Source organism: Microcaecilia unicolor, chromosome 3 (assembly GCF_901765095.1).
Source record: "Microcaecilia unicolor chromosome 3, aMicUni1.1, whole genome shotgun sequence".
Taxonomy (NCBI): Eukaryota; Metazoa; Chordata; class Amphibia; order Gymnophiona; family Siphonopidae; genus Microcaecilia; species Microcaecilia unicolor.
This window is the reverse complement of record NC_044033.1, coordinates 183,956,562-184,244,919: the sequence shown is the minus strand read 5'-3', so window position 1 is coordinate 184,244,919 and position 288,358 is coordinate 183,956,562. Positions and strand designations below refer to the sequence as shown.

At 45.0% G+C, this 288,358-nt stretch overlaps 2 protein-coding genes across 6 annotated transcripts; one reads left to right on the top strand and one right to left on the bottom strand.

Moving 5' to 3' along the window:
- Positions 1–103,661: 103,661 nt before the first annotated feature.
- Positions 103,662–245,976, top strand: PAN2 (poly(A) specific ribonuclease subunit PAN2). Of its 4 annotated transcripts, none has more exons than XM_030196732.1 (27): positions 103,666–103,871; positions 109,799–109,884; positions 120,046–120,341; positions 129,958–130,127; positions 130,578–130,698; positions 131,635–131,712; positions 154,168–154,435; positions 155,287–155,629; positions 155,712–155,808; positions 155,891–156,010; positions 157,594–157,713; positions 162,272–162,400; positions 177,187–177,392; positions 177,880–178,028; positions 186,439–186,539; positions 186,674–186,772; positions 219,541–219,614; positions 219,969–220,110; positions 222,914–223,048; positions 230,618–230,677; positions 231,174–231,264; positions 231,697–231,854; positions 236,684–236,827; positions 236,922–237,101; positions 237,321–237,414; positions 239,821–240,037; positions 245,892–245,976. In XM_030196732.1, coding segments are annotated over exons 3-27 (3,567 nt in total). In that variant the 5' UTR covers positions 103,666–103,871; positions 109,799–109,884; positions 120,046–120,071; the 3' UTR covers positions 245,893–245,976. The 4 variants fall into 4 exon arrangements, with proteins under 4 accessions (XP_030052593.1, XP_030052592.1, XP_030052590.1 ...); XM_030196730.1 differs by having other exon boundaries at positions 103,667–103,871; positions 239,821–240,018; positions 245,892–245,974; XM_030196731.1 differs by lacking the exon at positions 103,666–103,871 and adding an exon at positions 104,414–104,457 and having other exon boundaries at positions 239,821–240,018; positions 245,892–245,974.
- A 906-nt stretch (positions 245,977–246,882) lies between these two features.
- Positions 246,883–271,400, bottom strand: LOC115465897 (inositol polyphosphate 1-phosphatase-like). Of its 2 annotated transcripts, none has more exons than XM_030196735.1 (6): positions 271,326–271,400; positions 258,921–259,141; positions 257,026–257,086; positions 255,517–255,717; positions 250,854–251,031; positions 246,883–247,437 (listed from the first exon to the last, which is right to left on the bottom strand). In XM_030196735.1, exons 2-6 carry the CDS (start codon positions 259,122–259,124, stop codon positions 246,894–246,896), a joined length of 1,188 nt encoding a protein of 395 aa, XP_030052595.1. In that variant the 5' UTR covers positions 259,125–259,141; positions 271,326–271,400; the 3' UTR covers positions 246,883–246,893. The 2 variants fall into 2 exon arrangements, with proteins under 2 accessions (XP_030052595.1, XP_030052596.1); XM_030196736.1 differs by lacking the exon at positions 271,326–271,400 and adding an exon at positions 269,628–269,743.
- Positions 271,401–288,358: the final 16,958 nt, after the last annotated feature.

Here is a 288,358-nt window from a genome sequence, read left to right as displayed (position 1 = left end):
TAACCGCCTTGAGTGAATTCCTTCAAAAGGCGGTAAATAAATTCTAATAAATAAATAAATAAAAATAACCTGTGTTATGCTATCATTCACATTAGCATGTTTTCCTTCTTAATTAGTCAAAATTGTCACAGGTACTTGCTCCAGAAATAGTACTTCCCATATAAATAAACAAGTCCATAAACCACTACTAAATGGACTTGGGAAAAATCCACAATTCCAGGAATAACATGTATAGAATGTTTGTACGTTTGGGAAGCTTGCCAGGTGCCCTTGGCCTGGATTGGCTGCTGTCGGGACAGGATGCTGGGCTCGATGGACCCTTGGTCTTTTCCCAGTGTGACATTACTTATGTACTTATGTACTTATATACACAGATGAATGTCCATTTCATAACAAAAGGCTGAGAGAGCTCTCCTGACTGCTTATGGGAAGCAGCTATAGGAATAAAGCCTTTGATAATTCTGTTCAAGAGAGACCTGTTGTCCAGTTTGTTCATGGCAAACCACTGAATGTGGACAGCAGCTAAGGATCATTAATACTTATACCCCTCCTGATAAGGCAGAGTATCTGTAACTGTTCAAGAGTCTCACAGATCATGCCCTCTACAACCACAGTGATGTGGCAAAACGTATCTCAATGATCAAGATGAGATAATGCAGTGGAAGCAGCTCCATCCAAATGGATGTAACTTCTGGCCTGCCCCAGGTAACAATCAATACAGTGGGAGCCACAGAGCCCAGCTCCATACACTGTACTAAAAGTCAACTCAACAACTCAGTGCATTTTTGGCTAGACTCAGCCCAGACTGTGCTCCACAGTGTCCTCTCATTTCACTATCCACAGAGATCCAATTTCAGAGAGAACCAAGGATGCTTTCCAGCAAGCACTAGCTTCTCCAAGCTGAACAGCATTCTACTGAAAAATGAGGAGCTGGTGGAAGAACTGAAGATGCCTATCGGGCATACAGGGAGGAGAAGGACTGCTTCCATACCACTGCAGAATGGTGGGAGTTAGTGAAGGTGAGACTGTGCAGCTTCCTTCTGGACTTCAGAAGAGCTTTGGGATCAAGAGTAACCTACAGAAAGTCAAAGACCATACGGAGAATGCAATACAATTGCTGACCTGTTCCATTTTCCCACAAGAAAAGACTTATCAAGATCCTGGGGGTGTAGTTCAGGGAAGACAAAGAAGCTAGAAGTGTTGAAGTGAGGCACTCAAGAAAGTGAATCTGAAGATGCCTGGGACTGTGGAGATCGAGTATGCTATCAAGGGAAAGGTTATGGTGCTCAAGGATGATGTTCTCCCTAAATGCAGCACAAGAAGACATTCTCTGGAAGTAATCAACAAAACCATCACAAAAAATTGCTTTCCACTGGATATGATATTAACTCATATAAATTAATCCGCATGATGGAATCTATGTACATGCTATCAGAAGCCACCTGCATCATAGCTTTGTGGTGGGATATACTGCCCATACCTGTGTGTATGCATAAGGCCTGTATTGCCTAACTGAGGCCTATGAACCAAACTCTGACTAGGCCAGGAACCATCTTTTTAGGATAACACTGTCATGGTGGTTGTTACAAGACTTCATCAGACCTGCCAAGTCTCCACTTTGGCGGATCAACTCCTGCACTCCCGCCAAAGCGAGAACGTCTCCCAATGAAACATGCAGCACTAGCTCCCACTTCCGGCCACTGCTGCTTCTCCTGTTGAGCAGCAGCGGCCGTGACAAAAAAAAAAGAGCTACCAAACAAAAAAATATTTAAAAAAGCAAGCGCAGCACCTAAGGCAGCCTTCAGGCATTGGCTGTCGGCTCTGTAGCCGCTCCTCTCTTCTCTCATGTCACTGCTCCTGGAGCAGGAAGTTGAGATTGACTTCCTGCTATGCTGCGCTCCTCCGGGGACAGTGAGAGGAGAGAGGAGCGGCTGCAGAGCCGACAGCCAATGCCTGAAGGCTGCCTGCGGTGCTGCGCTTGCTTTTTAAAAAAATTTTTTGTTTGGTAGCTCTTTTTTTTTTGTGCCACTGCTGCTCAACAGGAGAAGCAGCAGTGGCCAGGAAATGAAGATCAGGTGGAAGGAGGAGTGGGAGACAGGAGGTAAAATAGAGAGAGTGGGGAGAAGGAGGGGAGATGGAGAAGGGCTGGAGAAAGAGAGAAGCCGCTGGTGATAAGGATGGGGAGAAAGGGGGGATCCTGGCTGAGATCAGAAAGAAGGAAGACGCTGGAAGGAAGGGTAGGGAGAGAAACAGAAGAGACATTGAAGGATGGGGAGAAAGAGGGGGAAATGATGAATGTAAAAGGGTAGAGAGAAAGACACTGGATGGAAAGAAGGGGATAGAGAGAGAGAGACACTGGATGGAAGGATCGGGAGATGGGGGTAGATGGATGGAAGGATGGGGAGAGAAAGAGGGGAGATGGGTGAAAGGATGCAGAGAGAAAGGGGAGAGATTGGAAGGATGTGGAGAGAGAAGGGACGCTGAACAGAAAAGGGTAGAGAGATAGAGAGACACTGGATAGAAGGAGGGGGGAGAGAGACATTAGATGGAAGGATCAGGAGAGAGGGTAGATGGGTGGAAGGATGGGGAGAGAAACAGGGAAGACGCTGGATGGAAGGGTAGGGAGAAAGAGGAGATGCTGGATGGAAGGATGCAGAAAGAAAGAGGGAAGACACTGGAAGGATGGGGAAAGAAAGAGGAGAGCTGCTGGATGGAAAAGGGGAGTAGTGAAAGACTGGAGACTAAGAGGAAGGGGCACGGGGAGAACAAGGGTGAGGGAAAGATGAAAAGCCATAGGTAGATGAAGTAAAAAGAAGGAAATTAAAGAATGGATAGTAAGAATGAATTAAATCTGGACAGAGAGAGAGAGGCAGAAAAATACTGAAGAAAACAAAGAAAAAGAGAAAAATGACAAATGGCCAGGAAACCCTGGCAAAAGAATTAAGAGAAGATGAAGGAAAGCAGAATCAAGATACTGGGAGAAACACAATTTGAAAAGGTAAATGGCCATACTACAAAGGTAAAGAAAATAATTTTATTTTAAATTTAGGATAAAGTAATATGGTATCTGTGTTAATAAAGTTTAATAAATGCAAATAAAACACAAAATAGAAAATAAGGTGACACCTTCACTGATTTTAAAACATTTTTGATTAGCTTTCAGAGACCAACACTTCCTTCCTCAGGTCAGGAGAGGATACCATAACAGCAGTTTACTGACCTGAGGCAGGAGGTTTTGGCCTCTGAAAGCTAATTGAAAAGGGTATTAGGCTATAAAATATTTTCTGAAATGGCTGTGGGTTTGAGGTGTGCCAGGGGGGCAGAGCCATATAGAGTTGGTGGGGCCAATGCAAAGTGCGGCAGGCTGTGGGTGTGTACTAAAATCTCCCTCTCAAAAATTGGGACCCCTTGGCAGCTCTGCTTCATGGACTGACATTCCAGTGACACCTACAGAGTGAGATTTACACAAGGGTATGTGATAATCTTTGTTGACCATCTCTTGTAAGGCAGGCACCAGCAGTACCAGCTCTGATAAGGAGGACCATCACCAAGGCCAGAGGCCTCATTATTATTATTATTATTTTTTTGTTACATTTGTACCCCGCGCTTTCCCACTCATGGCATCTGCACAGGCACATCATATCATCTGCATAGGCATTCCTGTACCAAGCTTAATGACAATTACCATCTGGTTAGCTCAGTGATCCTAGTGGACCAAAACTTTATCATCCACTGTCCACATGCACACTTCATGCCAGCAGACTTTGTCTGCCCAGCTCATCTGATCAGAGAACTGTTACACACGTGATACAATGTGCACTCTATACGAGGGACACTGACTGAAAGACTGGGGAGGCTACTGAAGAAGTTAGACACAAGAGCTACACAGGCAATTAGCCTGTTAGACTGAGAGACAGACACCTTTCTCTGATGGATGTTATTTCATTAGTCAATATGTAGTCCATCTGAATATCACTGAGGGGCTGAAGCCCTCTGTGATCATAAACAAACTAAACTACAAATATGTGCCGTACTGAGTAAGAACCAGTAGCATCTTAGCTTCAACTAAGATAGTTCCACAGAAGAGCTTTGTGCATCCAGCTTCCTTGCTGCTAGCCCTCTACAACGAACACAGATGGAAGACACGGTGGAGCAGGCAGTCTATCTATACGGCCCTGTCCAGGAGCCGGCTGGGAAACTTCAGCTTGGAGTCTGAAAGGGAAAGGAGAGCCCTGCCATACAGAAGGAGCCAACGGACTTTTCCAGGCAGCCTACCGGGTGAGGTTAGTTGACCTTCCTATAGTCAAGGCAAGATAGAATGCATTTACAAGTTGCAAGTAAGTCACAAAGTTTTGGCATGTGGTTTTAGGGGTAGCCCTGGTAGTTATGTCTCAGGAATAATTATTAGTTGCACTGAAATTATTACTTTACTGTTCTAACATGTACTGATAGTGGTGCAGCCAAGTTTTCCTTATTGCTTTGTTATACTAATATATCTATCCATCTATATTATATCTATCTATCTATCTCTCTATATATATATTTATATTACCAATAAATTATATTCCCAAAGTGTGGCATTCTTCTCTTATATTGCCAGCAAAACCTTTGTAAGAACCTTTTTTTTTGGGGGGGGGGGGGGGGGACCAAATCCAAGAGACTGTGAGCAAACACAGAGACAATGCATGCATGGATGGCTGAACAGGGCAGAATGACTACAACGGTATACATGTATGTGATGAGCCCCAGCAAAGTAAAATGCAAAGGGTTTTAATGCAAAAAAAGACAACCCCTCACCTTTACAGGGAGCATCCTTTTACACAAGACTTACTGAAGACTATGAACAATGAATTCAAGAGCTGCACTCCAAGGACACATGCAATCCATATTTCTTTATATGGAAGTACTAGTAAAAAAAGCCCATTTCTCATTGAAATGAAACGGGCGCTAGCAAGGTAATCACCTTCTGCCATTAATGTTTTTAAGGGAAGTTCCAGTGTCCCCCCTCCCTTCCTCCCAATTCCAGGGTCCCCCCCTCTCTCCCTCCCTCTCAGTTCCAGGGTCCCCCCTCCCTTCTTCCCAGTTCCAGGGTCCCCCCTCCCTTCTTCCCAGTTCCAGGGTCGTCGTCCCTCCCTCCGAGTTCCATGGTTGTCATCCCTCCCTCCCTCCCTTCCAGTTCCAGGCCCCCTCCCTCCAAATTTTAAAAGTCGTCCTGACTTACCTCGTTGGGGTTACGGCAGCTGGCAGCAGCGGTAGAAAGCGTGCAGGCTTGGCACTTACTTCAGTTTTCTCTTCTCTGTCTCTCAGCTCTGGTCCCGTCCTCATTTCCTGTTTCCGCAAGGGCGGGACCAGAGCTGAGAGACAGAGAAGGGAAAACTGACGTAAGTGCCGAGCCTGCATGCTTTTTACTGCGCGAGGTAAGTCAGGATGACTTTTAAAATTCAGAGGGAGGGGGCCTGGAACTGGAAGGGAGGGAGGGAGGGACCATGGAATTGGGAGGGAGGGGGGACGGACGACGACCCTGGAACTCAGAGGGAGGGAACGAACTTCCAGTGGGTGAATATTATATGCAGCCTTCCCTTCCCTCCGAGGTCGGGGCACTGAGAGCGAGTGCGAGACCTGTGGTTGGTCCCTTCTCCTTCTGAAGTCGCGTTTCTTTCCCTGGCAACTATACAGAGTTCCCTTGAGGGCGGGGCAGTGATCGGGAGTGCGATTACGAACCCTACGAACACTACATGGCTTCGCTGCCATGGAGTCAGCTTCAGAACGTTGGAGGTGCGAATTATTATATTAGATAAGCCCTAGTAGAAGTCACGCTTATGGTCATTTTGAAACTGGCACAGGACTGGGCAGGAGTGATTGGGCATCGCTCCCGCTTGAAACTCCTTACCCTGGGATGACCCCTCAGACTGCCAATGATACTAAGGTAGCCCTTTGGAGGGCAAGGGTTGCCTTTGAGATGGGGGAGTGAGAGGAGCTTGCACTTGTGGGAAGTGGGTGGACCTTGCTGGAGGAGCCAAAAGCCTGAGGGGCCCTGATCTGCCAGCGTGGGCGCATAGGGCCACAAGAATGATGCTGACTGCAAAGTGGCTCACAAGCAGTGTTATTCTCTTATCCCAGGATTCAGTAACCTGTAGTACCGGAATCCTACAGGTTGCTGAAATCAAGGTGTGGTAAAAAGCGATCTTTTACCGTACCTTGATGAATTGTCCCCTAAATGATTACTTCTCAACCACCTGGAAACAGCATCCAAACAATTCTGTAAAGGAGTTGAATCTAACAACATAGTTGATATTTTTGCTAATAACAATAAATCATTCACTAATTCCAAAGATTTCAGCAAGGCTTTTGACACGGTTCCCCACAGGAGGCTCTTAAATAAACTAGACGGCCTGAAGATAGGACCCGAAGTGGTGAACTGGATTAGGAACTGGTTGACGGACAGACGCCAGAGGGTGGTGGTGAATGGAGTTCGCTTGGAGGAGGGAAAGGTGAGTAGTGGAGTGCCTCAGGGATCGGTGCTGGGGCCGATTCTGTTCAATATATTTGTGAGTGACATTGCCGAAGGGTTACAAAGTAAAGTTTGCCTTTTTGCGGATGACACCAAGATTTCCAACAGAGTGGACACCCCGGAGGGTGTGGAAAACATGAAAAAAGATCTGAAGAAGCTAGAAGAATGGTCTAACGTTTGGCAATTAAAATTCAATGCGAAGAAATGCAAAGTGATGCACTTAGGGAGTAGAAATCCAAGGGAGACGTATGTGTTAGGCGGGGAGAGTCTGATAGGCACGGACGGGGAGAGGGATCTTGGGGTGATAGTATCTGAGGACCTGAAGGCGACGAAACAGTGCGACAAGGCGGTGGCCATAGCTAGAAGATTGCTAGGCTGTATAGAGAGAGGAGTGACCAGCAGAAGAAAGGAGGTTTTAATGCCCCTGTATAAGACGTTGGTGAGGCCCCACCTGGAGTATTGTGTTCAGTTTTGGAGGCCCTATCTTGCGAAGGATGTTAAAAAAATGGAAGCGGTGCAAAGAAAAGTTACGAGGATGGTATGGGATTTACGTTCCAAGACGTATGAAGAGAGGCTTGCTGACCTGAACATGTACACCCTGGAGGAAAGGAGGAACAGGGGTGATATGATACAGACGTTCAAATATTTGAAAGGTATTAATCCGCAAACGAATCTTTTCCGGAGATGGGAAGGCGGTAGAACGAGAGGACATGAAATGAGATTGAAGGGGGGCAGACTCAGGAAAGATGTCAGGAAGTATTTTTTCACGGAGAGGGTGGTAGACGCTTGGAATGCCCTCCCGCGGGAGGTGGTGGAGATGAAAACGGTAACGGAGTTCAAACATGCGTGGGATATGCATAGAGGAATCCTGTGCAGAAGGAATGGATCCTCAGAAGCTTAGCTGAAATTGGGTGGCGGAGCAGGTGGGGGGAAGAGGGGGTGGTGGTTGGGAGGCGAGGATAGGGGAGGGCAGACTTATACGGTCTGTGCCCTGAAAAAGACAGGTACAAATTCAAGGTAAGGTATACACATATGAGTTTGTCTTGGGCAGACTGGCTGGACCATGCAGGTCTTTTTCTGCCGTCATCTACTATGTTACTATGTTATAAGTCCAGTATGATAAAAATCAAACAAATCAGAAAAATATCTTACAATATGAGAGAAAGAGCTGATCCTTGTGCCACCCCACAACCCAGGCCGTAACTTGTAGATAAGATTGTTATTAAATGAAACTGTGATATATGTGTAACAGGGTGGGAGGGGATTTTGTAATATATCAAGCTAATGTTTTTAATACTTCATAACCTGATCTTTTCTCATATTTCATTTTTATTTGCTATACTGCAAAATCACTAACAAGTCAAAGCGGATTACATTCTAATCAAAATGTTTTCGGTTAAGAAACAGATTCAGAAACATATAGAGGTTCATTTTCAAAGCACTTAGGCTTAGAAAATTCCATAGATGGTTACTATGTAATTCTGTAAGTCTAAGTGCTTTGAAAATATGCCTCAAGGTGGTCTAGATTACAATTTTCAGATTAGACTGGTAGGTGTTTAAGTTGGAAGTAAACAATTATACAACTAAGATACAAAAGGATGGGAGGGAGTGCTAAAGATATCAAAGAGAGTGGTGATATTGGTCATATCAGGACCACTCCGAAGGCAGCTAGTACTTATAATCATTTAGCTGAACATTTAATAGCAGGAAACACTTGTTTGAAATAATACGTTTTGAGAAGTGCTTTAAAATATTTTAGCGAGAGCTCCTTCTGAAGATCCTTCTTTGTATTTAACAGCCAAGTTTTTCGTATCCTACTAAGCGCTACTAGACGTACGCAGCGCTGTACACTTGAACATGAAGAGACAGTCCCTGCTCCACAGAGCTTACAATCTAATCAGGACAAACAGGACAAACAAGAGATAAGGGAATTACTGAGGTGGGGCTGATAAAATAAGGGTACTGAACAAGTGAGTAAGGGTTAGGAGTTAAAAGCAGCATCAAAAAGGTGGGCTTTTAGTTTAGATTTGAAGACAGCCAGAGATGGAGCTTGACATACCTGCTCAGGAAGTCTATTCCAGGCATATGATGCAGCAAGATAAAAGGAAGGAAGTCTGCAGTTAGCAGTGGAGGAGAAGGGTGGAGATAAGAGAGATTTACCCAGTGAATGGAGTTCCTGAGGAGGAATGTAGGGAGAGATGAGAGTGGAGAGGTATTGAGGAGTTGCAGAGTGAATGCACTTATAGGTCAATAAGAGGAGTTTGAACTGTATGCAGAAACAGATAGTAAGCCAGTGAAGTGACTTGAGGAGAGGGCTAATATGAGCATAACGACACTGGCGGAATATTAGTCGGTCAGCAGAATTTTGAACAGATTAAAGAGGAGAGAGATTTATAGTAGTTTATAGTAGGAGATGGCTAAGTGGGAGACCTGTGAGAAGCAAGTTGCAATAGTCTAAGTGAGAGGTGATAAGAGTGTGGATGAGGGTTCTGGTAGTGTGCTCAGAAAAGAAAGGGCGAATTTTGGTGATAATATAGAGAAAGAAACGACAGGTTTTAGCAGTCTGCTGAATATGTGCAAAGAAGGAGAGGGAGGAGTCAAAGATGACCCCAAGGTTAAGAGCTGATGAGACAGGAAGGATGAGAGTGTTATCCACAGAAATAGAGAATGGGCAGTGGCGTTCCTAGGGGGGCGGACACCCGGGGCCGCGCCCCGCCCCCGGGTGCAGCACCCCCACGATGCAGCGCCGACCCCCCCCCCCGGGTGCACGCCGCTGGGGGGGGGGGTGTGCCGCAGCGCACGCCTGCTCAGAGTTCACTGACTTTGCGCGTTCACTGCAGCTCCCTCTGACCCGGAACAGGAAGTAACCAGTTCCAGGGCAGAGGGAGCTGCAGCGAACGCGCAAAGTCAGCAAACTCAGAGCAGGCGCGCGCTGCGGCACCCCCCAGCGGCGTGCACCCGGGGCGGACCGCCCCCCCCCTTGGTACACCACTGAGAATGGGGGAGGAGGAGAGGTTGGTTTAGGGGGAAAGATAAGAAGCTCAGTCTTATCCAATCATTATCTATTCAATAAACAACATTTAAACCTTACATGAAACTCTGAACGTACAATCTGTCAGAAAGGACTTAAACCATCGTAGCACTGTTCATGACAGACCGATGCATTATAGCCAAAAGTAAAGAAGTGTATGGTAAATTAAATCAAAAGCCAATGTTAGATCTAGAGAAACAGCCAACACCAGTTGGCCACTGTCTAAGGTACAGTGGACTTCATTAAGTAGTGCTGCTAATACAATCTTGGTACTATGACCTATGAAGAGCGACAAAAATGATATAGGGAATGGAACTACTCTCATATGAGTAAAGGATAAAGCGGTTAGGGCTCTTCAGATTGGAAAAGAGATGGATGAGGGGAGATATGATTGAGGACTACAAAATCCTGAGTGGTGTACAATGAGTAGAAATAAATCGATTTTTTACTCATTCCAAAAGTACAAAGACTAGGAGACACTAGAAAGTTACATGGAAATACTTTTAAAACAAATAGGAGGAAATGTAGGAGGAAATATTTTTTCACTCAACAAATAGTTAAGCTCTGGAACTCTTTGCCAGAGTATGTAGTAACAGTAGTTAGTGTTTCTGGGTTTAAAAAAAGGTTTGGATAAATTCCTAGAGGAAAAGTCCATAGTCTGCTATTGAGACAGACATGGGGAAGCCACTGCTTGGCCTGGGATTGGTAGCATGGAATTTTGCTGCTAATTGGGTTTCTGCTTGGCCACTCTTTGGAAAACAGGATACTGGACTAGATTGACCATTAGACTGACCCAGTATGGCTACTCTTGTTCTTATGAAATCCCAATTGTCTGGATGGAGCACATTGGTCGACTGTATAGAATTTCTAATTTGAGCTACAACTACCTTTTCTACCACCTTAGATACAAAATATGCTAGAAACTGGTCTATAATTGGTGGGTAACATAGGGTCTGTAACTTTAAAAAGGAATATACCTGGAATCAGGCCATTTGATAGACTATCAGGCTTATTTTCGAAAGAGAAGGGAGCCCATCTTTCAACACAAATCAGGAGATGGGCATCCTTCTCTCAGGGTTGCCCAAATCAGGCCTTGCAGTAGCCAGGTGGTAGTTCAAAACTAATGCACATAGGATGCGTGTATGCGCCTACGTGGCTTAGTAAAAGGGCCCCATATTTTGGTAAGTTTTCTCTGTATTGCTTCCATCCTCTCAATACCCTTACAAAGGTCTGGCCTTCAGAATTAAACACAATAGTCAAAGAAGTGTCTTCTACATAAGGGCTATAGTTTTTACCCTTCCCTACTGATGATACTTCTGCTTATGCAGTTGAACATCCTGTTAGCTTTCCCCATCACTTTTATCAGATTGACTTTCAAGTTATCAGACCTCCATATTTCCTATCCAGTCAGTGCCTTCCAAACTGATATGCAACCAATGGATTTGTGCTTTAAGTGCATGAGGTTTTTTTTTTTTAATTTTTGCACTGAAGTACAGCTTCCACTCTGCTAGTTGTTCCCTTTCATCTTTTCTACCCTTCCTATGTTTACTGTATTACACATATTTACGTAACCTGCAAACAGGCATATTTGTTTCTTCAAATCTTTTTCTGCCGTCATCTACTATGTTACTATAGGGGGGCAGACTCAAGAAAAATGTCAGGAAGTATTTTTTCACGGAGAGAGTGGTAGATACTTGGACTGCCCTCCCGCGGGAGGTGGTGGAGATGAAAACGGTAGCGGAATTCCAGCATGCGTGGGATAAACATAAAGGAATCCTGTGCAGAAGGAATGGATCCTCAGAAGCTTAGCCGAGATTGGGAGGCGGGGCTGGTGTTTGGGTGGTGGGGCTAGTTCTGGGCAAGACTTCTACGGTCTGTGTCCTGAAAATGGCAGATACAAATCAAGGTAAGGTATACACAAGAAGTAGCACATATGAGTTTATCTTGTTGGGCAGACTAGATGGACTGTGCAGGTCTTTTTCTGCCGTCATCTACTATGTTACTATATATGTTTTGCAGTGTCACAAATAAAAGATCCTGAAGAGAACCACTCCTAGCACCGAACCCTGGGATGCGTCACTTGTTATTTTACCTTAAGTAGGGTGCAGCCAGTGCTGACCACTCTCTGCATTCTGTTCCTTAACCAGTTTCACATCCATTTAACTTTGAAGTCAATATTCTATGGGGTGGCCACCATATTAAGATAAATGGATGACTTATCTACTTCCCACGGTTAAATATTCAGCATAAAACTATCTATCTGTGCAAGTAGGATTGATCAATGTGAGGTCCTAAACATGGTCAAGACAGCTATTTATGTGGCCACACTTAACAATGAATATCAGTGCTACCCATATAACCTTTGAGTCTGATCCTGAAAAGCTTCCCAGCTAGAAGGTGCTCTAACCACTAGGAGGAGTAGCCTAGTGGTTAGAGCAGTGGACTAACAACCGGGGCAGCCTGGTTCAAATCCTGCATCTGTTCTTGTATCCTTGAGCCTCAGGTACAAACTTAGGGGGTGTAAATGGGTGCGCCTATGTGTACCATGCAAACAGCGTAACTTACAGCATTCTATCATTTATGTGCATAAGCTGGAGAAACACCCATAATTTATGCACACGAGTTGGAGAGACACTCATAATTTATGCGCATAAGCTGGCGACCCACCCAAAATTTATGCGCATAAGATGGCGACACACCTATAAATTATGCACATGAGTTGGAGACACACCCATAAATTATGTGCATAAGCTGGAGACACACATAAATTTATGAACGAGTTGAAGACACACTCATAATTTATGTGAATAAGGTGGAGACACACTCAAAATTTATGCACATGAGTTGCGGATGCACCCATAATTTATGTGCATAAACTGGAGACACACCCATAATTTATGCGCATAAGCTGGAGACACACTCAAAATGTATGCGCATAAACTGGAGACACACTCATAATTTATGCACATACACGCACATAAGCTGGAGACACACTCTTAATTTATGCACCCTTGCAGTAATGCTATAGCACTTAAGCATATAGCACTTAAGCATTGCACTTACACTCCTGGCAATTCTGATGCATAAGTGTAGGCACCAACTTATAAATTGCCCTTCACAACTGTAAGTCCTCAAGGGATAGGGAAATAGTGTACCTGAATATAATTCACCTGGAGTTACTGCTGACAAAGCTATTTGAGAACTGTAGTTGACTTGTGCTGACATGAAGGTTTTTTATCAAAAGGTGTGTGCAACGGCGAATTTCATTTGCCTCTGTATGTGAATTAGTTGAAAATTATACATACATATATATATAGCAAGCACAAATTATCACTGAGCACACTATATATTATTATAAAAATGGTTGTGAAGTTATTGATATCGAGAATTTTTGCCTATCCTTTTTGTATATGAAAGATTATTTCATAAAATACACACACGCAATGATTTCTGACAGAACATACACACAGTGTATGCCTTGCAACAGGTATAATTTCATGCAGGAACTTTCGGATATAAAACACGTATGTGCCTAACACATGTGAGAATGGTCTTCTTTCCACACATGCATAAACCAGCACTTAAACATTTACCCTGCATAAACATCTGTCCTATTTGTAGGAATGTAATCTATAAAGCAATTCACAATGCCAGTTTCTCATATCAAGGTTCTAAAATTTGGAATTCTCTACCAAAAAACAATTAAATGCACAGATGACTGTTGTTCAGAAACCTACTGGAAACTCATTTTTTTCAATTTAGCCTTTCAGAAAACAAAGAATTCAATTTGAACATCATCCATTCATACAATTAATTTCACCATTTCTTTCCTCCCTAATCCTATCTAGCCCTAATTGTACCCATATTTATTCATCTTCACTTCTTTGTTTACAGACTTATCTTCTTCTCTATCCATCTACCCTTAAGAACAGTTGCATCCAGGTTAATTCACCACATATGTTATATTTGTTTTACAATGTCAATGCTATAGCATTATTTATTGTACTTTATAATCTGTTTATGTAATCTTTAATATGTATCATTCATTTAATTGTTTGTTATGTAAGCCACATTGAACCTGAGTCACTCTCGGGCTAATGTGGCTTAAAAATGTCATAAATAAAGCAGGCTGAGTCCAGTCCAGGTGTCTATAGAATTGTAGACTCTGGATTTTTTATCCCGTTTCCAGTGGCGTAGCAGGGGGGGCTGCCACCTGGGGCGGTTCGCCGTTGCACCCCCCCCCCGGGTGCAGCACGATGACACCCCCCCCCCCGACCAGCTCCCGCACCCTACCTTTAAAAAGAATATCGGGAGGCGAGGCGCAGCGCCTCGCACTTGCCCTGCACGTAAAAGAAATGTGGACCATCGGGTCTTCCCTCGCTCTATCTGTCCCTCCCTCCGCTGACGCAACTTCCTATTTCAGCAAGGGCGGGACAGACAGCGAGAGAAGGCCCGACGGTCCACCTTTACGTGCAGGGCAGGCGCAAGGTGCTGCGCCTCGCCTCCCGATATTCTTTTTAAAGGTAGGCTGCGGGAGCTGGGGGGGGGAGCTGGAAGGGATCACCCCCCCCCCCCGAGCTGACACCTAGGGCGGACCGCCCCTCCTGCCCCCCCCCTTGCTATGCCACTGCCCGTTTCTACTGAATAAATTGTTGTCCTTTCTTTCACTTATTTGAAATGTCTGTTTTAGTAGGCAGCATCCTGTGGTTTGAATAGAAAGCTCTTTTGTCACTGGGATAGGAAGAGCTCTTGCTCTAACTTTCTCTCCCTCTTGGCTCTACATAACTTTGCAGCGCAAGTTATGGGTTACAGATGTCACCCTGCCCATCTGTTCCCAAATTGGAAGTTGCAGCTTCAGCTCCTTCTCTTCTTTAAGCCTTGACCCTGTAATTTGTCGTGGCTGTTGTGTGTGGTAAGTAGGGTTACTGAGAAAGACTCAAATTTTTCTTCGGAGGGGGTTGGATGGCACATTTAAAGAGAGAGCTTCAAGTGACTGTCAAGACCTCAAGACTAATGTAGACACAAGAATTCCCAGCTTGCCACAGCGGATTGTAAAACTAGAAAGAGAAACACTGGGCTCTGGCCACGGTCCAGCTGCTAAGAATGATTCTGTCACATGGGTACAACTGTTTCATGCTCTACGCCTTGATTTTTTTCTGATTTCTTAAGTCTGCTATATGGAAGGCATGGGACGCTGGGGAAAAACACTTAGTCCCATTCCGCATTACCTAAAGAAGGACACAGGGACAAAGTTTGTCTCTGTCCTCGCCCCATCCCCGTGGGTTCTGTTTCCGTCCCTGCAGGCCCTGTCTCGGTCCCCACCCCATCCCCGCAGGTTCTGTCCCGCCTGTCCCCATGGGCTCTGTCCTCATCTGCAGAAGACTCAAACAATTATTATTTCAAATATTTAAATCTTTTTATTAAAGTATTAAAAGGAACAATATGCTGTGCAACTATTGTGTCTAAATTACAAATAGAAAACAATAATAACAGTGAGCGGCTATAATAACCCTCCTCACCACCACCCTCTACCCTTCCAACCCCAACAATAGCTGATTTCTACTACCCCAAGGAATAATAATCCACCCTGTTGAAATGTCCAGGGGTACAAAATGCAACCCGTTCTGTATGCCCTAGAGGGGAGTTATGTGCCCTATGAAGCACTGTTATGATTTATTAATCTATGGATGAATAAGAACTCATTAACAATCTCAAAATTCAGTCTAGCTCTCCTGTCTTCCACAGTCCCTCCTGCAATAGAAGATGTCTTTTTAGAAGATGTGCTGGTAACAGGATGTACAGGATCCTCCATACAAAATTTGCTAGTTGTGGCCAGCATGTTTGCTTGTTTTTCCAAAAAATCAAAGTATCATTGTCTGCATCACTCAAACATAAATAACAGCCCAGTTCATTACAGGCTTCAAAGTAGAAATGGCGCGGAGACAAAGTTTGTTCCTGTCCTCATGGGCTCTGTCCCCGTCCCCGTGTCATTCACTAGCATTAACTGAAACTGCAAGAAGCACCACAGTACCTTATTTGCTTCCATTTCTATTCCTCATTTTCACAGTGAAAAGAACAACAGTTACTGTAATCCATGATAAAAGGCGGGCAATAACCATAGGTATAGTTTGGGGTGGGTATGCAGGGGACAGCACCTCCTCCCAGGTACTGTAGGTGCTAATACTGAATTAGTCCCTTCCTCTCACTGCCAATATAATTTGCTCATCCTTTGTCCCCCTCCAATGAAAACAGGCAAATGATACCTATGATAGAAACCAAAATCCCAAAGAACTATCATTGATAACCCCCCACCCCCCCCCAAACACTATAGGCTAGCCTATCACTCCCAACTACAGTGGACTTCCAGACTGGCTAGGCTGATTAACTGCTGCAAATCAGGTAGAAGCAAGTGAGGAAAATATTATCCCGTGTTAGTGGAAATATCCTGAAACCTGGCTTGTGCTGCCCTGGCTGAGCTACAGAATCATCAAGTTCTCTGCCCCCTTGGTTCTGAGTTTCGAGTCCCACAGGAGGTAAGAAAACTCCTTCTCCACCTTCGGCACTCTGGTACGTTCCAGAAGGACAGTAGGGAGCAAGCACCGGGCCAAGTCTGATCCAGATGTGGTATGATACAGACAGCTGCAAATATGACATCTTTTGGAGTAGCTGTGATGCTGAGGGGATTCAGATGCAGTGTTGGAGGCATCTAAAAATACCCCAGCAACATTCACACAGCGAATTCCCAACTTAGTGGGAAATCAGCTGAACAGGATGGAGATGAAGTGAGATGGGAGGGGAGGGCTGTGAGAAGGAGAAAGAAATTATTGTAACCAGTTTGAAATCTTGTGTGTGTGCATGTGTTCGTTCCTCTTCGTTTGTTTTTGTTTTTAATTCCTTTCTTACAGTTTCAGAAACTCACTGGCCAAACATAACACCAGTGTCAGGAGGTCGCACAGCTGGTACCAAAATAAAGCTGCCACAGGATTTAAGGATCTCACCACAAACATGTACAATGATATGCTGCTACATGGAATTTAGATTTTTTTTTTTTTAAACTTCAATAAGAGATAAATTTTAAAAACACAGGTATGAGCAATTTGCACAGGTAATCTGCACCCTGGTTCACAAAGTCAACTATGGTGAAGCCCCAGGATACATGACAGACTTCATCGACCTACCAACTAGAAACACATCTGAATCAACACGAACTTATCTAAATCTGCACTACCCAAGCTGCAAAGGACTCAAATACAAACCAACTTACGCATCCAGTTTTTCCTACATAAGCACACAACTGTGGAATGTATTACCAAGAACCTTGAAGTCTTCTACCTACGACCACCTAAACTTCCGGAAAACACTAAAAACCAACCTGTTTAAAAAGGCATACCCGGGGGGAGGGTGGGGGAACAGGGAGGGAGGAGGGAAGGATAGGGGTGGGGAAGGGGATAAAAATGTTAAAAGTCTGTTGATGGAATGCGACACATGGGTGTGAGGAGTTATGTCAAGTTTTTTAATATTTGCACCTTTAAAAGGTGGAATAAGTTTGCTTCGGTTAATATGTCATCAGGGTAAATGGTGAATACCTGAAAGTGGGAAGGAAGGGAGGAGAGAAAAAAGTAAAAAGATTGATGACAATCTGTTTCATTATGTTATTTTATAATTATGTTATTATTATTTTATAATAATAATTATAAAAAATTTTAATTATAATATAATAATAATAATAATAATATAATAATTATATTATAATAATTATTTTATAATAATGTTAAATTATATTATGTGTGGAGGAGTGGCCTAGTGGTTAGGGTGGTGGACTTTGGTCCTGGGGAACTGAGGAACTGAGTTCGATTCCCACTTCAGGCACAGGCAGCTCCTTGTGACTCTGGGCAAGTCACTTAACCCTCCATTGCCCCATGTAAGCCGCATTGAGTCTGCCATGAGTGGGAAAGCGCAGGGTACAAATGTAACAAAAATAAAATAGCTACTATTGGAGATTCTACATGGAATGTTGCTACTATTGGAGATTCTACATGGAATGTTGCTATTCCACTAGCAACATTCCATGTAGAAGGCTGCGCAGGCTTCTGTTTCTGTGAGTCTGACGTCCTGCACGTACGTGCAGGACGTCAGACTCACAGAAGCAGAAGCCTGCGCAGCCACAGTGGTTAGGGTGGTGGACTTTGGTCCTGAGGAACTGAGTTCGATTCCCAGTTCAGGCACAGGCAACTCCTTGTGACTCTGGGCAAGTCACTTAACCCTCCATTGCCCCAGGTACAAATAAGTACCTGTATATAATATGTAAGCCGCATTGAGCCTGCCATGAGTGGGAAAGCACGGGGTACAAATGTAGCAAAAATAAAATAAATTGCTGAAGCTCACCTTCTTTCTATGATGGTTAATGCAAAATATTATGTATGTGTGCTTTCTATGATGTCATTAATAAAAAATGTTGAAACATAAAAAGGCATACCCTACCGATTCAACATAAATGCCTGATCTCTGCAACACAACAAAACTAAAGAACGTAATGGACATAACACAAATCTTCCGTTAGACGATGCCCTAATGTGGCTGGGCCACATGAACTTTATCTTACTACAGCATCACTTTGTATTTGTTTACACCGGAGTCTGTAACGCCTCTCCGGTACTATGTAAGCCACATTGAGCCTACAAATAGGTGGGGAAATGTGGGATACAAATGTAATAAATAAATAAAAAGTTTTAGCATGTGTTTAAAATGAATTACATTACATTACTTTTGCCCCAGTAAGGTCCTGTTGGAAGTCTGTAGAATAAATGTAATGTAACTATTTCTACAGACTTACAACAAGACCTCACTGGGACAAAAGTGGTAAATTCAAGCCCCAAATGAGAAAAAAAAAAAAAAAAAGGAAAGACAAGCCAAGGCAAAGCCATTACTTATCTAAATAGCACTAGGGAATGACATGGGGACAAAGTTCGTCCCCATCCCCACCTTGTCCCTGCACACTCAAACTCAACCTCACTAGTTCCATCACTTCCGATAAAAGACGATCGCTCGCTTTTTGTACAAATGAGATTTTGTACTGTTGCAGGGATGGGGACAAACTCTGTCCTCGTGTTATTCTCTAAACAGCACCGCAGCAGCAAAGATGACAAATCCCCCCTCCCCACCCCACCCCCAATATAAAGGGGAAAAACTAAACTATTAAATCTTGACCTCCTCCTTCAAATGAAACACCAATGGACTGGGAGGTCCAAAAATATTTTTTTATAAGTGGGATATCAGGCACTTGCATGGGCATTTCAAATAAAATGCCACTCCAGCTGACAGAACTTCCTGATGTAAGCTAAAAAAAAATGTCTTTATTATATCAGGAAGCAGCTTTCACTTCTGCCCCCCAAACAAAAAAAATTCCTTCAAATGCAAAAAAGTTTCAAAATTCAGTTCTTCTATAAAACAATAATAAACCTCAGCGTGAAAGTGACTCTGGATACTTCCTGTTGGTGGGGGCTCAAAATATCATTATAAAAGTCTGAACTGTCCACAGAGAGAAGACGTGGCCTCCACCCCATCTTATATTCTGAGGCCCTTGTTTACTGTGACCACAGATAAGATAAAGTAAACATCAGAGGCTAGTATCATAGTCTCCCTTTAGATGTTTCAAACTTCAAATAGATTACCCTGTAAATATTTCGACCACAGAAACGGTGCACCTCCTGGGAAACATAACAAAATGGAAATTGTTCCTCCTAGGAGAGCTCTCTTATGCTTCATTTCTCCCACGAATCATAGTAAGAGGATTTTTTCTTGAGGGGAGAAGGGGGGGGGAGGTCCCATTAGTTCCCTCCTGCTCTTTTGGACTTCCAGTTCAGCTCGAGCCAAGCCTTGGATCGGGTGCCATGAGCCTTCATTGACAACTACTTAGGGATATTTCCCTTATTTTATATCCCTTTCTAATTCACTCAGCCCAGTCAGCAGAACAATGACCTGAGCCAGGGGACTTGCAACAAGGCTCTCTGTGGCATTCTGAGATCAGCAAGCAGGTGTCACTGTTGAGTAATTGCTGAGCCTCCCTCCCTACAGGGGTTGTGAACTCTGTCTTTGCAGCTTCCTCAGTCCTGACTCCCTGGAAAGCAAAAGACCTGACCAAGAAACTGGCTCCAGTTTTTCTGCATGACAGTGAGGTAGCCATGGGGGGGGGGGGGGGGGGGGGGGGGGGGCGGGCTCTGCTTTCATGGCTGGCGAGGATGCCAAACCCTGCCAGCCAAAAAGACACCTCCTGCACAAGTACTGCTCTTCAGCTGTAAAATACCGGCTTTCCCACACATGCACATGTGCCAGAGAGCCAGCATTAGCAGTCAAAGTCCACCTGCTGGAATTAAGTGCTGTTCTTCAGCACCTGTGGGACTCAACCCAGGAGATGTCTTCAGCTGGCGGAGCTTGGAATCCCTGCCAGCAAAGATAATATTTTGTAGTAGTGGTGGTGGAGAGGAGAGAGAATACTGGGCCCCATCAGTCCACCTTTGGGAACCCCCCCCCCCCCAAAATAGAAATCAGGCTACAACCCTGGGGCAGTGCCACCACCTGCCATCATAGGCACCAATGTTTTTAAATGACTGGAGGTGCTCAACACAACACAACTGATCCCTTTCTGGACCCAATAAAGGAGCTTGCTCAAAACTGGAGGTGCTCTGCACCCACTGACACTCACAGCGGCGGGCTCTTATGCTTGCCATTGGACCAGCCCCTTAAAGGACTGCATTATCTTTAATTAACAAACTATTAAACTGCTGACCCTCCTTTCGCAGATTTTGGAACATTGCACCTCAGAGTACTCATCTGGATGGCTAACCTTTGCTGTTTTAACATAAATCAAATCACACAATTAGAAAACTGCAGCTTTCATTTTAACAAAACCTCTTCAAAAGATGGTTAACATGTCCCAATAAATAAATAAACAACAGCTTGCCTCAGATGTTCTACTATAAACACTTTAGCCAGGGCCACAATTTGGGGCTTATTTTCAAAGCACTTAGACCAGGGGCGTAGCCAGACAGCAGATTTTAGGTGGGCCTAGGCAAGAAGTGGGTGGGCACCAAATGTTCTCTCCCCCACCCCCACACCAAAAAAATATCTCAGCTGGTGGGAAAATGCTTCTCTCCAGTCTCCACCTTGGTAGTCTGCAGCAGGCATGCGCTGAAAACTGAGCATGTGAAGGTGCCAGTATTGTGGAGAGCAGCATTTTCATTACCATTTGGTACTGTTGGATGGGCCTGAGCCCTAAGTGGGTGAGCCCCAGCCCACCTGTGGCTACGCCACTGACTTAGACTTACAAAGTTCCATAGGTTACTATGCAACTTTGTAAGTCTAAGTGCTTTGAAAATATGCCTAAATATCTCTCTAGCCAGGCAGACTAACAGACTGAGGTTTCCAGGAGCCAAGGGAGAAAGGGAGTGGAGAGTCCTACCAGAAAATCTCCCCCAGCTTGACTCTTCTAGGGCTCAGATAGTGTACCCAAACAAAGTTTCCAAGACCCGCATTGAGTCCAGTACATCCAAGGCAATGAAACACACCAACAACACTCCCATCTTGCACTGTCCCCCTACTGCATTTGAGGCACCTCCGATGTCAGGAGAGTTGTTTGCACACACACATAGGCATAAGGGAAGGGCAGTGATATCCCTCTGGGCAGACTTCTGCTTCAACAAAGCTCCCTTATTCCTGCCATGACTCCCCTAAAGACAAGACACCTGCAAAGCAGGTAACAAATGCCTGCATCAGCCTGACAACCAAAGTAACTGGTTCCGCTGGAAGCCAGCCACTTTTCTTTTCCGCTTGACAATCTCAGGAGATTGGGAAAAGTACTAGTGAGGTGGGGGAAAAAAAAACAGGCAGTGATCAACTAGCTGGGTCAGCAGATGGCAACCCTGCAGGCATCAATCTTGGAATGGCCCTCCATATACAACTTATAGATTTACTCTCACAAGCATCCTTACAGCACACATTCGACCCCGATGTTTTCATGGAGATTTGTGCACATAGTACTACTACTACTACTACTAAGTGACTTGCCCAGAGCCACAAGAAGGGCTACATCCCCCTTGGTTCCAGCACTTATTTCTCCCCCCCAACCCAGAAGAGCTCTACCAGGATCCAGCACAGTCTTCACTGAGAAGGGCTGCATCCACCTTGATTCAGCACATTCCCCTGAGAACAGCTTCCTTCTGGGTCCAGCACTCATTCCCCCACCAGAAGGCCCACATCCCCCTGGATCCAGCATTCATCCCCCCTCCCAAAAAGGCTGCATATCCCTGGATCTAGCACTCATTCTCCCCCCCCTCCCCCCCCAGAAGAGCTCCTTCGCCCTGGTTCCAGCAAGCACCAATTCACCTCCAAAATTGCTGCATCTACCTGGATCCAACAGTTTTAACTTGAAAGGGCTGAGTGGCTTCCTCCTGGATCCAGCAGTCATCCACCTCTAAAATTGCTGCATCTACCTGGATCCAGCACAGTTTCTCTCCCCCCCCCCCCCCGCCCCCTCCCAGAAGGTCTGCGTGGGATAAACATAACGGAATCCTGTTCAGAAGGAATGGGTCCTCAGAAGTTTAGCTGAGATTGGGTGGAAGAGCCAGTGGGGGGAGGCGAGGCTGAAAATGGCAGATACAAATCAAGGTCAGGTATACACAAAAAGTAGCACATATGAGTTTATCTTGTTGGGCAGACTAGATAGACCGTGCAGGTCTTTTTCTGTCGTCATCTATGATGTTACTATGTATCGGAGGGGAAGACTAAGCAGGTGCACATTTCATGGATCATGCAGATAGAGTTATTTAATTTAACGAGGGGATGTTTTACTAAGGTGCTAAAAACCAACTGGCGCTAAATGCCAAGACGCCCATAGGTATCTCAGCTAAAAACGCTAGTGCACCTCAGTAAAAGACCCCCTTCATTTCTTCTGTACTTCTACAAGGCCAAAAGCTATTGAAGTGGTATTGGAGGGCTCATATAATCTGAGTTTGTATCTGAGGCAATGGAGGGGGTTGCACGAGATCACAAGCAGCTGCAGTGGGATTTGAACCTCGGCTTCCCTGGTTTTCAGCCCACTACTAGAACCGCTAGGTTACTCCTCCACTTTTTAAGGGGGCCCAGACGGCATAGGAATCAACATTTCAAGGTTTATTCTGCTTGATACACTGCACCTTAAGTACATAGGGCCTGATATTCAGGCCAGTGGCGATTGTAGGTCGGCTGCCACCCGGGGCGGATCGCAGCTGCGCACCCCCCTCCCCGGGTGCAGCAGTGTACGTCCCCCCCAGGGTGCAGCATGACAACCCCCCCATGGCGCAATGACACCCCCCTCCCCGGTGCATCATGTCCCCACCCAGGTGCATTCTTGGCTGCTGGAGGGAGCAGAGAGCAGCCGTGTGCCTGTCGGCTCCACTGGCTCCCTGCTCCCTCTGCCCCGGAACAGGAAGTAACCTGTTCTGGGGCAGAGGGAGCAGGGAACCAGCGGAGCCGACAGGCGTGCGGCTGCTCTCTGCACCCTCCAGCAGCGTGCACCCGGGGCGGACCGCCCCGCCCTTGCTACGCCACTGATTCAGGCTGCCTCCTGGGGTCGGCGCCAAGCCCGGATTTTCAATGCCAGGCCGTTTCCGGTGACCTGCACTGAATATCCGGGTATATTTTGGCCAGTTTACTAACCAAGTCCATATTCAGCGTTGGCCAGTTACGTATAAACTGGCCAAAGATATGCCTCCTATTTTGGCTGCAAAACTTAGCCGCCAATGTGCTAAATATCAGCAGATAGATGGTTATATTGAGCTACATAACCAGCTATCTGCTAAGAACTAACCGGCAATATTCAGTGGGACATAGCCAGCTATTTCTACTACTACTACTTATAATTTCTATAGCGCTACTAGACGTACACAGCGCTGTACACTTGAACATGAAGAGACAGTCCCTGCTCGACAGAGCTTACAATCTAATTAGGACAAACAAGAGATAAGGGAATATTAAAGTGAGGATGATAAAATAAGGGTTCTGAACAAGTGAATAAGGGTTAGGAGTTAAAAGCAGCATCAAAAAGGTGGGCTTTTAGCTTAGATTTGAAGACGGCCAGAGATGGAGCTTGACGTACCAGCTCAGGAACTCTATTCCAGGCATACGGTGCAGCAAGATAAAAGGAACGGAGTCTGGAGTTAGCAGTGGAGGAGAAGGGTGCAGATAAGAGAGATTTACCCAGTCAACGGAGTTTCCAGGGAGGAATGTAGGAAGAGATGAGAGTGGAGAGGTACTGAGGAGCTGCAGATTGAATGCACTTATAGGTCAATAAGAGGAGTTTGAACTGTATGTGGAAACGGATAGGAAGTCAGTGAAGTGACTTGAGGAGAGGGCTAATATGAGCACAACGACCCTGGCGGAATATTTCCTGCTGAATATCAGTGGGTAGCCGGTTAAGTACTATTTAACCAGCCACGTGCCGTTTTCAATATCAGCCACATATTGTCCGAGAGCGGTTTACAATAATTAATAGGACAGAAAAGAAAGGGCTGGAGAGAAGGATAAGGAAAATTATGTCATGCAGGGTCCTGCTACTGGGCCTGTACCATCACACTGCAAAAGAATAGGCCAAGAATTTTGGCAGGTTTTGGATCCAAAGGCATCTCTAAACAAAAATGTCTTTTCAGCATACTTTTGAATTTAATCGAGGGAGTTCTCTAAGTGAAGATAAAATGGAAGGGAGTTGTGAAGCAAGGGGTTGTTTCACACTATAAATCTTTCGATAATGTCCAGACAAATGTACCGAAATGAAAGTACAGTTAATAAATGCTGGGTAGATGATCGGAGATTTCTAGACGGCGCATAAGGCATTCACAGTCGAAAAGATAGGGCTGGTGGCCAGAGCAGAGTACTTTATAAGTGATATGGTGGGAAATAGGAAACCAATGTTTGTTTTGGAGAAGAGGTTTAATAAGGTCAAAACTTACGTGAGTTTGTCAGTAGTCGCATGACAGAATTTTGGACGAGTCGCAAATGGCGACTATCTTGAACTCTGATCCCATAAAGAAATGCGTTGCAATAATTGAGTCTTGATATAACCAGTGAATGGATTAAAATTCGTAGTGAGGAAGTGGTGAAAAGGCATCGAGTAGAATACATCAAACTAAGCTTGAAGTAACTGGCTTTAATGACACTGGAGATGTGGAGGGGCATTTTCAATATGACATCTAAATCCCATTTTGGATATCTAAGGAAAAAATATCCAAAAATCCAGTAGCGAACGTGGCCATTTTCAAACCAGAAAAACATCCAATTTTTTGTTTAAAAAAAAAGTTATTTGCTAGATGTTATAAGATTTAGGAGGGGGGGGGGGGGGGATATGCTATAATGGTCAGGCCACAGACTCACACTAGAAAGGGGAATGGAGGATAAGAAAGGGGGAACCAAGAAGTCTCTCACTTTATGCAGTTTGGCCGACTTTTTGGAAATACATATCTCAAGGACTTTTTGCTTTGCACCAGCAGTGGAAGGGCAGACGTGGCAGGTCGTTCATTAGTGACGTCTCCCTGACTCAATGACCTTGTGCCATGCCCAGTACACAGTCAGTGATACACAGAAAGAAAAGCGATCAATAAAACACAGCACGATTTCCTTCTCCTATTTGTCCTCAGACTGAGCTCAGTATGCCACAGGCAAAGATACCTACTACTATGACCCTGACATTAACCATCAAGTTTCCTTGCAGGCTCCCATCAGAATCTCAGGCTGAGTAGCTTCAGAAAACTGCCAGGTGTTGGCAGCCACTTCCTGAGAAGAAGATAAGGACCCTGCACCAATGATAACAACCTGAGAAGGGAAAGGGGAGGGGGTGCTAAGAAAAAGTGTGAAAAGGTTGAGCATTAGACACAGCTTCTTGGGCTTCTTGTGGTTGAGGAAGGAAATCTGCCGTTATGAAAAGCAGATTTCTGGGTTAAACCAAGTCAGAGCAAACCAGAATGGAAGGAAAGCAACAATGCTTTCAATAAAACATAAATATCCTTCACAGTTTACAGAAAAAAAAAAAAAGAAAGAAAAAAAAAGACATAGAGGGGGGTAGAGTGCACGGAGCATCAGTTACAACCCTAAAAGCTTTAAAGGGGGAGGGGTTACCCCCAAAGAGTCACAGGTATAACCCTGGTCACCTTTCTGAGCAGACTGGATGGGCCGTGCTGGTCTTTATCTGTCGTCATTTAAGTTGCAATCACATCAGGCCTTTAATTAATATGTATCTACCAAGTGATATAACAGCATAATCCTTTATCTATGAACTTAGAAGGACAGAGAAATAAATTGGTAACCGGCGCAGACATCTACTGTAACTGCACACACAGGGTTACACACAGAGTAAACACATGAAAGATAAACTGTGATTACCCAGCCCCAGCGCACAGAGTAATTAGACAGCAGATGCACCAAACCTAGATACTGTAAATATAACCACAGACACACAGAATTATCTTCTAGATACACTGCAATTATGTTGCAATTACACTATGAACATGCCCCAAAGTCTATAAATAGCACAGTTATAGAATAGGGTAAGTTACGCACATAACTTAATTGGCTAATTAGCACTAAATTGACATACCACCTTTCTGTGGGTTTTTTGCAACTACATTCAACTTTGATCCTAGGGAGCTGGGTTCGATTCTTACTGTAGCTCCTTGTGATTCTGGGCAAGTCACTTAACCCTTCATTGCCCCAGGTAGAAATAAGCACCTGTATATACTATGTAAACCACTTTAAATGTAGTTGCAAAAACCACAGAAAGGCAATCTATAACCCGAGCGCCTAATTTCTATGATGTGCATTTCCAAAGGGGCATGGGCGGGTCAGGGGCACGGCCAAGCAATTAGGCACGATGTTATAGAATACTGTCATTTACGCACCTGCGGCTGGAATTTAGGTGTATGCATTTACACCAAGTTTTGAGCGTGCGTAAATGCTCATGTCTAAAAAGTTAGATGCAAAAATGAAGACTTAATAGTATTTTATAGCAGTGGTTCTGCATGGAACTGCCATTATAGAATTCATGCTTAGGAATAGATTCTATATATCACATCTACAAAAATCAGCCCCCCCCCAAAAACTACGCCTAGGTGTATTCTATAAAGTACACCAAAATTTAGGTGTAATTCACAGAATAAGCCTAAATTTCCACATGGTTTATAGAATAAGCCAAGCACCTGTCTGCGCAACTAAATTTAGCTGTGGGCAGTTACGCCAACTAAAACTTGGTAGAAATGCCGACGCACACAGATTTTAGAAACGCCCACAACCTGCCCATACCATGCCCCCTTTTCAGCTACATAACTTAGAATTTTACATGCATCACATTACAGAATACGCTTTGACAGTTTTGTGCGGAAATTCTAATTACTGCAAATTAGTGCCACTTGGATGTTTTTCTGCCATAATGGAGCACAACAAAAACACCCAGGGCTAGAACGACAACACTCATTCTGCACCTGGACTAGCTTGCTACACATACTGTAACTTAGATCAGTTCCTTATCTCTTGCTTAACTATACAAAGAACTTGCCTTGAGTTTAGCTAACCATCAAATTATCCCAACTGACTCTGTACCATACATCTTGTTCCTATCATATATCTGCTCTTGGTCCCTCAGCTATGATCTTTAGCATCATATCTATGTTAGTTGAATGTTCTAATGTGTGCTTATTAGGTGTATCATCAGTATTATGCTACCACTGTATTATATCTCTGGTATTTGAATTCTAGTGCTGTCACATATGTACGGAGCCGCCAAGAGATTGGGCCGGGCCCGGGCAAGGCCGCCCCCACCGCCCCTCCCCCCTTCCACCCCCCACCCCCCCGAGGTCGCCGCAGCTCCCCCCCTGCATCCGCCACCGGGCCGGGCCCCCTGCATTGAAATCACAGCGCCTCTCACCTCCGTGTGAAAGCACTGCAGGCAGCAGGGCAGCAGATTTATTTATTTATTTATTGCATTTGTATCCCACATTTTCCCACCTATTTGCGGGTTCAGTGTGGCTTACAATACATTGTGAATGATGGAAATACAATTTGTTACAACTGGGTTATGGATTACATTGTGAGGAGTTACGCGAAGACAAAGTCAAAGTATCGTTAAGGGAATAGAACAATGGAAAAGAACAATGGAACAATGGAAAGAAACAACGGGAAACTGATAGGGCAACAAAACAATAGTAGGAGAACATTCGGTATAACATTTTTCTGTGAGTAAAGGTATAATGTGGTAAAATTACGGGGGATGAGAATCCAGAAGAGAATGTATTGATGCATTACTAACAGTGTGTGTGGACTTCATGTGTTTTGATCCTTTCAATAAATTTTATCAAAGAGATGAGTCTTCAATAATTTGCGGAAGTTGGTTAGTTCGTAGATCGTTTTCAGGTTGCGTGGTAGTGTATTCCAGAATTGCGTGCTCATATAAGAAAAGGTTGATGCGTGCAGCGTTTTGTATTTTATGCCTTTGCAATTAGGGAAGTGGAGGTTGAGGAAAGTTCAGGATGATCACCTCCCTTCGGCCCTCCTTCCCTCCTTGTGTCCCGCCCTAGTGGAAGTTACGTCAGATGACGGCAGGACACAGGGAGGGAAGGAGGCCCGAAGGGAGGTGATCTGCTGCCCTGCTGCCTGCAGCGCTTTCACATGGAGGTGAGAGGCACTGTGATTTCAATGCAGGGGGCCCGGCCTGGTGGCAGACGGTCGACGACGGAGGGCGGGTGGGACTGTGGTGCTGCCCCCCCCCCCCCCGGAGGCCCGGGCCCAGGGAATTTTGTCCCCTCTGCCCCCCCCCCCCCCGTTTTGGTGGCTATGCATATATATATGTTTGATACTGTTTCACGCTGATTTCAAGTTTACCTCATTTATTATATATAGTTTATTTTTGGTTATTTTACTATTGTTATGCTGTTAACAAAGCTGTAAGTTTTAAGTTAAACTGTACCTACTTTACACCACCTTGGGTGACTCTTTTCACAAAGGTGGTTAATAAATCCCAATAAAAACAGCATCAACAATTGCTTGTTAATTGGCAATTATCAGTGCTGATTGGCTTGTTAACTAAGTTCTGTGCGCAAATCCAAAATACAATGGGATTTGCACACGCAATTTAAGTCACGCTATATAGAATCCGGGGGGGGGGGGGGGGGGGGGGTTAGTGCACACCATCCTGGCACCTGACTTCAGCCAGCCTGTGAGAATTACTCCCTATCCCCCAGATTCGGAGATGCGTGCACCAATAAATTGACTAAAATGCTCAGAAACGTCAATAATCGGGCGCTAACAACCAATTATCGATGTTAATTCCCAGACTTAAAAAAATTTACGCACGCATCTCACTGCGTGCCTTCTATAAAAGCACGCCACCTAACTTCAACTATGCGCATCTGAAAAGGGGGCGTGGTTAGGGGGGGTTCCAAAAAGTTGTGCCATTTACAGAATTGGCCCGAAGTGCACCTAAGCTGGGCACCAACCTTTACACCTGCTTTTAAACAGGCATAAGTATGGCACCCAAAAGTTAGGTGTGGACATAGCTGCCGAGAGGGGGGGGGCATGGGGGACAAAATTCCCCAGGCCCGGACCTCCAAGGGGTGCCCGGCGCCGCAGTCCCACCCGCCCTCCGTCGTCGACCGTCTGCCCCCTACATTCAAATCGCAGTCTCACCTCCGTGAAAGCAGAGCTGCAGGCAGAATGCCTCCCTTCGGGCCTTCCCTCCTTGTGTCCCGCCCTTGTCTGACGTAACTTCCGCGAGGGCGGGACACAAGGAGGGAAGGAGGGCCGAAGGGAGGCGTTCTGCTGCCTGCAGTGCTGCTTTCACGGAGGTGAGACTGCGATTTCAATGCAGGGGGCCCGGCCCGGTGGCGGATGGCGGGGGGAGCGGCAGTTTTGACCTCAGGGGGAGGTGAAGGAGGGAGCGGCGATGACCTCGGGGGGTGGAGAGAGGGAGCAGTGGCTGCGGCGATCTCTCGGCAGCCCTGGGTGTGGAATCCACACTGAATGCTATTCTATAAAGCATGCATTCCCTTTATAGAACGGCGCATAGCACTTAAAGTATTTTGACTCCGAATTTTCAGCTCCATTACTTAATTTTTTTTTGTTACATTTGTACCCCACGCTTTCCCACTCATGGCAGGCTCAATGCGGCTTACATGGAGCAATGGAGGGTTAAGTGACTTGCCCAGAGTCACAAGGAGCTGCCTGTGCCTGAAGTGGGAATTGAACTCAGTTTCTCAGTTCCCCAGGTCCAAAGTCCATCACCCTAACCACTAGGCCACTAGGCCACTAGGCCACTCCTCCACTCCCTCCAGTGTGTATTATACTGCTTCATATTTTGCTATACAAGTTTCAAGTTTATTAGAGGTTTATTATCCTGCCCTTTGGAGTACCTTCAGGGTGGCTTACAATCTAACATATTTATTTATTTACTTATTTATTTCAAAACTTGATATCCCACTTTAATATCAAAGCAGATTATAAAGAAACACTCATAATATGAAAACATACATTAAAATCCAAACAACAACGCAAAATCTCAATTACCATAATAAAAACAAAATAGGGAAACCTGTTAAAGAAATAATAGAAAGTAAACAAGGTAGACAGAAAGTCCACAATTATACTTTAATCACTGGCCAACTAAGAGGCCTGTACCAAGCTGAAGCACGGACAATATTTTACAGAATACCACCCCCCCCCCCTCCCTGAAATACACAGTAGCATCCCTTATTTTTTTTTTTATATTATTTATTTATAGCTTTTCAACATTTACATACCAATGATAATACATTGAAATATAGAGATTTGAAATATAATTGCAGATAATTATACAAGAAGAAAAAAAAAATCCTAATTTATTTGTCCACAACGAGGGGGTCCAAGATTAAGAAATCTAACTTTAAGCACATAATCACAAATAAACTGGAAGGACATCAAGATCCTGCAGCCTAGACAGTACAATTAAGTAAGAGAGGACATCACAGGGGTATCACGTATACCATCTTTAGATGTAATAAAATCTCTTAATTTAACAGGGCAGAAAAAAAAGGTAATTAACTTCATTTAAGGAAATTGTACATCTACACGGATATCCCTTATTTTAATTACATAAGCATTTCACGTGCATCAAATTCCATAAACACTAAGGGTTCAACAAATTCAAATGTTCAATTGTAAAAAGTAAATGATCTGGATATAGTGAAAAATGATCACTGCAGTTATTAGCTATCCCTTTTGGTTGGAAAAATATTTTTTTAATACTTTTTCTCTCCTAAAACATATTATCTTTCTACTGCTAGAGCTTTAGTTGGGGGCAAGAGCCTGAAATGGTTCTGCCTCCCTTCTACTGACCTTCACAGGTTGTCCTGCAAGTGATCCAGTTTCAAGAGGGAGATTTTAGGTCCATCTTGGGTTTTGCTCCCCACCCTAGGACCAAGGAAAAGGGTGAGAAAGATGGGCTACCACCTGGGACGCCAATGCACTTTATCAGGCACTGATGGGCCACTGCTCTATACAGGAATGGGGCAAGCCAGCCAGCCACGTCTGCCCTTCAAGGGCTGGCAGTGGCAAGTGCTACTGCTGCAAGTCCTCCCCACATCCCTGACCCCATTCCTGCAGCCAGAAGAGCTCAGAGGTCCAGGAGCTTTTCACAGTTCATACAAAACTGCTACTCTGCAATCAAATCTTTAGGGAGAGACCCTTCCCCTGCCTAACCTCCTCCACCCTTTTTGACTTGGTTTTCCTAGTGATGGCCCTACCTAGCTATCTCCCACTGCATTCTTAAATTTGTAACCCCTGCTTCATGGCAGAGAAATCAGCACTGCAAATTCCCCCATGCATTGCTCCTAAGTAAAAAAAAAAAATAAAAATCCCAGCCTGAAACTGGGTCACTTAGAAGGCTTCTGTATTCATACTCTGCCCAGTTCCTCTCAGAATCAGGCCTGACTGCCTATACATTCCTAATCTCTTCACAAATACTTGTACAGAGCAGTGCATAAAAATAAGAACTGCCAGATCATTCCCCAAAGAAACCAAAGGTTGTACAGAAACATACAACAGATCTTAAGGCTCATCCATCCGCTCTGCCCAACATCTTTAATGCCATAGACCTCGGCTGATCTCCAGCTCTTCCCTTACAACTAGGGATCCTCATTGCAGGCTTTCCTGAATGGTGTATCATATGTTACTGTTCCTGTCTCCATCACCTCTCCTGGAGGACCATTCCACGCACCTGTCACCTTGGTTGTGAAAAGAAATATTTTCTAATCTTACTCCTGCGACTACCCCCTGGGATCCTCATCTCTTGTTTTCAAGCATTCTTTCCCCCCCCCCCCCCCCGAGAAATATTTGCTTATCTTGAGCATTATTGAGACCTTCCAGGTATCTGAAGGTCTCCATTATATCCTCCATCTAGACCTGTTCTCCTCCTCACCCAACATTAGCTAAATCATAAGAAATCAAGCCACAGAGAATGCACCAGGTTTAACAACCTCGTTAAGTTGATTAAGGGCTGAACAGCTGATCTACAGAAATCTGGAACAGATATTTTACCCTGTAAAAAAAAAAAAACCCATACAGTGACCTTGACAAGATATAACGCGTGCACAAAACTCGCTATTACAGCCCCGCCGCTAAACACATGTTGAGCGATCCAGGTTGGGAAAATCCTCCTTTTTTTTTTTTTCCAAACCAGGATGTTTTGTCACCAATGCTACGAATATTTCTGTACAGTATAATCTCTGGCACAGCGCGAGCAGGGGGTCTCCCCCGGGAAGCTCTCGTCGTCTGCTTGTGTGTGGAAATCCCTTCCTGAGGACACAGACAGCCAACCCTAAATAATCACAAAAGGGAGGGGAGAGGAGGACACCCTCGTACAACCCTCAGTGTTTCCAGCTGGAGGGGAGCTGGATGACAGCCAAAATAAAACGGGGGGGGGGGGGGGAGGGAGGTGGAAAAAATCGCAGTATGTAGCTGCAAAAAAAAAAAAAAAAAAGAAAATCTGCAGTCACACAGACACAGGTGTTGGAGCTGGAGGCTGCACTGAGGTTTCTATTATACACACGAGCAAAAAAAAAACCTGTTTCCTCAGCATCCCCCCTCCCAATATTTTAAAAACAATACAGAAGACCTTCGCAATAAGCCTGCCTCCCATTGTTTACCTGATTGCATGCACACACATATGTGCGTCCACACATGTAGATACGTATGTAGTTCTCTCCACACACACACACACACATGCGGGTATTTGCACACATTTAACAAGCAGATACCCCGCCTGTACGCCGCACTATCCTTCACGACAGGCGCAGGGTTGCGGAACCTGTTTTGAAAAGCAAAGAGACATCTCCCCCCTCGCTAAAGCGGCACTCGGGCTGCCTAAAAAAAACCAAGACACCCCATTAAACGCCGTGTTTTGCCCTCTTCCTTTTCAGTCTGTCCACAATCAGCAATCAGAGACCCCCCTACCAACCTGCAGACAGGAGATCGCCGGCCTCGGGTCTCTTTTTAAAAGCGAGCCAGGAAGTGAAACTTTTACTTCAGCGGCTGCTGCTGCAGCAGAGAAGGCGAGATTGCTGCTGGGCTGAGTGTGTGAAGTTGGAGGCAGAAGACTGCAATCCTCCTTCCTGCACCAGCCCCTCTCACACTGACATCACGGCATAGCCCGCTCAGGACTGCCCCGTAGCTCTATCCTCCTGACATCATGCTAAGGAGGAGGCTGGGCTTTGCTCCCAGACTGAGGAGGAGGATGATCTTTGCACCTATTCTAAGAAGGCCAGTTTGGAAAACAAGGATTATCAGTCCACATGCCAAGGAGGTCAGACTGGGCTGGGAGGCGGCTGATTTGGTTCCCGTGTTGTGCCGAGGAGGAGGAAGTTAGGATAAAATACTGCCCCCCCCCCTCCTCCACACTCTGGAGGCCAGGCTGCTCTTTACTCTCAGCGAGTTTCCACATCCAGCTGATCCTTGATCCCACTGCTAGGGACAGGAAGAGGGGGCTGCACAGCTAACCCTCAAAAGCCACCTTAAAAGAGCAAAACCGCGCTGCAGCCGGCTTGATTGCTGGAAGGAAGGCTCAGGCTGTTGCACTTGTTTTACATGACGGCTGAACTTTCTTACAACTCTGTGTTACGCCTTTTTTTTTTAAGGTTGAGAAGCTGATGGGGCGGGCGGGGCAATGATCCATAGTGCTCGGATCTTTGCGCCCCCCCCGTTGTGGAGGCCTGTAACCTTTGAAGACAAGGAGCGTCTTGAAGGAAGGAGACATTTCCACCTTTAGTCCAGCCAGAAGGTGGTGTGTGTCTGTCTGTCTGTCTGATCTCCTGCTGCAGGTTTAGACACAGCAGAGGAAGGAAGGAGGGAGTGCAAGAAGGTAAAACTGCCCCAAGTCAGAGCAGCTACACCCTGCTGCGCTGTTTCAGAAAGTAGCATTCACTTGCCTAGCAAAGTCATACTTCAGTCGGGCCTAGCCAGAAGAGGGCTTCAGATTACTTCGAGGAAATCAGTTTAGTTGGTCGAGCTCATGTTAAAAATCATCTTTTTAATCCGAAATGAACTATTGCCGGGTTTTTTCCCCCAGTGGATATTTTATACTTGAAGGGACTTGCGTGGTGTGCAAAGCTTATGAACAATATTTCTGGATTCTTGGTAATAGGCCGATAAAAGGTACCGTGAAGTGTTTAGTTGATTTCATACTTTGCAGTTGCAGAGCTACTAAGTTACCCATTCCCAGGAGGGAGACGTTTTTTTGGCCGGTCCTAGATTTCTACCAGTCTCATCCTGATGCATTATGGGACCTGCAGCACTGATTTCAGTGAATAGAATCATGGATTACAAATACTAAACTGCTTTGGAATATAAATTTAAAAACAGGACCAAGAAGTCTCCCGCCTGGAATGGGTAACTTGGCAGCTCTGCAGTGGGTAACTAAGATGTCAGCGCCACAGCTAGCATTAGATGGGCTCCCTATAACACCACCTCTCCTGAGGTAGTAATATAGCAGATGACGGCAGAGAAAGACCCGCATGGTCCATCCAGTCTGCCCAACAAGATAAACTCATATGTGCTACTTTATGTGTATACCTGACCTTGATTTGTATGTGTCATTTTCAGGGCACAGACCATAGAAGTCTGCCCAGCACTAGCCCCGCCTCCCAACCACAAGCCTCGCCTCCCACCACCAGCTCTGCCACCCAATCTCCGCTAAGCTTCTGAGGATCCCTTCCTTCTGAACAGGATTCCTTTATGTTTATCCCACGCATTTTTTAATTCCTTTACCGTTTTCATCTCCACCACCTCCCGCAAGAGGGCATTCCAAGTACCCACCACTCTCTCTGTGAAAAAATACTTCCTGACATTTTTCAGGAGTCTGCCCCCCTTCAACCTCATTTCATGTCCTCTAGTTCTACAGCCTTCCCATCTACGGAAAAGGTTTGTTTGTGGATTAATACCTTTCAAATATTTGAACGTCTGTATCATATCACTCCTGTTTCTCCTTTCCTCCAGAGTATACATGTTCAGGTCAGCAAGTCTCTCCTCATACGTCTTGTAACGCAAATCCCATACCATTCTTGTAGCTTTTCTTTGCACTGCTTCAATTCTTTTTACAGTAGTAGGGATGGAGAAACCCCTTCAGAGCTCCAATAATCAAATTCTGAAAAAAAAAAAAAGAAAACATTCCAGACATCTATGGAAAACCTGCCCTAGTAAAAGAAATAGAAACTGAAATGCAAGATATCAGAGTTGCACATTTCCCAAAGCTGACATAAGAACATCAGAATAGCTGTACTGGGTCAGACCAATGGTCCTCTAGCTCGGTATCCTGTTTCCGACAGTGGCTAATCCAGGTCATAAATACTTGGCAGAAACCCGAATAGTAGCAACATTCCATGCGACCAATCCTAGGGCAGGCAGTGGCTTCCCCATGTCTTACACATCTCTATGCCCTGTTTAAAATCAGGGGCGTAGCTAGGAGGGGCCACGGGGGCATGGGCCCCTGCAGATTTAGCCCTGTCCCCCCTTCCTTCAACCTCCCCCCCCCCCCGCCACCGTCAGGTACCTTTGCTGGCGGGGGTCCCCAATCCCTGCCAGCCGAAGTCCTCTTCAGCACCGGTCTGCGAGTCCGGCGCATTGCTGATCAGCAAATGCGCCAGACTCGGAGATCGGCACTGAAGGGGACTTCCCAGCAAAGGTACCTGGCGGTGGTGGGGGAAGGTTAGCGGGAGGGGGGTCGAAAGGGATGGGGGGGGGGTGGCGGCGCCGGAGGGGGTGTCAAAAGTGGCGGAGTCGGCAGCATCGAGGGCGGGGGCTAAAATGTGCACTCCCACCTCGGGCTCTGGACCCCCCTCCCGCCGAAGTCTGGCTACGCCCCTGTTTAAAATATAAAGGTCAGAACAGCAGATACAACTCTGGCCATCTTGTTGGGCAGACTAAGCTGTGCTAGTATTTTTAGCATGTGCTAAAATTAGCGCATGCTGGAGACACCCATATATTCCTATGGGCGTCTCTAGCGTTAGCGCGCACTAATTTTTAGCTAGTGTGCCAGTAAACAGGGCCCTTACTATGTTACCGTGCTGCATGGACTTTAGGACCTCGCATACCAAAATGTGCAAAATGCCTAAAAACTGTAAACTATCATGTCTTACACTATTTATCCCAGGAAGCATGCATTTGTAAAGTCACTTTGTTAAAGTACACGCCACAGTAGTAAACATTCCTACAAAGCCTGCTTTACTTGAAAATTTATTTGACTTTACCATTGAGCTGCTATGATGCAATCAAGGAAAGCAGCTTATGACTAACATAAATTGCAAAACGTAATGTACACAAAAGGCATCATGGGCCCATTTTCACAAAAAAATAATAAAATTAAACTACACCTTTGGAAGTATAGGTTGTTGTTTTTTCTTTTCTGGAGATGCTGGGAAAAGGAATTTTACCACAGTGGCAGCCAGATTTAAAGGGGTTGATACAGAGTTGCCCCCCCCCCCCTCTCTCTCTGGTGGCAAGTGATCCTAAAATCTCTGCTTGTCTGAGCATTACATTGGTCCTAGTCCCTCTTTTATCTAGTTTTTCTTTTCTTAATTCTCGTCCCAGGGTTTCCTGTCCTTTTGACAATTCTCTCTGTATGTCTACCAGCCATCTTCACTCTGTATCCCTTACACATCCTAATCCAGCATTTCCCCTGTGTCCCTCCCTGTTCCTCTCCTCCCCTGCCATCATATTCAGCATCTACTCTCTCAGGGGGAGGGGGGTGGAGATGCACAGAACTCTGGTTCTGTAGGGAACAGCACCGGAAAATACCGGCTGTCACAATGAAAATGAAATACCGACCAATGCCGAACACTAACAGCATTCAAATTATATGCCCACTGTTAGTGTTGAGGAGTTGAGTGGAGGAATAGCCTAGTGGTTAGTGCCACAGAAAGGTGATATATCAAGTCTCATTCCCTTTCCCTTGAGCATTGGACATGGAAGGGGGAAGAACGTTCCAGGCACATGCCCACAGGAACTGTGTGGTAGGCAAAGCTCTTGTGTGCATGCCCAGTCAACAAGCACCGTAAATGCTGGGCTCTGTTCAACCCCTTACCCTGGAGACCTTTTTCACAGACTTCCAGCCCAGCGGAGGAGAGTCTGGGGATTGAAGTAGTGATTGAGAAGCTGTTTAGCAGTGTTTGGGGTTGGGGTGCAGAATTGGTACAGGAAGGTGTGCCATGCAGCCATGCTTCTTCCATGTTAGGAGACATGGATAAGAGCTCAAAACTAATGAGGGAAGCAAACCTTTAACTCAAAGCAAACCGGTTTTGCAATCTAGACTAAAACCTACCAACAGCTCCGGAGAAGTCAGTAAGTTTTGTACAGCGCTGCGTACGTCTAGTAGCGTTATAGAAATGATAAGTAGTAGTAGTAGGTTTTAGTTGATAGGACATGTGGTTTTTATATGCTGTTTTTCTGAGCATTGGAGGGAATCGCTAATGACCTCATTTGAATACTAGTGAGTGCGTTTGCATAGGACTTTGTCGCACAATAACATTTCATTTAGACTGGCTAAAACCAGTCTGAATGAAACGTTGCAAGCCTGGTTTCATATGCAGCATCTCTCCTCTATGTCCTTTATCTTACTCTGTCCAGCATCTCCACTCTGTGTCCCTGATCCTTTCCCTGTGTCGAGCATTGTTCTTCTGTGTCCTTGTTCCTATATGCCCACCATGCCCAGAATCTCTTCTCTGTGTCCCAGTCCCGCCCCATACATAGCTTCTTCTTACCTGACTCTAAGGTTAACATTTCTCCCTCTTGATTTCCTACCTCCTTACTCCAGGGCCAGCATCTCTTCCTCTCTCACCATTACCAAATTCCCCTGTTATCCAGCACCTCTTCCTCCCTCCCTCCATTGGTTGAGCATCTCTTCCCCCCCCCCCCCCACTGGGTCCAGTTTCTCTCTTTCCTCTGCTCCTCCCCAGGTCCAGCATCTCTCCCCCACCCCCTTTTCGCCCAGGTCTTTCTCTTCCCTCCCCTTCTCTCTAGGTCAAGCATCTTCCCTCCCCCCAGGCCCAGCATCTCTCCATCTGTCTCTCTCCCCCACCCCACAGGTCTGGCATCTCTCCATCTCTTTCCTCCCTCACCCCCCCCCCCCCCCCCGTAGGCCTGGCATTTCTCACTTCCGCCCCCTCTGTGTGGGTCCAGCCTCCTCCCCCAGTGGCAGCAATAAAAGCAGGTGGGCTTCTGCTGGGATTTCCTCTGCTCTGTCCTGCCTCCTCTGATGTAAATTCCTGTGAGTGGGATGCAGCAGAGGAAAGGTCCTGACAGGACCTGCCAGAGCCTACCTGCTTTTATCACTGATGTTTCCGGAACAAGTTTGAAAGACCATTGGGGTGGGAGGGCAGAGAGGAAGAGAGTGAGAGATACCTGACAGCAGGTGGCCCCTACCATTATGGAATTGTAGATGGCCCTTGCCATTTTGCCAAGCTCACTCATAGGTAGCTATACCTGTGCATCTGCCCTATGAGAGTGTATCTGAATGTCAGATGTCCGGCAGCAGCATAGGAGAACGGGTGGGGGGGGGGGGGGGGTAAAAGCTGGATCCTCTGGATCCTGTGCATTCTGCCTTAAAATCTGGTCCATGCTTCATCAGATCCAGAATTTGAAGAAGAAGAAGAGGGACTGTAAGGGCCCTGCTACCTCAATCATCTCCTACTCTTGTATGGAATAAACACAGCATAAACCCAGCTGCAAGTAAACTTGCAGGCAATAGAAGGCACCCAGGGTCTTCTAGTAAAAAGTTATTAGGCACCCAAGGAAAGGTGAAGAAGGTTCAGGAAAAATCCTGGTTACCCAGACAGCTTGGGAAGGAACTTCCTGAAAAGGGGAAGGGCTTTAAAACTCCTAGAACCTGAGACTGGGAGGAGCATCTTTCCCAACCCATGGAAGTGGAAGTCACTAGTACTCCAGATTAAGTAAGGAAGGGGCCCATGGAGTTTATCTATATCTTCTATATATATAAAAGGCAAGACCAACGTTCTGAAGCCTCCAGCCGGAAGTGTGAAGCGCCAGAGATATCCGGTTTCCCCATGAGTGAAGGAAAACAGCACAGCACGAAATCCCTCTCTCTGTAACAGTGAAGGACTCAGAGGGGGAGGGGAGAGAGATGCCCTCACTCTCTCTGTAACACAGAACAGCAGGAAACTTAACACTGAAGGACTGGACTCCAAGGGGGGAGGGGGAGGGAGAGAGGGCAAAGAGCAGGGACACACACTCCCACATGCACACTCTGAAGAAAACCTTGCTAGCCCCCCCCCCCCCCCCCCCGGGGCTTTTTTACTAGTAAGTACATAAGTATTACCATACTGGGACAAGCCAAAGGTCCATCAAGCCCAGTATCCTGTTTCCAACAATGGCCAATCCAGGTCACAAGTAGCTGGCAAATACCAAAATGGTACAATACATTTTATGCTGCTTATCCTAGAAATAAGAAGTGGATTTTCCCAAGTCCATTTTAATAATGGCTTATGGACTTTTCTTTTAGGAAGATATCTAAACCTTTTCTAAACCCCACTAAGCTAACTGCTTTTACCACATTATCTGGCAACAAATTCCAGAGTTTAATTACAGGTTGAATTAAGAAATATTTTCTCTGATTCGTTTTAAATTTACTACTTTGTAGCTTCATTATGTGCCCCCTAGTCCTAGTATTTTTGGAAAGAGTAAACAAGTGATTTACAACTACCTGTTCCACCCCACTCATTATTTTATATACCTCTTATATCTTCCCTCAGCCGACTTTTCTCCAAGCTGAAGAGCCCTAGCTGTTTCAGCCTTTCCTCATAGGGAAGTCGTCCCATCCCCTTTATCATCTTTGTCGCCCTTCTTTGTACCTTTTCTAATTAAACTATATCTTTTTTGAGATTTGGTAACCAGAATTGCACACAGTATTCAAGGTGCAGTCACACCATGGAGTGATACAAAGGTATTATAACATAGGGATGACTTCCCTATGAAGAAAGACTAAGGAGGCTAGGGCTTTTCAGCTTGGAGAAGAGACGGCTGAGGGGAGACATGATAGAGATATATAAAATATTGAGTGGAGTGGAACAGGGGGATGTGAAGCGTCTGTTCACGCTTTCCAAAAATACTAGGACTAGGGGGCATGTGATGAAACTACAGTGTAGTAAATTTAAAACAAATCGGAGAAAATATTTCTTCACCCAACGCATAATTAAACTCTGGAATTTGTTGCCGAGAACGTGGTGAAGGCGGTTAGCTTGACAGAGTTTAAAAAGGGGTTAGACGGTTTCCTAAAGGACAAGTCCATAAACCACTACTAAATGGACTTGGGAAAAATCCACAATTCCAGGAATAGCATGTATAGAATGTTTGTACATTTGGGAAACTCGCCAGGTGCCCTTAGCCTGGATTGGCCGCTGTCGTGGACAGGATGCTGGGCTTGATGGACCTTTGGTCTTTTCCCAGTGTGGCATTACTTATGTACTTATATACCATTCCTTTCCTAGTAATACCTAACATTCTATTTGCTTTCTTTGCCACCGCAGCACACTGAGCAAAGGGTTTCAAAGTATCATCTGTGATGACTCCTAGATCCTTTTCCTGGTCGGTGACTCCTAATGCATAACCTTGCATCACGTAGCTATAGTTCGGGTTCCTCTTTCCCACGTGCATCATTTTCACTTGCTCACATTAAACGTCATCTGCCATTTGGATGCCCAGTCTCCCATAATTGTCTGACAACACACAGAAAAAAAAATAGGTGTTCTGCGATGATGTATTTCCTGTTTCCGTGAGGGCGGGACACTGTGTGAGGGAAGTGGAGGCGAGCCCGCAGTGCTGTCTTCTTCACTGCCGTTGCAGCTACTGAAAATAAAAGGGTTAAATGCGCGGGGGGGGGCAGGAAGGAACGGAGAGCTATTATAGGTTGACGAAGTGAGGAGCTGGCGCCACGAGTGGGGTGGTGGACACAGGAGAGGAGATGAAGATACAATTTTGTTTTTCGAGGAGGAGGCAGCCAGGGGAAGGTCACAGCCTCCCCAAACCTCTTATACAGGGCGCCTATGAGCTTGATGCTCTAACCACTAAGCTACTCCTCCATTCCTCCTCCTCCCTCTCAGCCCAACCATTGCAGCTATGGGCCTTGACTGGCTGCCAACCCCAGGACTACTTCTCAAACCTTATCCACCATTGCCTTATTACTAGGACTCATCCCTCCCCACTTCTTCTCCCCTGCCCCCATCTTAGGGCTGTGGATATTACACATCTTGGGGCTGAGCCAGGAATGGAACCCATTTTGCTCTGCATCTTTCACACTACCAGTGGGCTAGCCCTCGACTGAAACTGGTTTCAACTTGATTGGAAGCCCAGAAGTTATTAATAAATTAGGAGGTCGACTGAGATGTTTCAGCTGATGTTCTTTAACACAAAGGAAAAAGAAGTCAGATGCTCCAAACTTCATAAAAAGTCACAGAAAAACTTAAGCTCCGATTAGTAGTAATATTCTGTCAGCTCGTGCCAGGTCAAACCTGCAACCTCTTTGAACTTGCTTCCTTGCCCCCAGTGCAGCTAGAGTGGAAGGCAGAGGCCACCGCTTGCCCTGTCCTAACGCTTTTTTTTTTTCTTTTTGAAGAAAATTGCTATTGCTTGTAATCTTATAATATTTTGCTGCCCCGAATAGTTCCAAAGCATTTTTTTTTTTTTTACCTGGAATTGCCTTTTCCTTTATTTATTTATTTATTTATTATCTCATTTGTACCCCACAGTTTCCCAACAGTGCACCACAGAGGCAGGCGCCAATGCAGTAAAATGAAGCTAATACAGCGGGCAAAGTTTGAGGGAAGGGGGATATGTCCAAATGTCTCTAGATCAGTGTGCTTCCAGCAGTGGAGTCACTTGAGTCCGCAGGGTAGGCACCTCTGAATAACATGGTCTTCAGCGAATTCCGGAAAGTTAGATGATCTGTAGTGGTTTTGATGGACCTCGGTAAAGAGTTCCAAAACTGAGTGCCAATGAAAGAGAAGGAGGTAGCGTACGCAGTCTTGTGCTTGACTCCATTGCAGTTTGGATAGTGAAGGGTAAGATATGAATGGGAGAGCCGGAACGTATTCTGAAGCGGTAGGGAGATGAGATCTATCATATAGCCACATTCAACACATACAGAAAGACCTAACCTTTCCCTTCTGCACTGTCCTCTCTGATTCAGTAGGAGTTCTCATATGCCCTGCTTCTTGGATACTAACCATTGCGTGACAGAGAAAGGCGAGGGGGGGGGGCTTCCAACAGTGTCCCCTTAATGCCAGCTGCAGGGTGTTCAGAAGTGCAGTGTTATTCCCAACAGTGCTTTGTCAGTGACAGACCTGTCAGTGAAGCAGGCTTCCTCTCAGCAGTTTCCTCTCCTTGCTGGTTTAAAGTGCAATGTCCTTCTTTCTATGAGAATCTTTAGTTGACTTTTCTCCCCTGGCTCTGACCCAGTTCCGTGGGTACTCTGAATTTCCCCTTGTTCAGTCACATGGCTTGTGGGCTCCAGTGAAGCAGGGGTTGTGTGGGAGGTGTGAGAGCTGTAGGCTGCAGATGACAGCATGAGTACAACTCTCGTTGTGGAACAATCACAAAAGTGAGGGCAGACAGAGTTCCAGAAGGAAAGGAACATGGAGAGAGAGAGGCTAGAATGCAAAGGCTGGGGGGGTGGGGGGGGGGGAGATGACAGGGATACAGGGGGATCTTCTCTATAATTATTACAGTATTGGAGTGAGAATGCAGTACAACCCACAGACAGGTGGCACAGTTACTGGACAAAACAACAGCCAGAGCAAGTATTGCTTTCCAGAGCCCTGTCTTACAGTTTGACTAAAAAATGTGGTGTGGCACCCCCTGGCTTGGTGCTTAGGGTGATTACTTGCCCACCTCATGTAAAAGCCCTGATGAATGTGATACAGGGGATCTACTTTAACAGTATGGGGTGGAGGAAAGCAGAGATCTTATATCTCATCCCTGTACAGTAATAATAGAGGAGACAAGCTTAGGGGTGACAGGGGCAGATCTCTTCTGTTATTAGCATAGAGGGATGAGAGAGGAGCTGATGTTAGTGTGATAGGGACAATGGATCTCCTTTTTGTTATGGCATAGGAGTAAAAAGAGATCAGGACTCAGGAGGTACATAAATATTGCCACACTGGGACAGACCAAAGGTCCATCAAGCACAGCATCCTGTTTCCAACAGTAGCCAATCTAGGTCACAAATACGTGGCAAGATCCCAAAAAAGCTCAATGCATTTTTATGCTGCTTATCCCAGAAATAAGCAGTGGATTTTCCCCAAGTCCTTTTTAATAATGATATATGGACTTTTCCTTTAGGAAGCTGACCAAACCTTTTTTAAACCCCGCTAAGCGAACTGCTTTTACCACGTTCTCTGGCAAAGGATTCCAGAGTTTAATTATACGTTGAGTGAAGAAAAAGGTTCTCTGATTCGTATTAAATTTACTTCTTTGTAGCTTCATCGCATGTCCCCTAGTCCTAGTATTTTTGGAAAGAATAAACAAAAGATTCACATCTACCTGTTTCACTCCACTCATTATTTTATAGACCTAGGTGACAGAGGCACAGGGATCTCCTGTCTTGTTACAGTGTAGGGATGGCAGGGGCACAGGGAATCTCCTCTTTTGCTAACATTCTTGAGCAAATTAAAAGAGCAGCGTGGGATGCAGGATACAAAGATCATTATGCCTTTGAAGATCATTTTTCAGTGAGATGGAGAAATGTTCCGTCTGTGATAAATAGGCTGCAACTCCGGAAACAGCAGCTGAGAAACAAATGGGATGAAAAATTTAACACTTATCTCCTCAAGAGATCTATCTTTGTGCAGGTCACATGTGCTGGCAAAGCTAAGGTGCAGCAGGATATGCAGCTGTACCACTGCCTTTACTCTGAACCCTGATCTCTCACTGTAGACACGGCACTGGCAGTGACAGAGAGTGACAGCAAGCACTTTGGTACTATATTACAACCTTTATTCAGTACTTTATATACCACAGTTCAAGCAGATAACAAAGTGGTTTACGAACAAGTTAGTGGCAAAGAACTATCTGATTCCATGAACACAGACACCATGGGCCCTAGTCATCCACAAATGCCTGCTGGAAAAAAAAGAAGTTTTAAGTGCTACCTTAAACCCAGGTAAAAGACTCTTTCCTAATATAACAGCAAAGTATTCCATAAAACGGACACCCCGGATTAACAAAACAGGCTGACCCAGCCCTGGTCTAGGCTCATTGTATACAGCGAGTTGTGGTTCTGTGTGTTTCAGTGTATGCATGCTGTAGGGCAGATTGCAGACTGATTAAATAGACTGATTCAATCTGGACTGTGCTGCCAAGCCTCTGTGGTCCACAAACTTCCTTCCATCATAGAAATGCAACAGGGACTAAGTACAACCTTATTACTAAGTACAACAGTTTAGGTGATATCTTGCACCCCTGGCAGTGAGTGAGGACCAGGGCAGCAGGCCTCTGTCACAATGTGGATCAGGAATAAAAGCAGACCCGTATATATCAGGGTGCTTACCAAAATTTTGAGAAGGAATCTTGGGATGACTCAACTGGTAGAGCGTGGTGAGGGGAAGCCCAGATTCTGAAGTCCTTCCCACCAAAAAAAAACAAACACAAATTACTCTGTTTAATAAGTTCAATTGTGTTCCAGAAGTGAAGATTCTTGGGAGCAAGGACATAATTATCAAAGCTTGTACCCCCTTGGGTGGCTACTGGAGGAGGTTTAGGATTGGGGAAGATAATTGTCAAAAGTCATTGATGGATGTAAACAGTGAGTTACGCATATAGATTGTTCCAACATTGTTAATGAGTTTTTATTCTTAATAACGTGTAACACAGTCTGATTCATACAGTAACAGGAGGCCAGTAAAAACATCATTAAAAATATCAGGTACATCCACTTTATTGTATATGCACATTCATATTTACCAAAGCAACTAAACATATATCAATAATTACTTCATTCAAATAATGGTAGGGTCATCACTTATGAAAAATAACCAAATATAAAATATATTTATTAATACCAATTACTTTACATTTAAGCACCTTTATTACAAAATATCATTATGCAAACAGTCCAATAGGATTTGGGATTTTAAGGAATGTATTATTTTGATAACAGGCCCATTAATCTTATGAACAAACGCAAAATACATCACAAGAAACAACTTATCTCATATAAGAATTGTCCCAAAACATCCACACTGCTTGCATAGACCAGTCATATCTTTTTGTTTACGCATTGCGTTCCGTATTATCCAACTTTTCACTTATCTGACAACGGGCTGGTCCTGTTTACATTGGATAATCGAGACTGTACTGTATAAGGTTTTTTCTCCGAGGACAAGCATGCTGCTTGTTCTCACGACTGGGTTGACGTCCACGGCAGCCCCCACCAACCGGAACAAAACTTCGCGGGCGGTCCCGCACGCAGAGCACGCCCACCGCGCATGCGTGGCCGTCTTCCCGCGCGTGCTCGACCGTTCCCGCTCAGTTTTTTTCTATTCCGCGCTGGAGAGAGACGTGTTATCCAAGTGGAACATATAAATAGATATATTATACATCTTATACTATAACATTTGCTATTGCATTTGACATAGGCAGTTGGTGACTCCCGAAAGATCTGACTCACCGACCGCCTATGTCAATTGCAATGGCCAATGTTACAGTATAAGTGTGGGATAGGGCTAGGGTTGGATGGGACATGGCAGGACGTTTAAATCCTTGGGGTGGGGGGGCAATACCTGTGTCAGCAATAAAGGGACAGTGGGGATATTTTTGAGCACAACAGGTGAACCAGCATCCCACCTAGTACTTCTTTACTGATGGTAATATGCACTCTGAATATACTTGAGGGAATTATGTGCAAAAAAAAAACATTTTAAATTAATGCACCAAAATAATCTATCATATTAAACAAAACAACACTTGCAGGGCTCTAGATATATATGGGGGTACTTTACCACTTGGCTCCCAATTAGCCCTGCCTCCCCCTCCCCCCCCTCTAGCATTTTCAAGTTGGCCATATGAACAGTGGTGTTCAGCAGCACGGTAATAGAAATCCTGTGATAAATGGCAACCATAAAATTTGTCTGTCAAAAGCTATTGTAGTGGCTAAACAAGCAATACTCTCAGAATGGCTTACATACAACTACCCTACAGTATCGCAGTGGCGTGTGCGTATGATAACGTTACTGCGGGTAGAGAGGATGGGAATTACAGACTTTAAAACGAAGACTGGAGTGTGTTTCCAACTCACTTGGACTCCCTTTTGGAATACTCTGACTCCAACTGCCAGGAGTAGACTGTTAAACTTCTAGATATTGCCCTGTACCCTGCGTTATTATGTTCATTTGATGCCATAGCAAAGGAAAAAAAGGGGGGTGGGAGGGGAAGGGAAGGGGAGGGAAGGTTAAGTCCTATTTGTTGGGGTAGAAGTACTATGTGTTAGTTTAGCCACATGGGGGGAAAATATCAGACGTTCATACATGATTGTGTTAACTTTTCTTCTTAAGTTTTGAATAAAAATGATTGAAACAAAACCCGCCCTACTAAACAGATAAACTTAAAAAAAAAAAAAAAAATTGGCTGTCAAGTTTTTGGTAGGCTGTCAAATGGCCACCAGGCTTCAGATCTGCTGGCCTTTAGTTTATTATTGAGTTACAAACATGTTTGGAGTATGATTACAGTATCTGTATTAGCTGTACCTAATGGTCACAGCAACAGCCTGAGAACCATGGAAGCCAGGGTTCAAATCTCACTGCCGTTACTTGAGATCTTGGACAAGTCACTTAACCCTCCATTGCCTCAGGTATAAACTTTGATTGTAAGCCCTCCAGGGACAGGAAAATATCTACTGTATCTGAATGTGATGCACGTTGAACGACAAGTGAGAAAGATGCAAGCTAAATCAAATCTAAATTCCAGTACTAGGCATATTGTGAATTAATGCAAATATTACAAATGTCACTCAGTACCTACAGGGAAATTCAATCCACCATTTGCCCTCCCTCTCCCATCCATCCAGGGTCTGCCCTCCCTCTCGCTCCCCCTTCCATCCAGGGTCTGCCCTCCCTCTCGCTCCCCCTTCCATCCAGGATCTGTCCTCTCTCTCTCTCTCTCTCTCTGCCCTCTCTTTTCGGCCCCCAGTTCCAGCCCCAGCCCACATCTCCCACCTGCCCCCCCTTTTCAGCCCCACTATCCCACCAGTCCCGAGCTTCAGCCCCCAGCCACTTCTCCTTGTCCCCTTTTCAGCCCCCAGTCCCCAGTTTCAACCCCAGCCCTTTTCTCCCACCAGTCCCGAGCTTCAGCCCCAGCCACTTCTCCCTGTCCCCTTTTCAGCCCCCAGTTCCAATACTAGCCCCCTTATCTCACTTACCCTTCTTTTCAGCCCCCAGTTCCCACAGTTTCAGCTCCTGCCCCTTTTTAGCCCCCAGTTCCAGTGCTAGCCCCCTTATCCCACCTACCCTCCTTTTCAGCCCCCAGTTCCAGCCCCCTTCATCCGCATGCCTTGCATTAGGGCCCCCCTTTTCAGCCCCAGACCCATTATCCCACCTGCCCCGTTCTCAGACCCCAGTTCCAGCTCCAGGCCCCTTCTCCCATCTGATCCCCCCTCCCCGACCCAGTCCCCTTCTCCCATCTGAGCCCACTCCCTCCCCCGACCCAGTCCCCTTTTCCCATCTGAGTCCCCACCTCCCCGACCCAGTCCCCACCTGCCTACCAGCTCCATCGACAGATGACCCTCTTCTCCTGCCACCCGGCCGGCACCCTGCTGCCTTTAAAAAAAATCTGTGAAGCAGCGGCACAGCGCCTCACATCTGCTCTGCGTTTAAAAGAAGCAAATCGCGTCGGCCCTTCCCTCACTGTGTCCCGCACTCACAGGGTGCCGGATGCATGGAAGGAGAAGAGGGTCGTCTGTCGACGGAGCTGGTAGGCAGGTGGGGACTGTGGCGCCAGCGGAGCACCCCCCACCGCCCCGCCCTTGGTACGCCACTGGGACAGAGTCCTTATTCCTTTAGTCATGCTTTCTGGTCACGTCCACCTATACGGGATTTTTGGATACTGGTAGTAAAGGTGTTGTTGATCAAATTATTGGGGGTAACAATACAAGGTTCGTTGGAACAATTTGTTTTAGATAAACCGAAGGCTTACAATACTCTATCTAAACCAGATAGTCTTCTATGCCGCAAAATGTGTTTGGTAGCATGGAAATGCATTTTACAATGTTGGACGTCACAGAAACCACCCTCCTTTTGGCAATGGAGGAATCGAGTACACTTGTTAGTGACCTGGGAAACACGGGATGTGAAAGGGTCTCCTAAACGTAAACAACGCTTTATACAAATTTGGAATCCCTACCTACAAAATTTAAGCTCTCGAGGTCAAAGCCTTGTCCTCAATTTAATTCAGATCTAGTGGGAATTAGTAAAATGTAATTAGGTCTTCTTAACTCATTGGGAGGAGGGGGGAAATTCAGGTTATCAGATAACTTGCTGGGGTTCTTGGGTTGGCACAAAGGGAGGAGGGAGGAGTTGGGGTCGGAATGGGGGATGAGGGGGGAGATTGAATGTGTGATAGGATTTGTGGGCAGGTATAGTTCTGTTAGAATTAAGATATTAATCTGTTGCTCGTTGGTCATTGGAGAGGGGTTGGGAAAGAGGGGGAAATGTTATTAAGATAATTAAAGGAGGTTTAATGCAGGAGTTCAGCCGCGGATGAGCAGGCACATACATTAAGTTGGGGAGTTGGTACTGAAATTGGGAGGTTGAATAACCTCGGGGGAGGAGGAATAAAGTTGGGGGGTATGGAGAGAAAATTGTATAACTGTTTCGTTAACTGGAAGTCACTGTATTGGCTTTGTTCTGAAATTATGTATGTTAATTAGTCTAACTGTGACAGAATTGAAATGTCTCCAATAAAAATGTTGAAACATAAAAAGCAAGCGCGGGGTCGCAGCAGCCTGAGGAGTAGCCTAGTGGTTAGTGCAGTGGAATTTGATCTTAGGGAACAGGGTTTGATTACCATTGCAGCTCCTTGTGACTCTAGGCAAGTCACTTAACCCTCCATTGCCTCAGTTACAAATAAGTACCTGTATATACTTTGTAAACCACTTTGAGTGTAGTTGCAAAAACCACAGAAAGGTGGTATATCGAGTCCCATTCCCATTCAGGCATGCACTGTCAGCTGTGGTGGTACTCTATCTTCTCTCTGCCCCTGGAACGGGAAGTTGATGTCAGCAGCAGCAGAGGACCGGCAGAGCCGACAGCACATGCCTGAAGGCTGCCGCAGCCCCGTGCTTGCTTTTTTTTGTTTGTTTGGTTGGTTTTTGTCGCGGCCATTGCTGTCCATCAGGAGAACCAGCAGTGGCCAGGAAATGGATACTGGGTGGAACGGGGAGCGGGAGGCAGGAGGTGCTGAATGGAAAGAGCAGAGTGGAGACGCTGGAAGGAAGAGGGGTACAGAGAGAGAGACGAGTGGAAAGATGGGGAGAGAAAGAGGGGACATGGAAAAGGGCTGGGGAGAGAGAGAGACTGCTGGGGAGAAGGATGGGGAGAAAGGGGGACCCTGGCTGGACAGATGGAGAGAGAAGAGGGGAGATGCTGGATAAAAGGAGGAAGAGAAAGAGGGAAGATGCTGGAAGGATGGGAGCAGAAAGATAATCAGGTGAGACACTGAAAGGATGGGGAGAGAGAGAGAGGGGACATGATGAAGGGGATAGAGAGACACTGATGGAAGGAAGGGGAGAGAGAGACACTGGATGGAAGGATGGGGAGAGAGGGTAGACGATGAAGAATGGGGAGAAAGAGGGAAGACGCTAGATGGAATGTTAGGGAGAGAAAGGGAAGACGCAGGATGGAAGGTTAGGGAGAGAAATAGGAGCTGCCGGATGGAAGGATTCAGAGAGAAAGAGGGGAGACACTGGAAGGATGAGGAAAGAAAGAAAGAAAGAAAGAAAGAAAGAAAGAAAGAAAGAAAGAAAGAAAGAAAGAAAGAAAGAGGGGAACTACTGGATGGAAAGGGGGGAAGGAAGGAGTTAGTGAAAGACTGGAGAATAAGAGGACGGGGCATGGGGAGAACAAGGGTGAGGAGATGAAAAGTCATAGGTAGATGAAGTAAAATGAGGGAAATTAAAGACTGAATTAATTAAATCTGGACAGAGAGGCAGAAAAATAAATTAAAGAGAAACAGGAAACCCTGGCAAGAGAGTTAAGAGAAGACGAAGGAAAGCAGAATCAAGAGACTGGGACCAACACAATTAGAAAAAGTAAATGGCCAGACAACAAAGGTACAGAAAATAATTGTATTTTTAATTTAGGCTAAAGTAATGTGGTATCTGTGTTAATAAATATAAATAAAACACAAAATAGAAAATAAGTTGATACCTGTATGTCGGACTGATTTTAATACATTTTTGATTAGCTTTCAGAGACCGACACTTCCTTCCTCAGGTCAGAAGAGGATACCATAACAGCAATATACTGTCCTGACTTGAGCTGAAGCAGCAGGTTTTGGCCTCTGAAAGCTAATGGAAAAAGGTATTAGGCTAGTCCAATAAAAGGTATCATCTTATTTCCATTTTCAAGTGTCTGAACTAAGCGTATGCGGGAGGGCTGGAATCGATGGCTGAAGCACACTGCCAACTGTTGCACTGCTCAAACAGCATGGTAGGGGGCTTATGCAGTGGACCTCTTCAGCTAGCAGGGCTTGGGCAGCTCTGCCAGCGATTCAACTAGTGCCACAATTTTGTGGTGGGTTTAAGCTCAGTGGGAGGGGGGCCCAAGGCCCCCACGCAGTTATGTCCCTGGGGGACTAGATGCTAGATAGGGGATGTAATAGAGTGAACTGAAACACTCCCTCTTACCATCCGTGCTGTCACTAGTATAAATAAAATATTTTCCGGATTGACCATGGAATTGAGGTGAGCGAAGAGGGCAGAGCCATGAGGTTGAGTGGGCAGAGCCAAGGTGGGGCTGGGGGGGGCATTACTAAAATCACCCTCGCAAAAATTGGGACCCCTTTGCTTGTGAGGCTATGGACATAGGGTTTCCTGGGAACTGGAATGCCCAAAGAAGATAAGGACTTTGAGATTGCAAGAAGCTATGGAGAGTTGAGGGATTGCGTTAAAGGAACAGTAAGTCAAATGTAATTGATCTGCCTCAGCTCTGGGGTCAGTAGGAGGGTTCCAGTGCCAATGGAAATAAGGGGTGGGAACATTCCCCCTCTGCCTTAATTAGCCCTGGAAGGCAGTGGACATCACAAAGGGCCAAAGCAGTGCATTGCGACAGAGCAACACTGAACCAGGTGGGGAGTAGTGAGAACTACCTGCTGGACTCCAGAAGAAGAGCTCTTAAGCCTGAAGACTGGGAGATGTAAAGGAAGTGAGCTGATTGATAAAGTTGCTGAAAAGGAATAGACTGCTGTATAAAGCTGTGAGACAGAGTGCTGTTTATGAGGAGATCAGAGAAGAAGCCTGGATAGAGCTTAGAGAACCCAGGGCAGGAGTACTGCAGAGAGTTAACTGGGTCTGCTGAAGTTAACTGTGTTCCAGATACATAGGGGCTCATTTTCAAAGTACTTAGACTTACAAAGTTCCATACTAACCTATGGAACTTTGTAAGTCTAAGTGCTTTGAAAATACACCTTATCTCTCTATGTAAAACGCACCTCCAACGTTCTAATGAAGCCTCCACAAGTCCCAACGTTCTAACTGCATGGTGGTGAAACCACAATTTGCCCATGAGTGTTTGCCCCGCCCTACTCCTCTCTCTGCCTATGAAACAACTCACAGAGCTCCCCCCCCCCCTTGGCGCAACACCCAAGCCCCTCTGTGCCGGTGCATCACACAAGCCCCCCCCCCCCCCCGTCTCTCTCAAGATGAACTATAAAATAGAACACACTCGCGAAGGACACAATAGTGAACTAACTCTCACCTCCGAAAGGTGGAACATTTTAATTGTACATTTACACTGTAGCCTTAGGTAAGCAAGCCAGTCTCTCACAAGTCACAACTAACTGTAGGCGCTGGGGGACTATTTGGTGTATGCTTTCATTGACGCTGTAAAAGACTCCGGGAGAATTAGGCAGTGATTTGCTCCGCCCCCTGGCAACCATCCTAGGTAGGTGGGAGGTCTGAATTGCGTTTTGCGTACGGGAGAAACAACCCGTTAATTGTAGATTTGCACTCTAGCCCCAGGTAAGCAAGCCGGTCTCTCCCAATTAACTCTACTAACTTACGCTTTCCTAGATGGTGTGATAGAATCTGAGAGGATTGGGCGGTGACTCGCTATGCCCCCTGGCGACCATCTAGGTAGGTGGGAGCTCTGAATTGCGCATTGCACACATGGCAATGGAACAAACAAGCAACACTTCCCCCCGTGGCTGAAAGCGTAAAAAAAAAGAGGTGGGGTACTGACTACCAAACCAGCGGAGACTGCGAAAAATAACTCTGCCAATTACACATTTAGATATCACTATGGCTAATTATTTTTTGAAAGTAAATACTTACTAAAATTTCAGGGTGCAGGGAAAATTCAGAAACTACAGATTCCTTGCCCTAGATGTATTTCTCTATGCCTAATGTTTGCAATACAAACAGGCTATATTTTATCACAGAAAGGCTAAAGGTTTGGAGCAAAGATATATGTGGCTCAATAACATCAATACATTGCAGCACGTAAGGGAAGGGATGCTATTCTAGCTATCATAAGAGGGGGGGAGAAGGGTATAGAAGGGAGGAAGAGGGGGGGAAGAGGAAGAGAGGAGGGGGAGGCGGGGAACACACTCACTCTCACACTCACTGAGACTCACATACGCACTCGCACACAGGCACGCTGAAACACACACACTCACTCAGATACACAAGCACCCAGTCTCAATCTCACTCTGACACACAATCGCACAGTCACTCTCTCGCTCTCACATAGTCACTATCACACACACACTCACTCAAACATACACACTACGAGGACAACCTGGCTAGCGCCTGTTTCATTTGTTTCCGAAACAGGCCTTTTTTACTAGTAGTATAATAAAGCTAGTGGCTTCCTACTAAAGAGCTATGTTCTGAACGTGTAGGGGGGGGGGGGGGGGTACAAGGAACTTAGCAGCACCAAGGCTGGTCTACACCTGAAAGTGATCACTCACATGTTTTGCTTTTTTGTAGATCCATGTAATGGGGATGCTGGACAACGAATGGTCTGGGTTGTGGGCCGTTCCTTTGTTTCCTGGGCTTTCCAGCATGTCCTAGTTAGAACATAAGAGTACCCATACTGGTTCAGAACAGTGGTCCATCTAACCCAGTATCTTGTTTTTGAAACAATGGCCAAGCCAGGTCACAAGTACCTGGCAGAAACCCAAATCGTGGCAACACTCCATACTACAAATCCCAGGACTTTACTTGGCTTTGGAGAGTGCTGGTGTAGCAGTGGTCTGGATGGGCATGCATGGCATGCGTTGGGATCAGCTCCTACCAGACTTGGGCTCTCATTTGAGGGTTCATGGATCCTCACATGTTCTTATTGTCCATCTTGGGGGCAATGATTTGGGCAAAGTCACTGGGTGGCAGCTTATAGAGCAGGTTATATTTTTCTATTATATGGGGGCAGTTTCCTAAGTTGGTGATTGGATGGTAGGACATTATTCCTTGTCCAGAGTTTTTGGGTGAGCCTTTGTGGTCTTTGGAAGTAAAAAAAAATTAATAAACAGATTGGTTAGTGGGTGATATCTCAAGGGGGTTTTCAGGTTTGTCATGATTAGCTGACAGGGGGTGGAGGGTATTTTCTGGGCAACAGTGTCCATCTTTCTGACATCGGTCTGGATTTGCTTAACAATTTTCAGACTCTGGAAAGGGTCATTCAGCATGTTTTTTTTTTTACGTGGATGCTCATTATGTATGGGGATGAGGGTTGCGTGGGGGTCACGTGTTGTTAAACCCAATGGGGAGCTAAAGTAAGGGGGGAGGATTAGGTTGGGGCTGAGGGAATGGAGCTTCGGTGGACAGCCTAAACGAGGAGAGAAAATGTTATCCCCTGGATTTCTCTGGGATGGTGGTGGAGGAATTCGGAAAGGGGGTGTGGTGAATTATTGGCTAAATAGGGGAGGGGGCAGGTGGGGGAGTAGCAGCTGGGCTAGTGGCTGAGGCCTGGCTGTTGGTGTGGACTTGTGGGTGGTGGTAATGCAAAATATGGTTGAGGGGGGGTGACTGAGGGGTCATAAATCAGATGTTTAAATGTTGGCTCCCCTTAGTAAACGTGGCTTGGGTTATGAATATTCTGGTGACAAAGCTGCGGAAAAGTTTAACCCAATGACTTTGACTCTGTGTCCTTTTGGGGGGGGGGGAGGGAATGCAGACCCGGAGATATCCTGGAGTGCCTTAGGTAATGAAAAAACAAAAGAAGGTATATATTTTCTACAAGGTCTGTGAAGGATCTTTCTCAAAAGGAGGCACTCATTTTTAAGAGACGTGTAAAAGCTATGAGGGGACTTGCCTGTCGGGTACACTGGTTGAAAATTTTAATTAAAGAACAGCACCTATTGAGTGATCAGTGCACTAAAGGCAAAGCCCTGAGAGATATTCAAAATAAGTATACCTTTGCTCTGCTTCAGCAAGTGTAAATCAATACATTGTTGAACATTTTGCTAGAGATTGAAACAATTGCATAGCAACTAGCTTAGTAACAAGCTCACAGAAGCAATATCAAAATGCCAAATTCTAACCTAGTAATAGGTGATCTGTCTGAAGGAAATATGAATCCTGAAGTGCAGGCATGAGTGTTGTTTTGGGGGGGGGCATTGCCCCCAAACAAGCTGCCCTTCCGGCGGTGACTGTGACTGCAGCGGCAGCAGCCTAAAGGAATAACGAACTTCCTGGCCCTGCCTCTCGCTCACTATTATTATTATTATTATTATTTGTTGCATTTGTATCACACATATTTGTAGGCTCAATGTGGCTTACATAGTACCGGAAGGTATTTGACGGCTCCGGTGAGAACAAATACAGAGTGATATTGTGGGAGGATAGATTTCATGTGGCAAAGTCACATTTAGGGAAGCGTGAGCGGAGGAATTGAGTTATGTCCATTACATATTTTAATTTTGTTGGTCCGCAGAGATCAGGCATTTAGGTTGGATCGGCAGGATATGTGTTTTTGAATAGGTTAGTTTTTAGTGATTTCTGGAAGTTTAAGTGGTCGTGCGTCATTTTCAAGGCTTTTGGTAATACGTTCCAGAGTTGTGTGCTTTTGTAGGAAAAGCTGGATGTGTAGGTTGATTTGTATTTGAGGCCTTTGCAGCTTGGGTAGTGCAGATTTAGATATGTTCGTATTGATTTTGAGGTGTTTCTAGTTGGTAAGTCGATTAGGTCTGTCATATATCCAGGGGCTTCACCGTAGATTATTTTGTGAACTGTGGTGCAGATTTTGAAGATAATGCGTTCTTTAATTGGGAGCCAGTGTTCACGGAGGGGTTTTGCACTTTCATATCGCATTTTTCCAAATATAAGCCTAGCTGCCGTGTTCTGAGCGGTCTGAAGCGTCTTGCATCCCCCGTAAATTCTGTTGCAGTAATCTAGGTGGCTGAGTACCATTGATTGTACCAGGTTGCGAAATGTATCTCACGGGAAGAATTGTTTCCGGCGATTGAGTTTCCACATTGAGTGGAACATTTTCTTTGTTGTGGATGCCACTTGGCTCTCTAGCATTAAGTTACAGTCTATTGTAACTCCAAGGATTTTCAGGCTGTCTGAGATAGGAAGGGTGTAGTCTGAGGTGTTGATAGTTGTGGGGTTGTCCGCGCTGTGTTGGGATGAGAGGATGAGACCATGTGTTTTTTCTTTGTTGAGTTTTAGCTGAAATGCATTTGCCCATGAGTCAATGATGTTTAAGCTGAGTTTGATTTTGTTGGTGATTTCAGTCAGTTTGGATTTGTACAGGATGTATATTATGACATCGTCTGCATATATGAATGGGTTAAGGCCTAGGATGGATAAGGATTTGGCTAGTGGGGTCATTATTGGGTTGAAGAGCATTGGTGATAGCAGTGATCCTTGTGGAACTTCACAGTCTGCTTTCCATGGTGATGATATGCTAGAGTTTGATTTTACTTGGTAGGTTCTTGTACTTAGGAAGCCCTTGATCCAGTTAAGTATGTTTCCACCAATCCCGAAGTTGTCTAATAATCTTATTAATATATTGTGATTTACCACGTCAAAAGCACTAGACATGTAGAATTGGAGGAGAAGGATGTTTTTGCCTATTGCTATTTCCTGCTTGAATTTGGCTAGTAGAGTGAGTAGTACTGTTTCAGTGCTGTGGAGGGGGCGAAAGCCTGACTGTGATTCGTGTAGTATTGAGAATTTGTATATATAATCTGTAAATTTATATCCCCAACCCCTGCAAAATGTAAAAAACGAAACTGTGCAAAGGGCCAGAGGAGGTTCTGCGCATGCCACTGCCATCTTCCCTCCTCCCTCATGATGTAACATCCTGTTCTCCATGGACATAAATCATCTAGCCACACAGTTGAAGTGACACCCCAGTGACATCACCGACCCAGCTTTTCTATAGCACAGAAAACTTAAATAAAGCTCTCTACACATGTCTTTGCTTTCCTGCCACTGATAAGCAATAACAGCTAACAGTTAAAATTAACTCATCAGGAAATAGGATATCCTCACTGAGATTTGGCAATCTGTATTAAGAAAAATTAACACAAAATCTGTATTGTGTAGAAAAGTGGGCACAAAATACAGTTTATAACTGCTGTACCAGGTACAATAATTTTTTGAGCTGTTTTAATATTCAGTTTTTATTTCATGATATATCCAGTGGTGTGCTGGAGCAGGCTCTCACAGGCTCGCAAGAGCCGGTTGTTAAGTTTTTAAGAATTTTGGGAGCCGGTTATTAAAGTAAGGCCCTCCATGGCTACTTTAACAACTGGCTCCCAAAATGTGGGCTTGGGCCCCCTGCTGAATTCTCTTTTACTTTGCTGGTGGGGATGCTGAGCCCTGCCAGCCAAGTAACTAGACAACTGCTGCTCCCCGCTCCTTGTTTCCAGCTGTGAGCAGCAGGCTGAGACTTCTGGAGCATGTGAGAGAAGTTCCAGCATGCTGCTCAGAGCAAGACGTTGGGAGCTGCCAGCAAAGGTATGCCTAGCGTGCCCGCATTAAGGGAGGAAGGAGAGAGAGGCAAGTGTTGCTCCCCCCCACCCCGGCCACCCCCGGCCCTTCCGAGCTGGCTATGTCCGGAGAAAGAGCCTGTTGTTAAAAATTTACCAGCACACCCCTGGATATATCTACATATATCAAATAAATTCAAAAGCTGTCAAATAAGTAAAAGAAAACAAATATTTTGTTCAGTACCTTTTAAGGCACTGTCTATCCAGTTGGAACAGCTTTAGACTTATTACAGATGGACCACGCATAGAAAGTCCCTTAATTCTAATAATCTATTGATATTGTTTTCAATAGCGTTTGCTATTGTTTTGGGTGAGCAAAAATGGTGGCAAGCTCTGCCTATTGGCTTCAGCCCATACAATGGGCTAGATAGGCTCACTCCATCTCCTACTCTCAATCTAACTTCCTTGGATGAAACAATGGTGGGGTGAGGGGAAGACAGAGAAATGGGACAATGCTGCATGATGTGGGAAGGGAAAAATAGGAGTATCGGAGGAGAGGTAGGTGATGCTGAATTGAGGGGGGAGGAAATAGGATAATGCTGGAAGATAATAGAAAGATGGGTGATGTTGAATGGTGGGGGCATGGGAGGAGACCCTGGAAGCCTAGGGTAGAGCAGGGTTGGAGAGCAGACAGAAGAGATCCTAGATGCCCAGGGCATAGCAGAGTAGGGGAGGAGACAGAAGAGATCCTGGATGTCTATGAAAGATCCTGGTTAGCTGCAGTGGGAAGAGGAGATTCTGGATAGAAGGGGGAGAAACTAGATGGAAGGGGAAAGGAGAGACACTGAATGGAAGAGGATAGAGAGACAATCAATGAGAGGGAGAGGGGGAGATGTTGGATGGAAGAGTATAAGAGAGAGAGGGGAGATGCTGGATAGAAGGTGGGGGTGAGAGACAGGAGTGTGGTTGGGAGAGGGAGGAGATGCTGGATGGAACAGGGGAAGAAAGGAGATGGAAGGAGGCAGGAGGAGAGGAAAGAGTTAGTCGAAGTCTGTGGAATGGGAGGGCCAAAGTGAGGGAAAAAGATGGAAATTTGTAGAATGATGCAGTAAAAGGAGGTATTTGAAGACTGGAGAGGCAGAAAAATAAGTGGAAGAAACTGGAAGGAAAAGATCAATGCTGGATATGGATGTAATGAAGGAAGAAGACAGGAGGAGAGAGAAAAAAATGACAAACGGAAAAGGAAACCCCGGCAAGAGATTTAAGAGAAGGCTGAGGAAAGCAGAAAGCAGACACCAGAGACTAATTCAACATGATTAGAAAAATTAAATGACCAGACCACACAGAAAAAATAATTTTATTTTTAACAGTATAAAGTAGTGTCATAGCTGTGTACCCTACTCTAAAGATTAATAAGTAAAAATAAAACAAATATGTAGTTAGAACTCTTAAGAAGCCAGACTCTGCACACAATGCAACACCACAGAAAGAGAAACAAAGTTGTCTCTCCCCCTGTACTGTGGAACATATAAAATGTAAAAAAAAAATTGACATATTACAAACAGTACATTACAAATTAAATGGAAAATAAGGTGACAGGTTTTTTATTGGACTAAGTTAATACATTTTTCAGTTAGCTTTGAGAGGCCAAAACCACCCTTCTTCTGTTTAGGACAATATACCGTATCTAGGGGTCCTTTTACTAAGATGCGCTAATGGATTTAGTGCGTACTAATGATTAGCGTGTGCTAAATGCTAAAACTCATGGATATAAAATGGACTTCTTAGCACTTGGGCCCAGATGCATCAACAAAATGAAAAACAACCGAAAACGTAAAAGTCATTACCGTTTTAGAAAAAACAAAGGATGCACTAAAAAAAAAGATGCACATGTTTGGCGCAGTATTCAAACGTCGGATGCATGAAAGTATCGTTAATCTGGTGTAATCTCCACCAGCGGTATAGGAAACGCATGCGCACAATCGCCAAACCTATGATATCACCTTGCCCGAAGACGCTGCGCCGCTCACCCCCGTTTCTCAATCAGCTGATATTGGAGAGTGCAGTTGAAAGCGTGCATCACAAAAATAGCCTTCCATTTTGGCCATTATTCACACCCAAATAATAAAAACGTCTTTTCTGGCTGTGCTTCACAGTCAGCTAAGAGATATGGAAGTCTCTGAGCCAATCCTAAACGCGCTGTGATTGGCTCAGAGACTTCCAGATCTCTTAGTTGACTGTGAAGCACGGCCAAAAAGGAAGTTTTTATTATTTGGGTGTGAATAATGGCCAAAATGGAAGGCTATTTTTGTGATGCATGCTTTCAACTGCACTCTCCGATATCAGCTGATTGAAAACCCGGCCAAAATGGAAGGCTATTTTTCAGATGGACGATTTCAACTGCACTCTCCGATATCAGCTGATTGAAAAATGGGGAGGTGAGCGGCATGGCGTCTTCGGGCGGCGTATATGACATACGTTTTTGACAATTTTTCGATCTAGCGCAGGCCCAACTAGAGGTACAACCTCTCCTTAAATTTTCGGGTGATTTCCACCGTTAAGGCAATCGGAAAAGGTTAGTGCATCTCATTACAATAGGGTTTCCGCACAATTTGCTCATCTGCATTTCATTTTTGTTAGCTGCTACCCCCGTCGGAAAATGGCCTTTAGTGCATGCCACGGTTAAAAACTTGTTCGTTAAAGGCTCGTTTAGTTTAGTGCATCTTGCCCTTAGTGTACACTACATCCATTAGCACACCTTAGTAAAAGGACCCCTTAATTTATAATGTAGTATGGGTTTTGAAATTTACACCGGCTATCTTTATATTTTGCACAGTATAAGGGGACACACTACTGTTTCTCTGGTGTTGCATTGTGTGCAAAATCTGGCATCTTAGGCAGGGGCATAGCTACGGGGGGGCCTGGGCTCACGTAAATTTAATCCGTGTAACAAGTAGGGGGGAGGGGCCTGGGTCCGCCTGCCTGAAGTGCACTGCAGTACCCACTAAAACTGCTCCAGGGACCTGCATACTGCTGTCAGGGAGCTGGGTATGACTTTAGAGGCTGGCAACAAAATATTTTTAAAGTTTTTTTTTTTTTTTAGAGTGGGAGGGGGTTAGTGACCATTGGGAGAGTAAGGGGAGGTCATCCCCGATTTCCTCCGGTGGTCATCTGGTCAGTTCGGGCACCTTTTTGAGGCTTGGTCGCAAGAAAAAATGGACCAGGTAAAGTTGTCCAAGTGCTCGTCAGGGACGTCCTTCTTTTTTCCATTATCGGCCGAGGACGCCCATGTGTTAAGCACGCCCCAGTGCCGCCTTTGCTATTCTTCCAACATGCCCCCGTGAACTTTGGTCGTCCCCACGATGCAAAGCAGTTGAGGACGCCCAAAATCGGCTTTCGATTATGCCGATTTGGGCGACCCTGGGAGAAGGATGCCCATCTTGCGATTTGTGTCGAAAGATGGGCGCCCTTCTCTTTCGAAAATATGCCCGATTGTTATTTCTTTACAGATGTCTAAAGTAGTTCTGAGTTAGTCTGAGTGACACTAAAGGGAATTGAGTGAGCCGTGAAGTGTATGAGTGAGTGAGCCAAGGCCACTGTGGGGTTTTTTTTTCAAATGTGTGCATGAAGCAGCTGCCAGTGTATGTGACATCAAGAACAATTGAACTCTTCATTACTGTAGGGAATCGGTTTTAAGTATAGGGCTTTGGAAGATAGGGCATATAATTATTTATTATATTTACTCTAGTTAGCAAGGCCACAGTATATAAAAATAAATCCCAGATTAAAGCTGCTAGAATAGGGTAAGAAGAGAGGGTTTCACCTCCTTTTATTTTGAGTAAAGCTTAGCTTACAGAAGATCATTATCAGAGATCATCACTGCTGTCCACAGGTCCCCAGGCAAGAGTTTGGGTAACAACAGAATTCTACAGCTACATAGTTTAAATCACTTATCTGAGTCTGGATGGGACACAGATCCTGAAAGAGAAAAACAACAACAACACCACAAAGAATCAATTCTTATGTTAAATGAGAAGCTGGAATCATTACTAAGAGTTAATACTCAGTGTTGTGGAAAATAGAAGCTTGATACTTACCTGATAATCCATTTTGTACTGCCTGCAAGGTTCTTGTATGTCTCAAAGTTAGTAGAATTATATTGTGGGGAAAAGAAAATTTGTAAAACAAAATTTAGCTGAACTCACACACAGGTAAAGACTATCTTGGGTTAAAACATTGTTATTATTATTATTTGTATAGCGCTACCAGACGCACGCAGCGCTGAACACCTGATACAAAGAGACATTGTTGTTTAGTTTTTCTTATGAAAAATGTTTCTAAGCACAAACCATGTTTAAGCTTGCAATAAACCTTTATATTCAATTAATTGGTTCTGGGCCTTATTTCCTGGGAAAATCCTGAATTTAGTTTCCTTTTCCTCCTCCTAGATTTGAGTTAGGATTTTTTTGTTACATTTGTACCCCACGCTTTCCCACTCATGGCAGGCTCAATGCAGCTTACATATTGTATACAGGTACTTATTTGTACCTGGGGCAATGGGGGGTTAAGTGACTTGCTCCTGTACCTGAAGTGGGAATTGAACTCAGTTCCTCAGGACCAAAGTCCACCACCCTAACCACTAGGCCACTCCTTGACTCACGTGGATAGTTGATTTGTCTCCACTTGTTTTAGAGGTGCAGCTCGAGGTGTCTGGCATGACTACTAACATCAGGTACTGTAGAGATGGACATACTCTGAAACAGAGTGGGGTAACATTAAGGTGGGCAAACAGGTAGAAAAGGCAACGGCAAAAGCTAGAAAGATGCTTGGGTGCATAGGGAGAGAAATGGCCAATAGGAAAAAGGAGGTGATAATGCCCCTTTATAAGACTCTGGTGAAACCTCTTTTAGAATACTGTGTACAATTCTGGAGACTGCACCTTCAAAAAGATATAAACAAGATGGAGTTGGTCCAGCGGGCGACTACTAAGATATGATAGAGACATTTAAATACCTATGTGGCATAAATGCACAGAAGGCGTGTCTCTTTCAACTGATAGGAAGCTCTGGAGTGAGGGGGCCTAGGATGAAGGTGAAAGGGGACAGACTCAGAAGTAACCTGAGGAAATACTTGTTCATGGAAAGGGTGGTGAATTCGAGGAGTAGCTTCCCTGTAGAAGTGGTGGACACGAAAACAGTATCTGAATTAAAGAGAGCTTGGGACAAGTACATAGGATCTCTAAGGGAGTGATAGGGACAGTGGATTTCATGGATGAGCAGACTGGATAGGTCACCTGGCCTTTATCCATGTGGAAACTTAAAAGAGTAAAACTTTTCTTCCTGAGATCCATTTTTCGCAACCTGGTACAGTCAATGGTGCTAAGTCACTGGACTATTGCAACGCACTCTATGCTGGCTGCAAAGAACAGACTATCAAGAAACTTCAAACAGCCCAGAACACCGCAGCCAGACTCATATTTGGAAAAACAAAATATGAAAGTGCAAAACCCCTAAGAGAGAAACTTCACTGGCTCCCACTTAAAGAACGTACCGCATTCAAGATCTGCACGACTGTTCGTAAAATCATTCACGGCGATGCCCCAACCTACATGCTAGACCTCGTGGACCTCCCTCCCAGAAATGCTAAAAGATCAGCTCACACATTTCTTAATTTACACTTCCCCAGCTGCAAAGGTTTAAAATACAAACTAATACATGCGACCAGCTTTTCCTATATGAGCACGCAGCTGTGGAATGCACTACCAACTAACTTGAAAACAATTAACGAAATAAATAAGTTTCGCAAATCTCTGAAAACTTATCTCTTCAACAAGGCCTACCACGAGAATCCATAGCCTAATTACAACACTTCACCGCACCACCCTTATTTAGAAAGTCATCTCTATAACTGTTTGCTTAGATCTTTTTGTCATCCTTAATCTTTTTTGTAACACCAATTGTATCTGCTACCATGGAATGCCTATGCCATAACAGGTCTTTGTAAGCCACATTGAGCCTGCAAATAGGTGGGAAAATGTGGGATACAACTGCAATAAATAAATAAATACATTGTTCTCTGTTTCTAATTCCAGTTGTTCTGCTGCAATATTAACCTGCCTGCTGACATCCTGGCTGTATTAATTTTCTACACACAACACACACAGAGGCTGACATCTGACCTCTGGGGGACATCTTACTTCTAATAGCGGTGACTGTTGTTCTAGAACCTTCCTTCCTTCCCCACACCACACTAGATGTGACAAGTTTGTGGCAGCAGTGGGCTTTAATGAGCGACATGCCTTATTGTGAGATTGGATTCCTTCCAGTGTTCCCTGGTGCGCTCAGCTGTTGCATAGCGCCCCCACAAGTTACATGTGAGGTTTCAGATGACCCCGTGACTTTTTAATAGCATTTGAGTGGGTGGCTCAGGCTACAGGCTGGCCCAAGGCTCAGTGGGCATACAGACTAGCCCCTTATTTGTTGCGGGAGGCGTTGGCTGTTTATAGGGCCCTGGATTCCTATCCTAATTGCTGCTAGCGTTTTATCCTTCTACTGTAAAATTCATGTGTTGTATCTCTATGCTTTTGTAATTCATGGAAGCCACATTGTGCCTGCATTTGTGGGAAAATGTGGGGTAGAAATGAACCTTAAATAAATAAATAAATAACAGGCACTGGACTATGAAGCTCTAAAAGCTGCTATCTGAGACTGCTTGGGTCTTACAAAGAAACGTTATAGGAAAGCTTTTAGGGAGGCTAGGTTAGCCTCCCATGAGACTACCAAAGCCCTGGCCCAATGATTACAGGATCTGATTCAGAAATGTCTTTCCCCCAGAATAAAGCTGTAGATGAAATTATTGCTGAGATAATGCTCGAGCAGTTTTTGTATGCTGTAGCCCAGATGTAAAAGAGTGGCTAGTTAAGCAAGGGGTGACCACATTAGATCAGGCTGTGCATGCAGTGGAGAATTTCTTTGAGTCACAAGCTGGGTCCTGGGTTCCTTTTGGGAATATATGAAGCCCAAATGAAGAGGGCAAATCGGCCTGAGTGGATACAGTTCTCCCCATGAGAAACCTAATAAGATACCCTTTCTGTTATGACATAGTATTTTTTGTTTCCGTTTATAATTGTTTTTTTGTAATCCTGGATTGCTATTGCCTACTTCTTGTGATATTTGTTAAGCCACTCTGAACTTAATTTTAGGGAGAGAAGTAGGATATAAGAATGCATCATCATCATTAATGGGACACTTTGTTAACGGTACAAATTATATCATAATGATAGTGTATCAAATTGGAGGAGGGGGTTGCGCTATATGTTAAAGAGGGAATTGAGTCAAACAAAATAAACATTCTACATGAAACAGATAGCAACATGGAATCCTTATGGGTAGAAATTCCATGTGTGAAAGGAAGGAGTATTCTGGTAGGGCTGTACCACTGTCCACCAGGACAGAATGAACAGACAGATGAAAAAATGTACAGACATTAGGGTGTGGTGGTGGGTGTGGACGGTTTTGAGTCACCCAGGGGGCTTGTTGGGCCTACCGACTGTGGCCCTCTGTCTGGTCCTTCGGGCCATTGGCTTCTTCGGCGCTGCGGGTCCCCCGCCGGCGTCGGCCTGCCGCTCAGACGGTTGCTGGCCATTGGGCCCTCCTGGGTAGCGTTGTCCTGCCGATTCCAAATGGTTGGCGAAATGTACCTCCAGAGATTGTCATCACCTGCCTTAGAAATGGCACAGAACAAGTGTGATCGAAGTGGAAATAACGGGGTCTGCTGGATGCTGAGTGGACCACTTCTAAATAATGCTGCAGTTTCCTTGGTTGATGATCGCAGTAAGATCACGGTGAACACAGATGTGGCTGAGAGTTTCATGCGTCTTATCATCCTGTCCACCCGTGTTACTCGCTTGCCCAGCGCTGAGTTGGAGAGGCACCAGAGAACAACTTGCAGCCTGGGGATGTTTCCACTGCCATTCTTGTGCTTGAAACAGCTTTCAACTTCTTCTGCTGCATGCTTCTTCGCATCGAACTGCTTGATTAGTCTCCTCTCATCCTGTTAACTCTGTCCAATCCACTGTTTTCTCTACAGGCAGCGAAGGAGGGTTCAGCCTACATGGCCCCAAATATCATCGGAAGTCCTTCCTATCATCATACTTATGGCCCATTTTGGACTTTCTCACCTTTCCTTTCAGTTTCTCTTTTTATCTAATCAATTTCTGTTCTCCCTTCCCTTCTCCCACTGATTCTTCTGCCCTCTTAACTGTAATTGTACTTGATTTCACAGTTCATTGTAAGCCGCTTTGAGGCTGCTTTAAGTGGTATAAAGCAGGGTATAAATGTTCTGAAATAAATAAATACATAAATAAATATTGACTGGATAAATGTTATATCAGGGAGCACTTGGGAGGTAAAAATCCTAGATGTAATAAATGACTGCTTCTTGGAAAAGACAGGAACCGATAAGAGATCTAGATCTAGTCCTTAGTGGAATGCAGGACATAGTATTGGCGATAACGGTGTTGGGTCTACTGGGAAACAGTGATCATAACATGATCAAACGAGCTAATATCTGGAGGAGTGAAGTCACAAAGGAAATCTATTGTAGCAGCATTTAATTTTCCAAAGGGCAACTATGATAAAATGAGGAAAATTTATTTATTATTTATTTGCATTTGTATCCCACATTTTCCCACCTATTTGCAGGCTCAATGTTGCTTACGTAGTTTTGTTATGACATTGTTATTCCAGGGTGTCAGATACAATTAATAATGTGCAAAGATTAAGTAAGGGAAGAAAGAAGGAAAGTATTAAGCGGGTAAGTGTAGAGGTGGACTTTCATAGTTGGGTGGGTTAGTGAAGTGGATTAGTATGTTAAAAAGAAGCTAAAAGGATTAGTTGCAAAAGTTAGGACTTTAAATCAGGCATAGACGTTATTTAAAAGTACCATCTTGGAAGCCCAGACTAGATGCATTCCACATATTTACAAAGGTGGAAAAAAAAAAGAGCAAACGACAACCAGCATGGGTAAAAGGTGAAGTGAAAGGCTATTAGAGCCAAAAGAACATCTTTTAAAGAATGGAAAAAGGACAAGTTAAATGCAATGCATTGATAAAGAAGGCTAAAACAGAATATGATGAGAAAGTTGCCACAGAAGCAAAAACTCACAGTAACAACTTTTTCAGGTATATGAGAAGCAGAAAGCCCGTGAAGGAATCCGTGGGACTGTTAGATCATGAAGGAGCAAAAGGGGCACGCAGGGAGGACTAGGCTATTGCAGAGATACTGAATTAATTCTGTGCTTCAGTATTTACGGAAGAAGATGTAAGAGAGCCACCTGTATCAAAATGGATTTTAAGGGTGATGATGTGGTGTGGATGCTGTTTAAAAATACCATCCTGGAAGCCCTGACCAGACATATTTCATGTATTAAAAAAGGAGGAAGGAAGGACAAATGACAGCCTGCATGGTTAAAAAGTGAAGTGAAGGCAGCTATTAGAGCTAAAAGAAAATTCTTTAGAAAATGAAATTAATAGGAAACAGCATAAGGAATGGCAAGTCAAGTGCAAAGTGCTGATAAGGAAGGCAAAAAGAGACTTTGAAAAGAAGATTGCACTGAAGGCGAAAAAAAAACAGAATAATAACTTTTTTTTTTTTAGGTATAATAGAAGCAAGAAGCTGGCAAAAGAATCAGTTGGACTGCTAGACGAGCAAGGGACGAAAGGGGCAATCAGGGAAGACAAGGCCATAGCAGAGAGATTAAATGAATTCTTTACTTCGGTCTTCACTGAGGAAGATGTGGGAGAGATACCGGTGCCAGAAATGGTATTCAGTGCTGATGAGTCAGAGAAACTGAAACAAATCTCTGTAAACATGGAAGATGTAATGGAGCAATTTCACAAATTGAAGAGTAGCAAATCACCTGTATCAGATAGTATACATCCCAGAGTACTGATAGAATTGAAGAATGAACTTGCAGAGCTATTGTTAGTAATATCTAATGTATCTTTAAAATTAAGCATGGTACTGGAAGATGGGAAAGTGGCCAATGTAATGCTAATTTTTAGAAAGGGTTCCAGAGGTGATCCAGCAAATTATAGACCAGTGATCCTAACATCGGTGCCAGGCATAATGGTAGAGGCTATTATAAAGAACAAAATTACAGAGCATATACGTAAGAATGGATTAATGAGACATGGAGGGGCATATTTGAAAGTGACGCCCAAGTTTTGCTGAGGACGTTCTTGCAAAACATCCCGATGGAGGGGTGGGGAAACCCGTAATATCGAAACAAGATGGACGTCCATCTTTCATTTCGATAATACGGTTAAGGATGCCCAAATCCTGAAATTTGGGTCGTCCTTAGAGATGGTCGTCCCTAGACTTGGTTGTTTCTGATTTTCGGCCAAATGCAAGCCCTTTGGTCGTGGGAGGAGCCAGCATTCATAGTGCACTGGTCTCCCTGACATGCCAAGGCACCAACTAGACACCCTAGGGGGCACTGCAGAGGACTTCATAAATAGCTCCCAGGTACATAGTTCCCTTACTGTATGTGCGGAGCACCCCAAATCCCCCCCAAAACCCACTACCAACAACTGTACACCACTACCATAGCCCTTATGGGTGAAGGGGGGCACCTAGATGTGGGTACAGTGGGTTTGTGGTGGGTTTTGGAGGGCTCACATTTACCACCACAAGTGTAACAGGTGGGGGGGGAATGGGCCTGGGTCCACTTGCCTGAAGTGCACTGCACCCACTAAAACTGCTCCAAGGACCTGCATACTGCTGTGATGGACCTGAGTATGACATTTGAGGATGGCATATATGCTGATAAAATATTTTTAAAGATTTTTTTTAGGATGTTAGGGGGTTAGTGGCCACTGGGGGAGTAAGGGGAGGTCATCCCCGATTCTCTCCGGTGGTCATCTGGTCAGTTTGGGCACCTTTTTGTGCCTTGGTCATAAAAAAACCAGGACCAGGTAAAGTCGTCCAAGTGCTCGTCAGGGACGCCCTTTTTTTACATTATGGGTCAAGGACGTCCATCCATGTGTTAGGCACACCCAAGTTCCACCTTTGCTACGCCTCCGACATGCCCCTGTGGTCGTCCCTGCGACGGAAAGCAGTTGGGGACGCCCAAAATCGGCTTTCGATTATACTGATTTGGGCGACCCTGTGAGAAGGACACCCATCTTCCGATTTGTGTCAAAAGATGGGCGTCCTTCTCTTTCGAAAATGAGCCTGAAAGCCAACATAGATTTAGTCAAGGAAAATCTTGACTCACCAATCTACTACATTTCTTTGAAGGAGCAAGTCAGCATGTGGATAAAGGTGAGCCAGTCGATATTGTATATCTGGATTTTCAAAAGGCATTTGACAAAGTACCTCATGAAAGACTCCTGAGGAAATTAGAAAGTCATGGGATAGGAGCCAATGTCATATTGTGGATTAACAACGGGTTAAAAGATAGAATACAGAGAGTAGGGTTAAATGGTCAGCATTGTCAGTGGAGAAGGGTAGATAGTTTGGTTCCCCAGGGTTCTGTGCTGGGACTGCTGGTTTTAAACATATTTATAAATGATCTGGAGATGGGAATAACTAGTGAGGTAATTAAATTTGCAGATGACACAAAGTTATTTAAAGTTGTTAATCGGAAGAGGATTGTGAAAAATTGCAAGAGAACCTACAAGACTGGGAGACTGGACATCCAAATGGCAGATGATGTTTAATGTGAGCAAGTGCAAATTGATGCATGTTGGAAAGAGGAACCCAAACCATAGTTAAGTGATGCAAGGTTCTAGGTTAGGAGTCACCACCCAGGAAAAGGAACTAGGTGTCATCATTGATAATATGTTGAAACTCTCTGCTCAATGTGCAGTGACGGCTAAGAAAGCAAATAGAATGTTAGGAATTATTAGGAAAGTAATGGAAAACAAAACTGAGAATATTATAATGCCTTTGCATCACTGCATGGTGAGACCGCACCTTGAATACTGTGTGCAGTTGTGGTCACTGAATCTCAAAAAAGATATAGTGGAATTAGAAAAAGTACAGAGAAGGGCAACAAAAGTGATAAAGGGGATGGGATGACTTCCCTATGAGGATAGGCTAAAGCGGCTAGGGCTCTTCAGCCTGGAGAAGAGACAGCAGAGGGGAGATATGATAGAGCTATTTAAAATACTGAGTGGAGTGGAATGGGTAGATCTGAATCGCTTGTTTACTCTTTCCAAAAATACTAGGACAAGGGGGTACACAAAGAAGCTACTAAGTAGTAAATTTAAAATGAATCGAGAAAATATTTCTTCACTCAGCAAGTAATTAAACTCTGGAATTAATTGCTAGAGAATGTGGTAAAAGAAGTTAGCTTAGCAGGGTTTTAAAAAAGGTTTTGATTATTTCCTAAAAGAAAAGTCTGTAAGCCTTTATTAAGATGGACTTGGGGAAAATCCACTGCATATTCAGCAGCATAAAATCTGTTTTACTGTTCAAAATCGTCTGTAGTATCTGAAGATTGGAGGGTGACCAGTGCAACGCTGATTTTTAAAAAGGGTTCCATGGGCGATCTGGTAAATTACAGACAGGTAAGCCTAATGTTAGTGCTGGACAAAATAGTGGAAACTATTATTATATCCCACTGTGACACCCCGAGCAAGGGTTGAGGGTGGGTCTGCGAAATAACATAGCCGGACAAAGGGATATAAATGAAAAGTGTTTACTTAATTGAATCCTGAAGCATGTTCAGTATCAGGGCCAGGAACACAAGGAAAAATGCCTCTGTAGTTCAATAAACACAGTCTTGAGTAGGCCTCTGCTTCAGTGGAGTGGAAAGGAGTGGCCTAGTGGTTAGAGCACCACCCTTGCCATCCAGAGGTGCCCAGCTCAAATCCCACCACTGCTTCTTGTGATCTTGGGCAAGTCACTTAACTCTCCATTGCCTCAACTGCAAAAATAGATTGTGAGCCCTCCAGGGACTGGGACATGTGCTTGGGGAAATGCCCCAAACACAGCCTGTCACTGAAATCTCCAATCCCCAAGAGACTCCTCTTAAACTTTTTCTCTTGAATACCTATTGGAGCTGGATTGAACTCAGCTGTGGTTACAGATACATTTTTTTCTGACTGCCTGGTCCTCCTAACCCAGGTCCAAGGGATATCTGCTATATTTTCTCCTCCTTTTCCAGGATCGGTGGCTCTCCACTGCTCTCTTTTCCTGAAGAGCAAAGGTGTGTGATGTGGAGGGGCATAATCGAATGTCGCTGGCGAAATAGATAGCTGGCAATCTATTTTGGTGGCGGCGCAACAGCTGGCCGGAAACGTATTTTCGAAAAAGATGGCCGGCCATCTTTTTTTTTCATAATACGGTTTAGCCCGGCCAAATGCCAGAGTTCGCCAGGGTTGAGATTGCCGGGTTTGTTTTTCAGCGATAATGGAAAAACTGCCGGCCATCTCAAACCCGGCGAAATGCAAGGCATTTGGTCATGGGAGGAGACAGCATTCGTACTGCACTGGCCCCCCTGACATGCCAGTACACCAACTGGGCACCCCTAGGGGTCAGTGTGGTGGACTTCAGAAAAAGCTCCCACATGCATAGCTCCCTTACTTTGGGTGCTGAGCCCCTCACCTCCCCCCAAAAAAAACCCACTACCCACAAATGTACAACACTACCGTAGCTCTTAGGGGTGAAAGGGGCAAATACATGTGGGTACAGTGGGTTTTGGAGGGCTCCCATTTACCAGCACAAGTGTTACAGGCAGGGGGGGATGGGCCTGGGTCCGCCTGCCTTAAGTGCACTGCGTTATTTACTAAAAGTGCTCCAGGGACCTGCATACACGCAGGCCTCTAGGACTTGTTGCTGCTGTATAACCTTGGCACACTAGTTGACACCTGAAGACTAATCTCTTTGAAAAAGTCCTTTATTTGAAAAAGCACGTTTACTCACAGTTAACTGCAGATCAGAGGTTGTGCCCCACTGGCAAAGAGTTTCCCTGGTACTGAGATTAGCAGTAGGTCAGAGCTGGCAGAATGGTGTACAATGCCCTCTTTCATCAACATTCAAGGTAATAACTAAGTTCTCTAACATGGGTAACACATGAAAGGGATCTAAAAGTGGCTGACAAAAATGGCCACTACCTCATGGACTATCGGAAACAAAACTGGACACACTCTGACCCAGTTAGCAGGGGGAAAAGCACCATGGGAGTAGAGTGCATTGCTGATGTGACTCTGCAGTGCACCTAACAGAAAAGGTGTCACACTCACCCAAGAGCCACATCACAACCAGGGAAAGGCTGTCAGAGGATAGAATACATTCTGCTGTCATGGAGGTGGGTACGGCATTTGAGGCTGGCATACAGGCTGGCAAAAAAGGTTTTTAGTTTTATTGTTTTAGTGTGGGAGGGGGTTGGTGACCACTGGGGGAGTACGGGGAGGTCATCCCCGATTCCTTCCGGTGGTCATCTGGTCAGTTGGGGCAACCTTTTGAGGCTTGATCGTGAAAATTAAAGGACCAAGTAAACCCGGCAAAATACTGCTGAATGCCGCTTTTTTTTTTTCCATTATCTGCAAAAGCCGGCCATTTGGTAGCCACTCCCATGCCCGCCCATGTCCCGCCTTCGCTACGCCGCCGCCACGCCCCTTTGAACTTTTGCCGGCGAGGCAACGGGAAAGCGGCGATGCTGTCAAAAAAGCCGCTTTCGATTATACCGATTTGGCCGCTTTTGCGAGATTGCCGGCTATCTCCTGATTTATGGCCGGCGATCACTTTTGAAAATAAGCTTGATAGTTAACCATGGCACACTTTCGAGGAAGTACAGAGGCCAATCCAATGGATTACAGGACCCGAGCAACATGGTTTCACTAGAGGCAGGTCTTGTCAGACAAATCTGATTAATTTCTTTGACTGGATGACTAGATAGTTGGAATGAGGGAGAGCACTAGATGTGGTGTATTTAGATTTTAGCAAAGTCATTGACACGGTTCCACATAGACAACTAATAAATAAACTGAGTGCCCTCAGTATGGGCCCTAAAGTGACTGACTGGCTTAAGAGCTGGTTGAGTGGAAGACAACAGAGGGTAGAGGTGAATGAGGCTCACTCTGTATCTTTAGCCAGGTCATGATCATTAAACATCTGTTGTAGTGGCATATGCTGGGGCTTCGATTCTTCCCTCCGTGGGCCTCCTTAACCTCAGTCGGACCCTGTCCTTTATACTTCCTGGTTCTGACTCCACCCTTCGTTGCTCACTTTCTCCTGGGGCAGGACTAGTGTTCTTAAGATGGCTCAGGTTATCTGAGGGACTATTCTTAATGGTGAGGGGCAGTGTTCTATAAACCCCCTCACACCCACGCATTCCTACTAAGTTCAGTTTGGCTCACAAAACAAAGGAGGCTGGGCATACCCAGGAATAAAGAATAATATTACAGAACACATAGATAAACATGGTTTAATGGGGCAGAGTCAGCATGGATTCAGCCAAGGGAAGTCTTGCCTCACCAATTTGCTTCATTTCTTTGAATGCGTGAATAAAAATGTTGATAAAAGTGAGCTATAGTGTATCTACATTTTCAAAAAGCTTATGATAAAGTTATGACAATGTGACACTCCTGAGAAAATTAAAGAGTCATGGGATAGGAGGCAATGTTCTCTTGTGAACTAGGAACTGGTTATTGGACAGAAAACAGAGGGTAGGGTTAAATGGTCATTTTTCTCAATGCAGAAGGGTGAATAGTGGAGTGCAGCAGGGATCTGTACTGGGATCGGTGCTATTTAACATATTTATAAATGATCTGGAAATCAGAATGATGTGAGGTGATTACATTTGCAAAAGTCACGAAACTATTCAAAGTTGTTAAAATGCATGCAGACTGTGAAAAATTGCAGGAAGACCTTAGAAGACTGGGCACCCAAATGGTAGATGAAATTTAATGTGGACAAATGCAAAGTGATGAACATTGGGAAGAATAATCCGAATCATAGTTACCTGATGCTAGGGTCTACCTTAGGAGTCAGCACCCAAGACAAAGATCTAAGTGTCATTGTAGAAAATATGCTGAAATTTTCTTCTGCCCAATGTGTGGCAGTGGCCAAAAAATCAAACAGGATTCTAGGAATTATAAGGAAAGGGATGGTACATAAGACCGAGAATACTATAATGCCTCTGTATTGCTCAATGGTGCAACCTCACCTTGGGTATTGTATTCAATTCTGGTTGCCATATCTCAAGAAAGATTTAATGGAATTAGAAAAGGTTCAAAGAAGAACGAACAAAATGATAAAGGGGATGTACTCCTGTCATATGAGGAAAAGCTAAAGAGGTTAGGGCTCTTCGACTTGGAAAAGAGGTGGCTAAGGAGAGATATCTCTGAGGTCTACAAAATTCTGAGTGATGTAGAATGAGTAGAATACAAAGACTAGGGGACACTCAATGAAGTTACATGGAAATACTTTTAAAACAAATAGGAGAATATTTTTTCACTCAACAAATACTTAAGCTCTGGAACTCATTGTTGGAGGATGTGGTAACAGCGGTTAGAATATCTGGGTTTAAAAAAAAGTTTGGACAAGTTTTTGGAGGAAAAGCCGATAGTCTACTATTGAGGTAGATATGTGGAAGCCACTGCTTGCCCTGGGATTGGTAGCATGGATTGTTGCTACTATCTGGGTTTCTGCCAGGTATTTGTAACCTGGATTGGCTACTGTTGGAAACAGGATACTATTATTATTATTATTATTTGTTGCATTTGTACCCCACATTTTCCCACCTATTTGCAGGCTCAATGTGGCTTACAGAGTGTTATTATGACATAGTCATGAGAGGATCTTAGATATATTCGGTGGTAGGACGAAGATATTTGAAGAAAGAGAAGGGGGTGTTAAATAGGGTGATGTAGGAGGTGTAATTAGCTGTTTGGGTAGATTGTGTGGTGATTTGTGTCTTTAAGGGTTCTTTTTGTAGGCTCTATTGAAGAGATGTGTCTTCAAAGATTTGCGAAAGTTGCTTAGATTGTCCATAGTTTTTAGGGCTGGGGGTAATGCATTCCATAGCTGTGTACTTCTGTAAGAGAAGGTAGTGGCGTATGCTTGCTTATATTTAAGTCCTTTACAACTGGGGAAGTTCAGATTGAGCTAGATGGACTCAGAATGGCTATTGTTATGTTCTAAGTATATTAACTGTGGTCAAAGGGGACACCTTAAAAGGGAGTGCACTTATAAACAAGGGCTGATGGGGAAAGATGATCAGGACTTTGACACTTTCCCTGCTTGTTTTTTTTTAGATGTTTGGGTTGAGGATGTCGGATCAAACTTAATGTCCGCTACCCTTAAACAGTTTTGGGCCACATTTGGTATACAGCATGTTAGAACAATGGCCTACCACCCCCAGTCAAATGGCTTAGAACTCTTCAATAGGACTTTAAAAACCATGTTTGAGTGGGGACTCGATGGGGAAATGCAGAACTGGGACCAGTTACTTTCTTAACACTATGGAATGCATTACCAAAAGCCGTGAAAACAACTTATGATCACCTAAACGTCCGGAAATCATTAAAAACTAACCTGTTCAAAAAGGCATACCCTACCCACCCAACTTAAATACCTGTACCCTGCAACACAACGAAACCAAAGCTCGTAATGGACATATAATAACTCTTCCTCTCTACGATTCCCTAATGTGTCTGTACACACGAACCTTATTCTACCACAACATTGCTGTATTTGTTCATACCGGAATTGGCGAATGCCTTTACGGTACTATGTAAGCCACATTGAGCCTGCAAATAGGTGGGAAAATGTGGGATACAAATGTAACAAATAATAAATAAATAAACACTGTTTGCTGCTGAAGATAATATACAGACTTCACTGGGTGTGAGTCCCTTTGAGTTAGCGCCCTGAAGGGTCTATTAGTTTGACTATGGGACCAGGAGGAGGCAGAACCCCAAAATGTAATTTTTTACTTGTTGGGCCTGAAACAGCGACTGCGCCACCTAGCTGGCATAGCCCAGACTAATCTGTTGCTCAGTCATAAGTACATATGTATTGCCATACTGGGCCAGACCTAAGGTCCATTAAGCCCAGCATCCTGTTTTTAACAGTGGCCAATCCAGGTCGCATGTACCTGGCAAGATCCCAAAAAGGTACAATACATTTTATGCTGCTTATCCTAGAAATAAGCAGTGGATTTTCCCCAAGTCCATTTTAATAACGGTCTATGGACTTTTCCTTTAGGAAGCCATCCAAACATTTTTAAACCCTGCTAAGCTAACTGCTTTTACTACATTCTTTGGCAACGAATTCCAGAGTTTAATTACACGTCGAGTGAAGACAAATTTTCTCCAGTTCGTTTTAAATTTACTACTTTGTAGCTTCATCGCGTGCCTCCTAGTCCTAGTATTTTTGGAAAGAGTAACCAAGTGATTCACGTCTACCACTCCACTCATTCTTTTACAGACCTCCCCCTCAGCCGTCTTTTCTCCAAGCTGAAGAGCCCTAGCCACTTCAGCCTTTCCTTATAGGAAATCTTCCCATCCCCTTTATCATTTTCATTGCCCTTTTCTGTACCTTTTCTAATTTCACTATATGTTTTTTGAGATGCGGTGACCAGAATTGAACACAATATTCGAGATGCAGTCACGCCATGGAGCGATACAGAGGCATTATAACGGCCTCATTTATTTTGTTTTCCATTCTTTTTCTAATAATACCTAACATTCTATTTGCTTTCTTAGCCGCTGCCGCATACTGAGCAGAGAGGGTTTCAACGTATCATCAACGACGACGTCTAGATCTCTTTCCCACATGCACCACTTTGCACTTGTTCACATTAAACATCATCTGCCATTTAGTTGCCCAGTCTCCCAGTCATGTAAAGTCCTCCTATGAGTTTTCACAATCCTCTCGCTATTTAACAACTTTAAATAACTTTGTGTCATCAGTAAATGTCCACTGCTTATTTCTAGTTACTCCCATCTCTAGGTCAGTTATAAATATGTTAAAAAGCAGCAGTCCCAGCACAGACCCCTAGGGAACCCCACTATCTACCCTCCTCCATTGAGAATACTGACCATTTAACCCTACTCTCTGTGTTCTATCTTTTAACCCGTTTTTAATCCACAATAGGACACTACCTCCTATCACATGACTTTCCAATTTCCTCTGGAGTCTTTCATGAGGTACTTTGTCAAACGCCTTTTGAAAATCCAGGTACAGACTATCAACCGGCTCACCTTTATCCCACATGTTTATTCACCCCTTCAAAGAAATGTAATAGATTGGTGAGGCAAGATTTCCCTTCACTAAATCCATGTTGGCTTTGTCTCATTAATCCATGTTTTTGAACATGCTCTGTAATTTTGTTCTTTATAATAGTCTCTACCATTTTGCCCGGCTATGACGTCAGGCTCACCAGTCTATAATTTCCCAGATCTTCTCTGGAACCTTCTTTAAAAATCGGCAATTCCAATGGCCACCCTCCAATCTTCTGGTACCATGCTCAATTTCTGGTAAATGGGATGCTTGGAGTGATTTAGAGCTGTACATTTAGATAAGGTTTCATTAACATGAAACATTGTAGTTTTAAAATTTCTTTTGATGTCTTTTGATTCATGGAGAAAAGGTGCTTAGGAACTAGGTCAACCCATGTTTCTCAGTGTTTTGATCCAAATTGAGGAAGGGGAGGGGGGAAGAATGAAGGTGTAGGCCTGGCACTAGACAATCCATGGATAAATATAACTGTTTTGATTTATGTTGTAATATACAATTATTTTCTATTGCCCAGGTTTAGACACCCTAAGGAAAACTGTTAATTGAGGTCACATCTTGATCAAACTCAGATCTGAAATGGAAGACAGAGGGAACAATGATTATGGGTGCCGTCTGCTCAGGATACTATTCATCTACTGTGAATATTGTCAAAAGGATTTTCTTATCTAGGGCTCATTATGACACCCAGTGGTGAGAAAGGACATTTACAGGCTACTTCAGCACCACAATGTGTGAACCAAATGGGATAATTTATCATCCTAACTACCAAAAGATCCATTGGTTATTACCAATGTATGTGAGAGTTATCTTCAAATTTGTCTGTTTAATTTAGAAAACTATTTTTGGATTTGCATCACCATACTTATCAGACCATTTTATATTCAAGGTAGCATCCAGAGTAATTAGAAATGCTAATCTATTGGCATACCCTTCACTGAAAAATACAAAGAGGTTTAGGTTGGTTGATCTACTTTCATTTTAAGCTGCAAGCTTTTCTTGACTTATCATTATCGGCTAAAGATTATATGCACTTAAGAAATAATCTTAAAATACACCTATTCGGGAAATTAGTTCTGAATTTGAAATAATGATATTTTAGAGAAGCTACTTTTGTTGTTGTTCGGTGTTGTTATTATTTTGCAGCTTTATATTATTGTCTGAACAGTTTAGATAGCCCAGGCTCTCTGATTATAAACTCTTTTTATTGTAACTGACAAAACTATCCATTCTGCAGATTTCACTTACCTAGGAACCAAATGATGGAACTCCTTACCACAGGAATATACTAGATTCCGCAAAATCCTCAAATCGTTCCTATTCAAACAAACCCTCACAAAGAACAACCATATCTCAAACAATTATTACCTGAATTGGTTATTACTCTATACCATCAACTTTCTCTTTGCTTCATGTACAATTTCTCATTCATAATAGATTTCCTAAATGTTAAACATCCATAGCTATCCCAGTATGTTTATGATACTGTATTGTAAAATTGGATTCTTACAACAAATTACTTTCTTATGCATTATTCTTAGTTATGTATCCCAGTACTGTTTATTGTAAGCCACATTGAACTCAAACTTGTTTAGGATAATGTGGGATATGAATGTCACAAATAAACTTCCTGGATAATATTTGATTTCTGATCCTAATTCTCTCCTTTGTATCTTCCTGGATAATGTCCGACTTCTTTTTGCTGTAATCCGCATAGAACTGGAAGGATAACAGCGGAATATAAGATACGTTGTAATGTAATAGTGTTTTGAGCTCTTCCCTCTGTGTTTTTGTGAAGTTAAAAATACATAAGTGGTGATGCTGGTGATACATACAAGGGGATCACGTCTGCAGTATGCAAGCTCTGGGACAAGCCTACTGTGCGTTAGGGGAACTGCTGTTATATTAATTGCAGAACGAAGTGTGTGTGTGGGGGGGGGGTGGGGGGGGGTTCTTTTATCATTTGAAGGAAAGACACTGATGCAGACATTGTAAGAGAAGGAGGGGGCTGCAAAATTTGTTTAAAGTCTTAGGGGAATGTTAATGAGAGGAAGAACTGAATCATGAACTGAGGAAAAGAATAGATTGGTAGGAAAGTGGAACTAATGCTTGTTTGGTTTGGTTTTTTGAAGGGGTGATGAGAAGATGAGAATGGATGGGAGTTGCCATCTCCTTCTAGAATAGATATGAACCTTTTAGAGGCTCATAGTATTCCTGTGCTTCTACAGATTTTGTCATTTTCTTAAAATGTGTGTGGAGGGTCAGTTGGTCTGTTTCTCCATCTATATAGACGTGGAGAGGCATAATCGAACAGAAATGCCTATCTCCATGGGCGTTTATCTCCGAGAACGGGTCGGTGAAGGGGCGGGCCGAACCGTATTTTCGAAAAAATGGACGTTTTTGAGCTGGGCGTTTGTTTTTTTTAGCGATAATGGAAACTAAAAATGCCCAGCTCAAAAACGTCCTAATCCGAGCCATTTGGTCGTGGGAGGGGCCACGATTCGTAGTACACTCGCCCCCCTGATATGCCAGGACACCAACTGGGCACCCTACGTCAGTGCGGTGGACTTCAGAAAAAGCTCCCACATGCATAGCTCCCTTACCACGGGTGCTGAACACCCAACCCCCCTCCCCCAAAACCCACAAATGTACAACACTACCATAGCTCTTAGGGGTGAAGGGGGCATCTACATGTGGGTACAGTGGGTTTTGGAGGCCTCCCATTTACCAGCACAAGTGTTACAGGTGTGGGGGGCGGGGATGGGCCTGGGGCCACCTGGCTGAAGTGCACTGCGGTACCCACTAAAAGTGCTCCAGGGACCTGCATACACGCAGGCCTCTAGGACTGGTTGCTGCTATATAACCTTGGCACACCAGTTGACACCTGAAGACTAATCTCTACGAAAATGTCCTTTATTGGAATAACCGCCTTTACTCACAGTTAACTGCAGATCAGAGGTTGTGCCCCACTGGCAACGAGTCTCCCTGGTACTGAGATGAGCAGTAGGTGAGAACTGGCAGAATGCTGTACAATGACCTCATTCAGCCACATTCAAGGGAAGAACTAAGTTGTCTAACGTAGCTAACACAGGAAAGGGAACTAAAACTGGCTTACAAAAATGGCCACTACCGCATGGACTACAACAGGAAACACAACAGGGCACACTCTGACCTAGTAGGCAGGGGGAAAAGCACCATGGGAGAAGAGCCTACCAACTACCAACATTGTGAGACTGTAACACAAGCTAATGAAATCACGGAGCCCAATACCCTACACCCACCACAATGCAATGCTGATGTGACCCTGTACTGCACCCGAGAGCCACATCTGACCCAGGGAAAGGCTGTGAGAGGATCGAACACATTCTGCTGTCATGGAGGTGGGTACGGCATTTGAGGTTGGCATACAGGCTGGGAAAAAAGTTTTTAAAGTGGGGTTTTATTTTGGTGGGAGGGGGTTAGTGACCACTGGGGGAGTGCGGGGAGGTCATCCCCGATTCCCTCCAGTGGTCATCTGGGCAGTTGGGGCACTTTTTTGGGACTTGTTCGTGAAAAAAAAGGGTCCAAAAAAGTGACCCAAAATCACGGTAAAAACGTCTTTTTTTTTCGATGATCAGCTAAAGAGGCCCATCACTCCTCGGCTGATAACCACGCCCCAGTTCCGCCTCCAACACGCCCCCGTCAACTTTATTCGTTTCCGCGATGGAATGCAGTTGTAAACGCCCAAAATCGGCTTTTGATTATACCGATTTAGGCGCCTTTGCGAGACAAACGTCTATCTCCCGATTTAGGTCACACTATAGGCGTTTTTCTCTTTCGAAAATAAGCTGGATAGAGGTCAAGTCAAGAAAGGTCACCTAAAGTTAGGCACCTAAATTTCATTCACTAAGCTTGAGGTCTATGACAATCAAGTGTGTAATTATCAGTATAGAATACTAGTGTAAGTCGGCATTTACACTGTCAAATACGGAGTTGCTAATTAATCTGTACATCAGCTCAGGCAGTATATCAAAACTTTTAATAAACATAATGTGTTCAATGTGTCCTCCACAAGGGTGACAAAGGAAAGGGCAGCAGACGGTATCCAAAATAACACCTTTATTAGAACATCCAAGACTCCTCAGGGGTCTACAAACACACATATATACACATTAAGGGCTCTGTTTACTAAGGTGCGTTAGTGTTTTTAGCGTGCCTACACTTAGCACATGCTCTAACCATGTAGGCGCCTATAGGGATATTGTAGGCACTTACATGGTTAACGTGCGTACATGGTTTACACGCATTCAAAACATTAATATGCCTTTAACGCTGCTTAGTAAACAGTCCTAAAATCAATATAAATATGAAGTAAAATATATGTAGAAGATTATTTTACATTTGACACAATATCCTATATAATAAAACGCACCTCCAATGTAATGAAGCTGACTGCGTGGACATAAACCTTGAGTCATTCCTGCTCTCCGTCTGATGAAATGACGTCGGAACTTCCTGGTACGTCACCAGCGACAATAACCAACCAAAAGAAAGCAACATACCCCAAACAGCGTGCCCGAACGTCAACAGCACAAAACCGCCGAGAAGAACAGCGCCGGTAAAGATACTTGAAAGCAGCCCCCCCCCCCGGCTCTGACACACGCCCCTCCCGAGATGCCACTGGACCACGTACCCCAGCAACAGACACCCTCATCCGATTACGGACACCAGCCCTCTACTATCAGACTTCGGACCTCCCCCTCCTCCACCAAAACACTCCCTCCCGAATCGGCAAAAATATCATACATAATCTTCCCCCTCCCATCACCACACACCTCCGGGCGTACAGGACCCCACCCTCTACCCCCACGCTCAAGGGTCTTCGTCCCTCCTTAACACCCGACCCTACCTCACACTAGCAGCAGCCTCCATCGACGGTGTTACGAAAAAAAACCCCAAGAAACAACACGGAAACAACCAACTTCACCCTTCAACAAACGCTGACCCCACTCCAACCACCACCACATTTCACCCACTCACGCCCCCACCCTGTCATTGACAGACACAAACAAACACACACAATACACCCCCCCTCCACTCCCCCCAAAAACCACGCAGAAACAACTCCAAAACCACTGCAAACCCCTCTAAATTCAAAAACAATTCCTCCTACTTTGACAGAACACACAAAAAAATCCCAGCAACAACACAGACACAACCCAATCCACCCCTCAACAAACGCTGACCCCCCTCCAACCACCCTCACATTTCACCAACCCATAACCCCCCCCCCCTCAATGTCATGCACAGACAGAAACACAACAGAAAACAAAACACAGACACAACCAAATCCACCCCTCAACAAACGCTGACCCCCCTCCAACCACCCTCATATTTCACCAACCCATGGACCCCCCCCCCCCCCCCCACAACTGTCATGGACAGACACAAACGCACACACACAAAATCAAATAAGTTCAAAATCAACTCCTCCTACTTTGACAGAACAACACAAAAAAACCCCCGTAACAACACGGACACAACCCACTCCACCCCTCAACAAACGCTGACCCCCCTCCAACCACCCTCCCATTTCACCAACCCACAGACCCCCCCCCCCCCCCCGGACATGGACACACACAAACACACACGCACAATACCACAGAAAACACACACATTCCCTGCAAACACCCTGCAACAACACCCTCAAAGCCACACACCACTTCATCCCACTTTGCCAGCATGGCACATCCCCCGAACCCCCCCCCCCCCAAACCAACACTTAACACAAAAAAATCCAACAATGCAGACACTCACCACCAACCTCCAAATACACACCACCCTCACTCACACACACACACTCACTCACACACACACACACACACACACACACACACACACACACACACTCTGTGACACAAACACACACAATGTAACTCAGTGACACACATTATCTTTCACAAGCTCCCCTCCCACCCCCAAAAAAACAACAGAAGATGCACAAGGATACATGCACTCTCACTCTACATCATCCCTGCCACAATAACCAAACTCAAAGTCACACACCAATTCATCCCACTTTTCCAGCAAGGGACATCCCCAACCCCCCCACAAAACCAACATTTAAAAACAAACAAAAAACAACGACACTCACCCCCAACCTCCAAATACACCCCACCCTCAGTCACTTACACACACACAAACAAACTGACCCTGTGACACAAACACACACAATGTAGCTCCGTCATACACATGATCTTTCACACGCCCACCTCCCCCCCTCCCAAAACCACAGAGGATGCACACTAAATCTCTGTCTCTCTCACTCTATAACATCCCTGCAACAATAACCACTCTCAAAGCCACACACCACTTCATCCCACTTTGCCAGCAAGGCACATCCCCCCCCCCTCACAAAACCAACATTTAACACAAAAATATCACAAAACAACCAGGGGCGTAGCCAGACAACAGATTTTCGGTGGGCCTAGGCAAGAAGTGGGTGGGCACCAAGTGTTTTCTCCCCCCCCCCCCCCCCCACCTAACCGCCACCAAAAATATATCTCAGCTAGCAGGAAAATGCTTCTTTCCACCTTGGCAGTCTGCAGCAGACATGCGCTGAAAACTGAGCATGCACAGGTGCCGGTATCATGGAGAGTAGCATTTTCATTACCATCAGGGGGAAGTCTTCAGCTGGTGGAGCTTCAGATCCCTACTAAATGTGTGCTACTATTGGGTGGGCCCTGGCCCACCTGTGGCTACACCACTGAAAACAACACACACTCACCACCAAACTCCAAATACACCCCACCCACACTCACTTACACACACACACACACACACACACACACACACACACACAAAACTGACTCTGTGACACAGACACACACAACGTAGCTCAGTGACACACATGATCTTTTACAAGCCCCCCCCCCAAAAAAAAAAAACACAGAAGATGCACAAGGATACATGCACACTCAATCTCACTCTATATCATCCCTGCAAGAATAACCACACTCAAAGCCACACACCACTTCATCCCACGTTGCCAGCAAGGAACATCCCCTACCCCCCCCCCCCACAAAACCAACATTTAAAACAAAAATATCACAAAACCAATGACACACACACACACACACACAAAATCTATCTTTCAGACACATCTCTGTCTCTCAAACTCACAAACACCACCACCGTCCCCCACAACCCCCCCACCCTTAAAAAAAACCACAACCACAAACTGATGCACAACATGGAGAGATTGACACTCACTCTCTCCCCCACCACACACTCCGAGGAAAACCTTGCTAGCGCCCGTTTCATTGTGCTCAGAAACGGGCCTTTTTTACTAGTGAATACATAAAATGAACAAATAAACATATGAGTGATGTATATTCTGGTATACCAAACATGAAACAGATAAAAAATCATAATAATAATGGTGATAAAATATGTAAATACATATATATATATATATATAAAAAAAAGAAAGAACATGGTGGTCCAGGTAAATACCTTAGTTGGATGTATGCTGATATCAACAATGCCTATTATGATATAGGTGATGTTTGATATCTAAAAAAAAGGGGGGGGGGAATATTGGCAAATAAATAGGAATATTGTATAAATGTGGGTCTAATATATTTATTTAGATTTTGTTCACACTTTTTCAGTAGTACCTCAAGGTGAGTTACATTCAGGTACTCTGGATATTTCTTTGTCCCAGGAGGGCTCACAATCTAAGTTTGTACCTGAGGCAATGGAGGGTTAAGTGACTTGCCCAAGATCACAAGGAGCAGCAGTGGGATTTGAACTGGCCACCTCTGGATTGCAAGACCAGTACTCTAACCACTAGGCCACTCCTCCACATTAAGAAGGAGGTGAAAAAAATATATATGAAATCTAAAGACGGCGAACTGTGCTAAAAAATAAACATATATTAAAAAAATATAGCTCAAAAGACCTATAAATAGTGGTGAACATAATATAAAAGAAGAAATGGAACTGGAGTTAAAAAACAACAGCTGAATGGATGACATATAGTAAAAAAATAGCAGCTTTTTAGTGTTGTCATGATGTTAAAAATATGCAAAACCAAATAAATAGAGAAGAGGAAGTATGTAAAATAAGCATTTGAGTTACAAAATTGTAAAATGAGTATGTAGAAAGTACAATGTTTATAGAGAACAGTTTAGGTAAAAATGCCAAAACGAATGTGTATATATAAGGTGGACAGAAGTTTAAAAGGTTGAATAAGATTGCATTTTTACCTAAACTGTTCTCTACAAACATTGTACTTTCTACATACTGTCTGGCCCACATTTATACAATATTCCTATTTATTTATTTGTAGCTCCCAGGATGTTAAAAAAAGGCTTTATATTTAATGCTGGTGTGCATCAGGGTGGTGGGGGGTAGGGGGGGAGAGATTGGGAAGGGTACAGGGGATGGCAGACTATGAAGGACTGGTAGGGGGCAGGGGAGGACTGACGCTAGGCTACTGGGAGGAATGGGGGGTAGGGAAAGGTAGGGCAGATTCCAGGCTACAGGAATGAGAGGTAGGAAAGGAAGGGTAGGACTGGACTAATTCTGGGTTATACGGATGAATGGGGGGGGGGGAGTAGGGAATGGAAGGGCAGGGCTGATACCAGGTTACAGGGATGGAGTGATGGGGGGATGTGGAAGGGAAGGGCTGATGCCAAGTACAGGGATGGATGGGGGTAGGTAGTAAGGGAAAATTAGGGCTGATGCCAGGCTACAGAGAGGGATGGGGGGGGGGGGGGGGGAGAGAAGGGTAGGGCTGATGCTGGGCTACAGGCCAACTTCAAATATTTGGTCCTTTATTCTGCAATTCATAAGGGTTGATCTGTGTTTTGCATGTGACCCAGGTGAGAGATTCTGCTGGCATGTGGTTTGTGTGGGATCTGTATCAGTCTGACTTGTCTGGCTTTTTCCAATGGAACACATATTGCTATTGTGTATATTCACTGCTGCCTTTTTTAAAGGCGCTGTTATTGGTATTTGTGTGTTCAGAATTGGTGGTGTTAAGGTTTGCAACATAAGTTCCAAGTATGTATGTGGTTTATGTTGATGCAGGACAGCTGTTGGGCAGACTGTTTATTAAAAATCTGTCATCAAGTGTACTCTAAGGTGTTATTAGGCAGTGTCTCAAGAAACAATACTCACACCCATATACATAGTGCCCACCCATATTAACTCTGGGCCCACCCAAAATGTCAGGTCTGGCTATGCCACTGATGTGGAGAAAACACAAGAGCAACCCTCCCCTATGTACCTGGGAGCACCACTGGTTTCCTGTGGCATCAGAACCATTCAACCCCTAATGGAATCAGAACCCACCACCCTGCTCCCCCCATAGCATATGGTACCCCCCATCCTCCACCTGAAGCATTCTATCCCCCTAGTTCTCCCCCCCCCCCAGAAAGACTAGCAGCAAGGAACCTCTCAGAGGGACCCTCCCCATCCCTGGCTCTTAGCTGTCACTGGGGGGGGTCCCTGATTCAAAATGGTTGCTGTGGTCTGAAAGCAAGAATGACTGGAGATGGCTCATGTTTCCATTACACCATCAGAGACTCCCAGTATGAGCTGGGATAAGTTCGGGGGAGGGGGGGGAGTGGGGAATCTGATGAGAAAGGACCTTCAGGGAGGTTCCTTGTTGCCAGTCTTCTTTTGGGGAGGTGTATAATTGGGGGAGAATAGGAGGGATTGGATGCTTGGGGGGTGGGGTGGGGGACTTCTGATACTGCAGGGGAACTCAAGAGGGGGTTAAACCCTGTCCCTTATAGCAGGCACTTAACGTTTCCTAGCAATTTGTTAATGGTAAGAATCACCATATGTAAATAGCTTTTGCACATGTATGCCAATCTACACAGGTAAAAGCTGCCAGGGGAGGGGCCATAGTGTATTTAGATTCAGAAGGCATTTGACAAAGTCCCTCCCTCATGAGAGACTCCTTAGGAAACTAAAACATCAGAGCCTTGCCCTTTTGTGAATTGCAAACTGACTAAATGTCAAGAATCAGAGAAAGGGACTAAACGGTCAGTTAGCATGAAAAAGGGTTAGTAGTGGAGTGCCCCAAGGGTCTGTATTGGGACCCATACTGTTTAACTTTGAACGATTGTCATGGATTATGATAATCATTCAACTATGGATTATTTGCATGGATGCAGCCACAACATTAACTTGATTGATTAAAAGAGGTTCTAGGGCAATTGGGAGGACAGTTTGTCATGGACATTTTGGAGCGGGCAATTGGTGGTGGAGAAATTGGTGCTGGACAAATTGACGCACACATTTCAGCATGAACAATAAAATAAACAGTGATTAAATGAATATTTATAAAGGCTTTATTAAGAAAACACACAATAAAAAGTGCAAATTAATCTTGCAAATCAATAGTCGACTAGCAAATATTATTTTTTTTCAAAAGCCAATGTTTAAAGGATGGACTAATGCTATAGAATCAATTAAAGCAAATGTATATTCAAAAAAGATGTGTAAAGGATGCACCAATGTAGAATCATTTAATAAAACTTAAATAGATTTGTCACTCTTTTAATCAATCAAGTTAATGTTGTGGTTGCATCCACTCAAATGAACGATTAGTGTAATCCATGACAATCGTTCAAAGTCAATGATTGAGATATTGATATTTCTGCTTCTGCAAGGAAGGGGTGTTCTGTTCCTTTGTAGTTTCAGCACTAGCCTCAGTGTTGTTGGATGGACAATTTGAACAGACCATGCAAACGGATTATGCCATCCTCAACTGTGTTATTTGTTCATGGTGTGTTGTCACGAACAGCCTGGTAACAATCCAAGATGCTGGAAGGGAAAAGAGCACCACCTCTTTGTCATTGTTGCTGTCTTCCAATGAAAGTGTCTTTGAAGTAGTTCAGAAGGTCATCAACTTCAGGAAACGATTTAAGCTCTATAAGTTCATCGTAAGCATGAACTTTCTTGGGAATCGGCATGTATTTCAAGAGCAACAAGCATCCGGATGTGCACAGCGAAATCTGGGTCCGTGTTGTCATGTCTGGCATAGCCATATTCCTGCACCTTAAGCCAAATGCATTGTCCGAAATGAAAATGACGTGGAGGGGCATAATCCAACGGGGCCGCCCATCTATAAGGGCGGCCATCTCTGAGGACAGTGCCGTGAAGGGGTGGGGCATCCCGTATAATCGAAAAAGATGGGTGGCCATCTTTCGTTTCGATAATATGATTGGGGCCGCCCAAATGCCTTGGATTTAGCCAGGTTTGAGATGGCCGGCCTTGGTTTTCGCCGATAATGGAAACCAAAGCCGGCCATCTCAAACCCAACCAAATCCAAGGCATTTGGTCATGGGAGGAGCCACCATTCGTAGTGCACTGGTCCCACTAACTGAATGGAAAAAGCCCTTCCCTTACCGATTCGGAAGGGAACGGGCATGCATGAAGGAAACTGCATGCAAATGAGCTGCTTGCTGTTAGCTCATTTGAACACGATTTCTTTCCTAAGGAGGGGAAGCGATGGTGGACATTCAAAATGAGGATGTTTCTGTGAGAAGGACATCCATGCCTTTGCTATGCCTCTGACACCCTCTTTTATTTATTTGGATTTTGCATCACAAGTAGCAGTAGCAGTGGGATTTAAACCACCACCTGGCCATCTCTAGATTGCAAGACCAGTGCTTTAACCACTAGGCTACTCTGCCACTCCTCCACTCCATTCCACTACCTTGAAATTTGGCCATTCCTGTTGGCGGGGGGGGGGGGGGGGCAGTATGCAGGTCCCTGGGGGAGGGAGGTATGTATGTGTCAGCAGAGGCATAACGAAGGCATGGACATCCTTCTTTCAAACATTTTGGATGTCCTCAACTGTCCCCCCCCCCCCCCCCACAGGGACGGCCAAATTTCAAGGGAGTGGAATAGAGTGGCAAAGTGGCCTAGTGGTTAGAGCACTGGTCTTGCAATCTCCTGGGGTGGTGGTTCAAATCCTACTACTACTGCTACTTGTGATGCAAAATCCAAATAAATAAAGAGGGTGTCAGAGGCATAGTACAGGCATGGACATCCTTCTCACAGAAACATCCTCATTTTGGACATCCTTAACTGCCGTTGCAGGGATGGAGGCATAGCGAAGGACATACTCTAAAAAAAAAAAAAGACAAAAGTTTTTGAAGTTGTTTTTTTTCGGGGTGGGAGGTGGTTAGTGACCACTGGGGAAGTCAGGGGAGGTCATCCCCGATTTCCTCCAGTGGTCATCTGGTCAGTTCAGGCACCTTTTTGATGCTTGGTTGTGAAAAAAATGGATCAAGTAAAGCCGGCCAAATTCTCATCAGGATCGGCTTTCTTTTTTCCATTATCAGCCGAAGCCGGCCATCTCTTAACCACGTTCCTGTCTCGCCTTCGCTACCCTGCCAACACGCCCCCTTGAACTTTCACCGGTTCTGCGACGGACAGCAGTTGATGGCAGCCAAAATCGGCTTTTGATTATACATCTCCCGATTTGTGTTGGAAGATGGCCGGCCTTGTCGTTCGAAAATAAGCAGGATAGTAACATAGTAGATGACGGCAGAAAAAGACCTGCAGGGTCCATCCAGTCTGCCCAACAAGATAAACTCATATGTGCTACTTTTTGTGTATACCTTACCTTGATTTGTATTTGCCATTTTCAGGGCACAGACCGTAGAAGTCTGCCCAGCACTAGCCCCGCCTCCCAACCACCAGCCCCGCCTCCCACCTCCGGCTCTGCCACCCAATCTCGGCTAAGCTTCTGAGGATCCCTTCCTTCTGAACAGGATTCTATGTTTATCCCACGCATGTTGGAATTCCATTACCGTTTTCATCTCCACCACCTCCTGTGGGAGGGCATTCCAAGTATCCACCACTCTCTCCTTGAAAAAATATTTCCTGACATTTTTCTTGAGTCTGCCCCCCTTCAATCTCATTTCATGTCCTCTAGTGCTATCACCTTCCCATCTCCGGAAAAGGTTCATTTGCGGATTTATACCTTTCAAATATTTGAACGTCTGTATCATATCACCCCTGTTTTTCCTTTCCTCCAGGGTATACATGTTCAGGTCCACAAGTCTCTCCTCATACGTCTTGTAACGCAAATCCCATACCATTCTCATAGCTTTTCTTTGCACTGCTTCAATTCTTTTGCAATCGATTCCTAATTTTTAAGATAAAACAGTACAGATTGCCTTTTCTAGAGGCAGTAATTTAAAAGAAAAATTAAATCCTGCAGATATAGGTTGGAAACAACTGGAAAAATCAACCGTTGGCCACTAAAAGTGCGGCACGTGCCAGATCTGTCGAATTATGAATCAAACTAACATTTTTCATAATGCTGCCACCAATACAACACACACACTCAAGCATTTTACCAATTGCTTGTCTGACCACGTGGTTTACACTAGCATGTGTCCATGTAAAAAAAAACCTATGTTGGCATGACAACCAGACCGTTAAAAGTAAGAATCTTGGAGCATAGGTCCAATATTCGCAGTAAGAATCTTGGAGCATAGGTCCAATATTCACAGATCAGCTAAGAAAGAACCACTAGTTGAGCACTGTATCCAATTCAAGCATATGTTCGAAGAACTTCAATGCTGTGCCATTGACAGGGTAGAACCGTCAAGAAGAGGAGGTAATCGAAATTACTCTTACAGCGTAAGGAAGCCAAATGGATCTTCCGACTTCAAACTTTGGAACCCAGAGGGTTAAATAGTTCAATTGACTGGCACATATTTTATTGATAAATTCCAACAAGTCTATTTTGGTCGTTACCAGTCTAGAATTTTGCACCAGCTTTTAGAAACTCTCCAGCTTTAAATATTGTGATGATATATGACACTATATATACCCCTTTTCTTGGCGTGTAACGTTTCACGCCATTTTGAACAAGAGGAAACGAATGAGCTAGTAGATGTCTATGTGAGTTGGTTAAGTTGTCCATGCTTATTTTATTGATTTGATTCTACTTTTTTGTAAGTTGCCAAGTATTGACTGATATAATTTTTTAACATCCAGATTATCCTTGCGGAGCCATTACAGCACATCGTTCCTGAAGAAGCCCGGACAGGGGTGAGACGATTGGACCCCGTAGAACTTTAAAAGTTGGGTGCTGTTTGTAGCCCCTCCTTACCTCTCAACCCTCATCTCCCCTTACGTTCCTACCCGTAACCTCCGCTCTCAAGACAAATCCCTCCTTTCAGTACCCTTCTCCACCACCGCCAACTCCAGGCTCCGCCCTTTCTGCCTTGCCTCACCCCACGCGTGGAACAAACTCCCCGAGCCCATACGTCAGGCCCCCTCCCTCCCCATCTTCAAATCTCTGCTTAAAGCCCACCTCTTCAATGTCGCCTTCGGCACCTAGCCTCTACACCTCTACCCAGGAAATCTAGACTGCACAACTTGACATTTTGTTCTTTAGATTGTAAGCTCATTTGAGCAGGGATTGTCCTTCTTTGTTTATTTTATTTTGTACAGCGCTGCGTAACCCTAGCAGCGCTCTAGAAATGTTAAATAGTAGTAGTAGTATCTAGCAAGCTGATTACTTCTATTTTGCTGTGGATTAGAGATTTATGAGCTATTTTTTTGCTACTTGGTATTTTTGCACAGCAAGTTTTAAGATGACACGAATTTAAAGTATTGTCACAATTTAATTGCAAAAAAAAGACATTTTAAAAATCTGTGGAACTAGTAGCCCCATGATAGAAATCAAACACTGACAAAATCTGCAAATATCGTTTTGTCACAGTGTTTAGACCAAAGTAAATCACTTTGGTTTCTGAGGGCTTGTTTCCATTTCAGTAGAAATCTATATTTCTACCATTTAAAAGCCTGGGTGGTCTAATAGCCGATTTGGGGCAGAAGCATCCCGCTCATGTCATTCCCAATTCCAAAATGGTAACTGTGATCTCCCATGGCAGCCTATCGAGACTGCAAGGGAGGTTGCAGCTGCCATTTTGGAACTGGGAATGGCATAAGCAGGATTCTTCTGCTCCTAAGAGGCCATTAGACCCCAGAGCTTTTAAAAGGTATGCCTGGGGAGGACCTATGGGGGGGCGGAGCAGAGCTGGTGGGCAGCCACAGGGAAAGAATGGGTTTTCTGTTGGGGGGGGGAGGCTGGCTCGAGCGGGAATGAGCTTGCAGCAGCAGAGGGGAGTTGCAGTTTCGGTTTCTGCTGAAAATGCACTGGTATTTTCGGCTGAAACCAGAACCCAAATCTTGGGTCGGTTTTGGTGTCGAATCCAAAACCAAAATTTGGTCAGCCTCTAAGTCACATACAATTCAGAGCTGGAAAAACTGAGAAGAATCATAAAAGACCTACAGCCATCACTTCAGGAAGATTAATTATTCAAAGAGATATTCCCAGTTCCACTAGCGCTGGTGACCTTCAAACAACCACCAAACCTGAAAAACAACAAATATTGAAAAGCAAACTCCCAATAGAAGCACAAAAAGAAGAAAACTAGCCCTTGCTATATAACAGACTGCAAGTTGTGCAAGCACTTATCACAGGGGGAAAATATTCACCATAAAAGGATCTATTCATGCTTCTCTTCAAATGATGTATATATTATTCAGTGCAGAATGTGAAGGGTGCTATTTTGGGGAGACAGGACAAATGCTAAAGACAAGAATTAACTCACACATACACCACATTAGAAACCACAAAGCAACTAAAGGCAAGACCTCCATGGCTGAGCATTTTTCAAAACTTGGACACTGCATCACTGACCTTATACTAATGTGATCGTTGACATTCCTGAGAGTTGACCACACCTTACCTTACCAGTGTTTAGTAGTCAAGAAGTGGCCAATACCTTAAGTGTGATTTTCTCCCAGAGAGACAAAGGCACAGAAAAATACAGTAAGTAAGGGAAAAGGGTATAGAACACCTCAAATAAAAGAACAAATCAAAAGTATCTTAAATGAATAATTAGCCAACTAAATATGTTACACTTAAAAAACAATCAACAAGAAACAAGTGTTTTTCACTTGATATTTTTCTATTTTATTTCTCTGTAAGACTCTAACTGGATCCAGTTTACAAACTACTGAAAGACAAGTGAAAGATCAGATAAGTATTTATAGTTAAATTATTACCTAATAACTCTATGGATATGCAGTTGTCTTATCTAAAGAACTGGGGCTTCTTTTACAAAGCCATGCTGCTGATTCTCAGTGCGGCATATGAGAGGAAGCCCATTCAATTCCTGTGGGCTTCCTTTCATTTACCACGCAGGAATCGCTAGTGCAGCTTTGTAGAAGAAGCCTTTAATTCATTGTGTGTTCTTTCTTTCAGATGCGGTGGTCCATGAGGAACTTGGAATTCAGATAAGTATTTCTTGATGCTCTTTTCTACTCTAACCCTTGTCCTTTGCGATTTTCTCTGTGTTTTCTGTGTTGTTTAGTCCCAATCTCTTATCTCAGCAATCTTCGCCTCTCTCTAAAATCTTTTTTCTTCTCCTTTTGTTATACTTTGGGGCCCTTGGTCTTCCTCTGTGTTCTTCTTCAGCTGCAGATCCCTACTCCCTGCCTTTAAGAATTTTAAAAAAAGGAAAACCCTAAACCCTGCCTTTAATGATCTCATATAGTATTACAGAATGTTTTTACTACTACTACTACTTATCATTTCTATAGCGCTGCTAGACGTACGCAGCACTGTACATTTGAACATGAAGAGACAGTCCCTGCTCGTCAGAGCTTACAATCTAATTAGGACAGACAAACAGGACAAATAAGGGATAAGGGAATTCTCTGAGGACAAGCAGGCTGAATTATTCTCACACATGGGGTCGATGTCTGCGTCGGCCCGGGAATCAGCATTTGCCATAGCAAAACCAAAAACTTTGCTAGAGCCTTCTGGCGCGTATGTGCGGACTGATTTTCTGCCCGCTGTGCGAGCGCGTACCTCAGTTTCTTTTTTTTCTGCAGCGAGGTGCTGCAGGTTCCTCCTGTGCTCCTCGTTTTTGCCCAGGAAGAGGCTTCTTTTTTAAGTGACTTTTCGCCCTGTGTTTTTCTCCCTCTTCTTTAGTTTTTTTTTTTTTAAGCAGTTTTCCTTATTTAACCTCAGTTCTTTTTCCCTTGTTTTAAGCTTTCTTTCTTTTTCAACGTGGCCGGTTTTAGACTGCATGGTTGGGTTTCACCCCTTTTTTGTGTCCTTTTTACTTAGGCACAATCGAGTACTTTGATTTCGCCAGTGCCGTTTTTCCTTCCATGTCATCAAGACACCCAGCGGCTTCAAACGTTGTACTCAGTGCAACCGGACCATCTCAGGTACAGATACCCATTCTTGGTGTATCCAGTGCCTTGGGTCCGACCATAGCCCAGTTCGTTGTACTCTGTGTCTTCATATGAAGAAACGGACCCAACTAGCTCAAGAAGTCCAATGTGAGAAACTTTTTGGGGCTTGGTCCGGTCCTTCAACATGTGATCGACATGAAGGGACGCATCAACATCAGGAGCAGAGGTAATGGCTGCTGAGAGGTCAAGACATGCTGGGAGCAGTGAGGCATCGAGTGGGTCTCCACCTGTTTCAAGGCCTCCTGCCCCGGGACCAACCACTGTCGGATCCGACCCCGAGGCATGTGAGGATTCGACGTCGTCCTCGTTGGCACAGAGGACCCTCAGTGATGGGGGCATCGAGTGAAGGTGAAGAAGCACTGTCATCATTCTCCTTCTACACATGGTGCTGGGAGCTCTGGGGCATCAAAGGATTCGGCACCCGAGAAGCGTCGGCGCCGAGAACCGCTCCACCTCCATACAGGAAGTAACGATGCATCGACCTCTAAGCAGTCCAGTTCCTGCTCCTGAGCCTCAACTGACTCTGCCACCAGCTGCTCCATCGGCCCCCCCCCCCCCCCAGCCTTCTCCGATAGCGCCTCTCGATGAGTGCATCCGGGTCTTGCTTCCAGAACATCTGGAAGGTCTGCTGCCCAGCCTGCTTTGGAGTTGGGGGTACTTGCGCCTTCTGTGCCGTCTGCTGCAGTGGTGTCTGGCCCTTCACCTGCGATGAGGTCCCCGTCCTCAGTGCCACTTGCCACCCAAGTCAAGTCCCTTCGACGTTGGTGGAAGAAGCTTCACCGCAGTCCATGCGGGCGTCGGCCTCTTGACATCGCAATCAAGGACGTTGGTCCTCGGCGTCGAGGCAGGCTCATTCTTGTAGATCCCTTAGAGAAGTACTTTCCGATACTGAGAAGGAGCACTCATGGGAGTCAGAGGAAGATCCCAGGTACTTCTCCTCCGATGAGTCCTTTGGGATTCCCTCTGAACCTTCCCCTCCACCTGAAAGGAGACTGTCTCCTTCTGAGAGCCTCTCCTTTACCTCGTTTGTATGGGAAATTACTGAGGCCATTCCATTCCCTATGAAAGTGGAGGAGGAGCCGAGGGTTGAGATGCTTGAGGTCCTGGACTACACCTCTCCACCTAAGGAAGCTGTGATGGCTCCTTTGCATAAGGTACTCAAGGAAGACCTTATGCGAAACTGGTCGTTCCCTCTTTCTGTTCCCGTGATCCCTAAGAAGACTGATTCTCAGTATCGGATCCACGGTGAACCTGGGTTGATGCCCCCAGGCAGAGAAGCTAGGACCTTGGACTCTTTTGGAAGAAAGATGTATCAAGCCGCTATGCTCGCTGCCCGTATTCAATCTTACCAGCTCTTCATGAGCGTTCACTTACAGAACTCGGTAAGGTAGCTGTCTACCTTGGTCGATGCCCTCCCTCCAGAGCAGGCCGAGCCTTTTCGCCAGGTGGTCAGGCAGCAGAAGGCGTGTCGTAAATTCCTGGCCAGGGGTGCTTACGACACTTTTGATGTGGCATCCAGAATCTCTGCTCAGGGTATAACGATGCACAGACTCTCATGGCTGCGTGTCTCTGACCTGGATCATTCGGTCCAGCAGAGGATGGCGGATGTACCTTGCCAGGGGGGGGGGGGGGGGGGGGGGGGATAACCTTTTCAGAGAGAAGGTGGAAGATCTGGTCAACCAGATCAAAAAGCACAATGATGCTATGGCTTCTCTCTCCCGCTAGGTGCCTTCTGCTACGACCTCCTCAACCAGGAGGTTTTTTTTTGGGGGGGGGGGGCATGGAGTGCTCCCTATTCCTATGCTAGGTGTAGGTACACTCTGGTGTCCCAACAGCCTGTTCAGGCTCAGCCCCAGCATGCTTGTTCTCAACAGCATATGCCTAAGGACCCTGCTGCTCCCCAGCAAAAGCAAGGGACGGGCTTTTCACTGGCTCCAGTGAAGCATAGCCACAGTAAAAATGTCCGTACCGGATGACTTGGCAGTTGGATGGAAGTTAATGTTTTTTCACCAAAGGAGGACTCTCGTAACCTCCGACTGGTGGGTTCTTCAAATAGTCTGGTTAGAAAACACCCTCAATCTGGAATCCAAACCTCCAAATTGCCCACTGGGAGCTCATTCATACAGCTCCCAGCACAGGCAGGTACTTGCAAAGGAACTCTCTGCCCTTCTACTGGCCCATGCAGTTGAACCCGTTCCACCAGGGGAAGAAGGGCTGGGATTCTATTCCAGGTACTTCCTTGTGCAAAAGAAAACAGGGGGAATACGTCCCATCCTAGACTTAAGGGCCCTGAACAAACTCCTAGTCCGAGAAAAGTTCAGGATGGTTTCCCTAGGCACCCTTCTTCCCATGTTTCAGGAAAACGATTGGCTATGCTCTCTGGACAAAGGATGCTTACACACATATCTTGATACTTCCAACTCACAGGAAGTATCTTCGATTTCAGCTGGGAACACAGCATTTTCAGTACCATGTACTGCCGTTTGATGCTAGGGATACCCCATATGTGAGAATAATTCAGCCTGCTTATCCTCGGAGAAAGCGAAGATACTTACCTGTAGCAGGTATTCTCCGAAGACAGCAGGCTGATTATTCTCACAATCCCATCCACCTCCCCTTAGTTGTTATTTGTTTATTTGCTTATGCTTTGGACTTAACTGAGGTATGTGCTCGCGTGGCGAGCGGGAAGTCTGTCCTCACATGTGCGCCAGAAAGCTCTAGCAAAGTTTTTGTTTTTGCTATGGCAAATGCCGATTCCCAGGCCAATGTGGACATCGATCCCCATGTGTGAGAATAATCAGCCTGCTATCCTCGGAGAATACCTGCTACAGGTAAGTATCTCCGCTTTACTAAGGTGGGAATGATAAAATATGGGTACTGAACAAGTGATTAAGGGTTAGGAGTTAAAAGCAGAATCAAAAAGGTGGGCTTTTAGCCTAGATTTGAAGACGGCCAGAGATTGCACTTGACATACCGGCTCAGGAGGTCTATTCCGGGCATGTGGTGCAGCAAGATAAAAGGACCAGAGTCTGGGGTTAGCAGTGGAGGAGAAGGGTGCAGATAAGAGAGATTTACTCAGTGAACGGAGTTCCCAGGGAGGAATGTAGGGAGAGATGAGAGAGGTAAGTAAATAAGAGGAGTTTGAACTGTATGCAGAAATGAATAGGGAGCCAGTGAAGTGACTTGAGGAGAGGGCAAATATGAGTATAGCGACACTGGCGGAATATAAGTCATGCAACAGAATAGATTGAAGGGGAGATGGGATGGCTTAGTGGGAGATTTGTGAGAAGCAAGTTGCAATAGTCTAAACGAGAGGTGATAAGAGTGTGAATAAGGATTCTGGTAGTATGCTCATAAAGGAAAGGATCAATTTTGGTGATATTATAGAAAAAGAAAGGACAGGTTTTAGCAGTCTGTTGAATATGTGCAGAGAAGGAGAGAGAGGGCTCAAAGATGACCCCAAAGTATGAACTGATGAGTCAGGGAGGATGAGAGTTTTATCCACTGAGATAGAGAATGGGGGAAGAGGAGAGGTTAGTTTAGGGGGAAAGATAAGAAGCTCAGTCATGTTATGGCGGTGAGACATCCAGGCAGCAATGTCAGATAGGCAGGCTGATAATTTGGCCTGGATTCCTGCTGAAATTTCTGGTATGGAGAGGTAGATCTGGAACTCATCAGCATAAAGGTGACACTGAAAACCATGGGATGAGATCAGAGTACCAAGGGAGAAATTATAGATGGAGAAAAGAAGAGATCCCTGAAGTGGGATAGAAGTGGAGGAGGATCCACCAGAGTATACACTAAAAGTACAATAAGAGAGATAAGAAGAAAACAAGGAAAGAACAGAGCCTTGAAATCCAAGTGAGGACAGCGTATCAAGGAGTAGGCAGTGATCAACAGTGACAAAAAGCTGCAGATAGATTCAGAAGGATGAGGATACTACTACTACTACTACTTAACATTTATAAAGCACTACTAGGGTTACGCAGCGCTGTACAATTTAACATGGAAGGACAGTCCCTGCTCGAAGAGCTTACAATCTCTGAATGAGTACGAGATTACCTCCAGATGCGTTCAGCAGATCATGCGCAGGAGCGAAGGTAACGGATGCAAGGGGACAGCCAAGGCTGGGGATTAGTATGCTTTGTGGGACGGGAGGTGGATGGTGCGAGGGTGTCCAGGGTGTCCAGAATAGAGGATAGAATAGACACCTTTGGATCTGCCCAGGAAGGGAAATGGGACTTGATGCCTTTCTAAGGATTTTGCAACTACATTCAAAGTGGTTTACATATATTCAGGTACTTATTTTGTACCAGGGGCAGTGGAGGGTTAGGTGACTTGCCCAGAGTCACATGGCGCTGCAGTGGGAATTGAACTCAGTTCCCCAGAATCAAAGTCCACTGCACTAACCTCTAGGCTACTCCTCCACTCCAGGTTGCTGGAGACTTTAGCAAGTGCTGTTTCAGTTGAATGAAGAGGACAAAAGCCAAATTGAAGTGGATCAAGAATAGCTTGAGATGAAAGAAAGTCAAGAAGGCGATGAACAGCACGTTCAAGTATGTTGGATAGGAAAGGGAGGAGGGAGATGGGGCTATAGTTGGAAGGACAGGTAGGGCCCAATGAAGGTTTTTTGAGGAGTGTTGTGACTACGGCATGTTTGAAGGCACCAGGAACAGTTGCAGTGGAAAGTGAAAGATTGAGGATATGAAAGATAAAAAGGATGACAGTAGGAGAGATAGTGCTAAGTAGATGGGTGGGAATAGGATCAGAGGAACAGATAGTTAGTTTCAAGGAGGAAAGAAAATATGCAGTTTCCTCTTCAGTGATTTCTCTAACTACCTAAAGGAAATAAAAGATAATTGAGGTCCCTGCAAGGAACCTCCCATGTAGACTTTCTCTTTATCTCAGAGCATTCACGCTTAACGACTGTTTAATCCCTTTACCTATCTGTCCCAATGATAAGTGATCATTAGAACATTTTCCTCCTTTGCCATACTGTAACTGGCCAAGGAAACAGTTCCAGAGCAATGTTTCTTGTTAAATATCCTGCCCAAAACACACACTAAACCTTTCTATTAGGTCAGACAGGAAGCTTTATTTAAAATACTTGTAAATACTGGTCCTTTACATTTGAGAGAACTGTTCTTTTAAACCTGGCTTGCCAGATTTATAAATGAACCTTTAACCAAGGTATCTTAATGTCCACAATCTATTGTAGCACTTTAAAATTTCCTTGTCACCCTCTGGACTTTTGTCAGCAATTCTTCCTTTTATTGACAATGACCTTTCAATTTTCTCTTGCCAAAAGAGTTACTGTCATTAATAATTTAAATTCAGCAAATGTTGTTTTTCAGTGCTGTCAGATCCAATTACTTCCTGACAGGTTTAAGTATAGGATACTTTCAAGCTCATTTTCAAAGCACTTAGCCTCCCAAAGTTCCATAGAAACCTATGGAACTTAGCCTCCCAAAGTGCTTTGAAAATATGCCTCTATATGTTCACTAATTTTAACCTTTCTCTTAGATCCCTTATTAAACAAACTTTTTTTTTTAGAATACATAAAATCCTTCTCCCAAACCTTTCTTCCCCACAATGTCACACAGAACAATCACACTATTCTCTGAAGCCAAAAATACCCGCAGGCTTCAAAATTTAACTAGCCCAGATAGTCTTCAATCACTAGAATCAAACTGTTTCAAAACTAATTTAAATCCTCTCCACACACACAGCACACAGTCATACAACCTCCACCCTGTCAGTACTCATCCCCTCCTCTCTCACTCCTGCTACTCGACCTGATGAGCACATCACTTCCAGAATCGTAGCAGGATATGAATCACTGGCACCAGCTCTCTCTCTGCTCAGGACCCCCACCAGGACTACTGCTGCTCCTCTCTTCTGGGCCACCACTTGATGGAGCTTCTGCCCAGGAGGGAGGGGTTAGGACAGCTTTCTAGTTGGTGATTCAAACATTACGCATGAAGATAGCTGAGTGGCTGGTGAGTGTGAGGATTGCCTGATGCAAAGATGGAGGACCTTGCGTTGCAAACCGTACGAGGAGAGACTTGCCGACCTGAACATGTATACCTTGGAGGAAAGGAGAAACAGGGGTGACATGATACAAATGTTTGAAATATTTGAAAGGTATTAATCCGCAAAATGTAACAAAAAAAAAAAAAAAAAAACCTTTTCTGGAGACGGGAAGGTGGTAGAACTAGAGGACATGAATTGAAGTTGAAGGGGGGCAGACTCAGGAGTCATTTCAGGAAGTATTTTTTTACAGAAAGGGTGGTAGATACGTGGAATGCCCTTCCACAGGAGGTGGTGGAGATGAAAACGGTAATGGAGTTCAAACATGCGTAGGATAAACACAAAGGAATCTTGTTTAGAAGGAATGGATCTACGGAATCTTAGCGGAGATTGCGTGGCAAAGCCAGTAATTGGGAAACAAAACCAGTTCTGGGCAGACTTCTATGGTCTACTCCCCGATTGTGACTGAATAGATATGGATGGGCTGGAGTATAAATTTTAAGGGGCTTCAACGTTAGCTTCAGAACTTTTAGTACAAGAACAGTGCTGGGCAGACTTCTACGGTCTGTACCCTGAGAATGGCAAGGACAAATCAAACTCGGGTATACATATAAAGTATCACATACCATGTAAAATGAATTTATCTTGTTGGGCAGACTGGATAGACCATTCAGGTCTTTATCTGCCGTCATTTACTATGTTACCTCACGCATCATCTAGATAATATTTTAGATGGTGCTGGGGAGGAGCCGTCTGTCTTGTACCAATGACATAGGAAAATGTGGAAGGGAGGTTCTGGAAGCCAAATTTAGGCTCTTAGGTAGAAAGATGAAACCCAGATCCTCCAGGGTAGCATTTTTGGAATGCCCATTCCATGCACAGGATCCAAAAGGTAGGTAGAGCTCGGAAGTCTCAATGCATTGTTGAGACTATGGTGCAGGGATGAGGGATTTAGATTTGTTAGGAACTGGGCAACATTCTGGGAAAGGAGAGGAGCCTGTTCCAAAAGGATGGATTCCGCCTCAACCGAGATGGAACCAAGCTGCTGGTGTTAACATTTAAAAAGGAGATAGAGCAGCTTTTAAACCAAAATGGGGGGGGGGGGGGGGGGCTAATACAGTCCATTGATTTTCTTATATTTTGTTTTTGTGATAACTTATACTGTAACAAAACTGAAAACTCTTATCTCTATCTGGTTGATAGTAAACGAGTGCCACAATTTTGGAGTGGGCTTAAGCTCAAAGCCCCTCAAGTTATGTCCCTGGGGGAATAGATGCTGGATAGGGGGTGTAATAGAGTGAACTGAAACTTTCCCTGCTGTCACTGGTGTAAATAAAATATTTTCTGGAATGGCCGTGGGACTGAGGTGTACCAGGGGTTGGAGCCATGAGGTAGAGTGGATGGAGCCAAGGAAGAATGAGGCTGGGTTGGGGGCGTGTACTAAAAATCTCCCTCTCAAAAATTGGGACCCCTTGGCAGCTCTGCACCAGGCCCGTGCCGATGCGGTAAGCGGGGTAAGCACCGCAGGAGGGCACCCACATCTGGAGGGCGCCGCCGCAGTGCTTACCCTCGCCCCGCGACGCAGAGACCTTTAAATCTTTTACTTGCAGTCGCAGCAGCGTCTGTGAAAACGGAGCGCTGCCGTCTCCCTTCCCTTCGCGCTCTTGGTTCCCTCAGTGTCCCGCCTTCTTCTGACGTCAGAAGAAGGCGGGACACTGAGGGAACCGAGTGCAAGGGAAGGGAGATGTCGGCAGCGCTCCGTTTTCACAGACGCTGCTGCGACTGCAAGTAAAAGATTTAAAGGCCCCCAGGGCGCGCAGCGATCATCTTCACGGGGGGAAGAGGGGGGGGAGAGGGGCGCGCGCCAACTGTTCTTCTACGGGGGGGGGGGGGGCGCCAACATTTTGTCTGCGGGGGGGCGGCATAGACCCTTGGCACGGGCCTGCTCTGCACCCAGTCTCTGTGACTGCAAAACGGTGCCTGTCTGCACAGCTGCATTCAGTCACGTGTAGTTGTGCAAGACAGCCTCTGGAATGGTTTAGAAAACAAGCCACACAGCGGCTCTCCCACCTCCTTTACTGGGGACACTCAATGAAGTTACAAGGAAAAACTTTTAAAACAAATAGGAGGAAATATTTTTTCACTTATTGAATAGTTAAGCTCTGGAACTCATTGCCGGAGGATGTAGTAACAGCTGTTAATGTATCTGGGTTTAAAAAAGGTTTGGACAAGTTCCTGGAGGAAAAAGTTCATAGTCGTCTGCTATCGAGACAGACATGGGAAAGCCACTGCTTGCCCTGGGATTGGTAGCATGGAATGCAGCTACTATTTGGGTTTCTGCCAGGTACTTGAGACCTGGATTGGTCACTGTTGGAAATAGGATAGTGGGCTAGATGGACCATTGTTCTGACCCAGTACGGCTGTTCTTATGTATTCTAACCAATGAAAGTGATACTTCCTTTGTATTCATCAGTATGCTGCAAAAGCCAGCATGTTTGAAAATATAAGTGAGATAAAAAAAGAAATGCTACCAATAATAAAGAACGATAACGTGGATGCAGCAGCTGATAGGTTTGTTTGCTTTGTTTTGGGTGTGTTAACATGGCAGCTGCGAGGGGGAGGCGGCTTCATTTATGTCATGCCGTCTCCTGTTCTCAATGTAATTTGCTTGGGTAATCCTCAAGGAAGTCTTATTAAACCTCCATGGTGAGCCTTGCTCAAGGAGGTTTAATGACAGGAGACAGCATGACATCAAAAAGCTGAAGCCACCATACTGGTACTTCCAAAAACAAAGCAAGGAGGCTATCAGCTGCTGTATGCACGTTGTCGTTGTTCATTGTTATTTTATGTCAGTTATGTTTAGAAACATGCCAACTTGTTCAGCAAACGGATGTACACAGAGAAACTATCAGCACAGGGCTAGTGTGCATTTTGGCAGTGCGATGGCAGTAGATGTAGCAGCTGGGGGTGCTGTGGGGCTGGGAGGGCACCAGCTCAGTACCCAGGGAAGGGGGGAGTCAGGGCTCCCCAGCACTGAGTAGCATGTGGTCCGCCTTGGTGCTGGGGATCTTGGCTGCTATCTTCGCCAGGTTCTAGTTCTGCAGCTCTGGGGAGAAGCCAGCGGTGGGCAAGAGCTGGAGGTGTGCAAGTTGCAGGCTGGCGAAGAGAAGACAACAGGAGGATATTGTCTAGACGACCAGGGGCCTGTGTATGAAGCAAAGGAACAGATACTGGGTGGAGGGGGTCTCAAAGGGCACAAGAGTAAGACAGGTGTGAATGAACGCTGGAGGCAATGCAAGGTATAATTGAGAGCACAAAGCAATCTTAAACTTTACATATGCCAAACATGATCCCCAGCTCTCCTTAAAAAAAAAAACAAAAAAAGAGTTGCAAGAAACACTGTGCCCTTTTCACCAATCACAAACGACTCCATGGGCCCTGCCTGCATGCTTCATGTCTGTTGCAGGGTGGCATCCAACTTCCCTTACATTCCCCTCCCTCCCTGAGAGATTGCAAAGCCTAGGAGGGTTATTTATTTATTTATATTTGTATCCCGCGCTTTCCCACTCATGGCAGGCTTGCATGGGGCAATGGAGGGTTAAGTGACTTGCCCAGAGTCACAAGGAGCTGCCTGTACCTGAAGTGGGAATCGAACTCAGTTCCTCAGTTCCCCAGGACCAAAGTCCACCACCCTAACCACATCACGTTTGCTATTGTTTTGGACGTACCAATATGGCAGCAAGCTCCGCCCACTGGCTTCAGCCCTCTGGTTTAATAGTATCCTGTCTCGCTGTATCAACCCGGGCAGAGAGCAGGTGCGGCTGGCGGCGCTGAATTACTGAAAGGAGGGAGAGGTGGTACCTAAGGAGGTTTAATTCCTTGCGGTATCACCTAATTCCATCCCAGCGAGATTCCGCAAACCACATTCTCTAGCGTGCAGCGCTTCTCTGACGCAACTTCCTGTTTCCTGCTAGGGACGCGGGAGGCCTCCAAGGGAAGGGAGGGAAGTCAAGTGTCATATGGGACAGGGAACCGACGAAGAAAAGCTGCGGGATTGTTGGTGGGTAATGTATGAGTTTAACAGGGGGGGAGACATGCTAGACCGAAGATACTAGGAGAGAGAGAGAGCAGACCAGGGGTTGGGGGGAGACCGGCCCTTGAATGCGTGTGAGGAGGGGTGCTCGGCATTTGAAATTCTGAGGGCAGTCGAATGCGTGTGATGTTTTTTTGGAGTTGTTTAATATGATTATAGTCAACAAAGGGGAGGGGAGGAGGCGAAGCAAACCTTGGTCATTTTCAAGGAGACCTCTTTGCTATAGAACAGTATATACTTTTCTCGGAGAGCTCGAATTAGTGACAGCCGTTCGTTTCAATCGTAGCAAAAGGAGAGAGGAGTGTGATGAAAACAGGAGAGACGGCCGGGATGACGTCAAAAAGTTGACGCCACTTAGGTTGATCTCTCTCCCCCCTCCCCCGTGTATCCGTCATTCAGGTACACTCAAAACAAAGCAAACATTTGAGTTGCTGCAGCCATGTTTTTGTTTTTTTTATACTGGTAGCATTTTAATTTTATCCCACTTATATTTTCAAATTTGTGCAGCATACGGATGTACACAGAAGTATACTATGGGAATAAGTTTTCATAGGTAAAGTAGTAATTTGTTGTATCCATCATAATCGGTTTGTCATTTGGAGGGGCTGGTTATAGAGACACCCTAGCATTTGTTATATTCGTGCAGAGATATTTTTTCCTCCAGGTAAAGAGACATTAAAACAGACATGTTAAGAGAATCAGAGTATCTATCTGTATATTTATTTACTTATTTATGACATTTATATCCCACATTAAGCATGAATTAGGTTGAAACTGGGAGCATTTAAAATTTTTTCCCCCCCTGTGCATAGATCAAAAGAAAAATGTGGTATATGGGAACTTGCGCCTTTTGTGGATTGCAATGGTATATTATAAAAATGTATTTGATATTTTTATTACTACTATTTAAAATACAGATATTGAATAATGAGGGCAGAGCTACCTTCATGCAGAAGTCCACAGTCAGTCTGTGCCTATATTGTCCAGGTCTGCACACTAGCAGCCAGGTTCATACAAAATTAATTATGTTCAATAGAAAATAAATCTGTTGGCTCAGGCTACTTGCTATGTGAATATTCCATCACTGCTTCATTATTGCTGCCAAGTATTACATATTAAAGGCTTTTGCTTTAAATTTTGTTTTAATTTGTTACAGATTTCAGAAGGTAACAAAACTTACTAACCCTTCACTTCAATGCATAGGCAGTCCCTTATTTCTAATAATCTTTTGCTTTTGTTTTCTGTAGCATTTTTTTCTATTGTTTTGGGTGTACTAAAACTGTGGCAAGCTTCGCCTAGTAGCTTTAGCTCACATAATGGACTAGATAGGTTCACTTTGACTCCTGTTTTCTTCAACCTCCTTGGTTAATAGCATGCAAACCAGTGTTGCCAAGTATTCCTGGAAAAACAAGTGTGCAGGGCCCGCTCAAAGGACTGTGGTGCCCTGAGCCAGCTTTTGGTTTGGTGCCCTCCCCCATCCCTGGCCTACCTTTAAAGGGCAGTTTCCCCCTCCTGAACACCGGCAGCGTTTCACCTAACAGTATCCGCAATGGCCCCTGCATCTTTCCTCTGCTGTTCTCCTATGGAAACAGGATGTCAAAGGAAGGGCCAGGGCGCAGCAGAAAGAAGACGCCAGAGTGCTGATGCGGGTAGCATTACGTGAAATGCTGTCTGTGATTGGAAGGGGGAAACTGCTTTTAAAGGTAGACGGGGGAGATGGTTTGAGACAGAGAGAGGAAGGGGGTTGCCAGCTGTTCTTTTTTTCCCTGCACATGCAATGCTGCCAGGCAAGCTCTGGGCCAGCTTAACCTATAGTGCCCAGTGACATCACAAGCTCACCTGGTCCATAAGTTAAGCCAGCTGTTAGTGTATCTGGGTTTAAAAAAGGTTTGGACAAGTTCCTGGAGGAAAAAGTTCATAGTCGTCTGCTATCGTGGCAGACATGGGAAAGCCACTGCTTGCCCTGGGAGCCAGCCCTGCAAGGGTGTTTTGCTTTAAAAAAAAAAAAAAAGCCCAAAACAAGCGATATTGGGCAAAAACAAGCCCAATTTACTTTTTTTTTTTTTTTACGTGTTGTAAACTACTACTACTTAACATTTCTAAAGCGCTACTAGGGTTACGCAGCGCTGTACAATTTTAACATGGCAGGACAGTCCCTGCTCAAGGAACTTACAATCTAAAAGACAGGTGTACAATCTAAAGACAAGTGTACAATCTAAAAGACAGGTGCAAAGTTGTAAAGTTTAATCAAACGCTAAAACACACTTATCAACGTTAAACATGTTATAGGAACATTACATAACTCAAAGTACATCAATTGGCAGAGCAAATACAAATTCAATCCACAAGGTAAAACATTTTTTTTCAATTAAATATATTTCTGTTCCTAGCACCCAATAGGTGTCAGTGTGAAGCTGAAGGGCTGATCTGCATAGGTGCCATTTTATTCAAAATCCATTTAGAGGAGAGTCGCTCCCCTTGCACCCCACCTAGCTATGCCTCTGCATAGCGGGGCAATGTCTGAGGTGACCCACTGAGCAGAAGTGACTTCTTTCATAGCCTCATGCACTGCTAAAGACTGAAGTGGTCTTCTAGTGCTCGCCATTTTAAGATTAGCAGATGTGGCAGAATCAGAAGTGGACATATTCAGAACATGGAGAGCTTTAGGTATATAGGAAGGCGGCGACTCCTTATGAAATACCCACACTGTGGTGGGATCATCAGATTCCTGACCTGCTGAGTAGAAATGCCTCCCAGCATAGCCTCATGCTGTCCTCTGGCTGGTCACAAAAAAGGGGATCTGGTTTCGAGAACCGTGGTGGCCGTTGGCTGAGAGAGGCAATTTCTTCGGCTTGTCCCCATTTGGGACAGTCTCTCCCATTGCGGGAGGCAACGCTTTCTTCCAGATCACAGTTGACTTCCTTTTCCGAGTCCTAACTGGTTTCTGAAGCTGCCCTTTGCAGTTCAGCCATGGATGTCTTTTGCAGATCGTTCACTTGATCTGCTGTCCTTTCCTTGCTAGGCTTTGCAAGCTTGGCGTGGCAGCGCATGTAGCCGAGGCCTGTGGAGCATCTCTCCAGTCTGCTGAGGTTGTAGTACTGCGCCCCACTTGAGGACTGCTTTGGTACATCCTACAAGTCTCTGGATTGATCTGTGGGATGCTATGGAAGGTAAAGTTAGTTCTTACCTGATAATTTTCTTTCCATTAGTCCCAACAGATCAATCCAGAGGCCTTCCCTTTGTTGTTCTGTGTTGAGTGTTTTCTTCTAGTTGCCTCAGTTTCATCAGATTCCTTCATTTGATTTTTGGCTACAAAAAAAAAAAAGGCGAAACAAATCAAAACACAAAAGTTAAGATGGTTGCACATGACCACATATAGTAAACCTCTGAAGTTCTCTCTACCTCCATCCGCTGGTAGAGGAACATATAACCCAAAAGTCTCTGGATTGAGCTGTTGGGACTAATGGAAAGAAAATGATCAAGTAAGGACTAATTTTACCTTTGGTGGCTCTTTTGGTTTTCCCAACATATAGAAGATTACAGGGGCATGTGATGATATAGATAACTTGTGTTGTGTAGCAGAGGAATGTTTAAGGGTGTAGACTTTCCCTGTTGTTGGATGGGTGAAGGTGGAGATTTCCAGTGCATGTGGACAGATGCTGCACTTTCCACAATGTCTGTGTCCCAAAATTAGGTCTGCTAGTGGAACTGCAACAAGTTCTGGCAGGGCTGAGGGAACAATCTTCTCCTTTAAGTTCATTCACCCATCCAACAACAGGATTTGAAGTTTTTTGTTCTTACCCTGGAGAGAAGGCTACTGTTTCAAGGCTGCATACTGGTAAGGCTTATTTTTGGATGTATTACTTCTGTGCTGACGTACACCCTCTTGTAGCACTTTTATTTTTTATCACGGCAGCTTTTACTCTCTTGTTTTTGATGCCATTCCGTGCCTGGAACTTGTATTGTCTTGTTTATGTTGACCGCTATTTTTTTAGGTTTAAACTGTTTTATTGACGATATTCACACTACAGGTCAACTTGGAGTATTCATACAGCATAGATCAATATACAAAACAACATTCCAGCAACATATTCAACACCGTCAAACACTTTTTCCCATTTTTACTCCCCCCTCCCCCTCTCCCCTCTTTACAACTTTTATCTCGGCGAATGTTAACATTGAATGACCGTTATCACTAACATCACAAGCTTTAAAATAACTTGTTGGATGAAATAGTACTTATCATAAAACACCAAAAATCTGAACATCAAAGCTCTGGAGCAATGCCAAGCTTTTATCAATATACACCTCACTCAACTCCTCCAACCCCCCTCCCAACACCTCCCCCCCCCCATGTTGCTTGCCTGTACGGGGCGTATTGATGGTACACAAAGCGAGCGGATTCATGTGTCTATTCTCTTGCCTCCACATGTCTAAAGTGCCCCCCTTCTCCACATCGTCCATTCTCCAGCAAATTGAATGGTCCCATAAGTCAAGGCACCAAGACCCATGTGAAGCTGCAAGGCGACAATAATTTGTACAGAATCCTATTCTCGCTAGTACTCAATATCCTCTGTACCCTACACCCGCCTCCCTAGGCCTACCCTCAGACTACCCCCCTTCTCCCCTCTTCCCTTGCAAGCAGAATACGGCTCTAGTCTAAATCTACCACTCCAGGCTACCTGCACTCCCCCACTGTTCCCCTCGATTTATCAGGCATTGATAAGCAAACTACATCCCCTCGGGCTAAGGATTTGCAGATATGGCGTCCAAATCTGAAGAAAACGTACTCTACGTTTAGGTGATTGTTTTGACCGCTATTTTTTAAACGGTTATGTTTATGTGGTTTAGTTGTTAACCAGCTATAATTGTTAACTGGTTATGTTTAACCGGTTTAGGGCCCTGCTTTCTAAGGTGCGCTAGAGTTTTTAGCATGTGCTAAAAATTAGCATGCACTAACCATGTAGACATCTACACGGTTTGCGCACTAATGCGCCTCTAGTACAGCTTAGTATACAGGGCCCTTAGTTTAACTACTCTTTTCTTAACTCGGTCATTTTTTTTTTTGACTGGTTTTGTTATCTTACTACCTTACTTTTTACTGGCATTTTTAAAATTTGTTTTTAGCACTATATATTTATACTTTTTAAAAAACATTTTAAATGGTGCTTTGTGGTTCTTTCCTCCTTTTATATCCACAATTTGTTTTTCAGAGTATACAGTCTAGGTTTTGTATACAAGGTATTTCTCTCATCGGTTGCACCAGGACATACACTGTTACCTTACACAGAGGTAGGAATGTATCTTAAGGTTTATTCTTGGGGCCAAAAATGAACGTGCAGCAAAATGAAAATTGGTGTGCGTCTATTTTTGGCCTGAGACCTTACCGACACCCATTCACTTAGTGGTAAGGTATCGTGCGTTAACCGGGCAGTAGTCGTCAGCATGCGTACAATGCCGATTACTGCCTGGTTAGTGCTGTATGCCGGAAAATAAAATATATTTTCCGGCGTGCGTAGTGGACGTGCATAAAAAATGAAATTACCACCCTTGCCACATGGTAGCCAGGCGGTAGTTCTGAATTGGTGCGTGTTAGGCGTGCATAGCCTAGCTGCCTACGCGGCTTAGTAAAAGGACCCCTTAGATTTTTTTTTTCCCCCTGATTTGCTCTTATAGTAAGCTGCTTTAGCTCTGGCTGAAACTTTTTAGTTAGTGTAGTTTTTTTGTTTTAAATAAAGGAACTGGCCTTATAAAATTTGTCATGTCTGTGTCTCTTCCCCCCTCCCCCCCCCCCAAAAAAAAAGAAAACTCTAAAACAAAAAGATTTCTGTCATGTCCAGGGACCCCCTCAGCTGACAAATGTTTGAATCCCTCTTTTATTTCTTCCCTCCTAGGTAAAGAGGCCAATACTGCTGAAATCTCTGGGCAGTTAGAGAACACTGTGATGTCACCAAGCAGTTTGAAAGCTTCCCTGCTATCGGTTAGTAAACATAACCATGTGCAATTTTCTGTGCAAAAGAAGGAAACCAAGCATCATGTAATGTTTACACATAGCCTTGTTTCCTTACCTTTCATTATGCCGCCTTCTCCTCTCCTAATTCAGTTCACTTGTAGCCCTCCCTGGATCCTCCTGATCCTTTAGTAACCTTCCTGACTCTCGTCCCAAAATTCCTTTCATTTTGATTTCGTGCCTCCTCATCGTCCCTTTTCATTTCTTTTTTCCTATCTGTCTTCTAGCCTTTTTCTTTCTTTGTAAACAGAAAATAAGGGTAAGAGATAAGGTCATGTGTTTGATATACCACCTTTCAGTGAAAATGAAGAAAGTAAAAATCACCCCAGTGGCAGGAGGAGCTGCCACCAGAACATTTATGCTATGTGTTTTGTGGCTTTTGAGAAATCCAGCTACAACCACCAACATGCAAACCAAATTATTCATATATATCTGTACATACTATATTTTTTGTAACAAATTTTTATTGCAAAAAGTATACAAGGCTCAACAGACAGTCCGCCCAACGTTTTGTTTCTTTTGATCCCAACAGGATGGGGGCGCCATCTGAAAATGCACAATCTCTAATTGGCTAGCAGATTGCATTTCTTTCACTTATGCCCGGCTGGGCTGACACTGGAGGGTCATGTCAAGGCTCATAATGTCAGAGTCATGGCTGCGTTGGCAGCCCACTTGAGTTCAGCCTCCATTGAAGAAATTTGCAAGGCTGCGACGTGGTCTTCAGTCCACACATTCACATCTCATTACTGCCTTGAGCAGGATACCTGACGCGATAAGTCGATTCGGGCAGGCAGACAGTATTGCAGAATCTGTTTGGGGTCTAGAATCCAACTCTACCCCCCTAGGACTGTTGTATTCTGTTCCAGTCTACACTCTCACTCAGTTTGTATATAGTTTCAGGTTAATCTGAGTTACTTGTTCGCTGTTGTGAGGTCCAGTTGACCAGTGTTTGCTGTTTTCTGGCAGCCTGGATGCTAGGGATACCCCACTTGTGAGAATTAATGCCCTGCTTGTCCTCGGAGAAAACGAAGTTACTTACCTGTAGCAGGTGTTCTTCAAGGACAGCAGGGCTTATATTCTCACAAACCCTCCCACCTCCCCTAGGAGTTGTCTCCTATTTTTATTTTTTTTGCTGTAGTATTTAACTGCGGTAGCCATTCACGAGTGGCGGGTGGGAAAGCATCTGCGTATGCGCAGTGGAGCATGTCTTGCGCTCCACAAAAGCTCTTATGACTTGTTATAAAGCCTGAACCGGGCAACGTGGCGCCATGTTGCCCACTTGTGAAAATATAAACCCTGCTGTCCTCGGAGAATACCTGCTACAGGTAAGTAACCGCTTTACTTGGTTCAAATCCTATGTGTTAGATAGACAACAATCAGTTATGTTCAGCAACAGCACATCATTACCTTGGGCACTGAGCTGTGTGATGCCACAGGGATCCATACTGTGTCCCATTTTATTTAATATCTACCTCATACCTTTGGCTGAGCTGCTTCGGTCAGTGGACACAAAATTCTACATCTATGCTGATGATGTGCAACTACTCCTACCCATTGAACCAGATCTACCTACAGCTCTGAGTAGTCTGACTGCGTACCTAACTGCAACTCAGGAATGGGCAAACAACAACAAACTTTGCCTGAACCCAAGCAAAACAGAGATTCTTTGGATATCTAACACGTGGACAAATTCCTGACTTCAAAATACCTTTTGGTAAGTATGAACTGCCCCTAAAATCACAGGTCAGGAATCTTGGGACAATGCTAGACTCATCACTCACTCTGATCCCGCAAATTCAAACAGCCTTTACAAATTATCTCTATTACCTGAGCCAGCTACAAAATCTCTGTCTATATATTGAAAAGATGAGTCTGATCACAGTGGTCCATGCCATGATAACATCACGATTAAACTACTGTAATTCCCTGTACACTGGTCAAAACCAAAAAGAGTTTGCATCAGCTCTAGCTAATTCAGAATGCTGCAGCATGACTGATAGAAGGCTGCAAGTGGCGTGACCATATCACACCATATCACACCCTTCCTGCAAAATCTACACTGGCTACCAGTATCTTACAGGGCTACATTTAAAACTCTGTTTGATTTTCAAAGTCCTCAGACAAAATGGGCCAGAGTACTTAAAGTATAAGTTAGCTCTTTACACACCTCTGAGACCTCTAAGGTCCTCTCAAGGATCATCACTATCTGTACCCTCATCAAAAGAAATTATACGTTCCTTGTCATCAAGCAGATGCAGCCATTACAGATGGGTTGTGTCCATCAACCAGCAGAGGGAGATAGAGAGCACACTTTTTTCAGTGCCTCATACCAGCTTGCTCCACTGCCTCTCTTCAGTATTCTCTATCTCCCCTAGCAGAGTGGCTGCAGCTTCTTCGAGGTAGCTGCCTTTCTCAGGTGAGAGGGTATTCGGGTTCACCCGTACCTGGACGACTGGCTCATTCGAGCAAACTCTGCTGCAGAGAGTCAGCATGTAACAACCAGAGTGGTCTCAGTAGTTCAATCTCTGTGCTGGGTCATCAATTTGGCCAAAAGTCACCTGACCCCCTCGCAGTCTCTAGAATATTTGGGGGCCAGGTTCGACACAGCCTTGGGGTATGTGTACCTACCCGAGCAAAGGCGGTGCAAGCTTCAGAATCAGGTCCGTCTCCTCCTGAGAATGCCCCGCCCGCGAGCTTGGGACATTGTCCAGCTGCTTGGATCGATGACGGCCACCATGGAACTGGTGCCCTGGGCGAGAGCGCACCTGCGACCTCTACAGTATGCTCTACTCCAAAGATGGTCTCCAGTATCTCAGGATTACCAATGCAGACTCTCTTGGCTCCCTGCGGCTCTACTCAGCATGGAGTGGTGGCTCTCAGACAACATGCTGCGGCGAGGAATGCCGCTGGCGCTCCCCGATTGGTGCCTAGTGGTGACAGATGCCAGTCTGAAAGGCTGGAGCGCACATTGCAAGGGGAAGCATGCCCAGAGTCTATGGACACCGAGGAGTCGGAGTGGTCCATCAACCGCCTAGAGTTGAAAGCGGTGTTTCAGGCGCTTCTGGCCTTTCAAGTGACCCTGGAAGGATTGGCTGTCAGAGTGATGTCAGACAACACGACAGCAGTGGCCTACATAAATCGACAAGGCGGCACTCAGTGCAGAGCTCTAGCCACGCAGGCCGAACAAATTTGCCACTGGGCCAAGCTGCATCTACAGTTTCTGTCGGCAGCTCACATTGCAGGTCAAAGCAACGTGCAAGCCGATTACCTAAGCAGGCATCAGATCGATCCAGCGGAGGGGGAACTTGCAGACAAAGTGTTCCTGCAGATATGTGCCAAGTGGGGCAAGCCCGTGATGGATCTAATGGTGACAAGCTCCAATGCCAAAGTCCCGTGCTTCTTCAGCAGACGGAGAGATCCTCGCGCGGCGGGGTTGGATGCCTTGGCTCAACCCTGGCCTCCGGGCCTACTGTATGTGTTCCCTCCATGGCCCTTGATAGGGCGAATGCTCCTGTGGATTCGGCTGCATCCAGGAGAAGTGGTTCTCGTCGCCCTGGATTGGCCCAGGAGGCCTTGGTGTGCGGACCTCCGACAGATGCTCGTAGAGGATCCCCTTCAGTTACCTCTGGTTCCCAACCTGTTGTCACAGGGTCCGGTGACCATGGAGGACGCCGCCCGATTTCGTCTTATGGCCTGGCGATTGAGAGGGTGCAATTGAGAGGCAGAGGCTATTCCAATAAAGTAATTACCACTCTCCTGCAAGCCCGCAAGCGTTCCACTTCCGTGGCTTATGCCAGGATTTGGCACCAGTTTGAAGTCTTGGTGTGCTTCCAGAGAGATCACACCCCTGCGGGCTCCTGTCTCACCGATTCTGGACTTTTTGCAGGATGGTGTACAAAAAGGCTTGGCCTATAATTCCCTGTGGGTGCAAGTGGCAGCGTTGGCCTCCCTGCGTGGCAAGGTTGAAGGCGTGTCTTTAGCTGCTCATCCGGATGTGGCACGGTTTCTTAGAGGGGTGCTTCGGCTCCGTCCTCCCATGCGTGCACCTTGTCCAGCTTGGAACCTGGGGCTAGTGCTGAAGGCCCTTCAGGGTGCTCCCTTTGAACCGCTTCGGCGTGCTTCAGAGAAAGATTTGACATTGAAGGCCGTCTTGTTAGTGGCCATTACTTCGGCGAGACGGGTGTCAGAGCTCCAGGCGCTGTCCTGTAGAGACCCTTCTTGCTAAGGTGGTTTCAGCGTTTCACCTAAACCAACCTATTTTCTTGCCCTCCTTTGTCGAGGAGGAGTTTCCAGAATCTTTTGGGCAATTGCACCTGTTGGACGTGCGCAGGACTCTGCTGCAGTATCTGCGAGTTACTAACTCTTTCAGGACCTCTGATCATCTGTTTGTTTTGCTATCGGGTCCTCGCAGAGGGTCTCCAGCGTCTAAAGCCACTATTGCCCGCTGGCTTAAAGAATCTATCTTTTCAGCTTATTGCTTGCCGGCCGGCCTCCGCCTGATGCCTTTAAGGCGCATTCCACTAGAGGAATTTCCTCTTCTTGGGCTGAAACTGGAGCACTCTCTCTTCAAGAGATTTGTAGTGCAGCAACATGGGCTTCTAAGCTCTCTTTTGCCCGACATTACAGGCTGGATGTGGCTGCCAGGAGGGACGCACATTTTGGAGCGCAAGTACTGGCGCATGGTGTGGCTTGTTCCCACCCTATCTAAGGATTGCTTTGATACATCCCATCTGTAATGGCTGCATCTGCTTGATGACAAGGAAGGGAAAATTAGGTTCTTACCGTGATAATTTTCTTCCCTCCATTCTGACTTAATGCCCTTTGTTGTAGGGCCATCGTTCGCTGTGAGGAAAGCTTATGTTATTCCCATTGCGGTTTGCCATACTGCTTTGGAAGCTTCAAATACTGAAGAGAGGCAGTGGAGCAAGCTGGTATGAGGCACTGAAAAAAGTGTGCTCTCTATCTCCCTCTGCTGGTTGATGGACACAACCCATCTGTAATGGCTGCATCTGCTATGACTAAAGGAAAGAAAATTATCACAGTAAGAACCTAATTTTCCCATATCATATCCGCCAGCAAGCCTTCTCAGGAGTAGCCCCCACGCTCTGGAATTTACTCCCAGAGGGGCTACGTGTAACTCGAGACTTACCTCTACTTCTAGAAGCAGGTGAAAGCCTAGCTCTTCTCCCAAGCCTTTAGTACATAGGATGACTGATTCATTCTACACCTGGACTAACTTGCTATACACACTGTAACTTAGATCAGTTCCTTATCTCTTGCTTAACTGTACAAAGAACTTGCCTTGAATTTAGCTAACCATCAAATTATCCCAACTGACTCTGTACCATACATCTTGTTCCTATCATATATCTGCTCTTGGTCCCTCAGCTATATGGTAAGCCATATTGTAGAAAAATCTTTAGAATCATATCTCTGTTAGTTGAATGTTCTAATGTGTGCTAACACTATTATATCTCAGGTATTTGAATTCTAGTGCTGTTAAATGTGTATATTTTTGATACTGTTTCATGGTAGTTCTGTTATTAGGTTTCAATTTACTGTTTTCAAGTTTACCTCATTTATTGTATTTAGTTTATTCTTGGTTATTTTACTGTAATGCTAACAAAATTGTTTTATGTTAAACTGTACCTACTGTACACCGCTTTGGGTGAATCTCTTCATAAAGGTGGTTAATAAATCTCAGTAAATAAATAAAATATCTACTGACATTTCCCTCTGAAACCCTCAATTTCCTTCCCACTCTTACTCCTCAGTCAACATTGTGGCTTTTCACTGTGTCCGCGTCTGCTTTTGTAGGTAACAACAGTCATACTTCACACATTTTTTTTCTACAAGCATTTATGATTCAGCACACTTTAAGTAAGACCATTCTTCTGAGAATTGTTTCTATGTATTTACACCAAGGGCTGTTTAACTATACATTTGCTATATTTCAGGTAGGGTAGATGGCTTGGGATTGTTTCTACCATGCTGCTAATACCAGTCTGGCAGCTGTAAGCCCAAGCATAATCAATCTGTCCACCATTTCTTCATCTCCAGGCACCTTACTGCTCAACAAGGCCACTTATTTTTATTTTTTTTTTTTTTTGGGGGGGGGGGGGGGGGGGTTTCAACATGCTTTACTTAAAAAAAAAAAACCAAAAAAAAAAACCAAAAACCCCAAAACCTTTATCCAAAAAACTTGATATAACCAGGCACTCCCCCCTCTCCCACCCCTGGGATATGGGGTAAAATTCCATGGGATCCACAGAGTCTCCAGCTTGCATCGTTCACATTCTTGACTATAGCTCCCAATCTAACAGGGTTGTAGAACTATCTGCTTTGCTGCTTCACTGTCGAACTTTCACATCCATATGAGATTATTGAAAATACCATAGCCTGGACAAATTGAATCTTGATATGCAGATATACATCTCTGCACTAAAAGACCTTTTCTATGTCCATCTGAGCTGTTCAGCCAAGAGCGATACTTCATTGGATTTGTTGACTGCTTGTTTTTATTTTTAATTATTTATCCATGCAGTTTGAAGTTACCTACTATTTCTAGGGCTTCTCTATCAAGTATGAAATTATTGATTTTGACAGGATTTTTGTCTTCATATAAGGTAGAAATGCTAAGTAGTAGTAGTAGAGATCCATTTTGAGACTGTTCCTTGATTTAATAAGCAGATATTTCAGATTGTCTTCACTTTAGCCAGCAATGTGGTATTGTCATCACCAATTTCACACCTTGGATTTCTTCATCGAATCCTGCTTCTCTTATTATTTGTTTTGCACATAAATTGAATAGGTTTGGGAAAAGTATGTAGCCTTGTACACCTTTGACAATTTTAAACCACTCTGTTTCTCCTTGTTTGAATGATTGCTTCTTGATCTAGGTAAAGATTGTGCTTAAGAACTATTCAGGTGTTCTAGTATACTCATACTACTTAATGTGACCCAGAGTTTTTCATGGTGTACACCAGTGGTTCCCAATCCTGGTCTTGGAGGCACCCCAGCCTGTCAGGTTTTCAGTATATCCACAATGAATATTCGTGAGAGGAATCTGCATGCACTGCCTCAACTGCATGCAAATCTCTCTCATGAATATTCATTGTGGATATCTTGAAAACCTGACTGGCTGGGGTGCCTCCTGGACCAAGGTTTGGCAATTAAAATTCAATGCGAAGAAATGCAAAGTGATGCACTTAGGGAGTAGAAATCCTTGGGAGACGTATATGTTAGACAGTGAGAGTCTGATAGGCAGAGAGGGATCTTGGGGTGATAGTATCTGAGGATCTGAAGGCGATGAAACAGTGCGACAAGGCGGTGGCCGTAGCTAGAAGGTTGCTAGGCTGTATAGAGAGAGGTGTGACCAGCAGAAGGAAGGAAATGTTGATGCCCCTGTATAAGTCGCTGGTGAGGCCCCACCTGCAGTATTGTGTTCAGTTTTGGAGGTCGTATCTTGCTAAGGATGTAAAAAGAATTGAAGCGGTGCAAAGAAAAGCTACGAGAATGGTGTGGGATTTGCGTTACAAGATGTATGAGGAGAGACTTGCTGACCTGAACATGTATACCCTTGAGGAAAGAAGAAACGGGTGATATGATACAGACGTTCAAATATTTGAAAGGTATTAATCCACAAACGAACCTTTTCTGGAGATGGGAAGGTGGTAGAACTAGAGGACATGAAATGAGATTGAAGGGGGGGCAGACTCAAGAAAAATGTCAGGAAGTACTTTTTCACTGAGAAAGTAGTGGATGCTTGGAGATGAAAACGGTAACAGAATTCAAAAATGCGTGGGATAAACATAAAGGAATCCTGTTCAGAAGGAAGGGATCCTCAGAAGTTTAGCAGAGATTGGGTGGCAGAGCTGGGGGGGGGGGGGGGGGGGGGGGGCTGGTGGTTGGGAGGCGGGACTAGTGCTGGGCAGACTTCTACGGTCTGTGCCGTGAGGATGGCAGATACTAATCAAGGTCAGGTATACACAAAAGGTAGCACATATGAGTTTATCTTGTTGGGCAGACTGGATGGACCGTGCAGGTCTTTCTCTGCTGTCATCTACTATGTTACTGTATGTATGTTATAGAATCTTGCTAGCATGTGAGGTTCGAGCGATTTGTACAATAATGTCCACAATCAATCAGCTTACCCTTCTTCAGTATTGGTAGGAACACATATCTTTCACAGTTGGCCATAATAATGTCTTCCAAATTGACAGAGCCTTGTAAATATTGTAACAACTCCATCTGATTTTTATTCACTGCTTATTTATTTGTGTCATTTATACCCCACATTATTAGATAGTCAATTGTTTCAATGTGGCTTACAGTAGAGGTGTAGGAATACAAACAGGGGGCATTAGAAAAGCTGACAGTTTGTGTCTGATAGTGTATTTATTACAGTGTGAGTTCATCTGTGATTTGAATTACATATTGAGTGATTTCATCTTTGTAATAATTATTTATTGATAACAGTTAATGGTGGAAGATGGAATGGGTATGATAATTGATAGATCCCCTTGGGAACTTTTAATAGCAGTAATCATTCATTTTAGTGTTAGAGGTTGTAAGATGAATTCCCATTTGGGCATGGCTTCAGGTTGTTTGGTTTAGGAATATTTTGATTTGCTTGCTGTAATACTTCAGAGGGAATGTCATCTGTGCCTGGTGCTTTGCTCTTTGATAAAGCTTTCAATGCTGCTTTGACTACTTCTTTCAATGCCAATGGTTCCTGATCATAAAGTGCAGATTGAAATGGCTGTTGATTCATGGTATAATGACTTGGCATATTCTTTCCACCTCTTCTTATTCTTTTCAGCATCATTCTGCATGAATCTTTGAGTGCATTCTAGCATATCAATTCTAAGCTGAAATTTTCTGTTTCTCATATAACTTTTAGAAAGCTGGCAGAAGCTGATATTATTCAATGTTCTTGCACATGCTGTACTTGTCTTTATCTTGTTTAACTTTATGACTGCATCTTTTTCTCCTCTGGCTTTTAATTTCTCTATGCTTCTGAGCGCTTTTGACAGTTTCTTCTATCATCCGTTTTGGCCGTTTTTGCTTTTGCAGGGACTTTTCACTTTCAAGTACATATTTCTTGATGTCATCTCATAACTCTCCTGGTATTCTGTCATTACTATCCAACGCAGTGAATCATTGTTGCAGGCAATCTTTAAATTCTGGTGGTATATTTTCAAGATCATACTTTTGCTACGATCATGACTGGTTTGCTCTTTTTCAGCTTTGAGTTTGGATAGGTAGTAGCTGATGATCTGTACCACAGTCAGCTCCAGAGTTGAATTTAAAATAGAGTGACTGTAAACAACAGAGAGAGATCTTTCCAGAAATAATCTGTGGGTGCCCTTGGTGGGGGACAGTCCCTGTATTACTCCTACAGATCAGATCCTTCTGTTCCATTACACCTCTGACATGCTGTCATCCGCTGTTTATGCTTGATGGCTTCAGTCCCACAGCAGAACACAAAGTGCCACTGCTGAATATACACACATAAAGGGAAATGGGACTTGATATACCACCTTTCTGTGTTTTTTTGCAACTACATTCAAAGTGGTTTACATAGTATATGCAGGTACTTATTTGTACCAGGGGCAATGGAGGGTTAAGTGACTTGCCCAGAGTCACAAGGAGCTGCAGTGGGAATCGAACTCAGTTCCCCAAGATCAAAGTCCACTGCACTAACCACTAGGCTACTCCTCCACTCCTCCAGATAACTTTATATTGATAACTTATCCATATAGAGTTATCCTTCTGTTTGATCACAATGACTATATGTATAAAATTAAACAGAGAACAGCTGAATTTTGCTGCTCTTCGTATGTGCCCTGCCCCTTAAATGCTCCTAAATCCATTCTACCTCGGACAGATAGCTTTTGGCCACATAGTGACTTATACAGTGAAAGATTTTGGCATTTCTTGGTATAGAATTTTTTTTTAATAAAAAGGATTTATTCAGTGGTTGCACGTTTGTATTTGCCATCACGGAATGTACATAGGTTATCCATATAAAGTTTTATGGACAGCGATTCTTTGGATATTTACCCCTGTATACCTGCTGTTAAATGTTGGTCATGGAGCTCTTTATTTACTTTTCTCTTTTCTATCCAGTGGAAGGAAGACAGCTACACACAGCCATGAATTTTGAAGACCTTGACCCTGCCTTAGCCGAGTACGCACCCACCCTTCACGCCAGCCTTGACCCCAACCTGAATCCCAGCCTCCTGCAGAATGTGGAACTGGATGCAGATGGCCTGCCCCTGGAGGCACTCTCTGTGCCCGAGTCTGTGCATATCATGGAGGGCATGTACTCAGAGCTACACACAGCCGTGTCAGAGGTCGGCGTCCCTGTCTCTGCTTCCCATTTCGACTTGCATGAAGAAATGCTCTGGGTTGGAAACCATGGGGTAAGCAATGTTTGGCTGTCTGTTCACATGGATCCTACTTGCAACCTTTTGGGGTTATTAATATATGCAAAATGAGAACCCAGAGGCAGTTCATCTGCAGAATATGTGGTTGGAACCTCAATCACTTCACTTACAGAATCAGTTTCCTCTTCATAATATGAAATTATGAACTCTAGATTAAAGTATATGTTTCATGCTGTATTTACCCATGCACTTTGGTTATTTTTACAATCTTTAGCTCGGTTTAGTTTGTGTGCACAGATAGTTTTCTGGTCCTCCCCTGTCTCATAGCCCTTTAAGCTAGTGAGATATCTCCAGTGTTTCCTCCCTTGTGCTTGGGGCTGGGAATACTGAGATGTTTAAGGATTACAAAGCTGAGCAGTTCTTCTTTAAGAAGATTCCCAAATGTCATGGCTCAGAGCATAAGTACCTCCCTGCTGAGTTTTTGGTGCCCTTTTTGCTAAAGTGTTGTAAGCAGTTACTGCGTGAATTAAATCAACTCTGTTAGCGCATGGCACTGGTATGACAATGCTTACTAATTTATAAGCTAACTGCATAGAGTGGAACAGGGCAAACTTACTGTGCACTGTTATTGCTGTAGATGGAAGTGATAAGTATATACATTCATGTTATCTGAAGGGCTGGATTAAGGCATGAGCAAACTAGGCACATGCCTAGGGTCTGAAAAGTTCAGGGGATGTAGTGTGATGCCTTAATCCAACCCTGCTTTTGAAATTTACTGTGTATTAAGTTTCAGCATGTGTCCATCTTTCTTCCCTCTCTCCTTTTCTACCTCCCTGCCCCAATGACTCTTTAAACTTGCTTTTGCAGCTGGCAGCTCTAAATACATGCCACCTCCAGGTGGCCTGGGGCCTTCCCTCTAATGCATCTCGCCTCGTCTGATTCAACTTCCTGTTTCTGGTGAGGTGGGACATTGCAGAGGGCAGGTCTTGAGCTGACTGGAAGTGGCATGTAGGATGTAGAATTCAGCAACCCCTGTCCTAAGCACTTGGGCTACAAAAGCTGAATCAGCCCTTGAAGCCACATCAATTCTAAGGTGCTTTGCAAAAGTATAAAGTGGTTTACCGACGGCACTGTCAATGGGCTAGCTGTGACTTTTGCTATTGCCAGATATACTCCTGATGATGAGATTTTGAGTTGTCAGACTTTTAGCCTTCCAGATTTCTATACTGTTCAGCAGGCAGAATTAGCAGGTGGTATTGTAGTACTACAGCAGACGTTACCCACAGAGCCTGTAACGTGTGTGACAGACTCTCACTATGTGGTTACTTCTTTGCATGATCATATAAGGAAATGGAATAAAAGAGGATTTATTTCTGCTAGTGGTGAACCATTAAAAGCTATGATATTATGGCAACATTTGTTATCATTATTAGCAGAACGGGCTGATAACAAGACGCTTCTATAGTTTGGCATCCTGCCCATAAAACTACTGATACTTGGGTAGCTAGAGGAAATGCAATTGCAGATGCTGCAGCTCGTGATGCTGCACTCTAACAATTATTCCAGAGGAATATTTTGTTGAACGCACCAGGGGAGGTCCTATATGGCTAAATTCATTTCCTACTGTACAAGCAATGCAAGTTACTGCTACTGCAGATGAACAGAATAGGTGGAGTCAATTGGGTGCCACACACAGTCAACAGGGATGGTTTGGGAAGAATGGTTTGCCTTGTTGTCCTAAAGATACTTCACATTTACTGTTACATGAGCTCTAACAATGGTCAGCATTTTTCTTCTGCAGGGCTATATGATAAATTGTCACAATTAATTTGGGTCCCAGGTTTTAAACAAGTTTGTGATGATTATGTGAAGCATTGTTTGATTTGCAATTCAAGGACTCTTGCTTGGTGGTTTCCTTACTACAGTCGGAATACAGTGGATACCTCACCACCAGGAGTGCTATTTGGATCAGTTGGGAGAACAACGGCAGGAAACGGAGAGAGACCCTCTTTGTTCTACCTGTTCAAAAGGGAAGAATTGGTGGCAGTAATTTCTAAATCACTGGAAGCTTTTAAATATTGCTTATCTCTGGTCTAAGAGGTACAACCTGTAGGGGATCCTGTCTTCTAAGGCTTTCCCTATACACCTTGTGATTTGGGCCCTAATAGTTGCAGAGAGGGACACACCTGAAGTGAGACTGACAATAGGTAAGGCTATGACTAAGTACTAGCCCTCAGTGCAGGAAGAAGAAGACAGATTGAAGCAAACCAAAGTAGATGCTGTGATAACAGCAGTTACTAAGAAGACTACAGTTCTTCTTGAGGGCATCTTAAGGATGTTCAGGATTGGGAGTTAAAAGTTATGCTGAAGCAGGCCTTTGAGGTTTCCACTCTGGGGCTTCAGGCAGCTGTTTGTAATGTGTATTTATCAAGAGCATTGCTTCACCATGTTCACCTTGATCATGGCCTTTTTTCTGAGGAAAGTGTTGGTACTTCTGCTGATACAGCGCATCTGGAAGCAGGTCTTGCTTATGTCTTGGATTAGAGGCCGATTGAATTTTGGTTTTGGCTTCAGTGCCCCGAAATTCACGGGGCTGATCTTTTTGGTCCAATGGGGTTGTTCAGGGGGCAGGGCCAGTTTGAATTTCGGGTTCAGTTTTTTTTCGAAACAGAGCAGCCAGTTTTGGTTGCAGATTCGGTTTCAGCAGAAACCAAAGATCCTAGTTTCGGTTGGGCTCTATCTTGAATGCTTTATATGACCTTATAAGAACATCAGTGAGTAATATAGCAGTGGCTGTTTTTGCTAGACGTCTTCTGTGGCTAAGAAATTGGTCAGCTGACACAACCTCCAAGATGCAACTTAGCAGATTTCCTTTAAAAAAAAAAAAAAGTTGCTCTTCAGAGAAGATCTGAATAAATTGGTGGAGTTGGGGGAAGCTAAGAGGTTATCTGAGGACAAACCTATGTCATCTTCCAGTAGTACTTCTAGCAAGGCCAGATTTTGGGATATGAGATGTTAATAGGCTAGGTTGCTCTGGTTACTTTCAGTGTTCTCATTTGCAAAATCATCAGTCCTCTTTTGGAAGCGACAGAAGAGAGAGTGGTCAGGGAGCAAGAGCACTGGCTGCGTCTTGGTCACCCCAGTAAAGGACTGTAGATCCATTGTTCAGTCTCTGATAGGCAGCCGCCTTTCCAAGTTTCTCAAGGAGTAGATCCAGATTATGTCAGACCAATAGGTCTTGGATGTTTTCTCACAGGATTACAAATTGGAATTTTTCTGCCCACCCACAGATTCCTTTATACTTTCACTGTATCATGCCCCCAGCCAAAGTACCTGCAGTATAAGTGATACTTATAAAGTGTTTTAGGCTTAGAAGCCATGGTGCCTGTCTCAGAAGGAAGCAGGGAGTAGGCAGGTATTCCATTTACTTTGCAATTCCCCCCCAAAAGGAACATTTTGTCCTATTCTGGACGTCAAGGAAACTGTCAAAACACTTGGAGTGCTTCACTTTAAAATGTAAACCTTGTGGTCTGTGACTGCAGCAGCCCAGAAGGGTGAATTTTTGATTTCTTTGGATCTCAGAGGTCTAGCTGCACATTCCTCTTTGGCCTTCTCATCAGTGGTCCTGGATGTTGCAGTTCTAGGACAGCACTTCAGTTTAGGTATGGATCCCAGGATGTTTTTCAAAGTAATTGTAATTGTAGTGGCCTCTCTTCATCTGGAAGAAGTCATGGTTTATCCTTGCTTGGAATATTTGGCTAATTTGCACATGCACAACACAAGGCTCTGCAAGCAACAGACTCCATGATGCAAATGCTTCAATCCCTGAGCTAGGTGATCAGTTCTGACAAGCAGTCTTATTCTAATCCAGTCTATTGAGTACTTGGGAGCAAGATTTGACACCTTGCAGGGAAGAGTTTACTTCCCAAGGTAGAGGGTGCTCAAGCTGCAGGCTCAAATTCACTATCTCCTTGCTGTTTAGGTACCTGATGCTTGGGACTACATGCATTTGTTGGGCTATGTGGTGGTAACCATAGAGGTAGGTAGTTCCATGGTCTTGAGTACGTGTCCTCATCAAAAGTCTTTACTAAGCTGATGGTCCGTTCGGTTGCAGACCAATGAATGTTGGCTTCCTTAGACCTCGGAGGTAAACAAGAGCATGAGGGGGTGGCTTCAATTGCAGAGTCTGCTGAAGGAAATGTCCCTAGAACCCTCCATATTCTTGACCCACTACAATCTGGTTTTCGCCCTCTCCACTCAACCGAAACTGCGCTTACTAAAGTCTCCAATGACCTATTACTGGCTAAATCCAGAGGTCAATATTCCATCCTCATTCTTCTTGATCTTTCCGCTGCTTTTGACACTGTCGATCACAGCATACTTCTCGATACCCTGTCCTCACTTGGATTCCAGGGCTCTGTCCTTTCCTGGTTCTCTTCTTACCTCTCCCTCCGCACCTTTAGTGTTCACTCTGGTGGATCCTCTTCTACCTCTATCCCTCTGCCTGTCGGCGTACCTCAGGGTTCTGTTCTTGGTCCCCTCCTCTTTTCTATGTACACTTCTTCCCTTGGTTCATTAATCTCATCCCATGGCTTTTCCTACCACCTCTATGCTGATGACTCCCAAATCTACCTTTCTACCCCTGATATCTCACCTTGCATCCAAACCAAAGTTTCAGCGTGCTTGTCTGACATTGCTGCCTGGATGTCTCAACGCCACCTGAAATTAAATATGACCAAAACCGAGCTTCTCATTTTCCCCCCCAAACCCACCTCCCCGCTCCCCCCGTTTTCTATTTCTGTTGATGGCTCTCTCATTCTCCCTGTCTCCTCAGCTCGAAACCTTGGGGTCATCTTTGACTCTTCTCTGTCCTTCTCTGCTCATATCCAGCAGACCGCCAAGACCTGTCGTTTCTTTCTTTACAACATCCGTAAAATCCGCCCCTTTCTTTCCGAGCACTCTACCAAAACCCTCATCCACACCCTTGTCACCTCTCGTTTAGACTACTGCAATCTGCTTCTTGCTGGCCTCCCACTTAGTCACCTCTCCCCTCTCCAGTCAGTTCAAAACTCTGCTGCCTGTCTCATCTTCCGCCAGGGTCGCTTTACTCATACTACCCCTCTCCTCAAGACCCTTCACTGGCTCCCTATCCGTTTTCGCATCCTGTTCAAACTTCTTCTACTAACCTATAAATGTACTCACTCTGCTGCTCCCCAGTATCTCTCCACACTCGTCCTTCCCTACACCCTTTCCCGTGCACTCCGCTCCATGGATAAATCCTTCTTATCTGTTCCCTTCTCCACTACTGCCAACTCCAGACTTCGCGCCTTCTGTCTCGCTGCACCCTACGCCTGGAATAAACTTCCTGAGCCCCTACGTCTTGCCCCATCCTTGGCCACCTTTAAATCTAGACTGAAAGCCCACCTCTTTAACATTGCTTTTGACTCGTAACCACTCGCCTCCACCTACCCTCCTCTCTTCCTTCCCGATCACATTAATTGATTTGATTTGCTTACTTTATTTATTTTTTGTCTATTAGATTGTAAGCTCTTTGAGCAGGGACTGTCTTTCTTCTATGTTTGTGCAGCGCTGCGTATGCCTTGTAGCGCTATAGAAATGCTAAATAGTAGTAGTAGTAGTAGGTTGCCTTTTCGGTTGGGGGGGGGGGGGGCACTGCCAGGGTTAGATAGCTCAGGTGAGATGAACTCCGGCCGAAGCATCTGGGTCCATCAGTCGTCTGAAACTTAAGGCAGTAAGGGAAGTATTGCTGTCTGTTGAGGAAGTTAGTGAGAGTTAAAGCGGTCAGAGTGTTTTCTGACAATGTGATGGCAGTGCAAAAAATTCCACAAAAAGTGGAAAGAACACAAAAAATCCCATGGATTGAAACAAAGTCAAAGAACAAGTAGTTGGAACTGGATCAAGCTCTTCAAAAACAGACTCATGACTCCCAATGTAAAATTAAAAGCTGTTTATTTAAGGTTTATTAAAAATGACTCAACACGGTACCGTGTTTCGGCACGTATGTGCCTGCCTCAGGAGTCTTGATGCATATATTTAACAATTGGCAATACGTCTTGTAAAATAAAAATGAGCTGGTTGGGTGCTGAACACCTCTCTGATTGGCTCATAGAATGATGATTTAGCAGATTTCCAGTTGGTGATGTCAGGCAGAATCTGATTTCTCTGACAGACGCTGAAAGTGGATCGAGTGGAGGAAGTCAGAGGAAGTGAGAAGGTCATGCCTTGTGGGAGAAAAGGAACGGATCACAGGAGGGACTGTTCTCCCTCTAGTTGCTATAGATCAGAAATCAGATTTTGCCTAACATCACCAACTGGAAATCTGCTAAATCATTATTCTTTGAGCCAGTCTGAAAGGTCTTCAGCACCAAACCAGCTTATTTTTATTTTACAAGACATATTGCCAAGGATAGATGTGATTGTTAAATATGCGCAGTCATTTTTAATAAACCTTAAATAAACAGCTTTTAATTTAACATTGGGAGTCCTGAGTCCATTTCTGCTTCTTCGCTGGGTGGGGATATCATCATCTTGATCTTTTGGCATCCCACATTGCAAGGTTCATAATGTTCAGGTGGACTTCTATACAGGCGCCTCAACAGGAATGAGAGTTATCAGAGCCACCCTTTGATCTCCTAAGGGGTTGATGGGAGTGGCCCCTCATGCATCTGATGACATTGAAAGCCAATGCAAAAGTACTTCAAATTTTCAGTCATTGGAAAGAGCCTGGTTCTAAAGGCCTGGGGTTGATGTCAGGCCGGGTATTTGAAAAGGTTGCATCTCATTCCAGTTGTTGTCCTAGTAGCAGTGGAAATTATCCCTAGTATCCCTGGTATATGGATTTAATTCAGCTCAAGGTTGATCCTTCCCTCTGATTGTCCCATGAAAGGGGACTTCTAGTTCAAGGACTGGTAGTGATGGAAGCTCCGGTTCCTTTTTGCCTTATCGTTTGACTCTAGAGCTGACATGTCTGAGTCATTGAGGTTTCTTGGATGAAGTTGTTACCTTGCACCAGACCAGGAAGTGTTCTATCTTGCTGGCCTATGCAAGAGTTTGATGAGTTTTTGGTGTTCGAGCAGAGCATTGTCTCCATTTTGAGCTTCTATTGCTCACATTTTAGCATTCCTTCAGAAAGGCCACAACAAAGCGCTTGATGATAGGGTTCTTGAAGGTTCAGGTAGCAGCACTTGGCATCCTTACAGGGTCATTTGGAGAAGACTTGTATTGGTTTCTTATCCAACATAGTTAGTTTTTTGAAAGAAGTAACGTGTCAGGCCTCCATTTTGGTCCTCTTGTCCCAAGTGGAGTCTGAATCTGGTTCTTAAGGTTTCGAGCTGCCTGCCCTTCAAACCTTGAAAAAAAAAATGACTCTTAAAGACTGTTTTCCTCCTAGCCATTTCTTCAGCTCACAGAGTTTTGGAGTTGCAGACTTCATCCTTCAGGGATCCCTTCCTGCATTTTACGGAGCCTTGGTCGCAATTTGTATGGTTTTATCTTTTCTTCCAAAAGTAGGCTCTCTGTTTCATTTCAATCAGTTTCCCAGTCTTTCTTCATTTAAGAGGGAGGATTGTTGAGCTGAATTTAAAACCTTTGCGGCTATTGGATGTTCCCAAGGTCCTCATGCATTTCTTGGAAGTGACCAGTGATTTTCTGAGATCAGACAGTTTGTCCCTTTTGGTGGTATTAGGGAAGGGCAGGTGGCTTCAAAAGCAACCGTTATAGGAGTGGCTCAAGGAAATGATATATTCTGCTTATATTCTGGCAGGCAAATGGGTCCCTCATGGTTTCAGGGCGCGCATTACAAGGGGCATAGTGTCCTTTTGGGTGGAGTTGCATGCAGAAGATATTTGCAGAGTGGTGACCTGATCTTCACTTTATACTTTTGCAAAGCACCATAGAATTGATGTAGCTGCAAGGGCTGATTCAGCTTTTGTAGCCCAAGTGCTTAGGACAGGGGTTACTGAATCCTACATCCTACAGGTTCTGGTTTGGTCTGGTGAGGACAATAGTAGTAATAGGGAAGGAGAAATTAATTCTTACCTGCTAATTTTCTTGAGTCCCACCAGACCAGTCCAATTTCCATCCCTATCTTTGTTGGAAAGTTGTTTACATTTGCTGTTTTCTTACTGTTTCTGTTTAAAACAAAACAAAAGAAACCACACACAATGAATATTGGAGGCTATAAGAAAGGTGGGAGAAGATATTTGGAATAACAAGTGGGACTTGGTAACCTTTGCTTTGTTATCAAAATATCGATGAGTTCAGTATGCAGGGTGCCCTTATGGGGCAGGGCTCACAATGCTTTGCTCTCCATCTGCTGCTTGATGGGCACAACCCACAAGTTCTGGACTGGTCTGGTGGGACTTGAGGAAAGAAAATTAGCAGGTAATTTTCCGCCTTGCCTGTATTTTCATTTTTTTACAGTCTACCTTTGCTCTCCTACCAGACTGTATAAATATTAAAAAAATAAAAAAATCCACAGGACCTTTCTCCTCTCTTCCTAGTGTCATAGAAGTAGAAACAATTATCCCTGCAGATACCTACCTCATTCCTAGTTTCACTAGTTTTTGAACAGGAGGAAGAAACAGTCATCAGTCATCATTTTTTGGACAGAAGTGACTGGGCAAGGGCTTTTCTTTTTCTTTGACAGATGACAGACCTGAAAGCAGGAGGGTGGCTGAAGGTATATTTTTTAACATTTTTTTGGAAGTGGAAAGGAAAAGCAAGAGGGGGCCAGCAGGACAGGATTGTTTTTACTTTAGTGGGCACATCAGGATGAAGGATGGCTATTTTTATTTTTACAGTCTTGGAGGGAGAGCAGGGCAAGGCAAAGAGGGCTGCCAAAACCTTTTTAAAATTACAGTCAGAAGGGAGTTTTGTCTAGATTTAGGTCTGTTTTTACGGTGCCTGGATTTGGTTGGCCAAGCTAAACAGCTTGTACTGAAAATTGACGCAATCTACCTTAACCCCACTCGAGGCTCATTTGATCAGAACAACTAAATTTAGCTGCGTACTGAATATTAGCAGGCTGAATTTAGCCGATTAGTCCATCTGGTTTTCAAAGACTTTAACCTAGCCAGCAATGTCCTGGCTTAGCTGACTAGATTGTGTTGAAGATTGACATAATTGTGCTTGGATTAGCAAGGGTTATTCTCATTGGTACACAGTGATGGAAACCATAGGATTATGATTTGTCAGGCACAGTACACTGAATCTGGTTAACTGATTGTAGAAAAAGTTAATCTTAGTACCAAGGTGCCTCTTCTGTCATGATATGGCATTCAGTGATACCGAGTTGTATAAAATTTGTTGATTCTTATTTTCTGTTTAGAAAAGATTTGAAGACTTATTTGTTCTCAGATACTGATTGATTCTATGATATATTTTATGGTTTATAATATGTTTTAGCTACAATGTTCTTGATTTTACCCATACTATATAGCTCCATCCGGCTGGGATGTTCCTCTTTTTGTAAACTGCACTGAATCCATATGGAGATACTGTGATATTTAAGCCATGTATAGTATGGTATAGTTTGCTCATGGCATAGTCAAGCTCCAGAGCTAACATTCTAAGTTGTCAGAGGGTTGTCTTTTTCCAGGACTGAGAGAGAGTATTTGTTATTACCTCCTAGGGTCATGCCACCTCATTCTTCGGCCCCGCACTGGAGCGCTACTCCTCCTCCCAGGTGCATGCTAGTGATGACATCCGGCAGATCCAGAGCCTGGATAATGGGGTGCTGTTCCTCACCAAAAACAACCTGAAGTGTCTGACTCGAGGGGGTTTGATCATGTTTGACTTTCTGTGAGTTCGCCCTTCCAGTTTGTGCCATTTAAACAGCTGGAGGGAGGTGCAAGAAAAAAAAGTTTGTTTTCTATGGCAGACCAGTTGTGTTGGTGAGGGAATCTTGGTTTAAAGTATAAGAGAAGCAGCAAATTGAATACTTGGAAAATATTTTTGTGATTTGTTTTAAATACATAGAAGTGGATGAGGCAGAAACAATACTTGACTTGCACATGCATTAATCTCTGATAGAAGAAAATTTACTTTTGCAGAGATTGAGAGTTATGTGATAGTGATATATTTTAAATATACAAATATGTGTGCATATATAGAGGAAGACTTGAAGAAATGTTTACTTAACTGCACTGTTACATGTTAAGTTATCTGGCAGTGTGTTGTGGTTCCTTCTGAAGCTGTGCCAGGAACAGGGCTCTCTGAGCAAAGGTGTAATCTGCTTCCTTTGGCCCTCAGCATGGATGAGAACACCGACATGCACAGCCTGCTGCTGATGGACAGCAGCACCGTGCTGATAGGAGGACTGCAAAATCATGTCATCGAGATCGACTTAAACACTGTCCAGGAAACACGGAGGGTAAGGACACTTTACAGTCACACTTGGAGGGCAAGAGGGAATGGCACCCATCTTCCCCTGATAAGGCTACAGCCTCTTGGCTTCCACACCCATGGCCTTTCTTCCACCTCCCTTAGGGTCTGCACTTCCTCTTCTGCTCACCTTTTAATATAATATGAGGTCTCTGCTGTTTTAGGGTGAGCAGACCAGCTAAATAATAGCAGTAAACTTAAAAAAAAAAATGCCATTCATGCCAAATAATTGTAAAAACAAATAATATACTGGTTCTGATAGGTTGAGCTTTGGGTTTTCTTTAAAGTCCCACAAAATCAGCCCTTTCTCGCAGGGCATTTAGGGTGCTGATATTTAGAAGTGAGTGGGAACATTCAGCCAATTGAATAAACATCCTCAGGTTCCTTATTACTATAAGAATTGCTGTTATCATTAAGAGCTGTTGTGGTTCAATATTTCAATATGACATAGTAGATGACGGCAGAAAAAGACCTGCACAGTCCATCCAGTCTGCCCAACAAGATAAACTCATATGTGTATACCTTACCTTGATTTGTACCTGCCTTTTTCAGGGCATAGACCGTACAAGTCTGCCCAGCAGTATTTCCCGCCTCCCAACCACCAGTCCCGGCACAGACCGTATAAGTCTGCCCTCCACTATCCTCACCTCCCAACCACCAACCCCTCTTCCCCCACCTGCTCCACCACCCAATTTCGGCTAAGCTGCTGAGGATCCAATCCTACTGCACAGGATTCCTTTATGCATATCCCACGCATATCTTTTTGTATGTTTGACAGACCAATTGTGCTTAGTTGTAGTGGGCATATTGTGCATGTATTTCCTATGTTTTCAATAAAAATTTAATGTTAAAAAAAAAAAAGGAATTATGTGTCACTATGTGCCATTGTTCTCCTGGTCTATCCACCCTGCCTTTTGTCTTGCAGCATACTGTTGAGGTCCCTGGAATCACCATCATACGGCAGTCCAACCGCTTCTTCTTCTGCGGACACACATCTGGAAAGGTAACATTTACTTGCAGTAATGTTGGATCAACATTTGCATCTTTAGATGGAGGAAAGACTGGAGGGTTATAGAGAGAATGGAGATGATCTAGAAAAGAGCAGCTAAGCTGTAGCTGAGACTACGTCAGAAAACCTTTGAATACTTGAAAAATATAAATTGTGCACAAGAAGCAAACCTGTTTCAAGAGAAAAAGTTCTAGAACAAGTGGAAATGAGGTCAAAGTTGGAGGAGAAATATTGAATACGTTTACATGGTGGTGGAAAGTGAAATAACTGCCTTGGATAGGTAGTGGTGGCTAAAATAGCAATGGTTTCAGGGCTTACAACATGCACAGACAAATCCTTAATTGGATACTGAGCGCTCCTGAATCAACACTGAGTAGAGGTGTGAACAGGGACATAATTTGGTCTCTATCCCCACCTGTTTTTAGTCAATTCTATTCTATTCTGTCCCTATACCCCGCTCACTATCCCCACAGTTTTCTTTCCCATCCCTGCACACAATGCATTTAAAAGATCTTACAAATTAAAAAAACCCAAAAAACATCAAATGTGTCTTAAAACTTGGTAAAACTGAACACAAAACAATAGGCATACATTTAACTTTATAGAAGTAGCCCAGTGTTTGGAGTGGAGGAGTAGCCTAATGTTTACTGCAGGGGCCTGAGAACCAGGGGAACTGGGTTTGATTTCCACTGCAGCTCCTTGTGACTCTGGGCAAGTCACTTAACTCCTCCATTGCCCCATGTACAAAATAAGTACCTATAGAATATGTAAACTGCTTTGATTATAAGAACAGAAAGGTGATATATCAAATCCCATCCCATCCAAAATACACTACAAGAAAACAATTATTCCAAACTGTGTACAAATAATAAACCATCTAAAGAACCAGAGCTCAGCTCTATTCTACATTCCTCAATTGTTCATCCTTTAACTGAAATATAATGTTCTGATGATGTGCTGGTTGCAGGAGTGCCAAACAGGGAACGGGCAACACGTCCATTATGGCCACACATGGGGGACCTCTGTTTGCCTGTAGAAATTCTTAATCCAAGCTCAGTACATATGTATCCACTTTGAGGATCACTGTAGCTGTTTCCTGACTCTTGTATAAGTCTCCAAAAAAAATCTGCCTCTGATTCTTTTTGTTTTGGGTGTTTTGTTGGCAGTTTGGCAATTGGCTGCACCTTGACTACCACTTGATCTGCTGTCAGTGTTTGTGGTTTATGGCACTGTTCCACTCTTTTACTGTCATCAGATCTTTATGACCTTTTCAATGTTGGATCTGGGAATGTTGCTGCCAAGTGTGTCTCTGTAACTGTAAAACAGTGATCCAGGTGATCTGCAAAACAATTCTTTAAGGATGCTATCATTTGTCTGTCTTAGCTTACAATTGTCAGATATTGGGACCACCCTCCTTTATTAGTGGTGACTGCAGCACAACATCCCTCTTACTCTCATCTTTTACCAAACATCCCCTTCTTTCTCCTCCATTCTTTGCCCACATCCCTCATCCTTCTTTCCCTGGCCCACATGTTATGGAAGGATATGGGGGTGGCACACCACTCTACTGCTAGAGCCACGCAGGTCACACACCTCAAATGCTAGCCTGAGCTGAGTCAGAAGTTGAGCAGCAGAGTTGTGCTGGGAGTGAAAATGAAAAGGTAGGGCTTAATAGCTGAGCCAAGAGGGAAACCAAACCAAGAAATGCATGGATTTTGAGGGTAGTGTACCCCCTTCCAAATTCCATCCATCTCTCCTGTAATCTCTTCCTGCTGCTGCCATGCTAGTTCTTTGGGCCAGTATAGCATAATGATCCCACTTAGTCAAACACTCTGCCTCGCATAAGATATAATGGGATAATGACTGTTTTATTTTTATGAATAAAGGGAGATAGTGTTACTCTCTATTTCCCTTTCAATTTGGGATTTGATCATAGTTCTCTACATTACAGAGCTGCCAAAGAGAAGCAATTTTAAAGATATCTTTCAGAATCGGAGTTATAATGTTCTGATAATGGAACGTCTTTGTTGTAATGTTTTTTTATGTGTTTCTGAATTCTTTACCTGCTTGAAGTTTTGCTGTGTTGTATTTCGATTTTCTTTCTTTTAGACGCTCAATAAAAATAATTTCAAATAAAGATATCTTTCAGACCATGGCATCAAATACTGGCACAATTCCCTCCTGTTTCTCCATGTCCTTCCAGTAAAATAACATATTAATTCTGGTGACTATATGTCTGAAGGAGAAGGGCAAAATACAGCTACTGCTTACTCTTGATCTAGCCCGCTGGCACAGAAATCTTTACTAAGAATTTGAGCAATTGTCCAACCTTTGTGTTTGTAGTTACTCAGTCCTCTGTCTCTGTCACTACTTGTTCTTGGTTTTCTCTTTGCCCTTAACGTTCCTTCTTTTAAGGATTCTCTTCCAGTCTCCCTCCATTTTCATCATAATTTCTTTCTTCCACGTGTATTGGTCTCTCCATAGTCTGTCTCTACAGCTTCTCTCGTCTTCTAGTCTTACTCTGTCCTGCTGCTTCTCATCCTTTTCTCACCTTCATGTCTGTTCTCTCCACCATGACCCCCCCCCCCCTTTCCCTCAGGCGTTCTTTTCACAGCTGTTCTCCATCTCTTTCAGCTCCTCTTCTGTCTGCTTGTGTCCCCTCTGCCTTGTCTTCCTGTCATCCAGATGATGTCTTTCTCCCAGCATACTTCCCCCATCATAGCCAATGCTCTGTCCAAGTTCCTCTCACCCTCACAGTCGGTTTCTACTCCTCTCCTCTCCTCAGTCCCTGTCTCCATCACCCAGCCTCTCTTCTCTTTATAGCTCTTTTCTCCTCTTCCAGCATTTCAGAGCAGCATTCTCTGTCCTGGCCAGTAGCAACTTTCAGTTCCCCTCTCCTTTTTTGCCCCCTTTTCTCTTGCCCCCTGTATTTCTCTCCCACTATTTCTTGTATTTCTTTTTATCTTAATTGCTATAGGTGTTACTTTGGCAAAATATGTAAAATTGTCATGCCAATACAGTTATCTGAATCTGTCTCTTCATTTTCTCAGTGTCTGTCTGTTGCCCTCAAGGAGGTTTGAGTGGCATGACGTTGCAAGGCTGAAGCCATCTCCACCCAAGGAGTTTTTAATTCTCCCCAATGCAGCTGCTGCCATGTTGGTACACTCAAAACAATGTAATTGATATGACAACAGGCTCTGCCTACTGTCTTTTAGCCAGATAATGGGCCAATCATGCTCCTGACGTCTCTGGTTATTAAAACCTCCTTGATTGCACTTTCCTTCCCCGTTGGCCGCTGCTAGACTACAGCAACTCCCTCCGAAAGTCTGTTGGTCAGATGCAGCCAACCAATAGGATGCTGGGGGCTGAAGGGGGATGGGAGCAGTAACCAGGATACAGAAGCACTTTCTTTCTATGTTTTCCTGTTGTTCTGCAGCATGGAGCTTTCTGCCTCAAATCTATAGACTTACAGGGAAAAGTATTGAGGGTGCTCAGGCACCTACAGATCTGGTGCCTATGCCTTGCACAGTGTTATAAGCTCGCTTACCTCACTGGAGAAGTCATTTGGATCAACTTCAGTTTTTAATGGCTGGAGAGAGTACAAGATTGAGATTGACCTTCGCAACCTATCCAGACCTCATCTCAAAAAGCTGCTTTCGTATTAGCTGCATTATCAGCCACATAGATGAGACTAGTGGAGATTATACTCTGCCAAAATGCTCCAAACAAATCAAAGAATATTCTCACAGTTTCAGTGGTCTCCCTCATTGCCAAAATTGCTGAACACATGCACCAGTTTTCATCAAGGTGAGCTTCTCGTTCTATTTATTTTCTTTTTAAGCTGAGGTGTTGGTGTTGAGGTGTGCCCAGGGAGGTCCCTATTTGCTTTCAGTCCGTACCCTCCTATCCACTTTTGATCCGTAATCTCCCATCCCCGTGGTAGTAATGACTTTTTTGTCCTCATCCCTGCGGATTTCCCATTTTCCTCATCCTCACTCACACCTCTAGTGCTGAAGTGCCAGAATGCATGACGGTTTAATGTAAAATGTTAGAAATACTAATGATTATGCAGGCAACCAGGTGGCTGGTTTTCAGAGAGGCTGCAGTGGTAGAATTGACGAGTAGATGGGCTGTCTGGTAGGCTAAGCAGGGGATTTAAATGGCTGCATGTATGGGCAGTGACCTTGTCAGAATTGCCGACTCTTTAGATTATTAGTTTTTTGGTTGGAGAAAGGTGGTATGCAGGAGAGAACTGAGAGGCAATCTTGTATGTTCATCTATCCAAGATGGTAGAGTACAAAGGAAGATGACTGCCCTGGATAAGGAGAGAAATCTTTGCAGGCAGTCAGAGTCTATGGTTGCAGCTGGGATGTATGCTTAGCAAAGTGCAACAAACAAGAGCGGCAAAAATCCCTACAAGGGGTCAATAAGATTTTTTTTAAAACCCAGTGGAATTCCAAGTTACTAATAGCCAAATGAAGTTTTTATTATATAAATAAAGGTTAAAATAATTTAAATAAAAGAGGGTGGAACAAAGACAAGATGGTTTTGCTTCAGACCTGTTGAGCACGAGTAATCCCGCTGGAAAATTTTTACCACTGAGAGATAGTAAAAAAGAGGTCAGCATCGAGGGACTCCTGAAGTTCCCAAGCCAGCTACAATTAGTGGTCTGATTGATAACTTTGTCCTCCATAGCTTTACTCCACTGCAAGCTCCATCTGCTAGACCGCTGAGAGTTCTTTCTGGAAATGGAGAGCCAGATTTTCTCTTGGCCCTTGAATTGTCATTTAGCCCAGAGGAGTTTAGAGCTCCCACTCTTCCTGTGATACTGTATGAGGGAGTGCAAGGGGTGAAACATGGTGTCATCTGAGAGCACAGCCCAAGTGTCTGTAGTGAGATAAGAATTGGGCACAGTGACCACTGGTGATGCCATAGACCTTTGGCCAGTGCCGCCAGATGGAGTAACCCAGCAAGCCTCTCTCTCTCTCTCTCTCTCTCTCTCTCTCTCAAAAACCACATGTAATAACTTTGGAGTCTATTTGGATTGGTATAGATGATTTAAAAAGTTTTAACAGACCAATTTAAATCTCAGCTAAGTGTTCTAAGCATACAGAAAAAATTGAGATACAAGAGAAGGTAGAAGATTTTGGTTTAAACCTTTCTAAATTAGAAATGACTGATATTGCACTGATGAAAGATAATGTAATTATTCATAGGAAGCTGGAGGCAATTGAGAATATAACCAGATCAAAGAACCTGAAGTTTATACATTTTCTGAAGATTAATGATGTCTCTCAAGAATATGTTGTTTAATTATATGAAAGATATTCTAGAAATTGTTCTCCTAAAATTACTCGAGTCTACTGTGTACCAGTCACTTCTGGGGCAGATTCATCTGTTTTCATTGATAAATTAAGTAGCTCTAATAGAGTATTGGACTCTCAAAAAGGAAAGATAACACCAGCTACTTTGCTCAGGGCTAGTCACACGCTGTTTCATGATCTGAAAGGATATATTTCTCCTGATGTCTGATGTCGCCAGTTTTTACTGCTTAGGCCAAATGTTCACCAGACTGGGGAGAAATTCCATTTTAAGTTTCCTTGTAAATGTGTGTGATAATAAGATAAAGTGTGTTTTCTTGAGCCACCACAACTGACTTTTTCTCTTAGTAATAAAAGTCCTGTTTCTGTGCATCTCTGTTATGATGCTCAGACCTTGAACTCTAGAGATTTGTCTTAAGCTGTGCTTATAGTTTGGTGGTGAAAGGTTCAGCAGTTCTACCTCTTTTTTTTCCTCTCCTCTTTATATTAGCATAAGGTTTATACTGTGTTTACCTGATTTTTCTCCCATAATTGTTCTGTCCCCCCCCCTCCCATTTGAGGACTCTATATGGTGTGATATTTCTTGAATTACCTGGTGTGTATAATTATTATTTTCCTATTTTTGTTATATTGTTTGCATAGTGTACTGTATTTTCTTTACAAGTGTAATGCTTGGGTGTCGTAATTTGAAATTGCATTTAAAAAATTTAAATAAGGTAAAGCACAGCAGCCTAAGAGGAGTACATTCATCCAATTTAAAACATCTCAGAGACTATACATCAGTAAGACGATGCCCTGGCACGAAAAATGACTATTCCAAGAACCATACCATATAAGAAAGGGATAAAAGGAAGAAAAAACAAAGTAAGAAAAAAATAAAAATATAAATCAAGACAACAAAGTAAGGAATACATTTCTATAAAGAACAATGCCTTAAAATCTGAAGGACCATAAACAAAATATAATAATCCAATCAAGCTGCCAGATACCTAAAAAGCAATGAAAACTAAGGGCCCTGTTTACTAAGTAACGCTGTAGGCACACTAACTTAGTGTGCGCTAAAAATTAGCACGCGCTAACGATAGAGACACCCATTATATTCCTGTGGGTGTCTCTAGAGTTAGCGCATGCTAATTTTAGTGTGGGCTAAAAAGGTTTGCGCACCTACAGTGCAGCTTAGTAAACAGGACCCTAAGAGAAACACCCCCTCCCAAAAGAAACATTCATTCATACCTGTTAAAAGGGCTAAGTAGTACCAGCCTCTAGAAACACAATGGAAGATAAAAATTGACATCGTATGTATCACATTATAAAGGCCATATAAGGATGTAAATCTAAGGCTAATACTATGTATAAGAAAATGCAGGTCTGCATAAAAGTTAGAAGTTTATAATTAACAAAGGGTGAAATATAACATTTGGGGGTCAGCGCTGGGGGGAAAAGGGGGGGGCGTGACTCGTTCTCTAGCGAGAACAACAGGACAGGAAAGAAGGAAGACAGAGGAGGGGGGAGGGAGGGTTAAGGGGCAGATGGGGAAGGGGAAAGGGGAACTACGGAAAGGAGCAATGAGTGTAAAGGGTTTTTTTTTTTTTTATTATTGGTTTGGACAGCCGTACATGGATACAATTGCAGGTCAAAGAAAGGAGGGTGCCCTGGGGCTGGGGGGGTGCTCTTCAGAATACGAAAGTTATCAGATATAGTAATGATTGTAAAACAAGAAGATGACCCCAATTAGGTTAATATCCTGGAATGTGGGGGGGATCTCCTCTCCGGTGAAACGTTCTAAAGTACTGCAGGCGCTGCAGAGACACAGAGCTGACATGGCATTCCTTCAGGAGACCCATCTCTCAACTACAGAGCATAAAAAATTTCAGAAGGGCTGGGTAGAACAGGCAGTAGGATCACCAGCACAAGGGAAAAAAGGAGGAGTGTTGATACTAATAAGGAGGGGCCTGCAAATGCGAACAAAAAGAATAAGACGAGATGAGGAAGGCCGAATAGTGATAATGGAAATAGAAATAGGCACGACTTCATATATTCTGTGTAACATATACGCACCCAATGTGTATGACAAGAAATTCTATAGCAAATTATTGGAACTGCTGGGCCCCTATCAGGGGGGCAATGTAATACTCGGAGGGGACTTTAATATGGTGTTGGACCCTGAAATGGATAGAAGTGGTACACTGGGACTACTGCATAGATTTCAATCAAGGGGTGTGCCTTTCCTCTGCTCCGCCCTCAACCTGATAGATGTGTGGAGGATATTACACCCTTCGCAGAGGGACTATACACATACCTCTAGGGCGCACTTGACCCAGTCCCGTATAGACTACTTTCTCATATCCCCAACATTGTTTTCCCAAGTGCCAAAAGCAGAGATAGGCCCATGCGAGATATCGGATCACGCGATGGTATGGTTTGAATTACAAGTTACGGGAAGGGGGCATGGGAGGGGAGGATGGAGATTTCCGTTTGAATTGTATAGAGACCCAAATTTCAAGCCCTTTATCAGTGAAAAATGGCAGGACTTCCAGCAATTTAACGAGGGCCATAGGCAGGAGGTGGCACTATACTGGGAAACAGCCAAAGCTGTAATGAGGGGGGAGGTGATAGCCTACAGAGCCAGAGCTAGGAGACTGAGGGATAAAGAGATTCTCCGCTTGGAAAGGGAGGTTCGGACAAGAAGGAAGAGACTAGGGGAGGAAGTAACGGACGAGAACAAGAAGGAACTGCTCATAACTCAGAAAAACCTAAACGAGCTCCTCCATCAAAGAGCACAAAAAACGCAAATGTACTATAAATATCAATTATTTCAATACGGAAATAAAGCAGGTACACTTTTAGGCAGGTTAGTGCAAGGGAAGAAAGGGCCCTCAAGGATCTTGCAAGTGAAGGATGGAGGAGGGAACCTTATAAAAGAAACTGGAGGTATTATAGGGAGGTTTAGGGACTATTTTAGGGCCCTATATGCAAAACCTACTGATATTATAGAAGACAGTAACCTATATTTAATAAACCAAAATTTGCCCAAGATTACTGAGGTGCAGAGGGAGACTTTGAACAAACCTATTGAGGAAGGGGAATTGATGCTGGCCTTACAACAAAGTGATTTGCACAAAGCGCCAGGGCCAGACGGGTTTAGTGTAGCATTTTACAAGATCCTACAAGAACAGGTTACACCTCCTCTGCTAGATTTATATAATCACATGATCACAACTGGGACAACGCCAGACTCCATTAACATAGCAAAAATCATACTATTACGAAAGCCAGGGAAGGATGATACTGACGTAAGTTCATATAGACCAATCTCCCTTTTAAATAGTGATCTAAAACTATATGCAAAGATCCTAGCCAATCGACTGGCAAAGCTTTTGCCTGGGTTAATAGCATCCCCTCAAGCTGGGTTTGTGCGAGGGAGAACAGTGGCAAAAAATGTGCGGGCCCTGTTGGCATCCTTGGAGACAGTGGATAGACAGAAAAGGCCTTCTCTGGTGGTCAGTTTTGATGCAGAGAAGGCCTTTGATAAGGTGGTGTGGGGCTTTCTGTTTGCGGTGCTGACAAAGATGGGCATTGAAGGGGCTTTCCAGGACGCGATAGGAGCACTATATGTAAACCCTCAGGCATATTTATGGATCAATGGGGAACAATCGCCCTTGTTTCCGATAGAGAGGGGCACGAGACAGGGGTGTCCTCTCTCGCCCCTGCTATTTGTTTTGGCCTTAGACCCGCTGATTAGGGAAATTATGGACCATCCAGAAATAGAGGGGGTAAAATGGGGACCTGAAGGGTTTAAGATATCCGCATTTGCGGACGACCTGTTGGTTCATTTAACACAACCAAAGAGCTCATTGGAGGCCCTATTAGAACTCTTTAGGGAATATGGGGATTTCGCCGGCTTTAAAATAAATTTTTCAAAATCATTAGCACTGGCCACAGATAATAAGGTAAGGCAGCTGTGGGGAACAGAGTTCCCGCTGCGATGGGCATCAGAGTCACTTAAATACTTGGGAGTACAGATTCCTAAAAAAACATCGGAAATACATCTGATGAATATTGGTCATAGGATTGCAGCTTTGAAGGATCGATTAGACGGATGGGGAGCCCTGCCACTTAATCTGCATGGGAGAGTGCATCTATTTCGTATGGTGGAATTTCCACGATGGTTATATCTATTTCAGGTACTCCCTATACGATTACGGGCTAAAGACATAAATCAAATCGGTAAATATGTCAGGAAATTTATCTGGAGAGGAGCAAAGCCAAAACTCCCCTTGAAGTTAATGATGGGGTCATGGAGAGAGGGAGGCATTGGGCTACCAAACCTCCGCCGTTACAATCAGGCAAGTTTACTAAGGCACCTGGGTGATTGGTTACTAGACAGGCAAGACTACACTCCCCGTAACTTGGAGCAGGAATGTTTTAAACCATACCATTTATATTTCATGTTACAATGCCCAAGCCGACAACTCCCGCCATGGGCAAGCAATAGCATATTGGTAAGACCTCTGAGACAAATGTGGAGAGAGTTAAATGAGATCTGGGGGCTAGCAGCGGATGGGACAGACCTTCTACCGCTGCAGGGCAACCCACAGTTTTTACCAGGTACGGAGAACAAAGTAATATGTAGGTGGGCAATGATGGGGATCACCAGATTAGAACATGTACTGGATTCTAAGGGACGACTATTGGAGCTTGGAGCCTTGGGGGTGGGTATAACTCAAAGCCATCAATTTGCGTATTACCAGATAGCACATTATGTCAGATCTCTAGAACAAGGGAAATTGAGTAGTGGGCATGGGCGCCAGATAAGGGCATTCTTTAGTTCTATACGAGGGGAGCGTTTATCGGTCTCTGGTTTACAAAAAGCATTGGGAGAGACGAACAGGAGTAAAGATACAGGCTATATTCTAGGGAAATGGGCCCAAGATCTAAAGCGTCCAAACCTGAAACTAGACTTTCAGAAACTATCTGCTAGGATTCCCACCATATCGAGAAATGCGGCTATGAGGGAATGTCAATACAGGATCTTACATAGGGCTTACATGTCCAAGCAGCAACTGTCCAAATTCGGAGGAGGAGCTGATCCTTTGTGCACTAAGTGTGGGCAGAGGGAAGGCACATTATATCATTACCTTTGGGAGTGTTACAAGATCCAGAATTATTGGAGGCAAATTGTGGGATTTTTAGAGCGGATATTAAAGAATAAGATTCCACTTACTCCGCAGGGTCTCCTTTTGGATCAGTATGAGCTCTTTGTCTCGCACAGGGGGGGAACCCGGCAATTCATCAGGAAAGCCAGCCTGGTAGGCAAGAAACTGATCATGCAGGCCTGGGTACACTCTGATCCGCCGGAGTATTGGCATTGGAGAAATAGATTGTATGAATTACTGTTGATGGAGAGAAGAGAGGTGGGATCCTCCCCCAAGGGGAAGAAGGCATTCTTGAGGATCTGGGAACCCTATATCCAGTCCCTGGCACCCAGGGCGAGGAGTTATATTCTGAATCGACTATAAGCGGCTATGTCCTTTTTTTTATTTTTTTTATTTTTTTTTTTTTTATTTGGCATCAAGTCGTATCATAAGGTTGTAACAGAGTTTTCTTTAATATGCTGTAGTGCTGTATAAGCACTAGAGGAACATTGTTTGCTTCGCAGGATCACCAAGAAAATCTGTTGATCTTTATAATTATAAGGACGGGAGGGTGGGGGGAGGGGGGGGTCTAGGGATAAAAGAAGAAAATGAGTTGAAGTATGCGGAAGGATCACAAGTGTCCGTGGTATCAGAAAGGCCATCTGTCGAACATTAAGTAACAGGTTTCATACAATGAGACAATGAATAGATGAAACTTAAGGACTTTCAAAGGAGACAAGATATGTGATCGTATATAACATGTTTATTGAGAATTCAACATTTGTAGCATATATTGTGTTTTCAAATGTCATTGGTTCTTTGTTGTATTCTTTATACACTTCAATAAAAAAGATTTAAAATAAAGGCCATATAGTACTGGTCTTAAAAAAAAAAGACAACTGTTATTAGAAATAAACCTTTTATAGAGTCAAATGGTACAGGCTTCAACAAATATAAATTTGACATAAAGAGCCTTCAAACCCACTGCAGAGATCATATAGTACTGGTTGTTCCCCAAAGCCAGATTATATTAAATACTTTATATACATGTATTTATATGTAGGTGTATGTATGTCTATAAAATGCCCCAAAGGGAGCAAAAACCATGTTAATAAAAACATTTAAAAATTTATGACCGATACTCAGAGCGAGTAAACTGGCTGGAAATGGCCGCTGACCATTGAGCCTGCCATGAGTGGGAAAGCGCGGGGTACAAATGTAACAAAATAAATTAACTCGCTTGGTTGTGGCCATCCGGTCATTTTCAGTGGCACTTAACAGGTCATCCTCGCTGAAAATGACCAGGTAGTGCTGAACTTAAAGCTGTCTGTGTCAGGGGCGTTCCAGGGGAAGAGTCCGGTTACGTCCTGATATTCAGACCTAACTGGCCAGGTTTAGCACATAAATAGAACCGCATAAATGGCTGTCCTATCTTTGTGCACTAACTCATGGCCGGTTAAGTCTGAATATTAACTGGTCATGTGTTAGCCTGGTTTAAAAACAACAACCAAAAAAAATGGAAATTCAATGCTGAAGCCTGCGCAGGTCCTGGCATTGAATTTCCGGTTTTAGAGCCAGCAGTGGACAAAAAACGCTATCTGCTGTTTGCTGAATATTGGCTAGTTGTCTCTACTTATCTTATGCAGTCAAATCAAATTGTTCCAATGTCAGTACTGTAAAAGTGAAACAAGCTGTGAGAAGTCAGTTTAAGAATTCTATACCTTCTGCTGACAGATCTATACAGTCCGATAAGGGTCAAACATCTAAAAACTTCGAAACAAACCTAAAACAAGCCTTTTTTAATCTCTAAGATGGCCTTTTAAAAAAGGAAGGGGGGGCTTTGTTTCTCACTACAAATTATTATAATAAAGATAAAAAATGATGAGCAAATAATAAAAATAAATAAATGATATAAAAATAAAGACACTAAGGGGTACAAAATAGCCATAGCTTAAAGCATAATACATAAATGACACAAAATATAATACATACAATCATAAAAATCATCTCATATATCCACTAATAACAAGTATAAAACTATAAATAATAATTCCTTAGCATCATAAGAACATAAGTATAGCTATACTGGGTCAGACCAATGGTCCATCTAGCCTAGCATCCTGCTTCCATCAGTGGCCAATCCATGTCACAAGTGCCTGGCATAAACCCAATTAGTAGCAACATTCCATGCTACCAGTCCTGGGGCAAGCAGTAGCTCCCCCCATGTCCATCTCAATAACAGACTATGGACTTTTCCTTCATGAACTTGTCCATATCTTTTTTTTATGTTTAAATCATTTTTATTGAAACTGCAATTACACTAATAACATGTACAACATACACAATTTTCTGTTTGCTGAACCCAGCCTGCTATGTTACAATCAATGTTTATAACATCTATCCAAAACAGTTACATGTCCCATGTGATTTGCTTTTTCTTTTTTACTAGATTCCTTCCCCACCCTTCCCTCCCTCTTCCCTAACCCCCATGCTCATTCCTGTGTGTTCTTCACCCCCCTACATCCCTCCCCCTCCCCCCTTCCTGTATGTGTCTCTTGTACATGTGCTCATCCATTTTCCTCCAAACCTCAGGGCAGCCCGTTGAGCACTTGACTACGCGCTCGGGGCGATATTCATATCTTTTTTTTAAACTGGCCCAGAGTAGACTGATGGGTTGTCCACGCCTACTATCAGGTGGAGACTGAGAATTCAAATTTGTTGAGTGAGCCACTAAGGACCCTGCACATCCCTATCTAGACTCAGTATTCTCAGTCTCCAGCACGTAGTGGACGTGGTGAGCCCTTCAGTTTCAGTTAGCATATTTTTTTCTATTTTCTGTCTTCTGCTTTTGCACCAAAAAAAAAAAAAAAAAATCAGATTTTTACATGGGGGTTTGTCGCTGTTTCTTTTTTCTGTGTACATCTGTTCTCCCTTGGTTGTTTCCTGTTTACTGACAAGGGCTGAGGCCTGCGAGGGTTCTCTTTAGTCCCGGCGTTTCTAAACTTGGGTGACTGGAGTCCCCTCTCCCCTTGCTCCCTCACTGATCTTGCTCCGGGTCCTTTTCTTGTTCTTGTACCTTGGTTCCTTTGTGGGAAGGATGCTTTGAGTGCCGTGGGAATCAGCCACAGCTTGAAACCCCTCCCCCCCCCCCCTCCTCCCCCCCCCCCCAGAATTTGGATATCCAAGAAAAGAAAAAAAATGTAGAGGAAGCGAGAAACCAACAAAGTCCTCTTCTTTGTGCTGACTGGATATGTGTGCCATTGGGCTGACCTTTTACAGTGCTGCTTTCTCTTTCGTGAAAGTGTAGTGTTAACTTCTGCCATCAGCTCTGAAAAGCTTTGACGTTGGGCATCATATCAGCGTTGGGGTTTCACGGTTTCTGGAGTGTGCAAATATTGTGTGGCTCTGGCAGTTGTGGGAGCCTCGACGTCTGATGCTCTGCATTGCCTCGAGGTTTGGTGGTTCCTTGTCGGATGTTGCGATAGTGGAGCTGGTGGGGCAGATGCGAGTGGTTCCAGTTTCAGCAATAACTGCTGCTGTCTTAGCTCCTCAGGCACCAGAAGCAGAAAGGCCTCCGTGGCTCTTGCCTCAGACCTCAATGGACACGACAGGGGTTGCGTCCATGCAGGGAGGAGTTCCTGGGGCAGGGGGAAGGAATTCCCTCTTTTTATCCTAGCCATGTACAGGGCATTCTTGTTGAAACAGACCAAACTTCAAAGAGCTGGAGTCTAGCACATCTCGGGGCTTTTCTACCTTATCTATGCCCCCGTTTGCTTTGTGAGGTGGAGGATGCGGAAGAGCCAGGCGATTTCCTGGATGCTGAATCCTTTTTAGGGGACAACGTTTTGGTTGTACCTCTGGAAAGTGGGGGTCCTGAGGTCTCAGTGGAGAAGTTTGTTTCTCCAGAGGAGTTGCCCCAAGGGTAGGATTGCTCGATGGTCCGAGTGTTCCATAAAGAACATTTTGCAAGAGCTGATCTCCTTGGTTTTGTTGACCTTGAATTTTGAAGAGGAGCCTGTGTCTCAGGAGGTCCGTAAAGTAGATCCGTTGATAAAGGTGATTCGGAAAGCAGGTAGATCTTTCCTGATGCATCAGGACATTAGGGACATTGTGCAGGCTCATTGGGATGCCCCTGATGTGCTCTATCGATTGGCGTGGCCCATGATCAGGCTTTATCCTGTGCCTGAATAGGATAGGGCTCTCTTGAAGCCTCCCATGATGGATGCGGTAGTCACCAAAAAGACCATGGATAAAGCCTGATCATGGGCCGCGCCAGTTGAAAGAACGCATCAGGGGCATCCCATTGAGCCTGCCAACGTCCCTAGTGTCCTGATGCATCAGGAAAGATCTACCTGTGTTCTGAATCACCTTCACCAATGAATTTACTTTGCGGGACCTCCTGAGACACAGGCTACGGCGGTGCAGGTGGCTATTTCTAGGGACCTGGTAGCCAGGGCACGTTTCAGGTTGGTGGAGAAGGTCCTGGACAGGTCTGATGATTTTTTGCTTGTGGATCTGGGGGGTCTTGAAGATAGAGATGGGATCTGTTTCTGGTGGATACCCTTTGTGACTTGCTCAGAGCATCTGCGAAGTCTATGCAATTAAAAGTTTCTGCAAGGTGGTTGCTGTGGCTACGAGGTTGGTCTGCAGATGCAGCCTCTAAGACTAAGTTGAGTAAATTTGTCTTTCGGGATCTTTGTTTGACGAGAAGCTGGATAAGCTGGTTAGGAGCCTTGGTGAAGTGAAGCTGGTGCGCTTGCCTGAGAATTGCCCTTGGGGGGGGGGGTGGGGGGGCTGTGCACGGGTATTGTGCCATTTTGGTCCAGGAGGGGAAGTATGCCTCAAAAGTCTCGGTTCTTTCAGCATTCTCAGTCCTTTTTCGTGGAGATGAGGATGGGTTGTTGGTTCGGGCTCCCAGTCGCAGGAGCACGGTTTGCAGTGAAGGTGTAGAAGCCAATCCTCCAGTGACTGTAGATGCTCAGTTATGGGAGTTCTTTTGGAGGTGGGCCTAGATTATGTCGGACCAATGGTTCCTCAAAGTTATTTGCAAGGGGTATGCACTGGAGTTTGTGCTTCCTCTGCCTGACCTCTTCCTGGAGTCTCCATATCAGTCTCTCATCAAAGCAGGGGTGGTTCGAGATACCCTGGACAGGCTGCTGCAGTTGACAGCTGTGTGGCTGGTCCCTCAGGACAATCTAATGATGGGCTGTTATTCTTTTACTTTGTGGTACTGAAGAAAGGTTCTTTTTGACCCATCTTGGACCTCAAAGTTGTCAATCGGGCACTTCGGGTTCCCAGTTTTCGTATGGAAAGTCTGCAGTCCGTGATTGTAGCAGTTCATTCACATGAGTTCCTCACAGCGTTGGATTTGACAGAGGCGTATCTTCATCTCCCGATTTGTAGGCCCATCAGAGTTTCCTTCATTTTGCAGTTTTGGGGAAGCATTATCAGTTCTGTGTGCTCCGTTTTGGTCTAGCGACAGTGCCTCATACCTTTTCCAAGGTGATGGTAATGGTGGCAGCAGCTCTCTGTCAGGAGAGTATTCAACCATCCGTATCTCAATGATTGGTTGTTTCAGGCAGACTCATATGTAGAGAGCTGTCACGTGACAGCTTGGGTGGTTCAGATGTTAGAGTCTCTCGGTTGGGTGATCAACAAGGTCAAGAGTCACCTGTTGGAGTACCTGGGGGGGGGGGGGGGGGGGTCTAGTTCGACACTGTTCAGGACCATGGATTCAAAAGCTCCAGGACAAGATCAAGCGTCTCCTCAGCAGCGAGTCACTAAGAGTCAGAGATTATCTTCAGGTCCTGGGGTCGCTGGCAGCCTCATTAGATGATTAGATGTGGTACCGTGGGCCAAGGCTCACAAGTGACCTCTTCAGGGCTCTCTTTTCTTCAGGTGCAGTCCTAAGCCCATGTCCTTGGGGATGCTGTTACCCTTTTGAGTGGTGGAACACTGCAGCATGCGGTGGTGGCTCCGTTCTCCCAATCTTTCTAAGGGGATTCACCTCGATCCACCACAGTGGAAGGTAGTTATTACCAATGCCAGTCTCCTGGTCTGGGGAGCTCACTGTCTGGGCCATTTGGCTCAGGGTCTTTGGTACTGGAAGGAAGCAGCCTACTCTATCAATTTGTTGTAAACCAGGATTATACAGTGGGGGAAATAAGTATTTGATCCCTTGCTGATTTTGTAAGTTTGCCCACTGACAAAGACATGAGCAGCCCATAATTGAAGGGTAGGTTATTGGTAACAGTGAGAGATAGCACATCACAAATTAAATCCGGAAAATCACATTGTGGAAAGTATATGAATTTATTTGCATTCTGCAGAGGGAAATAAGTATTTGATCCCCCACCAACCAGTAAGAGATCTGGCCCCTACAGACCAGGTAGATGCTCCAAATCAACTCGTTACCTGCATGACAGACAGCTGTCGGCAATGGTCACCTGTATGAAAGACACCTGTCCACAGACTCAGTGAATCAGTCAGACTCTAACCTCTACAAAATGGCCAAGAGCAAGGAGCTGTCTAAGGATGTCAGGGACAAGATCATACACCTGCACAAGGCTGGAATGGGCTACAAAACCATCAGTAAGACGCTGGGCAAGAAGGAGACAACTGTTGGTGCCATAGTAAGAAAATGGAAGAAGTACAAAATGACTGTCAATCGACAAAGATCTGGGGCTCCACGCAAAATCTCACCTCGTGGGGTATCCTTGATCATGAGGAAGGTTAGAAATCAGCCTACAACTACAAGGGGGGAACTTGTCAATGATCTCAGGCAGCTGGGACCACTGTCACCACGAAAACCATTGGTAACACATTACGACATAACGGATTGCAATCCTGCAGTGCCCGCAAGGTCCCCCTGCTCCGGAAGGCACATGTGACGGCCCGTCTGAAGTTTGCCAGTGAACACCTGGATGATGCCGAGAGTGATTGGGAGAAGGTGCTGTGGTCAGATGAGACAAAAATTGAGCTCTTTGGCATGAACTCGCCGTGTTTGGAGGAAGAGAAATGCTGCCTATGACCCAAAGAACACCGTCCCCACTGTCAAGCATGGAGGTGGAAATGTTATGTTTTGGGGATGTTTCTCTGCTAAGGGCACAGGACTACTTCACCGCATCAATGGGAGAATGGATGGGGCCATGTACCGTACAATTCTGAGTGACAACCTCCTTCCCTCCGCCAGGGCCTTAAAAATGGGTCGTGGCTGGGTCTTCCAGCACGACAATGACCCAAAACATACAGCCAAGGCAACAAAGGAGTGGCTCAGGAAGAAGCACATTAGGGTCATGGAGTGGCCTAGCCAGTCTCCAGACCTTAATCCCATTGAAAACTTATGGAGGGAGCTGAAGCTGCGAGTTGCCAAGCGACAGCCCAGAACTCTTAATGATTTAGAGATGATCTGCAAAGAGGAGTGGACCAAAATTCCTCCTGACATGTGTGCAAACCTCATCATCAACTACAGAAGACGTCTGACCGCTGTGCTTGCCAACAAGGGTTTTGCCACCAAGTATTAGGTCTTGTTTGCCAGAGGGATTAAATACTTATTTCCCTCTGCAGAATGCAAATAAATTCATATACTTTCCACAATGTGATTTTCCGGATTTAATTTGTGATGTGCTATCTCTCACTGTTACCAATAACCTACCCTTCAATTATGGGCTGCTCATGTCTTTGTCAGTGGGCAAACTTACAAAATCAGCAAGGGATCAAATACTTATTTCCCCCACTGTATGTTTGGCTCTACAATCTCCTGGAGGACGAGCCTGTGAGGGTTCTGTCCTACAGTGTGACAGTGGTAGCCTACATTAATCGTCAGGGAGGCATGAGGAGACGGCAGTTCTCATTCGCTGGGTGGAACTGCCTTAGAAGTCCAGTTGCAGTCTTACATGGATAGGGTTAATATATGGATGTGTGAACATGGTCTGTTGTTGAACTTTGCCCCACAAACATTACTTCTGATTTTGCTAACTATGGAGGAGTTTTGGCCTGAATCTTTGGATTTACATGATGTAAAATTACCAGATTCAGGACTTAAAACGGAAAAATCAAGTGGTAAATGTTATTCAGACGTGTTTTGCACAGCTGCGTCTGTTGTACAGGCTGAGATCTATGTTTAGTTTTCCTTTATATGATTTCCATGTAGTGGTCCAAAGTATGGTTTTGTCTCAAATAGATCACTGCAGTGCTCTTTATGTTGGGATGGCAGAGACCAGGATGAGGGCTTTGCAGTTAGTACAAAATGCTTCTAGGTTGGTTACTGATGTGTCAAGGATGCCACATATTACAACGATTTTGAGACAGCTGCATTGGCTGCCAGTTTGGTGTAGAGTGCAGTTCAAGGTTCTCTGTCTTGTTCATCAAGCTATATATTTGTCTGCCCGAAAGTATTTGAAGAATAGCTTCATTTTGCATCAGCCTAGCAGGTGTTTAAAGTCAGAGTTGGCAATGAGTCTATCTTTGGATGCAGTTGTTACTATTTGATACTGTGAGATCAGATCTGCTGCTTTTTCAATAGCTGGGACATTGATGTGGGATGCATTGGTGGGAAGGTTGTGTTTGTGCGGAGGTATTTCAATTTAAATGGCTTTTGAAAACCTACTTATTTGTAGAAGCCTTTATGTAAGGAAGGTATGATGCAGAGGGAGCTGTTTCTGTGCTTTTCGATACGTGTGAATTAGCACTTTATGTTATATTAGTTAAGAGAGGTAGTACTTTAATGTCTTTGTATTGTTTTATATTTGTATTTTATGCTTTGTTTTTTTGTAAACTACTTAGTTTTAAGTAGTATAAACATTTTGAAAATAGACAAATAAATGGTCACCTTGCAGATCTGTCAGCCGTTCACGTGGCAGTGAAACAGAATGCTCAGGCCGATTTTCTCAGTTCTAAGAAACAAGATGGCAAGCGATCCGCAAAATCCAACGTGGAGACAAACAAAGCAGATCAATCAGTGATATGGTTCAAAACTTTATTTTCAGAGATTCGCCCGACACAGACTGTGTTTCGCCCACAAGGGCTGCGTCAGGGGCTCTACAAAGCAAATAAATACAATTAAAAACATATATATTTGTATAATACTATATCATAAAACATTAATAATGAAAAAGAAACCATATCAGATATATAAAATCAATCAAACACTTGGAAGGAGAAATCAAATATCGTCGAGGAAATAAGCATAAATACTTGCATAAACCTATGTTTACAAACATACAAATTTGAGTAACACAAATAAGACATAATCATAAATTCTCTGTTATGCATATGATAATTGTCTGAAATAGAGAGAACTGATTTAGATAGCATAAGAACAATAGTCCAAACAATAATTAACATAATAAAATATCATTTATACTTACATATATAAAGAATCGGACTCACAACAATTATAACAAAATACCTCATACAATTTTATCACTCAATAAAACTTGCAAAAAGAATTATATGGCAATATATATTTATAATACATTTAAAATGTCAGTTATAATTACATATATATATATATATATATATACAAAAAAGGTAAAATAGAATATTAAAAGGACCAAAATAAATCATATGATTCAACAAGACAACGGCCACACAGAAAAGATTCTATGGCAATACTTATTTAAAATGTCATTTGTTATCAGTTATCTCTTTCAGAAAGGAATGGCATATATGTTGGATGAATACCTTAATAGGAGAAAACTATTACTATAATCTAACTTGAAAACATACATAATCAAAATAATAAAAACATAGATAACTCACAATAGTCCAAGCAGGAAATGAGATTGAAACGTAAAAAACCAGCAGGGTGCTTTCCTCAATCAAGGTGAGGACACTGCAAACAAATTGCGAAAAGTAAGAAAAAAGAAGAAGGAAAAACTTTCCATATGCTACTTGGAGACTTAAAAAAAAAATAAATAAATAAATTTTTTTAATATATATATATTTTAAAGGAAGATTTAACTTTTAAAATATATATATAAAAAAATTTTTTGGCTCTTGAAACGGCTTGGCTGAGGAAGAGAGGTTACTCATCCAAGGTGATCTCTGCGGTGCTACGTTCACAATGGAGATCTGCCTTGATCGCTTATGTATGTATGTGGTGGATATTTGAAAACTGGTGTGAAGAGCAGGTAGTGGTTTCTTTGCATGCTTCGGTTGTTCAGGTCCTGGAATTTCTCTAGGATGGTTTGGACAAGGGTCTGGCCCTGGCTTCTCTTAGGGTACAAGTGGCGACTTTGGTGTGTTTTGGGGGCCGTGTTAAGGGAAAGTTTTTGGCCAGCCATCTGGATGTAGTTTGTTTCTTCCAGGGCATTTCTCTGCTTTGTCGTTCACACTGTCTATTTTTCCATCTTGGGATCTTAATTTGGTTCTGTCAGTCCTTGTTCGTCCACTGTTTTGAGCCTCTGTCATCTTGTTCTCTTAATGATCTTACTCTCAAGGTGGTTTTCTTGGTCGCCATGTCTTGCAAGGCTCCTTTTTTGGAATTTTCTAAGGAGCGGATCATTTTGTGGTCTGTTCCGCCCTTCCTGCCCAAGGTTTTGATGGCCTCTCCTGTGAATCAGTCAGTGTTCTTGCCTGCGTTAGGTTCCTCTAAGGGTTTGGAGGAACAGTGCCGCTTGCACAAGCTGGATGTCAGGAGGGTGTTGAAGGATTATGTTCATAGGACAGAGGAGTTTTATGTTCTCGGATCATCTCTTTAGGTGGTTGTCTGAAGGGTCTAGTGGTGTCAAAGGCAACTATTGCGAGATGAATAAAGGAGGCTATCAGATCTGTTTATTTGCTTGGCAGCAGGGCAGTTCTTGAGGTGCTCAAGGCACATTACACGAAGGATGGCATCTTCTTGGGCTGAGCATTCCCGGGTGCCTCCTCTGGGTATTTGTCGAGCGGCTGTCTGGTCATCTTTGCATTTCTTTGTCAGACACTACAGAGGAGATGTTCAGGCTCGGCAGGATGCTGTCTTGGTGAGCGAGTTCTTACCACGGGGCTGTGTGGGTCCCTCCCTTAAGTTTATTGCTTTGTTACTTCCCATCAGTCTACTCTGGGCTGGTCCAGAGGGACACTAAGGAAGGCGAAATTAGGCCTTATCTGCTAATTTGCTTTCCTTTAGTCCCTCTGGACCGGCCCAGATCCCACCCTAATGACTGTAGCTTTTTGTGTATGTTTTCTGTGTGGGAGTTTTGTTCCTGGCCCAGTCAGCTGTCTGTTTTTTTTTTTTTGATTGATGCTAACTGAACCAAGAAACTAACAAAAAAAAAACCTAGTTTTAGAGAAACATGATGCAGAAGCTCATTTGTTCAGAAAATGACTGCAGAGAGGACTTAGTGAGTCAGTATTGTCGATCTCTCTCTTGGCAGCTGTGCTGAGGCTGCCCGGGGGCACAGATTCAGGTTGTTTCTTCCTCTTCTTTTCCTTACTTTGGAACTTTCATACTGAGTCTAAGTAGGGATGTGCAGGGTCTTTATTGGCTCATTCAACAAATTTGAATTCTCAGTCTCCACCTGCTGGTAGATGTGTACTCTGGGCCGGTCCGGTGGGACTAAAGGAAAGCAAGTTAGCAGGTAAGATCTAATTTCTCCTTACATAAGTAATAAGTGATCAGAAGGCTGTTGATAATCTGATATTCCACCACTTACCCCTTATCTCTCCTTAGCAAAGTGGACAGAATAGCTGGTTGACTGGTCATCTTCTACTACCATCAACTATGTTACTATTTTAGTCACATGGCAGGTGTCTGCTTCTTTGCTCGGGAAGGAGAAGATGGGGCATGGAAGGGAGTTATCTTTTGAAAATGAGACATTGCTGTAATAAGATTTCCACCTCTTAATCGAAAAAATGTGAGAGACATAAACTCCGTGGAAAGAAAAATGGGCTGGGAAGAAGGTGGAAAGAAAGCATATTTGGCTGCATAATATTTTAGGACCAAGGAAAAATGGCTTTACATATTTCTTCTAGCTTGTTGCTGAACTTTCTATGCTTCCCTTCCTCCCCAGGTGTCACTGCGAGACCCACGCACATTTAAAGTGGAACAAGAATTTGATGCGTACTCAGGAAGCCTTTCAGATTTTGATGTGCATGGGAATCTTCTGGTGACCTGCGGCTTCTCTAGCCGCATGAATGGCCTGGCCTGTGACCGCTTCCTGAAAGTTTATGACCTGCGCACAATGCGGGCCATCACCCCTCTGCAGGTGCACGTCCACCCTCTCTTTGTTCGCTTCATCCCTACCTACACTGCCCGGCTCGCTATCATCTCTCAATCAGGTGGGTCTGTGCAATTTCTCCCTCTAACATCTTGACTAAATGGAATAAGTGGTATTGTGAAGGTAATTACAATGGTGCTTTTCTGGTCCCTGTACCTCTTTATATTCCAGTCCCTGCATCCAAACAGACTTGGCCAAGTAGAGTTAAATGAAGGTGAGATGTGAAGTGTTCAGCACATTATCAGACCATTTTTCAGATGTCTGAAAAGCCCATTTTCAAAGGAAACCATGTGCTGGATTTTCCCTTTGAAAAGTGGACTGGCCACAGAAACAGGGCCTACTTCTCCCCACATGTATTTGCATCTATTTTAAAAGCAGGTACAGATGTACCCTTGAGAGAATGCATGAAGGGCTCATAAAACTAAATTCATCTGCATACTTTGTCTCCTTTCCTAGCCTTCCCCTTTTTGGCCATTGGTAAAAGTACTACATTGTGACCAATGTGTGGGTACTTTTACCTGTATTAAGGGAAGGCAGTTTTTAACTGGCTTTGAAAATTGGCCCCCTCTATTCTCAGAAGAAGGTATGTAAATCAATCTGTTTGATTTTTGAGGTTTGCTCCTAGTTGTTTTCTGTGCCTGTCTGAATTATGCCAGGGAGCTTAGATTTATAGATAATGCAGGATATGAAATGTTAAATAAGAGCTGCATGCAGGAGTGTTAGGAGCCTTAGGGTTGTTGTTGGGGAGATGTTAGTGTGTTCCTCATTTATATTTGCCATGCAGTTGTTAGGGACAATGTAGCTTGCAAATATCCAAAACACCAGTTAGGGGAAAGTGGTTCAGTAAGGCTGACTAGGGGGGTAAGCTGAGAGTTACTATTTCTGACCCAAGTATGATTCTTGTCCTTGCAGGGCAGTGTCAATTCTGCGAGCCCACAGGCCTTGCTAATCCAGCAGACATCTTTCACGTGAACACAGTGGGACAACTGGTGATGACTTTTGATGTCTCATCCAGCAAGCAGGCACTTGTGTTTGGGGATTCAGAGGGTTGTGTGCACCTGTGGGCAGACTCTCCTGAGGTCAACTTCAATGCCTACTCCCGTGAGACAGAGTTTGCACTTCCCTGCATGGTGGACAACCTGCCACACTTAGACTGGAACCAAGACCTCATGCCCCCATCTCTCATCCCCACACCGCTCATCAGTGAGGCCCTTCTCTCAGACTGGCCTGCTGCCAACTGTACACCTGCACCCAGGTACACATTGAGACACAGTAATGCCTGAAATGGAAGCTGTCTTGCTCCCTGCTTTGCTTTCACCCTTTGCTATATTTTATAGGCGAGCCCCGCCTGTGGATCCTGAAATTCTGCGCACTATGAAGAAAGTAGGGTTCATCGGGTATGCACCCAACCCAAGAACCAAGCTTCGAAACCAGGTGTGTGCTGGTGGGGGTGCTTCTGAATTCTTGATTAGTGTTTCATTAACACTGATAGAGTTGTTACATTGTTTGCTGTCAGGTCCCATACCGGCTTAAGGAAATGGAGAGCGAGTTTGATAGTTTCAGCCAAGTGCCGGAGTCCCCTCTTGGAAGGGAGGAGGAGCCGCACCTCTACATGGTGGCCAAGAAGTATCGAAAGGTGAGGGCTAATGTGTTTCTGCAGTTGAACACTGATAGTTTAAATGCAGTTTCTTGACCTACAGTGTTACATTTTTGTGGACCTATGTAAACAGCCCTGCTGCTCAGTACACGTAAGTGTGAGTTCTTGAGGCTCAGGACTGGCAATAAGGATAAAGGAGGAAAAGTGTGAGTGCAGTACAAACTCTGTTAGTGCTGCACAGGACTCCACTGCCAAGTTCAATTTGTTCTTTTCCCATTTAGCTGTTCAGGGTTGTTAACAAGGATTTTATTGGATGATGAAGATAGCCTGGAAGATCCTGAGCCTGACAATATTGAGCCTAATATTCAAAATGATTTTAAAGCTCCTGCCTGGTTAATTTGTGCTGAGTGCCTCAGGAGGGGATATTCAGTGGTACTTAACTGGGCAGTGCCATGGAACATCCCCTCTGAGTCCCTTGGCATTGTCGGGGCAGTGCCAGGATGGTCCTGGAAGTTATGTGGGCACTGGCAGTATTCATTGCTGGTGCCCACATAACTAACCGGGCAAATAGGGTCGCTTAAATAGCAGTCCTAACTTTGCCCTGTTATAACTATATAGGTACTGCACCGAATATGGCCATATTTGCATAACTTCCGGGTATCACCAATGAATTGAATATTCAGTGCTGTTTCCTGGACATAGCCCAACATCCAGTATCCAGATTTAATTAGTCAGTGACCGTGATGAAACTGGGTTTCTGAGCCTATGAACTATTGTTTTGCTGATAACATGTATTTCTCCTGGTTGTTTTGCTGATGATATGTGTTTCTGCTGGTTGGCCAGCAGATGGCAATTGTCTTTTTTTTTTTTTTTTAAAGCTGTACCAGAAGTGACAGTTTTTTCTTCCCGAGTAACTGTGAGGTAATTTGTTAGTCTCAGTTTGGAAGTAGAGGGAGAAAGACCTCTCTACTTGTGAGCAGCTATATTTCCTGTACTTCCCAGCCACTGTTGAGGTAGTGATAAAATATTTAGATAGTTTTATAATTGATCCATAATCAGTTACCTGTTGTTATGTGCTGTTTTTGTTCCATCTGTTTTATAGTTTACTGTTCAATATTTTTCTTGGCAATAAACCTTCTTTAGTTTATTGCCTCTGCTTGTCTGGACTGACTAAGAATCCTAGTGGTTTGTGTGTTGGGTCTGTGAGTGCTTTCTAGGAACTGGGACGTCTGGAAGTCTGGCCCCAGTGACCTAGAAATCAGTGGGGAATAATTTGAGAGCGGGAGACTTGCCCGGAGGCGGTTGGGACCCATTCGGTGGGAGGAGGGTGCAAGTGTAGAGCACAAGCGGCAGGTGGGCCTGAGCTGGGCTGGGAATAGATCCTCTAAGTGGCCGTGGCGGGTGGCTAGGCATTTCCTGACTGACGGACAGTGTTTTAAAAGAAAACAAACCCTGAAAAAAAAAAACTCCACTCCACACCGCCAGCTGAATATTGACCTGTCTGTCCTAAAACAAGCAGTGGGTTTCTAAGGTGATTGCAGTGCACTGTTCCCAGCAGCCAGAGGATCTGCTCAAAGATACAAACTGTATGTTACTAACAGAAGATTGTCTGTTTTCTTCAGGTCACAATAAAATACTCCAAACTGGGGCTAGAAGCCTTTGACTTTAAGCATTACAACAAGACTCTGTTTGCTGGATTAGAGCCTCACATTCCCAATGCCTACTGCAACTGCATGATACAGGTGAGAGGCATAGGGTTACTTTTCCCCCTTTTCCAGCATTTACTGCAACTGGAAGATGAGGTGAGAGGCACAGATATTACTGTCACTATACTCCCATTCCCAAGTATTTATTGAAACTGCAGAATATGGGTTAGAGACACAGGGTTGCTGTCAGTTCCCAGCCTGCCTCAGTATTTACTGCAACTGTATGATGCACATGAACGGATGGGTTAGTGCAGCTTAACACAGTAACTTAGCAGGTGATGGTAGAAAAGGACCATTCATCCCATCCAGTTTGCCTAGTGATCCTGTTCTGCTTTTTAAGGCTATAAATCAGCCGTAGAGCTAAACACTTGTAAAATTATCATTCTGACATAGTAAGTGATGGCAGATAAAGACCTGAATGGTCCATGCAGTCTGCCCAACAGTCATATTCATTATCAATTCAAAATTAAATCAGCAATGAACGTCATATTATATACTTGTTCATGGTTTCTCTTTTATGTTTCTGGAACATAGACCGTAGACTCTCGCTCATCCCATTCCCCGTTCTGTAAGGTGTACCAAACCCCCAGCCTTTGCTGGCCTTTAGAATCCGCCACTTATGTTCCTGTGTCTGCTCTGCCAAACGCCTTTGGCTGAAATCCTGTGCCTATGCTGACTTCATACATTTCAGATTCTTGCTGACCTCTTTCCAGTCTGCTCTTTCACTTGCCAAACTGGACTACTACATCCAGTTGATAAATTCTCTTGGCTCAAACCCTCGATGTCTCTTTGCCACACTGAACTCTCTCCTCAAAGTACCTTCACCTCTAACTCCCCCTTCACTTTCTCCCCAGACTCTGGCTGAGTACTTTCATGATAAGATTCACAAGATTAAACTTGAATTCTCAACCAGGTCACCTCCATCTCTCCTTCCCTTAGTCCATTCTCTCAACCCTGCCTCCTTTTATTTATTTATTTATTGCATTTGTACCTCACATTATCCCACCTTTTTGCAGGCTCAATGTGGCTTACAGGGTGTTAGTATGATATAGTCATTACATAATCTTAGATACAGTCAGTAATAAGCTGAGGGTAAATGAGGGTTTAGATAGAAAGGTGTAGTTAAGGTCGTGTGAGAGGTGTTTTAGAGCACTTGGGTGTTTTAAGGAGTGATTTGATTCATTAAAGATGTCTTTTGTAGGCCTTGTTGAAGAGGTATGTCTTCAAGGATTTGCAAAAACTAGTTAAGTTGTCCGTGGTTTTCAGGGCCATAGGTAGTGCATTCCATATCTGTGTGCTTTTGTACGCAAAGGTAGTAGCGTATGCCTGTTTGTATTTAATTCCTTTGCAGCTGGGGAAGTTCAAATGGAGGAATTTGCAGGCTGATCTTCTGGCATTTCTGGGCGTCAAGTCCACTAAGTTTAGCATGTAGAATGGGGCATCTGCGTGAAATCACTGAAAAGGAAACGGCACATTTTCTTTCCTTCTTGAAACTAACTACCTGTTCCTCTGATCCTATTCCCACCCATCTACTTAGCACTATCTCTCCTACTGTCATCCCTTTTATCTGTCATATCCTCAATCTTTCACTTTCCACTGCAACCTGATGCCTTCAAACATGCTGTAATTAGACCATTCCTCAAAAAAACCTTTATTGGACCCAACCTGTTCACTGCTGTTGTCTTGACTTTCTTTCATCTCAAGCTATTCTTGATCCACTTCAATCTGGCTTTCGCCCTCTTCATTCAACTGAAATAGTGCTTGCTAAAGTCTCCAATGACCTGTTTCTGGCCAGATCCAAAGGTCTCTATTCTATCCTCATCCTTGATCTATCTGCTGTTTTTGACACTGTTGATCACTGCCTACTCCTTGATACGCTGTGTTCTTTCCTGGTTTTGTTCTTGTCTCTCCCATCGTACTTTTAGTGCATACTCTGGTGGATCCTCCTCCACTTCTATCCCACTATCAGTTGGTGTACCTCAGGGATCTGTCCTGGGATCTCTTCTTTTCTCCATCTTTTCTTGTATTCTGATCTCATCCCAAGGTTTTCAGTATCACCTTTATTCTGATTACTCCCAGATCCATAGGAGCTGGCTTTGTGGGTGCTTGAGTACCCCCAATATTGACAAAAATCCTTGTATGTGTCCAGAGAGGGGTTATTTCCATTGGGCTTAGCATCCCCAGTGTACAGCACTGCGCACGTCTAGTAACACTATAGAAATAAGTAGTAGTAGTAGTACATCCCCTGATGAGGGCAATTTGTCCTGAGTGGAACCTTAATTTGTTGCTTAAATTGTTACAGCGAGTGCTATTTGAATCTCTTAAGAGCCACTGTTAAATTTCTTACCTTAAAGACTGTATTTTTGGTAGCCTTTTCTTCTGTAAGAAAGATGTCTGAGTTCCAGGCGCTTTTTCTGTCTAGATCCGTTTCTCCATTTTACTGAAGTGGAAATTTCCTTCTATGTGGTTCTCTTCTTCCTGCCAAAAGTAGTTTCACCAGTTCACTTGAATTAGGCTATCAATATTCCATCCTTTCGGAGAGAAGGCACTAGCACTGATTTTGCTTCTTTGACGTTTTTAGATATACGCAGAGCCTTGATGAGATACTTAGAAATCAATCACAAATGGGCAGAAGAAATATTTATCAAAACATAAATCTAAATGTTAAGTTTCTGCTTATACAACAAAACTTGCAGGGGAGGATTGTGTTAAGTGAAAAAGCAGGAGAAATAAAAGTAGATCTCAAATCTCCCAAGGACACCATACCCTAAGGCCAAAGAAATGTCCAAAATTCCTATCAAAGGTCTGAAAACATCTGAAAAAAAAGTAGGGTTTTTTTCCTCCTTTTGGAGTTGTTTTCCTATGTTAAAAAAAAAAAAAATAAGTTAAAACTACCGAAATTCATTCATGACAGTATTCCCACAGCTAGTTAAAAAGAAAGCATGCCCCCCAAAAACTGTGCACAGAAAAAATATAGCTTAGCTCAAAAGGATAGTGAGTGTCCAGTCTTTATATCCAAAATGTGTAGTTGCACAGAAATACAAATATCTCGACAAGGGCCTCTTGTTTCGCTTGTCATCGAGCTGAATCAGGAAGAGGAACATATAACTTTCACCATCCATACTTCGAAATCACTAATGAGTTCCATAAGTCTGACAGATATTTTGTCCTCTTTGGTTGGAGTGAGGAGGATGAGAGGCCAGCATTGCTGAATGGTTAATAGATGATTTCCTCAGCATTAGAACGCATTCCACACATGGAATTACTGTTTCTTGGGTAGAGCTCAGAGCAGTTTCTGCAGTAGACATTTGTAGAGTGGTAACATGGTCTATGCTATGCATATTTTCCAAGCATTACAGATTGGATGATGTTGTTAGACAAGAGGCTTCTTTTGAAGCTTCAATAATTGGTGCAGGGGAGGTCTTTGAATCCCTCCCTTCTTGAAGACTGCTTTATGTCCCACAGGTTTGAACTGTTCTGGTGAGAACACTAAGGAAGGAGAAATGAGGGCTTAACTGCCAGTTTTCTTTCCTGTATACCCACCAGACCAGTCCAGCTATTCTTCCTTATTCAGACAAACATTTTATTGCTTATTCTGCACACCAATCTTCTTGGTCAGGGTTCAACTTCTTTTCTAGTGTCTAGTTTTACACAGAATTATTCCTTTGTTTATCTGTGGCCGTAGTGGGATGCCACTGCTTTATCAAAATATTGACATCCTGGAGCTGCCCACTGTCCTTTATGGGGAAGGGTATACTTCTGTGTTTTTCTGTCTCCACCTGTTGGTCAATGGACACAGAACACCTGCAGATTCTGGACTGTCTAAAGGAAAGAAAATAACTAGATAAGACCTAATTTCTTCTTATGTGCAGAAGTTTGTATAAGTGCTTTCAGTGCATCTGCTGGTTTCACAGCTTCAGCAAAAGAAGACACAGGAGAATAAGTACATAAGTAATGCCACACTGGGAAAAGACCAAGGGTCCATCGAGCTCAGCATCCTGTCCACGACAGCGGCCAATCCAGGCCAAGGGCACCTGGCAAGCTTCCCAAACGTACAAACATTCTATACATGTTATTCCCGGAATTGTGGATTTTTTCCAAGTCCATTTAGTAGCGGTTTATGGACTTGTCCTTTAGGAAACCGTCTAACTCCCTTTTAAACTGTGCCAAGCTAACCGCCTTCACCACGTTCTCCGGCAACGAATTCCAGAGTTTAATTATGCGTTGGGTGAAGAAACATTTTCTCCGATTTGTTTTAAATTTACTACACTGTAGTTTCATCGCTTGCCCCCCCCTAGTCTTAGTATTTTTGGAAAGCGTGAACAGACGCTTCACATCCACCTGTTCCACTCCACTCATTATTTATATACCTCTATCATGTCTCCCCTCAGCCGTCTCTTCTCCAAGCTGAAAAGCCTCCTTAGTCTTTCTTCATAGGGAAGTCGTCCCATCCCCGCTGTCATTTTAGTCACCCTTCGCTGCACCGTTTCCAATTCCATTATATCTTTCTTGAGATGCAGCGACCAGAATTGAACACAATCTATTTTCTTTTGTCCATAAGCCCACTTGTCCTGGTTATATTTGTGTCTTCCAGGTGCTGTACCTGCTGGAGCCAGTCCGCTGCCTGGTTCAGAACCACCTGTGCCAGAAGGAGTTCTGCTTGGGCTGTGAACTTGGTTTCCTCTTTCACATGCTAGACCTGTCCAGAGGAGATCCTTGCCAGGTAAGGCGAGGGAACAGAGCATGAATCACATATTTCATGGGTGGAGAAGAGGTGAAGGAATGATAAAACTATAAAGATCCTTTCAATGATCACTAGCAATTACTTCAGCCCCCAACTTCAGTAATTGGGAAGATAAGGTTGAAGACAAATGAGCATGCCTTAGCGTTCCTCCAGACTTGTCTAGATGGATCGGGTTATGCACTGAGAACTACAGAATTCTGGTGAAGCCTATAAAGTTAGCTGTGCAGTCCCTCCCAGAGTCGGTATTTCTCAGTCTCCCAGCAGGTGGTAGAGGTGCGAACCTTAAACTGGTCTGGTAGGCCTGGGGGGGGGGGGGAGTTACTGGGGGCAGCAGTGTTTGTATTTCATTGTGGCTCCTAATTTCTCTGCTTCTTTCCCAGGACTTCTTGGCTTCTGGTTGGGGCTGTGGCCCATGGATGTTACATTGTGCCCCTGGGTTGTCAGGTCCCTCTCCCTTTCCCTCCCTATACCTCCTGGTTCCTTGGCCCTGAGGGGAGGGGGTTAATTTTTGTTTCTGGAGGTCCTTTTTGTGCCTCAGTCTCTGGTTCTGGCCAGGGACCTTGAGTGCCTGGGAGGTGAACCTCATCTTTGCTATGTGTGTATTTAAAAAAAAAAAAAAAAGGCGAAGTCTCTGGTTTGGCAGTGTTCTGCGGTCTCTTTTTGTTTTGTGCTCAGTTTGGCAGCACCCAGGCTTTGCCTTGCTGGTGGGCGGTTTTGGCAGTGTTCTCAGACCTCCCCTCCTTCCTCCAACAGCTCATGACTTTTTTTCTAGCTAGTTTCCAGTAGAGCTAGAATTCCTTCTAATGGAGGCTTTGTATTCTGAGCTTCATTTACCTTGGATGGGCCTTTTTGGCTTTTAAATTTTTTTTTTTTTAATTAAACCAGTATTTCTGCTGCGTGTCAATTGGGTGGGTGCCTTTGAGCTTTTTCTTCTGACCCAGTTTGTATCTGGGTTTCAGTTGTGTTTAGGAGTGCCCTGTTTGGCTGTTGCTCATGTTTAAAAAAAAAAAAAAAAGTGTGGTTAGTTTGTGTTTACTTTCTAGTATTTTTCCCCAATGTCAGTACTCTGCCACTGTGAGAGTGTGTGTGTGTCTCTGCCCTCTTTTAAGCATGAGAACAGTTTGTTTTCCTTTTTTCTTGTGGCAGACTTGATTATTACAGGGTAATTCAAAACCTCCCAAAGCTCCCTCTCCTTTGGCTGTGGTAAGGTATATTTTATCACTGCTTTCTTTTTTAAACTGTGCAGCAGTAGTTATCATCACTGCTTTATTCTTCTATGCAGTGTTGTTTGGCATCAGTGTTGCCAGGTGGAAAAATTTTTCCCACCCAATCCAGCACAAAAACCGCCCAAAACCCGCCCAAACTCAAACCCCGCCCCTGACACCCCCACCCCCGCGTCATCACCCCCGCCCCCACCGTCACCGGCCCCGCCTCCCCCGTCACCGGCCCCGCCTCCCACGTCACTAACCCCGCCCCCCGCGGCCGAAAAAGCCGCACAAAAAACCGCCCTGAAGCCCAAAAAACAGCCCAAAAAACCGCAACCCGCCGCGGGCAAAAATTTCCCGCGGCGGGTCGCGGAAAACCGCCCAATTGGGCGGTAAAATCGCCCACCTGGCAACACTGTTTGGCATCTGTGGGTGAGTGCATGGAGTTCTAGAATATTCAGGTTTCCATGGTAACTGTTAACTGTCACTTAGCTTAGAGTGCTCTGCACATGAGGCTGAACCTTTGGTGGGGGAGGAGGAGATGGAGTCTTTCAGATCAAAGCCCCGCAAAAACCCTCTTGCTTTAAGAACCTCGGTAAAAGTTACCGAGTTGAAAATAGCGAGCGATTCTCAAAGAGAATTGCATTCAAATGAGCTACATGGACTTTCAGCGAGCAGCACAAACCAGCATATGCATAGGGCAGCCAATTGCTAAGCGTGGCTGCTATGCGCATGCCCAGAACAGCCCCCCACAGAGTTTCACGGCTTTCATACACGTATTCATAAAAGCTGTGTGTATGAAAGCCACATGTAGGTTTTTTTTTTTTTCCAAAACTTTCTTGGTTCTAAATGCAATTGCTTTCTTGCCTCTGTCTTTCTAGCTATTTGTATCTGTCAAAAAAAAAGAACTCTTTAAACATCCGCTTGTTCCACAGCAAAGGGGAAAGCTGCTCCAAAAAGATCTGCTTGTTGATCTGCCTCTCTCACATACTTGCAGCAGGCAAGCATATCAACAAAATGTAGCTACCCTTTAGATGTTTCAACTTGCAAGAGAGAAGGGAACTTTTTGGCCAAGCAACAAATAAGCAGCAGATAGTCTCCTGACTTTTGCTTGGTGGATCAAGAGTCAGTGGATGATAAAAAGGCTGACCCTTTTGCTTGTGTTCCCTCTCCCTTGCAGTGTGAGTGGCTCTCGGGGCCAGGCGCTGGTGCTACAAGCCTGCTCGGGGGAAGCATGCAGCCGGAGGATGTCTGGGGCAGCTGTCACAGGCAGAGCTCAGCCTGGTGGGATCTGGCTTGCTGGGCTCACTTTGGGCTGCTTTTGTGCTCCTCTGGTCCCTTATTTTAATCCCGGCTCTGATTGAAAACCCACAACAAAAGTGCTTCCTTCACGGCTCGTAAAGGTTGTTGATTGCCTTGCTACTGCCTGGTGCTGCTGCTCGGACCTTTGGAGGTAAGTGGCTGGGCTGTCCTAACCTGCCAAGGCGGGCAGAGGGCAGGCGATCAGGGAGGTGCAGGACAGGATGTTTTCTCCAACTCCGAGCTACCGACAACTCCTGACCTCCTATTAAAATTCCGTCGTACAAGGTAGGAGGTCCTTTCTGTGCATTGCTCGCAAATGGCTGTGCATCCCTCGGAATGCACATTTGAATACTAAACAGCTCATTTAAATACAGTAGCATAGGATTCCCATTGTCCGCTGCTGTGAACGGTAAAAAGCCTGCAGAGCCCCTTTGTGCATTTCCTGCTGAATACTGTTCTCGCTGAACCAGTCAAAAACGCACATGATTGGTCTGGTAAGTTTTGTGCATCAGGTCCACAGTCTTAGTTATGTGGAATAACTTGGTCAGACTTTCAGGTTGCTGTCTGAACATTGACAGTCAGGATGTGTGGAGTGCTTTAGCAGCAGTTAATTTCAAAAGAAATAAATGAATAGATAATAAAAGGCCAGTAGTTCCATTTGGAGTTGAGTACCTTATAACTTGACAGTCTCATGTTTAATTGTGTATAATTTAATTATTTATTTATTTGTTGCATTTGTATCCCACATTTTCCCACCTATTTGCAAGCTTAATGTGGCTTACATTGTTTCGCCATGGCGATCGCCATTTCTGGAGTGAGGGATACAAGTGGTATTACATTAAAGATCATGGTTGACATAGTAGATTAAGCAGTCAAGTATAAAGAGTTCATATTCGGAATAAGAGATAAAGTGGTATTGCGTTAAAGTTCATTCGTGGTAGAGTAGACCTTGGTAGTCGAGTATAAAGAGTTAGGTTTTATCCAGTTCAGGCTTGAGTTTTGCTGTCTGGTAATTAGGATGGATCATTGTGGTATGCCTTGTTGAACAGGCTGGTCTTTAATGATTTCCGAAAGTTAGGGCGCGCCTTTTTTTCAAGGTGAGTGGTAATGCATTCCATAGCTGCATGCTTATGTAGGAGAAGCTGGATGCATATGTTAATTTGTATTTTAGTCCTTTGCAGCTGGGCTAGTGGAGATTCAGGAATATGCGTGCTGATCTTTTAGTGTTCCTGGGTGGTAAGTCTATGAGGTCTGACATGTAGACGGGGGCCTCTCCGTAAATGATTTTATGAACCAGAGTGCAGATTTTGAACGTAATACGTTCTTTAAGTGGGAGCCAGTATAATTTTTCTCTTAGGGGTTTGGCACTTTCGTATTTCGTTTTTCCAAATATGAGTCTGGCTGCTGTGTTTTGGGCTATTTGGAGCTTCTTGATGATTTGTTCTTTACATCCGGCATAGAGTGAATTGCAGAAATCTAGGTGACTTAGCACCATTGTGATTAGCACCTAAGGATTTAGTCTTGGAGACACTTCAGCTTCTATGCATGCCTTCTCAGGTGAAATTCAGTGTGGGTTTACTTCTTTGATTTTCAGTGGTGCCTTTGTTTCCGATGCACACCTCATCACAGAGCATTTATTTAGCTTTCTTTCTCCTGATGTCTTTGAGAGATTAAGAGTCCAGTTAGCCTTTGTGAGCATTCTTACAGGGATACAGAGAATTCTCTGGATAAGAGCTTTCAGATACAAGTCTTATACTATTTTCTGAGTTTGCTTCCTACAATACAGGTTTATGCTTTGGTCTACATTTTTGCTGTACCTTGTCTCCTCCTGGCAGTGCCAGTTGATATGCAGCTCACTGCACTAGTCATTATGAGAAGTAGCCTGATGGTTAGTGCTGAGATACTGGGGAACTGGGTTTGATTCCCACTGCAGGCTCCTTGTGACTCTTGGCAAGTCACAACTCTCCATTGCCCCAGGTACAAAAAACAAACAAAAAAAAACCCCCACACACTGTTTTAATTTCCCCCTCTTGGACCTCTTTCTGACTCCAGATCACACGGGGGACTAAAGATACCTATTTTACCTAACAGGTTCTGTATGGTTTCTCCAACCTCCATTGTCACCCAATCACAAGGAGGTCTGCTCTGGGTTTGCATTAGGGGCTGTAATCGAATTCTAATTCCCATAACTACTGCTTTCTGTCTTCCTGGATCTAGGTATACTCTGGGCCATTTATGTTCCCAGATAATGCCTATTAAAATTCTGTCTAAGTTTCTCCAGAGAGTGAGTGTATGTGATTTGCCTTGTAAGCTAAATGTAAGGTAAAGAGAAGATAGAATAAAGACAGAGATAGGTTTAAATAGATAGATACATTTTATTTCTTACCCAAAGACAAGTCTTCAAGTTGGTACAAATACAGACATCAGACTTTAATCAGGTACATTCAGCAGATAGATTCTGGGTACAACCGGACAGAGCTTCGCCGTCTGAGATAAGCGTTGGGGCGGATACCAAAGCTATGGCAAATTGTCCCCTTCTTTTATACACAAACTCTCCATAGAAGTCAATGGTGAGATACCTAGCTCTCAATTTCTGAGATGATACTTTCCCATGCAGTCTTATCAGCATGTTTTGAGAAACTTTGAGATAACAGTTCCACATCTGTCTGTGTCGCAATACTTTTCACACCATCTTAAGAACCCTGTATAACCTCTGTAGCCTTCTATACAAAACTAATAGACTCCATTTTGTTCATCTGATTTAAAGTGACAGTTGTACCAGTTTGTGTCAGGACTCATTGTTCAGACCTGTTTTTTACAGATTCTGAAATATTAAATCATGTACTTGTTATTTGGCCTAGTCGGTACTTCTTCATTTATTTTAGGCTTCATAGCTTTGGCTCTCACTATTCCAGTGGTAGATCCAAAGCTAGGCCATATATTAACATTCCCCTCTTCACCCTATCCCATAGGGTGACACCAGGGTTAACATACCGTGGTACCATCCATTCCAGAAGGTATTCTATGAGGCCATAAAATTATCTGAGTCTTAAGATCAACTGGTACAATTTGGATTGCTAGTAGATATTATGCCAGACAGAAAACTTCAATCTTAGGTGGTATATTTTTGGGCATATGGAATTCCCTTTATATTACTCAACCCCTTGGGCCTTAATCTTGATATTACCCCTCTTGAGGCGTAAATGGGACAAAACCATGAGTTCATCTACAAAATCTCACGAAGTATAGGTATACGGGTAATAGCAATTTCAGGTGGATCATACTAATACTTTCAGGTTTTGTTATGACTTCTATTGTATCTGTTGCATAGTACATGGGGAGATAATCTAATGTATGTATCTCAGTGGTCTTGAGAAGGAATAGTGGTTTTGATTAAGCATTGTTATGGGCTCAACAAATATATGGTTAGTATTCAGATTGCAGGCTGTTTAAGGTTGTAGATATTCAGAATCCTCAAACAGGTCGGGATTCTTGGACCTTACTAGTACTCATCATTGGCATCCAATCATGAGCACTAATAAGTGGATAGCAAGAATGAGGTTGCCTTATACAGCAAAAATGGTAACAAAGGTCATGCATGGATCTTGACATATGCATAATGACCTGGAAGTATGGGAAGCAATTTATATATCCATTACCCCACTTGGAGCTTAGTCAAACCTACAGAAAGACATGCAACGTAAGTAAGCCTACACCAGAGTTAAACAATTGCATAACTGGTTGATACTCGTATCTGAGTAATATCAACTTCCATTCAAATTACATAAACAGAAATAACAGGGAAATTCTTAGAAAAACAATTAGAACAATAAAGGAAATAATAGGAAAATAAAAATAAAACCTTTTCAATATCTAGACATGATTACTGCTAAACTGAAAATAAAATAAAATATGAATCTATAATGTCCATAAACAGCAACAGTAATTCTCAAATTAAGTATCAGTTCCAAATTCTCTTTCATCGATCATGGTTGAGGCGGTGGAAGCGCTGAAGAATCTGGACGGAGATCTGGAAGATTTAACAGGACTGGGTTTTCAGGCTGGCTTGCTGAAGGAAGTTGTCGGTTTTGAGATGGTTAGGCTTGTAACATCTGGTTCTATGGCTGAGTAAACACATATATCTTTCACATGGACCCAAGACTTGTGGTCCAGCAGTTTGCAAGATGTAAAGATTATTGGGGGATCTAACATCATTTGGGCCTGGATAGATCTTTATTCTAGGCATACACCATCATAATCAGTCCATCAAGAGCCAGAGGCTGGCAAAGGAATAAGCAAAATAACTGTATATCTTAGTGGGCATAATCAGTGTGAATTGAATAGACATGAAAGACAATGTCAACATGGAGAAAACAGTGCTAATTAAGTGCAAAAGAAAAAAAAAGGGAAACCAGAAGGGTTCAATAATGAAAAGGCAATTTACATAAATAGCAATAGTATATATGAAATTATATCTACAAAAAAACAATTAGAATTTAGAGATGATGGTAAATGTTCAATTATTGATGTATGGAGGGCAATGCGTTGCAATCTATCGCCAATAGATATGGAATCTTCACCTACGATGACTACCATTCACCAAGGGTTGAGCCCTCAGCTGCAGGAGGCCAGCAGGACTTACGAGTTAGATGATTCAGAAAGAGAGGTAGAGGCCAAAGCTTCTTGCAACTCCAGTAAGTGGAGAGCCTGTCTCTTTCGCTCGTGGACCAATTGATGCATCTGTTGAAACTCACGCTCAACAATGTCTCGTATCTCACGCCGGGTAATGTTGGGGTCTGTGCATCTGTCTTTTAATTTAGCGATTCTTTGCTGCAACATAGCCTTCAGATCAGATACATTATTGGGTAGTTCTTCTTTGCTAGCAGTCGTCTCCTCGGTGAGGGACGTCAACGGAATTCCTGTATCCATCTGGGGAAAGGCAAAACTTAAACAGACCAGTAGTGCAATTTATGTGGTAAGCTTATTGAAAGAAGTCAGAATGCTAGGAGGCGGGTTGTGGGTATAAATGGGGGCCAGGAAAGAGGCTTGGTAAGAAACAAAGCATCGAAAATGAAAAACCAAAAAAATAAAAAATAAAAATAAAAATAAAACAAAATATTATACATCTGAATTGCAGCAAGGCATATTCAGATGGCAATGCAAGAAGAAGGTTTCTCGAAAAAGACAAATGGAAGGAAAAAAACATGAAAAAGTGCAGCTACTTGATTGACCTTCACATAGAGTTTAAGTAACCCTTTTCAGTCAGTCAAAGAAGTAGGGAGAAGCATATCGCTTTAAGACAAAGCTACCACGCGGCAAGAGTTAGTTGAAGCAAGGTGTTAGTTAAATACACAAAGCATAAATTCCAGGATCGCTGCACACAAATAATGTACACCAGTTCTTCTCATAATCACTCACAGTGAAAGACAGAGAGATAAAAAGAGTAATAGTTGCCATATTGTGATAACCTGTTTTGAATAGAAAGGAATCAGAAAGTGGAGTGTACAACTTTCTTAATTTATGTCTGAAAGCTTCACCAATTCTCAGTCCAAGAATACTATAAAATCTATGATCAGCGCAAAATGCTCCCCCAAATGGCCAGTTCAAGGGAATATTTTTCGCATTCATTCCATATAACGGATAATGGTTATTAAATATTTCTTCTTTCTTAGACAAGGAAATAATGAAAAGCTTTCAGATGTCACACATATCATAGAGAGATTTCAAAAATGAAGGCTTTATATTCATGAAAAAACTAAAGAAGTGAATGTCACATCAATTTAAACAGCGCAACAGTTAAAGCAGAAAACATTTTAACCATGAGCAATACACAGCTTTTATTTAAAAGGGATCCCGTATAAAGTAAAATGGCATAAATAAGTCAGTACAGGTATATATATAAAATGAACATCCTTCGGGGATCGCTCATCCCTGCAGTTGATAAGAACTCCCCAGGGAAGGTATGCTGAGAAGCAAATAAATAACTTGCTGACTTAGTTAGGTCATTTGTATGGTACCATAAATATACACTTGCAATTAAACCTAGAAAAGTATAAAATAAAGACATGTTATCTGTACTAGAAACAGAAACATCACATCAATATATATACAGAGAAATGGTTTTTGGATACTAAATGAGAAACTGATTAGTGTGAGTAACTGAGAGCAACAAAATTAGATCGGGTTCGGATTACGTCCAGTCATTATGGGGCGGTTAATATTGATCCCTAGGTCTGTGGTCACTGCAGTCTACGTTGATCCGGGTTCCACAAAGGGAATGACTGTCATTCTGGGGCTGCGTCTGAAGACATTCAGCAGCATAATGACCATATTGTTGGCAGCGATAACAGAGCACATCAGGATAGCTATCAGGGCTAGGCCGGGAACGATAGTCCCTGGGTTGTCTATTAGTGATGGGTGGGCCTTTTTCAGGGTAATCATTCCTGCAGTCTTGGCGATGTGGGTTATCTAGCGAGGGGAGGTCACTTGGTCGCCTGCGGTCTCTTTGTGGCGATGGGGAATCTGAAGGAGGTTGACGGTATTGACTATGAGGAGAGTGCCGGCATTGACATTCCGTGGCGTAATGTTCCAATTGGAAACAACAGTTGCACCGTACTTCAGCTCGGTGGCTGGGAGTAGGCTGAGAGCGATAGTCCCGGCACTGATTGTTAGCACTAGGACCATTGAATTTATGTGGAATGGGTAAATGGGCTCTTGCAGGGGGCCGTCTACTAGGCTGCGGATTAAGACTGGTCTCACCAGGTATCAATAACGATGTCAGATCGACAGTGTCTGGGATCACGTAATCAGTGATAGCCGATAGCCATCTATTGAGGATCTGATAGTGGAGATGACGGGTGGAATCGGGTGTGTATGTGTAAATAAAGTTTAATAACCTTTGCAGAGTTTTGGTATTAAAAGTGCCCTTACGGGGCCACGAGAGTCCAGGCTGAAACTTATTCCAGGAATGCCATATTTGGCAAAACTTTATAAGGTTTATGTGGTCTCCTGGGAAGTGATTTATCACTCTCTCAAGAGGCAGCATAATGAATTGGGTGCCAGAACTCTGGTATGGTAGAACACCGATATCAGGGTTGTGTCAAATAGTATTGGCAAATCTATAAAAGTCCTTTATACTCACGCGTCTTCAAGAGCGTCCCAGCAACGGAACCTAGAATAGAAATTACTAATTGGCGGAAAGCCCTATGCTTTTGCCGCAGGTTAAATAAACGGACAATTGAAAGCCACAAAAGTGAGAAGAAAATAGAGCAGAAGGAGGTCAATGTCAGCTATTATATATTTATACTACTCTATCCCAAATTAACAAATACTACTCCCCAGAGTGTGCTTCTAAAGACAGCTACAACATGCCTGCCAAAAACTACACTGGTAATTAGTGGCCATGGGCTCCAACACCATGATAGAGCCCCCAAAAAGGGACATTGCAATCACTCCCAAAATGAACTCAAAAAACCTGCGAATAAGGTCCTCTGAGTCGAGGAGCAGCGGTCCAACGGGTCCCGCTGATTAGCTACAACGTAATCACCCCAATGAACCTTAAGTGGCTACAACGCACGCAGTGAAATAAAAATTTTATAGGTTAGGCTCTCCCGCGTATACAACTAACCATTTCTAAACAATTTTAAATACCCGAGTCAACCTGTACACAATCGCAACGAAAGTCGTTAGACGTCTCTTTATTAACCCCGCGCTCATCTATACAGGTAACTCATAGGTGGGCAATAATGCCGAAACCGCAGGCCACTCCGAAAAATGGAATGGAAGTCTGCTCAAAATCTAATAAATGAGATACCGTCATCCATTGAAGGGGCACCTTCGATGGATGTAAGTCTCAGACATCGGTATCAAACCCAATGGTTATAGCGTGACACTGGTATATAAGAAAACAATAAAAGTATAGTATGTCCCAGGGAAAAGCCCCTGAAAATTACTATAGAAGTGATAGAAAAATAGAGAGAGAAAAACGAAATATTCCAAAGCAAAATAAAACAAATGTAAGCTCTTTGGGAAAGTCATAGTCATAAAAAGAGCCTTTAGTTGGAACACCTTAGTCAGGACAAAAAATGTGAAAAATTCCACGTTCATCATTCACTAGACAATATATTTTCCACTCAACAAACCAGGAGAAGGAAACTCAAAAGCATTAGAGCGGAACAGTAACAATAAGAAAGCCTGCAATACAAGGGCAAACAGTACAAATAAATTCATTCATACCTGTAGTAAAAGAAGAAAACTAATTAGGAAAGATAAGTGTACATATTATATGATAAAAACTGGGCCTACCTAATTTGTAATGTAAGGCAAAAATAAGCTGTAAGGGTAGGTTGAAAGCCGTATATGAAAACAAAATATAGACTTTAAACAAGACATGAAACTACTATATACTATAATAAGAGTAACAGAGGAGAACCATATATGTAACTGGAAAACCGATTTCAGCAAAAGGCAAGAAAATGTATATTAACAAAGACATTATAACATGTGTAGTCCGGAGCTATACCCCTAGAATAAATGAAATAAAGGTAAATACATATTAAATGCTTTTGGGGCGGGTACCGGATAGGTTGGAAGTCGCATCTAAACAGGAAAATATAAGAGAAGCATATAATTCAAGAAATTGTGAAACAGGACACTAGAATCGTTGTGCAAACATGACAAGTTAATACCCATAAATATGACAAATTAATATCCATACACTCAGAAAAGGAACATAGTAAATAAAATAAACCCCAATGCGATAGCAGGAAGCTTTTGTGACTAAACAGGTAAAAGGGGAAAAGAACAAATTAAAACATGTGATTCTTACATTAAGAACTTCCAATGATACGGCATAAAACATACATACTAATCAGTGACTGAAATGATATGTCTAAATGATGACAAACAGAACAGCTGCAGCATTAGAAGGAAAGAGAAGGTGGGTTGGGTTATAAAGAACCAACAGGAAATAATTGAAGAAGTGAAGCAACGCTGTATTCTCATGGCACGCAGTCATCATCTTCTCAACAGAAAAGGGAAAACATATTTTATATGCATATCTATTAAGGTCTTTAAAACGAGTACGTCATTAAAACAGAGCACAAGAAACCTGAACTATATGAGAATCTTATCTAGAGAGTGAATAAGATCCCCTCATATCTAGCGCAGTATAACACAAACAGTAAAATAGATAATGCAAGCAATAGAAGCTGATGGGCGGGGACAGCATAGCGCCTAGCTTATAACGGGAGCAAGATATAATCCATATAGCGTCTAAGCAAATTTCAAATAGGAAAATAAATAAACCTTAAGCATTAATTAAGAGTAGGACAAGTACAAATTTAATAAAACAACTGAAAATAGTAGCCAAGAGACTATCAAAATTAAAAAGGAATATATTTAAATAAGTGGCAGAGAAGAGAACGTAACCTTACAGACAGACAGGCTATATGTAAGAGCAGGAAGCATAGTCAGGAGAAAAGAAGGGTGCCGTTGCAGTACAGGGCGAAAGGTTATTACCGGAGATTATTAGAAACAGGATAATACATTCCAAAGCTAGAGATTAACAGATACGAGAGACAGAGAGGGCAGAGAATGGAGGGGAAGTTATTTATAAAACAGCCACAGAAAAAGGCTGCGTGTTCGAATCACGTCGGGGTCACCACTGTTTTAATTTCCCCCTCTTGGACCTCTTTCTGACTCCAGATCACACGGGGGACTAAAGATACCTATTTACCTAACAGGTTCTGTATGGTTTCTCCAACCTCCATTGTCACCCAATCACAAGGAGGTCTGCTCTGGGTTTGCATTAGGGGCTGTAATCGAATTCTAATTCCCATAACTACTGCTTTCTGTCTTCCTGGATCTAGGTATACTCTGGGCCATTTATGTTCCCAGATAATGCCTATTAAAATTCTGTCTAAGTTTCTCCAGAGAGTGAGTGTATGTGATTTGCCTTGTAAGCTAAATGTAAGGTAAAGAGAAGATAGAATAAAGACAGAGATAGGTTTAAATAGATAGATACATTTTATTTCTTACCCAAAGACAAGTCTTCAAGTTGGTACAAATACAGACATCAGACTTTAATCAGGTACATTCAGCAGATAGATTCTGGGTACAACCGGACAGAGCTTCGCCGTCTGAGATAAGCGTTGGGGCGGATACCAAAGCTATGGCAAATTGTCCCCTTCTTTTATACACAAACTCTCCATAGAAGTCAATGGTGAGATACCTAGCTCTCAATTTCTGAGATGATACTTTCCCATGCAGTCTTATCAGCATGTTTTGAGAAACTTTGAGATAACAGTTCCACATCTGTCTGTGTCGCAATACTTTTCACACCATCTTAAGAACCCTGTATAACCTCTGTAGCCTTCTATACAAAACTAATAGACTCCATTTTGTTCATCTGATTTAAAGTGACAGTTGTACCAGTTTGTGTCAGGACTCATTGTTCAGACCTGTTTTTTACAGATTCTGAAATATTAAATCATGTACTTGTTATTTGGCCTAGTCGGTACTTCTTCATTTATTTTAGGCTTCATAGCTTTGGCTCTCACTATTCCAGTGGTAGATCCAAAGCTAGGCCATATATTAACAACACCTTAGATTGTGAGCCCACCAGGGACAGGAAAAAGTACCTGTATATAGTGTGGGCAGCGCTGCGTATGTCTAATAGCGCTATAAAAATGATAAACAGTAGTAGTCTGCATTCACATAGTTCAGTTGTCACTTATTCTCATGAGCTGCTTTCATTCTCCTCCATTATTATTTTCATTTCTCATGGCTTTCATGGGCTCAAGAGAGCTTAACCTCGTGGCTTCAGTTAGTTTTGCCAACTTTTCCGGCTCAGCTCATTTAGGCCTATTAGCCAAGCTTAACATCATAGGTTCTGCTGAGTGTCTTCTCAGCATAGTTTCAGCTTTAATTCATTAGTCTCACACACTTGATTAACTTTAGCATCACATGCTAGGTTCACCTGATTGGCATATTCTAAGCAGGGTTTATGCTTGTGGGTTGAGTAGAACTCAGTCTTACAGTTTCAGTGGAGCGTAACTTTTTTATTTCTCTGTGTAATGCAGTTGGTGGAGTGCTAGGGTAGTACACTATCTTGAGTGAATTCCTTCACGAGGCGGTACATTACTGCTAATAAATAAATACAGCTTACTGGGAAAGCTATACCACATGGCTGGATATGGCTCCTGTTCCAGAGAGTTGACTTAGTTATTCAGTTGTTTGGCTTCCCTGCTCACCAACATATCTCACTTTTTTTGGAGCCCAGTGCATTTGGGTTCTCTATCTGGGTTATCTTTTGCAGCTTCGCAGTATATCTGCACCTAACCTCATAATCTATTCTGTCTTTATATGCTTGGGCTCACCTGATCTTAATTTCACAACCTCACTGGGCCTTAACCTTTTGGTCCCATTTTAATCTTTCTTTTAAGATTGAGCTGAGCTTCTCCTCTCATCTTCCATGTATTCTCTGGGCCTTTGTCCTCTCTTCTCAATTCCCTGTGTCAAGTTGCTTAGCCTAACTGTTTCAACTGCATGTCTTCTTCTAATGCCAGTTGGATTTTTATTCTTTTCTCTTTGGCTACCTTTAGCCCTTTTATGGGCCAGAAATATCTTGTCTTTTTGGAGAGCAGCTGGGATTTCTTTGTAGGTGTTTACAGATTACATTACTGTCACTTTTGGTAGGCAGCTGTCTTTTGCAGTAGAGTTTTTCATTTTCATTCTGCCCTACCTAAGTTGATTCTTTCCGAGTCAACTATTGCCCTCAAGGCTTTAGCAAAATCTTTCCTTCATAGACTCGGTGGTGTTTCTCTACCCACCTGTTGGTAGAAGTGTATAACCCATTCGTCTGGGCTGGTCTGGAGGGACAAAAGGAAAGCAAATTAGCAGGTAATGTCTAATTCCTTCTTTCAAGTTTTTCACTTTAAAAAAAAAAGCTTTTACAAAATAAAACAACAAGTAAAATTCAATTCATTTTTCAAGGTATGCTAAGGTTTCATTCTTAACTACAAGAGTAGCTAGGTATGAAATGTTGGTGTCTTTCAGCTCTGGAGAGGCTGGTGCATTAGTAGTAGTAATTTGCTTAACACTGGAATAATACAGAGGTTTCAGAATGCTGCCAGAAAGAAGACAGATCTTCAAAATATTGAAAAAAGAGCGACGGAACAAGTGATCCTGCAGCTGTATAGCAGTCAAAGGCCAGCTCACTTTTAATGCATCCTTGTTCCTGGACTCATGCCTCCCCAGGCCAGTAACTTCTTGCGTGCATTTCGTACCATCCCGGAAGCCTCAGCCTTGGGACTAATCCTGGCAGATTCAGACGAGGCAACAGGGAAGGTAAACCTGGGCCGACTGATCCAGAGTTGGAACTGCTTCATTCTGACACAGCTGCACCAGGAGACGCAAGAGCAAGAGGGACCACAGGCTTATCGTGGAGTCACAGGCAGTGGCAGGTAAGTGCCTGGGTTAAGTGATGGGAGCTGCCTTTCCCCCAAAGGGAGAGTGCGGAGAAGTGTGAGGCAGTGGCGTACCAAGGAGGGGCGGTGGGCGTGGTCCGCCCCGGGTGCACGCTGCTGGGGGGTGCTGCGGCGCGCGCCTGTTGGCTCCGAGTTCGCTAACTTCGCTCGTTCGCTGCAGCTCCCTCTGCCCGGCCGGAACAGGTTACTTCCTGTTCCGGGGCAGAGGGAGCTGCAGTGAGCGAGTGAAGTTAGCGAACTCGGAGCCGACAGGCGTGCGCCGCGGCACCCCCCCCCCCCCCCCCAGCGGCGTACACCCGGGGGGGGTGTCATTTCGCAGGGGGGGCGTGCTGCACCCGGGGGGGGGGGGGGGGCGCATCGGCGATCCGACCCGGGTGCCATCCAGGCTAGGAACGCCACTGGTGTGAGGGAGGGCTGATGCAGCTCTGGTGCCTGATGTTCCTCATTTTTGTTTCCACTGCAGCTCTTTTGGCTCCTCTGGAGACTCTGTGGTAGGGCAGCTTTTTGGCTGTGAGGTGGAAAACTGTAGCATGTGCCGCTGTGGGAAAGAGACGGTACGAGTGTCTTCCACGCTGCTTTTCACCCTGAATTACCCTGAATGTCACAGCAATGGTGAGTGAGTTTTCTTATTGGAGACCATGGGAAGAATCCCACTTTGGTTAGGGACTGTGTGAGAGCCTTCTTTGGAGTTAGTCCTCTAGCTTTCTGGGCAAGATACATCAGCAGAGTACTGCTGGATAAGCTCCTATGTTAGCCAGGCCTAACCTGTACTATTTTTTCCCTTTTTGTTTCTCTTCTCACAGTTACTTCTTCTCTTTTTTTTATTAGAATTGTAAGTTGCATATATATTTTAATTGATTCGTGGGATAGCAAGATTGAAATAAACTTGGAAACTTGCTGAAAGTTCTGTAGCCTGACACTGGCAAATATCAAATATCCAGTACTGTAGTTCTATACTGAAGTTGAGAATTGCAGCAGGTAGTTTCTGATGAATTGTATGGCCTTGTGTAGCCTCAGTCTTTGAATACCCAGTATTTCTCTGAGAATAGGTAGAATATGTAGTCCTGAAATAGAGTGATGATATCTGACAATGTGTGGACTGGGAAAAAAAGGTTGAGAAAAAGCCCTTCAAGCTGGTAGAATTTTCTAACAGGGTGAAAAATGCATAGGCATGTCCTTCTACACTGGTATTATGTGAGACCACCTCCGTTCTCTTTCTTCCACGGAGCCCATAGGTTGTGTTTTTTCGTAGGATTTAGTAAGTATTTTTTCTTCTGTTTTGAAGGTCTTCATTTCAGAACCAACTCATTTTCACCCTTTTAGAAAAATTTAGTAAGACCTTAGGAAATTGAAAGACTGGGCATCCAAATGGCACATGAAATTTAATGCGGACAAATGCACAGTGGTGCACATTGGCAAGAATAATCCAAATCATAGTTACCTGATGCTAGGGTCCACCTTGAGGGTCAGCACTCAAGATAAAGATCTAGGTGTCATCGTAGATAGGAAACAAAGAGTAGGATTAAAAGGTCAATATTTGCAATGGAGAAGGTAGTTAGCGGGGTCCCCCAGGGATCGGTGCTGGTACCTCTGCTTTTTAACATATTCATAAATGACCTAGAGATGGGGGTAACTAGTGAGGTAATCAAATTTGCCGATGACACAAAATTATTCAAAGTCGTCAAATCGCGGGAAGATTGTGAAAAACTACAAGAGGACCTTACGAGACTGGGAGACTGGGCGTCTAAATGGCAGATGATGTGAACAAGTGCAAAGTGATGCATGTGGGATAGAGGAACCCAAACTTATAACTACGTCATGCAAGGTTCAGCGTTGGGAGTCACGGACCGAGAAAGGGATCTTGGTATCATCATTGATGATACGTTGAAAACGTCTGCTCAATGTGCTGCTGCGGCTAAGAAAACAAAAGTGAGGATATTATTCTGCCGTTGTATCGCTCCATGGTGCGACCGCACCTCAAGTATTGTGTTAAATTCTGGTCGCCACACCTCAAAAAAGACATAGTGGAATTGGAAAAGGTGCAGAGAAGGTTGACAAAGATGGTACCAGGGGATGGGACAACTTCCCTATCAGGATAGGCTGAAGAGGCTGGGGCTGTTCAGCCTGGAGAAAAGGCGGCTGAGGGGAGATATGAAAGACATCTATAAGATAATGAGTGGAATGGAACGTGTCGATGTGGAGCGTCTGTTTACGCTTTCCAAAAATACTAGGACAAGGGGGCTTGTGATGAAGCTGCAGTGTGGTAAATTTAAAACGAATTGGAGGAAATTTTTCTTCACTCAATGCGTAGTTAAACTCTGGAATTCGCTGCCGGAAAAGGTGGTTAAGGCGGTTAACTTAGCGGACTTCAAAAAAGGGTTGGGTGGCTTCCTGGAGGAAAAAGACATAGAATGTTATTGAAAGGACGAGGGAATAATGCAGCATTTCTAGGATGGGCGGGACTTGTTCTTTTGGCCGCTGTCGGTGACAGGGTGCTGGGCTCGATGGACCCTTGGTCTGTCCCAGCATGGCGATGCTTATGTACTTATGTAGATAATATGCTGAAATCGTCTGCTCAGTGTGAGACAGTGGCCAAAAAAGCAAACCAGATGATAGGAATTATTAGGAAAGTTGTCTCATCTTCACATTCTTCACATAGCTACCCTGAATGCTTTCAAAGAATAATTTCCTTGTCCTTCCCCCCAGGCCTCATGTGGCACAGCCATTTTACTTCATGCTGAAACTACAGTAGCAAACCTGAAAGCAAAGGATTAAAAATATTAGGTCCTTAAGAGTAGGACTGATTAAGGGGTGGGGCATATTACACTACACAGTGTTTCCCAAGTGGATCCTGGAGTACCACTTGCCAGTCAGGTTTTCAGGGTATCCATAATGAATATGCATGAAAGATTTGCATACAATGGAGGCAGTGCATGCAAATCAGTCTTATGCATATTCATTGTGAATATGATGAAAACACGCAAGGGGGTACTCCAGGACCGACTTGGGAAACACTGCACTACACTAAAAAAACAACTCTATAATTAAAAGGAGCCTTCAGATCAGACTTATTTTAATAAAATGGGGATACTGTTTAGAATCACTGTATGTTCTCAGTGTACTGCTTCTGTTGGGTGATTTGTTATTTGAATGTGTGCTGCCTTCTGAGCTCTTCACCTGCTTCAAGTCCTCTGCTCCTTTGTACATTGGGAGAGCAGTTTCCAGCACTCAGAACAGAGAGAAAGCGGCCTCTGTAAAGCAGATACTGGTGGGTGACATCACTAACTGTATTGTTATTTGAAGATCAGGTGAACCTCGGGGAGGAATGCTGGCTTCGGCTTAACCCCTGGTAAGCCTTTCCTTGGCTGAGAGGTGCCCAGCTCTACCACCGGCTGCCTTTCAGGTGCTGTGGAGGACTTGCAGTTCATCTGCATATCCTTACAGCCTTCTCCGGGGTAATCCACTCAGGGCCTCCGCTCTAGGTGTCGCACGCCATATTCTCTTTACATTTATTTTTCTCCCAGTTACTACTTATGGCTCCAGTACACTTTCTCTTCTTGGTACTGTCCCTTCCTAATCTGTTTCTCCATCTGAAACCACTGTACACTGCAGGAACACATTGTCCACCCTCTGTATTCATCATCTCACCATCTCTTTTTTCCCTCTTCCTTCTTCTCCGCTCTCAACCTTCAACATTTCCTTCCTTCCATTCATCCATCTCCTTTCTATCTGAGTACATCTCGCCTTCGTCGCTGTCGTCATACCTCTCCTACTTTCTCCGTACTCTCTTGCTCCTTCTCCTGCTCTCCGCTGGGGACATTAATCCCAATCCTGGTCCTCCACATCAGCTCTCATCCTATTTGTGCAGGTCACACCTTGATATCTCCAATCTAATTTCTGTTCCTCTCCTCCCCCTTCCCTGCCTTTCTCTTGTGCTCTGTGGAATGCCCGCTTTGTAACAAACTTCCCTACATCCATGACTTCATCTTTTGTACTCTCCATCTGCTTTCCCTAACTGAAACTTGGCTTTACCCTGAAGACTCTGCTTCAGTTGCGGCCCTATGCCATGGAGGTTATCTTTTCTCCCATACTCCTCGCCCGGTTGTCCGCGGAGGTGGTGTCGGGCTACTTCTTTCACCCTCTTGTAGATTTCAACCTCTTCTTCCACCTCAGTCTCACTGCTTTTCTTCCTTCGAAGTCCACGCCATCCATCTATTCGGTCCTCTGCCTCTCCGAGTAGCAGTCATTTATCGACCCCCTGATAAGTCCCTTTCTTCTTTTCTCACTGACTTTGATGCCTGGCTTTCCTTCTTTCTTGAACCTGCATCTCCTTCCCTCATTCTTGGGGATTTTTTTTTTTGTTTGTTTTTTGTTACATTTGTACCCCGTGCTTTCCCACTCATGTCAGGCTCAATGCGGCTTACATATTGTATACAGGTACTTATTTGTACCTGGGGCAATGGAGGGTTAAGTGACTTGCCCACAGTCACAAGGAGCTGCCTGTGCCTGAAGTGGGAATCGAACTCAGTTCCTCAGTTCCACAGGACCAAAGTCCACCACTCTAACCACTAGGCCACTCCTCATTCATGCTAATGATCCCTCTGATTCTTATGCTTCTCAGTTCTTTGCTTTAACATCCTCTTTCAATCTTCAACTGTGCTCCACTGCCCCCACTCACCAGAATGGCCACTGTCTTGATCTTATCCTCTTCTCAAACTGCTCACTCTCCAGTTTCTGTGCCTCAACTCTTCCCCTCTCTGACCATCATCTGTTAACTTTCACACGTAAACACCCTCCTCCCAAGTCCCGTCCAGTCTTAACCAATACATTTAGGAATCTTCAGGCTATTGACCCTTCTACTCTGTCCTCCAGTGTTTCAAATCTCTTCTCTACCACTATGTTATCCAAGTCTGTCAGTGAGGCTCTCTCTTCCTATAATACTATTTTCTCCTCTGCTCAGGATACTCTCGCTCCTCCCATTCCCCGTCCTGTAAAACGTACCAAACCACAGCCTTGGCTGATCTCTAGAATCCGCTACCTACGTTCCTGTGGCCGCTCTACCGAATGCCTTTGGCTGAAATCCCGTGCCTTGAGTGGAGGAGTAGCCTAGTGGTTAGTGCAGCGGACTTTGATCCTGGGGAACTGGGTTTGATTCCCACTGCAGCTCCTTGTGACTGTGGGCAAGTCACTTAACCCTCTATTGCCCCAGGTACAAAATAAGTACCTGTATATACGTAAACCGCTTTGGATGTAGTTGCAAAATACCACAGAAAGGCGGTATATCAAGTCCCATTTCCCTTTCCCATGCAGACTTCATACATTTCAAATTCTTGTTGACCTCCTTCCAGTCTGCTCTTTTACTTGCCAAACAGGTCTATTACCTCCAGTTGACAAATTCTCTTGACTCAAACCCTTGACGTCTCTTTGCCACACTGAACTCTCTCCTCAAAGTGCCTTCATCTCCAACTCCCCCTTCACTTTCTCCCCAGGCTCTGGCTGAGTACTTTCATGATAAGGTTCACAAGATTAACTTGAATTCTCAACCAGGTCACCTCCACCTCTCCTTCCCTTAGTCCATTCTCTCAACCCTCCAACCCCTGCCTCCTTTTCTTCCTTTTCTGAAATCACTGAAGAGGAAACTACACATCTTCTTTCCTCCTCGAACCTAACTACCTGTTCCTCTTATCTGATTCCCACCCATCTACTTAACACTACCTCTCCTACTGTCATCCCTTTTATCTGTCATATCCTCAATCTTTCACTTTCGACTGCAACTGTTCTTGATGCCTTCAAACATGCCGTAGTCACACCACTCCTTAAAAAAACCTTCATTGGATCCTATCTGTCCTTCCAACTATCGCCCCATCTCCCTCCTCCCTTTCCTATCCAAGATACTTGAACGTGCTGTTCACCGCCGTTGCCTTGACTTTCTTTCATCTCAAGCTATTCTTGATCCACTTCAATCTGGCTTTCGCCCCCTTCATTCAACTGAAACAGTGCTTGCTAAAGTCTCCAATGACCTGTTCCTGGACAGATCCAAAGGTCTTTATTCTATCCTCATCCTTCTCGATCTATCTGCTGCTTTTGACACTGTTGATCACAGCCTACTCCTTGATACACTGTCCTTACTTGGATTTCAGGGCTCTGTTATTTCCTGGTTTTCTTCTTATCTCTCCCAGTGTACTTTTAGTGTATACTCTAGTGGATCCTCCTCTACTTCTATCCCACTGTCAGTTGGTGTACCTCAGGAATCTGTCCTGGGACCTCTTCTTTTCTCCATCTATACTTCTTCCCTTGCTACTCTGATCTCATCCCATGGTTTTCAGTATCATCTTCACACTGATGATTCCCAGATCTACCTCTCCACATCAGAAATCTCAGCAGGAATCCAGGCCAAAGTATCAGCCTGCCTGTCTGACATTGCTGCCTGGATGTCTCACTGCCATCTGAAACTAAGACTGAGCTTCTTATCTTCCTCCTAAACCAACCTCTCCTCTTCCCCCATTCTCTATTTCTGTGGATAACACTCTCATCCTTCCTGTCTCATCAGCTCTTAACCTTGGGGCCATCTTCGACTCCTCCCTCTCCTCCTCTGCACATATTTAGCTTACGGCTAAAACCTGTCGTTTCTTTCTCTATAATATCACCAAAATTCGCCCTTTCCTTTCTGAGCACACTACCAGAACCCTCATCCACACTCTTATCACCTCTCGCTTAGACTATTGCAACTTGCTTCTCACAGGTCTCCCACTTAGCCATCTCTCTCCTCTTCAATCTGTTCAAAATTCTGCTGCACGACTAATATTCCGCCAGTGTCGTTATGCTCATATTAGCCCTCTCCTCAAGTCACTTCACTGGCTTCCTATCCGTTTCCGCATACAGTTCAAACTCTTCTTATTGACCTATAAGTGCATTCACTCTGCAGCTCCTCAGTACCTCTCCACTCTCATCTCTCCCTACACTCCTCCCCGGGAACTCCGTTCACTGGATAAATCTCTCTTATCTGCACCCTTCTCCTCCACCGCTAACTCCAGACTCCATTCCTTTTATCTTGCTGCACCATATGCCTGGAATAGACTTCCTGAGCCAGTACGTCAAGCTCCATCTCTGGCCGTCTTCAAATCTAAGCTAAAAGCCCACCTTTTTGATGCTGCTTTTAACTCCTAACCCTTATTCACTTATTCAGAACCCTTATTTTATCATCCTCACTTTAATATTCCCTTATCTCTTATTTGTCCTGTTTGTCTGTCCTAATTAGATTGTAAGCTGTGTCGAGCAGGGACTGTCTTTTCATAAGTGCATAAGTACATAAGCATTGCCATACTGGGACAGACCAAGGGTCCATCGAGCCCAGCACCCTGTCACCGACAGCAGCCAAAAGAACAAGCAATTTGTCCCGCCCATCCTAGAAATACTGCATTATTCCCTCATCCATTCAATAATATTCTATGGCATTTTCCTCCAGGAAGCCATCCAACCCTTTTTTGAAGTCCACTAAATTAACTGCCTTAACCACATGTTATTCCAGGAATAACGTGTAGGGTGTGTTATGCATTTAGGGGGCTTGCCAGGTGCCCTTGGCCTGGATAGGCCGCTGTCGTGGACAGGATGCTGGGCTCGATGGACCCTTGGTCTTTTCCCAGTATGGCATTACTTATGTACCTTTTCTGGCAGCGAATTCCAGAGTTTAACTACTCGTTAAGTGAAGAAAACTTTCCTCCGCTTTGTTTTAAATTTACCACACTGCATGTTCAAGTGTATAGCGCTGCATACGTCTAGTAGCACTATAGAAATGATAAGTAGTAGTAGTAAGTAGTGAATAAGACCAAAAATACTATTATGCCTGTGTATTGCTCTGTGGTGCGACCTCACCTTGAATACTGCATTCAGTTCTGGTCATCGTATTTCAAAAAAAGATAAAGCAGAATTACAAAAGGTTCAAAGAAGAGCGACCAGAATGATAAAGGGGATGGAACTCCTCTCATATAAGGAAAGGATAAGGAGGTTAGGACTCTTCAGCTTGTAAAAGAGATCGGTGAGGGAAGCTATGCTTGAGGTCTACAAAATCCTGAGTGGTGTAGAATGAGTAGAAGTGAATCAACTTTTTACTCATTCCAAAAGTACAAAGACTAGGACACACTCAATGAAGTTATATGGAAATACTTTTAAAACAGGAGGAAATATTCTTTCACCCAACGAATAGTTAAGCTCTGGAACTCTTTGCCGGAGGATGTAGTAAACAGCAGTTAGCGTTTCTGAGTTTTAAAAAGGTTTGGACAAGTTTCTGGAGGAAACGTCCATAGTTTGCTATTGAAACACACATGGGGAAGCTACTGCTTGCTCTGGGATTGGTAGCATGGAATGTTGCCACTATTTGGGTTTCTGCCAGGTACTTGTGACCTGGCTTGACCACTGTTGGAAACAGGATACTGGGCTAGGTGGACCAGTGGTCTGACCCAGTATGGCTATTCTTATGCTATGTTCTGAGTAGGTGACAAGGTTACATGTTTGAATCCATTGAAGCTACTGGTAAGAGACCTTCAGGTACAGTAGGTACAACCTCCTAAAGGAGATAGTGGAGGCATAAACAACAACAGAATTCAAGAAAGCCTGAGAAAAATCCCAGAAGACCCCTAATTGTGGGGAACCAAAGGAAAGTCATAGATTAGGTGGGGTCTGTTATACCAGTGTTTCCCAAGTCCAGTCCTGGAGTACCCCTTGCCAGTCAGGTTTTCAGGATATCCACAATGAAAATGCATGAAAGAGATGTGCATATAGTAGATGCAATTGGACTTGGGGAAACACTGTGTTACATAAAAGGAAGGGAAATGAGCTGCCTGAATGAGCCCTTTGGTCTTTTTCAGCCATGGTGATCTGTGTTTTACGGTACTAAATACGTGCTTCATTTGCTCTTGTAATATCTTGAAATTGTTCTCTTTAGCTTGGTTTCTCTTACATTTGTTTATTTCCAATTTTGGATTTATGTGTATTTCATTTTCTTTTTTTTCTCTCCCTTTCAAAGTTGTAAGGGATTATGATTTTGCTGAGGTGTTAAAGAGAAGCATCTGTTTGGAGCAAAGCACCCAGGCTTGGTGTGAGAATTGTGAGAAATATCAACCCACGGTGAGACAAAACCCTCTGGAGTGTAGAGTGTACAGTGTTCTGTACTATGCATGATAGCCTCTTTCCTTGTGTAAGAATTACTGGAGAGTGACCATTTCTTTTTTTTTTTTTTTTTTTCTGTCTTTCTAACACAGGTTCAGACTAGGAACATCCGCTGCCTGCCTGATGTTCTGGCCATTAACTGTGAAGTAAACAGCACAAAAGAAGCTGATTTCTGGAAAACACAAGCAGAGGTATTACTGTTTCAGTGTTTAAATTAATTGAACAATTTATGAATCACTTTTTTTCTGGATTACAAATCTGATAAAGGCAATGTGGTTTAAAGCATTGACATTTCAGAACAGATCATATGAGAGAGTTCATTAAGACATATAAATAAAAAATATAAATGACAGTTCCACAGACAGACTGGGCATCCAGATGGCAGATGCAGTTTAATGTGGACAGGTACAAATTGGTGCCTGTAGCATAGAATAACCCAAACTGTAGCTAAATGGTCTTAGGTTCCACATTGAGTTGCCAGACAGGTAAAGAAACTAGGCATCATTGTGGCCAGTAACCTCTGGACATTAATGAAAAATTCTGCTGGCTTCTGAAAAAGAGCTAGACAGTTGGCAATCCTAATCTCTTGAGTCCTGAGCACAGTTCACCTGGCCTTCCTAACATGTGGATACAAAGTATGTGCAAATTTGTCAGTGGCTAAATCTTGCCCTGCCCACGTCATGAGGGGATTAGTTTTGGTGGTGGAAACATTTGTGGGGTGGTGGGGCAGTTGTACGAGGCTAGGTTTGGGGGATGGAGGCAGTTTGTAGGATGTTGTCAATTGTGGTTGTTTTTGTTTTTATGGAGGTGGAGCAGTTTGCAGGGAAGTGGGGAAAAGGAGAGAGAGGACATGGAGTTGCTGCATCATAGGGGTGGAGGGAAAGGAAGAGAGGACAGAGAATTGCTGGACCATAAAAGTGAAGGAGCAGAGAGGACAGAAAGTTGCTTGACCATAGGTGTAGAGGGGATAGGAATTTACTGGACCATAGGGGTGGAGGGAAAGGAAGAAGGGATAGGGAGTTCCTGGACCATAAGGCGGAAGGGGGGGAGGAGATATGGAATTTCTGGACCATAGAGGTGGAAGAGAAGGGAGAGAGGACAGGGAAATGCTGGACCATACTTGTAGAGGAGAGGGGAGGGACAGAGAGATGCTGGGCTACAAGGGTGTAAGAAGGGAGAGGGAGGGGGAGATACTTGACATGGTGAAACCATGTAGGAGAGACCATGGGGAATCTCAAGGAGAGGAGTGAGAGGAGGATAGTTAAGTACAGAGGGAAGAATTGTACTAATGAGGAGTAGGTGAAAGAGAAGGGAATAGGAGGCCAGGGATGGAGTGACACAGGAGATGTAGGGGGGAGAGGCGGACATGGAAAGTTGATAGGTACTGGCAAGTGAAATATAGGTGGAGGATTGAAGAGCAAGAAGGTGAAATTTGAGGGGCGAGACAGAAAACAGAGAGAGAGAGGAAATATATTAGAGAGATATAGTGAGGGAATAGGAAACTATAAGAGTAACGTGGAGAAAGGACAAATGGACTGCACTTACTGGAAAGAGAGCAGAAGATATACAGAAAAACAGAAAAGAAGAAACTGGAAACAATATGCTTGGAAAAATAAAGTACCCAGGCAACAAAGGTAGAAAAAAAGAGTTTTATCTGAATTTATTTGGTGGAATATGTTAGCTTTGGGAAATGTGCGTCATGGATGTCTTTTGTATTTTTTTTCAGTACAAGAGGAAACGCATTTCTGTTTTTAGTTTTCCTATGTTGTGGTACATACCTAGTTTGACTTCTTCGGTTTCCAGTTCAGTTTTTGTCTTTATATTTCTCTCTCCTCAAGGTGCCCCCTCCCCCAACTCCCCCTTCCATATCATCAAGCTGATCAATCCATAGACTGGTGGGTTGTGTCCATCTACCAGCAGGTGGAGATAGAGAGCAAACTTTTGCCTCCCTATATGTGGTCATGTGCTGACGGAAACTCCTCAGTATGTCCCTGGAGTATCTGGGAGTTCGATTCGACACCCAAGTGGGCAGAGTGTTCCTGCCAGACAATCGGATTGTCAAGCTTCAGGCTCAGGTGGACCAGTTCCTAGTAGCCTCTCCTCTTCGGGCTTGGGACTATGTGCAGCTGTTGGGCTCTATGACGGCCACGATGGAAGTAGTGCCCTGGGCCAGGGCTCATATGAGACCACTACAACAATCTCTGCTACAGCGCTGGACTCCGATGTCGGAGGATTATGCTGTGCGCCTTCCCTTGGACCCAGCAGTGCGCAAGGCGCTGAGCTGGTGGATGCAGACAGACAAGTTGTCTGCGGGAATGCCTCTGGTGACCCCGAAGTGGATTGTCGTCACGACGGACGCCTCTTTGTCGGGCTGGGAAGCCCACTGCTTGGGAAGGACAGCGCAGGGGCTCTGGTCTCCTGCAGAGGCAAAGTGGTCTATCAACCTCCTGGAACTCAGAGCCATTCGGTTGGCGCTTTTGGAGTTCATCCCGGTACTGGTGTTGAAGCCGGTACGGGTCCTGTCGGACAATGCCACGGCTGTGGCCTATGTCAACCGCCAGGGAGGTACCAAGAGCGCCCCTCTAGCCAAGGAGGCTATGAATCTATGCCAGTGGGCAGAAGCGAACCTGGAGCAGCTGTCAGCGGCCCACATTGCCGGAGTCATGAATGTCAAGGCGGACTTTCTCAGTCGCCATACCTTGGAGCCCGGAGAGTGGCAGGTATCTGCTCAGGCGTTCTTGGACATCACGAAACGCTGGGGCCAGCCGAGCCTAGATCTGATGGCGTCATCGGCCAATTGCCAAGTGCCGCGCTTTTTCAGCAGAGGACGGGACCCTCGATCCCTGGGAGTAGATGCTCTTCTCCAACAGTGGCCGACTCAAGAGCTTCTCTATGTGTTCCCGCCCTGGCCCATGTTGGGCAGGGTGCTAGACCGGGTGGCAAAGCATCCCGGCAGGGTAATCCTGGTGGGTCCGGATTGGCCCAGACGTCCCTGGTATGCGGACTTGATCAGGCTCTCAGTCGACGATCCTCTGCGGCTGCCAGTGGAGCAGGGCCTGTTACATCAGGGTCCCGTGGTGATGGAGGATCCCTCCCCCTTTGGTCTTACGGCCTGGCTATTGAGCGGCAGCGTCTGAGAAAGAAGGGCTTCTCAGACAAGGTCATCGCCACTATGCTGAGAGCGAGGAAGCGCTCTACTTCTACTGCTTACGCCAGGGTTTGGCGTATATTTGCAGCGTGGTGTGAAGCAGGCTCACTTTCTCCCTTCACTGCTCCAATTTCTTCAGTGTTGGCGTTCCTGCAAGAAGGTCTGGAGAAAGGCCTGTCGCTCAGTTCCCTTAAAGTCCAGGTAGCGGCTCTGGCTTGCTTCAGGGGCCGCCTGAAGGGTGCTTCCCTGGCTTCGCAGCCAGATGTGGTGCGCTTTCTCAAGGGAGTTAATCACCTGCGCCCTCCTCTGCACTCAGTGGTGCCTGCGTGGAATCTCAACCTGGTGCTAAGAGCATTGCAGAAGCCGCCTTTTGAACCCTTGTCGAGGGCATCTCTGAAAGACCTGACGTTGAAAGCAGTCTTTTTGGTGGCTATCACTTCAGCCAGAAGAGTTTCCGAGCTCCAGGTGCTCTCATGTCGAGAGCCCTTTCTGCAGTTCACTGAGGCAGGAGTGACTATTCGCACAGTGCCTTCCTTCCTGCCCAAGATTGTTTCTCGCTTCCATGTGAATCAGCAGCTCTGTCTCCCTTCCTTTCGTAGGGAGGACTACCCAGAGGAGTACTCTGCTCTTAAATATCTGGATGTGAGACGAGTCATCATCAGATACTTGGAAGTGACCAATGATTTCCGGAAATCGGATCATCTGTTTGTCCTGTTTGCAGGTCCTCGTAAGGGTCTGCAGGCTGCTAAGCCTACAGTGGCAAGATGGGTCAAGGAAGCCATTGCAGCGGCTTATGTGACCGCGGGGAAGGTGCCGCCTATCCAGCTGAAGGCTCACTCCACTAGAGCTCAGGCGGCCTCGATGGCAGAGGCCGGGTCCGTCTCCTTGGAAGAGATATGCAAGGCGGCAACTTGGGCTTTGGCTCATACATTCTCCAAGCATTACCGCTTGACTGTGGCTGCACGGGCGGAGGCTCGGTTTGGAGCTTCAGTGTTGAGGTCAGGGATTTCAATGTCCCGCCCTGGGTGAGTACTGCTTCGGTACATCCCACCAGTCTATGGATTGATCAGCTTGATGATATGGAAGGTAAAATTATGTATCATACCTGATAATTTTCTTTCCATTAATCATAGCTGATCAATCCATAGCCCCTCCCAGATATCTGTACTGTTTTTATTCTGGTTGCATTTCAGGTTCAAGTTTAGTCTTCAGTTACTTCAGAAAGACTTCGTGTTCAAGTTTTTTCACTTGGATTCTTCAAGAGTTGAGACGAGTTTGTGTTACAGTGAGCTGCTGCATTCCTCTCCCCTCCGTTTTACGGGGCTGGATTGAGATTTAAATTCTGCCGGCACTCCCTCCCGCTTCGTGCGGCTGTAGGGCAGCTTTGTACCCCTCCCGCTTCGGCGGTGTTAGGGTCAGTCAGCTCCTCCCGCGGTTGCGGTTGCAGGATAAGCCAGATCCCCCCACATCGGCGGGTGTGGTGTCCCTCCCCCGTTCCGCGGGGATGAGCTGGACGGATTCCCCTCCCCCACTTGTGTGGGGATGAGCTGGGTTAATTCCCCTCCCCCGTTTCGGCGGTGGTGAGCTGGGCAGAGTGTCCCTTCGTGGGTGTAATTCTCTAAGTGCTGAGTCCTGCGGATGGAGCTTTGATATCGACATACTGAGGAGTTTCCGGCAGCACATGACCACATATAGGGAGGCAAAAGTTTGCTCTCTATCTCCACCTGCTGGTAGATGGACACAACCCACCAGTCTATGGATTGATCAGCTATGATTAATGGAAAGAAAATTATCAGGTATGATACATAATTTTACCTTCATTATCTCCTCAGACCCTTGCTGAAGTCTTTCACAACAAGGTTCAAAAGATAAACCTTGCTTTCTCTACCTCACCACCTCTCCCTCCACTAGTCCGTTCCCCTCTCTCGCCTTCCCCTCATTCCCTTTCCTCCTTTCCTGAAGTTACTATTGAGGAAACTACACTTCCATATCATCATGCTGATCAATCCATAGACTGGTGGGTTGTGTCCATCTACCAGCAGGTGGAGATAGAGAGCAAACTTTTGCCTCCCTATATGTGGTCATGTGCTGCCGGAAACTCCTCAGTATGTTCTCTATCTCAGCAGGTGGTGGTCACACACAGCAGCAGCTCTGGCTAGGCCTCCAAGCCTAATTTTTAGGTTTTGTTGAGTGCCTGGGGTTGAGGGCTCTTCTTGAGCAAGTGCAAACCTGGTGGCGCCAGGTCCCTCCTTTTCTCCCCCCTCCCGCTGGCTCCGTTGAAAAAAAAAAAAAAATTTTTGAACGTCCTTAAAGGCGTTTATTTCGACGTTTATTTAAACGTTTATTGCAGCTACTCACTGAGACACCAGGTCGTTACAGCTCGGAGCGGAAAGCAGGTAATTTTTACCTTTTATAGCGGGCAGGGGGTTCCCCGATCGGTCTCCACGTGGCCTATGGCGTCGGAGGGCGAGGGCGCAAAGAGTCGCTCCCCGGATCGCGTGTGCGCTTCTAGAGGGGATGCGGGGGTCTTAAAGTCTGATCGCCCTTGTTGGGTGACAGTTTCGTGACCGATGAGTGTCCCGGTCCTTCCTTCGGTGTGGCGGTTTTTCCCGCCATAAACGCCCATCCCCCGCGGCTCGCCTCCGCCATATTGGCCGGCCACGCGGCTCGGACGGCTTCTTCTTGGGCCGCCCTTGAGGTGGGAGACATTGATGCCATGAACGCCCTTAATTTGGGCGACGGCACAAAAGCGGCTAAAGTTAAGCGCCGTTTTTCCCGCGCGGCTCCTTCGCGGAGTGTCGCGCCGGACGCCATCTTGGATGCGCAGCATGTCTCTCCCCCGCTCTTGCGAGCGCCGGTTGAGGGTGCGTCTAGGGCTGTAGCCCAGGCTGCGGATGTGCACAGTCTGGGGGGTTTCTCCCCCGAGTTTGTTTTGCTGCTGCATCAGGCCTCCCTTATGCAAAACGCTGCCCCTGCTCCCTCGTCTGGTAAAGAGGTTGAGGCCCCGGAGGTAAACGCCCTCGGGTTGATTCCCAGGCCTTGGAGGACTTTGTCTCCTCCGATGTAGATGAGGGCAGCGTATCTGAGTTCTCCCAACGGTCCTTTGCGGATTCCTTGGAGGAGACGGATCCCCGCTCGGATGGAGCGGATGACCCCTCTGCAGCACGGCTCTTTAGCTCAGAGGATTTGCCCAACCTGTTAATGCAGGCCATGGGCATTTTGAAGATTTCCTCTCCGGAGGACGTCTCTCCCTCAGCCCCTGTTGGCTCTGCCATTATGCTGGGGACGAAGCGCCCGCATAGAACCTTCCACGTGCATGATGCCATGCACACCTTAATTTTGGCTCAATGGGATGTCCCGGAAGCGAGCCTTAAAGTGGCTAGGGCTATGTCCCGCCTCTATCCTTTGCCTGAAAGTGAACGTGAGGCCTATCTGTGGCCTACCGTGGATTCTTTAATCACTGCGGTGACTAAGAAAACGGCGTTGCCGGTGGAAGGTGGCACGGCCCTAAAGGACGCCCAAGACAGAAGATTGGAGGCGGCCTTAAGGTCGTCCTTTGAGGCGGCTGCTTTAAGTTTGCAGGCCTCAGTTTGCGGCTCCTATGTGGCCAGGGCGTGCCTGTCTATGGTGCAGCGGGCTTCCCCCTCGGATCTTTCCTTGAGGGCTGATTGGCCGGCCCTGGAATCGGGCTTAGCCTATTTGGCAGACTTGCTGTATGATGTCTTGAGGGCCTCAGCTAAAGGCATGGCTCAGACAATCTCTGCGCGGCGGTGGCTTTGGCTGAAGCATAGGTCTGCTGACCACGCCTCTAAATCCCGCCTGGCTAGATTGCCTTTTAAAGGCAAGCTGCTCTTTGGGGTCGAGCTGGACAAAATCGTGACCGATTTCGGCACGTCTAAGGGCAAGAAGTTACCAGAGGTCAGGGCTCGGGCTAGTGCTCGCCCTGGTACCTCCAGAGGACGGTTTCAGGAAGCCCGTCGGTACCGCCCGGGCAGGTCGGGCTTCTCTGCCCCCTCTTCCTTCAAGAGGAACTTCTCCCCCAAGCAGCATTCCTTTCGCAGAGACCGCCGTCCCGGAGGTGCTCCCTCCGGTCCTCCCCTAGGGTCTTGTACCCAATGACGGGGCCTTGGTCCACGCCCCAGTGCAGATTGGAGGACGGCTGTCCTCGGTTCTGGACGAGTGGACCACAATAACTTCAGACGCTTGGGTGCTGGAAGTCATCAGAGACGGCTACAAGCTAGAGTTCTGCCGACCCTTAAGAGACGGGTTTGTACTCTCTCCCTGCAAGTCTCCGGTCAAAGCTGTGGCAGTGCAGCAGACCTTGGACAATTTGATCCGCCTGGGTGCGGTCGTTCCGGTGCCAGAAAATCAGCTTGGCAAGGGACGTTACTCCATTTACTTTGTGGTACCAAAGAAAGGAGGTTCTGTACGGCCTATCCTCGACCTCAAAGGGGTCAATCAGGCACTTTCGCATGGAGACCCTCCGCTCTGTTATAGCGGCAGTGAAGGCAGGAGAGTTCCTGGCATCCTTGGACATCAAGGAAGCGGACTTGCATATTCCCATCTGGCCTCCTCATCAACGCTTTCTGCGTTTTGCAGTACTGGGCCGACACTTCCAGTTCAGAGCCCTCCCGTTCGGGTTGGCTACTGCTCCGCGGACCTTCTCCAAAGTAATGGTGGACATCGCGGCCTTCCTGAGGAAGGAAGGAGTACAAGTCCATCCTTATCTGGACGACTGGTTGATCCGAGCCCCCTCTTATGCAGAGTGCGGCAAAGCTGTGAACCGGGTGGTTGCTCTTTTGAGCTCCCTGGAGTGGATCATCAACTGGGAGAAAAGCCAGCTGCGCCCAACTCAGTCCCTGGAGTATCTGGGAGTTCGATTCGACACCCAAGTGGGCAGAGTGTTCCTGCCAGACAATCGGATTGTCAAGCATCAGGCTCAGATGGACCAGTTCCTAGTAGCCTCTCCTCTTCGGGCTTGGGACTATGTGCAGCTGTTGGGCTATGACGGCCACAATGGAAGTAGTGCCCTGGGCCAGGGCTCATATGAGACCACTACAACACTCTCTGCTGCAGCGCTGGACTCCGATGTCGGAGGATTATGCTGTGCGCCTTCCCTTGGACCCAGCAGTGCGCAAGGCGCTGAGCTGGTGGACGCAGACAGACAAGTTGTCTGCAGGAATGCCTCTGGTGACCCCGGAGTGGATTGTCGTCACGACGGACGCCTCTTTGTCGGGCTGGGGAGCCCACTGTTTGGGAAGGACAGCGCAGGGGCTCTGGTCTCCTGCAGAGGCAAAGTGGTCTATCAACCTCCTGGAACTCAGAGCCATTCGGTTGGCGCTTTTGGAGTTCATCCCGGTTCTGGCGTTGAAGCCTGTACGGGTCCTGTCGGACAATGCCACGGCTGTGGCCTATGTCAACCGCCAGGGAGGTACCAAGAGCGCCCCTCTAGCCAAGGAGGCCATGAATCTATGCCAGTGGGTGGAAGCGAATCTGGAACAGCTGTCAGCGGCCCACATTGCCGGGGTCATGAATGTCAAGGCGGACTTTCTCAGTCGCCATACCTTGGAGCCCGGAGAGTGGCAGCTATCTGCTCAGGCGTTCTTGGACATCACGAAGCGCTGGGGCCAGCCGAGCCTAGATCTGATGGCGTCATCGGCCAATTGCCAACTGCCGCGCTTTTTCAGCAGAGGACGGGACCCTCGATCCCTGGGAGGGATGCTCTTCTCCAACAGTGGCCGACACAAGAGATTCTCTATGTGTTCCCGCCCTGGCCCATGTTGGGCAGGGTGCTAGACCGGGTGGCAAAGCATCCGGGCCGGATAATCATGGTGGGTCCGGATTGGCCCAGACGTCCCTGGTATGCGGACTTGATCAGGCTCTCAGTGGACGAACCTCTGCGACTGCCAGTGGAGCAGGGCCTGTTACATCAGGGTCCCGTGGTGATGGAGGATTCCTCCCCCTTTGGTCTTACGGCCTGGCTATTGAGCGGCAGAGTCTGAGGAAGAAGGGCTTCTCAGACAAGGTCATCGCCACTCTGCTGAGAGCGAGGTAGCGCTCTACTTCTACTGCTTACGCCAGGGTTTGGCGTACCTTTGCAGCGTGGTGTGAAGCAGGTTCACTTTCTCCATTTACTGCTCCAATTTCTTCTGTGCTGGCGTTCCTGCAAGAAGGTCTGGAGAAAGGCCTGTCGCTCAGTTCCCTGAAAGTCCAGGTAGCGGCCCTGGCTTGCTTCAGGGGCCGCCTGAAGGGTGCTTCCCTGGCTTCGCAGCCAGATGTGGTGCGTTTCCTCAAGGGAGTTAATCACCTGCGCCCTCCTCTGCACTCAGTGGTGCCTGCGTGGAATCTCAACCTGATGCTAAGAGCCTTGCAAAAGCCGCCTTTTGAACCCTTGTCGAGGGCATCTCTGAAAGACCTGACGTTGAAAGCAGTCTTTTTGGTGGCTATCACTTTAGCCAGAAGAGTTTCCGAGCTCCAGGCACTCTCTTGTCGAGAGCCTTTTCTGCAGTTCACTGAGGCAGGAGTGACTATTCGCACAGTGCCTTCCTTCCTACCCAAGATTGTTTCTCGCTTCCATGTGAGTCAGCAGCTCTGTCTCCCTTCCTTTCGTAGGGAGGACTACCCAGAAGAGTATTCTGCTCTCAAATATCTGGATGTGAGACGGGTCTTCATCAGATACTTGGAAGTGACCAATGATTTCCGGAAATCGGATCATCTGTTTGTCCTGTTTGCAGGTCCTCGTAAGGGTCTGCAGGCTGCTAAGCCTACAGTGGCAAGATGGGTCAAGGAAGCCATGGCAGCGGCTTATGTGGCCGCGGGGAAGGTGCCGCCTATCCAGCTGAAGGCTCACTCCACTAGAGCTCAGGCGGCCTCGAAGGCAGAGGCCGGGTCCGTCTCCTTGGCAGAGATATGCAAGGCGGCAACTTGGGCTTCGGCCCATACATTCTCCAAGCATTACCGCTTGAATGTGGCTGCTCGGGCGGAGGCCCGGTTTGGAGCTTCAGTGTTGAGGTCAGGGATTTCAATGTCCCGCCCTGGGTGAGTACTGCTTCGGTACATCCCACCAGTCTATGGATTGATCAGCATGATGATATGGAAGGTAAAATTATGTATCATACCTGATAATTTTCTTTCCATTAATCATAGCTGATCAATCCATAGCCCCTCCCAGATATCTGTACTGTTTATATTCTGGTTGAATTTTAGGTTCAAGTTTAGTCTTCAGTTCCTTCAGGAGGACTTCGTGTTCAAGTTTTTTCACTTGGATTCTTCAAGAGTTGAGACGAGTTTGTGTTACAGTGAGCTGCTGCATTCCTCTCCCCTCCGTTTTACGGGGCTGGATTGAGACTTAAATTCTGCCGGCACTCCCTCCCGCTTCGTGCGGCTGTAGGGCAGCTTTGTACCCCTCCCGCTTCGGCGGTGTTAGGGTCAGTTAGCTCCTCCCGCGGTTGCGGTTGCAGGATAAGCCAGATCCCCCCACATCGGCGGGTGTGGTGTCCCTCCCCCGTTCCGCGGGGATGAGCTGGACGGATTCCCCTCCCCCACTTGTGTGGGGATGAGCTGGGTTAATTCCCCTCCCCCGTTTCGGCGGTGGTGAGCTGGGCAGAGTGTCCCTTTGTGGGTGTAATTCTCTAAGTGCTGAGTCCTGCGGATGGAGCTTTGATATCGACATACTGAGGAGTTTCCGGCAGCACATGACCACATATAGGGAGGCAAAAGTTTGCTCTCTATCTCCACCTGCTGGTAGATGGACACAACCCACCAGTCTATGGATTGATCAGCTATGATTAATGGAAAGAAAATTATCAGGTATGATACATAATTTTACCTTCTCCTTTCTTCCTCAAAATGTACCACCTGTTCCTCTGATCCCATTCCCACCCACCTTCTTATTGCCATCTCTCCTGCTCTTATTCCTTTTATCTGTCACATTCTCAACCTCTCACTTTCCACTGCGACTGTCCCTGCTGCCTTTAAACATGCTGTGGTCACACCTCTCCTTAAGAAGCCTTCACTCGACCCTACTTGTCCCTCTAATTACCGACCCATCTCCCTCCTTCCTTTTCTCTCCAAATTACTTGAGCGTGCTGTTCACCGCCGCTGCCTTGATTTTCTCTCCTCACAGGCTATTCTTGACCCACTACAATCTGGTTTTCGCCCTCTCCACTCAACCGAAACTGCGCTTACTAAAGTCTCCAATGACCTATTACTGGCTAAATCCAGAGGTCAATATTCTATCCTCATTCTTCTTGATCTTTCCGCTGCTTTTGACACTGTCGATCACAGCATACTTCTCGATACCCTGTCCTCACTTGGATTCCAGGGCTCTGTCCTTTCCTGGTTCTCTTCCTACCTCTCCCTCCGCACCTTTAGTGTTCACTCTGGTGGATCCTCTTCTACTTCTATCCCTCTGCCTGTCGGCGTACCTCAGGGTTCTGTTCTTGGTCCCCTCCTCTTTTCTATCTACACTTCTTCCCTTGGTTCATTAATCTCATCCCATGGCTTTTCCTACCATCTATGCTGATGACTCCCAAATCTACCTTTCTACCCCTGATATCTCACCTTGCATCCAAACCAAAGTTTCAGCGTGCTTGTCTGACATTGCTGTCTGGATGTCTCAACGCCACCTGAAATTAAATATGACCAAAACCGAGCTTCTCATTTTCCCCCCCAAACCCACCTCCCCGCTCCCCCCGTTTTCTATTTCTGTTGATGGCTCTCTCATTCTCCCTGTCTCCTCAGCTCGAAACCTTGGGGTCATCTTTGACTCTTCTTCTCTGCTCATATCCAGCAGATTGCCAAGACCTGTCGTTTCTTTCTTTACAACATCTGTAAAATCCGCCCCTTTCTTTCCGAGCACTCTACCAAAACCCTCATCCACACCCTTGTCACCTCTCGTTTAGACTACTGCAATCTGCTTCTTGCTGGCCTCCCACTTAGTCACCTCTCCCCTTTCCAGTCGGTTCAAAACTCTGCTGCCCGTCTCATCTTCCGCCAGGGTCACTTTACTCATACTACCCCTCTCCTCAAGACCCTTCACTGGCTCCCTATCCATTTTCGCATCCTGTTCAAACTTCTTCTACTAACCTATAAATGTACTCACTCTGCTGCTCCCCAGTATCTCTCCACACTCGTCCTTCCCTACACCCCTTCCCGTGCACTCCGCTCCATGGATAAATCCTTCTTCTCTGTTCCCTTCTCCACTACTGCCAACTCCAGACTTCGGGCCTTCTGTCTCGCTGCACCCTACGCCTGGAATAAACTTCCTGAGCCCCTACGTCTTGCCCCATCCTTGGCCACCTTTAAATCTAGACTGAAAGCCCACCTCTTTAACATTGCTTTTGACTCGTAACCACTCGCCTCCACCTACCCTCCTCTCTTCCTTCCTGTTCACATTAATTGATTTGATTTGCTTACTTTATTTATTTTTTGTCTATTAGATTGTAAGCTCTTTGAGCAGGGACTGTCTTTCTTCTATGTTTGTGCAGCGCTGCGTACGCCTTGTAGCGCTATAGAAATGCTAAATAGTAGTAGTAGTAATATTTCTAACTTGTGATCCCTTGTTCTGCATTTGGTGTGTGATCGAGGTGTAGTATTCTGTTGGCAAATAGTTTCTATGTAGAATTCTGTAGCAGTCCCACTTGTTCTGTTGTACCAGTGGTAGGTGTTTTGGTATTCTAGCGTCCTGTGTATTGTTTGTTGTGCTGCCTGTTCTTACATAGGGTTCTTGTTGTTTAAATCATAGGAATCAGTGCTACTGTTCTATGGTAGATTTTCTACGTGTATGTTGAGTTAGGAATTTTTCAAGTTTTGTGTTGTTTCACAATGTGCCTGGTAGTGGAAAAATATATTTAGCTATTACTGAGGTAATGTCAGAATCAGAATTTTTTTTTTTGTATGATAACTTCCATGGAGAAAATGTGCTAATTACAATCTGCACCTGTTGTGGGGGGGGGGGGGGGGGGGGGAGAGAGAGAGGCTTTTTGTGGATGCAGAACATGTTTACATTTAATATATAAGAACTGACATACTGTATCAGATCAAAGGTCCATGAGGGGTCATGTATGTAGTGTGTCATGGATGTGAGCATCATCCATCAAGTATGTCCTCACTAAAAAAAAGGTTGAGGACCACTGATGTAGAGTGATGCTGGATTGGGGGGGGGGGGGTTAGAGAGAGAGTGATGCTGGATTCTGACAAAAAAGAAAGATGGGGTGATGCTGGATGGGGAGGAAGAGTGAGAGATGCTGGATGGGGAAAGAGAGACAGGGTGATGGGTGACAAGAGAGATAGATGGGGTAATGCTGGATGAGGGGAGAAGAGTGAGAGTAATAGAGTGAAGCTGGTTGGGGAGACGAGCAAAAAAATGTTATTTAGTCCAATAAAAAGATATCACCTTATTTTCTGGGGTTTTTTTTGTTTTATTTGTATTTGTTAATGTCTAATAAAGTGATTGGAATATGTCAGTTTTTGAAATTTGCAGCTACTATGTTTTGCACATTACAGGGGAGCACATATCATTGTTTCTACTTCTCTGGTGTTGCAGACTGTGGCTTCTTGGGGGTTCAGATTAATTTGTCTACATATTTCTATTTCCTCAGCGACCCTCCAGACCGGTCAAGACGCGTGGGTTATGTCCTCCTACCAGCAGAGGGAGACTGAGAAAACACTAAGCTTTTGAAGCCTGTATATATAACCTGTGCAGAACCACTAGCCAGTATTTTCTCAGTCTCAGCAGAGGTAGCAGTTGACAGCCTGTGCAGTCTCCAATAGTCTGGTGAGGTAGTTTGTCATTGGGTCGTAGGATTTTTTCCTTCCAAACTTTATTCTTTTGCAGTACCCTGTACGTGTGTGTAAAAAAAAAAAAAAAGTGCTTTGGGGCCCTGGGTCCTGTGGGGCCCAGTTTTTCCCCCTGGGGTGTTACACCTATGTTTGGGTCCCTCCCCCTGTGCTGCTCTCTATTTCTGTTTGCTTGGCAGCTTTGTGCCTCGGCTGCTTTCTCAGTATTGTAGCCTTGAGTGCCTTACAATTTCCAGATGCCAGAGTTAGAGTACTGTGCCTTTAAGGGCATTTATTTCTTTCTCCGAGGACAAGCAGGCTGCTTGTTCTCACTGATGGGTTGACGTCCTCGGCAGCCCCCTCCATCGGAAAGTTTACTAGCAAAGGCCTTTGCTAGTCCTCGCGCGCCCATGCGCACCGCGCATGCGCGGCCGTCTTCCCGCCCGAAACCGGCTCGAGCCGGCCAGTCTTCTTTCGTCCGCGCTCGGTACGGTTGTGTTACGCCGTTCGTGCCCCAGAGAGTCGACCTCACGCGTCCTTTTCGACGTGTTTTTTCCTTTAAAAAGTTCGGGAAGCGCTCCGGAACTGTTCCGGAAGACCCTTTCGGGTTTTCTGCCCTTCCTGTAATTTTCTAAACTTTTGCCCCGTAAGTTTTCTTTCGTTGTCGGGGTAGGCCTAGTTTGGCCTCGGTCGAGATTTTTCTCCCTTTAAATTTGGTGCTTCAATTTTCGCCATTTCGGCCTTTGATTTCGCCGGCGTGATTTTTCCGCCCATGACATCGAAGCCTTCCAGCGGCTTCAAGAAGTGCACCCAGTGCGCCCGGGTAATCTCGCTCACTGATAGGCACTCTGCGTGTCTTCAGTGTCTAGGGGCCCAGCACCGCCCTCAGAACTGCAGTCTGTGTTCCCTGTTACAAAGGCGGACTCAGGTAGCGAGATTAGCCCAGTGGAATGTTTTGTTCTCGGGCTCTTCGTCGACACCGGCACCGGAGGCATCGAGTGCATCGACGTCGTCAGCGTCCGGACCATCTTCCTTGGCTGCCGCTCCATCGACTGCATCGAGGCATCGGACCTCTGCATCGGCGCCGAGGCATCGGGCGACTGCATCGACGTCGGTGGTACCGAGACTTCGTCTGCTGATGTCGTCGGACGGAGGTGCATCGTCAGGAGTGCAGGTGAGGGCTGTCCATTCCCCTGCTGGTGGCGGTGAGCCTTCGGGTGGGTCTCCTCCTACCCTGAGGGCTCCTGCGGTACAGCCCCCCCGGGATCGACCCTCTTCGGTCTCGGCCCCGAGGAAGCGACGGATGGATTCTACGTCCTCCTCGTCGGTGCCGGGGAGCTCCGGTGACATGCTTCGGAAGAAGTCGAAGAAGCATCGACACCGGTCTCCTCCCCGTGTCGGCACCGAGAGCTCTGGGTCGCCGAGGGATTCGGCACCCAGCAGGCATCGGCACCGAGAGGACCGCTCACCCTCTGTTCAGGAGGTGTCGATGCGCTCCACTCTGGACAGCCCGGAACAGCCTCCTCGCCCGGAACAGGTTCTGACGTCGACGCCTGCATCGACCTCTCAGCCTTTTTCTGCAGCCACTCTGAACGAGAGCCTCCGGGCCGTTCTCCCAGAGATTCTGGGAGAGCTGTTGCGCCCTACCCCTCCGGTACCGGCGGTGCTTGCGCCTCCGGTACCGTCGAGCGTGGCGCCGGCTGGTCCATCGCCCAGGTTGAGGTCCCCGACGTCGGTACCGCGTGCGGTGCCGACCGCGGCCACCTCCCAGGAAGGCTCCCCGACTACGTCGGCGGAGGGAGCTTCGCCGATGCGGGCGAGGGAGTCTACCTCTCGACGCCCCCATCGTGGACGTGGCTCCATGGAGTCGAGCCGGGCGAGGTTGCAGACACAGGTCCGTGAACTTGTGTCTGACACCGAGGGTGAGGCCTCGTGGGAGGACGAAGAAGACCCCAGATATTTCTCTGACGAGGAGTCTGAGGGTCTTCCTTCTGATCCCACTCCCTCTCCTGAAAGGCAGCTTTCTCCTCCTGAGAGTCTGTCTTTCGCTTCCTTTGTCCGGGAGATGTCTACGGCCATCCCCTTCCCGGTGGTTGTGGAGGACGAGCCCAGGGCTGAAATGTTTGAGCTCCTGGACTATCCTTCTCCACCTAAGGAAGCGTCCACTGTTCCCTTGCACCATGTCCTGAAAAAGACATTGCTTGCGAACTGGACCAAGCCATTAAGTAATCCCCACATCCCCAAGAAGATCGAGTCCCAGTACCGGATCCATGGGGACCCAGAGCTGATGCGCACTCAGTTGCCTCATGACTCTGGAGTTGTGGATTTGGCCCTAAAGAAAGCTAAGAGTTCTAGGGAGCATGCTTCGGCGCCCCCGGGCAAAGACCCTAGAACCTTAGACTCCTTTGGGAGGAAGGCCTACCATTCTTCTATGCTCGTGGCCAAGATCCAGTCTTACCAGCTCTACACGAGCATACACATGCGGAACAATGTGCGGCAGTTGGCGGGCTTGGTTGATGCTCTTCCCCCTGAGCAAGCCAAGCCTTTTCAGGAGGTGGTCAGGCAGCTGAAGGCGTGCAGAAAATTCCTGGCCAGAGGAGTTTATGACACTTTTGATGTTGCGTCCAGGGCCGCTGCTCAAGGTGTGGTGATGCGCAGGCTCTCATGGCTGCGTGCCGCCGACCTGGAGAATAGACTCCAGCAGCGGATTGCGGACTCGCCTTGCCGTGCGGACAACATTTTTGGGGAAAAAGTCGAGCAGGTGGTAGAGTCTCTCCACCAGCGGGACACCGCATTCGACAAGTTCTCCCGCCGGCAGCCTTCAGCATCTACCTCTACAGGTAGAAGATTTTTCGGGGGAAGGAAGACTGGTCCCTATGCTTCTGGTAAGCGTAGGTACAATCCTCCTTCCCGACAGCCTGCGGCCCAGGCTAAGCCCCAGCGCGCTCGCTCTCGTCAGCAGCCCGCGCCTCAGCAAGGCCCCGCGGCTCCCCAGCAGAAGCAAGGGGCGAGCTTTTGACTGGCTCCAGCAGAGCATAGCCGACATCCCAGTGTCAGTGCCGGGCGACCTGCCGGTCGGGGGGAGGTTGATAGCTTTTCACCAAAGGTGGCCTCTCATAACCTCCGATCAGTGGGTTCTGCAAATAGTCCGGCAAGGATACACCCTCAATTTGGCCTCAAAACCTCCAAATTGTCCAACGGGAGCTCAGTCTTACAGCTTCCAGCACAAGCAGGTACTTGCAGAGGAACTCTCCGCCCTTCTCAGCGCCAATGCGGTCGAGCCCGTGCCATCCGGGCAGGAAGGGCTGGGATTCTATTCCAGGTACTTCCTTGTGGAAAAGAAAACAGGGGGGATGCGTCCCATCCTAGACCTAAGGGCCCTGAACAAATATCTCGTAAAAGAAAAGTTCAGGATGCTTTCCCTGGGCACCCTCCTCCCCATGATTCAGCAAAACGATTGGCTATGCTCTCTGGACTTGAAGGATGCCTACACTCACATCCCGATACTGCCAGCTCACAGACAGTATCTGCGATTTCAGCTGGGCACACGCCACTTCCAGTACTGTGTGCTACCCTTTGGGCTCGCCTCTGCGCCCAGGGTGTTCACAAAGTGCCTAGCTGTGGTAGCAGCGGCACTTCGCAGGCTGGGGGTGCATGTGTTCCCATATCTCGACGATTGGCTGGTGAAGAACACATCCGAGGCAGGAGCCCTGCAGTCCATGCAGATGACTATTCGCCTACTGGAGCTACTGGGGTTTGTGATAAATTATCCAAAGTCCCATCTTCTCCCAATGCAGAGACTCGAATTCATAGGAGCTCTGCTGGATTCTCGGACGGCTCGCGCCTATCTCCCAGAGACGAGGGCCAACAACTTGTTGTCCCTCGTCTCGCGGGTACGAGCGTCCCAGCAGATCACAGCTCGGCAGATGTTGAGATTGCTGGGCCACATGGCCTCCACAGTTCATGTGACTCCCATGGCCCGCCTTCACATGAGATCTGCTCAATGGACCCTAGCCTCCCAGTAGTATCAGGCCGCTGGGGGTCTAGAGGACGTGATCCACCTGTCCACGAGCTTTCTCAAATCCCTATATTGGTGGACGATTTGCTCCAATTTGACTCTGGGACGTCCCTTCCAAATTCCTCAGCCACAAAAGGTGCTGACCACGGATGCGTCCCTCCTGGGATGGGGAGCTCATGTCGATGGGCTTCACACCCAAGGAAGCTGGTCCCTCCAGGAACGCGATCTGCAGATCAATCTTCTGGAGTTACGAGCGATCTGGAACGCTCTGAAGGCTTTCAGAGATCGGCTGTCCCACCAAATTATCCAAATTCAGACAGACAACCAGGTTGCCATGTACTATGTCAACAAGCAGGGGGGCACCGGATCTCGCCCCCTGTGTCAGGAAGCCGTCAGCATGTGGCTCTGGGCTCGCCGTCACGACATGGTGCTCCAAGCCACATATCTGGCAGGCGTAAACAACAGTCTGGCCGACAGGTTGAGCAGGATTATGCAACCTCACGAGTGGTCGCTCAATTCCCGTGTGGTACGACAGATCGTCCAGGTGTGGGGCACCCCCTTGGTAGATCTCTTCGCATCTCGAGTGAACCACAAAGTCCCTCAGTTCTGTTCCAGGCTTCAGGCCCACGGCAGACTGGCATCGGATGCCTTCCTCCTGGACTGGGGGGAGGGTCTGCTGTATGCTTATCCTCCCATACCTCTGGTGGGGAAGACTTTGTTGAAACTCAAGCAAGACCAAGGCACCATGATTCTGATTGCTCCTTTTTGGCCGCGTCAGATCTGGTTCCCTCTTCTTCTGGAGTTGTCCTCCGAAGAACCGTGGAGATTGGAGTGTTTTCCGACCCTCATCACACAGGACGAAGGGGCACTTCTGCATCCCAGCCTCCAGTCGCTGGCTCTTACGGCCTGGATGTTGAGGGCGTAGACTTTGCCTCTTTGGGTCTGTCAGAGGGTGTCTCCCGCATCTTGCTTGCTTCCAGGAAAGATTCCACTAAGAGAAGTTACTTCTTCCATTGGAGGAGGTTTGCCGTCTGGTGTGACAGCAAGGCCCTAGATCCTCGCTCTTGTCCTACACAGACCCTGCTTGAATACCTTCTGCACTTGTCTGAGTCTGGTCTCAAGACCAACTCTGTAAGGGTTCACCTTAGTGCGATTAGTGCATACCATTACCGTGTGGAAGGTAAGCCGATCTCAGGACAGCCTTTAGTTGTTCGCTTCATGAGAGGCTTGCTTTTGTCAAAGCCCCCTGTCAAGCCTCCTACAGTGTCATGGGATCTCAATGTCGTTCTCACCCAGCTGATGAAACCTCCTTTCGAGCCACTGAATTCCTGCCATCTGAAGTACTTGACTTGGAAGGTCATTTTCTTGGTGGCAGTTACTTCAGCTCGTAGAGTCAGTGAGCTTCAGGCCCTGGTAGCCCAGGCCCCTTACACCAAATTTCATCATAACAGAGTAGTCCTCCGCACTCACCCTAAGTTCTTGCCAAAGGTCGTGTCGGAGTTCCATCTGAACCAGTCAATTGTCTTGCCAACATTCTTTCCCCGTCCTCATTCCTGCCCTGCTGAACGTCAGCTGCACACATTGGACTGCAAGAGAGCATTGGCCTTCTATCTGGAGCGGACACAGCCCACCAGACAGTCCGCCCAATTGTTTGTTTCTTTTGATCCCAATAGGAGGGGAGTGGCTGTAGGGAAACGCACCATATCCAATTGGCTAGCAGATTGCATTTCCTTCACTTACGCCCAGGCGGGGCTGGCTCTTGAGGGTCATGTCACGGCTCATAATGTTAGAGCCATGGCTGCGTCGGTAGCCCACTTGAAGTCAGCCTCCATTGAAGAAATTTGCAAAGCTGCGACGTGGTCATCTGTCCACACATTCACATCTCATTACTGCCTGCAGCAGGATACCCGACGTGACAGTCGGTTCGGGCAGTCAGTTCTTCAGAACCTGTTTGGGCTTTAGGATCCAACTCCACCCCCCGAGGGCCCTGTTTGTTCTGTTCCAGGCTGCACTCTCAGTTAGTTGGTAAATTTTTTAGGTCAATCTCTTTAATGTCCTCGCCGTTGCGAGGCCCAATTGACCATGGTTGTTGTTTTGAGTGAGCCTGGGGGCTAGGGATACCCCATCAGTGAGAACAAGCAGCCTGCTTGTCCTCGGAGAAAGCGAATGCTACATACCTGTAGAAGGTATTCTCCGAGGACAGCAGGCTGATTGTTCTCACAAACCCGCCCGCCTCCCCTTTGGAGTTGTGTCTTCCCTTGAAGTGTATTGTCTTGCTACATACTGGACTGGCCGGCTCGAGCCGGTTTCGGGCGGGAAGACGGCCGCGCATGCGCGGTGCGCATGGGCGCGCGAGGACTAGCAAAGGCCTTTGCTAGTAAACTTTCCGATGGAGGGGGCTGCCGAGGACGTCAACCCATCAGTGAGAACAATCAGCCTGCTGTCCTCGGAGAATACCTTCTACAGGTATGTAGCATTCGCTTTATTTTCAGCGGACCGAATGGGGGTTTCGATTCCTTGCTGGAACGAGGGAGCAGCGCTTTCTTCAGTGCTTTTGCAGTGTGAGTGAGTTTTTGGTTTGGCGCGTTTGCGGAACAGCTTTTCCCTTCCCTCGTGGTTTATGGCGGCCCAGCTCCTCCGATGTCGCGCGTGCTTGTGGCGAGGGGTAGAGGCGCCGGGCGCTCAGTGTAGCTTTGCGGTGCGCCTATAAAGGTGGCTGCGGCTCCCCCCGTCTTGACCGCGGAGGGATCGATGGTGTCGGGAGTCTCCGGGTCAGCGGGAGCGTAGGCAGGGCTGCTGTCAGCGGGAACAGTTTCGGCGGGAACGGCCGCCATCTTGAGTCCGACGCGGCCCGTGGAGCCAGCTGTTTTTGGGCCTGCGGCCTCCGTTTTTGGCACAAAAGGGCCTAATGACGGTCCAGGAATGGTGGGCTTTCCTCCAGATTTTGTCTGGACGCGGTATCAGGCCTGGAGATCGGGACTCCCCCCCCCCCCCCCCCAATTGGAAGAGGGGGCTGTTTCCGTCTTGGCTGAGAGACCACGGTTAGAGTGGTCAGAGGACAGGCAATGTTTTTCTCCTGTAGCTGCAGAAGCTGCACTTAGTGATCTGGGGGAGTCAGATGGAATTGATGGCTCTCAGGAGCAGGATTGTTGGATTCCTGGAGAGGATCCTTCAGTAGTGCGGATTTTCCATAGAGATGAGCTGTCAGAACTCACAGATCAGGTGTCATCCACCCTTCAGTTTGGTCCTGAGGTGGCTTTGGGGGAAACTGTCCAAGATCCGTTGGTGAAGGGCATTCAGCGTCAGGCGTGATCCTTCCCTATGAACAAGGATCTCCGGGAGATGATTTGACAGGAATGGGATTTGCCGTGTAAGGTGGCAAAGGCAATGGCGAGGCTTTATCCCCTCCCTCAGGACGATAGGGATTCCTTTAAGGCTCCCACGGTAGATGCAGTAGTGACGGCAGTAATTATAGCTACGGCTATCCTGGTTGATGGAGGAATGGCCCTCCGTGATCCTCAGGATAGGAGGTTGGGATCTTTTCTCTAGCGTAGTTTTGTTTTGTCGGCTCTAGCCCTGCAGGCCTCGGTTTGTGGGGTTCTGGTAGCTCGGGCATGTTTTCATTGGGCCGAGAAGCTCCTGGATGATTCGGTAGATGTTGGTTCTTCTGGGGGTCAGGAGTTAGCCAACTTGGACATGGGTTCATCCTTTTTGTCTGAGGCTTTTATGATTTGTTGCGTACTTCAGACAAAAAATATGGCTATGGTTGTGGGTCTCTGCCACTTAAGGGAGCTATGCTCTTTGGAGAAGATTTGGACAAGTTAGTGTGAGGTCTTAGTGATACCAAGGTTCTATGGCTTCCAGATTTTCGGTTCAAGGCAGGGGCCAGAACTAGTTCCTCGGGGATGGTTTAGGGAGGCTCAGCGGTATAGGCCGGGCAGATCGAGTGGGACCTACCCCTAGCTGTCTGTTCGTCTGTCCAATTTAGATTGTAAGCTCTGTTGAGCAGGGACTGTCTTTTCATGTTAATTTGTACAGCGCTGCGTAAGTCTAGTAGCACTATAGAAATGTTTAATAGTAGTAGTAGTAGGACCTCTAGGGGTCGGTTTTTCCAGCGCACACAGTTCTTTCGTGAGAGTTGTCGCGGAGGGCGTGGCTTTTCCACGGGAGGTTAGTATTCAGGCCGCAATTCCCAATGAAGGTGTGTGGGCTCAGGCTCTGGTGCATGTTGGGGCTCGGCTGAGTCTGTTTTACCAGAGCTGGGCCCAAATCAGGTCAGATCAGTGGGTTCTCGAGGTGTTTCGAGGTGGATATGCGCTGGAATTCGAAAGCTGTTCTCCCGAAGTGTTTCTAGAATCTCTCTGTCAGTCTTGGAGCAAGAGGGCAGCAGTGAGGGACACTCTGCGGTGGCTGCTCGCGTTGGGAGCCGTGGTTCCTGTTCCTTCAGATCAGCAACGCTCAGGGTGCTATTTGATCTATTTTGTGGTCCACAAGAAAGAGGACACTTTTCGTCCCATTTTAGATCTCAAAAGGGTCAATGCGGCACTCAAGGTGCCCTCTTTTCGGATGGAGACGTTGCGGTCGGTCACTGGTGCGGTCCGGAAAGGAGAGTTTCTCACTTCCCTGGATTTGACGGAAGCTTATCTTCACTTTCATTCGTGCGGCCTTTTGGTTCCAAGTTACAGGGTCCGATTTGTCGGTTCCTTGCAGAGAAGGCGCCGACGGCCCGTACTTATCGTCAGGTCCTGGGCCTGATGGCGGCGACCATAGAGGTAGTTCCGTGGGCCAGGGCGCACATGCGTCAGGTACAGTCAGCTCTGCTAAGTCGTTGGTCCCCTCTGTCGCAGGACTTGGAGATGTGTTGTCCGCTGTCGGTGGTCCCTCATCTCAGTCTCCGCTGGTGGCTCAACCCGCGCAATTTGGGAAAAGGAATGCCGTTGGAGTCCCCACAGGGGCTGTTAATGGTCACGGATGCCAGTCTGCAAGATTGGGGGGCACATTGTCTCGGTCAGGTAGCTCAAGGCCGCTGGTCTCGGGCAGAAGCAGAATGGTCCATCAACCGGCTGGAAACTCGGGCCATTCGAGTGGCGCTCCAGGCCTTGCCGTCGGTGGTTCGCCACAAGGCAGTCCGAGTGCTCTGCGACAACGCCATGGCAGTAGCGTATGTCAACCGTCAAGGGGGGACGAAGAGCCTTGGCAGTGCAGTTGAACTCATCTTCAGGCTCTCTTGGCAGCGCATGTGGCCGGGGTAGGTCACATAGATGCAGATTATCTCAGCAGGCACACTCTAGATCCCAGAGAGTGGTCTTTTCTTCGGTCAGTGTTCCAGTGAGTTGTGTCGGTCTGGGGACTTTCGGTGATAGATCTTAGGGCAACGGCTCGCTATGTGCAAGTTCAGAGATTTTTTTTTTTTCAGTCGCTGAAGAGACCCTCGAGCAGAGGGAATCGACGCTCTTCTGTTGCCTTGGCCTCGGGAGTGGCTGTATGTGTTTCCTCCGTGGCTGTTAGTCGGTCAAGTAATATAGCGCATCAAACTTCACTCCGGTCGGGTGATTCTGGTGGCTCCGGATTGGCAGTGTCGACCATGGTACGGAGACCTGGTGCGGTTGGCAGGGGCGGCGGCCCTGCCTTTGTTGGGATCAGTTCTGTGTCAAGGCCCGATAATCATGCCGGATCCGGCTCGGTTTTCGCTTATGGCTTGGCTCTTGAGCGGCACAAGTTGAAGAGGGGGCTTTCGTCCAGTGGCTTTGCTACGATGTTGAGTTCCCGTAGACGATCCACTTCCTTGGCGTATGTCCGGGTTTGGAGAATCTTTGAGCACTGGTGTGAAGACCATCGAGTTCGGCCGTGTCGCTCTTCGGTGGCGGAAGTTTTGGAATTTTTGCACGATGGTGTTGATAGGGGTCTGGCCTTATCTACACTGAAGGTTCAGGTGGCAGCTTTGTCATGTTTTCGTGGGAAGCTTCAGTGAAAGTCATTCGCTTCTGTGCCTGAGGTAGTGCGTTTTTTGAAGGGTGTTAAGTTGCTGCGTCCGCCTCAGTGACGGATGGTGCCTCCGTGGGATTTGAAGCTAGTTTTGGATGCTTTGATCGGGCCTCTGGTATCGGCATCTTGTAAGGATTTATCTTTAAAGACGGTCTTGTTGGTGGCGATTACTTCAGCACGGAGGGTTTCAGAGCTTCAGGCTTTGTCTTGTAGGGAACCATTTTTGTCCTTTCTGAGGGAAAGGTTTCGTTGCGGACGGTGCTTTCCTTTTTTGCCCAAGGTGGTTTCCGAGTTCCATGTTAATCAGATCATCTCTCTGCCAGTGTTGGGTGATATGGCTGGAGATTTGGAGCAGCGTGGTATTGCCAAGCTGGATGTCAGGAGAGTTTTGAGTTATTATCTCTCTGGAACTCAGGACTTCAGAGCCTCTGACCGTTTGTTTGTTCTTCATGCTGGCCCAAAGAAGGGTGCAGCGGCTCCTAAGGTGACCATAGCACGGTGGTTGAAGGAGGCGGTTTCATCTGCTTACTTGGTGAAGGGTCCTGTGGTGCCTAGGGGCTGGTCTGCTCATTCCACTAGGGGAATGGCAGCCTCGTGGGCGGAGAATAGTATGATTTCTCCGTTAGATATTTGTCGGGCTGTGGTTTGGTTTTCGTTGCATTCCTTTGTGAAGCATTATAGGATTCCTGTGCATGCAAAGGACAAGGTGCGCTTTGGGGCAGCAGTTTTGACCTCTGGCCTTAGTAGGTCCCTCCCGTAAGTTAGTTACTGCTCTGGTACGTCCCACGCGTCTTGACCGGTCTGGAGGGTCGCTGAGGAAGGTGAAATTAGATCTTACCTGCTAATTTTCTTTCCTCTAGATCCTCCAGACCGGTCAAGAGCCCGCCCTGTCTGTATTGGAGGCCAGGAGGTGTGTGTGTTGGATAATTCTTGGCTTCTGTAGATTGTTGTTTCTCTAATTGCAGACTCTGTTTATTTCTGTTTTGTGATAGGAGTCTGGGACAGGTGGGGCTCTTCTTTGATGGTCCACCTGTAGAAGCCCAACTGTTTTATCAAAGGCAAAGGAACATGTTTCCGTAAGAGCAAGCGGAAGATGTTTCTTGTTTTTGCAGTTTACTGTGACCACGTACAGGGTTGCTAGTTGTTGTTAGTGTTTTTTGTTTCTCTGCTTTGTCAGGGTTATACTGGCTAGTGGAGGTTCTGCACAGGTTATATATACAGGCTTCAAAAGCTTAGTGTTTTCTCAGTCTCCCTCTGCTGGTAGGAGGACATAACCCACGCGTCTTGACCGGTCTGGAGGGTCTAGAGGAAAGAAAATTAGCAGGTAAGATCTAATTTCACCTTTTAGGTTATGATTACTTATTCTGTATTTGGTGAGGGTCTGTGTGTGAAAGAGGCTAGGTATTCTGTTAAGCAATTTCTGTGTAGGATCAATCTGTACTAATCCAGCTTGCTTAGTTTTCTCAATAGATGTATTGAGTTCTAGTACTGACTGCAATATTTACAGTGCTGTCTTTTCCTAGATAGACCCTTGTTGTGTGATTCCTGGAAATTTAGTGCTATTATGGTATGCTAGTATTGCTCTATAGGTCCTGAGTAACTTTTGTAGGGTTTTGTGTTCACAATATACCCGGTACTGGACTTTGGATTTGTATTTAGCTCACACCTCTCATCGTAGTAGCTGGAGGCGAGTTACATTTAGTTAGAACAGGTATTTTCCTGCCTCTGGAGGCTTACAGTCTAAGTTTGTACATTCTATTCAGTGTTGCCAGGTGGGCGGTTTTACCGCCCAATTGGGCGGTTTTCCGCGACCCGCCACGGGAAATTTTTGGCCGCGGCGGGTCGCGGTTTTTTGGACTTCTTTTTTTTTTCTTTTCCGCGGTTTTTCGGGCGGTTTTTTCGGCCGCGGGGGGCGGGGTTAGTGACATTTTGGGCGGGGTTAGTGATGTTTTGGGCGGGGCCGATGACGGGGAGGCAGGGCCTGTGACGGCGGGGGGCGGGGTTGATGACGGCGGGGGCGGGGTGATGACGCGGGGGTGGGGGTGTCAGGGGCGGGGTTTGAGTTTGGGCGGGTTTTGGGCTGTTTTTACGCTGGATTGGGTGGGAAAAAAATTTTCCACCTGGCAACACTGATTCTATTACATTGCTGCTGAACATCAATGTTCACATGGCCAACAGGAAGATGCTGGACTAGAGAGCTAGGACTGACTGGCAGCCAAGTTTTAAAAGTACCTGCATATATTTACAGAATACTGTAAACACTAGTCTGTTTAATAATTAGTAGTATTGTGGTATAGTATATGGATGTTTTTGGCATATAATTCCCTGGAGTGTATTCAGTAATAGAGATACTAGGGAGAATGACTAGTGCAGGTGCACCAGAGACATAGTGAAGGGGTCCTTCACTGCTGTGTTCAAAAGTGCCCTCACTGTCCCTTTGCTGCTGACATAGGTGCTGCCTTCACCCTAAGGATTTTACCTAGCCCTGCCCCAACTCCACTCTAGGCCCACCTCACTCCACCTTAGCCTCCACAAACAACTGAGTCACTGACCACACATGTATGCCTGTGAGGATTTTAACCCTTTCGTCTCTCCCGGCCCTTCAGCCTCGCACTGGTGCCTATTTTACAAAAGTCTGCTCCCCTGATGTCAAAACCTGGCTACGCCTCTGGTGGGTATGAAGTAATGTTCTGTGAGTGGGATGGATAGTGCTAGGTGGATCAGTGAAAGGGAATAGATTACCAGAAGTATTTTGATTGTGTTAATTTTGGTGTCAATTTAGGATATATACGTTACAGTCAGATGCTCGGGAGTGAAGTCCTGGACACCTATAAATCAGGCTTACAGTGAGAGTGGGAGCTCAGCAGTTCTGATGGGAATACAGGCTCACAGTGAGAGTTCAGCAGTTCTGATAGAAGTAGAGCCTCTAAATGGGGAGTGGGCATTCTTGGTTAACATATCCAAGGAGCAGGTATCTAGGCTCCAGACTCAGTGGGTGGGGGTGGGGAGAATATGGCATTAATGTTGTTTTTTTTTTTTGGGGGGGGGGGGGAAAGGGAGGGTCAGGGGTGGTTCTACTAAGTGTTGCACTGTTGCTGTTGGTTAGCGGTTTTTTGTTGCACTTGAAGAAACATGTAACTAAATTATATTGATGTACGAATAGCGTTTATTCAGTTGTTTGAACATTGTTGTTACTGTAATTGTTATGCCTTTGACTCAATAAAGATATTTTCAAAAAAAGAAGTAGAGCCTCAGTAGCAAGCTGCCTATTGTGGGAGGTGCTTTCTGGTATCACCAACCGTCTGCCTGGTTTGAAATTATGTTGTGAAAGATGATGGCTGAGGAAAGCCTTCCCCAAGAGCAGGCTACAATAAAGGTTGGAGCTCAGCAGCTCTAATAAGAGTGTAGACTGCTATAAAAGTGGGAGCTTAACAGTTCTAAAGTAAGTGCAGGCTTACAGTGAGAATTAGGTTAGACATCTGTTGTTCTAATTCCGTGGTACGCCGGTTTGTGTCTGCCAGTAGGAGCTCTAAATGAGTGAGCTGCTCGAAGAGCCTGCCAAACCTCGGTTCTAATGCAGCCATCACTGCTGCTGCTGTTAGCTGCCTGAGTTGTTGCTCCAAGAATGTAGCAGAGCACTCCTGCCCTCCAGCAACCGCACGTGTGGTCTCTCCACATGGGCATAGCCCACAAGATCTTCCAAGACCACATGTGCGGTTGCAAAACCTTGCTAAATCTATGTGCCAGACAGTTGTCTTTTCCTAGTAGGTATATGGCTCGGAGGACCATTCTGTGAAGGGGGGCCCATTGCCGCATTCCCACTGCTTTCTGACAGAAGGGGAGTAGGATCCTGTCCCGTCCTCCCCCCCCCCCCCCACACACACACTTGTTTATATGGATCATTTCAACCTGGTTGTCTGAATGAGAATAATTTGGTTCTGTAGCCAATCTCTGAAAGCCTTTAGAGCATTCCAAACAGCCCTAAGCTTGAGGAGGTTGATATGGAGATCTGTTTCCTGAGCAGACTAAGTTCCCTGGGTGTGAAACCCATCCATATGAGCTCCCCATCCCAGGTTGGATATATCTGTTGTTAGCATCTTCTGAGGAGGTGGAATTTGGAATGGTAGTCCCACAGTTGAATTCTTTTTAATTGTCCACCAAAGAAGGGCATGAGTCAACTCTGGAGGAATGTGGATGACATCCGCTAGATTCCCAGCTACAGTCTACTGGGCCTCTCTCAAATGGAGATGTGCCAGCGGAATGAGAGCTGTGACATGTTTGCTACTTTGGACTTGTGAGGCAAGTGTTAAGTTCTCTGCTCTCGCTTGTGGAAGAAAAACCCGAGCTTGCAATGTATCGAACAGGGCTCCTATGTACTCCAATCGCTGGACTGGGAGAAAGTGGGACTTGGGGTATTTTATAACAAACCCTAAGAGCTCCAACACCCAAATAGTTAGGCACATTGATTCTGATTCCCCTCCTGCAATGTGCTCTTGACCAGTCAATCATCCAGATAGGGAAACACATATACTCCCAGTCTGCGCAAATACGCCGCAACTACTTCTAGACACTTGGTGAATAGCCTGGGAGCTGACGCAAAGTCAAATAGCAGAACACAGTATTGTTAGTGATATTTCTCTATCTGAAATCTGAGATACTTCCTGTGACTGCAAAGTATTGAAATATGAATATAGGCATCCTTTAAGTCCAGAGAGCATAGCCAATCATTTTCCTGAATCACAGAGAGAAGGGTGCCCAGGAAAATCATCCAGAACCTTTTTTTTTGAACAGGAATTTGTTCAGGGCTCTTAGGATGAAATCCCCTCCAGTCTTTTTGGGCATAAGGAAGTACCTGGAATAGAATCCCTTCCCCTGGTGGTATGTGCTCAGCCGCATTAGCCTGTAGTAGGGGTTAGATTTCCTGTACAAGTACCTGCTTGTGCCAAGAGCTGATGTATGATGCTCTCGGTGGACAATTTGGTGATCTTTGATGGCAGTGCAGGGCGTAACGAAGACAGACTAATTGAAGAGCCCACTGGTCAGAAATTACAAGGGGCCACCTATGTTGGTAAAAGTTCAGCCTGCCCCCTACCGGTAAGTCGTCAGGATTGTTTGAGTGCGGCTATGCTCTTCTGGAGCCAGTCAAAAGCATGTCTGTTGCTTCAACTAGGGAGCTGCCTGGAGTTTCTGAGGGCAGGACCAGCAAGGCTGAGAATGCTGAACCTCGGGGTTCTGAGCAGAGCTAGAAGGCGGCGGAAACCTATGCTTTTGAGAGTAGTAGAATCGGTGCCTAGGCCCACTCAGAATCTCCATGAGGAAGATGTTGCAGCTGGAGGGTGCCGAGACAGGGTTTGGATGGTATCAGTATGCTTCTTTATGAGGTCAGTGATCTCTACTACCTTATCTCCAAACAGATTGTCAACTTCGGTAAGGAACGTCCAGCAGTCTTTTCTGAACTGCTGGTTCTAGGTCAGAGAGACACAGCCATGAGTCTGCACAACCCCCACACCCAGGGTAGAGAGTTTGGACAGTGTCAAAAGAGTTGTATGCATCCCTGGCCAGATACTTTCTACACTCTAGCTGCTTACTGGCTAACTGTCGAAGCTCTGCGGCCTGCTGCTGTGGAAGAGAATCCGCAAGACTTACCAGCTTATAATTGAAAAAGAAAAATGCCTATATTGCGACCCAAATCGGGAGATAGACGTTTATCTCAGAAAAACGAATAAAGCGGTATAATCGAAAGCCGAATTTGGACGTTTTCAACTGCACTCCGTCGCGGATGCGGACAAAGTTGATGGGGCGTGTCGAAGGCGTGGTGAAGGTGGAACTGGGGCGTGGTTATCGGGCGATCAGAGATGGGCGCCTTTCGCTGATAATGGAAGAAAAATATGCGTTTTTAGCGAGAATTTAGGGCACTTTTCCTGGACCCTGTTTTTCCACGAATAAGGCCCCAAAAAGTGCCCTAAATGACCAGATGACCACTGGAGGGAATCGGGGATGACCTCCCCTGACTCCCCCAGTGGTCACAAACCCCCTCCCACCACAAAATATGCCGTTTCACAACTTTTTATTTTCACCCTCAAATGTCATACCCACCTCCCTGGCAGCAGTATGCAGGTCACTGGTGCAGTGGACTTCAGGCAGGTGGACCCAGGCCCATCCCCCCCCCCACCTGTTACACTTGTGCTGGTAAATGGGAGCCCTCCAAACCGCCCCCCAAACCCACTGTACCCACATGTAGGTGCCCCCCTTCACCCCTTAGGGCTATAGTAATGGTGTAGGCTTGTGGGCGGTGGGTTTCTGAGGGGGATTTGGGGGGCTCAACACCCAAGGGAAGGGTGCTATGCACCTGGGAGCTCTTTTACCTTTTTTTTTTATTTTTGTAAAAGTGCCCCCTAGGGTGCCCAGTTGGTGTCCTGGCATGTGAGGGGGACCAGTGCACTACGAATCCTGGCCCCTCCCACGAACAAATGCCTTGGATTTATTCGTTTTTGAGCTGGGCGCTTTCATTTTCCATTATCACTGAAAAACAAAAATGCCCAGCTCACAAATTGTCGAATAAAACATGGACGTCTATTTATTTCGAAAATACGGTTCGGTCCGCCCCTTCACGGACCCGTTCTCGGAGATAAACGCCCATGGAGATAGACGTTTTTGTTCAATTATGCCCCTCCAAGTCTACTGGGGACCAAAGACTGCAAATAAAGGCTTGTATACAGCTGGTAAGGACTGGATGTGGGCAATGAGCATCGAGGTCTGAAAGCTTTCCTCTCAAATGAGTCTAGTGCCTGTGGCTGTCTACCTGGGGGCACCGAGGCATGAGTCCTGGAGCTCCTAGCTCATTTGAGGGCGGATTCGACCACTAGAGAGTGACAATTGAGCCCTCTTGAATCCAGGAGCCTTCTGGATATGATAATACATATCCACCTTCCTAGATGCAACCTGCATTGAGAGGGGATAATCTCAGTTCTTCATCAGTGCACCTTTCAGGATAGGGCACAATGGTACTGTGCCCCTTCCTTAGGAGGAGACTAGTAGTTCAGGACAGTTAACACTTTTGCCCTGGGCTCTTCCTCTGTCTCTAACTTAAATGGCAGAAGCTATCTACCTGTCAAAACTGGTGAAAGCGAGCCCCTCAGATGGAGACATACGTCTCTCTTGAGGTTGGGAGGGATCAGAAGGTACTCCATAAGATTCCTCCTCAGAGAAGTAATGGGGGGTCCTCTTCTGAGTCCCATGAACAGTCCTATTCAGACTCTTCACAGGCTGAATGAGTCTGTGCCTTCCTTGGCTCAGTAGAATCATGTCCCTCCCCGGACGTCATGAGTGGTACTGTATGTGTCGGTGTTGATGTCGACACCCTTCGAGGTGCTGGCATTGAGGATCTCTGTCAGGCATGGATGAAGCCTCAGGAAGAATCTGGGGCTGATCTGCAGCTGAGGCAAGCGCCCTTGATACCTGTTTGCAGCTGCAGCAGCTGCGCCAGCTCCTCCCTGAACATGATTTGGAATTGCTCATTGAAGGTTGGCATCGGCAAAGGTGAGAGAGCTGGGAGAGAGACAGCCTAAGAAGGTGCCGGTGCCGAACCAGTAGCAGGGACCTGACTTCCCAGGGACTTGTGCACCGGCACCTTTACCAAAGAGGGGGAGTGCTTCTCCTGGTGCCAGTGCTTCTTGGGTACTGGTGGCCAATGCCTTGGTGGTCCCTGGCACCATGGGCTGATGAGGACCAATGCTTATGCTTCTTGGGCTTCCCCAATGCTCAGAATTGTGGTCTTTCAGTGCTGACGAAGATGATGTTGAACCCGTACATGCCTTTGGTGTCGTGTCCAATGCTGACTGGTCTGGGGGCCTATTCTCAGCACCTGATGTTGAGAGAGGTGGAGACCTTCTCGATGCCGGTGTACTCCCAGTGGATGTTGACATCTTGGCAGCCATCAAGGTCGGTGCTTCTGGTACCGAAATCAATGCACCGGTCTTTGAGGAACCAAAAAGTCTCTCCTGTTGGATGTGCCATGCTCTCTGTGTCTTCAACTGCATTTTCAAACAAGAGAGGACAAGAGTTAGGCCCATGGTTAGGCCCAAGGCACCCGATGCACTAAGAGTGTGGGTCTTTCACGAAACTATACCTTTTGAAGCCACTGGCGGTCTTTTGGGATATCAAGAAAAGAATTGCAACCAAGTTAAGCTCCTCAATTGTGAACAGTGAAAAGGGGGCAGCGTTCAAATTGTGCTCTGGCCTAAACAGGCCTAGCAACTCGCGAAAAAGAAAGGAAACCTTAAGAGCTTTAAAAAATTATTAAAATTAAAGGGAAACAAATATAATAAAGAAATAATGAAAAATACTAAAAAAAAAAAAAAAAAAAAGGGACAAAAGTACCTACATGGGAAGGCACTGCAAATGAGAGAAAAAACACACTGAGAGCCTCCCTGCTCTGCGGAAGAATGAATCCTAAGGAACCCCTGCTTGTGTGTTGGGTGGGAAGGCAACAGTGATGCGCAGTAGGGTGCATGTGCAATGGGATGCTGCTAGAAAGTTCTAAGTTAATCTTACTAGTCATCGTCCACCCTGGGCTCCATCGGATGATGTCACCTAGCTCTGAGAATACACCGGCCGGCTTGTCTTCGGAGAACGTATCTTTATGTGTGTTGGCTGTAAACAGCTGCAAGTTGTCAGAATGAGCATTATTCCAATTTTTTTTTGTAAGTAAATGAAATAAATTCTTAGGATTTTTCTTTTTCTGGCATTTAATATCCATGTGTTGCTCAACAAGGACAATGATACAATCAGAGATACAGACATTCAGGGTATTTACAGACAAAGTTTCATCTTCTCCCAAAGATAATAGTAACTGAATATTATGTGCATAAGTTAAAAAAAAAAGTTGTCTCACCAGATCCTGCACTCTATGGAGTTCTTTCCTTGCCTTTGTTGAAAAACCAGGCTGTCTCCCTGCCTGTGCCTTTTCTGTTCCAATAATATGCTCACTGTTGTCTCCTGTGACACTTTGCCTTGTGTTTTTTGACTAGTGTGCCTTTAAGAAAGCTGTGAAGAAGGGCGAAATAGAGGTCCCTAAGAGCAGAGAGATTCGCCCAGAAGAATGGTGAGTACTTGAGATCAATGGGCAGGAAGAGGGAGAGAGTTTGTTTCAGGGTGGAAGTGTGTATGTGTGTTTGTGTTTGGGGGAAGAGGGTGAAAGGTTCTAAATGGGACTGTGTGTGTGGAAGGAGTATAGGTGCAGGTGGGAGAGTGCTGTGTAAGGAGGATCAGTTTGGGTATGTTGGGATGCAAAAGTTTGACATGTTTATAATTGGAGGACTGTAGGGTATATGATTAATTAGAGATGGTGGGATGAGCTTGTTAGGCGAGGTTAGTGATCCCCCTTCCCTTCCTTTTCTTTTGTGCTATGTATGACAGGACCACCTGTGGTTAATCCATGTCTCTCCTTTCATTTCAGGGAAGAGTTTGGTAACTCTGAGATTGCTCCTCTGTCTCCCTCTGTAAATGAGCTGAAAGATGTATGGATTCCTTACTTTATAAGAATGAAACTTTCCAAAAACAAGGAGTTAGAAGTGCTGAACTGGAGTGATAGTGATGAGGTGAGTGGAGTTGTTTCTCTCCAGCACATGAAGGAGCCTGGATTTCTCTCTTCAATATATTTTACTCACGTTTTTCTTACTGAATAAACACACTTTTACTCTGGAATGTACAGTTTTTAGATTGTCTGCATTAGATCAAAGACTGCATATTCTGTCCACCTGTGTGCTTTGCATAGAATTCTCAAAGTGGAAATAAATGCTTTCATTCCTTTGAAACTCGTTTCGGCAAAAGCACACACGGTCACTTGCATTGTTTTTTCTGCAGGTATGTGTGTGGCATTGAAACTACATAGAAACATAGAACATAAAGGCAGAAAAAGATTTGGCTGTTCTCGTCTGCCCATCCCCACCAAATGCTCAGCTTTACAATGCTTTCCTTTATTTCACAGATCTCTGTACTTGTCCTATGCCTTCTGAAGTCACGTACTATCCTCATCACCCCTCTACTGGGAAGCAGTGTACCATTGCTAGTGGTTATTTATTGATTGATTTAAGAATACTTATATTCCATCTATTCAGCTTTTCTAAGTGGATTACAAAAAAAAAAAACTCCATAACATTTTAAAATATCAAAACATAATACAAATGAAAACAAAATCATACAGCAAGAACATCTCAAAACAGTTTTCCAAAACATTGTTAGAAGTAAAAAGCTTTAAAATTCTTTCTGAAAGTCATCAAATAAGATTGAATTTGAAGATTGAAGAGAGTTCCAAAGCATAGAGCCAGTAATGGAATCGGTACACCACTGAAAAGTTTCAAGACAAACTTGTTTTGATAGAAGGAACCACTACTAAGCTCTTTTCCATAACCAGCCAAAGCATTTTGAAGGTGCTGAGAGCATCCCTATGTAATGCCTTAAACAACTAGAATGCCAGCTTAAGAACACTGACTCATCTCAGAGGCCAGTGTAGTTGTAGTAAGGTCAGAGTAATGTGTTCCCAGCTCTTACATCCAGGCAGGCAGCTGCATTCTGAACTAATTGCAGTGCCCTTGCAGTACAGCAAAACAGATTCTTAAAGAACAGTCTGAAGATGATTTGGGGAAAGGGGTACTAATGGAAAACTGGATCACTGATTAATAGCAGATTATCTGCTGTGTTGGGATCCTGTTTGGATTCACTATCCCCCGGATTCTATATAGCGCAATTTATGTTGCACTTGCAAATCCGTTCGTATTCTGGATTTGTGTACACAACTTAGTGCCTCTTTTACAAAGCCGTACTACCAATTCTCAGTGCAGCAAATGAAAGGAAGTCCATTCAATTCTTATGGGCTTCCTCTCATTTGCTGTGCAGGAATCGCTAGCGCGGCTTTGTAAAAGAAGCCCTGAATTAGTTAACAAGCCAATTAGTGCTGATAATTGCCAATTAACAAACAATTATTGACATTGGCTTTCATTAGAATTTACTTGCACATCTGTCTTAAGCATATTAATGTAACGTAATGTTCATAAATTTTAAGTCACATAGTTGAAAAGGGGGTGTGGTGTGTCCATGAGCTTGTAACGGGCGTGTCGTAGGCATTCCTAAAATCTATGTGCATTGTTATAGAATACACCCGGTCCATACCTAATTTAGGCATTGGCATTTGGACAGGCGCACGGCATATTCTGTAAACCACGCGGAGATTTAGGCTTTTTTTTTTTTTGTGCTGATTTTTTTTATGTGTGATATCTATATAAATAATTCTCATCTCCAAGTTCTGAAGCTCACTTTGTGGCAGGGAAACACTGAAGCCCTGTACAGTTGGTAGGCTAGGATGTGAGCACCACTCAGTCATGGACCCGCCCTCAGCCACGCCCCATCCAGACATAATTCACAACCCCAACATTCTAATGAAGCCACAAAAGTCTGCAACTTCCGTCACTTCCGTCATGGTGAAGATATCCAGTTTGCTGAAGTGTAGCTCCACCCTCGCGTCAAAACACGATGACGTCGAGGGCGGGCCGGGAACATCGCGAGGCACACAGGGGCATGAGTACGGAAACACGCTCCGCATTCCGGTCCTGCCCCTCCCCCCGGCCACATACGACCCTCCCAAACCCGATGACGTACACTGCGAGACAGGGAAATCGCCAGGCACGCAGGGCCATGAGTATGCACGGATGTCGCTCCTGCCTCCCCCCCCCCACAGATGACCCTCCCGCTGCCAACCGTTACCCGATGTCGCCCCCCCCCCCCTCGCTGTCCGGTCGCTGCTGCAAAAACAAAAAACATGTTTTCACCTGAAACGGAGACAACCTAAAGGAGGGAGGGAGGCAGGCAGGTAGGCAGCCTGAACTTCTGAGGGAGGGAGGGAGCCAGCCAGCCAGCCTGAACGTGGGTGGAAGGGAGGGAGGGAGCCAGCTTCATCATGGTGGCAGTGGCAGGGAGGGAGCCAGCTTCACGAAGACAGTGGGAGGGAGGGCCACCACCCTGAAAGGCAGAGGGAGGGGGACTCACGACCCTGAAGCAGGGAAGGGAGAGGGGAGGAAAAGGAAAGGGTGAGGGGGATGACGGGGGAGAAGGAAGGAGGGGGGCCCCTGCCACACACTCTCATTCTCACACACACAGCCTCACTCTATGTCAAACAAACACACACACTACCATATTCACTCTGTCTCTCTCACACAGTCACTCACACACACACTCTCTCAAACATACACACTACGATGAAAACCTTTCTAGCGCCCGTTTCATTGGTCTCAGAAACGGGCCTTTTTTACTAGTATATAAATATATATATATAATGTATGTTATAAATCAGTATGGAAAAAAAAAAGACTTGGAGTCTTCTGTAATGGTTTGTTGCTTCCTTCACAGGCCAGCTCCACACAAGAAGAGAGCACATATATCTATGACCTTATGGCTACAGTAGTCCATATCCTGGATCCTCGGACTGGAGGAAGCCTAGTTGCTCACATCAAAGTTGGGGAGACTTATCACCAGAGGAAGGAAGTGAGTGCTGGCATGTCTTGAAGGGGGAACGTTTGTGCTGTTTCCAGGTTACTGTGAACTCACGTACTGTGTATTGGTGGGAGAGGTTGAACCCTGCCCCCCTCTATACTAACCTTATTGTTCTCTCCCTGTACAGCATGAGCAGTCAGTGAATGCATGTGTAAAAGAGAGACTGTGCCAGAGTAGATTGGGACTACAGCCAGTATAAGGCTTCCTTTGATAATAGAAAGGGACTGATGTATGTTCCTCATGTGCTAGGCTGCTGCTTGTAATTTTCTTTTTCAGTAAGTATGTAGAATATGAAAGGTGCCAGACTTGGGCACAGTTGGACTACAGATGTGAGTGGGTGTACCTGACTGTAAGTCACCTTGAGCTACTAATAAAAGTGTGAGCAAAATCCATATTAACAAATAATAAATAATGAAAGACGACTGTATTGTTAGACGTGACATCTGTTTCAGTGCATCCTCCCTGGGAAACGTCTGGGAAGTGCTGCTTAGCGCCTGGTGACCCCAGTGCCAAGCACATTTTCAGGATAGCCACTATGACTAAAGAGATGTTGGCACATAGGGCACAATTCTATAACTGAATGCCACTATTTGGACACCTAGATGCCATGCGCCGAGTAGTAGCTCTATGATGGCACCAAGATTCTGTTATAGAATACTAGCGTAAATAGCACACCTACATTTAGGCGTATCCACATTCTCCGAGGACAAGCAGGCTCCAGTATTCTCTCAAGTGGGTAGATGCCAATCTATGTCGCCCGATCTAGCATTTATGCCAAAGTAAAAAAAAGTAGAGCTTTGTGAAGCACGAGCTGCGCTCCACTGCACATGTGCAAGTGCCTTCCCACCAGTTGCATGAACACGGTCTCCTCAGTTCTCTTTTTTTTCCACATGAGGAGAAGCCGCGTCTTTACGATCCTCTCCTCACTCGCCCGGTTCAAAGAGCTTTTAGTGCCTTTTGGCTTTATTCTTTCCTGTTTTCATTGTAGTTTTTAATTTTTTATCTTTGAAACCTGTCCTTTATTAGTGAGTTTTGCCTGAGTTTACGTTTTCTTTCTTTTTCGACGTCACGGGCCGTTTTTAGGCCCTGACTCCGGTTGGGTTCTTCCATTCTTTTTTTGTGCCTTTGCTCCTTTTTAGGCACCATCGAGTCATTTAATTTGGCTGGCAAGATTTTCCCATCCATGTCCACGAAGACTCCCAGTGGCTTCAAGCGCTGTACCCAGTGCAATCCGGACTATCTTGGGAAAGGATACCCATTCTTGGTGTGTGCAGTGTCTTGGGCCCTACCATAGCCCTGCTAACTGTGTTCGCATGAAGAAGAGGACCCAGGTTTCCCAAGAGGCTCAACGAGAGAAGATTTTTGGAGCCAAGTCCAGTTCCTCGACGTTGGCATCGGCATCAAGGTAGGAGGCGTCAGCATCAATGTTGAGCATGGCACCAGCATCGGGAGCCTCAGTAAGCATGGCTGCTTCGAGACCTTTAGACACTGGGAGCAGTGAGGCATCGAATGGGTCTCCATCTGTCTTGAGGCCTCCTGCTGTGCAGGCCACCAGGACCTTCCATCGTTGGACCCGACCCCGAGGCGATGTGAGGATTCAACATCGTCCTTGTTGGCACCAAGGAGCCTGGAGGACGTGCTTTGGGCAAAGGCCAAGAAGCATTGGTCTTCCTCAATACATGGTGCCGAGAGTTCTGGGGCATCGAAGGATTCGTCGCCGAGAAGCATCGGCGCCAGGAAGACCACTCTCCCTCCATAGAGGAGGTGCTGATGCGACTGTCTCCAAGCAGCTGAGTTCCTGCTCCCATATCGATTCCAGCAGTTCTGCAACCGGCACCCCAGCTTTTCCTGGTGTCTTCCCTCAATGAGCACATCCGGGCCTTTCTCTCTGAGATACTGGATGGCCTTATGCAGTGATTTGGTATCAGTGGTGCTTTTGCCTGCCATAGCTTCTGCTGCGGCCCTGCCTGATCCTCAGCCTGCAGTGCAGCCTCCGATGCCGGTGCTGCTTGCGGCTCCGGTATCAACTGCCACCCAAGCCAGTACCCCCTCGACATCAGTGGAGGAAGCTTCGCCAGAGTTGAGGCAGGAGCTCGTTTCTCAATGCCACTCTCGAGGACATGGCTCCTTGGCATCGAGGCAGGTTCGGTCTCAGACATCCCGAGGAGGATTGCTCATGGGAATCAGAGGAAGATCCCAGATACTTTTCCTCAGATGAGTCTTATGGGATCCTCTCTGAGCCCTCCCCACCAAATGAAAGGAGACATTCTCCACCAAACAGCCTTTCTTTTACATCTTTTGTCAGGGAAATGGCTGAGGCTGTTCCATTTCTTTTAAAGGTGGAGGATGAGCCCAGGGCCAAGATGCTTGAGGTCCTGGACTACACATCTCCTCCTAAGGAGGCTGTAACGGCACCTCTCTACTAGGTACTCAAAGACATCCTTGTCAGGAACTGGGTGTTCCCCTCTGTCGGTCCCTGTTGTGCAGAAAAGGACAGGGGGGATGCGTCCCATCCTAGACCTCAGAGCCCTGAACAGATTTTTAGTCTGAGAAAAGTTCAGGATGGTTTCCGTGGGCACCCTTCTCCCAGTGCTTCAGAAAGATGATTGGCTATGCTCTCTGGACTTAAAGGATACATATACTCACATCCTGATACTTCCAGCCTACCAGAAGTATCTTCGATTTCTGCTGGGAACACATCACTTTCAGTATCGCGTGCTGCCTTTTGGCCTCGCGTCGGCTCCCAGGGTCTTCACCGAGTGTCTAGCAGTAGTCGCATCATCATTACGAAGCCTGGCAAAGAGCACCTCAGAGGACGGTGCTCAGGAGTCCATGCGGATAACTATTTGGGTGCTAGAGCTACTAGGGTTTGTTTTAAACTACCTCAAGTCCCACATCCACCCTGTTCAGCGATTGGAGTTCATAGGAGCCCTTCTCGACATGCAGATGGTTCGAGCCTACCTTCGGGAGATACAAGCGGACAATCTTGTCTCATTGGCATCCAGGGTTTGTGCCTCTCAGCAGGTCATAGTTCAGCATATGTTGAGATTATTGGGCTACATGGCTTCCACAGTGTATGTTATGCCCTTGGCACGTCTTCATATGAGATCAGCTCAATGGACCCTGGCTTCTCAGTGGTATCAAGCCACAGGGAGATGTCATTCAGGTGTCCCCAGAGCTTGTACACTCTCTACATTGGTGGACCATTCAATCCAGTTTGACTCTGGGACTGCCATTCCAAATTCCTCAGCCACAGAAAGTGCTGATGATGATGCATCTCTCCTGGGTTGGGGGGCTCGTGTAGATGGGCTTCACACTGAAGGTGCTTGATCTATCCAGGAAACAAATCTTCAGATCAACCTCCTGGAGCTTTGAGCGATCTGGAACGCTCTAAAAGCTTTCAGAGATCGGCTGCCTTACCAAATTATTCTAATTCAAACAGGGTGTCTCCTGGTTCTTGCTGGCTTCCAGAAAAGATTCCACTAAAAGGTGCTACTCTTTTAAATGGAGGAGGTTTGCCGTCTGGTGTGAAAGCAAGGCCCTAGATCCCATTACTTGCCCTACACAGACCCTGCTTGAATACCTTCTACACTTTGTCAAAGTCTGGTCTCAAGACCAACTCAGTAAGGGTTCACCTCAGTGCAATTAGTGCTTATCATGAATATGTAGAGGGTAAGCCTTCACTTTACAACAGGTTTGCTTTTGTCAAAGCCCTCTGTCAAACCTCCACCAGTGTCATGGGATCTCAGCATCATTCTCACCCAGCTGATGAAAGCTCCCTTTGAGCCACTGAATTCCTGCCATTAGAAGTACTTAACCTGGAAGGTTGTTTTCTTAGCGGCTGTTCAGCTCGTAGGGTCAGTGAGCTTCAGGCCTTAGTAGTGGATGCACCTTATACTAAGTTTCATCATAGCAGAGTAGTCCTCCACATCCACACGCACCCAAAGTTCTTGCTGAAGGTGGTGTCAGAGTTCCATCTGAACCAGTCGTTTGTCTTGCCAACATTCTTTCCCCAACCTCATGCCCATGGTGAAAGCAACTTGCACACTTTGGATTGCAAGAGAGCATTGGCCTACTACATGGAACGGACAAGGCCCCACAGATAGTCTGCCCAGCTTTTTGTTTCTTTTGATCTCAGCAGAATGGGGGTCGCCATCGGGAAACACATGATTTCAGTTTGGCTGGTGGATTGCATTTTCTTCACTTATGTCCAGGCTGGACTGGCCCTAGAGGGTCATGTCATGGCTCATAATGTCAGAGCCATGATTGCGTTGGTATCCCACTTAAGGTCAGCCTCTATTGAAGAAATTTGCAAGGCTATGACGTGGTCTTCAGTCCACATATTCACATCTAGCTACTGCCTTGAGCAGGATACCCGATGTGACAGTTGGTTTGGGCAGTCAGTGTTGCAGAATCTGTTTGGGGTCTAGAATCGAACTCCACCCTCCTAGGCCCATTTTATTCTGTTCCAGGCTGCACTCTCAGTTGTATATAGTTTCAGGTTAATCTGTGTTGTGTTCTCGCCGTTGCGAGGCCCAATTAGCCAATGTTTGTTGTTTTGGGTGAGTCTGGATGGTAGGGATTCCCCACTTGTGAGAATATATAAGCCTGCTTGTCCTTGGAGAAAGCGAAGATACTTACCTGTAGCGGGTATTCTCCAAGGACAGTAGGCTTCATATTCTTACAGTCCCACTCACCTCCCCTTGGAGTTGTCTCCTTGGTTATTTTTATTTTACTTTAATATTGAACTGAGGAGACCGTGTTCACACAACAGACGGGAAGGCACTTGCGCATGTGCGGTAGAGTGCTGCTCACGCTTCACAGAGCTCTACTTTTTTTTACTTTGGCATAAATGCTGGACTGGGTGACGTAGATTGGTGTCTACCCACTTGTGAGAACATGTCAATAGCAGGTGTAAGTGGGTGTGGCTGTATGTGGCAGTTTGGCGCATAATTTACAGTATTCTATAAGTTATGTGTGTAATGTTCGTGCCACTCGCACTCCTTCCCTGTTAACACCCTATATATGCACTAAGCGAGATGCACATGTTTATAGAGTAGTACTGAGCACTCAGCTGCCATTTCCATGCATAAGTGCTAGTATGCTGTAAATTTAGACATGCAATCAGCATGTAAACATAGGCTCCATGTTATAGAATGAGCAGGTTACAGTGTTAAGCTGAAATTGTAAGTATTTTGTTAACTATAATTGCTAAAATACAATGGCAAGTTGTGATTAATGTTTAATTGGTAACATGAATTTTTATGTGAATAAAGTGATACATTAACTGATGATCATGATGATAACTGTCCACAAAAAGGAGAAAATCATATGATTCCTACACAATACAAAAAGTGGCAGAAGAACACAATGGGAACAACCAAATATAAAACACTGATGATCCAAGGTTTTCCAAAATAAAAACTTTTAATTGTTAAACACCTTATGATGTACAAAGGTTGAAAGGTACGGACTCAACACAAGCTGTGGTTTGGTACAGTTGCCTTTATCAGGAGTCCAGTCATCAACCAGTGAAGGTGATACAGTCAAAAAAGGCAGCTATAAAGCAACTGCAGCACTGAAAGATAGCCTCCTGGAGGATCACTTCCACAGCTGCTGCAGAGAGTCATTACTTGGAGAAACGTTTGTTGTCATATAGCAGAATATTGCTTTCGTAGCTGTCTTTTTTTGGCTGTATCAACTTCATTGGTTGATAATTGGACACCTGACAAAGGCAATTCTGCCAAAACATGGCCCATGTCGAGTCCTTAACCATTCTACATCATAAGGTATTTAACAATTAAAGTTTTTATATTGAAAAGTCTTGGATCATCAGTGTTTTATATTTGGTTGTTCCCATTATGTTCTCCTGATAACTGCTTTTGCTACATCCCTAGAAGAGAACAGTCAGTGAATATGTGGTAATTCCTAGTGATAACCAGGTGAAGGATTATTTACAGTAAAATAAATAAAAACTAGCTATACTGCCTTTCAAAATCATCCTCAAAACAGTTCACAAACAAAACTGAAATCATCAAGCTAAAAGAAGAAAAGAAAACTCAAGTTTTCTTAAGTTTACCATAAACCAAGGAGGGAATGAAAAGGAAAACAGAGTGAGTAGGGAAAAGAGGAAAGACAACCACTCATATCACTGTGCTAGCCAACCCATGCCCACTATCAAAGACTCAAATTGAAAAAAAATGCATTAAGCCCCATTTTGAATTTGAGAAGCTGTTACTCGGATGAAGAGGCAAGGCATCTCACGAGGTAGCAGCCAGACATGAAAAAGGCATACAGCAAGTACAAGTAATCGCCAGGTGAATCCTAACATGAGGAGGAACGTATCTTAGTACATAAGTATTGCCACACTGGGACAGACCAAAGGTCCATCAAGCCTAGCTTCCTGTTTCCAACAGTGGCCAATCCAGGTCACCAATATCTGGCAAGATCCCAAAAAAGGTCAATACATTTTATGCTGCTCCCAGAAATAAGCAGTGGATTTTCCCCAACTCAATTTAATAATGGTCTATGGACTATTCCTTTAGGAAGCCGTCCGGACCCTTTTTAAACCCCACTAAGCTAACCGCCTTTATCACATTCTCTGGTAACGAATTCCAGAGTTTAATTTCACGTTGAGTGAAGAAACATTTCTTCCATTTCATATTAAATTTACTACTTTGTAGCTTCATCGCATGCCCCCTAATCGTAGTATTTTTGGAAGACTAAACAAACGATTTACGTCTACCCGTTCCACTCCACTCATTTTATAGACCTCTATCATATCTCCCCTCAGCCGTCTGTTCTCCAAGCTGAAGAGCCCTAGCCGCTTCAGCTTTTCCTCATAGGGAAGTCGTCCCAACCCGTTTATCATTTTAATCGCCCTTCTCTGTACCTTTTCTAATTCCACTATATCTTTTTTGAGATGTGGCGACCAGAATTGAACACAATATTCGAGATGCAGTCGCACCACGGACTGATACAAAGGCATTATGACATCCTCATTTTTGTTTTCCATTCCTTTCCTAATAATACCTGATGTTCTATTTGCTTTCTTAGCCACAGCAGCACACTGACCATTTAACCTTACTCTCTGTTTGCAATCTTGTAACCAGCCAAAAGAGCAACTTGCACTTAATTCTAAAGGCAATGGGAAGCCAGTGTAAAGCAACCAAAATTAATGAAACGTGATCCTGTCTACAAGCCTTAAAACAAATCTTAGGTGTTGAATTTTGGATTATTTGATAGGGAAACCGTTGTATAGGGCATTGAAATAATTCTGTCAGGAGAGAGTCACTATTTGAACATAGGTTACATAAAAGTGCATATATTAATATATTGTTACAGAGATTTTTGTACAGACCACTGAATTTCTTATCTACACTAATATGTGGGAGATACACTTGCATGCTTTGGATATCTAATTTATTCAAATTAATTTTATGCATATTCATTGTGGATATCCTGAAAACTCAATTGGCTGTGGGCTCCACTGGACATGGTTGGAAAGCCCTGTCTTAATGTAAAAGCTCATTCTCTGTTTTCTCTTCTTTCCTGTACCAGGGAGTCACTCATTCACAATGGTACCTGTTCAATGATTTCCTCATTGAGCCTGTGGATAAGGTAAGAAACTCACACCGCTAAAAATCAGCGATCTTCTCTGCCCCTTGCTAACTCACACAATAAGAGCCCTACCAGCAGACTAAAGAAATATCACTGCGCACAGTAAACCTGTCATCTTGGCTAGCTGTTATCCCTTTAGCTAGTTGCCCTCTGAAGCCACATGCACAACTGACTTTCCTTAAATGGCCTTTGATGTTTTGGGTGGTAGGAGACTGGCGGGGGGGGGGGGGGGGGGGGGGGGGGGGAGACAGAGGTTTGGTGATAGTCACCTTTATAGGGGATCTAGCACCAGGAGATACTCTGTCCACCTGGGACATCACCTAATGGGATTTTAAAAAAATTATTTTAAGAAGTGCCAAGAGGAAAGTTCTTTTTTTTTAACCCACAGCCCACAATAAATCTGTTCAGCTGTTGTCCCTCCTTCATACAATCAAGCAATCTGCTTAGCAACACCCTCTGGTGTTTTCAGATTGTTTGATGGTTTTATCTTTTGCAGTGTGAGGCAGTACAGTTCGACATGAGCTGGAAAGTTCCTGCTATCCTTTACTATGCCAAGAGACATCTCAACTCCAAGTATAACCTAACTAGTGAGTATGGAAGGGAGTGATGCTGTATGCAGCCTATAATCTACAGTTTGGCTCAGCTCAGTGACTAGCTCAGATGTATGTTTTTAAATTCTCCCATGCACAACCTTTCCTCCTTTTTCCCATATGGCTCTTGGCAGGTCTGTCCTATCTTCTTCCTCCTCCTTCCCTTGCGTCCTTCACTATTCATTTACATCTTCTCTAGTATTTTGTCCAGGTTCTGCAGCATCGACTTGTGGTAGAAGATACAGCTTTTTTAGATCTCTAGGCACCACCTCTCAGCTGTCTTCCTCAGAGGCTGTGGTCCTGTTTCAGCACAGATTCTGCATTAAGAAAATTGCTGTATGAAGCAGCAGGGGCACTTTGCTGATTGCTTAATAGAAGTGCTTGCTTGTTGCAGCATGCTGTGTTTCTTTCTCACACTCTGGTTTCCAGTTAAGAACCCAATTGAAGCCAGCGTGCTACTAGCAGAGGCGTCCCTGGCCAGGAAGCAGCGGAAGTGCCATGCCACTTTTATCCCATTGCTACTGAATGAGATGCCTCAGGCCGGAGAACTGGTGGGGCTAGATGCTGAGTTTGTCACGTTGAACCAGGTATGGGTTGCACGATGCACCTGTTGGGAAGACAGGGCTTCCCAAACAGAGTTGTAACCATAAATGGAGTCATGACCTGGGCAGGCTATAAATACGAGAAATGTAAATGGACTATCTATCCAAGGGTTGTGTGATATCTGTGGCCGCTACAAAGGGGTCCTGGCCACAAAGTTTTGATAAGTGCAAGTTTAGGGTATGTTAAGGTAGTAAGGAGCTGGGATTGTAAGAGCTTCTAAATAATGAGATTCTGTGGTTTTCAAACTGAATTTGTAGGACTAAACATTTATTTTTAATAGAGGTGGGCATTTAGGGGGTCTTTTACAAAGGTGTGCTAATGATTAGCACGTGCTAAACACTAGAGATGCCCATAGAAATATATGGGCGTCTTTAGCGTTTCACACATATTTAATGGATGTGCTAAAAATGCTAGCGAGCCTTTGCAAAGGGACCCCTTAATGCATTAAAATGTTAACGTGTTAATCGCTGCATCACCTGTCTCTCTTCCCAGCCCCCCCCCCCCCCCTCCCAACAATGCAGCATGGCCCCATCTCTCCCACTCATTAGCATCATCCTTCATGGTCACATCTGTCTCCCTTTCCTCCTTGTTAAGTCATATGGCTGGGCTGCTGCTGCTGCTTCTGGTCTGCACGGTGGGAAGATGGCAACAATAAATAACAGAATGCAGACAGATGCAGGGACATTGCTTTGTGCGTGCTGCTGCTGACTGTGCTGGTCCCAGAAACAGGAAGTGGCATCTAAGCTCTGATACCACTTCCTGTTTATGGGACTGACAGAGCCAGAGTTGGCGAGCACAAGGCAATATCTCAAATCTGCCTCTCTTCTGTTGTTTGTTGCTGCGGTCCCCTCGTCATACAGTCCGTCATGTGAGTCAACAAGAAGGGTAGGGAGGAAAGGGAGACTGCTGTGGCTGTGCTGGATGGTGGAGATGGGGGTGGTGGTGAGGAGAGATGGGGCTATGCTGGATGGTGGTCGTGGGAGAGATGGGGCTATGCTGGATGGTGGTGAGAGGAGGGGATATGATGATGATGGTGTAGGGGAAGAGATAGGTCAATGCTGGAAGGTGAGTGATGAGAGAGAGAGAAAAAGGTGATGCCATAAGTGCATACTATTATTATTCGCACAATTACATTTTTTAATGCCATGATTAATTTTGATTAAAAGTTTTAATGCCCACCTCTAGTTTTTAATATAAAGATGTCTTTAATAGAACAGTTACCCAAAATGCAAAAATTACTGCAGGTACCAATTAACTTGTCTGTAAGAGAGAGGTCTCAGACAGGTTCTACTGGGCAGGAAGCTGCCTGCAGTTGGTGGAGATGCTGTTTATTACTGGCGTTAGGAATGTGGGTGTGATACTGTGTTTGAGTCTAGCCCATTCCATCTTTACCCTGCAGTTGTTCAGTGTGGCTGTGGTAGAGCCTCATCTTCTGTTTTATTGTTGCAGAGGCAGTGGAACACTCTTTTGGTTGGAGGGGCCAAACAAACCAATTTCCAACCCCACCCCAAACTTTATTTTATTTGTTTCACATTTCTAGCCCACCTAAAAACATACATTAAAAAAAATGTGTCCTTGGACAAATTGTTTGAGTACCAACGCAAGCAGAATAAGGTTAAAAGAGTAGGGATCCAGTAGACCAGACTTGTTGATGAAGACCAAAATTTATTGAAAAAAAGACCCGACTTGGCCAGGTTTCGGCTAAAGCCTGCACCAGAAGTTTAAAAACAGAAATAATGCAAAAATGTCATATACAAGTCTATATAACAAAAATTACAAACTTGAAATATAAAATAAAAAATGATAAAATAAAAAATAACAAGGCTGTCCACTGTCACCTTTGCTATTCGTATTAACATTAGATCCCTTGATCAGAGATATTCAAGGGACGCCTGATGTGAAGGGAGTGGCGGTGGGCGCAGAAACGTTCAAGATCGCAGCATTTGCAGACGACCTATTAGCTCATCTGACTAATCCAAGTACCTCATTGACAGCTTTATTAGAATGTATGGTAGAATATGGGGATTTCTCAGGTTTTAAGTTAAATTTGGAGAAATCAGAGGCATTGCTGGGTGGGGAGAAGCGCGAGGAGAGTTGGCAAGGCCGTGTTCCATTGAGATGGGCAGATGGGTCATTTCGTTATTTAGGAGTGCAGTTGTCCATGGATACCTCAAAGTTGTATCACCTGAATATAGAGAAACTGCTACAGGATACAAGACACTCTTGAGCGGTGGAGCCATCTGCCCCTATCACTTATTGGGAGAATTAATATGTTTAAAATGTTCATCTTCCCTAGATGGCTCTACATCTTACAAGCCATACCAATACACTTATTAAGAAGAGATATACGAAAGTTAAATAGGATTTGCAGGAAATTCCTTTGGGATGGGAAGAAGTCCAAATTACGTTTAGAATATCTTTATGATAATTGGACACAAGGAGGCTTGGGATTACCCAATATTCAAAGATATAACCAGGCCTGCTTACTGAGACATCTCAGAGACTGGGTGCTAGGCACAAATCAGTATACCCCTATTGGGTGGGAGAGGGCACTGTATAGGCCTTGGCATATGAATTTTCTTCTGCAGGCTAAGTCAACTAGTTTACCGTCTATATGTAAGCACAGTATTTTACTACAACCTTTAAGACAGATCTGGCGTAGCCTAATGATGGCTTGGAATCATAATCCAAATGTCAGTGATCAGTTACCTCTTCAAGGGAATGGGGACTTTCAACCTGGAATGGAAGTAGGGACCATTAAAAACTGGGCAGAAATGGGAATCACTTTAGTGGAACACTTAACCAATGCGGATGGAAGGTTGTATACATTCCAAGATTTACAGCAGAGGTTATCCCTAACAAACAAGGATCACTACACTTATAGACAATTACACCATTATTGGTATAGCTTAGATCAAGAGGCTCTGGGTACAAAAATGGGTCAAAAGCTTAGGGAATTTTTAAAGGGGGATGCATACGATCAGGTTTCCATATCCAGTTTACATAAGGCGCTTCTGTCGCTTTGCCCACCTCGCAATTATGAAGCACTCACTGCAGCCTGGAGTAAAGACTTGGGATATGAATTGAAAGGAGTAAATTTTACGAAACTGATCATAGATATCCCAAAACAGGTGGGGGGGGGCGGAGCTGCAGGAGAGTCAATACAGAATAATACACAGGGGATACATGACACAAACACAAGCAGCGAGAGCGGGGTGGACACCTGATGCCCAATGTTCCAAATGCAACAGAGGACGGAATACATTTTTGCATGCATTTTGGAGGTGCGATAGAGTAAAAATATTTTGGAAGGCGGTGCATAAATACCTTGAGAGCATCATTGATCAAAAAATACTCCCATCCTGGAGAGGAGCACTTTTAAATAGAAGGACAGCCTACGGGATTTCAGATAGGAATTTGGAACAATTGATATGCAGGGCTTATGCCGTGGGGAAAAAATGCATACTTAGACACTGGATGCAGGAGGTGCCGCCCTCCTTCTGGCATTGGAGAAATAGGTTTCATGAATTGATGCTATGGGAGGCCAGGGAAGCCCAGGGCACTTCCAAGAAAAGAAAGAAGTTTATCTCCATCTGGACCAAGTATATACAAAGTATATCCCATAAAGCGAGAAGTGCAATATTAAATAAATTTTCCACATAGGAGAGCATAAAGGTGGGAGAGGATAATGGCAAATAGAGTTCAATAACACAACATAAGGCAGAGCACCTTAACCAACACTGTAACACAAGGATGAGTGGGTGAAGCAACTGAATGGCTCATGAAGTGAAGGTGGAATATTTCATGATAAAGGGGGGAGGGGGGAAAGGGGATGGAAGGGAGGGAGATATTAGATGAAGGGTTAACCGCAACGTAAATACAAGTTATTATTCTTGGAAAGTGCAGATAGTGGCCAATGTTTATTGATGTTTATTACTCTATTTTGATATAAGGAATAGGTTAAAGACAGTATTAAGGGGGGGAGGGGGGAATTGGGAAGAAAACTGTAAATCAATTTGATGATAATGACCGCGGATTAATGTACATATGATTGACAAAGTTAAAACTGTTATGTATTTCATCAAAGAACTGTATTGATCTGTGGCATCATCAATAAAAACTTTGAAACATAAAATAAAAAATGATAAAAAATGTTTGGATACATAAATTTACCATCAAAATCTCATGGATTCTTACACAATGATAATAAGGAACTCTTAGGAATAGACCAAAAAATACTTACAAATTAACATCCAAACAGTTCTGTCTACTACATAATTAATATTCAATTCTGTGTACATTTGAATAAACTAGATCTCCAAAGCCTGCAAACGTATCTCCCACATATTACTGTGGATGTGGGGTCTGTACCAAAATCTCTGTAATCCTAGGAGTTCCTTATTATCATTGTAAGACCATCATGTTCTAAGAATCTGTGAGATTCTGATGGTAAATTTAGATATGTGAACATTTTTTATTTTATTTTTCAAGGTTGTAATTTTTGTGATTTGTGTTATATAGATTTGTGTATATGTGTTTTTAGACCCCTGATGTAGACTTTAGCCAAAACTTGGCCAAGTCTTTTTTTTTTTTTTTTTCAATAAATTTTGGTCTTCATCAACAAGTCTGATCTAGTGGCTTCCTACTTCTTTAATTTTCTGTTCGTGTTGGTACTGGATGCTACTGAGGAGGTGTTCTACTTCTGTTAAACTATTGTTTGAGCCATGGCCCACCACATTGCGCTTCCCATGCCATTGTGTAGGAGAAACTTTGCCCCTCCCAATGTTGTAAACATCAGAACCTTTCTCTGTAGGAAGAAGCTGAACTGCGCAGTGATGGCACAAAGTCCACCATTAAACCTAGCCAGATGTCCGTGGCTAGAATTACATGTGTCCGGGGACAAGGGCCCAACGAAGGGGTCCCGTTTATTGATGACTACATCTCAACCCAGGAACAGGTAAAAGCTGCTCTCCTCTGATTCTGTCTTTGGGCGCTAATGAACTTATGAGAACAAAGAGCTTCCACATTGACACCTGGTGGTTGTTCTGCAGGTGGTGGATTACCTGACCCAGTATTCAGGGATAAAGCCTGGTGACCTGGATGCCAAAATCTCCTCCAAGCACCTCACTACACTGAAATCCACCTACCTCAAGCTGCGCTTCCTTATTGACGTTGGGGTCAAGTTTGTAGGTCATGGGCTTCAAAAGGATTTCCGGGTCATTAACCTCATGGTAACTTTCTCATGTATTAATGTCATTAATTTAGCCTTGTGAGCATTTGCAAAATCCCTTTTACAGTGACACTGGCAGAGTTCTGTTGTGTTCTCTTGTGCTCTTTTGGCTTGGGGTATTGGAAAGCGGTTTATCTTTTATTTAGTGCTGGGACAGAACGTATCTTGTAAGGACACCATTTGAACATGCCTTCCAGATCTCTCATTTGTTTTGCTTCAGGTGCCAAAAGAGCAGGTGCTGGACACAGTTCATCTGTTTCACATCCCTCGCAAACGCATGATCTCCCTGCGCTTCCTGGCCTGGTATTTCCTGGGTATGAAGGGCTTTCTGACTGTAAGCTGAAGGCCATGTGTGTATGTGAATGCGAATGATGCATGAAAAATTGAGCTATGAAGGTTGGAAACACAACTACAAACTTTTTTTTTTTTTACTTGTAGAAGAAGGAAAGAAAGGGAAAGCAAGTCTGTCCTGGGGGACCCCTAGCCAACCAAGTTTTCATTATATCCACAGTAAAGTTTTTGCCTCCATTGCCTGCAATTCTCATGAATATTCATTGTGGACATCTTGGAAACCCAACTGGTTGGGGCTCCCCTAGGACAGGGTTGGGAATCTGGTTTATATAGAACTTTTATTTCTAGTTACAGTGGGGGAAATAAGTATTTGATCCCTTGCTGATTTTGTAAGTTTGCCCACTGACAAAGACATGAGCAGCCCATAATTGAAGGGTAGGTTATTGGTAACAGTGAGAGATAGCACATCACAAATTTAATCCGGAAAATCACATTGTGGAAAGTATATGAATTTGCATTCTGCAGAGGGAAATAAGTATTTGATCCCCCACCAACCAGTAAGAGATCTGGCTCCTACAGACCAGGTAGATGCTCCAAATCAACTCGTTACCTGCATGACAGACAGCTGTCGGCAATGGTCACCTGTATGAAAGACACCTGTCCACAGACTCAGTGAATCAGTCAGACTCTAACCTCTACAAAATGGCCAAGAGCAAGGAGCTGTCTAAGGATGTCAGGGACAAGATCATACACCTGCACAAGGCTGGAATGGGCTACAAAACCATCAGTAAGACGCTGGGCGAGAAGGAGACAACTGTTGGTGCCATAGTAAGAAAATGGAAGAAGTACAAAATGACTGTCAATCGACAAAGATCTGGGGCTCCACGCAAAATCTCACCTCGTGGGGTATCCTTGATCATGAGGAAGGTTAGAAATCAGCCTACAACTACAAGGGGGGAACTTGTCAATGATCTCAAGGCAGCTGGGACCACTGTCACCACGAAAACCATTGGTAACACATTACGACATAACGGATTGCAATCCTGCAGTGCCCGCAAGGTCCCCCTGCTCCGGAAGGCACATGTGACGGCCCGTCTGAAGTTTGCCAGTGAACACCTGGATGATGCCGAGAGTGATTGGGAGAAGGTGCTGTGGTCAGATGAGACAAAAATTGAGCTCTTTGGCATGAACTCAACTCGCCGTGTTTGGAGGAAGAGAAATGCTGCCTATGACCCAAAGAACACCGTCCCCACTGTCAAGCATGGAGGTGGAAATGTTATGTTTTGGGGGTGTTTCTCTGCTAAGGGCACAGGACTACTTCACCGCATCATTGGGAGAATGGATGGGGCCATGTACCGTACAATTCTGAGTGACAACCTCCTTCCCTCCACCAGGGCCTTAAAACTGGGTCGTGGCTGGGTCTTCCAGCACGACAATGACCCAAAACATACAGCCAAGGCAACAAAGGAGTGGCTCAGGAAGAAGCACATTAGGGTCATGGAGTGGCCTAGCCAGTCACCAGACCTTAATCCCATTGAAAACTTATGGAGGGAGCTGAAGCTGCGAGTTGCCAAGCGACAGGCCAGAACTCTTAATGATTTAGAGATGATCTGCAAAGAGGAGTGGACCAAAATTCCTCCTGACATGTGTGCAAACCTCATCATCAACTACAGAAGACGTCTGACCGCTGTGCTTGCCAACAAGGGTTTTGCCACCAAGTATTAGGTCTTGTTTGCCAGAGGGATTAAATACTTATTTCCCTCTGCAGAATGCAAATAAATTCATATACTTTCCACAATGTGATTTTCCGGATTTAATTTGTGATGTGCTATCTCTCACTGTTACCAATAACCTACCCTTCAATTATGGGCTGCTCATGTCTTTGTCAGTGGGCAAACTTACAAAATCAGCAAGGGATCAAATACTTATTTCCCCCACTGTACATACCTGCTAGATGAAATGACTTCTAATATATATTCACTGTTTGTTGTGTGGAGGCTGTACTTCTTGCATCTGGGTTTTTGTTTTTTTTAATATGCCACCTTTATCTGTTTAATTGCCAGATTTTTATATTATTTCTGTTATTCAGCTTCAGTTAGAGTAATTTGCGTCCTCATAGCATGTCCCAGTAGTATGCCAAGAAGAGCAGTAACCGCTGCAGAGACACATAGGCAGGGACAATGAATGTTAAGCGTACTTACAAAAGCCACTAACTACTAGTGATGCTAATTGTATAGCGATTATCACTATGGGTGAGACAGTGCACCCCAGTACGAGAGTGTATTTGGTTGTAGTTCTGGAGTTGGTTGTAGTTCTGGAATATAGGAATAACACAAGTCACCACAGCTCAGCTCCACACTTGCTGTGTATTTAAGATGAAAGCAAGCATGACTGAAACCGAGGAACCTCCTTTTCTCCCTTATTTCCAGACCTGAAGATCCAGGGAGAGATGCATGACAGCATTGAGGATGCCCGCACAGCTCTGCAGCTGTACAGAAAATACCTGCAGCTGAGCAAGAATGGCACTGATCCCGATGCTTTCCACAAGGTGCTAAAAGGCCTTTATGAGAAGGGCAGGAAGATGGATTGGAAGGTTCCAGAGCCTGACACCCAGAGCAGCCCAAAGAGTAACCTTGGTGACCCCTAGTGGGTGCCGCCTTTCTTTGTGTCTTATTAGTGTGGGTGAATCTCATGTTGCTTCCTTGGTGTTGGATGAAAGCTAGATGAATAGTGAAGCTTCTTCAAACCTTGGCCAACAAACGCTAGATCATACAGCACCTGCTCTGCACCAGGCAGAAGACCTTTTACATGTTCAGAAAATAGATTGGCTAGTGATTGACAGGAATCAGCAAACACCCATTTTTGAGTGGGAAGAGTATTAAGGGAGGTGGTTAAGGGAGCAAGCTGTAAAAGAACATTATTTCAATTCAAAGAAACTTTATTGGCATGACAATGCATACATTATTTATTGGCCAGGACTATAAGTTAACTAATCAAAAAAAGAAGTACAAAGAAAAAAACAATGACAGTCTGTAGTTTTTATTTGAGGATTGGAATAGACTCAGATTTTATTACAGGTCTGTGGTAGTATGCAGCGTATTAACCTTAGAGCAGTTTCCGCAAGGACAATGTAGATCTTTTACAGACTAGGGCAGTCTTTTTTTTTTTTTTTAATCCAGTAGTTTAGGAGAGTATGTCGCACTTGTGCTTTCTATAGCGTGTGTTATTCTAGTCTTATATTAGAAGCAGCATCTGACTTTCTGGAGGTGTGTGGAACAGTCCAGCTCATTATATTTTCTGATTTCCACATCCCCCAATGTAAGTAGGTTAAGGTTCCAGGGCCCTTTCCACTATTGTCATGGTTGCCTTTCCATAAATAGAATAGGAACTGTTTTACTTTCAGATAGCCTGGTACTTACTACCTCATTTATATTCATTCTCCTGGTTATGATTTACTTCACTCTCCAAGACAGGATGAGAGAGAGAGAAGACGCCTTAATTTTTTAAAGTTTTTTTTTTTTACTTCATTTGTGAGTTCAAGTGTGTTTCCTGAATTGGAATTTATGTTGTGTAAATTTAAGTGGATCTGGCCCGATTGGCTTGCTTCTTTTATACCATCCTCCGGGATCATGGATTAAGGCTGAGTCTATATTATTGGAAATGATCATATTTACTGTATCTCAATTTTACATAATAGTTATTTTGGGAGATTTAAATCTGAATTGAGAATGAGGCTGATGTCGGTAATTTAAATCATTTTTGAATGCTATGATTTAAATTTCTAGTATGATAAGTTTATTCAGGTGGAGACCTGTACAATGGTCTGACCATTTTCAATTAGATTTTACTATTGTTATATGTTTATCTAGTTCATTTAAAGATAAATCTTTCAAACTAGTGCCTAGTAGAGGAAGTGTTAATGATTCCAGCTTTTGGTCTCTCTGCCCTCTTGGTCTTCTAATCAGGAGTCATTGAAATCCTTTTGGGATACTACTGTAACTTCTGTTATGGACAAAATCAATCCCGTCACTATTAAAAAAGTTAAAGTAGTTAGAAAGGCTCCCTGGTTTTCTGATGAATTATCCAAGTTCAGCCTGTCTTGAAAAACAAAACAATGGAGAAAAAGTAAAGCCGCTGCTGATAAATCTAATTGGAAACTTGCTTTTAAGCATTATAAATTTAAAGTGGCTGAAGCTAAATGGAACTATTACAATGGTTTGGTGGGTAGGGGTATCCTTGACAGTAAAAAGTTGTTTTTCTTGGTAAAAGATTTAACATCTACCCCTGCTGCTGATAATTCTCAGCATGTGTGCCCTTCTCAAGAACTAGCTGATTATTTTGCTAATAAGGTTGCTCAAATTCGGTTTGATCTACTCAAGTCAAATTTATCTACTCAAGTCAAATTTAACAACTTCTATCTGCTCTCTTGGTGAAAATTTCTGGCCATGTCTTGACCAGGGTATTTAGGTGGATCAAGGGTGGAATTCATTTCAACCTTTGTCATTGGATGATAGTATTGAAGTGTTCACATTCTCACTGTTCTCTTGATAATTGCCCTGAATCCCTTTTTTTTGTCTATTCCATCTGATGTGGTTCAATGGTTGTTGCTTAGACATGAATGAGTTGTTAAGAGTCAGGTTCTCTCCCATTACATATGGGTAAAATTGTTCTTACATCTTTGTTGAAGGGATCAGTGTTAGATAAATCAGTGGCGGCAAATTATCGCCCAGTAGCAAGTATACCTCTTTTCACCAAGATGTTGGAAATCTATGTTAACAGGCAATTTTCTTGTTCTTTGGAAGATTTTTCTATCTTGCATTAGTCACAATTTGGCTTTAGAACTTCAGAGACTCTTTTGCTTGTTCTAACTACATGTTAAATAGCATTTATGTAATGGTCATTAGATAATACTGCTTCAGTTCGCTATATCAGCTGCATTTGATGTGGTAGATCATATATTGTTGCTGGAACGGTTAAACCAGATATGAATTGTAGGAGCTGTATTTAAATGGTTCAGGGAATTCCTATCTAATAGGAGTTTCTCTGTAAAACAAAACAACTCAAACTATTGCTTTCCAGGATGCAGGGTCCCTCAGTAATCCCCACTTTCTCCAATCTTGTTCAACCTTTTTATGTCTCCCCTTGGTAGCATACAATTGGGACTGGGTGAACTTATATTATCTTATGCTGATGATTGTATGCTTTTGTTACAAGATTTGATTCTTTGACAGCTGGGATGAATCCAGTTTAGAATTGGGCCTTGACAAACAGATTAAACTTAAATGCTCAAAAAACAAAGATTTTGTGGTTTAAGAATCAGGGTGTTGATACCCCTTCTTTGATAACATTGTTTATGACAAGATTTTTGTCGTAGAATCTGAAGCTAGAGTGTTAGGGGTGTTACTTGATTCCTCATTATCTTTTTCTTCCCATATTAATCAGTTATGGAAAAAAAATTGTTTTAAATGAGGCAGTTATGATTAGACAATTATTTAATTGGCAAGCTTTTGCATTGCTGGTCGAAATGTTAATCCTGCCACATTTATTGTAATGTTTTATTTTTTTGTATTATGAAAAAATACCAGGGCAAATTGCAACCAATATAGAACACAGCAGTGTGACTGATTTTTAAACTGAATAGATAAAGTAGTGTTTTGTTATGCTTATCAAATTACACTGACTTCCTATAGCTGAAAGAATTAAGTTTAAAGCTGCTTGTTTGTTTTTTTTCAAATTTTACATGGTTCTACACCTGAATTGCTGATCAATATTGTATCATTACTTATTGGTTGATTTGATCAATTGCCTTTTGATAAGAGAGTTTGGTTTCATAAGATATTTAATTCTATATTTTCTGTTTTAGGAGTTTCCTTATCAGTGCTTTTTTTGTAGAAAAAAAGGTGCCGGTACTCATTATGGGCAGGGTCACCACATATGCTCCACCCCTATGATACCACACCCACATTAGACACACCCCTTATACCAGCCATGGCGCATATAAACAGACATCATTGAAAATATTATACTAGTATAGGAGAAAAAAATAACGTGATTTTTTTCATTATAAATAATTTTTGTAAGCTGTTATAGCTCCAGTATACCCAGTGCAAAATAAGACAACAGATGTTAATTCTCAAATTGGGGACATATTCCAAACACTAAAATGAAAATAAAATGATTTTTTCTACCTTTGTTGTCTGTTGACTTTGTTTTTCTATCCATATTGGTCCCAGTCTCTGATTCTGCTGCTCTCTATCTGTTCCCTTAACTCTGTTTCCAAGGCTTCCTTTCCATTTATTTCTTTACTTTTCTCCTTTCTTCTTCATTTCTTGCCATACAACCATAAGTAAAAGCTGGGTCCTCCTCCATGGAATTGACTGGAGGAGGTATAACGTGGATCCAGCTTTTGCCTATTTTCTCCATCCATGTGCAGTTTTTCTCCTCTCTTCCCTTTCCCTCATCTCCATCCATGTCCAGCACTTTTTCTCTCTCCTTCCCTCCATCCATGTCCATCATTTCTCCTCTTCCCTCCCCTGTATCCATATAAAGTAATAATTCTCTCTCTCCTCTCCTCCATCCAAGTCCAGCATTTCTCCTCTCCGCCAATCCATCCATCCATGTCCAGCAATTCTCCTCTATCTCCTGCTCTCCTCTCCATCCATTTCCAGCATTTCTCCTCGCTTCCCTGCCCTCCCATCCATGTGCATCTCCTTCCTCTCTTCCCTCCCCTCTATGTCCAGCGATTCTCCTCTGTCCCCTCCCCTCCCATGTCCAGTGAATCTCTTCCCTGACCTCTCCTCCATGTCCAGCGATTCTTCTCTGCCCCCTATCCTCTCCTGCCATCCATGTCCAGCGATTCTTCTCTGCCCCCTATCCTCCCCTGCCCTCCATGTCCAGCAAGTCTCTCTTCCCTGCCCCCTATCCTCCCCTGCCATCCATGTCCAGCGGTTCTCTCTTTCCTGCCCTCACTGCAGCTCCTTGTGACTCTGGGCAAATCACTTAACCCTCCATTGCCCCTGGTACAAAATAAGTACCTGAATATATGTAAACCGCTTTGAATGTAGTTGCGAAAACCTCAGAAAGGCAGTATATCAAGTCCCATTTCCCTTTCCCCTCCCCTCGATGTCCAGCAATTCTTTCTTCCCTGCCCTCCCCTCGATGTCCAGTAATTTTCTTCCCTGCCCTTCCCTCCCATCGATGTCCAGCAATTCTCTCGTCCCTGCCCTCCCATCGATGTCCAGCAATTCTCTCTTCCTTGCCCTCCCCTCCTATCGATGTCCAGCAATTCTCTCTTCCCTGCCCTCCCCTCCCATCGATGTCCAGCAATTCTCTCTCTCCCCTGCCCTCCCCTCTCCAGTGATTCTTCTTCCCCTAGCCTATCCTCCCAGCCCGTCCTCCTTCTCCACTGCCTGCCTGCCAGCTTCGGATTCAGCAGCGCGAACAGTGCAACAATTGAGAGGCTGGCAGTGTCAGAGCTTCCCTCTGTGAGTCCCGCCTATGTGGAAACAGGAAGTTGAAACAACGTAGGTGGGACTCGCAGAGGGAAGCTCCGATGCTGCCAGCCTCTCTCAATCGCTGCCTGCACTGTTCGCGCTGCTGAGTCTGACGTAGTAAGTAGGGGAGTGAGAGGAAGGGTGCTGGGGGGGGGGGGGGAGGGGGGGAGGTGCCAGTACGTCGTACCAGTGCGTACCGGCGCAAAAAAAGCACTGTTCCTTATGCAATTCATTATCCTTTTTTATTAGGTTGGATAACAATTATCTTAGTTTTAGAAAGCAGATAAAAACTTTTTTTGTTTCCGAAGAGTGATATGTGATGGTTTTTAATTGTTCAATGAATTATATGTTGTAAACCACACTGAACCCTGGAAAGGGGAGATCTGATTTGATTTTAGTTACCTAGACCTAGCCTATGCTATCATAAGAAGAATATTTTCAAGAGTCGCTCCTTCAGAATGTACCTGGGACCAGGGCTTTTTTTGAGGGGGTACTGAGTACCGGCACCTTTTCCATTATCTGCTAAAATTGACCCATGGTCCCCAGGTTTTAATGAAAGAACTCAGGCTCTACACACCAGTTCTGCCTTGTCATAGATTCTGGGGGTCTTTAATGTAGGCGTGCTGGCCTTTTTAGCGCACGTTAAAAATAAGCGTGTGCTAAATGCTAAAGACGCCCATAGGAATACATTGGTGTCTTTAGCGTTTAGCTTGTGCCTATTTCTAACATGTACTAAAAACGCCAGCATGCCTACGTAAAAGACCCCTCTGTGACTAGTTGCAGGGGGCCTGGCTGTTGTGGGGTGGGTCCCTCAGTGATTTCTCCTGAAGGGTGGCTTGGTGTTTGAGTACCACCACCTTTTTCACTAGAAAAAAATGCACTGCCTGGGACTAAGAGAACTTTGGTTCTTATAATTACATATTTTAACTGCCACAGCTGGTTGAGCTCTGTTTTTGCGCTTTAATTAGTGCTTAGCTGGTTCTGACTGTGTTTTTCTCTCTCCACAGATGCCCCTGTGTTTTCAGCTGTGATGGGCCTCTAGCAGGAATAATTTGAATTTTTAAGGTGTACCAAATGAAATGATTTTTAAACTAAAATAGAGTTTTCTTCCTAGCTCTAATATCTGAATGTTCTGTGAACATAATGGGAAAGATGTTTTTAAATAAACAGACTGTTCATTTTTAAGAATTGTGTTAGCACAAGCTTGTTTCCCCATCACAGAAGAAAGCTTTAAGGTTGCTTACATGGAATACAATGTATATGTGCTTATTAAAATATGCTGCATGGACATACCAGTACATCAAAGATATGATGTTGCAGTATGTTTAACATTGCTTGTGTACCATGGCATAGACAAGTTTTTCACCATGCTCCAGTTGGAGATACATGCAGGGCTGACCCTGCCAGTAGGTGAACTAGGGGTGTGCACCTAGGCAGAGGCATAGCTAGGTGGGTCGCCAGGAGAGTGGCTGCTCCCCCAAACGTACTTCTGTTGGTACCTATTTTTCACGCAATCTATCTCGTTTAAAATACATGCTGTTGGCAGTCCGCTCTCCATTCCCCCCACGCCCTCAACCTGGCTATGCTACTGCACCTAGAATGGCAGAATTTGGAGATGGGGGGGCAGCAGTACTGCTCCAGATTATGCAAGAGCCATCCCCCTGCCTGCCCTGCTGCTCACCTCCTCTTGTGCTGGCTCAGACAAGGTAGAGTGCTACGTGGACCCTATAAGCATAGGTCTGCACTGAGGAGGAATTGCCTTGTCCTGCCCCCCCCCATCCAAGGCAGACTGCCTGTCTGATGAAGGTGGGATACTATAGTGCTTCAGTGTGGACCTATGCACTGCTCTTTTTCTTTTAAGGCTCAGGGTGCTGGCCACCTAGGGGGAGGGAGATATAGCTGAGGATATGCCTAGGGCATTTAATACCCTTGGACCAGTCCTGCATACATGGCCCCAGCAGAGGCTGTAACATTGCTCTAGCTGCTTTATACCAGGAAAAGGCAATTAGTCACAAGCTATCTTTCCTCCTCTCCATGCAGCTGGAATGTATTGATGCAGAGTGAGCACACTGATCAGCTTCAGTTAGGGCCTTAATAATTATTTCCAGATGTTCCCTGTGCATAAAGGCTAGCACACCCCCTTTGTTTGCCCATTTCTCAGCACCCAGCTCCTGCTGTACTGACTCGTATGTCAGTTCTGGTAATAGCTTATTAGCTCCTTCCTTCCAGACTTCCCTGATTCTTGTAAGATCCACAATATTCCCTCCAAGGGCCTTCAGAATAGCATGGGGGCCACAGGTGTCCCATTTGAAAGTAGTATCCCCAGAGAAGATATAAGCATCCACAAGGCCCAGAATGACACAGAGGATCTTGTAGCCAGCTCCTGCAGCATGATACACGTGTCCACCACAGATGGGGGCCAGAGCTTGCTGGTTTTCTATGCTTTCACTACTACTCATGACAACCGAAAGGCCAGAGCCAGGATTGGGCCTTGGAAGGGAGCAGATGTTGGTACCATGGTAGGAAATGCCCCAGTGATAGCGGCTGTTCCACCTGCACAGAAACAAAACATAGCACAGTAGGGTCCCTATTAGCACCTTACTTTACCTTACCATAAATTAAGAAGGTGGTATTTTAAAATCTTTCTCCAATGCATACATAAGTTAGACATGAAGATGAAGGAAGCCTAGACACAGATTAGAGATAAACTTCCCTAACAGCCAGGGCTGTGGAGTCGGTACACCAAACCTTTGACTCCAACTGATACTATTAGGCTTTAAATGTTTTTGTTATGGATCTGAAATACTGGTAAATGTAACATTAAATCCGGAACAAAGATGTGTGTGTATATATACACACTTAAAATAATCAATTTACCGTATATTATAATGTTTTGTTTTTATTTGGAAGCTGGAGGCAGTACATTTTTACCAACTTGGACTCCACAGCCCTGTTAACGGAAGCCACAAACTGCAGGTTTCTGAGCTGCCTTATGTGATAATGTGAGCATAGTGCATAGATTATTATTACAACAGAATTATTACATTCATGCACACTATGATAACGTAAGGAACACTCAGCTGCAGCACACTGGGCCCTGCCAGGTCGCTCTTGGATAGTCTTTGCTTACATGTTTCATCTGCTATGGTAGAGAAGTAAAATTGTCATGGGAAGCTATAGAGAGTAATGAACCAACCCCCCCCCCCCCCCCCCCCCCCCACCACACACACACACACACTTGGCAGAATGTAGAGTACCATGTTACACAAACTGTACAGATCAGGCCATGCTTGCTTCTGCTGATATTTTAAGAAAACAAAAGTCTACTGGCAGATTCAAATGCCTGCAAGAGCGCACATGCAACAGGAGCAGCCATTTTACAAATCTCTCTGTTGAAAAAATGAGTGGCACATACAGCCATGTGTAATGGCTGCCAGTTAAGTAGTGACAAATTATATTTCTGCCTTCAAAATGAAGCCATATTTAAACTTCATGGGATTAAGGAGAATGAATCCCTTAATCCAGAACCTGCATGCCTTCAAGCTGCTACAACAACCGATGTGGTAGTTTCTCCACAGCTGTGTTTTCCCTTTGTAAAATGGGATACACAATATATTTTTTTTTTTTTTTAATCAAGAAACAGTTTTTTTTTTAAAGTTTTTGTATTGGGAATTGGAAGTGTTCATTGGTGATTTGCTGGTATTAGTTTTCTCAGGAGTCTCTCCTGAGGTACTTTGTCAAAAGCTTTCTGAAAATCTAGACACACTATATGTCACCCAGCTCACCTTTATCCACGCCTTCAACAAAATGAAGTAAATTGGTGAGTCAAGACTTCCCATGGCTAAACCCATGCTGATTCTGTCCCATTAAACATTGCCTACATGTTCTGTAATTTTATTCTTTATAATAGTTTCCACTAATTTTGCCCAGCACTGAAGGCAGGTTTACTGGTCTGTAATTTTGATCACCCCAGAACCCTTTCTGGGTCATGTTAGCCACCCCTCCAGTCTTCAGGTACTATGGATGATTTTAACCACTAGCAGCAGATCAGCGATTGTTGATGATAATCGATTATAAGCTATTCTCTCCAGTTGTATTTTTATTTTAAGGAAGGAATTTGTTTTGGTCAGTATTGCATGCTACTTGAAATACTGAGTAGCTTAAACTGCACTGTGCCCTGACAGGGTAAAGCTTACATCTGTCTCTATCTACTGACAGGTAGGCATGACCTATAGGTTCAGGACTGTTCTGGATGGATGGGACTAAGGCAAAGACCTTAATTAAGTAATTTCTTCTTAGCTCATACTTTTTTGGGGTAGCTCAAGGTGAATTACATTCAGGTAAAGTAGTTGTGTTTGTCCCCAGAGGGATTACAGTTTAAGGGGGTCTTTCATTAGCATGTTAAGCCCAAAACTTAACACATTTTAACACTGAATTTTTAATGTGCAGAAAGCACAAAGCAGACACTTATTGCAGGTTGTACATTAATATTTGTATTAACACCCGATACCTGCTATGAGTTAATATGGGAGCACTAAGGGGTTCCATGTTAATTCTATGTTAGCCAGTTCACGCATGGTAGTACCAAGTGTTAGCTGGCTTCCACTTCCACTTCCACATACACTCCTTACCTGTCATTCCATCCTGAATGAAAAATACAGAAACATGCAGTCAAACACATGGAAATGGATAAACTACTGCAAAGCCCCTTACTGTAGGCATGCAGTAGCCTGTTTTTGTATTATCCCTGCGTTAAGGGGTTTACACCCTTTAGTAAAACAACCCCTAACTTTGTACCTGAGGCAATGGAGGAGGGTTAAGCGAGATGGCCAATATCACAAGCAACAACAGCACTGGAATGTGAACCCTGGCTGTCATCATCCTGTTTTAACTATTCAGTTACTAGTCTACTTGGTTTGAGGATTCTGTGGGGAGGGGGAAGAGGGAAACATTATCCGCACCATCCTCCAAAGGTGAGGATTGTGTGGTTGTGGCTACTGGCTTAGGAAATACTATGGGGTGAGGTCAAGCTAGGCACAGCAAGAGTTATGTGGGCTGTCATCATCACGCAACAGGATCAAGGTTAGGTTCCTAATTCCACACTTGTGAGGAGGAAAGGCAAGTGTCCTGGATCAAGGGAGAAAATACCTTGGGGAGTAGCTTAAGAGGCTCCAGCACTGAAGGGAACATGCCATTTTGTAGCATTGTATTTGAGAGCCAGGAGGAGGGGTCTGGCTGCCTAGAGAACTTGGAGGATCTGTTTCCTGTTTTCTTACTGCATCCTTTTCTCTTGAATTTATAATATGGACACACCAGGCTGATTATTTGAAGATGCATGAAGGTGCTGGTCTTCAGTTTCTGGGAGTCTTGTGCCTTCGCTGAGGTCTAAGAAAGACAGCCTGGCCAGATTGAGAGTGGGATGTTAATGACTGCTCTAGGGTTCCTGGAGTTATTGGGGGGGGGGGGGGGGGGGGGGTGGGGGGTGGAGAGGGAAGAAGAGTGAGATACCACCAGAAGATGGAACAGTTGGCATTTTCTAAAGCAACAAATTGCCATCCCTACTCAAGTCTTCACCGTGCTGAGGTGCTCCAAGGTTGGTTCAGCTTACAAGAGTTGGTTGGAGGAGACTTTGGAGATCCAGATAGGCCTTCCCACGCCACAGGGCCCTTGGCATTCACAGCACCATAGGCAACTCAAGCTGGCACATAAAGGTGAGGCCTATGGGGAAGCTATACTCCCTCATGGGAAGACATGTGCACTGCAGTTACTGAGAGTGAACAATCTGGTCACATTGGCAGCTTGGCCGATGACATGCTTTTAATAAACACCTTTCTCTTTAAAAGGTTAGGTAAATGTATTTGCCATGGGCTAGCTTACACTGTGCCATCAGTTAGCACCCTCTAATTTTACTCTATGTTAAGGACACTCCTCTGCTATCTTAGCCATGGGGTAGAAGGGTAGATTCTTACCTTTTAGTGCGAGGATCCTGCTGAACAAATGGCTCATTAATGACACCCAGTACAGGGTTCCCTGTGAGTCTGTCATATACCCCCACAAGCACCAGTGCAGATCTCAGTCCTGAGGAATAGATTCCACTGGCAGAAGGAGTCACATCTGACGCTCCTCGTATGTACTGATTTGTAGAATCTGAGAGACAAAATAAATTGTCATTTCTTCTTCCATAAAGCTCATAGCTGTGGTTCTTCTTTCCCAAATTTCCCCATTCCAGATCCTTTATCACGCCTGCCCACTTGACTGCTTAGGGGTTGGAGACACAAGCTACTAATTGCTCCCATCCCATTAAGGTATAGGGACAGCATGTTAGTGGACATCTGCACAGTTCATTTAATATACTGCTTTTCAGAACATACCAAAGCAGTGGTTCTCAACTCGGGCCCTGAGAGGTACTGCATGCAAATTTATCCCATTCCTATTCATTGTGGAGATCCTGAAAACCTGACTGGCTAGGTGTGGCCCGAGGATTGGTACGAGAACCTCATGAGTTAAGGATTTTGAACCTTTCTTGCTAGGTAAGGTAGTGATTGGCACTATTTTTCCCCACAGGAGTTCCTTCATCATAAATAAATAAAACTTCATTATGCCAGCCAAAACTGTTGCTTGAGAAAGGATACAGATAGGTTGGGAGAGTTCCCCTTCTCATGCTGCAGTCAGCCTGGCTGTTCATGCACAGTGAATGACTCACATAATTAAATAATGATAAAAACTCTCTTATAACACTTTCCCTAAGCAAATATTCTGTCCCCCAACTTCACCCACCATTCTGATCAGTTAATCTTCAATGCTTGTGTCTACTTCCAACTCTCCACCCTCAATTTAACCCCCCCCCCCCCCCCACACACACACACACATACTTTCTCCAGGGGCTTGGTGCTGTCTCCTATTCGGATTTCTTTCAGGACCACAGGCCTCACTAAGTGAACTGTGCAGTGCCTGAACTCATTTACAGAAATGCTAAGTAGTAGTAGTAGTAGTATTTACTCTTCTGTCTTACAAGACTCATGCAGCACACAGTTCAAACTAGGAACTGCATGAGCGGTACAGAACAGAAAAACTTACTGACAGCAGAAGCCAGTCTCTGCATAGGGGAGGATAATACTAGGGAAAAGATTTGAGGGGGGCTGCCACCAGCCCTTGAGACTTGTTCTCAAGGAAATTAGCACAAGGTGTAGGGTAGAGTTGTGAATCCAAAGACACCTTCCTTCGCCAACTTTTTAAAATCAGAAGCTGGGCCAAGCCCAACACAGTTGTGTTCAAAAGGAATGAGGACGGAGCAGACAAGCAGGCCCTCACAGCACAGGTTGAGGGTAACAGAGACCAGTGCAGGAAAGCTTTTCCAGCTTCAAGAACTAGGAGCCTTTAAGAAGCATCATCATACATGTGCCCTACTTCATACCTGCCACCTCAGTCTATCTGTCCATAGAACAGATCAGATAGGTCAAAGCTCCTTGTTGAGATTAATTTTCCATGCTTAAATAGATGGTTTTGCTTCTGGTAGTTTCTACTTTTCAGGAGTCCTGTCCCTGATAGCATTTAAGTAGCTTTTTGGCTGGTTCTAAGGTCTATGGGGCATATCTACCCAGTACAGGCCTCTGGTGAAGGTCTGAGATGCCCTGCTTGCATACTTTTTAAAAGTTGTTTAATTTGATTGCAGCTGTATATATATATATATATATTTTTTTTTTTTAATATGTCTCAGAATAAAATGGCTCCAGTAGCATTTTTATGATCCCTCCCATCCTGCAACTTACTTCTCCAGGCTAACTAATGTAATGAGTTCTTTGGCCTCCATAACCCAACTGCAGCCACAACGTGATAGCCAACACTTCCTCTGCCATGGGGATGATACTCAGGAACTTGAGATGTTGTACTTGCAACTGTGAAGGGGGAGGGAGGCTCAATCACAGAAGTAATCTTTCATCCTACACTAGACAGAACCAGATGCTGCTACTGCTGCTGCCTGAAACGTAGCACTACCTGAACATTTACTCTTCTGCCTCAGCCATACCAAAAAAAATATTTTGTGAGCATACGCGTGCCATGGGCCCAGGGTGATACTCTAGTAACAGCCTCGTGACTGGGGAACCATCAAAAAGAAACTTCTCATACTGAAATGAGCAGCAGAAATTCTATAAATACTCCCCCTACTGGCAGTTGTGTGATGAGTCCATAAGCCAAAGAAATGGTGCCATTACCTACAGAGAGCAGAAACGGAACTTTCCTAGGAACCAGCGCTGTAGCCAAGAACTTTCAATAGGTGCTACGTCTCATGCTGCATTTCCCTTCCCTTGCTCGTGGCATCTCTCCCTTCCCAGCCCGCAAAGCTGTGTAATTCTCTTCCCCTCCCCCCCTGTCTTTAGTTCAGCTCCAGTCTTCGCCTGGGCAGCACCAGCAGACCTCATTGCACCAGGGCTTCTCTCTGAACGATGCTGCCCGTCAGAAAACAGGATACTGCATCAGAAGGGGCAGGATAATTCAGAGAGAAAGGTGCAAGCAGCCTGTGAGTGCCACTGCCCGGGCAGAGAGTGGAGAGTATTTTAAGGCAGGGGGTGGAGGTGGAATTGTGAGAGGTTTAAGGGGCTGACAAGGATGCCGAAAGGTGGCCCAGCCCAAAGCTGGAGATTTACATCCAAGGAGTGAGGTTTTTCTTATGTGCCTCAGCCATATCTAAAACAAGTTCTGGCAGAAATGTTCCAAAAACAGCCAGCCATTCTAATCAATAAACAGAAATAAAATTTTCTCTACCTGTGTTGTGTGATCATTTTATTTTTCTTATTCTGTTGGTTTTAGACTCTAGTTTCTGCTTTCCTCTTTACTGCCTTGCTAGAGTCTCTGTGGCCATTTGGCACTTCTTTTTTCTCTCCATGTCCACCATCTTCTCTTTGTATCATTATCTGACTCAGCATCGCCCTTGTCCTTGCCCCTGTCTTCCCATGTTCAGCATCTCCCATCTCTGTATCCTATTCTTGCCCTGTCCACCATAGTTCTTGTGTGTCCCAAGGCCCCCTCCCCCCAGCAGCCAGGAAGTGTTCCTCTTGTCCCTTGCTCCTGTCTCCCCTTTTCAGGACCAGCACCTTTGCCCTCGTCCTTTCCCTACAGGTCCTGGCACCTCTCTCCTTCCTTGTCCCACCCTCCGCAAGTCCAGCACCTCTTTCCACCCAGTGCACTGGATCTCTCGTCCCTATCTGACTTTCCTGTCCTACCCCTCATTCTCACATTCGCCCAGTCCTGCATCCCTCCTTCCAACTTGTCTTTGGAGGTCACACGCAGCTTTCCTTCATTAGCATCCTGCCCCCTTCTGTTACAATTTCCAGCTTTTTATCAGCAGGGTGGGACACAGTTGATGGAGAGAAGTTATGTCATAGGGGGCAGCTGGGGGTGCTGGAGAAGGAAAGCCCTGGGTGACCTCAGGTATGAGTTTTGAAGATAGGATGGGGGGGAAGGGTGCATTTTGTGACAGGGAGGTGACTGGGAGACAGCAGATCATGAGGAGGGGTGCGTGTAGTGGTGTGCTGGAGCAGGCTCTCACAGGCTCACAAGAGCCGGTTGTTAGTTTTTAAGAATTTTGGGAGCCGGTTGTTAAAGTAGGGCCCTCCATGGCTACTTTAACAACTGGCTCCCAATATATGGGCTTGGGCCCCCTGCTGAATTCTCTTTTACTTTGGTGGTGGGGATGCTGAGCCCTGCCAGCCAAGTAAATAGACTGCTGCTGCTCCCAGCTCCTTGTTCCCAGCTCTGAGCAGCAGGCTGGGACTTCTCCAGCATGTGTGAGAAGTTTCAGCATGCTGCTCAGAGCAAGACATGGGGAGTGGTGGCAGTCCATTTATTGGTTGCCAGCAAAGGTATGTCTAGCGTGCCCGCACAAAGGGAGGGAGGCGAGAGAGGCAAGTGTTGCTCCCCCCCCCCCCCCCCCTTCCAACTGCAGAGCTGGCTACGTCCGGAGAAAGAGCCTGTTAAAAATTTACCAGCACACCCCTGGGTGCTTGACATGTAAAGGCTAGCTCTAGGAAGAGAGAGGCGGCAGGAGGGACTAATGGGGTGTGTATGCAATGCACATACCTTGAATGGCTACATCATGCCAGGAATCAACAGAAAGCTAGGACAGCACTTAGATCACAGGAAACAAAAAGCTGGCAAAGACTAAATACCAGCCCCAAAAGAAGTCAGGTAAAATGAAAATACGAGTAACAGTCCTTTGTCCCTCTCTTCTGCTACATGCGACCTCACAGCCACATCATAACTGCTGCTGGAACCTAACCACCTTCACTTTACAGCCACAGGGAGAGCCATAAAACTGCCATACACCCCAACAGCAGATGGGGGTGCAGCAGATGACATTACTCATCCAGCAGTGAACATTGCTGTCAGACCTACCCCTACTCTCATTGGCTGATAAGATATGCATGCCTGGTCACCTGATTGATATACATCATGCTATTATAAAGTGTGTGGGTATAAGTGAACAGCAAAAGTTTAAGTTGTTTATGGCTCTTTAACTGTTTCCAAGACAATATTTTAATTCACGTTTGTAAAGATCTTTTTAAGAAGACTTTGAATATACCATGATGCTCCATGGTGTTCCGATACTCATGACAGCTGCCCCAAGTTCCTTACCTATAGGGTCAATCCATATCCCCAGTCTGTCTGTGGGAAGAACAACTGACACCCTGTCCAGATCTTGGTCTTGGATCACCACCTCTTCATGTACAGCAGCAGCCAGGAGTTCTGCTGCTTTCTGGTTCTGATCCAGAATCTTACACAGTAGTGCTGCTGTCTCCTGCTGTGTTGGGCATACCCGCATAGTGATGGATTCTCCTGACAGAAAGACACATTTAAGACCTCATCAAAACAGCACTATAAATCTTCTAGTAAGTAGATAAAACCCTTCCCCAAAGAGCTTATCTAAAATGGATAGCTGGGGCCATGTGAGAAATCAGCCCTGCCCAAGATTAAGGTGTGGGGGTGAGAAAAGTGGAAATTAGAACCCAGGTCTGTTACACCCATTGCTTGAACCACTGAATCACCTCCCCAACTAAAAGTCTCTGTCAATCTACCAACACAGAGCAGAATCATTAAGCTCCTGGCCCAGTGCTCGTCATAACACTCTCCTGAAGGCACACCTGTCTAGTGATGATTTCAAGCTTATTGCAATGAATATGCATGAAATACAGGTATCTGATGTATGCAAATTTATATTGGGTAGCAGAAGAAAGGAGCTCAAAAATACACAAACACAGAAAGCAAAAGCCCAAAAGGGACTTCAAGTACAAAACAATCAAGAGTCCTTTAATAAGTGGCCTGCTTCAGGGATCAGTTTGAGAAAAGCACATGTAAAAAAAGTGTTCCTCAAATCATCCAAACGTCCAAGTGCGTCGCAGTGCCCAAAAACTTCAGCAATCAGCTGAGACGTGGGAAATAAATCCAGCCATTAGTGTGAAGAAGCAATTACAAATCAGAACACATCTGAAATTGCTGTGGTTTCCAAACAAAACAGCAATTTCAGATGGATGCATTTTGATTTGTAAGTGCTAATTTCACAGTTCTTGCTGAATTTATTTTCCGCTTCTCAGTTGATTGATGAAGTTTTGGCACTGCAACGCACTCAAGATGTTTTCTTTGAATTTGAGTTTGGAGGAGGATTTGAAGAACACTTTTTTTTTTACATTTCTTTTTCAAAAAGACCTCTCTCAAATTGACCTTGAGACAGGTGTACACACAACACAGTCTGTGTTGGTTCCACTTGTTAAAGGACTCAATCCTTCCACTCTTAAAGGCCCTTTTGTGCTTTTTATTTTGCTGCAGATTTATATTATTCATATGCATTCTGGTAATTCTGAAAACCCAACAAGCTAGGTATGCCTCCAGGAAAAGGTTGAGCTGCAATGCCCTAGGCACACAGAAGCAAGCCCATTTAAGGTTCCTCCCAAATTCCTGGTTAATGCAAGCAAGAGTTCCAGTAATGCACCTCCTCATGCCCTTTTCAGTCTACCCATATGTAGTGCTCTCACTGACCACCTCGTTTTCTCCATGTAAAAATTCTTCTTAATGTAAAGACCTTTAGGATGTTGTCCTATGATAAGCCTTGCTGTGTGGGAAGGTGATATCTACTGAGCTTGAACCTACCTAAGCCATTTTCAAATTTATTGGATTCTTCCCCACCAATGAAATTCTGCAGCTCTGGAAACTTAAGAGAGAAATACGAAAGATTAAAAGTGATAAAGAGTAGAAGTAAATTCCAGCTCATGCAGAGTCAACTTTAGCTGGTGAGAAACAGGGTAAATCACTCTCACCACCAGTGCAGAGGAAAATTTGATCGAGGGACAAATTATAGGTGTAATTTGCCTAATTTTATGGAGGGGCAAAAGAGAGGAAGTCATTAGCAGTGAGGGAAAGGGGACCAATCCAGCATTAGCACTTGCAGCATTTGGGATAGCACTATCCCCAGGCCCACTCAAACTACACCTATGGTGAGAAATGAGGAGAGTCTACACACTTGTGTTTTTTTTTTTTTGTTTGTTTTTTTAAAGTTCTGTGACAAGAAGCCCAGGAGCTTAAGCACTGGAAAACAAATTGTTGGGGAAATCAGGAATGACAGTCTCTCCTTTCTTAAGGCCCAGATGCACTAAACTTTTAACGACCCTTTAACGAAGAAATTTTCAACCGTAGCACGCATTAAAGGCCATTTTCCGACGATGCTAGCAGCTAACGAAAACGGAATGCAAACGAGTAACTACCATTGTAATGTGGACGATTCGGGATGCACTAACCATACCGAGGATTACACCAAATCATTTACCGCAAAATATTTAACATGAGGTCAGAGCTGTCGTTAAGGCCTGAGCTGTCACTCCCCGCTTCCCCCTGCAGCATAAAAATCCAAGCTAGCATGTTTAAGTGAGATTAAATAAAAACGCTACCAATAAAGGACGACAAGGTGGATGCAGTACTTCATAGGCTTCCCCCTGCATTAATAGGAAAGCAAAACAAAAATCGAAAAAGGATCTGGAGGGGCAAAGGCGCTCGTCAGGAGCGTCCTGTATGGACGGCCTTGCCCCCTCCCCCCCCCGAGGTCCCCGCTGCTCCCCGCTTCCCCCCTGCATGAAAACTCAAAATTTTAGCAGCCCCGGCCATCCTCCCTTCCTCTCTACTCTCCCACAGCTCCGCCTCCCGCTATCCTCCACCCCGTGCCACGCCCCCGTCACCCCCCCTGAGGTCGTCGCCACCGCCGCACCCCGCATTACTGGGCCCGTGCCCAGGTCAGGGAAGGAGAGAGATGTTCTTGCCCGTGCAGCGCCTTCACATAGAGGTGAGAGGCGCTGCACGGGCCCGGTAATGCAGAGGGGGCGCGGCGGCAAATGGTGGGAGGCGGAGCTGTGGGAGAGTACAGAGAAAGGAAGAGAGGAAGGGAGGGGGGCCGGGGCTGCTAAAATTCTGAGTTTTCCTGCAGGGGGAAGCGGGGAACAGCGGGGACAAGGCTGTCCATACAGGACACTCCTGACGAGCGTCTTTGCCCCCTCCCGATCCTTTTTTGATTTTTGTTTTCATTTTGGGAGCCACACGTTTGTGGTTTTTTGTTGTTGTTGTTGTTTTGACGTTTGTGGCATGCGCAGAGCAGCCAGCATAACGCTTGGCTGCTCTGCGCATGCTTTAGGGGCCGATTACAGACGGGGAATACACCAGTTTAATGAATCTTTGATGCATTGTACTTTTCAATACCGTACCGAACATGTGTGACTTGTTTTTTTTGATGCATTCTTCGTTTTTTCAAATTCGTTAAGGACTAACGTTTTAGATTCTTTTAGGTTTGGTTGATGCATCTGGGCCTAAAGCAGGCAGAGGTAATGGCTCTTAACTGTGTAGTTTTTCACACATCTTCTGAACTTTGTAGCATGAAAGGTGCTATAGAGGATGGGCTAGGAAAGCCAAAGCTCTATCAAAATGCAAGCGGCACTTTAGTTGCAGAACCACCAGCAACCTGTTCATTTATTTAGCTAAAACATGGTCCAGACAAGAGGTACCTTCTTCCCAATGTCATGCCGGATGAGCTCCTGGATAATGACATCTGCAAGCGTCTTGAAGTCCTGTACAAATTTCTTGTTCTTGTCAACACCACTTTTCTCTTCAATGAGTAGCTGGAAGAGCGTTTCCTGCTGGCGGCATAGCTGGGCTACGCCAGCAGCTTTCTCAGAGGCACCAAGCAGGGCCCTTAGGAGCTGGGCCATACTAGAGAAGCAGAAACCTAGCAGTAGTGGATGAAAAAAAGAGCAGTGAAACAGGAACAGGGAACATGACAGAGCAGGCATAAATATTTTACATATGTACTTTACTTTCATGTCTTTTTAAAAGATAAATGGACAATGTTCTACCTAAAATGTATCTGATAGAATTCTGAATCCCCAAAACAGGAACTTCCTGAACACAGGGATGCTTAAATGTTCTGTCCAAGTCCATAGTAATGAACATAACATTTGGCTCGGTTCAAGAGCTTCCAGAAACAGTTTAATTCAAGAGGCGAACTCAGTTCCCCAGGACCATAGTCCACCACCCTAATCACTAAGCCACTCCAGTTCCAGAGCTATAAACACATTATACAACTGTAGAAGGGACACATCCAAGTTCCAAGTCAGCCTCCCCAAGAACAGTCCTGCTGAGGTCTCTGCTGCCATCAGGAGACATCCTATATGCAAACAGAATGAGAAGCACATCCATACTGGCAGCTTGTTAAATGTGCAGACTGCAGTGCAGGCCAACCAAACATTTATGTAAAATAACGAGCTGAGACCTACGCAGCAGGCATTCACATATTGACAGCTCAGGGGAATTTGGCTCTCCCAAGGCTCACAGCAATTTCCCGTCCCTCTTATCCAAGGAATCTGGGGGGGGGGGGGGGGGGGCATCCTTCTTGTGAAATTCTTCCAGTTTGACAGAAGTATATAGTATCACTAGAGGGATACCTGATGGGTGGATCTGAACTTGGAGATCACTCTTGTGCACCTCTGAACCCTAGCTGTGAAGCAGCAACACCAGCAACCAGAACAGAGAGGAGACAGTTGAGGGCGACTGCTAAGTACGGCAGGGGGTGCCAACTTGTGCAGGGTGTCAGAGCTGCCACAAGCCAAGCGTTGCCTTACCTGTTGCAACAGCCTGCGCTGATCTCCCCCCCTCCTGTGGCTGCCACTGCCAGAACTGGTATCTCCACTCAAGCTCTGGGTCTGCTGGTAGCAGCAAAACACTTCACACCCTGTGCTCTCATCGCCCAAAGACCCTCTCTGGATCCACCCCCACTGACACAAACTTCCTGTTAGGAGACGAGACCAGGGAGGGCTTTGGGAGACAAGAACAGGCATGAAGTTTTTTTGATTGCTGCCGCTGTCAGAAGACCCAGAGCTCAAATGGAGGTCCAAGCAATTTCAGGTATAATGCAAAGGAACACAGGGCTGGGGGAGGAGTGTGAAAGACTCTAGACCCATAGAGGAAGGGAGAAAAATGCTGCATGAGGGAGGGGGAAGAGGGGAGATGCCAATACAGGACTGGGAAGGAAGGAAAGAGGGGCAAGCTAGACGAGGGTTGCTAGAGGGGCAATGCTGGCCAAAGGGGGAAGGATAGGAACACAGAGGGAAACTGTTGGATGGAGGGGGCGGTGAAGGGAAGAGAGGAGAAAGGGGGAAATGTTGCACAAGGATGGAGGGGTGGAGAAGGCGAGGAAATGCTACAGCTGAATGGAGGTGAAGAGAAGAAATGCTACACATGGAAGGGTACTGAAGGGGGGGAATTCTATACATGGAAGGAAGGGAGCAGAAGAGAAGAGAGAAGGAGAAGATGCACACAGAAGAGAAGGGAAAAGAAAAGGGATGCTGTGTATAGATGAAGGGGGTGGGAAAAGATGAGCTTCCTTCTCAAATCTGTTAAGTTTTCCAACATGAAAGAGATGAATATGAAGTGAAGAAGAAAGGAGGAGCGAAGACAAATAGCAAATGGACAGGACAGGAGCCCTTGGAATCTGAGTTAAGAGCACAGGCAGGGAGGAGAACCAGAGACCTGGAACAAGATAACTTGAAAAAATAAAAAGCCACCAAACAACAAAGGTAGAAAAATATTTTTTTTATTTTCATGTAAGGTTTGAGAATTTACATCTGCTGTCTTTATATTTTGTACTATACAGGAGGAAATGCATTTTTTTCTATTTTAGTTTACGTTTAGTTAGTGATCAATTTATTACTACTATAAATCATTTCTACAGTGCTACTAGTCGTACGCAGCGCTTCACAAAATATTTAGTGTTTTTGGGGATAGGTGTGAGTACTATGTCCCCTTTATCTTTTGTAAATTGGCCTCTTTCAAACATATATGTGATGTGTTTGGTGAAGTACGCGATGAACCAGTCTGGTGGGTTTTTCATCATGTAGTTGGGGCATTTGTCAAGTAGGCAGTATGCATGCACGTATTTTGTCAATAGTGTCTTTACTGTGTTTAGTTGGGGTGGTTTGAACGTTGTCCATATTCTGTCTGCTGTGGTGTGGTGTGGTTGTCATGCGTTTCACAGTCCTGTAGGTAGTCTGCGACATTTATTTGTGCTTTTGCAAGGTGTTTCTTGAAGTATTGTGCAAGCTCGTCTGCAGTTGGTGGTGTTTCAGTTGTCACCAATATGTTCTGGGTTTTCAGTAGTTTCTTCATGAGTTTGAATATTTTTTTCTTATTGGTCTGGTCGAGGTTCGTATATGTACTGTAGTGTTCTGCTTTCACATTCTTTATGCTGTTTGTGTATGTTCTTATGCCTTTTCTCTATATGATTTTGTTTTCGTCTATCTTGTTTTTGGCCCATGCTCTTTTGCGTTTCCTACTTCACGTGTAGTAGTTTGTCATTAAACCAGGGACGTGGTTGTTTTGTGATTTTTGTTTTGAGTGATGCTATTTTGTTTAGTGGGTTTTCACATATTTCATCCCAGTTTCTCATGAAGTGTTTATCCTCATGTGGTATGTCGTTGAGTTCATTTATTGTTGTTGTCCAGAATGGGTGGTTGTTTACTTTTCCTCTGGTTGTGAATGTGTGTTGGGTTCTTGGCTCACTTTTCTTACCATTTTCTTTCCATTGTAGTGTGAAAGTGAGCTTGCTGTGGTCTGACCATGGTATCTCTTCCCACGTGTGGTTTGTGAACATGCTGTTACACATTGAGAATCTGTGGGCTAGTATGTCTAATTGGTGTCCTTTTGTGTGCGATGAGACTCCTTGTGCTGTTGTGAAGTTTCATTGGTTATGAAGTTCATTAGTGTTCTGTTTGTGTTGTTTTGTTTTTCTAGTAGGACATTTGAGTGACTGGTGCAAATGTTTGATATGAAGTCCTTGAAATCATCTTGGGCTTTTGTCCAGCTTCTTGGAAGGTGGTAGAATACGAAGCACAGTTTGTCAGTGTTTTGTCGGTGATTTTGAATGCCAAGATTTCGATTGTTGAGGATGTGTGTTTAGCGACAGGTTCTGCTGTGAAGGAGGATTTGTATATTATTGCATCACCTCCTCCCCTTCTTTTGGTTCTGTTAATATGTATTTTATATCCTGGTGGGCATAGGTCTAGTAGTGCAGGGTGGTCTTCAAGGTGCAGCTATGTTTCAGTTATGAGCAGTAGTCTGAGTTGTTACATTTCTATCCAGTCTCTTAGTAGCACTGTCTTATTTACGGCTGATCTCACATTTATGTAACCTATTTGTATTGGGACGTGTCGTGTTTAATGTTGCTGGTATTCCCATTATTATTGTACAGTAGAAGATCCATGACCTTAGGTTGGTCATTTTGGGGGGTTACTTCTGGCTTGGGGGTGTGTGTGTGTGTGTGTGTTTGGGCTCAGAGGTGCTTGTGTGTTGCATGGGGCTATTTTTTTTTTTAATCCTTTTACCTTGGCTGGGGTCTTGCTTGCATCAGCAAGAATGATCAGATAGAAGAGAGGTAGTAAAAAATGTCCTTCAATAAGATAAATGATAAATGAACAGTGAAAGTTCTTGCTCAGAAAGTGGAGGATGCTGTGGCTAATCATGGCAGCCAAGAGGAGCAGCATAGAGGGCAGGTGAGATGTCTTGGTTCTGGACTGCTGTTCTTCAATGATGGGTTGTGCAGCTCTGAATAGGGTGTCTGCAGTATGGGCGATGGACCATCCAGAATTGGGCTCTCTCAGGGCACGGATCCCGACCCCAAATAGCAATTCACCTTTCACAGTTCATCTGCATCCAGTGTTCCTGCAGCCTCGGGGCATACTGCTGTGTTGACTCCTCGGCTGGTCGTCGCAGAGTGTGGCAAAGGTGACTATAAGCTGTCCTTCTGCGCTGGGGTGTGCCGATGTTTGATTGCACTGCCGATCCTCATCTGCTTGCTCTGGTCCACTGACACCAGACTACTCTGTTGAGCCGTGTGCTCTAGGTGGTCTGCGCAATTAGGACGGCTTTCCCATTAATTTTGCTCCTAGGTTCCTACCAGATTGTAGCGTCGTCGCTCTCTGACAATTTCCTTTGTTTGCTGTTTGAAAAAAAGGTTACAAATGCTCTGTTCTCTTTTTCAAGTTGCCAGTTTGGAATTACTGCAGGCAATTGAGAGGGGAGATGGGCTGAATAGGACGGTAAAATTATGTATCATACCTGATAATTTTCTTTCCCTTAATCATAGCTGATCAATCCATAGACTGGTGGGTTGTGTCCATCTACCCGCAGGTGGAGATAGAGAGCAATCTTTTAACTCCCTATATGTGGTCATGTGCTGCCGGAAATTCCCCAGTATATCGATATCAAAGCTCCATCCGCAGGACTCAGCACTTAGAGAATTACACCCACAAAGGGACACTCTGCCCAGCTCCGCAGGAGGAGCTGGCTTACCCTAACACCACCGAAGCGGGAGGGATACAAGGCTACCATACAGCCGCACGAAGCGGGAGGGAGCACCGGCATAATTTAGTTATTAATCCAGCCACCGCCGAAACGGGGGGAGAGGAAGCAGCAGCTCACTGTAACACAAAATCGTCTCAACTCGAAGAGACTTCAATTGGAAGAACTTGAACACGAAGTCCCCGTGAACAGGAAATGAAGACTGAACTTGAACCTGAAATATAACCAGAACACAAACAACACAGATATCTGGGAGGGGCTATGGATTGATCGGCTATGATTAAGGGAAAGAAAATTATCAGGTATGATACATAATTTTACCTTCCCTATCATCAAGCCGATCAATCCATACACTGGTGGGATGTACCGAAGCAGTACTCACCCAAGGCGGGACATGGAAATCCCTGAACGCAATACTGAAGCCCCAAACTGGGCCTCGGCCCGAGCAGCCACATCCAAGCGGTAATGTCATGAGAAGGTATGAGCCGATGACCAAGTAGCCGCTCTGCAAATCTCTTCCAAGGAGACAGATCTGGACTCCGCCATCGAGGCTGCTTGTGCTCTAGTAGTGTGCGCCTTCAGCTGAATAGGCGGAATCTTCCCCGCCGCCACATAAGCTGACGCGATCATCTCCTTGACCCAACGTGCCACTGTAGGCTTAGATGCCTGCAGACCCTTACGAGGGCCTGCGAACAGCACGAACAGATGATCCGACTTCCGGAAATCATTGGTCACTTCCAAGTATCTGATGATGACCCGTCTAACATCCAGGTATTTGAGCGCAGGATACTCCTCTGGGTAATCCTCCCTACGAAAGGAGGGTAGGTAAAGCTGCTGATTCACATGGAATCGAGAAACAATCTTGGGCAGGAAGGAAGGCACTGGGCGAATCGATACTCCTGCCTCAGTGAATCGCAGGAACGGTTCTCTACACGAGAGCGCCTGGAGCTCGGAAACTCTTCTGGCTGATGTGACAGCCACCAGGAAGACTGCTTTCAACGTCAGGTCCTTCAGCGATGCCCTTGGCAAGGGCTCGAAGGGCGGCTTCTGCAAGGTCCGCAGTACCAGATTGAGATTCCACGTAGGCACTATCGAGTGCAGAGGGGGGCGCAGGTGATTAACTCCTTTGAGAAAGCGTACCACATCCGGTTGTGAAGCCAGGGAAGCCCCCTTCAGACGACCCCTGAAGCAAGCTAGAGCCGCCACCTGGACTTTCAGCGAACTGAGCGACAGGTTTTCTCCAGCCCCTCTTGCAGGAACGCCAACACTGAAGATATTGGAGCAGTGAAGGGCGATATAGAGCCTGCCTCGCACCACGACTCAAAGGTACGCCAAACCCTGGCGTAAGTGGTGGAAGTACAGCGCTTCCTCGCTCTCAGCATAGTGGCGATGACCTTGTCTGAGAAGCCCTTCTTCCTCAGCCGCTTCCGCTCAATAGCCAGGCCGTAAGACCAAAGGGGGAGGGATCCTCCATCACCACGGGACCCTGATGTAAGAGGCCCCGCTCTGCTGGCAGCCGCAGAGGGCCGTCCACCAAGAGTCTGACCAAGTCCGCATACCAGGGACGTCTGGGCCAGTCCGGACCCACCAGGATCACCCGGCCCGGATGCTTTACCACCCGGCCTAGCACCCTGCCCATCATGGGCCAGGGCGGGAACACGTAGAGAAGCTCCTGTGCTGGCCACTGCTGGAGAAGAGCATCGACTCCCAGAGATCGAGAGTCCCGTCCTCTGCTGAAAAAACGCGGCACTTGGCCAAGGACGCCATCAGATCCAGGCTCGGCCGGCCCCAGCGTTCCGTGATGCCAAAGAACGCCCGAGCAGACAGTTGCCACTCTCCGGGATCCAAGGTATGGCGACTGAGAAAGTCCGCCTTGACATTCATGACTCCCGCAATGTGGGCCACCGACAGCTGTTCCAGATTCGCTTCCGCCCACAGGCATAGCTTGATGGCCTCCTTGGCTAGAGGGGCGCTCCTGGTACCTCCCTGGCGATTGACATAGGCCACAGCCGTGGCATTGTCCGACAGGATCCGTACAGGCCTCAGCACCAGTACCGGGAGAAACTCTAGAAGCGCCAACCGAATGGCTCTGAGTTCCAGGAGGTTGATGGACCATTTCGTCTCTGCAGGAGACCAGAGCCCCTGCGCTGTCCGTCCCAGGCAGTGGGCTCCCCAGCCCGTCAAGCAGGCGTCCGTCGTGACGGCAACCCACTCCGGGGTCGTAAGAGGCATTCCTGCAGACAGCTTGCCTGGCCTCAGCCACCAGCTCAGCGCCTTTCGCACCGCTGGATCAAAAGGAAGGTGTACGGCGTAATCCTCCGAGACTGGAGTCCACCGCCGCAGAAGAGAGTACTGTAGTGGTCTCATATGAGCCCTGGCCCAAGGCACTACCTCCATCGTGGCCGTCATGGAGCCCAACAGCTGCACATAGTCCCAAGCCCGAAGAGTAGAGGAGGCTAGGAACTGGCCCACTTGGGTCTGAAGCTTGACGCTCCGGTTGTCCGGCAGGAACACTCTGCCCATTTGGGTGTCGAATCGACCTCCCAGATACTCCAGGGACTGAGTCTGGCGCAGCTGGCTTTTCTCCCAGTTGATGATCCATCCCAGGGAGCTCAGAAGAGCAATGACCCTGTCTGTAGCTCTCCCGCACTCCGCATAGGAAGGGGCTCGGATCAGCCAGTCGTCCAGATAGGGATGGACTTGCACTCCCTCCTTGCGGAGGAAGGCCGCGATGACCACCATTACTTTGGAGAAGGTCCGCGGAGCTGTAGCCAACCCGAACGGGAGGGCTCTGAACTGGAAGTGTCGGCCCAGCACTGCAAAGCGCAGAAAGCGCTGATGAGGCGGCCAGATGGGAATATGTAGGTAAGCTTCCTTGATGTCCAGGGAGGCCAGGAATTCTCCCTTTTTCACCGCAGCTATTACGGAGCGGAGAGTCTCCATCCGGAAGTGCCAAACTTTCAAGGCCTGATTGACTCCTTTGAGGTCGAGAATAGGCCGAGCAGATCCTTCTTTCTTTGGCCCCACAAAGTAAATGGAGTAGCGCCCCATGCCAAGCTGATCTACTGGCACCGGGACCACCGCACCCAGGCGGATCAGGTTGCTCAAAGTCTGCTGCACGGCAGCTGCTTTGACCTGAGACTTGCAAGGAGAGTTTACAAACCCGTCTCTTAGGGGTCGGCAGAACTCTAGCTTGTAGCCGTCTCTGATGACTTCCAGAACCCAAGCGTCTGAAGTTACCCTGGTCCACTCGCCCAGAAACGAGGACAACCTTCCTCCTATCTGCACTGGGCCATGGACCAGGTCCCCGTCATTGGGTACGCGACCCTGGGGGCGGGCCGGAGGACGAACCTCTGGGACGGCGGTCCCTACGAAAGGAATGCTGCTTGGGGGAGAAGTTCCGTTTGAAGGAAGCGGAGGCAGAGGAGGCCGACTTGCCCGGGCGATACAGACAGGCTTCCTGGAATCGGCCCTTAGAGGAACCAGGACGGGCACTGCCGGCCCGAGTCCTGACCTCCGGCAACCTCTTGCCCTTGGACGTGCCGAGCTCCGTCACAATCTTGTCCAGCTCGTCCCCAAAGAGCAGCTTGCCTTTAAAAGGCAACTTGGCTAGGCGAGATTTAGAGGCATGGTCAGCCGACCAGTGCTTAAGCCAGAGCCACCGCCGCGCGGAGACTGTCTGAGCCATGCCCTTGGCCGAGGCTCTCAAAACATCATACAGCAAGTCTGCCAAGTAGGCCAAACCCGACTCCAGGGTCGGCCATTCCGCCCTCCAGGAAGGGTCCGAGGGGGAAGCCCGCTGCAAAACAGTCAGGCACGCCCTAGCCACGTAGGAGCCGCAAACAGAGGCTTGCAAACTCAGAGCGGCCGCCTCAAAGGACGACTTTAAGGCTGCCTCCATTCTCCTGTCTTGGGCGTCCTTCAGGGCAGTGCCACCTCCCACCGGCAGCGCAGTTTTCTTAGTCACGGCAGTGATTAAGGAATCTACCGTGGACCAGACAAAGGCTTCCCGTTCCCCCTCAGGAAAGGGGTACAGACGGGACATAGCCCTGGTTACTTTCAGGCTTGCCTCAGGGGCATCCCATTGCGCTGAAATTAAGGTCTGCATGGATTCATGAACGTGGAAGGTTCTAGGCGGGCGCTTCGTTCCCAGCATAATGGCGGAGCCAGTAGAGGCTGAGAGCCTTCCTCTGGAGAGGCAATCTTCAAAATGCTCATGGCCTGCACAAGCAGGTTGGGCAAATCCTCTGAGCGAAAAAGCCGCGCTGCAGAGGGGTCGTCCGCTCCATCCGAGCGAGAATCAGTCTCTTCCATCGATTCCGCTAAGGATCTCTGGGAGAACTCAGACACGCTGCAGTCATCCACATCAGAGGAGACCGAGTCCCCTGAGGGTGGAAGATCCACCCGAGGGCGCTTAAGCATAGAGGCCTCATCACCCCAATCAGAGAGGTGGGCAGGGGCAGTGTTCTGCATAAGAAAGGCTTGATGGAGCAGCAAAATGAACTCAGGGGAGAAACCCCCCAGTCTGTGCATTTCTGCAGCCTGTGCCGCGGTCCTAGAGGCGCCCTCCATCTGCGCTCCCAGTAGTGGGGAAGAGGCGTGTTGCACGTCCAAAATGGCATCCGGCGCGAAACTCCGAGAAGGAGCCGCGCGGGAAGAAGGGCGTTTTAATTTTGCCGACTTCTTACTGTCGCCCGATTCAAGGGCGACCAAGCTGTTAACGTCTCCCATCTCGAGGGCGGCCCAAGAAGCCGACCGAGTCGCATAGCCGGTCACGACTGGGAGGGCGGCCAGCGGGGGATGAGCGCCTAAGGCGGGAAAGGCCGCCGCACCGGAGGAAAAACCGGTGAACTCTCCCGGTTCCGAAAGGGCGCCCAACAAGGGCGACTCTACCTTCGATCCCCCCGCTTCCCCGCTAGGCGCGCAAACGCGTTCCAGGGAGCGTCTTTTCGCGCCCTTGCCATCCGAGGCCATAGCCACGTGGAGACCGTTCGGGGAACCTCCTGCCCGCCAGTAAAAGGTAAAAATTACCCGCTTCTTGCTCCGAGCAGCGACGACTTGTTCCAGTGAGCAGCTGCAAATGGACGTCCTATTTGAACGTTTAAAAAAAAAAATTTTGTTGTTTTGTTTAACGGAGCCAGCGGGAGGGGGGGGGAGAAAAGGAGGGACCTGGCACCACCAGGTTTGCACTTGCTCACAAACAGCCCTCAACCCCAGGTACTCAACAAAACCTAAACAATTAGGCTTGGAGACCTAGCCAGAGCTCCTGCTGAGATTGAGAACATACTGGGGAATTTCCGGCAGCACATGGCCACATATAGGGAGGCAAAAGATTGCTCTCTATCTCCACCTGCTGGTAGATGGACACAACCCACCAGTCTACGGATTGATCGGCTTGATGATAGGGAAAGGTATTTTGAGGCAGGAAAGTGATTGACCTTAAGCACTTCATGGAATGCAGCTATGAGAAAAGCTTCCACAATAGGTGAGATTACAGAGCTTTCTATCTATACATTATAACAAAAGCCGGTTTGTCTTTGGCTGCAATTAACAGGGGAGTGTTAATTTCATAGACAGTGCTCAATAAGGGTCTGAGTTGCTTTGAAGAAAAGTTGAGATTCTCTGATATGCAGTCATTTGGTAGAACTGCTTATTTCATTTATTTTGTACTTTTATATCTTGAAACAAGGTAAAATAGTTTTAAAGTCCATTAGCTGATATCTAGTAGGCATTTCTGTTCACTAGAGACAGCGATCTAAAGACTGTATTTCACATCTGTGAGATTATTGGTAGTTTAATTGAGGGGGCGCTTCACCAGATATCACAGATAATACAGGTTAAAGATATGGACTTCAACTTACAGAATTGCAGTTATGGTTTCATCATTATGCAATTCCAGAATCCAGGTGAATTTGATACAGGCTTTTTCTTTTGTTGTTGTAGAGCCACATCACAGGAAAGAGAGAGGTTGCTTGCTTGCGTGTACAGTGCAGGAATACAGAACATTTATTTTATCCAGTCAAAACAATGAGATTAACTATGTGAAGGAAAGAAATCTCAACATAAACCCAGGGCCGGTGACCCCGACATATACTGAGCAGAAGTATGTAAGAATTTGAGAAGTAAATAAACAGTGTTATTTGGTCTGAAATGTGGGAGCCTGACGTGAACACAGCCCTGCAGGAAGGTACTTTAATTCAATAGTAGCATCATGTAGTAGCGATCAATAGTAGCGACTCTGGCTGCATGTGCTGGGCTGGGTGTTAGGGTCTAAGTCCCAGATATAGCGATCCGGTTTAGGGTGGGCTGAAGAGAGTTGGCGGAAACTCCATTGGTTTGGAATGCGAGGACAGTGCCAGGCAGACTTTTATGGTCTTTGTCCCGCAAATAAGATGGATTTGGATAGGCTGGAGTGGGCTTTGACAATAACGCCAATAGTTGGAACATAAGGACATAAGATTTAAATCTTGAATTGATAATGTAACTGTTGGGCTGACTGGATGGACCATTCAGGTCTTTGTCTGCCATCACTTACTTATGTTACTATGTGAACAAACATCGTATAGAAGTTTTGGGAAAAGGGTTGTGTATGACTTGCTATTAATATGTCCATCTTTCCTTTATGCATAAGAGAATGTTTAGTGTTATGGGTCCACGGCTCTAGAACGCTGCTCCCGTAACACTGGTTGGAAACTTCTTTGCCCGATTTTAAGGCACAACTTAAGACCCATTTGTTTGTTGCTGCCTTCAGCCTTAGCCACTCCACCCAGATTGCTGCTTTTGTGGTTACCACCAGATTTTTTTTCCTGCTACCCGTTAGATGTCCTATTTTCTTTCTGCTTTGTACATCTCTCTGTAGTGTATATATGAAGCTCTTTTCTGCTTTTATTATTCCTTATAGATTTGTAATTAAACTGCTCCGATGGCTTGTCCCTTGGGCGGTATATTAATCTGCTTAATAAACTTGAAACTTGGGAACAGGGCACCAGAATCCTTGCACCGTCCCTGGGTCCGAACTAAGTAAACTGGACTAGTGTGGCTACAACTTACAGACTGTGGAAACCCACGTCGCAAAGGATCGGGGCGTTTCTCGCCGTTGTGGTTTGCCATAATTCTACCCAAAGAGTGAGGTGAAGGGCGCGGTGCTGAGGATAAGATTCCAAGTACAAACTGGTGCCAACACTAAGCAAAAAATAACTGCGGGTAGCTTAGCGCTTTAATCACGAATAGCAGAAGCCCTAAATTACAGAGGAGTTATATGGAAAGAGCTCTGCACCTGGTACCGATTTAGCCATGCTTGGGGGGGGGGGGGGGGGGCGGAGATCGAGCAGAAGGCCCCATAGAGAAGTAATTAAACTGTAAACATTAATGAATGCTGAAAGTTTCTTCTCCAGAATGCGCGCAAAGGCCCTGCATGAGAGCAGCCAAACTGAGGGAGACATAGGAGTAAAGCCATGAACAGCGATTCCCTGAAGACAACAACGGACGGGACTAGAGAAAGAAAAGAGGGCTTGTGCCAGAAGCAGCAAAAGCCATCCCTGAGACGCCCTTCCACTTACCTGCAGGAACTAACGGGTTAACGCTCCCAGCGCTTCCTCTTGCGACTACTACAGGAGCGGCGCAATACGACTCTGACACATACACTCGCTCACTCTCTATATATATCTCCAGGCCCACACACCCCCTGACGTCACTCCCTGAGAAGGGCGAGCTGCTGTGATAGGTCGCTGCACCTTGCAGGGCCCCGACCGCATTAACCCGCTGTGTGCCGGCGCCCTGTCACTGCCACATCCTCGTCCAGCCCTGAACAAGCCAGCAACCGTCGGTCCTTCGCTTTTCCTGCCTCACATCTGATATGGCTTCCAGGCGTTCTATTGGTTGATTTACTTGTACGTGTTTGGTCCAAACCAAGGAGGTTTAATAGACAGGAGATGGAGTGACGTCAAAACGCTGAAACCAATTAGATCGATCTGAGTTTTCCCTTTCCCTGCTCACTGCGCAGCCGTCATCCCCGTATACGCAAAACAAAACAAACAAACGTGTGAGGTGCTGCATCTACGTTGTCGTTCTTTATTGTTGGTAGCATTTTTATTTAATCTCACTTATATTATCAAACATGCCAGCTTGTGCAGCATACGGATGTATACAGAGGAAGCATAAAAACTGGATAACTTTTGATACGTAGAGTACTAATTTGTTATAAATCTTAATCAGTGGTCAGTTGGAGGGGCTGGAGTTGGAGGGGCTGGTTTGTTACAGGGACACCCTAGCACAGTGTTATATTCGTGCAAAGAGTTTTTTCTCCTGGTAACGGCTGCTAAAACAGTCTGTTATGAGAATCAGGTGCTTAACATTCAGAGTTACATAGTAACATAGTAGATGACGGCAGAAAAAGACCTGCATGGTCCATCCAGTCTGCCCAAGACAAACTTATATGTGTATACCTTACCTTGAATTTTAGGGCACAGACCGTATAAGTCTGCCCTCCCCTATCCTAGCCTCCCAACCACCAACCCCTCTTCCCCTCACCTGCTATCTATCTATCTATCTATCTATCTATCTATCTATCTATCTATCTATCTATCTATCTATGACATTCATATCCCACGTTTAACATGTATTAGGTTTATTTATTTTATTTGTTGCATTTGTATCCCACATTTTCCCACCTATTTGCAGACTCAATGTGGCTTACACTAATACATCATAACAAGCGCCAATCAAGAGTAGATAAACAATTGGTTACATACAGAACAAGTGTAACATAATGGATATAATCAATTCAATAAATCAGGAAATAGTTATCAAATAAATAGTGATGTGCTAGAGATCCTATTATTTATTATTATGGTAAGTCTTGTTAAAAAGGAAAGTATTTAATGATTTTCAAAAGTTGATAAGGTCATGAATATTTTTCAGATCAAGTGGTAATGCATTCCACAACTGTGTGCCAATGTAAGAAAAGCAGGAGGCATGTACTAGTTTGTATTTTAGACCTTTACAGCTAGGGAAGTGAAGTCCCAAGAATGTGTGTGCTGATCTTTTAGCATTCCTAGGTGGTAATTCAATAAGGTCTGGCATGTATGCTGGAGCATTTCCATGAATAACTTTATGAACCAAAGTGCAAACTTTGAACACAGAACATTCCTTAACTGGGAACCAATGGAGTTTCTCGCTTAGGGGTTTTGCACTTTCGTATTTTGACTTTCCAAAAATGAGTCTAGCTGCAGTGTTCTGGGCTGTCTGAAGTTTCTTGATGATATGCTCTTTACTGCCAACATATAGCGCATTGCAGTAATCTAGATGACTCAACACCATTGATTGAACCAAGTTACGAAAAATGCTTCTTGGGAAGAAAGGTTTTATTCTTCTGAGTTTCCACATTGACTGAAACATCTTCCTAGTTGTACTCTTAACATGGCATTCAAGTGTGAGATTACGATCAATGGTTACTCCAAGAATCTTCAGAGTGTCTGAGACAGGAAGGGAAAAGTTTGGAGTGGTAATGGAGGTGAATTTGTTTGTGTTATATTGAGATGTAAGTTTAAGACACTATGTTTTTTCAGCATTAAGCCTCAATTGAAAAGCATTCGCCCACGAATGCATAATTTGGAAGCTGTGGTTTATAACATCCATAATTTCCAATAAATTGTGTTTGAATGGGATGTAGATCGTTACATCATCTGCATATATGTATGGATTGAGGCCTTGATTGGATAATATCTTGGCTAGGGGTGTCATCATTAGGTTGAAGAGGGTCGGGGAGAGTGGAGATCCCTGGGGTTGAAACCAGGGAGCATTTGAAAGGTTTTTTTTTTTCCCTGTGCCTAGATCAAAAGAGAAAGGTGGTTTGTAGGAACTTGCTTCTGTTTTGAAGAATGCAGTGGTATATTATAAAAATGCATTTCATATTGTTTATTACTATTATTTACTACTGGTTGATATACAGCAAAAGTTAACCAAGTCAACTTCATGCTTTGTAATATAATTTTTAACAGCATTTTTTCTCAGTCATTACCCAAATACAAATAAAATTAAAATGTTAATTATACGACTGTGTCAGCCTCATATGGTAGGTTTTGTTAATTAAAGCCGTATCAGAAAAATATTTGCAAGTGCAATTTTATTATGCAGGCAAACAATACACCACCAAAATACAAAATAGCAAGCAGCACAGTATTAGTTGCCAAGCTTATACAAAGTTGATTATTTTCAGTGGAAAATAAATCTGTTGGCTGCCTGCTATGTGAATATTCCATCACTGTTTAATTATTGCTACCAAGTATTACAAATTTAGGGCATATGCCTTAAACATAGATTGTTTACATTTTTTTTTATCTAGACCTTACACTCACATGGTATTGCATGTTAAACCCGAAGGCAAAACCAAAGTGTGGTTAAACAATTTGGTATAAACTGTGTTGTTTATGACTTTACTTGTTATGAAATGCTTTGAGTCCTACTGATCTGTACATCTGTCGTGTTATTTTGGCGGGTGGAAACAGTCAGGTGGGCTTATAGGGAGGGAGGGGAAGGGTTCTTAGGGTAAAAGTAAAAGTTTTTATTCTGCCATGTTGGATGGTTTACTATTTTTTCTTGTTCTGTATGAAGCTTATCAACCAACATGTTTTGCTTTTATTAAAGATGATTAAAACATAAAAAATAAGTTTTAGATGTTACTGAATTCTATTATTCTGTCTCACTGTATTTCCAGTTTTGGCACAATATGAGCCATCACAAGAACAAAATATAAGAAAACCATGGACTGCATTAGGGGCTTATAGCCCATTTAGTTAAGTTTCCACAAACGGGAGATCTGTTTGACAGAAAATAGTTTTGTTATTTTGACTTATAAACCACTTGCCCCTGAAACATGCTCAAGCAACAGAATAATCCATTTGTGTATCTAAAAGGTAAAGTTCTACAAAACAGATGAAGATGTGATTACATGTGCCCCAATGAAAGGAGAGTTAATTCTACTTCCATTTAATTTCAATATATTCCATCATCTTTATAACACCAGGTTTCCCAAGGCAGATTACAACAACATTTAAGATGAACCCATCAGGAAACAGGATATCCTCACTGAAATTTGGCCATCTGTATTGTATACAGTGTATTTATTTAGTTCTTAGTGTAGAACAATTAGCATAAAATACAGGGTTTAAAATTGCTGTTTCTACCACCTATAATAATTTTAAACCTGTTTTAGCTATATTCAATTGTTATTTCATGATATTTATATCTACATATGGGAAGCTTTCAAATAAATTAAAAAGCAGTCCAGTAAGTAAAAAAGCAAACGAAAAAACCTTTGGTCCTCCACCTTTTAAGGCGCTGCCTATCCAACTGAAACAGCTTTAGACTTGTTACAGATGGACCAACAATAAAGAAAATAACAATGTGGATGCAGTAGCTCATAGGTTTGCTTGCTTTGTTTTGAGTAAACGGGGATGACGACTGCGCTGGGAAGGGGAAACTCAGAGTGTCCTAATTGACTTCCTTGCTTACAATGAACTAGATAGGCTCACTTCCACTCCTGTTTATTGAACCTCCTTGGTCCAAATGTTGAATAAGGAGAGGATCACAGAGCTTTTTCACAGGTTCTTAGCATGTTAAATCTTGAGCGTGGGCAGAGGGTAACCTGCACAGAGTCCCTTTCATATTAGTATGAGGGGATCCAGTGTATGATGGGGATCTCTTACATAAAGAATTTATTAGGTTTGGGACCGGGGATGGATGAAGTAGGCAGTTAGTCCACACACTCTGCACTCTCCATACACCTGAATAATTCAGACCACTTTGGTATTGGTGCTCTGAACCAACAAGTTTGCTTGGTAAATAACTGGGACCAGTCACATAGCCAGAACTTCAGTTTAGGGGGGCACAAAATTTTGCCCTGCCCCGCTTTCAGCCCTCCTTGCCATACTCACCAGCCCCCTCCCTCCAGACCACCAAGTACCTGCGGCTGCTGATGGGGATTCCCAAGCTCTGCCAGCCAAAGTCCTCCACTGGCTGCCTGTCGGCAGCTCTTTTTATGGGCTGCTGCTTCTGCCACACTGCCCCCCTTTCCACACATGTGGCCAGTTTTGCGAAAATCAAGCATGTGCTGGGATGGACCTGTTTAGCTGGTGGGACTTGGAGAGATCCCTGCCATCTATAGCAGCAGATAGTGCCAGAATTTTGGGAGGGGGCTTGAGCCCAAAGTGAGGGGACCCAGGCCCCCCATACACCCCCCCCCCCCATTGATTGGGACAACAACAATAGCAATACAGTATTTACAAAGTCTCTTTCTCTTGTAACCTTTTCTCCTTGTGAGAATGCATGAATATCCTCTGGGTACTCTCCTTGTAACACTGTAGCAACTAACATTAATATGTCTGAAAGATGGACACTTACAGTCTGGCTCCTAAACTGTACCTTAGGTAGTTTGATCCTAGTTACAGATGTGATGGTCCCCTTGGGGGCCCTTTACTAACGCAGGGTTTACCATTCAGTAGACAATAGATCATGCCCATGCTACTGTCTTCTGCGTTAAAAAGGCAGTCACTGCGGCAAAAAATCCTGTGTTAGCCGTCTAATATGGGAGTGAGTAGGATCTGGGTATGATATGAGTGGGCAGAGATGTGGTTGGCTGTGACAGCTAGCACAAGGTTCAGTCAGTACTACTGTAAACTAGCTGTCATGACTGCCGATAGCACAGCCAAACTTACCAACACCTCAAGTGCAGCTGTACTATTAATGTCAATCCGCAGCACTCTTTCTCCCCTTTCAGTCACTCCTCCCCCCCCCAAAAAAAAGTGCCTATAGCAAGCGATTTCCCTACACACAGTGCTCCCAACATCTGATGACCCCCCCCCCCCTAATAGTGCTCTCAACATTTAATCACTCCCCCTACAGTGCTCTCCACATCTCCCAATTTTTATTTTTGCCTCAAAAGTTTAAAAAAAATTCCTTTTGCATCCTTATTGTAATCACTATAGATCGCAACCTATTCCTTGACTACCAGGCAGCAGACCCTACAAAGAAAATGTTCCACACAATGTGGAAACTCAAACATATAAAACACTATTTTCCATGAACTGTATTCCGAAACCTTGTCCAATCCATGGTACTTGCCCACACTGACTACTGCAATGGAATTTACGCAGGACGTAAGGAACAAATCTTAAAGAAATTACAAACAGCTCAAAATACAGCAGCAAGACTCATATTTGGAAAAAAAAAATTCAAAAGCACTAGACCTCTTCTCCCAAAATTACACTGGCTATCTATCAAAGCACGCATAGCCTACAAGATCTGTTCCCTGGTCAACAGAATAATCTTCAACCTCTTGCCAAGTTATATGACCAGCCTAATAGACCTACCGATCTGCCACATAACCAGGGGCAAGAGATCCTACCTAACCCTCCACTTCCTAGATGTCAAAGCTTAAAATACAAATCTACATACGCTACCAGCTTCTCATTTGTCTGCACCAAATTCTGGAATGCACTACCAAAAGACTTAAAGTTCATGAACAATTACCTACTATTTCAAAAACATCTGAAAGCCCACTTATGCAGAAAATTATTTTCTGAAGACCCCACATAGTGAAGCAGACCGAAGGAAACATCCCACACTCACGAAAATGGACAGAACTGAACTAACCCTGTCACCTGAAATGTAAACCATACTGTAACCTGGTAACTAAGAGAATGAAAATTGTAACCTATCAATTTTTAGACAACTGTAAGCAGTGGTGTGCTGGAGCCGGCTCGTACTGGCTCGCAAGAGCCGATTATTAATTTTTCTGACATCTTGTGAGCCTGTTGTTGAGGCAGGGCAAGCCATTTCGCAGTGCCTCCCCCCCCCCCCCTTTAAGGCAGCCACACTGGTGGTCTAATGGATTCTTTGGGGCCCGGGTAGGAAAGATCCCCAGTCTTTCCTGCTCGCTGCCAGCGCCGCCCCTCCACTGCCTCATTTCTTTAAAAATGACTGCCGAGACTTCTAGCGGCAGCCTCGCGAGACTTCAAGTCTCGCAAGACCGCCCTTGTAAATCTCAGCAGCCATTTTAAGGACAATGCGGCATGAGTGGAGGGTCGGTGCTGGCAGCAGGCAGGAAAGACTGGAGATCTTTCCTGCCCGGGCCCCGAAGAATAGATTAGACAACCAGAGTGGCTGCCTGCGTTTAGGTACGTGCTAGGACAGTGCGACTCGGGGGATGGGGGAGCGGGGAGGAGGCCTGGAGTAGGTGGAGTGGGGACCGTAGAAAGGATTCTCAAAAAAATATTTTCAAACATGCCGGCTTGTGCATACGGATGAGTACAGAGGAAGTATAACAACGGAATAAATTTTCACTGGAGGAGCGAGGAGGAGGTCTCCAAGAGGTGAGGTGAGGTGGGGTGAGGATCGTGGACCAGATACTGTAAAAAAAAAAAAGTTGAATTTTCATACATCTGGAGGGGCTGGTTATAGGGACACCCTAACCTTGTTATATTGATGCAGAGATTTTTTTTTCTCCTGGTAAAGAGTTTATAAAACAGACATCATGTTATGAGAATCAGGTGCTCAATGTTCAGAGTTTCTATCTATTTATTTACTTGTTTATGGCATTTTATCCCACATTAAAAATGAATTAGATTGGAACCTGGGAGCATTTAATTTTTTTTTTCTTGGAGAAAGTAATGCATTGCCTCCCCACCCCAGGCTGTCTCCCCAGGTATAGCCAGCTCTGTAAATTTTTTTTGAGGGGGCATGCAGAGACGGAGAGGGGGCGCAGAGGTGGACTGGGGAGAGAGCCTGTTGTTAAAAATTTACCAGCACACCACTGACAGTAAGCCACATTGAACCGACCGTTAGGTTGGAAAATGTGGGGTATAAATCAGTGGCGTAGCTACATGGGGCCTGTGGGGCCTGGGCCCCCATAGATTTGGCCCTGGACCCCCCTGCTGATGACCTGCCCGACCCCCCCTCCCGCCGCCAGCCCGCCATCGCCGTCTTGCAAGTACTTTGAAGATTTGTACAGTCTGACAGGGTGGGAGTGGGTAGGAGGTATGCATGGGGACATCAAAGCATTTCATTGATATTCTAGCAGGATGGGTGTGGGTAGGTGAGAGGAGGGTGATAAACAGAGAAATACAATTTTATTGTTTATAATGGGCTAGAAAACCCAGATCCTTGTTAAGTCCTGTCTGTTGGGTGTCAAAATATTCAATCATTCTGACTTCCTGTTAGATCATCCTGTTAGAATATCAATGAAATGCTTTGATGTCCCCATGCCCCATGCCCTCCTACCCACCCCCACCCTCCCACCCTGTCAGACTGTCAAAGTAATGTTTGGATGTCTCACTTATATATACTATCTGCTACCACATTTGCTTATTTCCAATCTGACAAAGAAGGGCAACCTTTGAAAGCTAATAAAGAAATGTATTAAGTTATGTCCAATAAAAAAGGTATCATCTTATCTTATTTTCTTTTCCATGTTTTATTTTGTTTGATTTCTATTGATAACCTTAAGAGTGGACTAACATGGCTACCACACCTCTCTACTTAAGATTTGTACACAACTGCATAGGATGAGATCCCAGAATCAGAATTTACTTGAGGTACCATCATTTCTTCCAAGTAAGATTAGATGCATATAGGAAAAAAATATTTTTATGATTGCAGCACCCAAACTGTGGAATGGTTTGCCACAGCAATTGCATAATTCTCTCTTAGGGCCCCTAATACCAAGCGGTGGGTGGTAAAAGGGGCCCTGCGGTGGCGTCAGCAAGCGGGTTTGCTGCACACCGAGGCCCCCCTTTTACCACTGCCAGGAAAAAGAAAATTCCAGGCAGGGGATGGAAATGGCCATGTGGTAAGTAAAACGCTTGCCACACAGCCATTTCCTGGGGGAGCACTTACCGCTACCTATTTAGGAGGCGGTAAGGGCTCCCGTGCTGCCCTGGCACAAAATATATTTTAAAAATCTGATGCACCAGAAATGGTGTGTGTTGGGGGTCAAGTACTACCCTCCTGCAGGAGCCCGGCAGTAGTGCTGGAGTGGTGTGCGGTAAAGCGGTGCTACGAGTACCGCCACTTTGTAAAATGGGCCTTTAGTTCTTTCTTTTAGGAAACAGCTAAAAGCTTTCTTTTTCCTGTAAGCTTATGAATGTTGAATAACACTGATTTTTATGAATTTCAAGGATTTCTCAATTTATGCTTGAATATTTGTTTTGATTATGTTGTGATGAATTGTATGTTTATGTTTATGGTTTTGTTGTTGTTTTTTTAGATTTTGTTATGGATGTTAGCTTTGTAAACCACCCAGAATAGTAGATGGTGCTGGTTATACATTTTTAAATTACATAAATTAGAGTGTAACTGGGCTGCATGTGTTGAGGCAGGAGTACTTACACCAGCCTAGAACTGGCATAACTGGTTGCATCTAGATTTAGGAGATGCAGGCGTAACTTACTACTCTCTCCCCTGGATTCTATATATGGCACTGAAACTTCAGCACGGAGCGAAGACGCTTGTGTAAATAAATTGTTTAATGAGCCATTAACTAGCAAGTAATTGATGTTAACAATTATTGCAATTAATTGGCAGTAATTGGGATTTGTACACACATCTGCCTGCATGCTATTCTGTAGGACCAGGTGCCGAAATTCTCTATTGCACACCTGAAAAGGGGGTATGGCAAGGTGAGGGGCAGGGGCATTCCAAGAAGATTGCACAGTTTTGTAGAATAGTGCTGTTTCTGTGCCCAAATTTTGGACACTGGCACGATTAAACCAGGTTTCAGCTGGCGTAAATACTGGCACCCAGTTTTGGGCACGGGAATCAGCTGTAAGTGCTGTTCTATAAAAGGCACTCAAACCTGGAGCATCCTGTATAGATTAGCGCTGTGCACCAATTTTTTTACTGGCGTTTATAGAATTTCCCCCTATGGACGGTTGAGGGGAGATATGATAGAGGTCTATAAGCTAATGAGTGGAATGGAATGGGTCGATGTGGAGCGTCTGTACGCTTTCCAAAAATAGTAGGACAAGGGGGCATGCGATGAAGCTGCAGTATAGTAAATTTAAAATGAATCGGAGGAAATTTTTCTTCACTCAACTCTGGAATTCACTGCCGGAAAAGGTGGTTAAGGCAGTTAACTTAGTGGACTTCAAAAAAGGGTTGGACTGCTTCCTGGAGGAAAAAGCCATAGAATGTTATTGAATGGATGAGGGAATAATACAGTATTTCTAGGATGGGCGGGACAAATTGCTTGTTCTTTTGGCCGTTGTCGGTGACAGGGTGCTGGGCTCGATGGACCCTTGGTCTGTCCCAGCATGGCAATGCTTATGTACTTATGGACTGAATTCTATAACTGGTGCCTAAAAAGTCAGCACCCAAAAAAAATAATGCTAAGTGCAATTCTATAAATGGTGCTTCAAGTTAGGTGTCCTATATAGGATAGCGCTTAGCACAGGGAACCACAATTATATGTAGGCATGACCATTTACACCAATGAAGCTTTGGTGTAAATCCCCTTTTTCTAACTTTTAGGCAAGATCCCCTTTATTCTATAACAATGCGTGTTACTTAAAGGAATGCCCCTGATCCACCCATGACCCGCCTATGGCCACGCCTCTTTTTTGGACTTGCACATATATATAATTAATTTCAATTAGCACCAATACTTGCTTGTTACAATCTCAATTATCAGCACTAATTGGCTTATTATTCAATTAAATTGCGAAAGCAAATTGGGCATGTGCCTAAATTTAAGAACACAGTTTTTAGTGCTTTTTATAGAATTTGGGGCTATATGTGTTTCTCAGAACATGGTAAGCAAGAAAAACATGTGGCAGGGGGTACCAGCATTTGGCATCATGATACAGAGGTGCCAGGCCCATGCTCCAGTGCTCCAGCATTGCCTTTCCCCTAATCTCACCCCTACCTACCCCCTCAATACTTTTTCCCCTATTCTCATCCCCACCCACCCATTCATTCACTCATGATGCTCTTTCCACCATTCTTACCCTCACTGACCCACCCTTGCACTTACTTACTAACTCAACAGAGGCACATCCCTCCTTCTCTCCCTCTCGCCAAAGGCACATCCCTCCTCACCCACAGATTCTTCACAGCATCAGTATGCGTCTCAGCCTCTGGTCAACAGCAATAGGAGTTTTAGGGGCTCATTTTCAAAACAAACAAAAAAAAAACATAAAAATGTCACGTCATCAAAAATGTCGAGCAGGGACTGTCTCTTCATGTTCAAGTGTACAGCACAACGTACGTCTAGTAGCGGTATAGAAATGATAAGTAGTAGTAGTAGTAGAAGATCTGCCCCCACAGTAGTGTGTGTATGCCTTGTATGTATTCTTTGCACTGTGGATCTAAAATGTGTTTAATGTTGCCCTCACTTCTTAGGATTTTCAGTGCTGCAGTTTTTGCCAGCTGTAGTGTGTGAGCAATGCATTGTGTGTAATGTAGTCCAGCATGACTGCAGCCACTCTTGTAAAGTGCGTAATCTTTACTTCTAGTGGTCATTCTTTTGCAGAGGACTTCTCCTTCCTTTCTCTCTCTCTCTCTCTCTGACAAGCTTGAATCTCTCTTCTCTCCACTGTCATTTCTTGATTGCCTATACAATCTGTGCTCTGATAGGTCAGCTAGGGTGTGACCTCTATCTCCAAACAAGGGCTGCCCTCAATGACCTTTATTATAACCTAGTCCTGGGCTTTCTATCTATTGTTTTGCTTCCTTGCCCTCTGGCCTGGGGGGGGGGAGGGGGGCTACTTCATCTTGCTCCTTTCTGACCCTGCAAGCAGACTCTCCATCTTGCCTTGAATGCATGGTGAACTCTCATTCTCTTCTTACAAGTGAAGTTGGATTTCACCCTAATGTACAAACTCAGCATCCTATTTCTGAACTATTTCATGTACCGAACATCGCCACCTCTGCAATAGACAACTGTCTCTTCTAAACCAGGAACAGTGATTATCAAATTTGAAGACTCTTGCCCTAAGGAAACAAGCTTCTGATTTTCTACTATGATCTGAAAGTGAAGTAGGTACATTTGCAATAAATAGTGAAATTTCAGAAAAACAGTCTTCTAGTGAATACTGACGTGTAAGGTTTATACTGTGTGGTGAATCTGAATGTGCACACTTATGAGATCAGAAACAGTTAATAAGACATCATCAGTCTTGCGATAAGAGCTGTGAGATTTTGCAGCTCTTATCATGAAACTGGTCCTGAGAAAGCAGGCGATGACGTCTTATTAACGCTTCTCTTGCTGCTGATGGAGGAGGAAGCTGCTGAACCACACCTGCTGAGTGGGGGGTCTATGCTTGCTCGGTGGGAGTGCAGGAAATGACCCACTGAATGTGGGAGACTTGGCAGGTATGATGTTGGATAGGGCAAGACGTGCAGGGCTAGAGCATGGGCCTGGCACCTCTGTAAGCATGGTGCCCCCAAATGTCAGCACCCCCGCCACATATTTTCCTTGCTTACCATGTCCTAGAAAACACATATACCCCCCAAATTCTACAAAAAGCACTAAAAATTGTGTGGATGGACAGGTGGGGGAGAGAATGGGGCAAAAGGATCAAGTAGCGTGGGGTACAAATGTAACAAAAAAAAAAGTGAGTAGGTAGATGTTTGTGAGAATAGGGGAAAGAGCATCATGTGACAGGGTGGGTGAGTGGTTGGGAGGGAGTAAGACTTGCAGATCAACACGTATTGAGTACACGTATTGTAGAAAATCTTTAGCATCATATCGGTTAGTTCAATGTTCTAATGCATGCTTATTAGGTGTATCATTAGTATTATGCTAACATTGTATTCTATCTCTGGTATTTGAATTCCAGTGCTGTCAAAATGTGTATGTTTTGCTACTGTTTCACGGTAGTTCTGTTATTAGTTTTCAATTTACTGTTTTCAAGTTTACCTCATTTATTGTATGTATGTTTATTCTTGGTTATTTTACTATTGTTATGCTGTTAACAAAATTGTAAGTTTTATGTTAAACTGTACCTGCTGTACACTGCCTGGGGTGAATCTCTTCATAAAAGCGGTCAATAAATCCCAATAAATAAATAAATAAATGGCGTGAATGAGTGTGTAGTCACTAGTAGGGAGAAGAAAGCCTCTATTAAGGGGATGGTTCAAGAAGGAGAAGGAGGGAGCAAAAAATGAAGGGAAGAAATGGATGAGATGGAAGGAGAGAGAGATAAGGTTGGAGGAGGTAAACAGAGGAAAAGAAGCATCTCTATAGAGAGAGAGAGGGACAAGTCTGTAGTGGGAGACGAACAAGGGGAGAAGAGTGTATAGTGAGAGCGAGGGGGAAGGGTGGGGTTGAGCAAGAGGAAAGTGTGTCTGGACAGAGTGTGGTGAGGAGATGTGAAGACGCAGGGGGAGAAGAGGGAGGGGACACCTAAGAGGCAGTATTAAGAGATGAGACTATTAAGGGCAAAGAGAATATGAAAATGGAGAAGATGAAGAGGAGAAATGGGAACCCAAAATAAAACAGCACCACTCAAAACAAAAATCACAAAACAACCATGTCCCTGGTTTAATGACAAACTTCTACACATGAAGAAACTCTTTAGGAAACTCGAAAGAGCATGGGCCAAAAACAAGACAGATGCAAACAAAACCATATAAAGAAAAGGCATAAGAACATACACAAACAGCATAAAGAATGCGAAAGCAGAACACTACAGTACCAGACCAATAAGAAAAAAAATATTCAAACTCATGAACAAACTACTGAAAACCCAGAACATATTGGTGACAACTGAAACACTGCCAACTGCAGATGAGCTTGCACAATACTTCAAAAACAAAATAACAAACACAAGATCAAACCTTGCAAAAGCACAAATAAACGTCACAGACTACCTACAGGACTGCAAAACACATTACAACCACACCGCAGCAGACAGAATATGGATCACATTCAAACCACCCCAACTAGACACAGTAAAGACACTACTGACAAAATACGTGCATGCATACTGCCTACTTGACAAATGCCCCAATTACATGATGAAAAACCCACCGGACTGGTTCATCGAGTACCTTACCAAACACATCACATACGTGTTTGAAAGAGGTCAATTTCTAACAGACAAAGGCGACATAGTACTCACACCTATCCCCAAAAACATTTCTAGCAAGATCAGCAAAATTATAAATTACAGACCAGTAGCCTCAATACCACTACTGACCAAAATGATGGAAGGTCTAGTAACACAGCAACTAATGGAATACTCGACAAAATTCTCAGTTCTTCATAAATCCCAATCAGGTTTCAGACCACAACACAACACTGAAGCAGTCATAACCACTCTGATAACAAAATTCAGAAGCATAATATGCCAAGGACAAAACGTATTACTACTACAATTCGACATGTCAAGTGCGTTCAACCTAGTAGACCACACTACGCTAATGACACTGCTTGACAACATAGGAATCAGCGGTGCAGTGGCAACATGGTTCAATGGCTTCCTAAAGACCAGATCCTATGTTGTAAAGATGTCCATCCAAACATCAACCTCATCGATCTCTGAGTGCGGGCTATCACAGGGATCGCCAATATCACCAATACTGTTCAATGTAATGATGGTGCCACTCGGAAAAAACCTGGAATTTTCAACCCATTTATATATGCAGATGATGTCACCATCTTCATACCTTTCCAAAACAATATCACAACCATACAGGACAAAATAAAAAAAGGATTGGACTTCATGGAAGAATGGGTAACAACTTTCAAACTTAAACTGAAAAGAGACAAAATCAAATTCCTAGTACTATCCAGCCCACACAAACCCACATCCTACCAAAAATTCACAATCAACCAACAAACATACCACATTGAAACACAACTTAAAATACTAGGAATCATTCTCGACAAATACCTAACACTGGACAATCAAATATCAGCAGTAACATCAAAATGCTTCAGAACACTTTGGAAACTGAGAAGAATAAGAAACTATTTCCCTAGACAGTCTTTCTAGATTCTGGTCCAATTAGCAATACTATCGCAACTAGACTACTGCTGCAAACAGTCCAAAACACGGCAGCAATACTGATTTTCAAGAAATTGAAACAAGAAAGAGCAACCCAACTACTTGAAAGACTACATTGAGTATATAATGAACATACCTAGGGCTGTCCAAAAACAGGTCAAGAGGCCTGAAGCTGTCAGACAGACCAAAAAATCATACCCTCTGTGTGACCCAGAGGCTCATGAGCTCTTGTGACAGGCTTACAGAAAAGATAACATGAAGCAATTTTCCATGCAAGGTGTTTACTAAAGAATGTGGTTAGGGGCTTTTTGCAGATATAATGACTGGAACATAGATAAATGGTTGCTGGCGAAATGGACCATGCTACTGGAACATAGATAAACGATAGCTGGTGAAATGGAACATGCTAATCAGTATGAAGTTGCTTTAGCCCTTACCAATAATCTTGATCAGCGCAGTCTGAACTAATAATTATCAACAAGGTGGTCGAAGATAATGATGATGAAATGTTTGAGCTGTGTAATCATAGAAGAGTATAAAATATGATAGAGAACAAGACTGAATTAGAGAAGTACTCAGAGATAGCACCCAAATGCAGCTTTGTTGTAGCTCTCTCATGAGAAAAGAATTGTAGTCTATTTTCTGGCTTGGTAAGTAATAAAAAAGAATATTTTCTCATCTCTGCGTGGCCTTCACTTCTTCTCTCCCTAACTGTATGAGTATGTGGAACATTATATTGGATTGGGGAGGGCAGAAAAATTGACAATTGGCTACCAGTCAAGGCAAGAATATTTTTCAAAGCGAGCACCCTAATCTTCAAGATACTATTTGGAATGGCGCCCGAATATATGCTTAACATGATTGAACTATCCTCAAGAAATTCCAACCCAGAAAACAGAAACTACCTACTCCTACATCTACCCAACTGCAAAAATTCCATTTACAAAACTATCTACACAGCAAGAGTTCCAAATAGTGGAACTTGATACCAAAAACCATAAGAAGTATCACAATTCTCCTCAAATTCAGAAAAGAAATGAAAACCTACCTCTTCAAAAAATTCTACAGCTAATCATAAAGATATCGTTGCCTTCCTTTCAAATCTACTTCTTCAACAACTATATGAATGAATATCACCAAAACTCTACAATTGAACTCAAAAGCTACCACTACCTTTTCCACTTCAAATCTATCTCTTCAAAAACTCTATGAACAACCACACGAATTATAGATGCCCTTTCCACATTGCACAACACTACTGTAACTCCACCAAAATGTAAATTGTAAGCCACTTTGAACCAAAACTTGTTTTGGATAATAGTGGGATACAAGAATGCATAAATAAATAAAAATAAAAACCTGGATTGAGGGTAAGAGAAAGAACAAATGGCCTAGATATCAGGAAGGATTAAGTTCCAGGGAGGGAGTTGGGGCTAGTGAGGGAAACAGAGTCAGAGAAAGGTAGATGAGGGCTTGGGAATGGGGGGAGTACAGAGGATGGAAATAGGTAATTAAAGAATGAGTGAAAAACAATGAGAGAATAGGCTGGGAAAGAAGTGAGAGAGGGACAGGGGACAATGGGAAAACAGGAAGCGAGAGAAGAAATAGAAAGGAGATGCTGGAAAAAGAATTTAGAAGAATCACACAAGGAATTTGAAAAGAGAGGCTGAAACCAACTTGGTTAGAAGCAGAGAATGCCAAGACAAAAAAAGGTAGAAAAGAGAATTAGTTTACATTTTTATGAACTATTGAAAATTTTGACATCAACTTTGGGAAACGTGCTTCTTTCTATGTTTATATTTTCTAGAATACACAAGGAAATGCATTTCTATTTTCATTTATTGTCCTGCTGATAGTCTGGCTTTCTTAGAGGTTTTCATGCCAGTTTTTCTCTTGTTTCTTTCAAATTCATGGTCTGCTATTCTGTAGTGGATGAGTATGTGACTGAGGTGAAGGATTCTGCTAGCACGTAGTTCCTGTGTGGGGATCTGTGGTAGTCCTGCATGTTCTAGTTTCCCAATACTAGCTGTATAGTGTCCTAGAGCCTGTGTAATATTTAAACTGTTGTCCTAGATCCGCGGACATGGAAAATGACTGATAGGGAAGCTAAGTTAAAAGAAGAGTTAGAGGTCATGACAGGAAGAATATGGGGCAAGGGATGGAGCTAGGAGGTAGAGTAGGCAGGACAGGGGGCAGAGTAGAGCACAAGGTGTGTGCTAAAATCTCCCTCTCAAAAATTGCTCCCCCTTGGCATCTCCATGACAGGAAGCAGGGTTGGCATGCAAGCCTGTGGAGGAAGGTCTTGCTGCAGTAGAGGTAGGGTAGCAGCCAAGGTGTTAGATTGAGAACAGGAGAAGGTAGGAGGCTCTCTAGCCCTTATATGGGTTGAAGCCAGTAGGTGGATCTTGCTGACAGTAGGCGGAGATTGCCACCACACTTGTTCACTCAAAACAGTAGCAAAAGCTATTAAGAACAATAGTAAAGATTTTAGAAATATTGGACTTCCTATGCGTGGACCATCTGTAAAAAGTCAAAAGCTATTCCTGTTGGATAGGCAGTGCCTTAAAAGGTGGAGGACAAAAGATTTT

Excerpts from the sequence above, each read along its gene's own strand:
- PAN2 (XM_030196730.1), top strand. The coding sequence starts at position 120,072 with ATGAATTTTGAAGACCTTGACCCTGCCTTAGCCGAGTACGCACCCACC. Across the intron at positions 156,011-157,593 it reads TGGCCAAGAAGTATCGAAAG|GTCACAATAAAATACTCCAA; the intron begins GTGAGGGCTAAT and ends TGTTTTCTTCAG. Across the intron at positions 186,773-219,540 it reads TCTGGAAAACACAAGCAGAG|TGTGCCTTTAAGAAAGCTGT; the intron begins GTATTACTGTTT and ends TTTTTTGACTAG.
- LOC115465897 (XM_030196735.1), bottom strand. The coding sequence starts at position 259,124 with ATGGCCCAGCTCCTAAGGGCCCTGCTTGGTGCCTCTGAGAAAGCTGCT. Across the intron at positions 251,032-255,516 it reads GATATGGATTGACCCTATAG|ATTCTACAAATCAGTACATA; the intron begins GTAAGGAACTTG and ends TTTGTCTCTCAG. Across the intron at positions 247,438-250,853 it reads CAGGATCCTCGCACTAAAAG|GTGGAACAGCCGCTATCACT; the intron begins GTAAGAATCTAC and ends GTTTCTGTGCAG.